This window comes from Melanotaenia boesemani, chromosome 12 (assembly GCF_017639745.1).
Source record: "Melanotaenia boesemani isolate fMelBoe1 chromosome 12, fMelBoe1.pri, whole genome shotgun sequence".
NCBI lineage: Eukaryota > Metazoa > Chordata > Actinopteri > Atheriniformes > Melanotaeniidae > Melanotaenia > Melanotaenia boesemani.
In genome coordinates, this window is record NC_055693.1 from 32,246,344 (window position 1) to 32,500,319 (window position 253,976).

At 40.7% G+C, this 253,976-nt stretch overlaps 8 protein-coding genes across 16 annotated transcripts; 2 read left to right on the forward strand and 6 right to left on the reverse strand.

The window, feature by feature from the left end:
- Positions 1–1,564: 1,564 nt before the first annotated feature.
- Positions 1,565–99,349, reverse strand: LOC121650088 (nck-associated protein 5-like). 3 transcript variants are annotated; one of them, XM_042001376.1, is made up of 14 exons: positions 98,764–99,349; positions 76,147–76,282; positions 65,955–66,045; positions 63,899–64,054; positions 58,213–58,281; positions 53,507–53,545; positions 52,627–52,746; positions 21,290–21,469; positions 18,288–21,175; positions 17,903–18,017; positions 17,086–17,161; positions 7,655–8,041; positions 4,878–4,967; positions 1,565–3,446 (listed from the first exon to the last, which is right to left on the reverse strand). In XM_042001376.1, coding segments are annotated over exons 2-14 (4,242 nt in total). In that variant the 5' UTR covers positions 76,176–76,282; positions 98,764–99,349; the 3' UTR covers positions 1,565–3,444. The 3 variants fall into 3 exon arrangements, with proteins under 3 accessions (XP_041857310.1, XP_041857311.1, XP_041857312.1); XM_042001378.1 differs by lacking the exons at positions 1,565–3,446; positions 4,878–4,967 and adding an exon at positions 16,867–16,905 and having other exon boundaries at positions 7,958–8,041; XM_042001377.1 differs by lacking the exons at positions 1,565–3,446; positions 4,878–4,967 and having other exon boundaries at positions 7,733–8,041; positions 17,090–17,161.
- A 2,760-nt stretch (positions 99,350–102,109) lies between these two features.
- ftcdnl1 (formiminotransferase cyclodeaminase N-terminal like 1) lies at positions 102,110–119,671 on the reverse strand. Of its 3 annotated transcripts, none has more exons than XM_042001433.1 (6): positions 119,374–119,671; positions 117,155–117,280; positions 116,870–116,968; positions 116,327–116,482; positions 114,215–114,403; positions 102,110–103,335 (listed from the first exon to the last, which is right to left on the reverse strand). In XM_042001433.1, the coding sequence occupies exons 2-6, from the start codon at positions 117,267–117,269 to the stop codon at positions 102,902–102,904; spliced, it is 993 nt and encodes a 330-aa protein (XP_041857367.1). In that variant the 5' UTR covers positions 117,270–117,280; positions 119,374–119,671; the 3' UTR covers positions 102,110–102,901. The 3 variants fall into 3 exon arrangements, with proteins under 3 accessions (XP_041857367.1, XP_041857366.1, XP_041857368.1); XM_042001432.1 differs by having other exon boundaries at positions 119,173–119,668; XM_042001434.1 differs by having other exon boundaries at positions 116,870–116,965; positions 119,173–119,665.
- A 275-nt stretch (positions 119,672–119,946) lies between these two features.
- c12h2orf69 (chromosome 12 C2orf69 homolog) lies at positions 119,947–127,739 on the forward strand. 2 transcript variants are annotated; one of them, XM_042001435.1, is made up of 3 exons: positions 119,947–120,576; positions 124,363–124,601; positions 126,088–127,739. In XM_042001435.1, the coding sequence occupies exons 1-3, from the start codon at positions 120,301–120,303 to the stop codon at positions 126,563–126,565; spliced, it is 993 nt and encodes a 330-aa protein (XP_041857369.1). In that variant the 5' UTR covers positions 119,947–120,300; the 3' UTR covers positions 126,566–127,739. The 2 variants fall into 2 exon arrangements, with proteins under 2 accessions (XP_041857369.1, XP_041857370.1); XM_042001436.1 differs by lacking the exon at positions 119,947–120,576 and adding an exon at positions 120,605–121,058.
- Positions 127,740–128,720: 981 nt separating this feature from the next.
- stk17b (serine/threonine kinase 17b (apoptosis-inducing)) lies at positions 128,721–141,033 on the reverse strand. The gene is made up of 7 exons (XM_042001427.1): positions 140,524–141,033; positions 134,906–135,118; positions 133,961–134,099; positions 133,002–133,128; positions 132,670–132,718; positions 132,125–132,304; positions 128,721–131,335 (listed from the first exon to the last, which is right to left on the reverse strand). Exons 1-7 carry the CDS (start codon positions 140,643–140,645, stop codon positions 131,098–131,100), a joined length of 1,068 nt encoding a protein of 355 aa, XP_041857361.1. The 5' UTR covers positions 140,646–141,033; the 3' UTR covers positions 128,721–131,097.
- A 10,042-nt stretch (positions 141,034–151,075) lies between these two features.
- Positions 151,076–210,921, reverse strand: hecw2a (HECT, C2 and WW domain containing E3 ubiquitin protein ligase 2a). Of its 2 annotated transcripts, none has more exons than XM_042001375.1 (30): positions 210,417–210,921; positions 197,967–198,633; positions 194,196–194,303; positions 191,767–191,861; positions 191,067–191,133; positions 190,018–190,187; positions 189,798–189,937; positions 189,570–189,670; positions 186,373–187,232; positions 184,899–185,199; positions 184,699–184,791; positions 182,231–182,381; positions 181,031–181,137; positions 180,816–180,940; positions 180,536–180,721; positions 180,223–180,357; positions 179,196–179,298; positions 179,013–179,109; positions 174,437–174,520; positions 174,028–174,110; positions 171,846–171,966; positions 170,506–170,619; positions 170,205–170,357; positions 168,099–168,197; positions 162,138–162,267; positions 161,907–162,053; positions 160,691–160,805; positions 158,970–159,055; positions 157,057–157,169; positions 151,076–153,796 (listed from the first exon to the last, which is right to left on the reverse strand). In XM_042001375.1, exons 2-30 carry the CDS (start codon positions 198,343–198,345, stop codon positions 153,685–153,687), a joined length of 4,575 nt encoding a protein of 1,524 aa, XP_041857309.1. In that variant the 5' UTR covers positions 198,346–198,633; positions 210,417–210,921; the 3' UTR covers positions 151,076–153,684. The 2 variants fall into 2 exon arrangements, with proteins under 2 accessions (XP_041857309.1, XP_041857308.1); XM_042001374.1 differs by having other exon boundaries at positions 179,196–179,316.
- A 6,069-nt stretch (positions 210,922–216,990) lies between these two features.
- On the reverse strand, positions 216,991–239,027 carry pgap1 (post-GPI attachment to proteins inositol deacylase 1). 2 transcript variants are annotated; one of them, XM_042001396.1, is made up of 26 exons: positions 238,753–239,027; positions 236,028–236,181; positions 230,907–231,082; positions 230,663–230,834; positions 230,394–230,554; positions 227,918–227,970; positions 227,752–227,818; positions 227,525–227,630; positions 227,227–227,285; positions 224,690–224,773; positions 224,493–224,542; positions 224,298–224,349; positions 224,145–224,222; positions 223,498–223,573; positions 223,344–223,417; positions 223,213–223,264; positions 223,075–223,141; positions 222,902–223,007; positions 222,426–222,464; positions 221,923–222,107; positions 221,590–221,814; positions 221,360–221,495; positions 221,176–221,226; positions 220,861–221,072; positions 220,243–220,347; positions 216,991–220,164 (listed from the first exon to the last, which is right to left on the reverse strand). In XM_042001396.1, exons 1-26 carry the CDS (start codon positions 238,882–238,884, stop codon positions 220,026–220,028), a joined length of 2,811 nt encoding a protein of 936 aa, XP_041857330.1. In that variant the 5' UTR covers positions 238,885–239,027; the 3' UTR covers positions 216,991–220,025. The 2 variants fall into 2 exon arrangements, with proteins under 2 accessions (XP_041857330.1, XP_041857329.1); XM_042001395.1 differs by having other exon boundaries at positions 221,590–221,820.
- A 5,241-nt stretch (positions 239,028–244,268) lies between these two features.
- maip1 (matrix AAA peptidase interacting protein 1) lies at positions 244,269–248,143 on the reverse strand. Its single transcript, XM_042001440.1, has 5 exons — positions 247,775–248,143; positions 247,587–247,658; positions 247,113–247,239; positions 246,798–246,951; positions 244,269–245,070 (listed from the first exon to the last, which is right to left on the reverse strand). Exons 1-5 carry the CDS (start codon positions 248,090–248,092, stop codon positions 244,992–244,994), a joined length of 750 nt encoding a protein of 249 aa, XP_041857374.1. The 5' UTR covers positions 248,093–248,143; the 3' UTR covers positions 244,269–244,991.
- On the forward strand, positions 248,137–252,494 carry tyw5 (tRNA-yW synthesizing protein 5). Of its 2 annotated transcripts, XM_042001430.1 has the most exons (9): positions 248,137–248,155; positions 248,362–248,493; positions 249,553–249,707; positions 249,843–249,912; positions 250,002–250,046; positions 250,968–251,105; positions 251,216–251,303; positions 251,399–251,515; positions 251,633–252,494. In XM_042001430.1, the coding sequence occupies exons 2-9, from the start codon at positions 248,413–248,415 to the stop codon at positions 251,944–251,946; spliced, it is 1,008 nt and encodes a 335-aa protein (XP_041857364.1). In that variant the 5' UTR covers positions 248,137–248,155; positions 248,362–248,412; the 3' UTR covers positions 251,947–252,494. The 2 variants fall into 2 exon arrangements, with proteins under 2 accessions (XP_041857364.1, XP_041857365.1); XM_042001431.1 differs by lacking the exon at positions 248,137–248,155 and having other exon boundaries at positions 248,359–248,493; positions 249,558–249,707; positions 250,002–250,058.
- Positions 252,495–253,976: the final 1,482 nt, after the last annotated feature.

Genomic DNA, 253,976 nt, shown 5'->3' on the forward strand with positions numbered 1-253,976 from the left:
GTCATGTTGAAGCTGTCAGCTCTTTCCAGTGTATTTTATATGGCTATGACAAGTCTGATATGTAGATTTAGTTGCATTCAAACTTTTTTTTAGTTTGTTTGTTTTCTTTTTTTTCTTAGTTTTTTTTGTTTGTTTTTTAGCTCAGAGGACATTCTGGCAATATGCATTTTGACAAATGTCTACACATGAAAAGCAGGGAGTGGACAGACGTAGGTGTAAAAGGGGAAGCATAGCAAAGCAGCTAAAACTATTCAATTTATTAGAGTGCATTCATTACACCAAAAAACAGTAATATAAAGAACACAGCATACATAATAAAGAGATCAAGTGACTGTGGTGAGATATCTTAGAACTAATGATCAACAAGAACTGACGATAGGAGTGAATCCAGGAAAGCTACTCTAAACTGAAACCAGTACGCTGACATCTGGCACATTCACTGTTTTAATGAAGTCCTTATACATATTTAAAGTGAGGTTTTCTCAGTAAATCCACAGCATCTATCAGAGACAATGAATAATATTTCCCTGAGCTAGTAAAATCATTTCCACTAGGTGCCTTTTTGAACTAAGGTTACATGCAAAAAGAAACAAATAATTATAAAAATCAGTGCTTTGTCTTGATGTCATCACTGTGAAAACATGTAGAAGTGAAAAAAAGCTTCATTTCAACGTGAGATATGTTTGAAAAATGCAACACACACAAAGCAGTGACAGATTATGTTCAACAGCTCCTAAATATCTAACAGAGATGTAAGATTTCTTCATTGTAATAAACTTCTTCATATGATGGATATCAGCTTCATACGTTTCTGTGGTTATAAGTCCAAGGGTGCTTGCATGCAAGTAGATATCAACACCGTGACAATAATAGTAAAGAGGAGTCTTAAATTAGTGAGTGCACACAATAAAGAGTCACATTACTCAGTCAGGTAGAGTTCATCAGCGGCATCCAGTAGTTAGTGCTGTACAGAAGATATTTTACGGATGAAATTATGATATGTACAGTTCAAATCATAAGTTTCTATCTGATGTTCTGCTCAAAAATATATTACTGACTTACTTAGCTTTTCATTAAATCTAGCTTAGAATTAGATCTTTAAATAAACATTTACAAACACGTTCAAACATAGTGGGAAAATGTAAGTAGTCCACTTCTACAACGTTGGCTCTTGAGGATTTCTGTAAAGTTCTTGCATTAGTGATGCTACACTCCATTAGTGACCTCCGCTGGTGCAGTTATGAAGGTCTGGTTAAGAGGTATTTGAAAATCTAAACCTGTATTAATAAATATTTATCTGTCATATATATTGCCAGGCCTAGACGTGGGTTACGGCAAGTGTCTCAAGGGCCACACATGGGGGGTTATGTGGCTGAGCTTTTCACCTGGAGTCAGTGCCGTAAGTCAAGGCCAAATATGGACCAAACAAAACTGCAGATGTGGGCCATAATTGGACCAAACACTTTTTACTGTCTGGGAAATATCTGTAAAACTTGTTGAGCCCACAGTGTGGGTGACGACATTTTGAAAAATCCCAAAAGTTTATAGAGGAAATGTCAACCATCCTCTTGGTGCAAGTATGTGTCATTCATTTGGTCATTAATCTACGGGCACATTCACGCTTGAAATGGAGAGATTTGAATCGGTGGTCTGAGACAGACGTTTGCGATGCGACTACACCGGTAGCTTCAGTGTGCATCAGGTACAGCTGAGCTCCAAAAAAGGAACTTTGTTATCTTTCTTAACATGTCTGCATCGGTAAAATCCATGATTACATTGATTATTACAGTTTATCTCCTCTGTGTCATATTTTTGAAGTGCCTTGAATGCATCGTCACTTTCTTTCAGCGTTTTGTTATTAAAATGGACGGGAGGTGGGTGGCGCAGCGGCAACTAGTCAACGGCAAACATGGAGGTAAGCAAAACAACAGGTGAAGAGGAGATATTCAGCATATTACAGACGGTGAACACTATTAGTAAAAAGGCCTGAAAAAAGGACTGTTTGTGAATGTTGCATTACCTCCACCATTTAACGGAAGCCATGTATTCAGTAGTGTTGGTTTGTTCGTCCATCAGCAAAATAACTTAAAAAGTAGAAGCAGCATTGGAGCAGCAACACCAACACACTGAACACACTTAGAAAGACGGCTGGAACTGTGGTGGAGAGAAGGTGGCTGAACAAACTGGTTTCCATCATGGATAACCCCAACCATCCCCTCCACCACGCACTGGTCAGACAGCGGAGCTCCTTCTCTACCAGACTGAGATGCTCCGCTCCGAAATCTTTCCTGCCTCATTCCACCACTGTTCAATAAGTCAGCTCTGGCAGGCGGGGAAGAGCTGCTTAGACACCAGGTTTAACCTGCTGCTTTTATCCTCTTTTAGCCATTTTATTCTACTTTTTAAATTATATTTTGGTTTGCACATCCTTATTTAAATGCATATACTTCTATAGCCTATTCTTACTTATTCCTTCTTGCTTATTCTCTCTTGCTCTGTCGAGTTGGATATGCTGTACATAGATTTGTATATTTTGCTTATTATCTGGCATAGAGATTTGGATGTTTGAATCTTTTGAATCGGGCAACAAAACAGTAATTGATGATGAACACCATCAAACTATAAATTATGCCTTACTTTTAACATTAGATGGCCACTTTAGTTGTAATAATCACTTTATTATTATCTAAAATCTAGATCTTGTTTTTTAAAAGGTTTGTCATTTACATGCGCCACCCTTTTCACAGTCTGTGCCCCGGTCTAGCCCCCTGATCAAAGATCTCTAGAGCCGCCCCTGTTTACTGGTGCATGAGCCAAAAAACTTGTGGTTTTGCTGTAATTGTTAGAAGAACTCTGTGTAGGAAGATCTGGTGGTTTGCATATGTATGTACAACAAATATTTTTTCCGGTGTATTGATGGTGACCAAATACACGTTACATTATCTGCACATACTGTACATGTATGTGTGCTGGACATTATGTGCAGCTATGATATATTTGGATTACAGGTAGCTCTCACATTGCTGCGTTATTTTGTTAAATAGGAAACTAATTACATGTGTGTTTTGCAAAACTGTTGCTTCACTAAGAGGAAAAACCAGCAGAGGACTTGACCATGTATGTGTGTGTGTGTGTGTGTAAGCGGTACACTTAGAGATTCAGTCTGCTGCTAACGGCTGATGCCAACATGTTGCAAACCTCCAGAATGGCTGCCAGAGGGTTGGCCACTACACCTGAAAGACTTCTCTGTATCTTCACACTACACTGTGCACAGGTGGAAGCCAACGATGCCAAGCTCAGCTGTTGTCAGAGGGTTTCATACTGATGTACAGATACAGTGTTCAAAGAGTTGGATTTTAGGGATCGTCCATATGTTGTAGAGGGATATTATCCCAACCAGTTGCTTCCCTCCTTGCCTCAGGTCAACTCATTCAGCTTCATGTTCTCTGAAATGGAAGATGCAGAGCAGAGTGAGTTCCTGCAGCAAACCAAGACCCCGTTTAAACTGAAAATGAGTGAATAGAAAATATGCAAGAAAAACTTTGAAATGCCTTCATAAAGTTGGAAAATTAAAACCTAAAATCACCTAAAGATGGTAAAAAAAGTCTGGCTGCTTAGATCCAAAATATAAAGAAATCAGAAGTGGATGAAGAGGCAGAAACTACGGAAGCATAGAGCTGTCACCCAAATAAAAAGATTTCATGGAATTATAACGTAAAGTTTGTTGTTGTGAAACGTGTCACATTATAATGTGAAAAGTTTATTTAAAAACGTGAACGTGATACGTTCTGTGGTGAAAACGTGGACTATAAGCCGTATTCATCTTTGTATGGAGAAACTGTGCATGCAGTGGTCAGAGAAATTTACCAAATGGGATAAAATTGTACTTCATCGGAGAGATTTGGTGAAGCTTGGAGGAGAGGGTGATATTGTTGATGATGCACCCTTATGGCAGACAGGACTACGTCTCTGTGTCGGCACCTTATTTCTCCCATTCCCAGCGGTGCATGTAGCCCTTATAACTTTCATTTTTATTTTCAGAAGACAGCCATAAGCGTAATCACTAGCACATGGCATACACATAGTACATTCCATGTAAGACGGATAATGTCTTATTGTACATTTTGTACATTTTGAGTGTGCAGAGAAGTCCTCGCATCCTGTGGCTGGTTCTTAAACCACCATCATCTTTTAAAACCTACTACACACACACACACACACACACATTCTTCCTCGTCACAAATTCCACAGTCAGTGTACTGTAATAAAATATAAACATCACTTGTATCTGGCTACAGATTTGTGTTAGTCACATATTTAGTTTCTACCCCTAAAATAGTTTTCTGCTGAGTGGCGATGGATGTTTAAAGGAGATGGATTTCAAAGCAAAATGTATGTTTCTTCTTTTTTAACAGTAAGAAAAACATATTGTTGCATGTTGATGCAGTTTGAATACATCTGACAGTCCCTACAAAGACTCTACAATAATTACGAGGACTAAACTGCTGAGAATATAACGTAGAGAAAAACATCTTACATTCATTCATGGATAAACATAGCCAAAAAAAAAAAAAAAAGATAAAATCTGTGTGGTGGATCATTTCTTTCCTGTAGCAATGCTTCTTAGTGATAACTCTTGTACTGTTGTAAATTCTGCTTATTTCCTTTTTAATGGAGCCACATTTACAAGGAAATGAGCTGAGTATGTGGGCTGCATCCATGAAAACTTCGCAAAATCTTCTGGCACCTGGGGTACTAGAAGCTCAAGACAAGAGTCAACAATAAAATAAGCTGTTTGGCTCTAGCAGAGAGGCTGGCTACGTTTAAATAAAGATATACATTAAAAGTGTGTGTTTCTGTATGTGTTGACATCTTACAGTTGGCGAGCTGAAGCCTTGTCTGATCTTTCTGTTGGCCTGCTCGTGTTTTCGATTTGATATGAGTCAACATCTTAGGTTCCACCCCACCTAAAAAACAAGATAAAAAGTAGAAAATTAATTTATTCCAGGGTTTTTCCCTCGCCTCTTGAGACTAAAATGTGTTCTGAAGTGGTAAACGACCTAGGTGTCGCTACAGGAGCTGGAGCTAACATGCCAAAGAGTTTGTAGTTTAACTGTTCAACTACTGAACCAGGGAAAACCACACAAATGAAAACAGCGTTTCATTTTTAGAGTTTAGACTGTTAGAATAAGCCAGAATATGAACAATCATGATTTTATTGGTCAGACTGCAGGAGAAATGTATACAGTTGAGCCATGTGAAGACAGACATCTTTGGGTTTAATTTATTTATGTATTTTTTATTTGCATGATCAAGTTAAAACTTGCTTACTTAGTTTTAAATAGACAGCTGCCTGGAAACCACAATATCTGAAACATTCAGTCTCTTTTTAGGGTTTTTGGTGCACAAATCAGTCTTCACATTTTCACACACCTGCACGCGTAGGTACATAGATTAAAAAAAAGTTAATGCATTTAATCAGTTTGCGTTCCAAACAACACGGAACGTTTGTCAGTGTACAGTTTCCGGTACGATTAAAGAGACGCACATGTCAGAGCTTGCTATATCTAGCCAGTTTTCAGACCCAATTAGCGATTCTTTTTTTTAAGCGACTAGCAACAAATCTAGGGACTTCTTCTGGAGATATTGGAGACTGACATGAAAGCACGCAACATGGACTCTTCTCAATGAGCCGCGGTGCTGACTCAGGCCCCTCCCCCGACCAAAAGCGCTCGACAGCCTCGGTCCTTCCCAGCATCAGATCCATCTCCAGACCAGATGTTCACCTCTGCTCCAGGACCAGAATCAAAGCTGCTGGCTGATCCCGCCCTGGCTTACAGTCAGATATTAATGTGTATTAATGAAGAGTCTGGACGAAAACATTTAAAAAGTTAAAAGTTCTGTAACATGTTGTAGACTTATAGTCAGAGAACAGAGCTGCTTGAGTTTACAATATTAATGAGTGTGTCTATTATTCAGTTGTCCACTAAAATACATTTAAATTAGAAAATGTTGCTTTATATATACTTTAATAAGTTTATATATATATATATTTTTATATATATATATTTATGTAAATATATGTGATATTCCCTTACACAGATGAGGTGTGTGGGGCTGAATTTTATTTCATAGTAAAACACAGCGACACGATTTTAAAAAATTGCATAATTTCTGCCACATTTTAAGCATCTTTTGTGCTGATACAAGGACACAAAAATGCTACATGTAAAAGAAAAAAAGCTGTCCGTCCTCCCTTCTCAGATGTGCACTAATAGAATGCATCGGGACTGGTTATGTTATTAGTGCACTATTTCAACAGTAATGGTATAAAAATAAACAAATAAATAAAGAAAAAGTCATTTTCAACCCGTGTTTAAATTTGTTTAAAAAATTATAATCAACTAACAAACATTTCCCTCTGTTAGATAATTATGTTGTGTTGGAAAAACAGCTATTTCTGCCCCTGAGTGTGTCTCTTATTATATATCTTATTATTATAATGAAACAAATGCTGTCCTTGTACATAATTATTTTTTTCGTACATGTGTCTGCATCCTGATTGGGCTTTTAGTGGACGAGGATTAAAAAGGATGTATGTTATGATGTATATGTGTAGCAGTAGAGAATTACATATTTAGTGTCTGATCTACTTTTCATTTGGAGATTGTGTCTTCACAAAGAGCTGAACTATTTAATCTCTGCTTCTATCTGACAGCTTCATGCATGTAGAAGATAAAAAAAATGTATAAATAGTTATATTTGATCATTAGGAAGCAGGTATCAGGTGTCTCTGGCCTAGCATGAATGTGTTGTTTTACTGTTATCTCACACTCTTACCCAGGCATGGGCAACTCTGCCGGGGAGGTTTCCTACACCTGGAGGTTGCCGCAGTCCTGCAGGTTTTAGACGTTTTCCTGCTCCAACACACCTGATTCAAATTCAGTGGCTCCGCTCAACAGCTAGCTTTCAACTTCTGCCCAAACATGTTGACCCATCAATCTAATTCAGATGTGTTGCAGCAGGAAACATCCAAAACCAGCAGGACTGTACTCCATGAGGACTGACTTTGCCCATCTCACACTTGAGTCTAGTTCTGCTGAACCAGAATCAGCCATTACCACCTGATGTGAGACACAAATGCCCTGGTAATGTACATCTGTAAACTTTATTTATATATCACCTTTCAAGCTATAGAATCACAAAGTGCTGCACACACATGTTAAAAACAACAATACAAGACAAATCAAGTAAAAGCTGTTGCAAATAAATGTGTTTTGAGGCAACTGCTAGAAACCTCTGCCACCCTTGGTTTTTAACCTTGTTCGAGGCACCACCAGCAAGCCCTGGTTGCAAGATCTAGGGGACCTGCTGGGAACATACCACCGTAAGAGTTCCCTGATATGAGCTGGTGCTTGACCATTCACGGCCCTATAAGAAAGTACTAGAATATCAAAATGAACTGAACTGTGGAAGAAAGAGGGAGTCACTTAAAAGTAACCTTTTAAAAGAAAGTTCATTATTTTTTATCACTAAATTTCACAAAGACTAAGAGGATTAAGTGAGAGAGCAGAAATGTGTGACTGGTGAAGAGTAGACACTGCTATCATCTTAACTGTAGCACCCTATGATCGTAACTGGAACTGTACCATACCTGGTGGTGGTCTGGGCAGCCTGCTCTGCGTGTCACCCCTACTGGCAGAGGTCATAATGGGTTCAGACGGGGGTTGGATGGGCTGGAGGAAGGCCACAGTGGGGAAAGGCACTGATGGGAGACGGGTCATGGAGGAGTCAGACAGGGAGTTCGGCACCCCTACGTGGCAGCTGTCCTTAAAGCCGGATGGTATTCTCCACCGGGGTAATGGGGAAGGAGACACGTCCTCACTGGAGGAACCAGGGACACTGGGAGGACTGAGGGACTGTTCTGGGGTTGATGAGGATTTGGGGAGGAAGTGCAGAATGGAGGAGAAGAAGGAACAGGATTCTGGGAGAGGAATGGTCCCGATTCCACTGTCCAATGTTCGCATCTTGCAGCCGGAGCCTACGGCACAAGGAGAACAGCTGAAGTGGTTCAGGGTAGCAGGAAGGAAAGGGAGCACAATAGGAATGAAACAACAGGACAACCATGGTTGAAGTGGTGCTACAATAGCTTTAAAACATTGATATTATAGTAGTTATACACTGATGCAAGCTAAGCTAACTTTGTGTCACTGGACAAAATCTGTGAAAATCACTTGCATACTAATGATAACTGCAAATGTGAAACGACAGGAATCATCATTGTTCAGTGATGGCAGCTTTATCAACAGATAATCCTGTTTATTTGGGATATAAGCAGCTGTTCCAGGTATTCTCCTCTTTCAAAGCTAACGTATAGTAGTTTCTTTCCCTGTCAAAAATCTGCAAAGGCCTTTTTTTTGTTATAGCCATATAAAAAAATGGATGTAACAAAAAAGTGCTGTTTCAGTACAATCCAGCTATTTACTGATCACACTAAAGGACCCAAATGATCCAAATTAAGCCCACTTGAACCACTGCCTAGTATAACATATCTTGCTTGATGACTGTATGACTGATTGCATGCACTGGGCACAAAGGGAAAATGAAATGCACATAATGGCTTTTTGTATGGCATGAAATCCAACTAAACTGCTGTGTGTGTTTTATTTGTAATATTACAAACATATCTGTTCAACACATGTTAATGCTGGAACATTTAATTATGCAAAACTTTCACAATCCCATAAAAACAGACCTACAAGTTCTAAAGTTCTGTGACTCCTATATTTATGTTTTGTTTCTTAAAGCATTACACTATGATGTTACACTCAGAGGGTATTTTATCAGCTCCACCTGTTCATCTGCTTTTTAACACAAATATCTAACCAGCCAATCACATGGCAGCAACTCAACACATCTAGTCATGTAGACATGGTAAAGATTACTCGATAACATTAAACTAAGCATTAGAATGAGGAAGAAAGGGGATTTAAGAGACTTTGAACGTGGCATGGTTGTTGGTCTGAGTCATTACTGGGATTTTCACACACAACCATCTCTAGGGTTTACAGAGAACGGTCTGAAGAAGAGAAAATATCCAGTGAGCAGCAGTTGTCTGGACCAGAATGTCGTGTTGATATCCGAAGTCAGGGAGAATGGACAGACTGGTTGGAGATGATAGAAAGACAACGGGAAGTCAAATAAGCACTGGTTCCTACCAACCAAAATGTGCAGAATAACCTCTCTGAACACAATGTGTCCAACCTTTTTTTTTTTCCCAGCCTTGAAGCAGATGGGCTACAGCAGCAGAAGACACAGTGGGTGCCTCCTGTCAGCTAAGAACAGGAAACTGAGGCTACAATTCACACACACTCACCAACACTGGACAATAGAAGATGGAAAAACGTTGCTGGTCTGATGAGTCTCCATTTCAGCTTCACATTCAGATGCTAGACTCAGAATTTGGTGGAAACATCATGAAAACATGGATCCATCCTGCCTTGCACCAACAGTTCAATAGCTGCTGGTGTAATGGTGTGGGGGTTATTTTCTTGACCCACTTTGGGCCCCTTAGTACCAACGTGGCCTGGTTTAACCAGCACAGCCTACCTGAGTATTGTTGCTGACCATGTCCATCCCTTTATGACCACAGTGGAGCATCTTCTGATGCTACTTCCAGCAGGATAATGCACCATGTCACAAAGCTCAGATCATCTCCAGCTGCTTTCTAGAACATGACGATGAGTTCACTGGACTCCAACGGCCTCCACAGCCACCAGATCTCAGTCCAGTAGAGCAGCTTTGGGATGTGGTGGAACGGGAGATTCTCATCATGGATGCAGCCGAGAAACCTGCAGCAGCTGTGTGATGCTGTCATGTCAACATGGAGAAAAACCTCTGAGGAAGGTTTCTACCACCTTGTTCAATCTATGACACCAAGAATTAAGACAGTTTCAAAGGTAAACAGAGGTCCAACCCAGTACTAGCAAGGTGGACCTGATAAAGTGGATGTTAAACGTAATTTCCCTGTCAAATAAATGTTTAAATATCCCCAACTGCCACCTCCATCACCAGCAAAACAAGCTGCATTACATCAGGTTGCCATTGACTATGGAAATAAGAAAACTCTTCCAGAGGCTGCTAAAAGGCAGGCTCGTGTTTTCCTCTGCAGCCTGCAGCAGTAACTTGTGGGCAGTCAGACACTGAAGCCGAGGAAACAGCTGCTCTTCTTTATTAATTACGACAAGCACACATGAGACCTTACAGTCTCCTTCTGGTTCGTACAACCTCATTATCCATACTTATTTTCCCCTATTCTGACAGAAAGCAAAAGCTCTCACATCACAACTTACAGATTTATTGAACTAAGTTTTACAAATGAACCCTTTAAAAGTTACATATGACTGACTTGGTCAACATGGCTTCCGATCTTGTTGAAAACAAGAGCAAATAACTGGCCTGAAGGGAAGCTGAACAGACATTTGTTTGGTTGGTGAGGTTTAAAGTTGGAAGCAAAGAGTTAATGATGTGACTTTGTTTTCCCTGGAAACTGATTGATCAGCTTCAATAAGCCTCTAACACAGATAACAGGGTTGTTTTCCTTAACAAAGAAGATCGATGACAAACCAAACTCAGTCAGCGGCATCTTGATGTCACAGCAGCAATGCTCATGATCCTTTACTTCGTACGTAACTGCAGACAGATCAGAATTATGTGTCGTACTTGTAGGATTTCATTCATTTCAAAGCTTTTCTGAATAAATATAAGAAAGTCAGCTTTATGTATATGGTGTCTTCAGTATAAATGTGAAGCTACGTCCAGACAAAATCAAAGCACAAACACCTGAAGCTCAGTGGAGGAGAGGTGATGATCTGGGCTTGTTTTGCAGCTATAGAACCTGAACTTTTCTTTATACCAAAGTATAGAGAATGCACTCTGATGTCATCAACGCACAGAGCTATAGGATAGATCCTCCATGTTTGGGGAATAATTTATTTTGAATTTCTGAGGAGTTTTTCATCTTTTCAGTTGTGCAGCCTAAAGGGAAAATATCCAGCAGATTTTTATCCTCTCTTTCTGTCTTTGAGGCAGTGCAGTGATAAACACATCCCAGAGAACAGTGGACTTCTGTAGAAACTCTCCAGGTGACAGTTTGAGCTTGACATTATTGTCAATGAAAAGGGGGCCCTGCAGAAAAAGTTTGGGAACCACTGAGCTAGTCAAACAGATGATGAGAGAACAGGGGAGGAGGGTTGGCTGCAGGATTTTAAATGAAACGATGGATGAAACTCCCATGTACAGAACATCATTTCCTCCAATCTCTCCTCTTATTGTTCTTGTAATAAATAAATAAATCTACTTCCTCATATTTTTGTTTGCTTTACTTCTTTATTTGCTTAACCAGAATATATTAAATGAATGATTTAATTCTGTGTATTAAGACACCTCTATTCCTTTCATAAATCCCAGAACATATTTATTATATTAAATTACTTAAATTAATTACAACAAAAAGACTCACATTTTCCCAGTATTAAGTGTAGACCAGGGATCCTCAAAGTCCGGTCCAGGTCGGGACCGCGAGGCACATTAGTCCAGACTCTGCCCAACTTGTGTTTTCAATTACAAAACACTATTACCCTAGGTCCTAAGTCTTGTTCTCGACCGTCTGACACCTAGGCTGTATGGTGACAGCCAACCTGCCTTCTGTCTGTGAAACAGGCAGGAGCATGATATCTATACAAAGGATAGATGCTTTATGGCGGAGCTTCGAACGGCCTCACACGGCAGCCATCTTATCACAGGGTTACTCTCTCGCGGGATCTATTGTTTCTAATGAAAAGTGAGTGAGCTGCACAAACATACATACTCTTATTTCGCTGAAATCTTGACGGATTTTCAAACGGATTGGTTTCTGACTAAACATATTAATGTGGCTGAAATTCTGGATACTTGATCATGTTGAAATTGCAGCTTTTGTCTGTGAAAAATGACTTAAACGTGCAGCATAGCTGTGTTCTACATCAGAAGGCACAGTAAGGGTCATCAGAGCAGCAGAGCGGCTCGTTCAACAGGCATCAGAGAGTTCCAGCCAATCACAGCCCATCCGACTGCTGGAGGTCCTGTACATTGTACGAAAGAGGACCGGGTTTGGAGGATGTCTTTTTGCTCGAGAAGCACTTCGGCTGCACATAGTATGGTGTAGAAAGTCCCCACCATGCTGCTGACATTAGTTGTGTTTTTTAAGCTGAGGCTGCACCACTTTGCCAAGATGACGCTACTTAGCTTCCAGAGAAAAAACACCAGAAGCTCAACAACACAGTCCCATTCACAGGGTTTTAGCCAAGCCATTTTTTAGATTGTTTGTGTGTATATCTCCATGTGAATATCTCCACAACCGTGTAGTTCTCTGTATATTCACTGCACCTATCAGTTTATTATCATATGAAAGTCCATGGTTAAAGCTCTGCTTGAGAACCTTTAGTTATAAGTATGCGTTGTCATAGCTACATCTCTGCCATTTATAACGAATCAAACCTTTTGGAAATCGCAAAAAAATGAGCAAGTTATGGTTTTTATAAAGTTCATGCACCATTAAAATAATGTTATGAGTGCGCCAGCTCCTTGTGGTAAGATGGCCGCCAGCTGCACCGTTCGGCTCCATTGGCCAACAGCAGGGATGAGACATCTAGCCTTTGTATAGATATCTATGGGCAGGAGGACATGAGCAGAGGCTGCTATAAATGACAGGAACCAGTAGCCTATCAGTACACAGGGGATTTGTGACATTAGAACCAATCAGAAGCAGAGTAGTTTGGGCATTTGTAACAATTCCGCTAGCAAAACTTTAAACAAAACCAGAGCTCCGAAAACTTCTGATATGCACGTTCAAGGGAAATGTGTGAAAACTGACTGTTGAATTATATTTAGCTCACAAGGTACACAAAGGAACACAGCTGTCGACTCTTCCAATCGCTGAAACTTTTAAGATGGCATCATCTCATACTACATTATACTATTACTACTATACTATACTAACTATACTATACTATACTATACTATACTATACTATACTATACTATACTATACTATACTACCTGTTGTCTCGATATAAGCAATATCTCATTCCTTTGTTTACCTCAGTGCTACAATCTACCGCCACAACACTACCTACCAGAACTGGAAATGCTCTTACTGGCTTACTGGAAACCCGAAGTTCTATATAACTCGTCCTGCAAAAGTTCAATCAATAAATGTGTTTTTGCAAATTTTTCCAGAACTCTGGCCTTCAAATAGATATGGACCTTTGAAAAATAAGTTTGTGAACCCCTGGTCTATAGCTATGATATGGCTATGAATGTAATGCCTTAGCTCAATATACTGTTTTATTTATTTTATATTTATAATAGGAGTGCCACAAACAAACAAACAAACAAAAAAAAAACAATAAATCTGGACAGAATAAAGAAATAAATGAGAAAATATTTGGACAAAAAATTATATTTTTACATTTTTTTCATTAATTTGTTACATAATTTAATTATTTTATTTTTATTCATTTATTTTTTGCAGTTATTTTCTCAGTTCTTTTCCCTATAAATCTCCTAATTTATTTAACTCTAATCATCCACTGTTACATGTTTCTGAAACTATTTTAGTCAAAATAAGCAAATAAATTGTTGTTCATTCACATTAGACCTTCATCCCCTTGTGATGATTGCATGCAGTCATTCTGATCTGATTATGCAGGGTGCAGTAAAATTAATACTCCCTGTCCAAAATCTAATTACCATTTTGTAGTTTATTATCTAATTACTGTTTTGTAGTAGATTACACAGTTAAAACTGTATTAATATTCTGATTGTTCAGAGACAGCTCACTTCCTCTTCCTCTGTGTCCTGCTTGTGATATTAAAGATGGCATAGCTACTGAAGATGACCATGAGAACCCGATGTTTCTATAAAGGACTCATAGTATGAAATCAAGATGGAACAACATATTTTTTTATTAGACAGAACAATAACATTGATAACTAAACTGATTGCATTTGACTGACAGATGTCCTTAACATTCTCCCACTTTTGACTTGTGAAGGTCGACTGCATCTGAACAGCCTAAGTATCATATTCATCAATCTCTTTATGATTTTTAATCAATAAGCAGTTAAAAAGATCTCTTACTCCTCACTGACTGGACCTCTCCACTGTTCACATGTGACACATGTTATATAATCAACAGATTTTTACTTTTATTTGTACTGTCAAAAGTAATTTTTTCAAACATTAAGTTATTTTTACACACTGAGTTTGATGTATGTGAGAGCCAATTGGTTTTATTTCAGCCTTGTAATACAATGTGAACAACAGATGTAGTTCACCAGCTTAGATCACAGGATTTAGACATTAACACAAATTTTAGCTTTAACATTATGAAATGTACACACATAGACTGTTTGTCATGAACTGCTACTAATTAAGATTTTATTTTTTTATATTTCTTATATATTTTTCCTCCTCTATTTCCCTTTTGTTTTCCAGATTTATTCTTTTTTGGCACTCTTATCATTCCATATAATTCAGCTCACAGCTCGAGCCAAAGTTAATTTTTGCTGTAGTGGCTTGGATGATTGTGCTTCGCTGGTGCAGAGCTGAAATTTTAATGAAGTGATTAACCCCTGAGGGCAGGTGTCCGTCTGTATTAAGCATGTTTGATATTTGCAGCACCTTGCCACCTGACCAATGACATTTCAGCACATCTGTCACCAGTCCTCTACCCGAGTGTGTGAAAATGTTTAATATACTTCTATTTATGATTTTGTAACAGACTGTTTTACACACCCAATTTGTCTGTCTGTTTTTCTCTGGATAAACTGTCCTAGTTCCATCATTTTTCTTATAGATACAGTGGGAAAGTGATCCCAAACTTTTAATGGCATAACAATATTCGCCTCAAAAATATGTTTTCAATTTAAATAGATTTTAGTGGATGACTGAATCAAATAATAGACATTGACATTAATATGGTAAATTCAAGCTCTAGGAATGTCTGAAGAAATGCATTTAATTGCATTTAAATTCAAAATAGTAGATAAAGAAATATACTGCTATACTGAAATATACCTAGCCCAAAAATTAAAAGACCTAAAGTTAAATTGTCATTTAAATTACATTAACTAGCAGCTCTGGCTGTTATATGGTAAGAGTCTAAAACATGTTACAGTACTTTTAACTTTTTAAATGTTTCGTCCACACTCTTCTTCAATAGATTGACGGTAAACCAGGGCGGGATCAGCCAGTGTCGGCTTTACAAGTTTCATTTTCCGTCTGGTCATGGAGCAGAGGTGCTGCTCATTGAGGAGAAGTGAACAGGCTTTCCTGTCAGTTTCCAAAAGTCTCCAGTAGCACCAGAAAAAGTCGCTTCTTTGAAATAGAGTCACTAGATGGATCTCAAAACTCGCTAAATATAGCACTATCAGACAGGTTCCTAAGGCACAGCTGTTATTCAACAACTCTTTCCTCCAGCAGTATGTCTACTACGTGGTATCTGGTCTAGTATATTTTGGGAATTTTGTCTTGTTTGTGTTGCCAGGCCTAATGTGTGTATTGTCCTTACAGAAAACCCTGCTGAAGCCCAGGAGTACATTGTGGATCCCAAACACTGTTGGACTTATTTCACCTCCCTGTCCTCAGCCACGCCGGCATCCATAGCACTCACTAGATCAACCTCAGGAGCTGAAAGATCATTTGTCTGCCCGCTTACCATTCCTACCAGTTTCACTGGACTGTTCCTTTTCTCTCACAGCTCTAGATCCCTGTCTGCTCTTTGGGTCTGCAATCTTGCCCATGTGACATTTAGAGCTTCTGATAATTTCACCACTTCAAGCAAACCACACAAACAAGGTGTCTTATGAAAGCAGAGACTGATGTTTACAAAAGTCTGTCTCATTACTGTGGGACAGAAACTCAGCGAGCTAGAAGCTAGAGTAGCAAAGAAAAAAATAATATTACAATATCAAACAGTATTTTGATTCTGACGCTTCTGTAGTAATCTCACAGAGCTCAGCTTTCTTTTGAGACCAAGATTATACATACATCTCTTGTAGTTGAGAAGATGTGCTCCACTTATTTTGTGTTTGTCATTTTAGACAAGAGGCGGAAAAAATAGACCTGATAATGTATCATAAAGAATGTTTAACTTTAACTTTACCCATGAGTTTATTTTTTAAATAATTCTGTTGAAGCATGGTTGAAAAGCAATGTCTGACTTTCACTGGTTAAATTCAATAGAATTTTTATTTATTATTACTTTTGTCAGATTCAAGTTATTTCTGTGACCACTGTGAGTTTTTCTTTCATTAACCGAAGGGTACCAACACTTTTGTCCACATCTGTATAAGACATTTCAGGCCCCAGCAGCCCCCATTTTATGCTTTCATTAAGTAGTCACAAACCTCTGCAGGAGGAAACTGTCAGGGGTTGCAGTATTTTAAAAACAATTAAAACAAATTCACTATGGATTCACAAAACATGGCAAGAGGGGAGCTTTGGTCTTCTAAAGAGTAAATCGGTTCAGTCTTACTGGATGAGCTTTACATGCAAATTTTCAGTGCAATGATTTGTGAAGATGAGGGACCAAGCCTACATACAATAGACCCCACTGGAGCAATATCTGCATGATATAGGCTTCTGGTAAAATGGTTCCTGTTTAGCCCAATGCAAACTGCCATGTAGCACAATAATTAGATGCAGAGGCAGAGCAAACAAAATAAACAGAAATATGATGAAGAAAAATGCACACACTGACGAAACTCAGCATTTTGCATGTTAGTTGACTGCATGTGGCGTATTTTTTACGTTCATGACTTACACATTTGTGTCATATTGGGTCTTCACTTCTTTCTGCAAACTGTAAAATGGTAAGCACAGATAAAACCTTAATGCTGCGATGCTTCAAAGAACACAGCCAAAATTGCTGCAGTGCCAACTAATTTATGTTCCTTTTTTTAATGTACCAGGATGTTCAAGAGTGATCAAGTCCTTTTATTTAGGTGGATGCAAGGCAGTAGAAAAAAGAAAGAAATCTGACCTACTACAGCATCCTGGGTGGGGCTCTTTACCGTGGATCCATTTTCATCGTCAGCTCTTCGGTTCAGCATCTGCATCTTTGCATTTTTATAAAAGGACATGGAAGTAAGTTACCATAATCTTCTTTCATATCTGCAGTTGTTTGGTTCTTTATTTTATCCATGGTGCTTTATGACTAGTTCTTGTATGACTTTACCTTACCAATGAACACCCAACCTTCTCAATAAAAATGACGAAATATAAATTTTAGCCTTTGTTCATTGACATCATACTGTCAGCACCTTATCTTGTAAATTAATTCTCTTCATGAATGTTCTTTAAGATTTGAGATACTAGGCTGATGGTCAGATCTGATGGGCTTTGTGGGAAGGTAGTCCCGAACAATAAACTCATAGGGTCTAAATAATCTATCAGCAATAGTATGGATCCTGCAAACTATGGAGTGTGTATGTAGGAGCAGAGAGTCTAGATTCAGTGGTCATCCCATATCTCCAGATTCTGGGATGATAACATTCTCCTCCACAGAACAAGGATCATCACAGAGAACTTCCATGATTGGCCGGGAACATAAATGCAGACACATATTTTTGGTAGAATACTTCCATAATTTGGATATAAGCCACAATGACTCCTGAAGCAACACATTCTTACCATCACTGCTTTTTTTTAATGGTTCATTATCTTTATTTCTGATTTTTCCAATTTAAAAGTACTTTTGTCTTGAAATTAATGTGATTTCATAATTCAGACTAAATTAGGTTAATAATTTATTTACTAACAACATGGAAAAACATCCAAATATCAATGAAATCCTTTACCTTTGGGTCTCCTATGACATTGCTGTGTCCTTGTATGTCACTAAGGGACATTCCTGGGCAGGGCATTGAGATGCATGCCCGCACTGCATCATGAGACTCTCTTCTCCCCACAGAGCTGAAAGAAAGCAGTTTGTCAACAAATGACACAGACATCCTGTGATAATGATTCAAGATGCTCAGAGTGACTCAGCCGATAAATTGTACTTCTATCTGTTGAAACATGGCTGTGATCCTTTGTATGAAATGTGACTCTGGGCTTAAGAGACTGATAAATCTGCCCAAGACAAGTTGATGAAATATAAACTACGTTACCTGAGAAAGGAAATCTATAAATAAATCCATTGCATCAAGCAGCAGTTATTGCTATAAGTGCTGTATTTCTTACCTGTCTTTTCCATCACTTTTTCTCCTGTCTCTCTTTTTGTCAGACTTTGTATTCTTTCCTCCCAGAAGTGATGTTATCTTTTGCTCCCGTTTGTCCTCCTTGACCTTCGGTGGATCTGTCTTTTTGCTGCTTGGAGCAGGAAGCTTACTCTTACGAAAACCAAACCAATTAGCTAGGCTTGAACCTGACTTTTGCTTCACTTCATTAGTTCTCTCCTGTTCCTGAGACTTGTGCAAGTTCTCCTCAATTCCAAGCATCACTTTCTCTTCAATTGTGGTAATAGTGCTTTGTCTCTCTGGTTCTTCAGAGACTGGCTCCCCAAAAGCACTGGAAAATTGTTGCTCAATCTGGAGTCGCCTGGCCTGCTCTCGTTGGAGTTTAAGACTTTGAAGTCTTTCACTGGAGGACCCCAAATGTGAGGGAACAGCCAGTCCCTCCTCAATCAAGAAGTTGTTTAAAAGGGATCGATTCATTGGACAATGGTAGCTACTAGAGCAACTCATACTACCAGGAAGAACATCACCAAGAGAATTCAAAGAGCTCCCTGAATGTGTTTTGATCTGGGTGCGGACCTTTCCAGATCTGTTGAAACTTGGTCTGTCCATATAGCGTGCGCCAAAGCTTTGACTACGCGCCTTGGCTCCATTCATGCCCAACACTGGTTTGAGAAGAGGTCTGGTTGACACAGACACAGATCGCTTAAATAGCCAGCCTTCCTCATCAAATCCCCAGTCCAACAACAAACCACTGTCTGATGCAACAGGCTGGACAGGCTCAGAATCCAGGGAGTTACAGCGGACCTCAATCTTTCTGCGGGCGTTGTCCTGCGCACCACATTCATGTGTCATCTGATGATCACATGTAAAAGTCTGAAAGGTCTGGACACTTTTTGCATCATCTTTGTCCTGTCTTCCAAAAATGAGGAAGGTGCTTGTGTCCTGTCCAGTAATTGTTTCATGAGATTTAGCACTTACAGGAAGTGTCCTTTTAATAGCTCTTGAGGTGGAAGTCTGGGGATTATTGGCAATGCCACGGTAGTAAACATTAGAATATACTGTTGGCAAAACTTCTGAAAGTTTTGGCTCACTGACACTCTGTTGGGATCTTTGCAGGATGTTCTGACCTGACAGCAAAGAAGGAGCTCCTGTTTCATCAAGGCATGTCACAGTTCTGTCTGTAGACAACTGGACTGACTTAGAGGCTTCGTGAATAGAATCAGGTGGTATCTTTGAGGAGTGGGCATGGTGGATTTTGGCAGGAATATCTTTATCTTCAGCACCTATTGGGGGGGCTATATGTTGATGCTCTTTTATGTTGGACTGATTAGTTTGTAAGACAGAAAACAATTCATTTGATTGGGTCTTGGCTGAAGCTGAAGTTGGTTTCCCCGAGATGGAGCTTTGAGCCTGATTAGCTGATTTTTGTTCTTTGTGTAAGCTGTCAGAGTGTGGTCTCAGTAAGAGAGAAGTAGTTCGACCTGGAGGTAGTGGTGGAGATGGGGACCTTTGTTCTGATTGGGCATTGTCACAGTGCTGATCTTGGCGTCGCTGTTTTCTGGGAGAGCAGGGTAAGTTATCATAGAGACTCTCCTCCAAAGAGTCACTGCTTGACAGTTGAGAGATTTGTAAGGAGGACTTTATTGGACTCTTTGAGGAATCATTGATGCCTGGAGACTTGAGAATCTTCGAATGTTTCACAGGGGATGCAAGAGGAGACTGCTGTTGAACATTTTCAAGAGACTTGGAACATGTTGAAACTGCAACATCCTCATCTTTCTCAGCTTTAGATGTTGTGCCCATGCTTGAGCCATATGTTTTATTGAGGTTTGTATTTGTCCTTTTGCTAGGAACACTGTTCCGTGAAGGGTTTGGGTTTGGCTGTCCTTTGGACCTTTGGCCATTAATGAGCTTTTGGTGTAGAGGAGAATGGGTTTGCTTCGGTTGTTCTTGTCCTCCGTCGGCACTCTTGCTGCGCAGGATAAAAGCTTTCCTTGCTGAGTCACACAGCTGAGGTTTTGGTTTCCTTTGTGGAGATTCTGACATGGCATGATCCTTACTATCACTGCCAGCTTGACTTGCATGGTGTCTACTGTGAGGAACCTCCATTGAGGAGCTGCGTTGTCTGGCTTCATTCATACAACTCAGCGCTCTTGTTGCAGTATGCTGCAGGGATGAGCTTGAGTTATTTGTACCTTGCTCAATTTGCCTGACGGCAATTCGGCCCAGTTGTCTTTTGTAATCAACTCTGGATTTACGGTCTGTAGATCGTTCCTGGTTATTGTTTCTGTCACTGAACTCTAAGCTTGAGACTTTGTGCTTTTCCTGCAAGTCTTTGTGTATTTCTTCTAGATGTGTAAGGCTATCGGTTGGGCTCACCCCAGGTTTAACAGTGGGGCCCTCCAAAAGTAAGAAGTTGTCTGAGTCAGGTGAAGGGAAAAGACCAGAATTTCCAGATAGGTTTGTAGAGTCCTTGTAAACATTTTTCTTATCATCCTCAATAACATCCAGTTTTTCCAAACAAAGACGCTCCTTTGTTGGTTGCTCACTGGATTCCCTGTTACTTATTTTAGATGATTCATCATCTGGGTCATCAGAGTCTAGGGTGGCAACCACATCTTCAGCCTTGAATGGTTTACTTGCAGAGGCTACCTGCTTGCCTGCAGTTTGTTTTACACCAAAAGAATATATGCCCTCATTTGAGGTCATACAGTCATTGCAGTGTGATACAGATGCAAGTGCAGATGCCTCCTTGGTGTTGTGCATTTGAAGACGCTTTAAGCCTTTTAAAATGTGACCTTCCTTCCATCCGAGATCTGTTTGCTCAATGGATGCAGAATGATTGCTGGAAACAGAGCCCGTGCTCATCCGTTTGTCCCGGCTTGTGGCAGACTGTGCATAATAACAGATATTTACAATTACTGAAATGGCATTTCTATAATGTGTCAATTTAAAAAAAAAAAAAAAAAACAAAATTAAGCTGAATAGGAAACATATGAAACCCACCTGCTTGGAGAAACCACGTCCTTCTGCCCAAGTGTGGGAGCCACTGGAAAATTCACTGCAAGCACTGGAAAGAGACAGCTCACTGCCACTGCCGCTTCCACTACTGCGTGGGCACGTTAGGCTCAGTAGGCTGGGCCACCTTCCTGCAGTAATACCTGCTTTTCCATTTCTTTGGACCTCCTGAAAAACATTTAATTGTGCAATTAATTTATGGGAATTAATGCAGCAGTACAAACAACAGTTAAAAAATCATCACTGTCTATAAGAAACATAATTAAAGGTCCTACAATTTATTAACCTACAATATAATTAATGGATTTCCTTTGAGGTCTGAAGCATATGCAAGCCTACGTAAATCCCTCATGGCTTTCCAGTTGTCACTGCCACAGCTCTCAAGGTATCAACACGGTAGGTACAAAGCCGTCTCTTTCCATTCAAAAGTTCAAGGAGAAAAGGAAGGTCATTTTCATCTCTGCTTGTTAGATGCTTCCTGTCTCTGGTGCATAGCGGTCACTGTAGTGGACAGCTACTAAAAAGTAATTTTCTTTTTAATGCATTGGTTATGGTGGAACTGTATATTACCCTCTAGAGTGTTAAATTTCCTTTGAATCCAAGATGGCTGACAAACAGCTACCCCTAACAACCACTGCTGGCATAACCTGCTAATCCTTCTGTGTTGGAAGAGCCCCACTGGTAATAAAAAGTTGATGATATACAGTAACATCTAAGAAAGGATATTTTCTGTTTGGAATGTGAAACTTTTATGTCCAATATGTAGAAAATGAAGTGGACATCTGGGCATCACCCAGAATATTTTTTAACATAAGTCCTATAATTACTTCACTGTTTCTTGTGATTGTTTTGGTGTAAGTCATTGTATAATTTGTATATGTATAGGCTATTAATTTAAAATATACATTTTTGTGCAGATTAGCTGTATTATGTGATATTTTGTAGACTTCAAACGCAGCAAAGAATAAGTCAGCCTACAGAAAAGTCCAGAATACAGAATGACAGGTTTGGCGCAGGATATCACTGGCCCCAACTCACTGAGGTAAAATATGCAAACAGATGCCACGAAGCTGCGTGCACACAGAAGACCAAATACACCTGCATGCAATGCTGTGTGCCACTGTGCCCTGGATGCTTTCCAAACTTTCATACAGCCTAGGTGCGACGTTATCTCCAATATAAGGGCTTGATAATACTGTCCCGCATCTTTATAGAGCTGTGGAGACTCACAATAATGTTCTCCTGTTGGAGATGGTTTGACACATGCAGGTGTAAGATTCACAGCTATGAGTGTCATTGGTTTTCTTATTCAGGCCCAAACATTGCGCCTATACAGTGTTGAAATTTCAAAAGAATTGTTAAAATGTTTTTCAAAGCATGAAAAGAAAACATGTTTGTATATTTACAATAGAACACAAGTTAATTCACTTTTACAGTAAGTTTACAGAGTTTTAATTTGAGTGCTCAGGCGCTTGTAGTCCACTGGAGTGGACATGTTTGTAACATTATGAAAAAATCATATTTTTGGAAAAAAAGAAAAAGTGTTGAGCTTTTTTTTCATGTCCTGAGAAGAAAAAGAAACCACTTCAGAAAAGTATCTTGAACAAGGATTTCATAATTCATGCATCAGAGGTTTATAATGAATATGGTAGAAGCTGGTGAGGAATAAGTTGTAAAACAATGCCTCCATTCTTGCCTAAAGGTATATTTCTAACTGCACATGAAGCCTCTATGGGCTCCCTGATAAAGAATACAAAATCTTGTGCAATAGATTGCACGTGTTGTTTGTTTATGATTTGCGGGTGATTGACTAAAAATGTTGGCACAATTGATAACAGGCGCAAACAGTAGTATTCAAATGAGGATTTAGGGTGCATTATGTTTTCGCCATGGACAGTTTAAAGGCAGAGGAGGAACGTTGCAAACACAAAATGAAATCTGACCCAGTGAATAAGCTGCAATAAAAGCAATATTTCTAAAAAGTCAACAAAGTACAATTGCAATTTGCAGGTGTTTCCATTAAATGGTGTTTAGTGAATACGCTGCAATTCTCATAAAATCTCTTTCCTGGAGGACTCCATTTTGAAGAATAAGAAGATTTCTAATTCATTTTAAAAACTCTGCGACGTGTAAATGTGAAAAAAATGTTTCCATTACACTTTTGCGATATACTTTTATATTGACATGACTGAAAAACCACCTCATGAGAACGAAAAAAACGTTTTAGCAATATTTGAGAGTTGTTTCGAAATGTAGATGTTTCTGTTTTTTTAATGTGATATTTAGGCTTTGCTCAATTCTAGAGGTTATGGAAACACAGCTGTAAATATTAGTGGATGAGTCAAATAAAAGAATTCTGAGCTCCAGCAAAGAAATCTAAACATCACCAGAATGACTTCAGTATGGAAAATATTTGTTAAATTGTAAATGCAGTTGGCAAAACCAAAACAACACCAGATGAGGTTTAGAGGAGAGGATATAAGATGCTATTCCAAAACAAGTTGCTTGTAATAAAATCTCAACAAATAGGACAGGTGGGGGGTGGAACAGGAGATGCCTTTAACCAATATTTAGCCACTGGTGCATCTCTTACTGGGAGGCGCAGATGAATGTTTGATGCACTAGAGCTGATTGCAGAGCAACGTATGTAACAAAACAATAGTTTTTGAAGATTTAAAACTTGCAGCCCAAGACATATTGATCAAATAAAGGTGCCTCCTGTGGCACCTTTTAATATACACAAGGTGCGCACTGTTCTGCCCTTTATTGTGCTGTAATGTAAATGCTTTATGTTCTTTTAGTCTCAGTTCAGTCAATGGAGTCTTTTATTTTGAAGGTCAGTTTGGGTCAGTGACAGGAAGTCAGCCATGTTGTTTTAGTTCTCAGTAAGCCACATGTGGGGAAGTTCATCCACTGGCATCTGCCTTCTGTTTATGCCATCGACACCACCGTCTGTAAGTTTTTATTAATATTTAGGAGCAGTATTTAGTTTAAGCCTTATTTGTGGAGAATGTTTACTCCAAACGTGAATTTTAATTACGATAACATGCCAATTGTTTAATGTTGGTTTACTGGGGTACAGACATATTCTGTGCTAATAGTTGCTATTTAATTTCTTTTCTGCAGTTTTACTCCGTGTTGCAATGTATACGTGATTCAACAGAATAAAGAGGAGCTAAGGAAGCTACATCCTGACTCGTGTTCATTCAGGTGGAGTTAGGCTTACTGCTAAATTGTGTTAGACACACACAAGGAGAGCAGGACACGCACTGTGTACACTAATGAAGGCCTATCCTCAGAGCATGCGATTATTAAATGAACTGCAGCTTGTTATTGTGTGTGCGATTAAGTGCACATGCTTTTAAACATGCAAACCTTTAGTAAATCTGGACCTATGTGTTTCAGCTCATAATTCAGACTTAAAATATAACTGAGAAAGGTGATGATGCTCACATTGATCAGAAATGTTCACCTGTCATGTGGTTCTCTGAACTCATTTATGATACCATCTTTCATGACTGGGGTCCATTTATTATAAGGTATATTTAGTAACCTCAGATTTGTTAAATCAGATGTGGTAAAAACCCGCATCACCCATGATCGGTATCAAATTAACTGAAATGCGACCAAATGGTCGAATTTTGCGACTAAAATGTGAGACAGTGTGAGTGAATTTTTGAAAACATTTGCCGATCTTTTTCTTGTAGCAGTTATAAATTAATTTATTTTGTCGCTAACAAACTTCTGCTCCCCTCTTCCGCCCAGTAGCTCACAGTAATGTATAAATTTGCTGCTGGTTTGCCGACTCAAACTAACTTCAGTATGAGAAAAGGAGACGACCACCAACAAAGAAGACGGCAGCCAATGTGCTTGTGAGCAGGGACAAACGACCACTGTGATTGGCTTATGTGTGAAAAGAGGCGGATCTTGGGGGAATTTATTATTCCTCAGGGTTGCCAACTTAGCGACTTTGTTGCTATATTTAGCGAGTTTTCAGACCCATCTAGCGACTTGAAAAAAAAAAGGACTAACGACAAATCTAGCGAGTTTTGGTTCTGGTATTATTGAAGACTTTTGGAGACTGACATTTACTCTTCCCAACGAGGAGCGGGTGCTGTGCAGGCCCCTCCCCCGTCCAAAAGCACTCATACCAGGCTTGGTCTTCTCAGAGCAGCAGCAGCTTCTTCTTCTCAGCTGCATTCAGAGCAGACAACGTTCACCTCTGTTTCATGACCATGGCCAGGCTTAAAATAATAAAAGTGTTAAGCTGCTGCTGGATGATCCTGTGCTGGCTCACCGTCAGGTAGTAATGTATATTAATGAAGAGTGTGGACAAAAATATTTAAAAAGTTAAAAGTGTTATTAAAGTGTTATTAAAAAACAAAAAAAACACTTAAAAACTGAACTAAAAATAAATAAATAGAAACAGAATTTTTATTTTATTTATTTATTGCTGTTCTAAACATTTTGCCTTTCCCTCTTTATGACAGCATCCATTACAACTATATGTACTAGGCTGATTATGCTAATTAGCAACTTCTAGTAACTTTTAGGACAGCCAATAGCTACGTTTCTTACTGAGGAGTTGGAGACACTGGCTGATGAGGCGTATCAGTCCCTGAAGCTGTTTATTGCTATGCAGGAACTACACGGACAAGTCATACCATGCCCTAAGGGGGATGATGGTGACAAAGTTGCCGTTCTGCTTCGACTACAAAGTGAAAATCAAATCAAATCATCAAATCTGATTTGATTTGAGAAGTTCTATGTCTACTTGTTTTGTATTAGTGCGGCCATTAAGATTTTTTTTTACTGCACAAAAAATGTGAATTGTAAGCGTAATTTCTGAATTTACTGTTCAAGTATTTATCACTAATACAGTGAAAATGAGAGGAAATGTGAATATTTGCTATGCAAGGCGATTTCAGTGTGTACCCCTAAATTTTCTGCTTGGGCTCCTAAAAATTTAAGGTAGGGGCCACCGTGCTCCTTGTAAAAAAAAAGTTAGTCTGGAGCCCTGAACCAGTGGGTGGGACATGACGTATATGTATTTTACTCTCCCTTACAAGTACCTACACATATTACCCATTGGAAAGCTAAGGTTGTTGAGATGTGAATGATGTTTATTATTCCAGGCTACAATCATAACTGTAGACTCAGTAAACACTTATTTCAGACCAGTTGCTAATGCAGTTTATCTTTGAAGCCATACTGTACTCCAGTAGAAGATGATACTGCAACAAAAACAGTCCTGTTTCATCAGCAAGGGTCCAGTAAAAGTAAACCAGTAAAATATTTGGTCCACAACAAGTCTTTTATCCACCAAAAAAAAAAAAAAAAAACTGTTTTAGGAAAAAAAAATTAAGGTGTTAAAGCTCACATAAAACATTTGCAACAAATACCTTTCAGAAAAAAAGTGTTTTTCTTTATGCATCGTTAATAACATTAATGATACCACGAAAAAAAGAAAAAAGTTCAGAGAATCTGTGCAGTTGGGGAAGGTTGGTGAATCATTTTGTGACACCAACAGGATTTTTTGTATGTTATTTTTCCTTGGGAGGTTTCTTTTGTTTGTTCTTCTGGTTTACCAGGTTAGCAGATGGAAAGATTTTGGTTCAACATTAGGAAGATGGATGGGCTACATGATGGTTAACACCAGTGACCCCACAGCAAGGTGACTGGTTTGAGCCTTGGCTAGGAAGGGGCTCTTCCTATGTGGAGTTTGCATGTTCTCTCTGTGCAGAGGTATCAAAAGGTTTCCCATTCATTACTCAGGCAGAAGTCTAGATACTAAGGTTAAAAAAGACTTCTGCAGAAGCTGAAGTATCAACTCAAGCATGGCGTGGCACAATGCAACACGATTGGTTACACTTTATTGTCCCAAATGGGAAATTTCATTTGGCCTTAAGTGCTGTTACATTAGCTGCCTTGACTTCGTCAGATGAGGCCTGAACAGGAAGATCTTCTTCCACCATCTTTATTTACTCATTCGCATATAACAGCTGCAGCAGTAGACAAAAGGTAAGAACCTCTATAATTGAGGTTGTTGGGCTCTGAATGATCCCTACTTTCCCTCGTCATTTCATCTCTTCCAGATGATTCCCCTCATCCATTAACTCTTACATCAGACATAAAGACACTGAGTTCAGTATCAGCCTTCAGTTAGTCTGGAAGGAATGTGAAGCTGTACAACAGTTACAGCAGAACAGATTTTAACCATTAGAGAAGTCTATTTTATATGAATGCAACAAATTTTCTGGTGAGATAAAATGCAGTCCTGCTGTAAAACATCTTTTCCCAATTTTAATACACTACCAACAAAAACTGTAGGCGTCTGGAGAAACTGGTAAAAAACAAACAAACAAAAAAGGCCAGTTCTGTATTGGGCATGGAGCTAGACCCCCCCTAGAACTATGAGGAGAGACCTCATACAGACTGTGTTAGACAATGATAAGCATCCCGCCTACAACATCCTGACTGGACAGAGGAGCAGCTACAGTAAGAGGCTCTTCTCTGCAGGCTGAGAGGTTCAGGAGACCCTTTATCCCCACAGCCATCATACTTTTAAAAAGTGACTACCCACACAGTGGGCATTGTTTAATACTTCTGTTTAAAAACCATTCAATAAATCTAAATGTGTTCATGAAGTGAAAAAATATCTTAGCAGGACTGTTGTTTGATTCAAAGATCCTATTATTTTTAAAGCTCTGCAAACAGGGGAAAGCTGAGTTTCTTACTTGCACCTTCTGGCATTATTCACAATTTGCATCAGTGTATTTTCTAATCAGAAAGACCCAAAGGTTTCAACTGTTGTGACCCCATTAAAAAAAAAAACATTGACCATTTGCAAAGCTGTCATAGCCAGCCCTCTCTCAAAGTCATTAGAGTCGTCTGTTGGCAATAATTAATGTGAATAGAAAATAATTGCATCGGGGAGTTGGGGACCACACCGATTTGGCTCTTTCATTGATATTCACCTATTATTTGATTATTCGTGCCAGCCTTTATTACATGAGCATGCTGCAGCAGACTAATCTGGGAACTAATTACAGTCAGCATTTTGAGGGCTATCTGAGATTTTTAAAAAAAAAGAGATGCAGTTTAACAAAACGCCCATTATAACTGGCACTTTGCTTAAAGTCAAGGACAGACTTTAAGAAAAAGAGATACTTTTTAATTTTCAATATATTTAAATGTTTTTAACCTTTCTGAAGCCTGGTCTGACTTTTTTTTAATGAATGATGATTTTGTCTTTTTGATTGTAACTAAAGTTTAGTTAAAGCATTTAAAAAGTTTGTCAGTCTGTGAAGAAATGGAGAAAAAAGATGCTGTCTGAAGCAGCTGGTATCTAAAAAGCAGCCCATACTTGAAACTCTGAAATTCTATGTGCAGAAGCCTCATTTCTACTCCCATGTATCCTCCCCCTAATCAGCAATTTGTAAAACATTGTTTTCACCATAACTAAATGGTATGACAATAAAAGCAAAACAAAGAAGAGGTGTATTTTTTTTAATTATAAATTATAATAAATTATAAAAAAAAACAAACAAAACTGAGATACAGTTCAATAAAGTGAAAGATTGTTTTATTTGGTGGTCTTTATCCAGACCCAGTTTCTCAGACGGCTCATAAAGTGTCAGAAAAATCTGTATTATCTTTCAATACTGAATCTCCTCTTTAAGTCGCTTTGGTAAAGTCTAATAATTCAAGGCATGCACATGACTGTTATGCATGGCTGCAATTATTTATGGCACCTACAATTAGATGAGACAATTAAATTTAAGAGGAAGAAACAAAAACCAAACCACGTGGGACCAAGATCAGTGAAACTTAAATTCTGTTAGTTTTACTTTATTATTTTATTTTATTGTTTTGCATAACTGTAATAAGCTTGAACTGCGGTGACAATGTGTGAATTAAATCCTGAATGATGTGTGAGACACACACATTTCCCCATCATGTACCAGTCTGTGCGTAGGAAAAGGTTCACACATTGTTCATTCATCTCCAGTTATGGATCTTTGAGGAGTTTTCATCATAGAGAATCTAAAAATCTTGTCCAGAGATAAAAAACTGAATTCTGCTTAATTTTTTATCTTATAAAGCACTTTGTATTGCCTTTGGTATGAAAAGAGCTTTATAAATAAAGTTAGATAGATAGATAGATAGATAGATAGATAGATAGATAGATAGATAGATAGATAGATAGATAGATAGACAGATAATCATGCAAACATTTTAGTTACAATGCATTGGTATTACTAAGTTTTTTTGTTTTGGAAACATTTCTGAAGCAGATGCTGCCAAACCCCCCTCCCCTCCCCACCTGAACACATCCAGGTGGCCCCTGAGCCGAGTGTTGGATTAACTGAATATTGTGGAGAAAAAACATGATATAATAAAAAAAATAATAATAATAATAAATAAATAATAGTTTGTGTTTATTTTAGAACTATTTGAATGGTTGAGAAAATCCTCAGCTATCACTGTAATGTAGGTCAGGTCAGTAGTTTAGGACTCATCCTCCTGCTTTAGGAACAGAGACATTTCTAGTCCATCAGACTGGGTGACTGCTTTCAATCCAATCTGAGAAATATTTAAATTTTCTAAATATCAGAAGATTAACTAGCAACAACCATATAGCATCATATATCTTTTTTCCCCACTAATCTAATGCTTCACCTGTGAGTCTACAGGAGATAAATCTGACTTCATGTGTTGCTACATGAGGGAGAGAATAATGTGGAGTATTGGTAGTCAAATCAGTTCCTCTTGACATTGTTGGTGAAATCACTGAAAGCACCTTTAAGAAAATCAAAATAGTGGGAGGCCACCAGAAATAATGATTTTGATGCTATTACACATGACATTACATGACTGGAGATACTATATAACAGAACAGCTGGATCGAATAGGAAGCTGGACTTCACGGACTTGATAAGTAATTTTCCAGGGAGAAAGCTCCACGTTGGGCTCTTGGTGAAAAAGCTGAGCAAGGACAGTGATGGTGAATGAGACTGCAAGAGCTTCAATAATGTACCTTTACCACTCCTTGATATCTTATTACACAAAGTTCTACCTTTTAAAATGTGATTATTTAATCTTAAAGACGCTCCCAGCTGTTGTTTGGCTGTAAATCTCTACAGTGGTTTGCTTGTGAGCGTATTACATTTAGTTCATATAATATAATAAACCATGTGAGGTCCTGGTATTTTTTGTTTCTGAACCTATCTAATTTATTTTACCATCTGTTTCTGATTTTATTTATTTGTTTTTATTTATTAATTATTTGTTGTCTCTTGTTCAGTGATAATGCTCAATGATAATGCTCACAATACAATAAATCATAAAAAATGAGCGGCCATTTTGTTTTTGATGTTTGAGCTAAGATTTTTCATTTCATTTTCGTGAAAGAGGTTATTTTGTATATAAGTTTTGTATTTTAAGTAATTGATCTTGAGATAATTAATTCTTTAAGTATTTAAAAAAAGAGAGATGTTTTTTTTTTAATATAAAGTATCCGGCTTACAGCAAATGATTGAATCTAAATAATCTTCATTGTATTTTTAGTGCTTCCTCTACCAAGTTGCCTCACTGTCATGTTTTTCTTTTTACAAATATAGGTATAATGGTCAAAATATCATTAAAATAGCTAATTTATGTATTACAGTATCAAAATTTTTAGAGGGGGGGCCCACTTCAGTTTCTTTTCATGGGGCCCAAAATCTCTGGCAGCACCCTTGCCCCCAGGGTTCTGAAAACCTTCTCAGAACAACTATGTCAGGTTCTTCAGTACCTTTTCAACACCAGCCTGAGTCAGAAACGAGTTGAAAACATCCTGCCTTGTTCCAGTACCTAAAAAATCCCAACTATCTGAACCAAATGACTATGGACCAGTTGTCCTGACATCTGGCATCATGAAAGCCCTTGAGAGACTGTTTTTGGTTCACCTCAATAAGCAAGTTAAAACCTTTTAGGACCCATTACAGTTGCTATATCATAATGGGCTTGTTTACCTGTTTCAGGCAGCACTTTGAGAATGATGTTCTTTGATTTCTCAACTGCTTTTCAGGGGTCAGACTTCCAATAAAACTCTGTCTGTTCTGTCAGATTTCTAGATTTCTGGATCTTTTTGGGTTCTGTCCTGTGTTAGTTGATGCAAGTGTTGTTGTGTTTTGTCTGTCTTATTTTTCTTTTCATGTATTTGTGTCTATGTTATGTTCTGATACTGTCTTACAAAAATTGGAGGTGAAGAGGTGGAGGTGGTGGAGGAATACAAGTACCTCAAAGTTCAGCTGGACAACAGACTAAACTGGAAATGCAGCACAGAAGCTACAAGAAATGACAGAGCAGACTCTACTTCTTGAGAAAGCTGATCTTCTTCAATGTCTGCACCAAGATGTTGCATATCTTCTATAGGTCTGTTGTGGAAAGTGTAATCAGCTTTGCAGCATCTGTTGGGGCAGCAGAACCAGAACCAGAGACTTAAAAAGCTGAACAAACTGATTAAGATTGTTTGTCTGATTATTGGAGTCAGACACAGAGACTTGTCTTCCCTCTGGGAGCTTCGTGTTAATTAGAAAGCAGAGAGCATCTTCAGTGACCCTCACCATATGTTGTCCAATGAGTTTGCTTTGATGCCGTCAGGCTGGCGCTACCTTGCTACTAAAAGGAGAACCAATGTATTCTACATCTTTCATTTCCTCAGCTGTCACATTTCTTAAATCTGACAGCAGTAATTTTTCATTGTTGTATGTTAGCTGAGCGAACAAGTGTCTATTGGTATTTATTCTTGATTATTTATTATTTGTCGTGTCTTCCAACAACCTCATGGGTACTGTGTACTGATTACCTCTGACACATTGCACTTTGAATGCTGACTGGTGTCTGTGGTAAGCTGCGAATGAATTGCCCGTATGGGCTAAATAAAGTTTTCTGAATCTTAATCTAAAGGCTGGTTCTGATCTGGAGACATTGAAGCTGATTGTCCAGAGATCTCTGCACAAGCTGCTGAACATGATGGAGAATTCTTCACATCCTCTACACCAATGGTTCCCAACCTGGGGTCTGGGACCCCCCAAGGGGGTCACTGAAAGAGCACAGGGGTCCCTGAGGCTTTTAAAATTAAGAACCATTGAGATTAATGTCCACACATTGTCCATATTTTTTTTTAAAAAAGTAAGACTTTCTGTTGTTAATTTAACTTTGGCTTCATAACCCGGTCTGCATATTTTCACTTGAGAAACATTTCTCTTCTCCGTCCCTCGCTCACCCCCACACCACTGCCATCCTCGTCCACATCTTGTTACCTCCCGCATTGACTATTGCAACTCTCTTCACTTTGGTCTCCCCAATAAATCCCTCCAGAAACTGCAGCTCCTCCAAAACTCTGCAGCACGCATCATTACATGGACCCCTACTACTCACCACATCATCCCCATCTTACAACAACTTCACTGGCTCCCCATAAAACAAAGAATTAACTTCATAATTCTCCTCATTACATTCAAAGCACTCCACAATCTGGCCCCACCATATATATCTGATCTCCTGCACATTGCCACTCCGGTCCGTTCACTTCACTCCTCCTCCTCTCTCCAGCTTCTTGTCCCCCCTGCCCGCCTCGTCACTATGGGGAGCCGAGCATTCAGCTGCTCTGCGCCCCATCTCTCGAACTCTGTTCCCCCTGATATCTGTACCATAGACTCTCTTCCTCTCTTCAAATCACAACTCAAAACACATTTGTTCAGACAGTCCTATGCCATCTAGTCCCACACCATCTTTATGTTGTCCTCCATCCTATTTTAATGTTCGTTTGTACATTGTCCATGGGTGTTTTGAAAGGCGCTTTGAAATTAAATGTATTATTATTATTATTATTATTATTATTATTATTATCATTATATGGACTCAACCAGAATAAATTATTCATGGTGAGAATCTCACTTTTAAAAGCATAAAATCCAGCATGATTTCAGTACGGGGTGGGGCAGGGGGTCTAGCTAAAAGAAAGAAAGGTACAGGATGTCATTCCTGCCAGCAGCCATCACCCTCTGGAACAAGACATGAACCACAAATTAATCATTAATTATTTAAAAACAAAAAACATTATTACAGTTTCCCTCAGCGGTCAAATAAACATTTATTCTTTAATTTTTATTTAAAATGAAGTGGATGAAGAGATTAAGCAGAAAGCATATATTTTGATGAGCCACAGCAACCATCATTCAAAGTTACTTAACTGAACCAAGGAAACAGAACGTGAGTTCTCAGTGGAGTCTCTGGCAGCTCGTCCAGCACTAAGAATGCTGCAGAAAGTTATTGATACTGTGGCCCTGAAGTGTCACAAAAGCCACAATGCAAATACAAAACTACAACACCACACAATTACCAACAACACAACACAAAAACTGTGTGTGACATTATGGGCTTTTTTCCAGAACTTACTACACGTAATGGATGAAAAGAAAGATATTTTTGGAATAAGCTTGAGAAGTGAGTAAAACGATAATGGTCAATAATGTTCATTAACTAAGGTATGCTCTATTATAAATATTGTTAAATCTTATGTGTAAATAAAGAGTCATTGCCTGTTATAGGTAGTGGGTCCACACCATTTATTGCCCGAGCGAGCCAGGGGGGCGGAATTTTTACTCCATTTAAACTAGGCGATGATTCGGGGCATCAGCCGGATGACTCGCTCAGATCCGACTGAAATTAATGGGTTATTGTGAAGAAGTTGACAAGAAGCTGTTGGATCCATTTGATTTTATTCAGGTGTGTTAAATGAGGGAAACAATGAAAACCTGCAGGATACCGGCCCTCGAGGACCGGAGTTTGACACCCCTGATCTAGATGTTCCAACCTGATAAATAATGTTGATGTGTGGCCTCAAACAACTTTTGCTGATTTTATGATTCTTTTCAGCTGCTTTTGACAGCAAGTTCTGTCTTTATATGTTAATATACCTCCAATGGAGACTGTTTCACTTTGCAGACTACAACCTGAAAGGAAAATTATGGCTTTATTGTTAACTTTTTATTATTTTTATGATCAATTTGCCCTGAAAGATCCATGCCTCTTCTGTTTTGATAAAGCTTCTTTCTGTCATGTGAATCCAGAGAGGAGCCGGACACAAGCGCAGGTAAGAACAAAGGAACTTTTAATAAAGCCTCTCAAATACAATAATAACTGTTCTGAGTTACGAGCATGAGTAAGAATACCACACAAGGTACAGTAGTAGCGGTTTAAAAGTTCCCCTGTTTCCATGATGGGTCCTTGACTGGTTCTTGAATGGTCCTTGACTGGTCCTTGACTGATCCTTGGCCGATCCTTCACAGGTCTGTGGGGGTAATGTAATCCCCCGCAATGACGTCGTCAGCGAGGCTCTGCCCCTAAGCAGTAAAAAAACAGCTGCAATCCCTCTTTTGTCCACGGGGAGGAGCAGTGATTTGATCTTGCTGCTCTCTAAACAGTTTATAATGAGCTGTGTCGCTCATTTGTTGCATTTTTGCCAACATTTAAAAAATGATTTGATTTGAAAATGGCGTCAAATAAATGTATCAAAAAAGCCGACATGTGTAGCTAATGGTGTTATGAGGCAAAGCACAACCTCCTCAAGTCGGCTAAGTGGTGAATGTCACTAGCAGCGAGCTTTCTAAACATCCCGAGGAGCGCTGCCAGCGGTCATTTGACTGCAACGTAAGTTATTCACAGTGGGGGTTGATACAGCTGCTGCATAACTGAATATTGACAAAATCATAACGTAATATCGGCAGGTAAAAATAACATAATACTGATAATGTGTAAAGCAGGGATCACAAAAGTCCGGACCCAGCCCAACCTATATTCTGAATTAGGCCTCAAAGTGCTATTATCCTAAGTAGATAAGTAAATAAATGGTTTATACTGTGAAATGAAGTGTCCCTGGATTTTATTCATAGCGATCTAGTGATAAAACGTGATAAAACGTCATACAACTGTGTCTCAGCGGTGGGACAGCTGCCTGCCCGCTGTCTGAAGCAGGCACATGCGCAAAGGCTGGTAGGAATGACAGGAACCAGCAGCCTATCATCACACAGGGTTTGTGATCTTACAGCCAATCAGAAGCAGAGTAGGGCGGCCATTTATTACAACTCCATAGCCGTGATATACGACAGTTTGGCTGAGAAAGAGTCTCCCTGAGCGGCTCTGTGGAAGTTTAGACGTGCTAAACTGCTCGTAAATATTGATGTGTTTACTTTTCCAAACAAGTAAGCAGGTAAAACTATAGACAACAACTATCTAATAAAAGTCCTAAAATACCAGGTTCAGCCGTTTAGTTTTTAATACACTATAAGCATGGTAGCGTGACTGGCGGTCATCAAAAGACCGCTGGCGACGCTTCCAGTGTTTAACACTGGAAAACCCAGAGATTTCTTATCCCTCTACCATGCCCAGAGTACAACCAAAAGGCTGCCCGGTTTGAAATTAACAATTCAATGGCCAACAATTAGCACCTTTACATTTGTAAACACAGCCATTACCTGCCGTTAGCTGTTCAAGCATACTCCTTGGGGGGAGGAGTGTGCTTGAAAAGAGCCTTGTGGACTGTGCTGTATAGTTTCACTCACCACAAACGGTATATGTGCTTTTGACCATTTCTCACATTTTCATGTACCCTTTATTGAGCATTGGTCATGTGAGTTTTCATCGTCATCACACTATTGTACGCCCAGCTTGCTTTCAAGTGAGAGATTATCACGTTTCTGTTTCCACAAAGGCAAGAAGGAAAGCATAATCAAGTATTTCAAATGAGAGATAATTACATTCCTTTTGACCTGGGAACAGAAAAGCAAAATCAATTTAATGTTCCTCACTTCCTAATATGGTGCAACAAGGTTCACAGTCCTCAATGTTTTTAGTAAAAAAAAAAAAAAATTAAAAAACACCTTACTAACAGGGTGGAATGGAACATAACAGAGTGGAACAGAATATAACAGGGTGGAAAATATTTGTTCCCAATTCCAAATAAAAACGCTTCAATGGCCAGATGATCAGCAATGAATAAAGATATTTCTACAGTGATTCAGATTTTTTGTTTGTTGTTTTTTTTGTTTTACATTTTAGATTTTGTAAGAGATGGGTGTGTTTTAACAACAGCAGTTTTATCCGTGACTTTAATCGATAATTATTATCATTATCCAGTGTATAAAAATGTTGGTGTAAAAACGCCAAAGATAGATAAGCATGATGCTGAACTTCGTGGTCTTAGCTCCTGGTTTGGTGTGTCTTGTTCTGTTTATTATCATTCTGAAAGGTATACCAAGTTGTGGGCTGCATATATGCAGCCCACAACTTGAACAAAGGCTAAATTCCTCAACATTCGCACTTGCTCCATAAAATTACCATCTCCAAGGCTCCTCCACCACCACTTTGACTATGGATTGATAAGTAAATGAGCCGCAGTTTTGTAATTGTTGCATTGTCAAAACAGTTCTGTTAGTGTTGTCACACAAAATTCAGTAGACTAGTTGGTTCCTATGCAGTGAATTTACATGTTATTACAAAAATACGCAATAATAAAATAGGCAAGTGGCAAGATTAGAATAATGTTATAAGTTCTGCGCAAAGACTCCTTTTTCATTTTCCAAAACAAAACTGACATAAACAATCTTGAAAAAAATGTGCACGTAGGCTATGAGGAAAGAATGAATGCAATGAAGTAGGGACTGGTTGAATAAACACGGTTTAACTGGACGCCTAAGCGAGCGCGTTGCAGGATGGCTCCAGATTTTATTGTCAAATGGTTCCAGGTCAACCAAGTCCGAACTGCTTAGAGCAGAGTCCTGCACGGTTCCGTTTTGCTACGCATACCTGCTCTAACCCGTTAGAATGACTCCCGAACCCGACTCGTCACCAATGTATTTATTCCATTTAAATCCGAACCAGACTGATGTTTAACCCGCGACCCGAGCCATTAACGCATCATTGCCATGCTGCACCGCTTCTTTTCCATTATTATAGCCTATTGTTGTTTTATCATTGTGTTAATCTAAAACACATAGATAGCCTATGAATGTTTATTTTAAGCTTGCTCAACATTTTTAAAACAGCTTTATATTCCTCTGACTGAACCATTTCAGAGTGAAGACTAAACCAGACCAGTGTGTTTTATTTTGCCACTGAGATTTATAATAGGCTACTCGGAGATTGCTGTGCTTTAACAAAATGTAATCCACCTTTCCTGGCAGCAGCTGTGTTCTCCGTTCCTGGACTACAAATCCGGCGGCAGAAAACTCTGCTGCGCAAATACCAGCGTAAAATAAACTTTCATATATTTTCTCTGTGTTGTTGTAGTATATTCAGATGATAAAACAACAATATAATAAAAAAGAAGACTTGGAAGGAGGAACAGCGGTGCAGTAGGCTATGGCACACGTTAACGTTAAAAAGCACACTGCTTGTTGTAAATACTTGGTTTATGCTTTAAGAGGTAAATATTTTGGTTAACATGTTGAAGAAATATCGTTGTTTCTTTTTTCATCTCTTGCTATGCTATTGAATTTGGCAACATTAACATGGAAATTCACTGCATTAGGACCGACTAGCCTACTGAATTTCTGGTAGCATGACAACACAAACTGGACTCGTTTGACCACTCTTACCCAATGTGCAACAATCACAAAACTGGGTCACTTGTTCAGCTGCCTCATTGCGGCTCATTTACGTATCAATCCACAGTCAAAGTGGTGGTGGAGGAGCCTAAGAGATGGTAATTTTCTGGAGCAAGTGCGAATGTTGAAGAAGGCGCATGTTCAAGTTGGGGGCTGCATACAGTACCTTTTGGAATGGTAATCAGAGCGTGTCGGGGAATAGCCCACCTGGAGGGGTGACGTAATCGGGATTCCCGGCGAGCAGGAAGTCGCAGCACAGCGAGTGTTGGATGTCCCCCCGCGATTAGACACATTGAAGTGGAAGAAATTATCTCCGATCCTGCGTGGGGCTTTTATCTGTCGCCCTGTCTTCTTATGGAGGTGAAATAAATAATATGAGAATAAAATAACCCTTCCTAGCTACCTCAAACAGATTCTGTGTTGCTTGATCCAAATCTGATTTGTCTATGTTAATAATGCTAATATTAAAAGATTAATCAGTATGATAAATACATCCTATTGAGAATAGAGCTAGGGGCTGTGATCCAGTATTTGAAAGGTTTTATTAACCTACTAGCATTCATTTCTGAATAAAACAATTGGCAGCGCACAAGCATGTTACAATTTCACATTCCACGTCAAACGATGATTATGTATTAAGTTTTATGCATTTTTATGAATTGTGACTGGCCATCAGAGGTGCTTTGAGTGGCGCCTCTGCCGGTCAGTGTAAATTCAGATAAAATCTGACAGACTACGGGCGATGAGAAGTCTGTGAGAGAAGCGCCATCTTCTGGGTCTACCCTATATTACAAGGAATGGGTGGAGTTTGATTAAAACATCGACACTCCCAGGAGAAGGAGGGGGCCTCTCTGGCGGCTGGAAGTTGGAAGGCAGCTGGCTGGAACTGGAATGGAACTGGGCTGGAAGCCGGCAGGTATTCGGCTGGCTTTCAGCTTGGATGGGAACTTTTAAACCGCTACTACTGTAGCAGTCTGTGCAGGGAGCTTATGAAGGCAGGCGACCAGGTGCAGGCTGATGATGATTGTAAATAGGAAGCAGGTGTGTCCAAGATGTCTGAAGCAGAGGGTTTCTGGGTATTGTAGTGTTGAGACCAGTGATCAGTACTCCGGAGATGCGGAGCGCACCCGAGAGGAGGGAGCAGGCATGACACTTTCCACAGGCAAACGCTTTCCATTTAAACAAGAAACTCCTCCTCCGGTCTGTGTCATCACTTCTCTCCAGGTTAATTAAAAAAGAGAACCAATAAGTTGGGAAATTTTTCCTTTGGCCTCTTTGTTTTGTCAGTAAGCCATTTCTCCATCTTGCTTTTACTCTTCTCTTGTGTTTAGGTCTTGACTATTAATTCGGCGAGGCACGGCCCCTGACGGCGGAAGGAGGAACTCTACACCCGGGAGACAAACTGCGGCCCCTGGTCCGACACGATGTCCTCCGGCAGACCAAAGTTCCGAAAGACCTGGCTAAACAAGGCTTCAGCGACCTGGAGAGCAGTGGGGAGTTTAGCGAAAGGGAGGAATTTACAAAACTTTGAGAATCGATCTTCTACTACCAGGATCACCGTGAATCCCTCAGAGACTGGCAGCCGCTCAAGTACCTGTCGAACATGACGGACATGCTGGGAGCTGGTCTGGGTGTAGACGAGAATGTTGTCAATGTACTCCATAACAAATTTACCCAGCATGTCCCGTAAGATGTCATTGATCATGCTCTGAAACACTGAGGGAGCATTAGCCAGCCCATATGGCATGACGCAGTACTCAAAGTGGCCTGCGTGGGTGCTGAAGGCGGTCTTCCATTCATCCCCCTCTCTGATGCGCACAAGGTTATAGGCGCTGCGCAGGTCCAACTTTGTGAAGACTGTAGCACCCCGGAGCTGATCCAAAGCACTAGGCACTGGAGGAAGGGGATAGCGGTATTTCACTGTGATGTCATTCAGTCCCTGGAGTCCACCATCTTTTTTATTGATGAAGAAGAATCCCGTGGCAGCAGGTGAGGAGGACGGGTGGATGAACTTCTGTTTAAGAGCCTCCTCTACATAAGTCTCCATGGCCCGCTGTTCAGTCTGGATGAGAGGGTAGATCTGACTCCGAGGGGGAGAGGTGCCGGGCAGGAGGTCGATGGCACAATCCCATGAGCGATGCGGTGGCAATTGCGTGGCTCTGGTCTTGCTGAACACAGCTGCCAGGTCCTGATAGGCCCTCAGAATAGAAGAATCTACTGCCGTGGAAGGGCTCTCAACTGATGCTGATGCAAACTGCAGCACTGGGACTGGACTGCCAGGTGATGCGGGCACTCTCACCTCTCTGTCCTTCCAATGGATGGCGGGCTCATTTGATACCAGCCATGGTAACCCCAGAACCAGGAGGTGGCGAGATTGTGGAAGAACAAAGAGGGTGAGCTGCTACCGATGAGCCCCCATTGTTGGCTCAATGAGGCCAATAAAGTGAGTAACCGAGCCCCCACTGATGGGTCTTCCGTCGATGGCACGGACAGCGATGGGAGTGGGAAGAGGGTGAAGAGAAAGAGTTGCAGAGCCAACTCAGGAGAGGCGAGGTTGCCGGCGGCCCCCGAGTCAACTAGGGCTGGGACAGAGAAGCTCAAATTACCAGCACGTACTCTTACTGGAACAACAAACTGATCTGAGCTGTAAGCGAGAGGTGGCACACTCACCCTGGGGTCCGCGGAACGCCGACCTCTTTTATCCCCTTTGTCCCTAGAAACATGGGGACAGCCAGGCAGGAGGTGACTTCCCTCCCCACAGTACATGTGTAGCAGGACACACGGGTGTATATGTGTTTCATTGATTGCCGTATGTGTTGGTCGGCCAATTACTGAGCAAGTCGATGATATAAAAGGCAAGCAGGGAGTGCAGGCTGCCTCTCGCTTCCTGGTGGCTGGGTTTACGTCAGTTCCTGGCATCTGTAATTTCCCCCTCTTGGATGGTACAGGTAGGCTAGCAGCCGCTGCTGCAAATTGGTTGTTTGTCCCTCCAGTGCTGCTCACTCTGGTTATTGTTGCAGAGACTCACCGGGTATTGCTGCAGGGTGCACTCTTCATCGAGCTCCCGGATCCGTTAGGCTGATGTTGCACGCTGCATAACTAGTCGGGGATTCCTTCGCCTCACGCGCAGCCCCGGAATTGTAGGTTATACACAGCGGCGTGATAACCCGCCGCCTGACGCCAAGCTGTGGAGGATAAAGTGGGTCGGTGAAAGCTCCATGATACGAGATCATCTGATTCGAGCTGTGGAGTGACCGTGCAGCGCTGGATCACGTCTGCTGGGACCGCTGCTGCTTTGCTTAGCTTTGCTTAGCTTTGCTTAGCTTTGTTCTGCTTTGTTTTGCTTTGTTTTGCTTTGCTGTGCTGGTGTGGCTGCTCTCTGCTCCGGCACGGTCACTGAAGAGGATCTTCATCAGGAGGACGTGTTGTCTAAGTTTTGCTTTTTTTTCAGGACTGACAGCTGCTCTGTGTGCGCTGACGCCGTCAGCTGTTTAGCAAGAAGGAGCCTTTCATATTGACTGCTATTAGCCGAGCTGGTGTGCACGCGTGCGCGTGCCCGTTTTAGAATAGACTTCATTGTCTTTATTTTCTTTTATCAAGTTGGTGTTTGTTTGTCTTATCTAGAGTGTTTATAATCCTGTTTTCTTTCCTTTATCAGGTGCTGAGCCCCTTGGTGGTGGATCGGTGTCCCTAGTGGTGGATTCCCCCTGCACAGAGTGTTACAAAACGTGTGTAAATAGTGAGATTGTCACCTCCTTGACTCCAGACTGCCGTAGCCCATTCACGTGCTCGTCCTCCCAGGAGAGATATAACGGTGGCGATCCTCTCGCCGTCCTGAACCTCCGGGTGGTAGGAGAAAAAGAGATCGCACTGGAGAAGAAACCCGGTACAACCCGATGAGTCCCCGTAATAAACCTCTGGGAGCCTTACCAGAGAGGAGACGGACCGACTGGCAGGTGCTGTAGCAACCCCCACGGAGGGCTGAGATGGAGTCACAGGTGTTTGTGGTGGAGGCGGCTGAGGATGTGGTTGTATCTGCAGGTGTCGCAGTAGATCAGCCATCATAGTCTCCTGTCTAGCCACCCGTTGTTCCAGGGCCGTGGCGACCGCAGTAAGTTGGGTGAGGATCGTGGAGGGATCTGGAGTTGTTGCCGTCGCAGAGAAGGGTCCCTCGTCAGGGGAAGAACCTGCTGTGTCCATGATGGGTGTGGTATTATGTCAGGCGAATCCAGAGAGGAGCCGGACACAAGTGCAGGTAAGAACAAAGGAACTTTTAATAAAGCCTCTCAAATACAATAATAACTGTTCTGAGTTACGAGCATGAGTACGAATACCACACAAGGTAGCAGTCTGTGCAGGGAGCTTATGAAGGCAGGCGACCAGGTGCAGGCTGATGATGATTGTAAATAGGAAGCAGGTGTGTCCAAGATGTCTGAAGCAGAGGGTTTCTGGGTATTGTAATGTTGAAACCAATGATCAGTACTCCGGAGATGCGGAGCGCACCCGAGAGGAGGGAGCAGGCATGACACTTTCCACAGGCAAACGCTTTCCATTTAAACAAGAAACTCCTCCTCCGGTCTGTGTCATCACTTCTTTCCAGGTTAATTAAAAAAGAGAACCAATAAGTTGGGAAATTTTTCCTTTGGCCTCTTTGTTTTGTCAGTAAGCCATTTCTCCATCTTGCTTTTACTCTTCTCTTGTGTTTGGGTCTTGACTATTAATTCTGCCCAGTTAACCTTGAAGAAAATAATCACACGTAGTTTTATTTGAAAGAGAAAACAAGAGGGTTGAGTGGTTTCTTAAGCAATCTAGATACTTTATTTCTGAGTAAATGTTACTCAAAGAGGATTAAATAGTGCAGAAAGTGGAGGCTGTGGTTCAGATGATTAAGACGCACCTGGTGCTGCAGCAGCTTTTCATTCTGCAGCAGAGCAGCGTACATGGGTCTGAGTTAAAATAAACTACAACACTGAAGTTCTTGATAATTAACTCCAGGTCATCCATTACAACACATGAATTTATTTAGACCTTTTAACAGCAGTGAAAATCTGGAGCATTTAAATGTCTCCCCGGTTTTGACAACACAGACTGTAAAATTAATGCAAACAATACCACCACCTGCATTCTTTCATCTTTGCTCTTGGGAACATAAGAATTCAGTGTAAACCACTGAATGTTTTACATGGTACCTTACGTGGTACCTTTCTCTTACAGACTTATTGCTGCTGCACCAGTGTTTGATCAACAGACTATTCATACACAAGGATAATGTATTTATGGACTTTAAAGTTCACTTTATATTTCACAATCTCATCAAAAAGTCATCCATGCATCCCCAACAGGGAAGTCCAGACTAAGGTTACGCTCAGTCAGCTGATCCTCACTTTCTTTTCACTATAGAGTTTAAAATACTTTACACCTTCACTAATCTCACCTCGTCTCATCAACACAGGCTCTTGTCAGCAATACTCCTAGCTTATCTTATGGTTTCCTGTCCTTTTGCTTTTATCATGTCACTTTTTATTCCGCTGTTGGCTGGGGCCTTGTTGTGCTGCTGGTCATGCTGGTGTCAGAAAGAGGCAAGCAAGAACATGCTAGGTGTAAGAGCTTGATTAACATTTTGGGATTGGGCTTTTGGGTGAGCCTTCACAAGTCACGTGCTTGTGCATATAGTAAAGTGTGGTGCGGTCAAAAATACACTTACTGCCAAAAACCTGCTGCTGTATGCATCTGATATAATCTGATGAAAAACAATACATAAACAACAAAGTTATTACTAATACCATGAAAAAAAAATCAGAATTTGGAATTATCTAGGCAAGAGATGCATATTTTGGGCTTGTAGGTGTTTTGTTACAGCAGTGAACTGAATCTACCAAAAACCACTTTATCCTGCTCAAGCTAGGTACACACATGAAAATTATTGGGCTGTTTTTGTCCCGATTTTGTCCTTTTCCAACCAAGGACAGGACCTTGACCTATAACAGTCAAGTGAGTATTAGTCTATATGATTGGCCCATATGTATCTTGGGTAGGTAATGACAATCCACCCTTTAGTAGGTCTACGTGCAATATGGCCAGAGCATGCTGAAGTGTAAAATGTTTGTCTTCCTCAGTCGGTTTGTTCTGAGTGAGTAAATGAACCGAAGTAAGTTCTCCAAACATTTATTGTAAGAAACGTGCCTATAGCTCAGTGAATTTATGTTATTTCATGTACTAAGCTATACTTTAAGCGAAATCCAAGAAGAAATATGTACAGAACGTTAAAGCAAGGCTAAGTGATGGTCACGTAGTGCCCTCTGCTGGACTACATGAATATAACGGTGACTATTTAGTACTTCTTATTTTGGACACGTTGATTGTATTCATTCTTTTCTTTGTTGTAGACCACACTCAGCTACAACTAGAGTTAAATAAAGAATATGGAAATGGCTCTGAACTCCTCTTGCACCCTTTACTAGATGCCCGTGGCGGTTGAATTCATAAACATCAGAACAAGTAATGGTCCTTTGAGCCGGATTTAGTCATTTGCCATGACAGGAAGATGTCTTTTTCTAGAAACATAATGGAGGGTGATGAACGAGTTACTAGACTCAGACGACAGGTACGTCGGCCATTTTACTTGGAGAAATACTTTATTAATCCCTTCTGAGAGCCCTCGGGGAAATTTGGGAAATGCAAGTCAGCACAGAGAACCAACTCACTGCGAATGCCAAGAAGCTGTCAGATATAGAGAACTTAGTATGGGACTTAGTATGATTGGCCCTGTTAACACAGATTACCCTTCTCTAAGCCAGCGTCCACAACATTAAGAGGGACCTGCCAGGATGAAAAAATTAAATGTAACCTGAAAGTGGACTATTTGAGGGCTCCCCCTTACAGTAACAGATGAATGTCTTTAGGGGAGCTTCTCTGCTATTAAGGGGCACCAAATAGCTCCCCCATAATTCGAACCATGTTGTGTGAGGTTTGCTATAAGTGCCAGTACAGGTAGATATTTGGTTAATTAATTGGTTCCCCAATTTCTCATACAACTTAATACTGGCAGAGATTTCAAGCAGAAAACCTTTTGTAAAGGAAAGTTTGAGTTGTACATTATACCTGTTTCATAAATCCCCTGGAAGACAAAAGTTAATGGGTCATTGAGTATTATTTTCTTAAATTGTCCCTTTTTTATAGAATAGAAATACTTTATTAATCCCTTTGGAGAGTCCTCAGGGAAGCTCTCATCGAATGCTTTTCTGCAGAATGACTTGCTTTACTGATTAAGCACCATCACAATGTCAGGTCTCCAAGTCTCATTTGGCTGCTGAACTGTAATGATATTCTGACAGATGATGACTTTTAACAGCCAGGGCCTTCAGAGACACAAAGGCAAAGGGAGACAATACTGCTCTGTGAAGTCTAACCAACTAATACCATCAACAAGTGTAATCCTGGAGGAAAAGATGAAAATGCATCATCAGAACCCTTTAATACATCATACTGATCCCTGTGGCCTGCATGTGTCATGATGGGGCATTTCACCATCTTATTAATGCTGCTTCATCTGTCAGTAAAGGAAGACAGATTAGTACCATCAAACCCTCAAAAGTCTTTAATGTTTGTGGACAATTTAATAAAATTTGTATTGCATGTTCTGTTTGCTTCCAGGAAAGTCATTTAAAAATGAGTTCTTGTGAAGGTCTGTTACAATCTTCAGTGACACAGCTTTAACCTAAACGAAAAGTCACCTCAAAATGCAGAGGACTTAAAAAATGCACAATAAACAAGGTCTGTGAGATGTCAGTTTCATCATCTGCACCAACATGGGAGGATCCATGTTGGTGCAGGGTCTTTCTGCGGCCAGCTGCGTCCAGCCCAGTTATTTATAAGCACACAAACTGAGAAAGAAGACAAAGCGGAAAAGGTTGGCATGAAACTTTTTCTGAGTAGAAACTGTAGGAAAATCTCTGGGACGCTAGTGTTTGCATCTGCAGCGTCCCAGCTGGTTGACTCATGCAGACGAGGGAACCATGTACTCAGCTTTATGCAGAAATGACTTGTTTAACATTTCTCTTGTATTGCTAAGCTTAACGATGCAAATACCTTTTAGGTATTTCAGGACTACAAACAATGCCAATTAAAAGAAATGAGTTGGGAAATTTCTCCTCAACTTTGTTCTGTTTTTTGTAATCAGATTACTGAATGTCAGCTCAGCTTAACTTCTGAGAGACTCTACCTCTCTAAGGTGACCTTTTTATACCCAAATCTGATCTGTTACCTAATAAGCTAATTAGCTTAACATGCTGTATTATTCCAGGTGTTCTTATTACTGCTGACTTTTCCAACTCCAGACATAAATGTTTTTCATGAAATTATAAACATTTTCAATTCTTCTTGTTTCCTTTATTCTGTTGAGAATAAATGCACGCACCCACACACACATACCTGCTGTTATATTCGTTCATGGTGGATGATATCTGATGGTTGTCTGCTGTGTTCTCTTACAAGCCCATAGGATGTTTACTGTTTCTTTACAGGTGAAGCAGCCGGTTGTTTAGTTTTTGTGTTTAGGTTTGATTGCAGTTGTTGTGGTTGTTTTCAACCTTTTGTTTCACGCTATCTTGTCCCTTCCCTTTTCTCCTCTACCCCACCTTTTGCTTCCGATGTTTCTCTGGTCCGGTCCAGTGGTTATAGGCAAATTTTGTGCTCACATGGCTCTAACTTTCTTCCACCCTGCCTCAGTAGAAGGCTTAGAGAGTAAGCACTTTTTAATAAAAGAGGAGCTGTTCTTTCTCTTTCTCTTGTTATCTCTTCTCTGTGTGGCAAACAACTCCACTGTAATTTCACTCAGAGCCAGTCAACCTTACCGGAAACAGGTGTGTTGTCATAGTGATTAAGAAACCTAACAAGCATATCTTGCGGTCAAAAACAAATGTTCCTTCTCAATAATTCATATATAATCCTCTCTGTGTTATCTGGCAAACACTAACTGTTAAGTCTCTCAGTATAACAACCATTACACTTCGCACACACTACTTTCTGATCACATTTCATTACTCCTGCCATTGAAGACAAGAGAATGTTGCACATGGAGACTTTTTTGGATTTTTCATATCTTTGCTTCAAAAACGCAGAAGCAGTGTTTGAATTGAAGTGCAACCCTCATGTCAAAAGCTTGTAGAAGCACCTTTAGCAGCAATTACTTCAAGTAATCATTTTCTATAAGATGTTATCAGCTCCTTGCATCATTGTGGAAGAATGCTGACCTACTTTTAGCCATGTTGCTGAAGTTGTGGCCATTTGGTTTTTTTTTTTTTTTTTTTTTTTTTTTTTTTTTTGGGGGGGGGGGGGGGGGGGGGGGGCGTGGCTCAGTGGGTAGAGTGGACATCTTGTAGCCTGAGGGTTGCCGGGTTCGATCCTTGGCCTATTGAGCTCATGTCAAGGTGTCCCAGAGCAAGAAACCCCAAATTGCTCCTGAAGGGTTGAGCGCCTTGCATGGCAGCTTCCGCCATCAGTGTGTGAATGTGTGTGTGAATGTGTGTGTGTGAATGTGTGTGTGAATGGTTGTGTGAATGGGTGAATGTGACGTATATTGTAAAGCTCTTTGGGTAAAAGTGCTATATAAATACAGGCCATTTACTGTTTTGTTTTTGCATAGTTCTCTTGAGGTCCCACAGCATTTCAGTCAAGTTAAGGTCTGTTTTTTGCAACACCTTGATTCTTTTCAGACATTCTGTTGTAGATAAGCCACTTTGTTTGGGGCTGTTGTCTCTTTGTATGAAACAGTTTTGATCAAGGTTTAGCTGTCAGAGAGATGTCCCCACATTTGATTCTATACTTTGGTATAGAGAAGAATTAGAGGTCCACTTATGGACTGCAGAACAAGCCCAGATCATCATTTCCCTGCGTTTCACAGTTGGTATCAGTGTTTGTGTCGATATGTTGTGTTTGGATTTTGCCATCATGGAACTCCCATGTTATGGACGAGTCTTGGTTTTGTGTTTCAAAAAGATTTGTGGTTTGTTAAAAATTAACTGTTTTTACAGAAAAGTGGCCAACAAACCATACTTATACAGCCCTAATTTTTTATTGTACTGTGATCAACTATGCCATTTTACATGTTAACTGAGGCCTAGAGAGTCTGATATTAGGCTGAACTCCTGGGAGATTGGCAAATATTTTGACGATGATGACGAACTAATCCAGTGCATTAGATCAACACCACCTGGCTGCTTCTTTGCTTCTTAATTCTTATAGAAACAGTAGGGTAGCACTTAGTTAACACAGTGTCTCCATTTCATCTTGCTTTTTGTTTTGTTTTTTGTTTTTTTTTGTTTGTTTGTTTGTTTGTTTTTTTAAGAAGATTGACCTGATTTTAAGACCCAACCAAGCAATTGATTTACTATGTTCTGATGTGTAAAACTGCATTTGTGGTGAAAGAGTCAGAGAAAATCATTTACTGAATATATTTGAATTTATCTGAAAGATATAAATGCATCAACACAATAGTAACATCTGATAATTTAGCCATCAGTATCCTCAGAGGTGTTTACCTGCATATAATACAGATAGAAATGTAAAAAACAAACAAACAAAAAAGAATAATAACGCTAACATCACATTGCAGATTTGTTTACATGATCGGTCATTTCCTTTTAAATTAAAGACTGATTTATACTTACAAAAGCCAACAAACTATATTCCTCTATTAATTTGAAAATTTTAAGCAGCAGATTTTCATTTTAATTTCCCTCCATTCACTTTATTCGTCATTATTCATGTCCATAAACTATTTTAGAAATGTAGTAATCCAACAGGTGAGCCACAGCAGGAAATCACACAGGATGCATTTTTCAGGATAACAACAACAATTCCCTAAACTTAGAAATAAATTATTTACACACAAAGCATCTTTTGTTAATGAGTTTCCGGGAGACAAATACAACAACAGTTAATATTCAGGGTTTAAAGTATTGTTGTATACTACTGAAGTAGCCTCCTGGCTCAAAGGATCAGCACATCAAATTTTCCCTCATTCTACCAGCAGTGTTGTGATATCAGTATCTAACCCTAACCCTAACCCTAGTCCTTTAAAACTTAAACTCTACAAATAACAATAATTCATACTTGTTTAAAAAAACTGTTTAAGTCTTCTCTCTGCAAAGGAAAATGCCTTAAGGTCTAAAACACAGGAAAATGTTCAAATTAACAGTGAATTGAACAATAAGGTTTTTTTTTAAATCAGATGTTGTCAGAGAACATCTGCAGGTACAAAGCTTTTTGAAAGCAGAATCAGCTTAGCATCTCTGCAGTAATTCAGTTGGTCTCAAAAGTTCTTCTCTCTTAGCCGGGAGTTCAGTCAGACCTTTACAGAAAAGGTTAAAGATAAGAGACAGCATGTCCGGCTCTGCTGAGCTCGCAGCATACTTAATGATCTCATCTGGGAATTGCTAGACCATCCAGTGCAGAAAAAAGGAGCACCACAGCACAGCGATCACACAGTTAATTCAATATCTATCGCAATTATCAACAGTTTTTGATGGCAAACTGCTCCCTTGATGGAGTGAGTTTATGTGAGGAGGCGTTCATGCTACCATCCCTGACAATCTAAAAAGACCATCGGAAGAAACCCAAAACTTGACATTTCTTTTAAATTCGAACTAAACTGGATGAGAGATAAAACCACAGAAGAAGTTACAGCAACATCCTGAGTTTCTTTCTGTTACATCATTTATGAGAAATCTATTACTTTACTGTTTCTATGGACTGAGAAAACTGTGTATCACAGTTCTGACAGTCAAATGACTTCTCAGTGCTTTCTGTACAGTTTGGGGCGGTAGGGGGGGGTTGCCCCGGGAAAGACCCAGGACATGCTGGAGAGACTATGTCATCTGGCCTGAAAACGCTTCGGGATTTCTCTGGATGAGCTGGAGGAAGTGGGAAATGGACATTTGGACTTTTCCGATTAAGCTGCTACCGATGTGACCTGATGATGGATGGATGGATGTGGATGGATGGATGGATGGATGGATGGATGTGGATGGATGGATGGATGGATGGATGGATGGATGCTTTCATATAGACGAGTTTCCCGGGATCAGTGAGAGTGCATTCACACCCAGATAGTCTGCTAGACCAGGTAAGATTGAGGACTAGGGTCAGTTGGGAGGTGCAACATTCTTATGGACCAAATTCGTGTTCACGCTGCACTACTCAAACAAATCAAATAACTTATTTCACTCCCTGTCAGAAGCAGCGGCATCAAGAATTACTGAAGGAGACAAGACGAGACACACAATGAAGAAGTAAACTGGCTCATCTATTGGTTAATTCAGGACAACTTCTGTTTTCTCCAGAATCAGAGCAAAACATTGAGCTGCATCAGATCCTATTTCTCCCGCACTTTCTCCCAGCCAGAGCTATCATCCCTCAGGCAGGTATGTTTGGATGTGTTTACCCACGATTACAAGCACCGAAACCACAATGCACTTTGCTTTGTAGTCTGCGTCCTGTATACAGCCCACTTGAAGTGGACCAAGATCAGCACTTGCAGGCGAACTGAGTCCGCTTCTTTGATCCAAATCAGAGTCTGTTTGAGCATTCATTATTCCCAAAATGAAGCGGACTTTCTCAGCAAACAGACTAGGATTTGAATCAGAAGTGCTGGTGTGGATGCATCCTGAGACACACAGCTGGGCTGCAGGAAAGATCAACCTTTATGTTTCTTTGCCGCTAAGCTCTGCATGCCATGAGAGACACAGCATCTGACTATTTGTATAACCACCTTTAATTTCCATCCACCTGGTCAGATCTGTGGCTATTATAAAGGCATTGCTGCCGTTTATCTAAGCTGCTCTGGTTTGACTCTTTTCAACGCATACGTGATTTTTCAGTACATAAGATGCTAACTCTATGTACAGCTTCTTTAAGCATTAACGCTGGAACTAGTTTCCTATTTGCCAGAATGTGCACCTTAGTGATAGTCAGAATTATCAGTGACATGACGTTGAAGACATTTACATTGTAAGTATGTGTTTTGCACACAAACTCCCCTCTGAAAAGTAATTTTACCAGTTCCCACTGAGCTGCTCTAGATATAAAAACTGTCCTTATTTAATCTAACATGACATGGCTGAAGCTCACATTCTATCTACTGCTCTCTGCCCTTGAAAGGTAAGAGATGAGCAGCTTTAAAAAAAAAAAAAAAAAAAAACATTTTGTAAGAGTATAAATGAATAAAGTTTTTCCCTCGTGACAAAAACAACCAAGAATATTAATTTATCTGATGTTTGATGTCCTGAAGAGGCTCCTTGCCTCAAATTGCATCAGTGTTAATTATTTACATATCAGGCATACAAAAATCCTTCCCATGGATTTTGCTGTCAAAGTGAATGACTGCCCCAAAACCTAAGTTCCAGTTTTAAGACACTATAAAAACAAAAACTGGCAGGTTAAAATGCTATGTCACAGCCATGGTCATGTGAGAGCGAGTGGCTGGAACGATCAACAGACAGAAATCAATGATCCAACAGATTGATCATAGAATGAAAGCTGTAGAATCTGTCCAGCAAAAAAAAAAAAAAAAAACATTAACAAATCTAAGACTAAACCAGGCAGCCTGTGTCAGAGTGTTTTTGTCCTGTAAAAACCAGAGAAACATGAACTCTTATGTGGAGCCATATCCCCTTTTTGAAGGATATTTTTATAGCTAGAAAACTACTCCAGACTGCACAGCAGCGACTCACACACATGCACAGCCAGACCTGCTGTAACAACACAGAACTAAGAAACTTGGATTACAACACATACACAGACGGTTATGGAAAGGAGGCCATAACTCCGTAATACAATCTTTAAAACAAATCAGTGTTCGCTTTAATCAAGTTTTTAAGTTTCTAACTAAAAAAATACAAACTGGTTTTATCTCCTTTTAAAATGTTGACAACATGCAACCTAATGGAATTTAACATTTTTCCACTGTAAAGAGATTATGTTGCAAAGTCATTCTCATTTTAGGCTTCTTTGGTCTCCTTCTTTCTTTAAAGAACTTAAAAATATTCATGTCTAGCTCTCTGTTCTCCCTTGCTAGTTTTGAGTTATTTGCCTGATGATTAATAGTTACGCTACAGTGAGAATTTTTCAGTGTAAAACAGTAATAAATGTAGTTTTTAAGCTCTACAATGCAGTTAGCCACGGAGTACACCACCTAAAGAATCAGTTGTCATGATGGTTAACAATACCACAAAAGGCTGAGGTTTTATCCAATTATCGCCCCATGGTTCAGAGCATTCCAATTAGTGAAGCATGTACAGCGCTGTCTAGCATTTCAAGCTACAGTCAGATGAGAGCTCTTTCTCTCCACGAGGTTAGATTCTGACATGATTACCATTAAAGAAGAAAGAGGGCAAGGGATAGTAATGTCTGTTTGATGAGATAAAGTGCAAGTGCATATGTAACAATAACTTCTGTAGTTAAGATAGGAAAGGGATTCTAATCCAGCCTTGAATCTGTACATCCCTAAAGTTTAAAGCAACACATTCTGGGAAAATTTCTTCATCTATGTCGTCCTTTTGAAGGTTACTAACCCTTAGAAGTGCAGCACTGCTCATGTAAAATTCAGACAGCCTTGAAGCAGACTTGGGCTGTCGGTGTGTGTTAGTATCTACGTCATCGAGAAACGCTCACCTGGGACACGGGAACCGTGGACGTTTTGACACGTTGTTGGAAAAGCACGTTCAGTATTCGGTTTTGTTGCTCCAAGTCAAACACACGTGTCCGCAGCTTCACACATTCCTCTTTTAAGTCCTATAAACAGATGAAAAACCGACTTAGAGCTGTGCATGATGGGATGTTTCACATGTAGCAGATATAAATTTAACACGGATGAGACATAGACATGATATAGTTAGCTTAGCTCTGGATTTGATGCCTGCAACACAGCCAAAAAAAAGTTGCTGTAGAGGTGTTTTTATCATTGTGCTACATCACTTCCTTTTAATAATACTTTTACCCATCTGGGAAGTGAGAACACAATTTATTGGGGAAGAATCTGTCACTCTGGAGGCTGGAAAAAAAAGTTCTTTAAAATAGATCTTTTTTTTTAACCAGTCGTGATTCTCTGACTGACTTTGGCACAAAGTTGTGAACCATTAATGATCCTTGCTTAAAGGAAAAACTATGATTTTAGTGTGAGACTTTTATACCCAATAATGACACCCTTACCTGTTACCAATTAATCTCCTGATTATAAACTCTTTTAGAATATTTTCCATTATTATTATTTATTTATTTATTTATCTATTTGCCTTTTTATGTTCGGCTGTCGCCATCAAATTTTTTCTTATTTTTGAAAGAGAAACTTATTTTTATAAGTTTATTGAAATCAGTCAATGCAGACAACAGTCTGAACAAAATACAGATTTAACTTACCAACTTTTGGGGGGTTTTGTTCAATGACCTCATGCAAAATATTTCCCATTAATGTTTTGTAATCTTGACTACAAGTCTTTATGACACTTTTCATATCTCTGATTTAGAACAACTGACTGCAGAGACAAAGACAAACCTTCTGTAAGAGGAGGGCCTGGACCACCTGGTTAGCCACCTAACAGAGAAGAGAACAGAGAAAAGTGTTTTCAGTGAGCTGAGTGAGTTTCAGATTGTTGTCTGGTGCATTGAATTGGAGCAGCATGATGGTAAATGAAAATAATGAAAATGGCCCAGAGCAAACAGCATCTATGAGAACTTAGAGGCATGTTAGATACTGAGAGAACAAATTGACACTTTATTGCATCACAGAGTTAACTTGGGAGAAGTCACAGAGTTGTTGCCTACAGTTACTGCAGTTCTTATTTTATTTCTAGTGTATATGTTAACAGATTTATATATATATATATATATATATATATATATATATATATATATATATATATATATATATATATATATATATTGTCAGTGGAATTTTTCATTTTGTCTCTGCATCATGATTTTTCATGATGTGATGTAATATTGATCATAATGACCTTGCTAATCTGCTTTGTATAAATTTTTACACAAAGGAGAAAATATTTATTTCTGTGGATGGACAGTTTGATAAGAGCACACACTCGATATGAAACACTTTCGTTCTAGTTTAGCTTAATTTCTGAAGAGGAAGCATACATTATATCTAGACACTGGAAAAATAAACATATTTTTGAATGATTTCTCTCCACCACTTTCATCTTTCTATCATAATGTCTCGCCTCAGCTCATTTAGACCATGATAGGGAGCCTCATGAATACTTCGCCAACCCCTCTAAAAATGTTCATGTGCATGATAAGACTGAAAAGCAGAAGGGAAATTAATCCTGATGCAGAAACTCTGAAAGTTGTCCTCTGTGAGAAATTTTTAAATCCTCATGAGCAGCTCTCTCCATGGTAACAAGTCTATTAGTTAAAGCTGCTAAAAGAAAGCAGTGCCAGAGTTTTGCCAGCTGGAGAGAGATGGAGAGATATTTAAAGTGTTGTGAGGGGGGGAAATGAGGAGGAAACAGAGGAATACTTCTCCTTTCTCTTGCTCATGTTCACATACCAGCAGCAATGCTGTCTGGTCTCCTATCTGTCTTGGTTTATGGTTCCGGTTCTGACTTTGTGTTTAGTTTTGGTCATCTTTCTAGTTTTTGTTCTCAGGGCTTAGTTTTGTATTTGACACTATCTGGGCCTCCATCAATACATTTAAATGCAAAATAGGCTATTTTCTCCACATCTCAAAAAGGTGCAAATGTCACAATCCACAGCTGGCATAGATCTTTTGTAGGGGAATATCCTTGTGATGGAAACATTACCCATTAACTTGTTGGAGATTTTAATTATGGCAGGGCCCTACGTTCTTCAGGTCAGCTTCTGCTAGAAATCCCAAGGTTAGTGGGGTGATTCTTTCACAGTTGCTGCTCCTGGTTCTCAAACTGAGGGGGGCGTTGCAACCTGACAGGGGGGTGCGTGGGATTGGGAAAATGTAGCAAACAAACTTATGTTTTGACAACTTGGGCTCTTGGAAACATTCTCTTTCCACATAGTGGCAGTAATGCACCAATTTGTTTTTGCCAAACACCAAAAAATATGAAGAACTGCACACCAGCATCACATTTACTGAAGGCACTGAAAGGAGAAAACAGAGATGTGGACAAACAGGTAACTGGGATGAAAGAGGGCAGATATCTTGCTTTTAGTTTAACAGTAAATGTGTTTCTTATTACATCTCCCTCATATATAAATAAAATGTAGGGCTGCACATTGGTGTGGTGGTTAGCACCACAGCCTCACAGCAAGGAGGTTGCTGGTTCGAGTCATGAACCTTGAGGGTGGTGGCCTTTCTGTGTGGAGTTCGCATGTTCTCCCCGTGTATGCGTGGGTTATCTCCGGGTTCTCCAGCTTCCTCCCACCGTCCAAAGACATGCATATTAGGTTGATTGGTGACTCTAAATTCTCCCTATGAGTGAGTGTGGGCGTGAATAGTTGTTTGTCTCAATCTGTGTCGGCCCTGCGATGGACTGGTGACCTGTCCAGGTGTTCCTGCTTCTCACCTGTTAAAATGCTGGGATAGGCTCCAGCTTACCCGCGACCCGTAATGGACTAAGCGGTACAGAGAATGAATGATATACAGTGTGTGCAGAATTATTAGGCAAATGAGTATTTTGACCACATCAGCCTCTTTATGCATGTTGTTCTACTCCAACTGGTACAGGCTTGAAAGCCTACTACCAATTAAGCATATCAGGTGACGTGCATCTCTGTAATGAGAAGGGGTGTGGTCTAATGACATCAACACCCTATATCAGGTGTGCATAATTATTAGGCAACTTCCATTCCTTTGGCAAAATGGGTCAGAAGAGAGATTTGACGGACTCTGAAAAGTCAAAAATAGTGAGATGTCTTGCAGAGGGATGCAGCACTCTTAAAATTGCCAAGCTTTTTAGGCGTGATCATCGAACAATCAAGCGTTTCATTCAAAATAGTCAGCAGGGTTGCAAGAAGCGTGCTGAAAAAACAAGGCACAAAATAACTGCCCATGAACTGAGGAAAATCAAGCTGCCAAGATGCCATTGGCCACCAGTTTTGCCATATTTCAGAGCTGCAACATCACTGGAGTGCCAAGAAGCACAAGGTGTGCAATATTCAGGGACATGGCCAAGGTAAGGACGGCTAAAAAACGACCACCACTGAACAAGACACACAAGATAAAAGGTCAAGACTGGGCCAAGAAATATCATAAGACTGATTTTTCTAAGGTTTTATGGACTTATGAAATGAGAGTGAGTCTTGATGGGCCAGATGGATGGGCCCGTGGCTGGATCAGTACAGGGCAGAGAGCTCCACTCCGACTCAGACGCCAGCAAGGTGGAGGTGGGATACTGGTATGGGCTGGTATCATCAAAGATGAGCTTGTGGGACCTTCTCGGGTTGAGGATGGAGTCAAGCTCAACTCCCAGTCCTACTGCCAGTTTCTGGAAGACACCTTCTTCAAGCGGTGGTACAGGAAGAAGTCAGCATCTTCAAGAAAAACATGATTTTCATGCAGGACAAAGCTCCATCACACGCATCCAAGTACTCCACTGCGTGGCTGGCCAGAAAAGGTCTAAAAGAAGAAAAAATAATGACATGGCCTCCTTGTTCACCTGATCTTAACCCCATAGAGAACCTGTGGTCCCTCATCAAATGTGAGATCTACAGGGAGGGAAAACAGTACACCTCTCTGAACAGTGTCTGGGAGGCTGTGGCTGCTGCTGCACGCAATGTTGATCGTGAACAGATCAAGACACTGACAGAATCTATGGATGGCAGGCTTTTCAGTGTCCTCGCAAAGAAAGGTGCTTATATTGGTCACTGATTTGTTTTTGTTTTGTTTTTGAATGCCAGAAATGTATATTTGTAAATTTTGAGTTGTTATATTGGTTTGCCTGGTGAAAATAAATAAGTGAAATGGGTATATATTTGGTTTTTGTTAAGTTGCCTAATAATTATGCACAGTAATAGTCACCTGCACACACAGATATCCTCCTAAGATACTAAAACTAAAAAAGCCCCACTCCAACTTCCAAAAATATTCAGCTTTAATATTTATGAGTCTTTTGTGTTCATTGCGAACATAGTTGTTGTTCTATAATAAAATTAATCCTCAAAAATACAACTTGCCTAATAATTCTGCACACACTGTATACTATACTGATCTCTAACTTTTAAAATCCAAGCTTAGATTGGCTTTTAATTCCGACTAGGACAGTCTTGTTTCTAGGTGTGTTTTGTTATTCTTATTTAGTCTGTTTTATGAACTTCTTTTTGGCTCTTAATACCCTGCAGAACTTTCCACTTGTGTTTCTATGTGTTGTTGAAATTATTTAGTTTTTTTTACACATGTTTTATAACTCAGTTGTAAAGCACTACGAGTACCTTTTGGATTTTGTAAAGGGCTTTACTAATAAAATTTGATTGATTTATTTCTAACTCCTCAGTTTGACCATTTGGATGTGAGGGAAAGTATAAAACTGACGAGCTCTGACATGCAGATTGCTGTAAATAAACTTGGGAGAGTAAAGCTGTTAACGTGCTGCACTGAGTTCCGTCTCACACTTAAAAGACTTAGTGGTGATGAAACGTTTGACTTGTTATTTTGTCCTTTACGCTCCAGATTGCTGGAACGATATCAGGTCCTGCAGAAAGAGAAATATGTAAATCCCTTCCAACCTTTCTTTTAGGAATATTGTTTTCAAACACTTCAGTAATTTTCTGATGTTTTTGTTGATAAAACCAAATATTCTCCTCCTGTCTTTGCTCCTTGCAGACAACACTTTTTATGGATGCTGCTTTTGTGATTACAGTCATCGGTTTAAAATAATGTCATGATTTTCTTTTTTTTTTAACCTCATTGCCTAAATTTCTCCCATCTAATCTATTCCATGTTCTGTTGTGAGATTAGTTTGTTTGTTATCAGATAAACATCTGGCAAAAACTAACACTCACCGTCAGGTCCACCTGTCCAACGCTTGTAAACACAACACATGATGAAGTGAGTTTTTATGAAAGATAAAATCCACACGCAGTCATTCATCTCCACCTGCCACTGACGATACATCGACAGCTCCTTCATCAAAGCCACAGCTGCCAGTATATGCTCACAACATTACAGTTACATGGTATAAATATCAGGCTTATTCTAGCCATAATATTCTGTGTGCACATAAAATGAAATATTAATTGCTTGTTAAAACAAAGTGCTGTGAAAACACTCACCTCATCCAAACAGCATTCATACTGTTTTCTCTGGTTGTCATTTTCTATCGACAGAGCAGAGTTCTCCGCCTGCAGAGACAAATCACGTACAAGTAAATTATTTAAATTACCACAGCTTTGTTCCTGTCATGTAACAAGTGAAACGTGTTCAGAGAAAAAGAAAGCACTGGGTTGATACAGCATTTTATAGTCCAGATTAAAGTAAAGTTTTCTAGATGGAGGGAAGTTTATGATCATGGAACAATGATTACTGAAAAGAGAAAGTTTTTTTCAGAGTTCACTCTGATAGATGGCTGTAAATGAATCATCTAAAGTCCAACCTGCAGAATTTCATTGTCTTTGAAGCTCAGTTGAATCACAGCAAGTACAATTTAATTACTGACCAAAGTTTTTCCCAGACAGGGGACACAAACTCTTTTCTAAACTCAGGGGGAGACTTTCCACTAAAATGAATTATCCAGTAAATCTTAAAGGCTGCTGTGGGGGAGAGAGCTGTTTCAAAGCTGAACTCACCCTCCACAGCTCTATGATCCACATCAAGGGAAGTATGCAGAGAAAATCACCAGTGTTCTAGCATACCTACAGAACTGCACCTGAAATGATCCGGAATAATAAGTCATACAGGGAGGGACTGCACTGATTTAATCCTTTCTTAAAGTAAACTGAAAAAAGTGAGAAATATATAAAAAGCAGACTGGCCTGGCGGGTTGCAAACTTTCTGTGTGTGAGGTCAGAGAGATTCGGGTTTTAAGACTGAACTTAAAGGGTTTCAACCTTATTCAGTGTACGTAAGGTGAGGGTGAGTTTTCCACAGTCATTTAAATTACATTATTATTACAAATGTTAATTAACATTTTTTTGTAAAATGTAAATTAAGAAAAGTTTAAGACATAAATTGGTTTTGTAATCCCAACTAATGAGTTTGTGAATAACAGAATACGTCTTGATAAATTAAACTAAATGCAGTCATATAGTCTCATCATTGTTTTTACAGTTAAAATGGGTTAACTGCAGAGAGCATCTCCTCTCATGAATCAGCATTTTAACATTTACCCTCAAATCACGCTGAAAGTCAAAGTTTGGAGGAATCAGGAAAACCTCTTCAGTCAAAAAGCACAGGACTTTTTTTCCTCTATAAATTATACAGAAAGTATCCATCTGTTGCCATAATAACTGGAAAATAGTTTGAAACTAAATGGAAAACTACTAAATGTTTCAGCAGTTTGCTATTAAAGTTTAATTTACAGTATGAATGAAGGCAGCCACCATGAAAACTATAAAATACACCCTGATTCAGTAATTAGGGTCATAAATGTGGGCAGGAAAATGGATGTCATTTAAAGCAGCACTTTATCCAAACGATCATCACTAATGACAGACTGGCTAAATACCAGACTGCAGAGCTACCACAGTAAATGAAACATCACTGAAATATGACCAGTCTGTTCCATAAATCTAACAAGCATCCATGCTGGTAATGACATGAACTAAAGAAAGTTGCAGATGCAACACTGGGCTTTAGATGTTGATGTACATCCAGTCTGTCACTGATTATCACTTTCTTAATATTAAAATCATGCTGTTTATTTACTGTTTGGTCACATTAATGAGAATCTTTGCTTAGTTTTTCTCTGTATTTATTTACACTCTTGCCTCTAAACGTTGTAGCATGCAGTCAACTAAATCTGATTGTCCACACTTTGATTTCTTTCTCTTTTTCATGCTAATGGAAACAAAAACACTCATGTAGTGGAGTGAAGTGTCAATACATTTAAGAAAACGGTCATTAAATTAATGTTGCAGCTCATTTTACAAGCAAGTCCAGTTTGACTTCCATTTCAATCTCTAATGTTTTTTTGTTTTTTTGCACTTTGGTCAAGGTTAGGGCATAAATAGCAAATCGCTAATAGTTTTCTTTTCTGTAACTAAAGTAAGCAGAAAAAGTCAAATTAATATTTAGTGGATCATTTCTTTGTTGTAACAATGCTTTTTGGTAATAAATCTTATTCTGCTGGAAAATGTGTTTCTTCCCTTTTAAATGGAACCACGTTTGTAAGGAAAATGCATTTGTGGGATGAACAGCAGAGTTGAGTGTGTGGAAAACTTTCCAAGTCTGACTCTTATTTGGTGTCATTTATTGGATTGGATGATTGAAGTCTGAAGAAACAAGACATATTGGTAGTTTAATATTTTGTTCATTTAACAAGCACAGACATCAGCATCATGTGGAAGAACCAGACACAGCCACAACAGCCTGGTACCTCCTTCTCATGCTGGTCACCAGCTGGGCACACACTGCATCCCATCCTTCAACCAGCATCTGTCACCAGGTAGCCAGTGTGGTTGTGTTGGCCACTCTGATACCAACAGCTGTCCAGGATTAACCCACAAGAGTTCAGTGGGGTTGAGGTCAGGACTGCAGGCAGGTCATCCGTCCACCGGAGGTGGTCTCTGATAAACCTGCTCTGTGGGGGCCAGCATTGTCATCTTGGAGTATAGAGTTCGGTCCCAGAGTTCGGAGATTTGGGCTCACCGCTGCAGAATCTCATCTCCACATCTCTCTTCACTGAGATTACCTACAAAAATGACAAGTCTTGTTTTTCCAGGAAGGGAGATGCTGCCCCATACCATCACCCTGTCCCCACCAGAGGTTTGGTAGACCCTTATGATACAACTGACATAGACAGAATACTGGACTCATCACTCATAATGACCTCCACATGTTCAGGTTTTAGTTCACATGTTGTCAACATCAGTGAAACAGACCTGATGGTGAAGGGGAGTCATGGTAGCCAACAGCAAAATTTGGGAGAGAAAATTTGGAAAATATTTCATGGGCACATCCCACACACTCAGCTCTGCTGCTCATCCCACAAATGCATCTTCCTTACAAACGTGGCTTGATTTAAAAGGGAATAAATGGGCTTTTCAACAGTATAAGATTTATTACCAAGAAGCATTGTTACTTAACTTTGTAAGAAACAACTTTATCTATTTTTGTCCACAAACAGTCAAAGTCTGGCAAAATGGATTCTCTCATGATTGTGATCTTATCAAGATCTTACAAGAATCCAGATGAATCCTGTTAACAGTGCTTTTAAAAACAGTCCAGATTTAGCTATTCCACTCCTGATGAGTAAGTAATGTTTCAAAATTATCTTTACTGATCATGATTAAAATTTTGATAATGAAAATATGTATGTAATATGTCAACATGAATAAATATAACCAGCAGGTAAAGCAGTGAATTTGTGTTTCAGTGTATTTTTCTTTGAAGCCATGCTTTACACTAGAGAGAGGTGCCATTACTGATGGCCACCTCTCACCAGATGGCACTGTGAGTCCTATTACATTGTCAGAAGGAGAAGTGTATCAGAGGGGCATACAGTACATTCACTGGAACGCCAGATCCAAATGTTAACCACCCCATCAGCCTTTAATTACCACCTCCTGGATGTGAATAACTCCTTTGTTCTCTATAGTTTTTATGCCTTTAGGGCTGCTCTTCAACATAATAAGATGCCATTTTCACTGATACTCAAAAATGGAGGCATGAGAAAACGTTTGTCTTTGTTTGTCATTTGTATTTTCAACTCCAAACCCAATACAGTGCAAAATCTAAGGTTTTAATAATATTAAAGAGCTTTTCCATCCGTCCGTCCGTCCGTCCATTTTCTTGCGCTTATCTGGGTTTGGATTGTAGGGGCAGCTGCCAAAGAAGGGAAGCCCAGACTTCGCTCTCCCTGGCGACATTTACCAGCTCATGAAGATGTCCTGGGTCTTACCTGAGGTCTCTTCCCGGTGGGATGTGCCCAGAACATCTCACCAGGGAGGCAGGTGACCAGGAGGCATCCTAACCAGATGCCCGAGCCACCTCATCTGGCTGCTCTCAATGTGGAGGAGTAGCGGCTCTACTCTGAGCCCCTCCTGGATGACCAAGCTTCTCACCCTATCCCTAAGGGAGAACTCGGCCACCCTGCGGAGAATTTCAGCCGCTTATATTCACAATCTTGTTCTTTAAGTCACTATCCACAGGTTGTGACCATAGGTGAGCTTTTACATTCAAATAAGTAAACACTTTCAATAATAATTTCAATATAATTGATGTCTTGTTTTTTTTGTTTGTTTGTTGTTTTGGTTTTTTTGCTTATAGATTTCTTTAAGAGTTAAAAGCAGCTTTATTCTCAGCTAACAGTTCATTATTTTGATCCCACAATATCTAGATTGACTTAAAAACATAGATGTCTGCTGTGTGCCTAGACATAGTTTACTTTTAAATGCATTGTCCTCAGTATAGTCATCCACCTGACATTTAGGCAGTGATGTGCAGTGAGGTTCATGGCTGGTGAGGCACTGATTTACAATTGTAAGAATTGAAAAGAGCATCTGGTAAGGCTTCATATCCCATCAGCATTCCTCTTTCAAGTACACTCAGACACCCACTGTTACCAACTCTTCAGTGAGAAAATTAGCTATTGGATGTCCTAAAAGTCATTAGAAGTCGCTAAATGACGTCATCATCTAATGTGCATAATAGCCTGGTACATATAGTTGTAATGGAGGCTGCCGTGGAGAGGGATGTCGTGGGAAAGGCAAAAATTGACAAAAAGACAGGCTAAAAATGTTTAAAAAGGCAAAAATAATAAAAAAATAAATAAATAAAACAAATTCTTTGGTTAATATTTTCTTTTTTGTAGTTTGGTGTTGTTTTCTAATTAGGAGGCCACAACATTTCACAACACTTTCAACTTTCTAAATATTTTCCTCCACATTCTTCATTAACAGACATTAATATCTGACGGTAAGCCAGCGCAGGATCATCCAGCAGCAGCTTTGTAGGTTTCATTATCAGCCTGGTCATGAAACAGAGGCGATCATCTCCTGCTACGAATGCAGCTGCTGCTGCGTGAGGACCAAGTTAAAGACACTACACAGACTGTAGAGAGTCATGATGGATAATAAATATATCTCTAAGTTCATCTTGGCAATATGCTGAGGAACAGAAACGGTGTCATGCAACCCAGTTTGTATTGGATCACGCAGTCAGAGGTGAGGTACAGCTCGCCATTGCCTCCACCGGGGTTTCTGCCCTGGATTTGATCAGGAAACACTCAAATTCGGCAATTTTTACTTAATAGACTGTCAAAAATGTGTTAAGTCATACGGAAAATGCATTGTTAACACAAATCAGGGGAAATGAGCTTAGCTATCCGTCGCTTGACGCAGCAGATGGAACAATACACCGGAAACCGCGGGGGCAGTGCTGAGCAGAATAGCTGACATGTGACCAGTGAAAGAAACAAACCAGAGAAGAAGAGGACAATCAGGAAGGGAAATAGAAAGCAGAAGAAGAATCAAGACAAGCACAATAACTGTAGAAATTGCACGAGCTTTTGAAGAATGATTATATATCAATGTTTAGGGCTTGTTGGGCGGTTGGAAACAACTTTATAGCGATGCATTACCGCTGCCAAACAGCATCTGAAACTGACATCAGCTTGCAGGAGTGAACTCTGAACTTAGCACTGCCCACAAATGGAGGAACTGACTTAACCATAGCAACACAACACACGCATGGAAGTATGAGGACAGCGATGCATGAGAAAGTTTGAAATGCATGTCGCTATTTATGCACGTAAGGGAGCATAAACGGGCCTTAAGAAGTGGATTGTGCAGTTCACCTTACCTCCAGGGCTCTGAGGCGCTCAAGCAGGGGAGTGCTGTCCTGTGAGTTTTCCCCTGTTCCACCATCAGCCTCGGGCGAAACAGGAGACTGGGCTGCTGGATCTGTGGGACCCTCCAGACTGTCTTGCTGCTTCCACATTTCTTCCAGGAGTTTATCCTGAAGTGCATAACAAAGATGCATGCCTTGAAGTCAGATGGAAACGAAAACTTAATTTACCATGTTCTGCTGGGCTCTGATTCTAACAATGAAAGCCAATAAACAAAATGCTACATGTCTCCATTAAAACAGTGTTTCTCAGTCGTGGTCCTCAGGACCCCCTGCCCTGCCCCCTGCATGTTTTAAGTGTTTCCAACTCCAGTACACCTGATTCAGGTTACTTGAACAGATCATCAAGTTCTTTCCAAGCCTGCTAATGGGCCATTTATTTCAGCCAGGAGTACAGAAACATCTAATCCTTCTCCTTGTGTTAGTTTTCTGTTACCATGTCTTATGTTAATGGGTTTTATTAACTATAGTAGCATCTATGGTGTTGGTGGACGTGGTTTTCTATGCCTGCAAGGCGAGGACCCATCTATCTGCATCTGGAGGGAGAGGCTGTGGGGTCTTTTAAATTTTCTCGTGAAGTAGATAACCTCTCTATGTCATGATAAACATAACCTGGTTTTACCCTGTAGAGGGCGTTATGAGCCTTTTTTTTTAACCTACAAAATCCAGTTTTTAAAATAAATTTAAAATTTACAAATTTTATCAACAGTATATGTAGTTTTCATCACAATTAGGTAATTCTGTGTTATTTAAAGCTCAAAAAACACATTTTTGGGTGCACAACCCCTTTAAATCTGCCCATCATGTAAATACAACTGATCGGATCTTTGTCCAGCGTCCATGTAAATATGTCGGCTGGAATCTCCGTTCAGGTTGATTTCAGTCAGGTAGATGAAATATTTTCAATGTAAGCGTAGCTAATGTGTTGGATCACCATCAGTCTTGGGTGTAATTATTGCTTTATTATCTTATTTTTAAAACTGGGTCAAAACTGACCCTAATGACACAAAGGTTATGATTTTGGGGGGGGGGTGTAGCTCAGGAGGAAGTACAGTCATCCACCAATCAGAAAGTCAGTGGATCAATTCCAGACTTCCCCCACAGAAAACCCCGAAGAAGATTGGTACTGACCTGCTTTAGTCACTAAACAAACTTCCACATCCCAGCCAAAGAGGAACGGTGGTGGAACACTAAGCTTCTAACCTGCACAAGTTTACACAACTTTGTCTTAAAGAAAGGAGCTCAACCAAACTAATCCTGGTTTATTTTGTGCAACTTCAACTCTGTAAAACATCAGGAAACATCTGCAGCAGACAGAAACCGGTGACTTACTACACTTCGTAGGACAAGTCGTACTGAGTTTAATCCAGCTGCAGACGATGCTCCAGAGGAAGAGGAGACGGGACACATGCACCTGTGGTTGCTATGGTTACTGTCTTGCTAGGTGTCATCTTATTGCTGGAATCATCCAAACTGCTGGAAGTGATTGATTCGTGCTGTGACACCTGACACATGTTCCTTTCTTCATGTTATCATTGAACTGCTTTCTCAGGTTAATTCTCCAACAGCATCAGTCTGCTGCTACTTCAATGAAGCTAGTTAATGACTTCACTCCAAATTTCATGATAACCTAAAGAAGGCATTATGTTCATTAAGGTATCACAGGATTTGGTGATTGCACGCACCCATAGATTAGGTATACAAACACACACACAACTAGCAAATATCTCTAGAGATAAGTTTTCTAAAAAATAAAAAAATTTGTGACACCGAGCATCTTCAGGTAAATACGAATATGAACATTTAAAATATACAAACAATATTTAAAAACCTTTTAAATTTTCTTTGTTTCAGTGTCCAGATTCTTATTGATAAAAAGTTATTAATTTCTTATGACAATTTATTTCCATTTTTTATATTATTTGATAACTCTCTTTGAAAAACCAGATTTCAGCTGATAAAAGCAAAAGAAATGATGATGATGATGATGAAACACAATGACTGGTGGTACCTTGTATGCTTTCATTAGGTCCAGTGGGTCCACTTTGGGCCCTTCCAGTGAGTCCTGGTTCTGTAGTAGCGTCCGCACCGTCTCCTCCATGCTGGGGTTGAGGACAAAGCAAACCGAGTAAGTGTGGAGATACTACATTGAGTAAATGTTTTATAAAGTATATGTGTACTACACAAACTATAATATGTGACAAAGTTTAAAAAGTAATAAACCGTTCCTCATTTACCTGACAAATATGCAGCAAAGACATCTCATTTATGTCTCAAGCCCTCTTACCCTTATTAAATTTGCACTGATGTCGTTCTGGTATATATATATATATATATATATATATATATATATATATATATACACTTTTTCAGTCTTGTACAGTAGGTACATATTTTAATAATTTGTTATTCTTATGTATTGTGAGTTTTTTTGCATTGCTAAAATGTCCATATGTGGAAAATTGAGGGGTAAAGTTGTGTTGTATAGACTATAGATAGTTATAGATGAGAAGAGGGGAAAGTCATGTTTGGTGAAAAGTTTGATAACATTCATGATTTGAGGGTCATTAAGTTAATCAATCTTGACCAAAGTGGACATTTAGTCAGTTTGGTAAGGCGGATAAGAATCTGTCATGTAGACGTGGTGAAGACGACTTGCTGAAGTTCAGACTGAGCAATAGAATGAGGAAAAAACGAGATTTACGTTACTTTGAATGGTGCATGGTTGTTGGTCTGAGTATTTACTGGGATTTTCGTTTACTGGAACCACCATCTCTAGGGTTTCTAGAGAATGGTCTGAAGAAGAGAAAATATCCAGTGTGCAGCAGTTGTCTGGACCAGAATGTCTGGTTGATGTCAGAGGTCAGAGGAGAATGGACAGACTGGTTGGAGATGATAGAAAGGCAGCATAAAGTCTAATAAGCACTGGTTCCAAACAAGATCTGCAGAACATCATCTCTGAACACACAACACGTCCAGCCTTGAAGCAGATGGGCTACAGCAGCAGAAGACACACCGGGTGCCTCCTGTCAGCTAAGAACAGGAAACTGAAGCTACAATTCACACACACTCACCAACACTGGACAATAGAAGATGGAGAAACGTTGCTGGTCTGATGAGTCTCTGTTTCAGCTCCACAATCAGATGCTAGGCTCAGAATCTGGCATATATGCTGCAAAATGCGTCTGCTTGCAAGTCCATGAAATCTTAAAACCACTCTTAGTTCTCTACACCAATCATCAAAGATCAGACTACATCCCAGAAACTTCACTTGATGTTACAAATGCATATTTAACTCTTGCAGCTGCTGTGAATCAAATTTAGGATTGGCCATTGATCCAATCCTGAATTTATGACCAATTCAGGATTATATTGGCCATAATCCATCTCAACAAGCACATTTTATGAAAGAAAGGTAAGCATGATATATATATTTGAAATGTTTTTTATTGCCTAATTTGAATAAATTTTCAAAATTGAACATCGTAACAGGTCATTTGAGGAAGTTTTCAGTACCAAAACTATTGAGTTTAATAGGAAAATGACTACTTTATCAGCGTATACTGTAGTATACACCAGGACTCTGTTCTTGTGTTTATTTCACTTTTTTTCTAGTGGACAGCTCTCTAACAGAGGCAGAAATAATTCTTAACAGAATCATAGAGGGATATTCAGACTTAAATCTTTCAGAAGATGAAAGTCCGGTAAGCGAGACAGGAGAGGGTGAGAACTCTGATGAGGAACTAGATGAGGAGGACCAAGATGCTGAGCCAGATGTCGTGGACAAAAACACGGGGCCAGCTGAAGTGTGCCGTCGTCCTACCTTGGCCAAACAGACATGTATGCATCTGGGATGTTTGATTAGAGCAAAAAAATGATAACACATAGAAATGTGCACCAAGTAATTGATTTAACTTATACTTGTAAATGTAAAGGTGCCAATTAACAATCCTGTATATCACAGAAAATATATATATATATATATATATATATATATATATATATATATATATATATATGGGCCCGACCCATGAAAAAATGGTAAGAAAAGTCAAATTTTTTTAATATGAGGTCTTTATTTGGCCCTGTAACAAAATGTATGTTTGGGGGGGGTATCTACCATTTATTACCATGAGATATTAAAAATACTATAATATGGTTTTCTGCTTCTGGGTATCTATTAGGTGACAGAAGACAAGTATCAGATTGTGTTCAACAGGATTTTGAGCAAAGTTTTTACCGTAAATTGAAGCAAAATGTCTCAGAAACTGTATGTAACATATATGTCACATCAGGCCCTTATGGGTTAAATACAACACCTTTTTAGGAATCTCCATGTATATGGCATGCCTTGGATATCCAAGAATCAGGATGTATTGGGCTGCCAAAACAAGAGTCCCAGTGATAGCTGATTCCATGACACATGATCGTTTCTACAAGATCAGGTCTGCGCTGAAAGTGGTCAATGATTTGGACGTGCCAGAAGATGAAAAGATAAAGGATCTCCTGTGGCAAGTCAGACCAGTTCTGAAGGGAGTCCTCCAAGGTTGCCTTGACCTACCTAGGTCTACAAAGGTCTGTATTGATGAGCAGATTGTTCCATTCACCGGCTGTTGTCCAGTTCATCAGTTTGTACCTGGGAAGCCAAATCCAACAGGATTAAAGGTGTTCGTTCTTGGAAGTCCAGGTGGTTTAGTACTGGATTTTGAGACCTACTTGGGAAATAACACTTTCACTGAAGTCCAATAGATGGGAACAGGTGAAAATGTGTCCTACGTTTGACAGAGACACTTCCCAGAGGATCACTGGTCGACTTTGACCGGTATTTTACTAGCATCAGTCTCCTTGATGCTCTTCAAGAAAGAAGCCTGCCTGCAACTGAAACAATAAAAAAAATCGAATTCCAAAAGAGTGACCACATTCTGAGCAGAAAACCAAGAGGGTCATCAGAAATTATTGTACGGAGATCTGATGAAATAGCAATCCCCATGTGGATGGACAACAAGCCTGTTGTCATGGCATCAACTGTCCATGAAACTGAGCCTCAAGATACCTGTACCAGGTGGTCAAAGAAAGAAAAGAGGCAAATCAAGTCCCGACGCCTACAGTGGTTGCATGCAATACATAGGAGGGGTTGATATGTGTGATAGACAAGACAGCCAGGCCTTGCAACGAGCTGCAAAAAGCACTTATCAGTACCTGGAGCTCAAACTCCTCTTAGCTGAGGAACTGATAACCCAGGGTCAAACATGTCAACAAGACCTAAATGATTCAAGCGATTGTAGAGGCAAAAAGTTACTCTGTCAAGGATGAGGAGTCTGGTTCTGAACTGAAGAATAATTACAAGTTTATTGAACACAGAATTAATATACAAAGAATAGAAAGAATAGAATTGCAATTCGAGAGACTGTTCAGAAGTCTGACAGCACAGAGATCTTAAGAGAATCTGATAAGAAACACACATGCAGCATCTTTTAAGCAGAATGATCACGTCACAGCACATCATATATCTTGTAAGATAAAAAAAAAGAGACTGTCTGTTCCTCACACAGGATTAGACACTTCAGCAAACCTAATGAGCTTTTGCATTTATTGAGCACATAAACAACCCCAGTGACATTAAGGCAGGATGCCCTGCTGGGTCATCCTGAAGGTATCTGGCTAGTATCAGATAAGTCACACAGGTCAGTGTGAACTGTTCTTAGGGATTGCATCCATTTTTACGATAGCAACAGGCTACTCAGTATTAAACTTAATTACCAAGAACTTAAACAATCTGTTTACCTTGAGAGTGATCAGTACAGCACAACATTAAAGGGAATATATGAAATTTCCACAACAATTCCCCTCTTTTGATCATAATGAAACCCATTTCATATTGATCACACCAGGAAAGAAAATTTCATAAGATTAAAGCATAAAAGAAAAAAAACAAAATGCATCAAACAAGGATAACCACTGAGGTAGAGTTGTACAGTGGATAAATGAGAACACCACAATCAACTAGTGAACCCAAAAGCTCTGATGGTGTCATCAAACTACTAATGACCTCATAAAAACAATGAAAAGACAAATTAACAAAAAAAAAAAACAAAAACAAAACACAGAAAACATAAAAGATAAATGTAATAAATGTAATGTAATTGTAGTAAGAAACCCTTAATGATTACATTCAACGATCAAATCAAATCCCCATTCCCAATATACATTCAAGAGTTCTCACTAGAAATCAAGAAAAGGAAGCCCCGCCCTGATAAGATGATCAGAAAACTCCACATGCCTGAAATGGTTACCAGTCCAAGACCTTTCAGGTGCTGAGTGTCTGGGTGCAACAGCAAAACGTATGTGAGATGTGTGAAGTGCCAAATGTTCCTCTGTGTCTCCAAAAAAATCCCAGTGCTTTCTCATCCATCATAGATAGATGTTCTTTTGTGAAATAGAAAAGCCAGGTTAAAATTAGTTGTTCCAAGACCAGTGGCCCATGACTATTGAAAAGTCATTCAGTTCTAAGTTGATGCATCACCCACTTTTCTATGAAGCTTTTGTGTAAATATGTTAAGTATGAATTGATATCCTCTTTACAAACATTTTAGTGGACATTTTAAATATTGATCTTTTTTAATGTTTCTCGCTCACAATCAATGAAGTCCTGTTGTGCACTACAGTGCACGTGTTGTAAAATTTAAATAAAACAAAATAGTCTTTGGAATGTGTTTTTTAGCACCCCAAAACTTGATTTATATTAAATAATCCAAATCATAATACCTTTTTTCTCCTGGGTCTCAGGAGGACAAGGAAACAAATCTGTATGACATTAATACACGGGGGGCGACCAACGACAGCGACAGGCAAAAATCATCGCCACCGAAACACAAGGGACGCAAACAAACAGCAGCAACAGCGGCAGCATCGCACATCACGCTCTCAGATCGCTTGTGCCCAAAAAAGTTAATTGGTTATAATATTGGAGGGAATTTTGATCATTTCAAAGCAGTCTGCAACAGTCGAGGCATCAAGGATGAAGAATCAGAAGATTTTGCTCGAATTGACAGAAATCTTGCTGTTGTGTCTACTCTGGCCTATCGAACAGAAAGACAACCCTGAGTTCATCCTGGATTTATCTGGATCACCTCAAAGGAAGTCATATTTTTACAAATGCATTGTGTAGTGCATACACATCTTACATATCATACTGTAGAAAAACATGTGCACCATAGCATGCATTGGCGTGTACATCTGCCCTCCTTACTGTAGGCATCTCTGCTGTTCTGTGACATTTCGCCATCAGCTACACTTTCTGCTGCATGAGCCTCACTTATCATTTATAACAATGAATGAATGAATGGCCTAGTTTCCCCTTTAGGTAATAATGTGACCCCTTTCACGCTTTAGCTCTTTATTTGGAGCACACTGAGGTCTTTTGGTGCTTCTAAGTACCCCATACTCAGTGATCACCATTTTTCAGTCAAAAGTTGGATAATTTATGTAAAACATCAACCTAAATGTTTGTCTAAAGCTAAAATTTGTTCTTAGCTTTGATGTCTTCAGGATAAAAATAATATTTCATAACGAAGAAGTATGCTGCATTGGTTTAAATTCCCGAAGGAAACAACGGTTAGACAGCAGTGGATGGAGTTTGTTACAGGTTGCAGGACCTCTCCCTGGACGTGGGAGGCTTCTTTCTGGAAACTGTGTTATAAAAACTGTTTTGAACGTTTCTTTTAAACGTAAGTAGAGAATATAGAAAACCAGGAAAAACATCTAGCCAGCACTAACTGCTGTCCTAACTGTCCTTAAGTAGAAAAACTGCTGTTTGACACATAAATAACACTTGAACAGAGGAAATAAAGAAACAAGACCACATATCTGGAATTAGATGCGGTTTCTTCTAATAAACTTTTCAACACTGAAGACTAAGGCTAGGTTCACACTGCAGGGCTTAATGCTCAATTCAGATTTTTTTGTGAAATCCAATTTTTTTGAGAGTCCGTTCACATTTCCAGTTAAATGTGACTTGTATGTGATCTCCTGTATGAACCTTTTGTGCACCGAAAGTGTTCTGCATGCGTGGAAGACATGACGACGAGACAGTGAGCGTGCTGTGACGTCTTCGTGTTTGCTAGAGTAAACATGGACGGTAACAGCGGAGCTTATGTTGCTATTTTAAAGTTATTATCCAACCATAGCCAGCACATTTTCAATGGCATCATCTTAAGGAGGAGATTACAAAAGAGGAGATACAGATTTTTGGTCATGACATTTTGTGGAGCAGTGGCAGCAACGTCTGCACAGAGAAATGTGGGTAAGGAGTCGCAGTCAGGAGTGATGGGAGAGTGATGTGAGCACCTTTACAGATAAGAGTTTATAAACAATGTCGTGCATGACGGGTAAGTTGGATTAATGCGGCCTGGCCGTTCAGACTGAACTCGCATGGCAAAAGATCCGATACGTATCGGATTTAGGACCACATATCTAAGTGGCCTGGATCGCATTAGAAAAAATCGGATCTGTGTCGTTCAAAATGTCATGAAAAGATCAGATACAGGTCGCATAGGGGCCAAAAAATTGGATTTGGGTCACTTCAGCCTGCAGAGTGAACCTAGCCTAAAAGGCAACGTTCTCATACTAAGTTAGTTTTGTCTGAAGAGCAAAATTTCCATGTTTTTCTCTGAATAATGTAAGGTTCGGTGTTGCTGCTAAACACGCTATGTTGCTGTAAACCCAGTCAGAGTCGTACGTAATTAGAAAATAGCAAATGATATGATAACATTTCAGTGTTATTTTACATAAACATTAATGTTATTTAACCAAACTAAACATTTACTTATATTTCATTGTAAAAAGCTGGTGTTCATCCTGAAGGAGGTAAAATATATTAGATGTATTTCCTTCTTTCTACAGGCTGGTGAGCTGTCCTCCACAGTGACAACATGTTTGTTTGTTTGTTTTTTACCAAATAAAACTAACAAGGACGTCTTAATTAGTTTGTTTGGAAGAAATAACTCTTCATCTGCTTTATTTTCCCACTTTTGTCAGTCTTCTGCTACTTGCAGGGAAAGAAAGAAATTCAACACAAGCAGCGATACTCAGATGTTTAAACGTGTTCTTGTTCTGAGTGGAAGCTGCTCTGATCTGCCAATACAGCTCAGACTTGAATACTACAGGAGCATTACGATTAAATAATTGTGGTGTTTAATACTGCAGTTAATTGTGCAGTTAAGTAATCATGACATCCAGCATGAAAATGTGGAGAAATATAGTCTGTAATCAGTCTGATTTTGAATAGGAAGACATAAGAATGGAAAAGGTAGATATTTTTTACTTTTTTGTATAGAGGAAAGACACATTTTAGGCAGACAGAGCCCACTCTCAGTATCAGCAGCACCGACAGCTCCCAACATGGAGCTAGCTACACAAGGATCCAGTCCTCCACCAGCAGGACTGAGCTCCCCACTATCACATCATGCTCCACATACTGCACCCCAAAACAACCAACTTACTGTACCTTTCTACGGAACTTTTTGAACTAGTTGCAAATATTTCCTCTTGCTGACCCAGATTATTAATGTATGTACATGTATAAAAGTCTAGCTCTGTCATGGGTAAGGATGGTGCTTCTGTGGAATGAACAACACGGCTAAATGTGTGGGTAGTGACCATAGACTGTATATAAAAGATGAACCCCAGGCAAATAAGACTAAAGACATGCCACTGCCTTGTCGAGTTGAAAAAATAGTACTGGTGTACCTGATAACAGAAGTTGTGAACAATTCTATCTGCTGTGCGTCCAGGTAGTGACCAGTGTTGGGTAGTAATGCATTACTGTAACATTGTTTTTGTCAGTAAATACTCTAACACATTACTCTTTAAATAAAGTAAATGAGTTACCGTCACCCTGCGGTGCATTACTCTGTTACTAGCTAAAGTAATACAACAGCAGCTGTGAGCTTCTTCCTGTTCATGCAGCACGACATGGGCAGTGTTGGAAAGTCTGCTGGTTGCGCTTGTTATTCTGTGCAGTTGCTTGTAAATATGGTCAGTTTGTGGGCTTTTGTGCTTCCTCTGCTCGCTTTGTGAAACCCTCTTTTTCTCTCACAGATCCTGGATACGGAACGGGAAACATGAACATGAACAGTCCTTTCTTTCAGGAACGTCTAGTGTCCACAGCCCCGTTTCCTTGGTTACTGCGGGAACCAGTGTTACACCAAAATTTGTTGTATGTTTGGGAATCGTTAGTTTTCTGTGTATTGGTTGATTCAGATAAAGAGACTACAGCTTATTAAGAAGTAGTTGCGAGTTAACTCTGACAGCAGAAAGAAAAGAGAAGGAGACGGCTGAGCAACTCAAAGCTGTAATAATGTTCAAACGCCTATTAAACAATTAAAAGAAGACAAGAGTGTCCCATTATCTATCCGCTAGTTACCTCAGCTGATCTGTTACCCATCAGAATCTGTGACTACAAGGGTGGGGGGCTGGGGCGATAGTGGACATTTCTCTGTACATCTGATAGCGATCAGAAATGGTGACCTCTGTGTTCTTGGCTATGTGACAAACGTCTAACATATTATCCATCCATATAATAGGGGTGACCTAGGTCATCATTTCTGATAGCTATTATAATGTGTGGCTTTACTGTAAATGCGTTATTATGAACTCAATTAAATACAAGTTTTTTTCCAGACTTCCTTCGTCTTCTAAGGGGCAAATGCAAAGAAATGTACATTGTCTGTGGTCCCAGATTTTGGTGTAACACGGGCACGCCCCTTCCCACACACACGGGCACAACTTCACTTGACAGAGAAACAGTGGCAATGCCCACAAATAACTAAGGAAATATGTAAATAAGAATAGAAGACTAGGAGTGCATTGGAGGGCTCAACATGCAGCAAAGTTTTAGGTTTTAAGCAGCTATTCTAGTTAAGCCTACATTTTATTTCTGTTTTATTTCAAATAATCTGCTGTCCTGACTTAAATAAATAATGATGAGAAATTACTTTGTGCTTGAGTTTGTTTTATATTTCGTTCAAAACTGTAATTAAGTTATATGGACGTTAATGGGTGAATTTTTAAGAATGTTCTTTTACTAAATTAACTAAAAAGTTACTTTTAACAGTATTTTATTCCTTTTTGGCTTAAGTAATCAGCAAAGTAACTAAGTTACTTTTTAAAATTGAAGTAACTGGTAATTGTAACTAGTTACCTTTTTCAGTAACTAGCACAACACTGGTGGTGACCTCCAAAAAATGCATCTTTGTATTTGTTTTTCTTTTGAGTTTCTTGGTTGGTTCCAACAATGTACAATACAATCCTATTTGGTATTATTAAAGTAAATAACCAACCAAACACAAATTCTCTTACTTTTTGTGCAAAGTTAAGCTGACACGAAATAGATGATTAAAGGCCATATAGGTTATTCATCATTAGGAAAGGCTAACATATGTTAGCTTTTAGCATTGGTCAGTATTAGGTCTTCACAGATGGTGTAAGCATGAGTAGCAAAAACTACCAAGAAGCTGAAGAAGCACGTAAATCCCTGTAACAAAGTAGTGACAAACGTATTGGACTAGCATTATAGACATTTTCATTGTTCTTTGTTGCTCAGCTCAACTGTTATATAAGAGAAAGTATGCTGCCACATCTGTTTTACTGGCAGAGGAAGGCATTTGTCCAGTTCAGGCTCCTGTAACATTTTTGGATGAAAGATCAAGAAAGATTAAAGTATCTCTACAAATAAAATTTGTTTCCATCTTAATTAAATTGACCAATGTGGAGCAGATTGTTGGATACACTAATTATGTTTTTGTCCCACAAATGGGAGGCCATCTTATGTGGATAAAGTGTGTTTTGTGTTGGCTGTTATCTGACATGAGACACACTTGCCTACTTCATGTAAGCTTATTAAAGCACACTTAAGCCCACCTTTGTGTCCAAAGGGGCAAATCCATCATCTTTCATTCCATGGTCTTTTCTTCTTTGTCAAAACCCAGTTTTAAACAATCCAACTCAGCCGAGAACAGCTTGATCCGTTTCTTTAAAAAATAAAAATAAAAAAACCTTTTTTGATGCAAGAAAACAGGAGTTTCCTATTAAATTTTGAAATATTCTTATTAGTATATGTCCCTTAGAACAGGTTTTGAGCCCTGAACGTACTGTATGATGTGCTTCAGTTTGCGGTGGGGTTGTAGGTGTGGTGAAGACGCTACCTGGAGAAGTGCTGCTGCAGTGTCACCATCTGCCGCCCACCCTGCTGAGACGTCAGCCTCTCCCTTCGCTCCACACTCAGATGTTGTTTGTTCTTCAGCTGGGGATTATAACTATGGATCAGACTTGGCGGCGTAGCTGTAGGGCAGAGAAGTAAACACATTTAAGTTTGCTACTAATCTTGCAAAACATAATCCCAATTAAGATTTCAGGGATATGGTGCATCTGTTCACCAGCCCCCCTTTTCTCCTTTTAAAGGCCTAGTCTGACAGCTAGTGAATTGTTTGGGAAAGATCAGGACCAGTACACTGCCTCCTCACCTCACAAACTGTAGTTTTGAATTAGTATCCACATCCTTGTTTGTGAGCTGGATAAGCTTCCTCACCATGGGGTAAAGTGTCATTTTAAAACTTGAGTCTGAAAGAAGAGCCATGTTCTGAGGAATTTAGCTACTGCAACCTTTTTATGCTCCTACACTAAATGGGTAAATACCAACTATATGACCAATGAGCCTGATACACTGGTTATCAACATGTTAACTAACTTCCAGCTTATTAAATTTGCTCTATTTGAATCTGGACGAGTGTTTTTACCCTTTGTGCTTGGATAGCAGCTCCTAGCTGCGGCTTTATCTCAGTCTGACTCACTTTTCCCATCACACTGCATCAATGCACATGCAGAGCTGCAGCACAGGGAAGATATGGACACATGTAGCTTTGCTATAAGAGTCATGTTTTCTTAAAACTACACTAAGATACATTTATTTTACACGATGATTTATTTAGATTCACTGAGTGTGTCTGTCTTCTAATGCTCTTATAATATCATCTTACATCTTTCACATAGCTTATAATAAAGTTTCCAAAAACAATGTTGGTCAGGGAAATGTGAATTTGAAGGGACTTAAGGAGAAGGTGTACAGTATGTCAACGCTGCCCTCTTCTGGTTTTTGCTGATCATTGCTCCACCTTTTTAAAGCTGCATATTGATTACAGATAGCAAGAGTGCAACACCTGCGTGCTAATGTGATGGAGGCTCCAGACCAAGAGCTGAACAGGAGGACAAACAACAAAACTGCCATCATAGGTTGGAATATATATATTATATACATCAAATGTATATAATATGAACCAAAAGATAGAAAAGAATCTGAATGTCAACAGGCAATAAAAATACTCAGGAAATACAGAAATCAGTGGCAGGGATGTTTTGTTTTGTTTAGTTTTTTACTTGGATCCCTATTAGCAGCAGCCAACAACTGCTGCTCTTCTTCCTGGGGTCCATTTGTTGAGTACAATTAAATGTCTATGTACTTGTACACATACATGCAGACAAATACCTTTACATGTACACTTGAATACATCACATTATTGCATGCAAAAGCCATAAACTGTGCATTGAAATATATATTAATATGTGTACACATATACATACACATACATTACTACATACACATGCACATACACAACACACAATTATTCATACATATAACACAAGAAAGTCCATGTCTAAAAACTCAAATAGACAGATATATGGACATACATATAGTGTATACACACACACACACACACACACACACACACAAACATATATACATACAGACAGACACATAAAAAGTCTCCAAAAAAATAGTTTCTATAAGCTTCTGCAATGTCACAAGATTTATTTACATCCAGAGTTGCAATAATTATTCACCAAGTTCTTGTATTGATGATGGAGAGTTCGACCACTGCTCAAAGCCTTCTCCAGAACATCCCAAAGACTCTCAACGAGTTCAGGTCTGGACTCTGTGGAGGCCAATCCATGTGTGATCCTGTTCCCTGAACCACTCTTTCACAATCTGAGTCCTGTGAATCCTGCATTGTCATCTTGGAATTATGGCTGTGCCATCAGGGAAGATGGAATAACCTGCTCATTCAGTATATTCAGGTAGTCAGCTGATCTAATTCTTTGGACACATAATGTTGCTGAACCTAGACCTGAACCTAGACCTGACCAACTGCAGCAACCCCAGATCATAGACTGACCCCACAGGTTTGTACAATAGGCACTAGGAATGATGGCTGCATCCCTTCATCAGCCTCTCTTCTTACCCTGATGCTCCATCACTCTGGAACAGGATAAATCTGGACTCATCAGACCACAAGACCTTCTTCCATTGCTCCAGAGTCCAGTATTTATGTCACCTAGCAAATTGAAGCCTGGTTAGCCTCTCTGATTAGCGGGTTTTCTTTTTTTTTGGCTACACTGATCAGTCGCAGTCCCTTCTCTCTTCAGTTTGATTTCACCAAATGTCTATAAGTGATTGCCAATCACCATCATTCCAGATTTTTTGATGACCACATGACTAACACCTTTTCCACAACCACGGGATGCGGCTTTCAATGTGGTTATTTAAGAAAAGAGAAGGTGATTGCATCAGTTGTTGCAGCTGAAAGAAACTCATCCATGCAGTAATTATCCAATAGGAGGTTTGTACCTATTGATGTCTTTTTTTTTTCTTTTTTTTTTTTTTGGCCAGGCAGTGAAAATACATGTGTATACACACCTATCCATTCATACACACACACACATATATGCATGGATATGCATATCCATATACATATTCTCATACCCATATCCACACATATAATTTGTAACTAGATTTTCTGCTTTAAAAAATGCTGCCGTATGTAAATGATTCCTCTATAAAAACTCTTTGATTGCTCTTGTTTTGGCATGGTAACGTAAAATTATTCTCAGCTGCGTGCCCGGTGGTGAAACCATGTTTATTTAAACTGTAATTGAGGTTTTTGTAGAATATTATAGGTGTTTTTGTTACTGAGATATTCTTGCTAAAGATAGGTAGTTAGAACAAAAATCTGTCTTTAACTAATAACCAATTTAAATTATTGTGTATTGTAATAAATATTAAATGTGTGTACATGTGTTTTGTAGTATTTGAAGTTTCTTATGTGCTTTGTTTGATCCACTTGAACAGATTACTGCAATTAAATCATGTTAGAAAAGATTAGAAGTTGGATTATTTCCTACATTGCATTTTTTGGTAGAAAAGTTGCTTTTCTTCCAAGTGCTGTGATCCCTCCTCCCATTGTTGCTGTAATTTTATCAAAATGTTTGTTCCACAATCATTTTTTACCAATAATAACACCAAGGAGTTTGCTTTCACATACTCGTGGGATGGCCATGTCCTTTGTTTTCAGGTTTAATTTTAGATTGAGAATGACCAAATTATTTGAGCCAATTTATCATAGAGCTGGTTTTTGTTAAGAACAAGTCTAATACCCTCCATCCAGAGTAATAACTGTCAACTCGTCAGTACTTTATAATACTTTGCTTGGTTCCGTAGTTGTGGGTGCAGAGAAATATATGGTGGTATCATCAGCGTTTATCATTTTTTGGCCTTTTCTTAAGTTAAAAACAATGAACAATAATGGAACCAAGCAGCTCCCCTGAAGCACTGTGACACTATCATCCACTGAAGAACACTGCTTGTGATCTTTTGGTCAAATAGCTTATAAACTAAATTAATGCTGATTGTTCTACTCCATGCCATTTAAATTTTCTCAACAATAATACATTTTTAATTATATCAAATGCGGCTGAGAACTCAAGCATTAATGCTCCAATTATCTTTTTGTCATCAATATCTGCTAACCAATTATCCACAATGCACGTCAGAGCTGTGGACCCTTACCCTACAGCTAAGAGGGAAAAGCAGAGAAACAAAAGTTTCTAAATCACCTGCACAGACAAACCCACATAATGTATATGTGCTTCTGTATCTAAGACGGAACAAAGGCTACAGCCATATGATCAACTTCTAAATGTACATTTCATCTTTTTTCTTCCAGAACAGATATATTTACAGCCATTTTTTACCCATCTCAGCAGTAAAAGGTGGAATTTATATAAGCGAATGTTGACAAATATGATTTAATAATACGATGTTGGAAACGTGGGTTCTCACTGCAGCAGGCTTTTTATTTTTACAACAGCTCTCTGCTGGGTTCCTACTAATCTTTTTTTCTCTTTTCTTTCTACATTAAGAAAAACATGAACGTGTTTCTCAACAGATCGCCAGTAGATGGAGTTCTTCATTCATTTTCTTTAAGTGTCATAATTAATCACCTTCACACCTCAGCTCCATGTGTTAAATAAATAAATATACAGATAAATAAATCAAGATTTTTCATCCAACACAAATAATAAAACACACTGTAAAGTTTTCTTTCTTTCTTTTTTTTTAATAATTCATTAATTCATTTTTGTGCAAAATCCTTGGTGACAGATTATACAGGTTTGTAAAACCATTTCATAAATTCATGTCATTTCTCACTTTTATTTAAGAGCTGCAGCTTGGAAACCCTTCAAATGCTCCTCTGCTGTTGTGATATTTATGGATCAGCTCGTTTCTATGCAAGCCCTGCAGATGTCTTAAAACAGCAAGTAATTTCTCGTCACATTAAACAGAAACGACACAAACGCTAAGATGAGCCGCTGTAAATGTGCGTCATTATGGGCTCATTACACTGCAGGGCCTCTATTCTTAGACTTAATACACTCGGTGACACACAGTTCTTTGGACAAGATCTCACCAAAGTACAAAAGTAACCATTGGCAGCAAAGGCCTGTTGTGTTTTTTTGTTTGTTTGTTTGTTTTACAGTGATGAGTTTCATCTATTCTTGCAGCTCAGTGGGAGTTAAATACTTGCTCTCACAGTAAGACATAAAGGGTTTAGGCAGAGACACGCAGAGCAATCACTAACTGAACCATAGTCTTAACCCTCATGCATCACTTGGACATTTGGGCAAATTTCTTCATCTGGACATCATTTTGGGTTTGTTTTTTTTTTTTTTTTTATAACAAAATCTCTGCCTTGACAAATTTTGAAATTCAACTTTAAATTTTTCTAAAAGGTAAAACGAATGTGGAAAAATAACTACCCTCTGGAGTCATCACGGACGAAAAAAACGTCCAAAAATCCGCTTTGTATTTTTTTATGAATTTAAGTTTTTGGAATTTAATCTTTTAATTCAAATGTTTAATAACTAACCCTTTAAGTGTCAGTTTGATTATATTACTATTTAAAGTTGACATTTTTGTCTGAAAGGGTACTAAATTTCAAATTTACCACACAAAATCTAAAAATGCATCAAATGTTGTTCTCTGTTGTTGATCTCTAATAGGAAAATTATTTTTATTATTTTCTTTTTCTGAAAAACAAGTATTGAAGCTCGCATTTTAAGATGCATTATGTAACTTTCCGACTTTAAAACCTGTGTTCTGGACTTCTTTGATGGCACAGTGACATCTTTCATGTGTATTTTCGGGGATGTCGCTGCCCAGCAGCATCCTGAGACTGACAAAGCACACTATACAACTACACAACTTTTTAGCAAAGAAAAGAAAAAAAGAAGACATTGTCTCGAAAAGAAAGAGAGAAAGAGAAAGAGAAATAAATAAGACAAGAGTCAAACATCAGACTAGCTGGAAGGAGCTTACAGTGCAGGTAGGATGCAAGATGGATGCTGGTCTAGCCGTCGGTAGGGGGCGCATCATCACTGAGAAAATCTGCAAAAATTTCGTAGTGCGTCTTTAGGAGAGTAGTACATTTCAAATCTGCTTCATAAAAACTAATAATGCATCAAAGTCAATATTTTGGCTGATTCGACTGGGATTTATTCGATGGAAAATAATCATTTTTTGTGTTTTCTTGTTTTCGTAATATAAAGCAACAAGTGATCAAGCTAGCATTTGAAGGGGTGAAATCCTCAAAGATTTCCCGTGTTTAGTAGATTTTTAGAAGGTTTTTTAAAGAGATTTATATAGAAAAAAAGCAGAAAAATATTAATTTATAAAGTTTTTACAGCAGTTTATTGGAAGTAGACATTAAGAGTAAAAAATGTTAAAATGTAATTTGCTTAGCTATTTTAGTTCTTTTCATGACTCACAACAATCTATCATGTCAGTAATTTAAAAGCATAAGCAGCATTATGAAATGCACTGCAAACCAAATACTGTAACTGGAGAATCCTCTGGGCAGGAGTCTATAGCTCATAGTTTGATGGGAAATTAAGTGGATCCACATAAAAATGAAATCCAACAGATAACATGCAAACAGGACTGAAGACATACCACTGCCTTGTTGAGTTGAAAAATTTTTCTATCTGCTGTGTGTCCAAACACAGTTCTGTAAAATGTAGGAACAAAGTTCATGTAGAACCACCACTAATCTTTCAACTCTGAACAGGTGATGGATGCTGCTGTGTTTAATATGATTATACACAAATCAATTTAAACTGATGTTTTTTAGCTTGGGCACACGTACCAACCAATAAATATTTTCCCTCTGCTAGCTTTAGCATGTCTACTCAGTGTTCTCCCAGGACCGATGTTATATCCAGTAACTACCTCTTAGTCCCAGGGGATGAACATGTAAGCTGAAGCAGCATTAAGGAGCAGCATTGCACTGTAATCTATGAGCTTTTCTGATATAATTGGGCTACTTTGGACTTGCTAACTCATACCAGTGGACCTAGGAGCTAGCTGCAGTTGTCTTTTTGTTCTTGAGGCGTCGCTGTCATTACAAAGCCTCCATCTGAGCTATTATGGTTGGTAATATTATGTGTCCTTCAGGGCCATTTCACAGTAAAAGGTGGAAGTGTCATTAAAAAGACAACCTTTTGGAGCTGACAAAGTATTTCTTAATGCAAATCAATGCTACTTTCAAGTATTGTATTTAAGTGGGATGAGCAGTTGATGTGTTCCAGCATCTTTTGTGTGTTCAGCACAGGATTCTCCAGCATAAGCTGCACAACCCACAACATTAGAGTGATTTTGGAATCTCTAAAGCAAACAAGCTCTAAAAACATCGTCTCTGGGTATCCAGATCTACTGGGCATTGTCTAATTACAGCACTAATATTTGACAGCCAAAACTATCTTAAAACTCTGTCTTGTCCTCACTCAAAATCTGAATGTTAGCAGGTGTTTCTTTCACCAATGTGTATATCAGGGCTTTAAAATATACAGTATAGAACTCTTCCTACGTTATGGTCTTAAGTTCCTGAGCTATGATGTGGAAGTCTAGAGGTAACACTTATAAAAGCAATGTGAAACCATTATATATTCTAAAACAGAGAGCAATCAGAACTGTACGCAATGTAGGTCCTAGCGAGCACACAAACATTATTTTCCAAAAAAGAAATACGCTAAAATCAGGGGACCTGGTCAAACTGGAACCAGGTCTTCTCATGTGCAAAGCAAGAAACAATTTCTTCAAGGAAACATTAAAAAAAAATTTAGGACAGAGAAGGAGGTTATAATTTAAAATACGTATGTCAAACTCATGGCCCGCGGGCCACATCCAGGTCTTGAATGAATTATCTTCGGCCCACATGATTATATATCTAATCACTAATAGAGCTGGCATGCTAATAAGAGTGCACTCACCTCCATATACTGCACGTCTCACAATGCACTGCCATTAGCACGTCAATCACAGGCCTGCGATCATGTACCTTACTCGTTCTCTAGCAGCCTGATGCAGCCTGACAACCTGTGTCAAATTTCAACAGAGATGGGGACTCGAGTCCCCATCTCTGTTGACTTAAGTCGTATTTCCAGTGACTTGAGACTCAACTCGGACTCGCATTCAAAAGACTTGAAACTCACGATTTGAAACTCTTTTTTTCATGGTCTTCTCTCTGTCTGATCCCCTGTCTGCTGCCATTTTCCCAGACGTAACACTGAGGTAACGTCACGTTTGCAGCGCCAGTGAACACAGTCGTTGCTACAGCGTCTATAACTTTAGGGTATTAAAACTTAATAAAGAGCAGCGAACCGGAACATCTGTGGTATAAAAATCCAGGAGTATGGATACACCACACCCACCTTTTTTTTTTTCTGTTTTTTTAAATGGCGCTGCAGGAAACGGCTGCCTTACCAATGTCTCTTACGCACCCGAGTGCTTCTTTCTTTCTTTCTTTCTTATTGTTTTATTCCTTATTTTATATATATATATATCCTATTTTTTGATTCTATTGAATATTTTTTTTAACTCTAGCATGGCACTTGCACGTCACCTTGTTTATTCAAGAGAGGAACTTTTTTCATGGAAGACTAACGTCGGAATGCAGCACAACGTACCAACAGAGCTGAGGAGGAGGTACAGAGGCTGCAAGTCAGGATCTAAGCTAAAGGCTGCTCAACGACGTTTTAAGCCAGTGATCCCCTCTGTACTAATGGGGAACGTCAACTCACTACCTAACAAGATGGACGAGCTGTTGACACTGAACAATCAACGGAATTATCGCGCATGCAGCTTATACATCTTCACAGAGACATGGCTCACTGATGCGATACCGGATAGTAACGTGGATCTACCGGGTTTCACTGCTGTGAGAGCTGACAGAGACATGAACGCCTGCGGTAAGAGCAGAGGTGGGGGGCTCATCATATATGTGAACAAACGTTGGTGTTGCCCAGGACATGTCTCAGTGAAAAAGGAACTGTGTTGCCAGGACTTGGAACTGTTAGCCGTTAGTCTGCGGCCATATTACTTGCAGAGGGAGCTTAGTCACGTGATCGTGTTCTGTGTTTACATCCCGCCCAGCGCGGATGCATCAGCTGCCTGTGAGAAGATACACACAGTAACAGCAAGGCTGCAGACAAAGCACCCCGAGGCGTTTATGGTCATATCTGGGGATTTTAATCATGCTTCCCTGGACTCTACCTTGGCCTCCTTCTACCAGGCTGTAGATTGTCCCACAAGGAACAACAGAACAATAGACCTGCTGTACTCCAATGTGAAGGATGCCTACAGAGCCACCCCCCTCCCCCCACTTGGAAAGTCTGACCACAACCTGGTTCACCTACAGCCACAGTACACCCCTCTGGTCAAAAGGATGTCTAAAACCACACGTTCAATCAGGAAGTGGTCACCTGAGGCAGAGGATGCTCTGAGAGACTGCTTTGACATCACTGACTGGGATGTACTGCTGAGACAACATAGTGAGGACATAGAGGAGCAGACTCACTGTCTGACGGACTACATCAACTTTTCGCTGAACGTAGTCTCCCCCAATAAGACTGTCCGTTGTTATCCAAATAACAAACCTTGGATAACACAAGATGTCAAAGCTGCCCTCAACAGGAAGAAGGTGGCTTTCATGAACCATGACAGGGATGCAATGCAATTAGCACAGCGGGAGGTGAACCAATGCCTGAAGGTGGCGAGGGACACCTACAGAAGGAAGATGGAGGATAAACTGAGTGAGAGCTGTATGAAGGAGGTCTGGGATGGTGTCAACACCATCACAGGCTTCAGATCAAAGGCCATAACAGCGGGGGGGACAGTGGAAGAAGCAAACAGGCTGAACATCTTCTTTAACCGCTTTGACCAGCCCACTGTCCCCCCTGCCCCACTGCAGTACACAACCTCCCTGACTTCATCCCCTGTGCAGCCCCCCTGTCAACCTTTACCCCTCCCCCCATCTCAACAGCCTCCACACATAACAGCAGAACAGGTAAGGGGAGAACTGAGGAAGCTCCACCCATGGAAAGCAGCAGACCCTGACGGAGTGCCTCCTCGTCTGCTTAGGACCTGCGCTGCTGAACTGGGGGAACCACTCCAGCATGTCTTCAACCACAGTCTACAGCTGGGGAAAGTGCCTACCCTGTGGAAAACATCTTGTATTGTTCCAGTTCCAAAGAAAAACCGTCTTGGTGAGCTGAACGATTACAGACCGGTGGCACTTACATCCCAGCTGATGAAGACGATGGAGCTGCTCATCCTCAATCTCCTCAAGCCCCAAGTGCAACAGGCCCAGGACCCCCTAGAGCACATATGTCAAACTGGTCCAGCAAAGGGCCGTGTGGCTGCAGGTTTTTGTTCCAACCAAGCAGCAGCACACCAGATTTGACTGATTCAATCAACTGATCTCAGTCTTCAGACAGCTGATTGGTCAAACTGTGTGCTCTTGGCTGGCTGGAACAAAAACCTGCAGCCACACGGCCCTTTGCTGGACCAGTTTGACATGCCTGCCCTAGAGTTTGCCTATCGCACAGGTGTGGGTGTGGAGGATGCTATTCTCTACCTTCTACACCGTGTCCTAGTACATCTGGATAAGGGGAGGGGCACAGTGAGGATCCTCTTCTTCGATTTTTCAAGTGCCTTCAACACAATCCAGCCCCTGATGCTTCTGGACAAACTGAGGGAGATGCAGGTGGACCCCTGCTTGGTGTCCTGGATTGGTAACTACCTCACAGAGAGACCGCAGTACGTCAGGCTACAGGACATCACATCTGACACTGTTATTAGCAGCACAGGAGCACCCCAGGGGACGGTGCTGGCCCCCCTCCTCTTCACACTCTACACCTCAGACTTCTGTTACAACTCAGAGCTGTGCCACATCCAGAAGTTTGCAGATGACACAGCCATCGTGGGGTGTATCAGGGATAATGGAGAGGACGAGTACAGGAATCTGGTCAGTGACTTTGTCACCTGGAGTCAGATAAACCATCTCCAGCTTAACACCTCAAAGACTAAGGAGCTGGTTATTGACTTCAGGAAGTCCAGCCCACAACCACGTCCAGTGACCATCAGGGACGACAAGGTGGAGATTGTAGACAACTTCAGGTACCTCGGGTTGTGGCTGGATAACAAGCTGGACTGGACATGCTGTACAGATCACCTGTACAAGAAGGGCCAAAGCTGTCTGTAATTCCTGCGAAAACTGGGATCTTTTAACATCTGCAGGAAACTCCTGTGGATGTTCTATCAGTCTGTGGTGGCTAGTACGCTTTTTTATGCTGTTGTCTGCTGGGGGGGTAACATGACAAAAAGGTGTGCTAACAGGCTGGAAAAACTCATCAGGCGGGCGGGCTCTGTGGTTGGCATGAAGCTGGACTCCCTGGTGACAGTGGCAGAGAGGAGAACACTAAAAAAACTACTGGCTATTGTGAATGATGCCAGTCACCCTCTGCACACTGTCATCAGTGCACAGAGAAGCCTGACCAGTAACAGGCTGCTCCTCCCCAAGAGTAGGACCAACCGGCTCAGAGACTCCTTTGTCCCCCGAGCCATCAAACTGTACAACTCTGCATTAGGCAGGAGGGGGAGAAGGAGGGGGGAGAGGGAGGTGTGCAGTCCGCCTGATACAACACATGCACAATAACCCATACAAACAGTTGCAATAACTTATACGTGCAATAGTGAACTGGGAATCTGTACCACCTCTACTGTGTGCAATGCTTGTTTATATTGTTTTATTTAACTTATCTTATTGTTATTATTGTTATATTTATTGCATTCTATTTGCCTCTATTTTGCTTTGTACCTGTATGTATTGTGTCTTGTGCTTGTCCTGCTTTACTGTTGGTGTTGTATTGCTGCTGGTACCCAAATTTCCCTGAGGCTCTCCGAAGGGATTAATAAAGTATTTCTATTCTATTCTATTCTATTCTATTCTATTCTATTCATCCACCTTAAAAATACGCTTGGAGAGGTTAGTCAATGTATTATGAAAAATTTATGTTAGCAACTATGTTAGCAACGAGCTTACACAGCATTTGTACAAAAATAATGTTCACTCCATCAGATTGGGTCCCCTGGATTTACTGAATTTACTGAACACAGTTTTCCATACACTGTGACTTTGTCATGACGTTATACCGGGATCAGACCCACTGTAAACAACATGATTTTACTGGGTCTGTTTATTAGAAAAGTACAGCTGGTGCTGATTTAGGAATGTAAGAAAAAATTATTGGGCCTACAAGTATTGGATCTAAGTTAATTAAAATATTGTTCTGTTTTCTTTTTGTTTGTTTGTTTGTTTTTAATTAATATTTTCTGTACTCCTCTCAAACATCAAGTTATTTAAAGAACAAGTGCATCAGACTTTTCTGGGGAACTAGTGCAGGATCACTCATCCTGTTGAGCCACTGTCCTGCATATTTTACATTTTTACCTGCTGCAATAAACCTGATTAAATTATTAATGGGTCATTAAGAAGCTTGTGCAGAACTTGACAACAAGCTGCCATGTGGATGAGGTGTGCTGCCGCAGGGAAACGTCTAAAACCTGTAGGACAGGTGGTGATCCAGCTCTAAAGTACAGCATACTGCAGTATATCTGCAGTATTAGTATTTTGATTTTCTCTGCGGGTTCAGATGGATTTTGGTTCAAATTAAAAACTCTTGGATAAGCTGTGTTAAGAACATGTTTACTAATCTAAATAAATGTCAATGTTTACCTACCGGTTTCAGTAAAACACAGAAATCATCCAGAGGAGAGGGACAGTTGTCAGTTTAAACTAAAGATCAGTACTGTTACATAATGGTGGTACAGGGTGAGTATGGATTTTAAATTCCCTGGATATTATAATGAGGTCTTCTAAGCATACCAGACGTCAGGCATCAAATGTAAAATTACTCATTACAACTAAAAGTGATTTTTAAATTGGATTTGCAAAAAAAGTATTTGTGAACATGTCTGACTTTCAACAACCCCTCTCCTTAAAAGAAAAAAATATCTAAATAAAAAGTGGACTTTGAAAACTAAGTATATGTTTGATATGTTTGTAGATGTAACGGTTGGGCCTGTGTGCCTTCTGTGTGGAGACTGTGAAGGCTGTAATGAAGTAATACAAAGTACGAAGAAACTTTGAAACGAAGCATCACAACAGAGACAGACTTTTGGACAGGTAAGAAAGGCTCCAAAAGGTAGTAGAGTTATTAACCCTTTAGGCGCCAGAGTTTTTAAAGTTTTATTTATATATATATATATATATATATATGTATATATATATATATATATATATATATATATATATATATTTATAAATATATACGTAAATATCACAGCGCTGAGCTAATGACTAATCAATGCGAGAGGACACACCTGAAGAAGAAATGGCAGCTTTGGAGAAAATGAAAGAAAATTCAGTAATTTCTTTAAAAGAAAACCCTTTCACGCGGCATTCTCGTGAACAAAAAAAGAGGTTAAAGGAGCTTGGTCCCGACCAACCAGATTAAAAAATACAACAACAGGCAAGTGACCGGGGAGTTTTTCCCATGGCCTCTCCTGCTCAAAGTTGTCAGCTGTGATGTTAGCAATGCCTTTTATTGTTTTCCCTGCTTGCGGTTCCAAAGTGTCGGCACTGAAGTGTTGTGGACAACAACAGAAGTAAAAGATCTAAAACATCTTTCTAAAAAATGCCAACAGCACCAAAGTAGCTGCAGCCATCCTGAACATAGCATGAAGCTAAAATTCTTTGGCAGAGTTAGCACTTCTGAAGAGCTAGATGAAGGCTACAGTGTTGGTTTTAGAAGGCACAACAAAGAGGTGACAAAAGAAGTCATATATTGTCCAGAATAATAGACTGTGAAGTTTTGTGGAGCCTTTGAGCTGGCTTTACATGACCATGATGAAAGTGAGAGCTCTGAAAACCCTGGAATAATTCGCGGGTTGGTGGATTTTGTAGCTTCTCTTGATAAGAGCGTTCAAAGAGCACCCTGACAATGCCAATGTTTTTAAGGGAACTTCAAAAACTGCACAGAATGAGCTACTGGACTGTATGTCATCCGTTGCAAGGGAAAAAATAATTACTGAAGCCCAGGGCTGTGATTTTTTTTCATCCATCCAGGCAGACGAGACAGTGGATATGTCCACACAGTCTCAACTCGTGCTTGTGCTGCTTTATATTGATGACAAAAACAATGTACAAGGAAGATTTTTTGAGTTCATCCTTCTGCAGCCAGCTACAGCTGAATCTCTTTCTTCTGTACTAAAAAAGTGTCTTGCTGCCATCCTTCCTGAGAATCAGTGAAGTAAACTCACCTGTGGTGAGAGCTGCCACTGCAGGTGTTCAGAGGAAGATACCAGATGTACCGACATGCTCACCACATCCAGTGCTATGCACATCAGCTCAACCTGATCATATAGCAGGCCATCTCTCACATTTCCAACGTGAAAATATTTTTTCTGACCTCAGTGGATTTGCCAGCTTTTTTTCTAGATCACCTAAACGAATTGGTGTTCTTGACAAAGTGGTGGCCTATCGATTGCCAACATTCAGCAACATCAGATAGAACATTCACAGCTGTGCCATCAATACTGTGTTTGAGCACAGAGAAGATCTCTGCTCTGTTTTCAGAGCAGAAGAGACTTAGGTGACTTTGATCCCAATACCATCAGAGAAGCAGAAGCCTTCGCTATGCTACTCTAAAATCAGAATTTTAAGTTCTTTCTGGAACTTTTCACCACATCATGCTACATGTGGACCTTTTCTATCCCAAACTCCAGAAGAACATAGATACGGTCCATATAAAAATGAGCCTTGAGCAGTTCCAGCATGACATACAAAAGATCAGGTTGTAATTGTATTTCTATTTGTACTGATTATTGTTTGCATACTCTTTCAGTATCATCTCTTTGCTTAATAAATTCTCTTTGCTCTTCACAGAAACTCCGTCCATACCTACGGTGAAAAAAGCAGTCGTCCTCATCCTGCAAAAAGGTGCAAGACACTCAGTCCAGAAGACTGTGAAAAGAGTGCAGAAGAGGTATGTTATCCCACAAAAATAACTCTATAATCAGTTTTTATATGTTTTTAAATAAAATGAGACTCATTATCTATATGGCTTCATCCATTAAGGCTCGTGGGGAAGCTGGAGCCTAACCCAGCAAGTAGCAGGTGAGAGGCAGGGAACACCCTGGACAGGTTACTAATCCACCAGAGGGCCAACACACAGAGACAAACAACCACTCACACTCATTCCTAGAGTGACCAATTTACCTAACTTGCATGTCTTTGGACAGTGGGAGGAAGCTGGAGTACTTGGAGAGAACCCACGGATGCACGGGGAGAACATGCAAACTCCACACAGAAAGGCCATTCATGACTCTAGAAATCATAATTGTCTACCATAGCAAATCATATATACAGGTGCTCGTCATAAAATTAGAATATCATGAAAAAGTTGATTTATTTCAGTAATTCTATTCAAAAAGTGAAACTTGTATAATGTAGACATTCATCCTCACAGATGGACATATTTCAAATGTTTTTTTCTTTTCATTTGATGATTATAACTGACAACTAATGAAAACTCCAATAGAGCATTCCAGAAAATTAGAATATTACTTAAGACCGATACAACAAAAGGATTTCTAGAAATGTTAGCCAACTGAAAAGTATGAACATGAAAAGTATGAGCATGTACAGCACTTAGTTGGGGCTCCTTTTACTTGAATTACTGCAGCAATGCGGCATGGCATGGAGTCCATCAGTCTGTGGCACTGCTCAGGTGTTATGAGAGCCCAGGTTGCTTTGATGGTGGCCTTCAGCTCTTCTGCATTGTTGGATCTGGCATATCACATCTTCCTCTTCACAATACTCTATAGATTTTCTACGGGGTTTAGGTCAGGCCAGTTTGCTGGCCATTTAAGAACAGGGATACCATGGTCCTTAAACCAGGTACTGGTAGCTTTGGGACTGTGTGCATGTGCCAAGTCCTGTTGGAAAATTAAATCTGGATCTCCATAAAGTTGGTCAGCGGCAGGAAGCATGAAATGCTCTAAAACTGGTAGACAGCTGTGTTGACCGTGGACCTAAGAAAACACAGTGGACCAACACCAGCAGATGAAATGGCACCCCATACCATCACTGACTGTGGAAACTTTACACTCCACCTCAGGCAACGTGGATTCTGTGCCTCTCCTCTCTTCCTCCAGACTCTGGGACCTTGATTTCTAAAGGACATGCAACATATACCTTCATCAGAGAACATAATTTTGGACCACTCAGCAGCAGTCCAGTCCTTTTTGTCTTTAGCCCAGACGAGACGCTTCTGACGCTGTCTCTTGTTCCAGCATGGCTTGACACAAAGAATGCGACAGCTGAAACACATGTCTTGCATACGTCTGTGCGTGGTGGTTCCTGAAGCACCGACTCCAGCTGCAGTCCAGTCTTTGTGAATCTCCCCCACATTTTTGAATGGGTTTCGTTTCGCAATCCTCTCCAGGGTGCAGTATTAATGTGCTTGGACACACAGCTCTGTGAACAGCCAGCCTCTTTAGCAACGACCTTTTTTTGTCTTCCCTCCTCATGCAAGGTGTCAATGGTCGTCTTTTGGACAACCGTCAGGTCAGCAGTCTTCCCCATTGTGTCGCCAACAGAACTAGACTGAGAGACCATTTAAAGGCCTTTGCAGGTGTTTTGAGTTAATTATCTGATTATAGTGTGGCACCAGGTGTCTTCAATACGGAACCTTTCCACAATATTCTAATTTTCTGAGATACTCAATTTGGGGTTTTTATGTTAGTTATAATTATTAAAATTAAAAGAAATAAACATTTGAAATATGTCAGTCTGTGAGGAATGAATGTCAAAATTATAATAATAATAAATAAATAAACTTTTTCATTATAATCTAATTTTATGATGAGCACCTGTGTGTATATATATTTATTATTTATTTATTATATTTATTTTTTAAACTTGCCACCCTATTAAGTGACACTGGCAGTGGTCTGAAAAGCTGTGTACATTCTCACCAGATGCTATGTTTGTGAGGAGGAAGAGATGTTCAGATGCCTTTGCATATAAACATTTTATTTAGATTATTTATCAAGAACACCCCCCCACACACACACACACACACACACAGAGAACCTATTATTTCACCCTTTTTTTTTCTCTGCTTCAGTGTCACCAAGACAAACATTTAATTAATTTTTTGTGAACATGACTAATGGAAGTAAAAATAAAACATAAAAAAAGAGGCCAGTATTTATTTACTTGGGGACCTCTCAGAGAGGAAAGCTCTCCAGTGTAAATAATGTAATTACATGTCTCCCTTTGGGTGTGTGGGTGGGTAATTTGGTATAATCAAGGCAGTTGTTCAGCCTGTGGCATTGATGTTGGGTGGAATTAGGACATAACCTCATCCAGACTTTGCCCCCTGGGTAATACACAAATACATACTTCTCCCTCAAATTACATCCTGCTGATATGGTGGCCTTCCAGGCTTATGACTGTACCACCTCATTGAATAAAGGACTTTTAGGCTCAAACATTTGACTTAGTACACATTAAGAAAGATAATAAAATACTCATGTCATTAAAAATTTGAATCTGGCATTATCTCGGTGAGACAAGCGTATGTTGTGATGTAGGTAAAATAGTATATTATTAATACGGTTACTATGTTGATACAGTGATGTGTGAAATTTATTAATTTTAGGTTTTCATCAAATCAAATCAATCTTTAATTATATAACGATTTCACATACCAGGAGGTACCCAGAGTGCTGCACAGGTTAAATAACAATACAAAGTAAAACATCAAAACAACAATAAAATAAACAATAAAAGAGAAAAGATGGTACAAAGCCTGGCCTAATGACCGAGCCAGTGTAAAACGATAAGAGTATTATTGTTGCTTTTAGAGGACTAACGAAGACTAAAGTTAATTACTGAAGTAAAATGTCTGTGTGTGTGTGTGTGTGTGTGTGTGTGTGTGTGTGTGTGTGTGTGTGTGTGTGTTTGCATTCATGGATTTCGGGTGTATTTCATATTATTGGTGTAATTTTTGTGAAAGGACATTGGGTTGGATCGTGGGGAAAACAGCAGCAGCGATGAGTGTAGCTAATGGGGATCCACGATAAACAATCTCTTATATTATGAGCAGCCAGCAAAGTTCCCAGGTAGCTTTTAACAAGTGTCGCACTCAATGATTTGTTCAGAAAATAGAAAATATTTAAGTATTAAAACAAATAACTTTGTCTCATGAACTCATCTAATTCAGGACAGTGTTTGAGAGGATTTTATTTCATCTGCTAAACATGGAAATTTTATGCATCCCTTTATCCTTTCATCCCATAAATAGCTTGTAGCTGGGATATTTTTGGCACAAAGCTATTTTTTATGCATCCTTGATGCGGCAAATGTTCTAACTGGCTGTAATGTTGATACCAATCCGTCAGTCTCAGCCTCTAATCTAATGCTGCAGCAACTTCACTCTTTAAAGAAGAGCTATTTATTACCCACTATTTTTTATTTAACTGTTTTTTATTCAGGGGATGATTCAGCTAGAAATATGCTCTTAGTAAGCTAAACTTTGCTGAGTAAACACATCAGGCTTAAAAACATCCTGTATACCAGCAATGCAGCAATCAGTAAATTTAATTTTAAAGTAATCAGTGGTTAATCTCTTGTGCAGTCTGTTTCTATGAGAAAAATCCCTTTAAAGTGCATTTAGACTGTTTTACGGACCCATAGCAACGCTGAACAAGGATTTTTAAACTGAATACTGTATCTTGGATACAAGAGGTAATTCAAAGCCTTACCAATGTTTGTTGGAGTAGTTGTTTATATTTACTTGGAGCAGTAAGACTAAAACTGAAGCAGCTATAGATTTAAGTAATCATAAATTAAATTGTTTAAACTGTACCTGTGTTTTTCAAATCGTCACATGGTAAAAAACCTTTCTGAGAGAAGCATAATGACTGACACTGAAGCTGTGTAAAAATGTTCGTACAATAACGCAGCCATGAAGTTGGTTTAACCTCGTCAGTATTAGCAGTGGGGCTCTGACAGCTGTAATCTGACAGCATCACAACTTTAGACGAAAGGCTGTTTTAGTGTGTTGTCACATGCAACCATGTAAATGACAGTAGCAAAGGATCCAAGCACGATGACAGACATCCGCCTCAGAGTGCTAATGACCTTGTGAAAGCTAAGATGCTAGCAGAAACTACACATCAGGCAAACATGAAAAAAAATTAATTTGGTGTGATGTTTTTGGCTAGCTGAAAAACAACTCTCTTTTATACCGTATTCATTCTCAACCAACATTACGACTGTCAGCTTGGTTTTTATCTGTTGTTTGCTTTGATGACAAGCTTGTTGCTAACATCGTCCTCCACTTTTACGGAGGCAGTGGCTACGCTTTTATTACAAATCTTATTCCACAAGCAATGAACAGATCATCTTCAAATTATCCTTGATAATTCTTAAAAAACTGAGGTGACTTCTGGGATAATATGTAATATTTTTGTATGATGAAAATGTAAGAAACAATGGTGTTATCATACAAGATAGAGTCTCTGAATAAAAACTACATTTTGTGGGTGGATTGTAAACCTCCTGGACGGGATATAAATTCCTGGAAATATCACAAAAAGGGTAAACTATCTATTACAATTTACCCCACATAGTTACACGCTACCATTCCTAAAAACAGCTGACATTTAGTGGAGTTTTAAGGGTTAATATTGGAATACTTAAGATTATGTACCCCATGGCTTTAAATATGGATTAGATGTGGACAATGGTTACCCCTTCGGCTCTAAACTACTGAATCTGCTTGTGTTGAAAGGCTTATACATCCTGCCAGGTCAACCATGTTGCAATAATAAGACACTCAGACATACTTTCTTATTGAATGAGGGAAATAAACTGAACATTATAAGTAGGTGCACATGGTGAATGATTCTCAGTATAACCTTAATCTTTTTTTTCTTTTCTTTTTTCACTCCAAACTGTCATGTCAGAGGAGTAATCACATCAGTGTGACAGTTCAGTGTGTGTGGTAATCTACGCCATGAGGGACAGGGCATAATTGTTCACTTTTCTTTAGTCACAGTAATTCACAGCTGTCACTTTTGTCTCACCCCTACTTTAAATCACTGGTTCACTCTTTGAGCTAGAGTTTTGCGATCGAGTTAAGCGGCTACAAAGCCACAAATATAACCAGCTTATTACAGTTCTGACTACTGTCACTTTTCTACAACTGTCACCATCCTTTTACCAAACAAAGTAGACTCTACTTCTTAAGAAAACTCTACTTCTTAAGTAGACTCTACTTCTTAAGAAAACTCTACTTCTTAAGTAGACTCTACTTCTTAAGGAAGCTAAGATCATTCAGTGTTTGCACCAAGACGTTGCATATCTTCTACAAGTCTGTTGTGGAAAGTGCAGCTTTTCAGCCATCTGCTGGGATGGCAGCATCAGAACCAGAGACTTGAAGACACTGAACAAAGCTGCTGAACATCATGGACCACTCGTGACATCCTCTACACAACACAGTGAAGAAATAACAAAGCATGTTCAGCGTGAGGCTTCAGCAAGCAAGATGGAAAGATACCAGAGATCGCTCCTGCCGGCAGCCATCATCCTCTGGAACAAAGCACCGAGTTCTTCTTATTAAAAATTAGCTAGAGAGTTAAAGACGAGATTAATTTAGCACACAAAGTAAGGAATATTGTGTTTGGCTGATTGTTTCTCCCCTAATAATAGCAGTTGGTGTTATAATTACATATGGTTGTAGAGTCGGATCAGTCACCTTTACGAGGTCTAACTTGTGAGGAAGGTGCATTGCTGGGAAAAGCAACAAAGCTAAACATGTGAGAATTCAGCAAAAATGTCAAATATCACCACTGCTACAAAATGAAATGCTGCTTTAATGTGAGGTTAAAATGTGTAGTTTTAATGGAAGTCAGTGGGAGCAGTTTTGGCCACAAGGCTCACCAGAGGAAGTAGCTGTACTACAAAAAATACTAATGACATCAAATCAGTTTAGTTGCTGATCTTTGACATATCCAAGACTCTTATCACCACCAAAACCCTATCCCTATTTTTTATTTTATAATAAATGTTTAATGTTTTGTATGTATGATTTTTAATAAATATAAATAATTAATATAAATAATTAAGCTGGCTTTTAAATGGTTAAGTCTTAATGGTGGAAATTAACTTTGCTATGATCCTGCATATTTACATTGTATATGTTTATTGATATGCATTGTCCCTTTACTCAAATAAATTCAAATGTACATCTTTGACATGTAAGTTCCCAGAGGTTTCTGACACCACAAAAAATACAAATGGAATTAAATGAAGGTTTTGTAATCTTTGACATATGGAAGTGTCAATATTTTTTATATGAAGGGTTAAAATACTAAAAATTATTGAATGTTTGGTTTTTTGAGCAGGGTGGAAGTTGTTTAAATGATTTATGAAAAGCAGGAAAATATTGATATGATGATTTTATAGAAGTTTTTGTGCGTGCGCACTTTTGGCCACGAAGGTCACCAGAGGGTACAAAATGTGAGGAGGTTAATTACAGAGAAAATACTGCAGAAGCAGGAACACTGGGAACAGAACTAACCAAAGACCAAACTAAGACCCAACACAGATACATGCGGGCAATGAACTGGCACAGGACCACGGAAAACCTGGAGCACGTGTGACAAGCGAAGACCAGAAGCGGTGAACAGGAAGTGACGCAAACAGAATACACAGGGGAAATAAACTTTACAAAATAAAACAGGAACAGAACAAGAACAAAAACCTGCAGATCACAGCAGGAGGACACTGGCTTCCTGCTGCTGGATGCCATCGTGTTTTTCAATTGTTCTGTTTATGCTGTGACCGCATCGCTTTCACCTTTTTAATGGATGATGTCAAAAAGACAGAAGCAACACCATTTTTTGCAGATATAAAAGACAAAATTAATCAGATAAGCGCATCTACATGCGCAAAGACATCGATGTAATGAGGAAAAATCCAGGGATGTTAATACAATTTCTCATATCAGATAACTGCCAGTATCTGATAAAAGCATACCAGGCATATCAGATTATGCTGCCTGTATCATCATTTGAATCTTCTGATTACGCCAGAAATCAGGCAACGATATTTGGTGTGCATGTAAACGGGCTCAGTGAGTTAAAAGCTGGTTTCCCAGTTCAAGGTCTTTTAAGTAATTCCACCACCACCCCTCCAACCTCCTGATTAATAACATGTGCTTCTGTAATTTTCTGAAGCATGTTGGTTAAACAAAAAAGAAGTAAAATTGCAAGAATCAGTTGTTTATGAAACTAAACATAAAAACATATAACAGGACAAACTTACTGATAAAGTCACTATTGGAGTAAGTAAACTGAAGAGCTCAGTTTCAGTAGCTTTACAATCAACTGTTTTAAATAAACCCACTGGAATAAGAAATGTCTTTCTCGGGCGTTTAGCCTACTGTTTCTGATGGAGGAAAAAACCCTCCCTCACTCACCAGCATGTGACATGATGTTGTTGAACAGTACCTTTGTAACAAGCCGACCTCTGATCTCTGACTACACCCACTCCTGATCTGAACCACACTGACCAGACAAAGGAAAGGTGGCAGGAATTTAGAGAGGCTCATTTTATCTTTCCTAGTGAGAAGAACAGTTTACCACCCAGACACCAATTTCTTCCAAAGAGAATGAAGCTGAGTGCTTTCAGAAACCAAAAAGGAATTAAATTATTTAGTTAGGTCTTCTTTATCTGTGCCATCCTGGCCTAAATCCCCAATACTTGGGGAAAGCATGCTTACTTGTTGCTTACCATGTTATCTCCCAGTTCATACATTATACATGTATCCTGCATGGTGCTTGCATACAATATGGCACCCAGTTATCATTATAGTCTATGCTGTGGGCCTGTTTAAAACCTCTGTGAAGAAAATCCTAATTATTTGTTAGACTAGCAAAACAAAATGGATAAACAAATTCACACAAAGCCCATTTAGGATGATATGAGTGCATGCAGGTCATAGCATTGTCTCCTTACCCTGCAGGTTGCTGTTTGTATCCACGTAGACTGATGTCAGCGGAGTCAACGGGCTGAGAGGTCTCTGCAGAGATGTATGGCATGCCTAGTCCACATCACACTGGCAGACCACCCGAGGAGCGGCGCACAGCGAAGAGCCACGACTCCACAATCTGGGTCAGAGCTGCCGGAGTCATCCTTACGTGGTAAAAGGTTGCTGAGAGGAGTGCAGACATCACAGGCCCACATGGATCCTAGCATCCAGCTGCAGTCGCATCCTCTGTCTGGTCCAGTTTGGCATCCAGATACAAAGAATTCCACCGAGACGCAGGCTGGAGAAAATCCACAAGCTTCTCACATCCAAACACAAGAGCTTTCTCTTTCAGTGAAATGCAACGTTTCCTGCACGAAGCATCACCGCCTCAGTGGAAGACCGTCTCCATTTCTCCTCCCCCCTCTCCCTGCCTCTGCCCAATTCACTGCTTTATTGCTCTATTTCTGTCTTTTTCTGATGCTCACCCATATTTCCACATCACTGCTCGCTCTCACTCTCTCTCTAATTCTCAGCTGTGTCTCAGTGCTCAGCTCAGCCTGTGCCCAGAGGATGTTAAACATGTGTTCAGGGTGGGGGTTGGGCACTGCTGACTTCATAGGTGGCACGCTTACTTCTCACACTGATAGGTTAGGGAGGACAGCACTGGCTGCAGCTAACTGGCAGCAGATAAAAGATAAAATTAGTTTGACCTCTCATCTTTATGAGGGAGCAACCTGAGCTGTAAGAGGAAAAATGTGGAAAAGGAAAGGGAATTTCTGCATGTAATATGATAAAAAAAATTCCTGTCATATTACAGAGTGACCCTGCAGGAATGATGGAAAGGGGAAAACAAACCCTGTAGGCTCCAAAATAATAAGCAGCACAAGAGAGATTTTGTCCTTGCTTCACTGCAAACAGACAAGACACACATTTCTTGGAGATTGGACAAAAGGGGTTGGGGAGATGTGGGAGGCGGAAAGATTGAGGGAAAAAATGGACAAACAGTGAAAGGAGGGGAGGAGAACAGATAAAGGCAGTGAGAGAGGAAGAGAGTGTGATAGAGAACAGACAGCTTTGGAATATTTATAGAAGGCTAGAGGAGAGAAATAAGCTCTGTGTCTCTGCTCTGACACACAGTTGCATCTTGGATGATGTGCTGTCAGGCTAATTCATATTAAAGGTGTGTTATGGTGCATCTGCAGCAAAGATGCAGCTGAACTGCTGCAGAGGCATGCTGAAAGATGGGTCTCCAGTCCCGCAAATCTGGCAGATTATACACACACACACCAAAACAAGGAAACAAGAGAAGATTTAGTTTAGGCTTGAGTGGCAAAGGGTCTCATAAATGGATGCTGATTCAGTGTGTGCAGTGGGAGGTGCACTTATTCAAGGAAATGATGGGCTTGTGACAATTATAAGTCACATAACCAGTGAAGCTTGTGTGAGATGGGAGGGGGGAGGGTGTTTTATTTATTTTGTTATTATTATTATTTAAACATGAAATTTGCTCATTTTAAGTCTTTGATTTGCTGGGAAGTAAAGTGTTTGCTAAGCTGAGGAACTATTAGATGAGTCAAATTGGATTTTATATGGCAGAAATGTGACTTTGCTTGAGAATCTAAAAACGTGCATGACTATACGTGTGTGTGGAGAGCAGTATACCTCTGGGCTAATGCTGTGACCTAGATTAGGCCTTGATGCAGCCAAGCCTGGCAGGCTGAGTGTATGGGAGTGTATGTGTGCCAGCTATTGAGTAAAATGCGTAAGTATGTACATCAGGATGCAGAGGCTAGAAGAAGAGCGAATTGTGTACAGTGTGCCCATGAAATGAAGCTAAATGGGTGCATTGCTTGTGTCTCTAAGAGCCTCAGCTGGATGGCATACAAAGAAGCGAATGTTTACACAGAAAGGGGGCTTATCCAAAGAGGTGCACACACACAAACACACCAATAAATTTTGCCCAGTTTCTACCTCAAAAGGCCACCTATCGTAACGTCAGATGCCCAACAAAATGAGAGAAGATCGAGCTCGGCCACTGATGTCAAAGCACCAATCACAGGAACAGTTCAGATACTACATGAGTGTGTGCGTGAAGCTTAAAAGATTAGCGCCCATGTAGATAGATTAGAATTTCTCTTCCATATGGTGTAAAATTAGCATCATTTTATAATACTGCATCTGCTGTTAATCCAGTACTTATTTAAGCTTATATATATATATATATATATATACATACCTCAGACTCTTTAAATGTGCCATACTTAATGCATTACACTGCCCTTTATGTAAGAAATGAGTGGAATTTTCTCGCCCCTGTTCATTCTTGACCTGGACTCTGGCCAGATACAGCGTTATTAAAGGGTTAATCTTGTGCATCATAAGCTTGCAGCACCCTGTGAAGAAGTTAAAGTCTGACTGGAGCATGTTCAAGGAAATGCTCCCATAGTGCTGAGTCGCTCTGTGAGGTTCAGCATGTGAAGCTGGGATAAAAATAGCTACTCCTCACACACATGGTGACTCTCCCACAGAGTCATGCCAGCTAAGGCTGATAGTGGAAAAGGATGGGAAAAATCTCATCAGCAGAGGCTCATCAGTAAACATTAGTAAAATGTTCCATTTGCTCCAAAACAGGAAAAGACACATTCTGTCCATATGAGAAGGCGCCATAGCTGCTTCAGCTTTTTAGGATGATTAATTGGAAATGTTGCATCTGAGCAGAAACGTGTTGAACAACAGATGTGGAAATGAAGATTTACCCTCAAGTTTCCAAGCAAAGAAAGAGAATATTTTAATGTTATATCATTTATTTAACATATATGTTTAGTACAAATACAAAATCACATAAAATCACATTGCATTAAATCATTTACATGAATGTTGTAACAATGACGTTAAAGGAGCAATAAGTGGAAATTTCCAGATTGAAAGAAGTAATGTGTGTGTGAGGTGTAACTTCATCTATAGCATGATGTCACACATCCTCTCTGTGTTGACGTCCATCTCCGTGTTTATCAGCCGGTCTGGATCTGCGTTCATATACGCTCATGTGAATCGCCATCTCCTCCCACCTCCCTCCTAAAGAGGCTAGAGTTTGACTCAGCTAGCGCTTCTCCTGGACAGTAAATAACAACATAAACATTATAAGTTACTTCCACGTTCCACAAAATGGTGATGTTGGTTTCCTGTGTTTTCACTTTTCACATTCGTTCACAGACAAGGTGAGCTGGGTGTGAGGAGGAGAGGTAGAGGCAGGTGTGGCTCATGACACACTTTGCTTTGGTCTACAGGTAGTGTACAACAGCAAACTTGCAGTGAAATGATTTAGCTTTTTGACCCTCTAAGGAGATATTAATCTGAGAAGAAGTTGATCATTTAACGTAAATGTTTGAATTACAAAGCAATTACAAGTTTAAAGATTAACATTTTATTTACCTGTAAACAACTAAATACTCAAAGAGCCTCATTCACCAACTGTTCTTACCAACAAATTCGTTCTGAAGTCATACTTTTACAAAGTTCTGAGCAGTTATTATCACACTGGTGTGGTCCTTAGCAATGCAGCCTATTAATAAGGTTACTGATTCAGTTCCCCACTCTGGAAGTTTTGATCTGTTTACAGTTGCTGCAGTTTAGAGTTGCCATTTTTCCTCATTTGCTGTCACACTTTGTGTTTCTCCATCTGTTTTTATTTTTATTTTTTCCTTTTGGAGCATATCATGAATAGCCAGGCAAGAATTAGATGCTGCAAAACTACAGCTAGACAACAAAGCAGCATCACTACGTTAGTGACAGTTTTCATCCTTTAGCTAAAGAAAAGCTTCATGTAAAAAAACAAATATTGTGGGAAAATGTTAGTTATGGCACACTTAGTGAGTTACTACTGCAGTCTGGCACCGCTGAGTGGGCTGTAACAGCTCTGTGTTCATAACCTATCCTTGTCTTATGTTTGGAAAGCAAGGAAAATATCAGTTTTTTAAGAGACTTGTCACCCATGCTGCAGTATGAATCCTCCGTCATTGCCCTTTTTTTGTGACAGAGCATAAAAAAAATATTCATTTTATAAGATCATTAAAGTGGCGTCAATCTAAGATTTTCACTTCTATTTGTTTTGGTGAGGATTCATGCTCACATACGGATTCTATGTTGCTCTTTCCAGAACTCACCAATCCCTTGAGACAGTGCAAACTCTGCTAAGCCCCTGCACTCATGGGGGGCAAACCCCACGAGAGCTGTGCCCTTCATGCCCACCCCCTGCGCCTCTGCCAGCTCTGCAACCCTGGCTGTGATGAGGGAAGCTGGAGCATGACAGTAGGACTGACTGTCAATGCTGAAAGATGGCCAAGGTTCACCTGCCAGGTAACCGGGTGGGTCCCCTTTCAAGCTCTCCACATTGCATGCAATTTCAACAGCCCCCTCATGTGGCAACGCCAACACCTGAACTCCAGGAAGGCCCCCGGGAGTGGACTCTCTGATTGCTGTGGCAATGCTGCGTCCTAAGGTGATGTCCTGGGTGTCAATAGTGACGTTGCAGTTCATGACGTATGGACTGGCCCCAACACCTGTAAATGGACGCATTAGTTTATGGAAAGCAACGGGCATTTAGTCACAGAGAACAACCAGAAACAAGTCCAGATTTCAGGTTCAAACATGTGATTGGTTTACATTAAAGTAAATCTACTGAGACTTATATAATGCTGACACAAACTTCTTAAATATTGGGTAAAAGTTGACTTCTGCTGTGAGATTACCAGCAAATTTATCCTCCTACAAAGTGACTAATTAGCTTCAGCTTACAAGACTATTAGTTAAATGGATGTTTCGAGTTTTGAGCCACATAGCCTGCAACAGGAAACCAATAACAGATTAGATTAGGTAACAAAATACCATCAAATGAAACAATTGGCTTTTAGTTTTTCTGTGTTGAATTTATCTTGTGTCTCCATCTGTTTCGATCACTGATAACAATCTCAGAAAGTTTTGATCATGAGTTTCTAAGTAAGCTTTATTAAAGGGAAACTACTGAAGGAGGTTGTTCCACATTATTAAGACAGTCCCGGTTCCCATGCATTCTGGGGAAAAGGAAGGATTTTTCTGCAGATGTGTGAAAAAGTGCAATGACTTGAAAAAGGAATGAAAACACTGGACATTTCAGGAAAATCCAAGAGAGAGCCTCTTACTAGAAAAAATATGAGTGTGTAATTCAGAACTTAAAAGGGTTGGCTCAGATAACGTCTCCACCAGAAATATGCATCATATTCAGAGATCAGCTGTTGAAAAGCCACTGATGAGCTGCAGCAGGTCTCTAAAGTTGCTGGGGAACCTCTCCATCAGATTCCTCCACAGACTGCAGCTGTCCATAAAGCTGTTTCTGGGCCTCCCTTAAACAATGTTCACTCAGAGAAACGTTTGAAGTGGGTTCAGAAATAAGTGATGACTCATTTTCTAACTGTTTCTTCACTGATAAACATCATGTTACACTGGATGGTCCAGATGGATGGAGGTCTGGATGGTTGATGGATGGCCATAATGATGGTTATCATATTCTAGTTCTTTTACTTCATTAACAAACACGTTTTACATCACACCTTCAAAGTATGGCAACTTTTTGGTTGCTTTAAGATTATCTCTTCAAGCGTATTTTATGTTGCACTTCAGTATGAAATGTTAGAAACTCCCAGTCTCCAGAACTGGTGCAGTTTCAGTGCTGTAAACATGTGTGGTTGGTTTAATCCTCGCATGCAGGGTTATTTGACAACTGTTTTCTACTATATTCATGGGTGGGGATGGTATATTTGTACATTCACCACTCAGTGCACATCAGTGAGTCATCTAATACACTGCCACTTGCTGCAGAATATATGCATACATACACACACACACCCACACACACACATATATATATACACATTTATATATACATACATACATTTACACATATATATATATATATATATATTATATATATATCCCAGCCGTGGCAATTACCAACACCTAGTGTGGGTTCTTAGGCAAGACCCTCTGCGCTACTGCCTACCTCACATGAGAGACAAGGGAACACGAGACTCAGACATCACCCGGTCGAACAAGGTCTGCGTCAGGTGCTGGGGAGCCAGAGCACCCTAGCGAGAAGTGGGCTACTGGAACAAGACAGAAATGGACGAGAGGCGAGAACAAGGCTCTGTTGGAATGCTACTACTCCAGTAACCCTAGTCAGAGGGGTCACATGCAGAGAATGTGGGAAATATGGAATCTTCAAAACCCACAATCAACACTCACTGCTAAACAACCAGTAGCTCAACGTTCCAACATCCACAGACGGCAACTGCTATCACAGCTTGAGATTGACGAGGTACAACGCAAATGCTACAGCAAGGGGGAGCCAGGACGTCAGGTCAGGGGGGAGTTAACAACAACTCCCTATCCAGAGATTGGGTACGAAGCCCCAATAAGCACAATCACGCTGCGCAAGGCAGCGACTGACCTAAGAGATAAGATCATGGCAAAAATGAGCAACCATATAGATACATATCCACCATGTGTCAGGGACCAAGCAGTAAAGCAGTGAGGACACAGAAGGTAATTTCAGAAACCTGGGTTTTTATTGACCCAAAGATACAAAAAGAATGAATAAACTAGCCAGCCATTAAAAGAGGTCAACTAAATTTAACAATACTCAAAAGTGTAACTTAAACAAAATCATACTTAACTGAGGGAAAAACTTACCTAACACAATGACACAATGAGGGTAACTTATAGTGGTTTGGCCAAACCAAATAACACACACAGGGGAAAACAAAATGGAAGACAATAACTAGACAAAGACTCAAAACTAACTAAACTTGAAACCCCCCCATGATCCAGCAGCACATGGTAGAGCCTGACGAGCCGGCGCCCAGATTTAAAGCTCCTCAGCCCTTTGCCACGCCTTTCATGAATCAGGAAATGAAGCTTGCGCCACCACGGTAACTCAAAACAAGAAGACACATGTTAAGCACATAACCTTCCATTGTTGATATGTGTGCACTCCAAATCATCGATGCAAGGTAAAACAAATACAAATACTGTCTAATATTTATCTGCAATTGAATGTATACTGAAAATATGTGAACATTACCATTGTGGGGCTTAAGCCATCACACCATGGAAGAGGAGGTTGGAGGCTAAAATCAAGGCAGCTCGGAGAGAAGTGAGCCAACTATCAGAGCTCCAGAAAGGTGCAATGAAAAAACAGGTACCCAGGAGGTACAGCCAGATGCCCATACCTCAAGCACTAGACTTTTTTTTTTTTTTTTTTTTACGGTGCTGTAGGAGACGGCTGCCTTACCAGTGTCTCTTACGCACCAGAGTGTTTCTTTCTTTCTTTCTTATCGTTTTATTCCTTATTTTATATATATATATATATCCTATTGAATATTTTTTTAACTCTAGCATGGCACTTGCACGTCGTCTTGTTTATTCAAGAGAGGAACTTTTTGCATGGAAGACTAATGTCGGAATGCAGCACAACGTACCGACAGAGCTGAGGAGGAGGTACAGAGGCTGCAAGTCAGGATCTAAGCTAAAGGCTGCTCGACGACGTTTCAAGCCAGTGATCCCCTCTGTGCTAATGGGGAACGTCAACTCACTACCTAACAAGATGGACGAGCTGTTGGCACTGAAAAATCAACGGAGTTATCGCGAGTGCAGCTTATACATCTTCACAGAGACATGGCTCACTGATGCAATACCGGATGCTAACGTGGATCTACCGGGTTTCACTGCTGTGAGAGCTGACAGAGACATGAACGCCTGCGGCAAGAGCAGAGGTGGGGGGCTCATCATATATGTGAACAAACGTTGGTGTTGCCCAGGACATGTCTCAGTGAAAAAGGAACTGTGTTGCCAGGACTTGGAACTGTTAGCCGTTAGTCTGCGGCCATATTACTTGCCGAGGGAGCTTAGTCACGTGATCGTGCTCTGTGTTTATATCCCGCCCAGCGCGGAAGCATCAGCTGCCTGTGAGAAGATACACACAGTAACAGCAAGGCTGCAGACAAAGCACCCCGAGGCGTTTATGGTCATATCTGGGGATTTTAATCATGCTTCCCTGGACTCTACCTTGGCCTCCTTCTACCAGGCTGTAGACTGTCCCACAAGGAACAACAGAACAATAGACCTGCTGTACTCCAATGTGAAGGATGCCTACAGAGCCACCCCCCTCCCCCCACTTGGAAAGTCTGACCACAACCTGGTTCACCTACAGCCACAGTACACCCCCTGGTCAAAAGGATGTCTAAAACCACACGCTCAATCGGGAAGTGGTCACCTGAGGCAGAGGATGCTCTGAGAGACTGCTTTGACATCACTGACTGGGATGTACTGCTGAGACAACATAGTGAGGACATAGAGGAGCAGACTCACTCTCTGACAGACTACATCAACTTGTCGCTGGACGTAGTCTCCCCCAATAAGACTGTCCGTTGTTATCCAAATAACAAACCTTGGATAACACAAGATGTCAAAGCTGCCCTCAACAGGAAGAAGGTGGCTTTCATGAACCATGACAGGGAGGCAATGCAATCAGCACAGCGGGAGGTGAAACAATGCCTGAAGGTGGCGAGGGACACCTACAGAAGGAAGGTGGAGGATAAACTGAGTGAGAGCCGTATGAAGGAGGTCTGGGATGGTGTCAACACCATCACAGGCTTCAGATCAAAGGCCATAACAGCGGGGGGGACAGTGGAAGAAGCAAACAGGCTGAACATCTTCTTTAACCGCTTTGACCAGCCCACGGTCCCCCCTCCCCCACTGCAGTACACAACCTCCCTGACTTCATCCCCTGTGCAGCCCCCCTGTCAACCTTTACCCTTCCCTCCATCTCAACACCCTCCACACATAACAGCAGAACAGGTGAGGGGAGGATTGAGGAAGCTCCACCCATGGAAAGCAGCAGGCCCTGACAGAGTGCCTCCTCGTCTGCTTAGGACCTGTGCTGCTGAACTGGGGGAACCACTCCAGCATGTCTTCAACCACAGTCTACAGCTGGTGAGCTGAACGATTACAGACCGGTGGCACTTACATCCCAGCTGATGAAGACGATGGAGCGGCTCATCCTCAATCTCCTCAAGCCCCAAGTGCAACAGGCCCAGGACCCCCTACAGTTTGCCTATCGCGCAGGTGTGGGTGTGGAAGATGCTATTCTCTACCTCCTACACCGTGTCCAAGTACATCTGGATAAGGGGAGGGGCACAGTGAGGATCCTCTTCTTGGATTTTTCAAGTGCCTTCAACACAATCCAGCCCCTGATGCTTCTGGACAAACTGAGGGAGATGCAGGTGGACCCCTGCTTGGTGTCCTGGATTGGTAACTACCTCACAGAGAGACCGCAGTACGTCAGGCTAAAGGACATCACATCTGACACTGTTATTAGCAGCACAGGAGCACCCCAGGGGACGGTGCTGGCCCCCCTCCTCTTCACACTCTACACCTCAGACTTCTGTTACAACTCAGAGCTGTGTCACATCCAGAAGTTTGCAGATGACACAGCCATCGTGGGGTGTATCAGGGATGATGGAGAGGACGAGTACAGGACTCTGGTCAGTGACTTTGTCTCCTGGAGTCAGATGAACCATCTCCAGCTTAACACCTCAAAGACTAAGGAGCTGGTTATTGACTTCAGGAAGTCCAGCCCACAACCACGTCCAGTGACCATCAAGGACGACAAGGTGGAGATTGTAGACAACTACAGGTACCTCGGGTTGTGGCTGGATAACAAGCTGGACTGGACATGCTGTACAAATCACCTGTACAAGAAGGGCCAAAGCCGTCTGTACTTCCTGCATAGACTGGGATCTTTTAACATCTGCAGGAAACTCCTGTGGATGTTCTATCAGTCTGTGGTGGCTAGTACGCTTTTTTATGCTGTTGTCTGCTGGGGGGGGGTAACATGACAAAAAGGTGTGCTAACAGGCTGGAAAAACTCATCAGGCGGCGGGCTCTGTGGTTGGCATGAAGCTGGACTCCCTGGTGACAGGGGCAGAGAGGAGAACACTAAAAAAACTACTGGCTATTGTGAATGATGCCAGTCACCCTCTGCACACTGTCATCAGTGCACAGAGAAGCCTGACCAGTAACAGGCTGCTCCTCCGCAAGAGTAGGATCAACCGGCTCAGAGACTCCTTTGTCCCCCGAGCCATCAAACTGTACAACTCTGCATTAGGCAGGAGGGGGAGAAGGAGGGGGGAGAGGGAGGTGTGCAGTCCGCCTGATACAACACATGCACAATAACCCATACAAACAGTTGGAATAACTTATATGTGCAATAGTGACCTGGGAATCTGTACCACCTCTACTGTGTGCAATGCTTGTTTATATTGTTTTATTTAACTTATCTTATTGTTATTTATTGCATTCTATTTGTGCTTTTCTTGCACCTTGTTGCCTCTATTTTGCTTTGTACCTGTATATATTGTGTCTTGTGCTTGTCCTGCTTTACTGTTGGTGTTGTATTGCTGCTGGTACCCAAATTTCCCTGAGGACTCTCCAAAGGGATTAATAAAGTATTTCTATTCTATTCTATTCTATTCTAAACTGCCAAACAATGACTCCAAGCCTTGGCCACCCGCCCAAAGATGTACACGAGAGAAACTGAAGCAAGGCGAATAAACCGGCTGTTCTCAGCTCAACCAGCTAGAGTGTACTCTCAGTGGCAGGGTAATAACAACAGGCAGACCCGCCAAGGCTGGAGACTGAACAATACTGGAAAAGCATATGGGAAAAGGAGCCATCACACAACAGCGGTGCACAGTGGCTGATGGATCTAAGAGCAGACCACAGCACCCTCCCTGAACAAGAACCAGTAACCACCACAGTGGCAGACATTCAACAAAGAGTCTCAGGTATAAAAAACTGGACAGCACCAGGGCCTGAAATGGTTCACACCTACTGGCTGAAGAAGCTAACTGCACTCCATGAGCGCCTGGCAGCACAAATGACCCAGCTGCTAAAGGATGGGACCCACCCTGAATGAATAACTGAAGGCCGGACAATCCTGATCCAGAAGGATCCCCTGAAGGGAACAGTTCCATCCAACTATCAGCCAATAACCTGTCTCCCCACCACATGGAAGTTCATGTCAGGCATCATAGCGGCTAAGATAAGTGGGCACATGGATCAATACATAAGCACAGCACAGAAGGGCATTGGTGAAAATACCAGAGGAGCAAAAACACCAGCTGCTGGTAGATAGAACAGTCGCTCGTGACTGCAGAACCTGGAATACCATGTGCACTGCCTGGATTGATTACCAGAAAGCCTATGACTCAGTGCCACACACATGGCTCATGGAATGCTTGGAGATGTATGTAGGACTCTAAGAGCCTTCATTGCAAACTTAATGTGGCAGTGGAAGACCACCCTTGAGGCCAACTGCAAGCCAATTGCACAAGTGTCCATCAAATGTGGCATATACCAAGGAGATGCCCTATCCCCTGTGCTGTTCTGCAAAGGTCTGAACCCCCTCAGCCAAATAATCACCAAGACTGGCTATGGATACCGATTCAGGAATGGCTCCACCATCAGTCACCTCCTCTACATGGATGGTATCAAGCTGTACGCCAAGAGAGAGCGAGACATTGACTCACTGATCCACACAACAAGGATCTACAGCAATGACATCAGAATGTCATTCAGACTTGAGAAGTGTGGGCGGATGGTGACAAAGAGTGGGAAGGTAGTCCATACAGAAGGGGTCTCACTCCCAGACAGCAGAATAGCAGACATTGAGGACAGCTACAAGTACCTTGGAATCCCACAAGCAAATGACAACCTTGAACAGGCCACAAGAAAAGCAGCCACAGCCAAATACCTCCAACGAGTAAGGCAAGTCCTAAGGAGTCAGCTCAATGGCAAGAACAAGGTCCGGGCAATTAACAGCTTTGCCCTGCCGGTCATCGGATACCCTGCGGGAAAAATAAGCTGGCCAAAGGAAGAGATTCACACCACAGACCACAGATGTGAAAACACGAAAGCTCCTGACCATGCATGGAGGGTTCCACCCCAAATCCAGCACCCTGAGACTGTACACTAAGAGCAAGGAAGGAGGCAGAGGACTAGTGAGTGTCACAACCACAATCCAGGATGAAACATCCAACATCCTTGAATACATCAGGAAATGGCCTCAACGGACAAAGTGCTTGGTGAATGTCTCAGGCAGTGGAAAACAGATCATGTGGTAATGGAGGAACCATCATGGGAGGAAAAGCCCCTCCATGGGATGTACCACTGACAGATAACTGAAGTGGCTGATATCGAGAAATCCTACCAATAGCTAGAAAGGGCTAGACTGAAAGCAGGGGCGTCGCCTGGCCTGAGCATTCCGGGCTTTAGCCCCGAACATTTCACATCAAGCCCCGAATGTTTTTTCATCCGAGAAGGAATAAGTTTACATTCTCTCAGCCGCCTTATGACATTAAAGAAAATGGTAGTTTTGTAATTTCTTGGCTTACGTGAATGCAACACAGGTACAACATGACCAATCACAGAGGAATTTTATGGAAGCGGGGAATCCTCCGTGTTGGCTAACAGCCCGGTGTTTTATCCCTAATCTGAACTTCGGTGTTATTTCGAGCGGTCATCATTAGCGGTCAAAAATGGACATCAGACGGTTTATTATTTAGAGAAGAGAGACAACTCATCAGTTGTGGTCGCTGCCAATGGACAGCAAGACTCTGGCCAACACACGAAACAGGTAAACCACAAATAATTTATACCCTGTGTGTCTTAAAAATGAAATGAACATTAGGCAGATCATTCGTGACAGTACTTGATACTTCGAAGGTTAAGCTAGCTGTACTAAACCGTTAGCCCTGCCCTTTCCTGTTATACACATTTGCATTAAATTCAGTGGTGAAGTCTACGTATTTTGCTGGTTTACCCGCTGCTGTGAGTGTGTGTGTGTGTGTGTGTGTGCATGCGTGCATGCATTTGTGTTGTAGATAGAAACGGCTTTCCCATTAGTGTTGGATGTTTGGTTTCTAGATGCTGCTTTAGTTTAAATATAGATATATAAAGAACAGCTTTATTATAAATTTATTTACTGATGTTTTTGTTCACCTACAGGTCACTGGCAGGTCAGTAGTTAAAGAGTTTTAAAGAGTGTTTTACATTTTATGTTGCTCACATTATGTTTATATTTGGAACACAAAACCAGTCTTTCATGGTCTCACCTTTGTGTGGGTGTTTACTTTATGTATTAATGAGGTTGGTGGTTCTTGTATGTGTGTGTTGCTCCAGGACAGGCGTGTTTGAGACTGGGAAGGAAAAATCAGAGTATACCACTAGTTTAAACTCGGCTATACTACTGAAAAAGTAGTAAACAGCAAGTGAAAGAAGGAAAGAAGGAATATGATGGAAGGAAAACAAGTGATGAAGCCTGTAGGGAAAGAAGGAAGAGACAGATGAGATGATAGAGAGGTACAGTAAATACTACAGCATGATCTTTATTTTGAAAACTGCAAGTGACTGAAAACAGTTCACGTTCATCCTTTTGTTGCAGAAGATGTGCACTTAAGAGCAGGTTGTGGAGACAAACAGCAGATGTCTGGAAAAGTAAAAGTTTAATACTGATGTTAGAGATCTTGTTTACATTGTCACGTTTAAGATTGAAAATAAATACATATCGAAGCACATATTGCAGTATTTGGCTTTAAACAAGGTGACACAGTGCTCAAGAAAGCTTAAATAAAAAGTGTTTTTTACAGTGTTGGTTCACTGAGATTTCTGTACGATGGTGTGGGCTCAGTCCCCAATGTTCCCAGGTCCTGGAAACGCCCCTGACTGAAAGACAGCACAGAGGCACTGATCATAGGTGCACAGGAGCAGGCCTTGAGCACCAGAGCAATAGAGGCCCAGATCTACCATACAAGATAAGACCCCAGGTGTAGAATCACCTGCACTGTATCATCAGGCCAAAGACACGTTTAAATTTCCTTTCACAGTCAAAGGTTTAGCATCTGATAATGATTTTCTAATAGTAATTTACTTGTAATAAATCTAATATGTGACTATAGAATCAGCACCTGCTAGTACTACCTGCTACCATGTTACTACCATGTCTGTTCACTACTACCACAGTTTACCAAGTTCTTCAACCGTCAAGAAAAAACAACAGAAACATGCATCACTGTTCCAACAGTCTGATTAGTGATGCTCAGATGAAGCTTCATGAAGCATTGAAGCTTTCCAGCTCATTGGTTGATGTACTGAAGTGTCATGTGGACACGAAGCCACCTACTGGTCAAGGTTTATAAAACACTGTTACTCTGTTGTGTTAGAAACAGCTGTCTGACAGGACAGGAAATAAATAAATAAAAAGGTTCCTCATGATTTACTGCTATCAATACAGTGTTTTCCCTAGTGACAATATCAATGTATAAATAAATAGAATAGATAATCTAAATAACTAGTGGTCCTCATCTTAAAGATGATGTGTTTGATACCTAAAATATGACATGATAGGAAGACATGCTTCCCACTGGTTTGTTGAAGCTTTTTGAAGTTTGATGGTATTTATTGAGCCTAAGGCCTGGTACACACATAGGGATTTTTTTTCTGGTCAAGACCTCATACGTGAAGATAAAAAATCAGTTTTGATCATACTGTGTGTGGTGTGCTCCGATAATGTAATCACAGAACAACACACACATAACGATGCTGCCCAACCGTCATCTAACAAAAACGCAGAAGAAGAACCATAGCAACAACTGGCAAAAAACAAAGAAGAAGAAACATAGTAACAACCGAAAAACACAACACCCAGCATGGAAGAGGATATATTGGACGAGGGAATGGTGGTGGTCTTGGGACTATTGTTAAAAGAAAAATACAGAAATGAAAAAAAAGACAGACTGGAGACGGCGTGAACACGGACTTTATTTACTTCTTTGTTCCCCAGCCAGCTCGCTCTCATACATTCCAGCTCACATCACCGTCCACGCAGTCAGTTCAGGAGTCATTGGCGTTCCTCAGAAATCGGCTCTGAAATATTGAACATGTTCAATATTTACGATTGTCGGCTACGACCCTTTTCAGAGCGGATTATCAGGACAAAGCGGCTCGCAACACACCACAGACCAAATGATCATTGTACAGAGAAATCTTAAGAGTCAGAGTAATTGGGCGTTTGCCATCCGTAGTTGGGAAGAGGCAAAATCGTGACAAAAACAGCCAAAAAATGGTTATGTGTGTCCCAGGCCTAAGTTTTCAGTCCCATCAAGAAAAACCTTCAGTACAAGAGTGAAATAACTGTCTGATGATACTGTAGGTAACACTTAGTAAGTCTTGAAGAATGGTCGAATAATTTTTAGTGATGTTGAAAGATATTTTTTGCTTGAAATGTGTACCCTATCAGATGTGCCAGCATATGAATCTAGCTGTCTCTACATGTCCTTGCGAGCTCACCTGTAAGGCCATATCGTCTCTGTGGTTGTGGCCCCACGTCGGGTCTGATAGCCTGCAGGTCTGGTGTCTTCTTGAACCAACCCATCTCCTTCCTCCTGTGCGCCAGTCCACGCTGCAGAGGGGAGTCTGCCCAGCCAAAGAGGAAAGCACTGGTGCCCTGGACCCTCTCTGTAAGTCCCTGAGCCACAGCTGAGCCAGAAAAAGATCAGACATGTCAGAGCTAACCAGCAAATGGAGCGCATATTATCACATGCACACACTTTCAGAAACACAGAAGCAAGAGGAGTATGAGAGACCCAACACACCTGGGGATGTCAGTCAAATGGGTGGATGAATAAGGACACATGGACAACATATCACATGCATGTGTGCACAGTTTTTTTTAACCATGCTTGCCAATTACCACTCTCACCAAGCTGATGAACTCACAGAGTGCACACTTGAGGCAGAGTTACTGCTTATTATCAGCAAGGCATGTGTCTGCTAAGTCAACTGGTAACATGTGAGACTAATCAACACACAGCAAAAGAGGATGTCACATTATCTGCCACCAGACATATTCTCAACAACCCCATAGATGAGCTCACAACTCCAACTTCAACACAGAGTCATGCGAAAAACAGCATACTCCAACATTCTCACTTCGGTCGGGTGTGTCTAAAGAACATTGTTCCTGAAGTCTTATGATGCATTCAGGGGTGGCTTTGTAAACCTAAGCTGTAATGTTCTGTTTGGAAACGAGTTTTTCTATTGACAACTCTTCCAAAAAAGCCTGAGATGTAGCTCCAGGGTTTTTGCAGTTTTTCTGAGCTTAGCATGATTTGTCTAGTCCTGGGAAGATTTCCAGAATGTTATCCACTTGTTAATAATCTTTATCACCAGATAGTTTGGAAATTACCTTATAATCCTTCCAAGATTAATGGGTAGTAACAGTTGCTTTTCTAAGATCAGTGCTGATGTCTTTCCATCTTGGCATCATGTTAACAAAAGCAAACTAGGAAAACCTCTGCTTGTATAGAGGGAAGAGCAGAAGACAGCAACCTCATATTTAGGGCCTGAACAGTGTCTAAACAAACAAACTAGCACATGAACACACTGCAAAGAGGATTTCCAGTTGTCAGCCAGGCTGTAAAATCTGCACCTGTGCAAAAAGACAAATCTCACCAGTGCAGACAAACAGGAAGATGGTGAAAATTGGCTGAAATAATTTTATAGATCCTTAGTCAGCGACAGGGTGCACAGCTACTTGCCTTCTTAATTCCTTTAGAAGCAGTCGTGTTACTTTTCAAAACTTTCAAAAGTTAATCTCCCCCAAAGCAAACTAAAGGCGGCATACGTAGGGAAAAAGGGTCCCCCACACCATTACACCACCAGCAGCCTGAAGCGTTGATCCAAGGCAGGATGGATCCATATTTTTATGATGTTTTCACCAAATTCTGAGCCTAGCATCTGAATGTGGAGCTGAAATGGAGACTCATCAGACCAGCAACGTTTCTCCATCTTCTATTGTCCAGTGTTGGTAAGAGTGTGTGAATTGTAGCCTCAGTTTCCTGTTCTTAGCTGACAGGAGGCACCCAGTGTGGTCTTCTGCTGCTGTGGCTTCAAGGCTGGACGTGTTGTGTGTTCAGAGATGCTGTTCCCAGATGATCAGCATTTTCTGAAACACTCAGACCAACAACCATGCCACGTTCAAAGCCACTTAAATCCCCTTTCTACCTCATTCTGATGCTCAGTTTAAACTTGATCAAGTCATCTTCATCATGTCTACATGACTAGATGTGCTGCGTTGCTGCCATGTGACTGGCTGGTTAGATCTTTAGGCAGTTGATCAGGTGGACATGATGAAGTGGACAGTGAGTGTGTATGTATCAGGAAATTACAATTAGCCAAGTTTTATACTGAACAGGAAGAAGAAAATGAAAATTATTATTTTAAAAAAACTGTTCTGAGGTACAAAAAACCTCTGGTATTTCTACGTGACTAAACTGGATTTTTCCACTTGTCTCTGTTAAAAATCATGTTTTGTTCAAAGAACAAACAACAGACACAATTTAATGAAAAGATTCATTCATTAGGAATTATTTCTGAGTGCACTTATACAAAACATCTCACCTCGAGCCTCTTCAGCACAGTCCTGGACTCCCACCTCTTCCCCCAGGGGGTAGATGGGTATGAGATCAACAGCACCCATGCATGGGTGGACCCCTGCGTGGGCTCGCATGTCGATCAGCTCACACGCCTTGTCACATGCAGACAGAACAGCCTCCCCTGGAGTTCATCAGAAACGACACGAAGCGGACGGTAACAGCAGAACTCTGACGTGCTCAGTGGGGGGGGGGGACGCAGATAAATGATAGAAAGCATGCTGGGACGACCACAGCTTTGTTTTTATTATGTCACAGACAAGTCTTCCATAAGATAAGCATTTCACTGCCATTTTCACTCGAAAAATGTTCCCTTTCAGTTTTTCGTGTTTAAATCCGTAACAAAGCTTATTAAAGGATTGTTTTCCTCTCAGAGGATTGGAGAGCAGGGACTGCATCCCAGCTGTAGCAGCAGCATGAGAGCAAGCTGAATTTATCTGCCTTCTAAGAGCAGAAAGACTCCAAAAATATCACATCCTCCTTGACGTTTGAGGACAAAACGCATACTTACTGATGAAGTGGATACTGGACACGATAGTGATGACAGAGCGGTTGTAGCCGTGATCATTGAAGATGTTCAGCACTGTGGTCCCCTCCTGTTTAACACCTGCTGAATCATTTCACATCTTTAAACTGATTAGAAATATTTCACAGTGTAGCTGAAGTGTTTACATCTGATGCCTTTACAGAGGACAGAAGTACGACAACATCCGAAGTTATTCTCCAGACTGCATGATAGAGCTCTTTTATTGAATGCTGTGTTGTAAGTGAAGTTATCCCTGTCTGTCCAGCTTACCTTCTGTGTTGTACAAAGCTGCCTTGGCCACAGTCTCCACCAGGTCTTTCCTGCGAGCTTCGGAAACGTTGAGGAGACATGCCACCAGGTGTCTGCCCAAGGTACCTGAAGCCATCTTTCTACAGACTTAATATGAAAGAAATGAGAAATTTTGTTGCAGTAAAACAAACTAAATTAGATTTTTGAGATGTAAAGTTTCATTTTTAAACAATAAGATTTAATTAAGTGTTGTGCCAAAATCCTGAGCCTTTTTGTTTTCAAGTAATCTTTTAAACGGTAACAGTCTCAGTCTTTAAAGTATTTTTAAGATTTCCAAGCTGCCTCTGAAGGCATCGTCCTTACTGCTACATAAGTACGGTGACCGGGCAGGGCAAAACAATGCTAGATAGAGTGAAACACTTTTACATTTTCGTGATACACATTTACATAATAGAAACCATATTTACATTTACAAAACAAAAGTACAATGCCGAAACACTTTGACCAAGGACTAAACAACTTTACACTGATGTTAAACACTTTCACAAGTTCAGGAAACACAATAACAAGGATATGACTTACCTCGCCACATACACAAAAGAATACAAACCTACTTCTAAACCACCTGAACTTCAACATAAACAGGAGAAAATGAACCACAAGGAAAACAAAATGGCAGCTTTCACGTATAAAACCAATCTGGAAATCTAAAGATAATCAATAATAATCCTAAAACTAGACATAACCAAAAAAAACAAAAAAGAGAGTCAGCACAAAATTAATCACAGGAATCAACCACATTCCTGTAACAATGGCCGTGCCATCAGGGAAGATGACTTAACCCTGCTCATCCAGTATATTCAGGTCAGCTGACCTCATTCTTTGGACACATAATGTTGCTGAGCCTGGACCTGAACCTGGACCAGAACCTGGACCTGAACAACTGCAGCAAACCCAGATCATAGACTTCCCCCACAGGCTTGTACAGCAGGCACTAGGAAAGATGGCTGAATCACTTCATCTGCCTCTCTTCTTACCCTGATGGTAATTGGACTGTACTTATATAGCACTTTTCCAGTCATGGTGACTACTCAAAGCACTTTACACTACATGTCACATTCACGTATTCACACACACATTCACACCCCAACAGGCACATCGGGAATGTGGGGTTCAGTGTCTTACTCAAGGACACTTCGTCATGGAGTCAGGGGAAGCCTGGAAATGATCCACCGACTTTCTGACGACTGATTTCCTCCTGAGCTACATCCGCCCCCTTCACTCCCATCACCCTGAAAATCTGGACTCATCAGATCCAGGTGACCTGACCACATGACCTTCTTCCATCACTCCAGAGTCCAGTCTTTATGCTCCCTAAGCTGAAGCCTTTTTCTCCGGTCAGCCTCTCTGGGTAGTGGTTTTCTTATGACTACACAGCTGCTCAGTCCCAATCCCCTGAGTTCCCTTCATACTGTTCATGTGGAAATGGTTTTACTTTCAGTATTAATCGTAGCCCTGAGTTCTACTGGTGTTTTTTTTTTTTTTTTACCAAACGTTTAACTGATCACCAATCACCATCATTCAGGATTTTTTTTCTGACCCTGGAAGATGATGGTTCCCCACTATCCTTCCAGTATTTAATAATGTGTTGAACAGTTCTGAACCCAGTTTTAGTAGTTTCTGCATGTCCTTAGATCTCTGCTTGATGAAAATAATTTGACCCTTCTTAAACAGACTAACATCTTTTCCATGACCATAGGATGTGTCTTTCCACATGGCTGTTAAGAAATGAGAAGCTGCTCCTGATGGCAACTTGTTTATTTTTTTTATTTTTTATTTTTGGCCAGGCAGTGTACAGGTATTGTCTCTAACAAAAACTTGATTAAATCAGGAAGATGAAAGACTTTATCTTGGCATCAGAGAAGGAATTACTACCTTTACATATCTTGCCATCTGCATTTTGTGCACAACGTTTTACCTCTTAACCAGAACTATGGTGATAATAAAAGTTGAAAAAAGCTTGGTGTAGACTAGATTACCTCTTTGCGGATAAAGGTATTGTCCTTATGTCGTGACTGAATCCAACAAACCAATCATTCAGGTCAAAGAGCCTAAATAAAACTTCCACTTCCACTTCCTACTGGAATAAATTCTCTGGGTAGAGGTGCGCCATATCTCTCTTTAATAACTAACTATACAGAACTCGTTCAAAGTCCAACCTGGAGTAAACTAACAACTACCTTTATCAGTTGCATGCAGGTCAACAACGTGGCAGAAGTTATTAGATCAGTAACAGGCATGTCTTTAAAGACAGCGCTTCTCCAGCAGCATTAGTATATGTTGTCGCTGAATGAATCTAAAATGCTGGAGTACAAGTTGTTTATTCTTAATTCCAACGACACACTAAATATGGCACAGCTGCTAATTCTGACATGTCCCAAGGATAAAATCTGTGGCTCCGAAGCGCGCAGATCTACATGTGAACCTTATGTAGCTAAAGTTTAGCGTTATCAGACTATCCAAGATAGTTCCCTCCTATTATTTAGTTATAATGGTAATTTGACAAATGTATTTAAATTTAAGCTTGAATAGTAATCAAACAAATGTTTGTGGTAATGGTAATTAATACTTTTTTATAATAAATATAAGCATGCAGCATTTTTCGTTTCTATCTACATTCTTTGTCATTGACTCAACGGTGTACGAACCGACTAAACAAAACAGGAAGTACTTGGGATATCATTATCTTGTCAACATTGACGTAGGCTCACGTGATCGTACGTTTATCTTTGGTTAGTGAAGCGGACATGCGCACAAGGTGCTGTGGCGTTTCTCTGACAGAACGAAATCAGCCTAGATGTCTTTGGTTGGTAGGTGCTGATGTATTTTTGACAAACGGCGCCTCTTCGTGGCCATAAACGGCCACGATTAAATAAATATCTATATTATTTGTATTAATTAAGTCACAATTTGAGACGGATAAGGGCAAAGACTTGCGTTCATCTCTATTTTTTATTTGAACATATTAGCTCTTGTCATATTTTAGCCATCGCTTACTTAAGGCTACCAAACAGCTTTGATAGTTGCGCTAGCTAGATGACAGCAGCAGCATGGACTGACTGCGTAGAGGAGGAAAAACGCCTAATCATTTTCTTAATTTAGAGTCCATGCTACTCGGCCGAACAGTTGCTTCGGGTTTCGCTTTTATATCTATGGCTAAAACGATGACCTCGGTGGCAGTAACCACATCCCGTGAGCTCCAGGGTCTGCACGGCTCCGGGAGCCCGCGGAAGAAGCTGCAGAAGCTGCTCGGGGTTCCAGGCTATGGTCCCAACCGTGTTAACGACCTGCTGCTCGTGCGGCCCGTTTCAGACGGTGAGAGCAACTCTGATCTGATGGAGAACAGTAACAAACATGTCGTGTTCTTCCACGGAGACATTCAGGTGCGTATGGTTTATATTTAATCCAGTGAGGTTATAAGCATACTACGTGGATGCTTTGCCCTCAAGTCTCGGGCTTATTCTGTATTTGCGTTATTGTGCTTATGTTTTTTGTGCCAAATAATGCAACGTCTTTAAAAAACTTTTTAAAATGTTCTGTTTATCCAAAGCAGGTTTTAGACGAGCCAGTTTAATTCATACGTGGTACTGTCAAGTACTGCAGTTTTAACACTGCAAACCAACAAGTTCACTGTTCCACATGTTCTGTTGTTTTACTCAGTTTTAACGTCTGCAAATGGCAAAGTCAGTAGGCCATACTGCTGTAATGTTCTGCAATTCTGCAGAAATGTCAAGCTTGCATAAAAGATGTTGAACTATTCCTCAAGTTAATGAAACCATCTGCAGTGTCTCCATCAGCTGTGTGGACATGGCTCTGGGTGGCAGGCTTACATGACAGAGCTCCAAAACATGAAGAAGGCACTGAGGTGGGCTTGCATTGGGATAAACATGATAGGAACAGAGTGTTATGGATGTATAAGACCGAGTTGAAGAAATTTGGTTCAAACCAGTGTTTATCTTCCCTGTCAGATTGATGGAAGCATGATTCCTCGCTGCAGTGATGGTTTAGGTTTGTTGTGATGCAGGTGAAAGTCTGCCATCTTGAACTAATATGGATATAACTTCATCATGCACGTCTCTAGGATGTGCAAAAACTACATGGAAACCAGATTGTAAGCTCTCAGCACCTGTCAATAACCAGTCAGTCCCCTGACATTTTCCTCTTAAGGGAACGTGCTTCACTGAAGGCACTTGTTGACCCGGCTGTCCACGGTTGCGTTATAGTTCTCAGATTGGTTTTACGCTGCACCAGGAGGTTCCAGGAAGTTATAAAAACTCATTGTGTGATGGTCAAACTTTACAGATCCATAATCAAAACCAAGTCTGTTTTTAAAGAATCAAATATAATTATTTTAACCCTCATTAAACTTTATGTTCACTTGTATTGTTTTATTTAAAAAGTTTGTTTTTGCATTTCCTAACAGTGTTGTATCTCAATGAAAAATTACTTAAATCAAAGCTATGCTGTAAACTTCAAACCTTTGGTAATATTAGCACTTTTTGAGGGACATTTTTCAAATATAATAATAATAATAATAATAATAATAATAAGAAGAAGAAAAACTCAAGTCAGTTTGGGGAAAGATATCATCTTAAACATTTGATCACATGATTGGATCGGAGCATCCCTATTATAAACTGTTAGTTTGAAGAAATCGTCTTAATGATTTTTAGTGACACATTGATGCTTTAAAGAGGCGCTATAGAACTTTTCCCAGCAACGCAGCCCTGATCGTCGGCTAGTTGGGTTTCCCTCCTGCATCCTGCCTGTACTGAGAGCGCTCTCCAGCAGCAAAGAACATTTCGTCTTATCTTGACTCTTGTTCTGTCCCTTTCTCTCTTTCTTCTTCTTTCTTCCTCCGATAATGTCTTCTTGTGTTCCTTTGCTGAATCAGCCATGGTGTGTGTTCAAAACGGCCGGTGTGTTTATTACCATTTGCTCTTGTGTGAAGCAAAACTGGGTTGCAGCATCACACGGCATTCTGGATGAAAAAGCTGTATAGTGCGGTTTCTCAGCCTCAGGACGCTCAAACATAAACAACATACACCATATTGCCAAAAGTATTCACTCACCCATCCAAATAACTGAAATCAAGTGTTCCAGTCACTTCCATGGCATGCAGACTGTTTCTACAAACATTTGTGAGGGAAGGGGTCGCTCTCAGGAGCTCAGTGAATTCCAGCGTGGTTCTGTGATAGGATGCCACCTGTGCAACAAAGCCTGCCATGAAATGTCCTCACTCCTAAATATTCCTCAGTCAACTGTCAGTGGGATCATACCAATGTGGAAGCGATTGGGAACAGCAGCAGCTGAGCCACGAAGTAAAAATGACTGAGCAGGGTCGGCGGATGATGAGGTGCATAGTGTGCAAAGCTCGACAACTTTCTGCAGAGTGGATTGCTACAGACCTCCAAACTTCATGCAGCCTTCAGATCAGCTTAAGAACAGTGTGAAGATCGCTTCATGGGTTGGATTTCCACAGCCAAGCAGCTGCGCCTAAGCCATACACCTCCAGAAGCACTGCAAAGCGCTGGATGCAGCAAGGAGTCTGGGTATGGCGGTTGCCAGGACAACAGTACTGGTCTGACTGCATTGTGCCAAGTGTAAAGTTTGCTGGAGGGGGATTAGTTTGGGGTTTTTCAGGAGCTGGGCTTGGTCCCTTTGTTCCAGTAAAAGGAACTCTGACTGTATCAGAACACCAAGAGATTTTAGACAATTCCATGCTCCCAACTTTGTGAGAACAGTTTGGGAATGACCTTTTCCTGTTACAACATGACTGTGCACAAAGCAAGGTCTATAAACACATGGATGAGGAGTTTGGTGTGGATGAATTTGATTGGCCTGCACAGAGTCCTGACCTCCACTTGACAGAACACCTTTGGGATGAATTAGAGTGAAGGCTGAGAGCCAGGCCTTCTCCTCCAGCATCAGTGTCTGATCTCACAAATGCGCTTCTGGAGGAATGGTCAAAAATTCCTGTAACCACACTCCTAAACCTGTGGAAAGCCTTCCCAGAAGAGTTGAAGCTGTTTTAGCTGAAAATGGTGGGCCAACGTCATATTGAACTCATTTGATTAAGAATATAATGTCCAGTACGTTTATACGAGAGTCAAGACATCTCGTCCCTGCGCACAGAGATTCTTCCTGATTCTCTGACTTCACGTTGAGGAACAATTTTCAGACGGTTTGTGGCAGATTAGTGAACCTCTGTTTATCTTTAAATCTGATGTTTTCTGATACCATTTCCCCGCTGCTTCTTTAACCTACATGCATAAGTCTTGCCAACAGCTACAACAGTGGAGGACTACAGTGTTGAAGCTACTGAACATGAAGCAGAACTTTAACTTTGTCGTCATTTCACACACACGCTCCTTTTTAGCTCATGTTTTCCATGAAATGGTAAAATGTCAGTTTCAACATCTGCTATGTTGTTTATGTTCTACTGGGATAAATAAAGGGGCTGATGAGACTTTTCAAGCATTTTGTCCCAACCTTTTGGAAGTTTGCCTGGTGCCTGGATCAGCAGGCATCTTTATTCTTCTTCATTTCTTTTGACTCATAATGAACTTTCTGGGTTAATGTGGCTCTCAGATGAGCTTCGGGAAGCTGAAAATGTTTTCAAGCTGTAGCTCATCTGTCATGTGGAAGCATCACTTACACTAACGGATGCATTGTTTTCATTGCCCTCATTTCTTGCAGCTTTTTCTGGTGCCCAGTCGATTTAATCATTGTCCTCATCTGCAGTTCATTAGGCAGCTTCGAAGGCTAGCGTTAACATTCCCACAGCGTTCCGGTATTTCCCAGGAGACCCTTGTCTGCTCAGGGTGCTCTGACAGTGACGTCTGCATGTAAATAAAATGAATAAGGTCATTGTGTTCAGGCTGACAGTGCTCTGAGGAGATGCTGTGGATGAAACTAATTAAGTGGGTCAAAGATCCAGAATTCTGTTTACAGACTTCAGACGTTCTCACTGTGGTTGGGATAAAGGAAACATGTTTTGTTTGGCTCAAAGACAGATGAAAATACACAAATTCCTAATAAACAACAAACAACCACAGTGTTGTGACTCGTATTTAGTTTGAGTAAACTGTTTTTCTTCAATCCTAGTGTGTAAAAAGTCTTAAGCTGCAGCTTTAAACTGTGTCTTCCTGTGTGTGCTGTACGTGCAGAACTTCCAGGAGGAGATGGCTCTGCAGCCAGAGGGAACCCAGTGGTTGTCCTGGAGTCTGGAGCAGGTGGCGCTCATCCTCGCCCAGCGTTTCCCCGACAGTCACGTCTGGGTGGTGAGAGCCTCTCGCATGTATCTGCACAAGTTCAGCTGCTACCACAATTTTGTGGAGAGCAACATGTTCGGGGCCCCAGAGCACCGTCCCTACTCAGCCAGCTCCGGAGCTTTTCACCACCTCAGGTTTGTTTCTTTTTTTTCTGGTTTTTGTCTTTGAGATATGAGAGATTGGAGCAGTGGTTCAGAAACTTTTTTCCATCTCATACCACCTTAAAACACACTAGGCTCTCCGTTTTAATGTCCGTTATTAAGGTGGTACTTCTAATAATAGAGATGTACCCTTTTCCATCAGGCACAGTTCAGACAGAGGCATGTTAGTTGAGTGGTGGCAGCTATCCTTATAAACCCCCAGAACCCACGTTTAAACTTTCTCACAGCTCAACAAAGTCCTGAAAACCCTGAGGGGTCTGAGACTATTTTGGTTGAATAATTTTAATTTGGTCTCTATATGCCACATTAAAATGTGGCGTACCACATCCATGTTTGGTGTTCCATCTTTTCACCACAACCTCACCTTCACTTTCACCTGCTTTATGAACATATTAGACTCCAAAATACACAAAAAATCTAATATAAAGTACTATTTATTACAATAACCCAATTGATGGTAATGTCCAATCAGGAGCAGCCAAAGATCAACATGTGAGCAGAAAGTTGTGTGTGTGTGTGTGTGTGTGTCTGTAAAAAAAAACTAAATAATGCTCCTGTATGGCTGGAATAAAGCCAATATGTTTTTGATGCACGGTGATGTCAAAAAGCAGCTGAGCTGGAGTTGGTTTAGTGAGGATAGCAGGTAAATAGTAGCAGGAATAACTGGAAATGAGGAAAAAGTGCTAAAAAGTAAATATGTAAACAGATTCTGTTGTGTGTTTGTTTTAGTGGCAATATTTTCTGTATTGATTTCGTGTGTTATTTCTACAAGGTGCTGTTAGTAATAACTTCTATTTTCTTGTTCTGATTGGCTTTTAAGCTGCTATATCTATTGATACATTCATTTTACTTCATTTTTAGTCTCATAATCTGACAACTGAGGCTGGAAACATGTCTGATGCAGACTGGGATTAAAAGGGTTTAGCTTTTATATGCAGTTTTATATTTAAAAAAAAAAAACGATGGACCAAACTAATAAAAAAAATGAATGCTTGAGGGTTTTAAGGGTTAAGGCCAGAGACATTACCCTTGAATCTGTGAACACACAGACGTGCTCAGATCACGTGATATTTTCACAGTTCTGTAAAAAATAACTAGGTCACCTGCAGCCGTGCTGTCAGCTTCGCTCCAAAGTTCAGATTTGAAACTTTCCCACATTTTGGCTGACGTTGATGGACCATGAATGACCAGAGATATAGAGATCAAATCTGATAATACAAAAATATTTATCCGTATTTTACTCGGAGTAATTTATGAACTGGATGGTTTGGGAAAATTCTTCAGTGTACCACTAGAGGGAGCTCAGGGACCACCAGCAGTGTCGTTCCGTTTGGGAGCTGTGGGCATGGGGAATGTCAGCAGGTGCACATGAGTAACTTAAACTGAAGCATTTACTTAATAATTCATGATTAATGAAGTGGTGTCCACATTTAAGTCTGACAAGTGTCTCTGATTGCAGGGCGCTGTTGAGCAACGGCATGGAGCGAGCCAAGCTACCCGCCCCCCTCCAGCCTCTGGGGGGCGCTGACAGCATCCCCTCAGAGTTCTCCTTGACTCTGGTGGGCTTCAGCAAAGGCTGTGTGGTCCTGAACCAGATGGTGTACGAGCTGCCCGGGGCCAGCGCAGACCCTCAGATGTCTTCCTTCGTTAAACGCATCTCGGACATATTCTGGCTGGACGGGGGTCATCCGGGGGGCAGCGAGACCTGGGTGACCGACAAGCAGGTGCTGAAGGAGCTTGCTGCAAGCGGAGTCTCGATCCACGCCCACGTGACTCCGTACGAGGTGTGCGACCCCATGCGGGCCTGGGTGGGCCGCGAGCATGGACACTTCATAAAGACCCTGGAGGAGTTCGGGGCCTGTCCCAGTAAGAAGCTGCACTTTGAGGAAGAGCCCCCCTCCATTGAGAACCACTTTAGGGTCATCCAGGCGTTTTAGCATCATTTATCATGTTATTAAACGTCAGATCGGCTGGTGTTCAGCCAGTTTTTCATTATTAAAGGACTCAGAAAGGAGAACACCAGTAAGATAACGGCGTACCCTAAAACACAATATGCACGCATTAAAGACAGCTGCCATCCAGTCTTCCCTTTAGATGAAACATAACCTTCATTTGACTCTGAAACAAATTAATTCATGTTAATTCTTTATGAGGGAGTTTCTTTCAGATTTTGTTGTGAACCTGACGTTTGGCTCAAGTAGAGTTTAATAAGTTCTTCAGGTACCTGCACTTGTGTTGAGCTACTTTTAGACGTGTGAATGTTCGAGTTAGACCTGGATTCAGTTCAGACTTCATCAGCCGAGCTGTAAGCTGACTGGTGATTTAATGGAGCTCAGACCCCGATGGAAGAGTTGGTTTCCCTTCATTCCTTCAGTCCTGTGTTAGTGCATCACCGTGTAGACCAGGAGACTAAAGACGAACCAAAATGTAGAAGTTTTATGTTGCTGCCGCCATGACAAACCATGAATCCACTCATTTTATTTAACAATCTCACCTCCTGGTTCATTTTAATAGATGTTATTCAATCTAAGAAAAAAAATTATGGTAAACTTATTTCTTGAAACAGCAGCAGACTGATATTGATTTCCTCACCCAAGTCTGGGTTTAACAAAGGAATTCTTGCTCTGGATCCACAGCAGTCACATTTAAAGCTGCAGGTCACAGCTTATTTCAGATTTTTGAGTTAGTCAGACCATCCGACTCTACGTGTGAACAGTCTACAGCATAGAGGATGACTCTGAGATTGGCGTCGTCCTCGAGCAGAATTATGATGTGTAGCTCACTTCAAGAGTCGGATGAAATGCGACATGACCGTTCAGACTGAAGCTGGTTTGAACATCAGATTTAGGACCATATGAAGGGGGTTTTGTGTTGTCTGGATCTAGGATAGGGACAGACGTTTTGTAACCTGTATCTACATATTTGTAAGTGTAACAAATATAAATCTAAGTACAGATTAATTCTGCAAGTCTGAAAAGTCATTTGTCCCAAGTTTTACTCGCCTACTCAAGAACCAATCAGATTTCTCTAATCTCAAACGATCAGAGGGCCAAGATTCAGTCCACGACCAAACTTTCCATCACATAGAAAGATGCGGCTTCGATCGACTGGCCAACCAGACGTGACTGTCATAGCTTCTTGAAGGCGAGTCAGTTTATAGATATTCAAAGGTTTAATTGTGGATGAAGGGGTCTCTACTATTAGCTAATTCTAAGTGTTCTTAAATGTTTTGTCCATAAACCAACTTACCTTCAGGACTGTTGCATTGCCTTTGGGCAGACAGCAGCAGTACTTTTCCACACAATGTAAACTTTGGTTGTGGACACAGAGGAGCTCCACCCTCTTCTCTCCGTGATTGTTTAGGGATTAAAGAAATCTGATGTGGGACAAATGTTTTAAACTTGAAAACCGACATATTTGTACTTGTCACGGTATCAAATATGGAGATGGAAGTTATAAAACGTGTTCAAGTTACAAAACTCGTGTCCCTATCCAGTCTCCGGTTTAAAAAAATAATTTATTCTATTCAGACTGTCATAAAAACAGTCAGATCTGGGTCACATATGGACAAAAATAGTCTGATTTGGGTCATTTACATGCAGTCTGAACGTAGCTGTAGTTGACTGAGAAGTCAGTCTTACTCGGTCCTCATGGTGGAGGTAGAACTCTGATGTTTCTCTTATTGAACCTTCTCACATTCATGTTGATGAAAATGCCAAATAACATTACACACATTTGTGTCATGGTTGCCGTGTTATGACTGCTCAGCATGCATTGCTGCAGGAAAAATAACCTTTTCCAGTTTGATCCCAGTAAATCCAGTGGCTTGTTGGTAGTGTGTGTTAATCTGTGTGATCTTTGTTTAAGCTTAAACGGCATCTTTGCACTATGCTGATGGCTGCTTATCATTGACCTGAATGTAACTTGAAAAGCATTCCTCTGTGTTTACTTCTACGCCCATGTGTACGATTTTAAACAAATTTGCTTTCGAGCTGGTGCATACCAACACCATGCCTTCGTCCTGTTACGTGATGTTAGCTGTGCTGCATCAGCTGTGGCAGCAGTGTGGAAAAATAAAAATACTCCAGCACGTATTTTCTACTATCTTTAATGAGCTTTTCCAGTTTCTTTGTGGTGTCTACTTATTAGCTTGCAGTTGATCAGTATACAGATTATGTCTTTTTTGTTTTTAAGTCAGATGCAATCAGAACGCTCATACATTAAAAAATATATATAAAATGCAAAATAAAGACACATCTCAGACATTTCTTTGCTTGTGCTTGGGGCTGGTTTGACATACAACACATACAGTATCCTTCATGCTCAAACGGAGCAAATGGGAATGTCAGCGGCTGAGCCCCCCCCCCCCCCCCCCCCCTCAGACAATGGGTGTTCACACCGAAAATAACAGTACAAAAGCTCTACGACAACCTCAGCTCTACAGCACAAGTCGTGTTCTAACATAAACGATGGCAGCGAGCCGGAGCTGCTGCTTCTGTCTGAGCGTTTCATCACACAGCGAAGCAGCAGAAACCAGCCCACCTACTCCAGATTCAGCTACCTTCATCTTCCAGTCTGTTTACTGCTTCCAGAGCTTCAGTCTGGATGAAGGACACTTTCTATAGAGGTATCACAGAGTCAAGATTTAGTCAGATTCAAGCTTCTTTGCTCATACAGCAGCTAAAAGCACCGCAGCCTTTGTGACTGCATCAAACAGACTGACTGAACTCTGCTGGTTTAAATCCTTGAGATGAAAATCTTTTACAGTGTGCTGTTCCAGTTTTCAAGGATGACAGCATAGGGATGAGAGCATGGCCGTGGCTGGAGACGCCCTTCTACCGCACAAAGCCCATTGTGCCCTGCTGGTGACTACAACGACAAACAAACACAATGTGGTCCTATTTGGCTTGGCACCTCGACACGAGAGGAGGAATGTTGCTGGGGGTTAGGAGCCATCCGAGTTGCCGGAGCCACGCCTTCAGGGAGGCGAGGTTTTGTTTCAGTTCAGTCTTGAACAAAAGATGGCAAATCCTGTGTGTATGTAGCACCTTACAACAGCGGTTCTGTCACGATTCTCAGGACTAACAACTTGTTTTTTCTTTCTACTATAAATTCCTTCCCTACTTTCTTATTGCCCACATAGCTAAAAGAAATAGTTGGGACACACTTAACACCTAAAGTGTCAAGCTATTCTTTTAAATCAGACATTTCAGTCTCCTTCATGTCAAACCTTTTACCTAAATCCACCTGACTCGTCTCAGTTTTCACATCTGCATTACTTTCAAGTTCTCATCTAGAAAACAAACCATTCCTTCCATCTTCCAACTTTCCATTTATCCCACTTCACATCCACAATCCATAATCGTGACACTTCTTAAGATGCATGAGCTTATTTACATAAAAACAAAGTATAAGTCCAGCACATAAATAATTATAAGGCTATAAGAATAACATTAAGAATACAAAACAAAGAGGATAGAGTGAGCTGCACACCCTGAGAAGAAAACAGGAAGAGGCGACTTCAGGCACCCTGACCCAGGAGGACTGCAGTAGCTTCAGCTGAATGGCTTTAGTGAGAGAATGAATCACACTTTCACAAATAGCTCCCCTCTTGTTTATCACTTCAACATGCACGCTGATGAAGTAAGTGCTAAAGTCGTGTTTCTCCTGAGGAACTTGGGTCGGCTGAGGAAATCATTTGAGTAAATGTGGGCGTGGCACGAGAAGCAACAGTTTGAGTCACAACAGGCCAGAAATGTCACCATTAGCTGCTCACGCTAAAGACGAGCTAAACTAAACACTCTGATTAAGACGGAGATTAAAAGGCTTTGCGTTCATTTCATGGCTGCTAAACAAAGGTTAGGTCATTAAATCCAATCTGAACTAAAGTTCTGAGCTACATTTAAACTCCGTGCATAAGGAAATGGAAGGTTGACATCAAGGGAAAAGGAATGTGGAATTCTGCTGGTGAAACGACATGGACAGCAGCACGTTTGACACCAGCTTCTACTGGCCTGCGTCCTTCACTCTCTTCTACATACAAATAAGGACATGTTGACACTTCCTCATAGCAGAAGTGCTTATCTTGATATCACTTATCTGCTGAGGAACCTGTGCAACGACACAGGGACTAGGGGGCGACTTCAAACACTTCCTACCTTAAAGCAAAGATTTAAAGAGTATTGCACAGATTTGCCTACAAACACTACACACTAGCCTTCATAATCAGTACGGGAGCAACTTAATTTCTTGTGAAGAAGTTAAATACCTCAGGTTAAACTTACTGCATCAACAGATCATAAAACGTCTTTGGCTTGAGTGGTCCACATTGAACTGGATCAGTTACCATATTAAAATCACAGCTTAAGTACTCAAGTGGTGGTTGGCAGACAAAAGGCTTTCTGGAAGCTTAAAATAATTTAAAAGCTCAGAGAAAGAGGCGGCTATCTCTGCCTCCGCTCTGTTTTGCTCAAAGGTCACCGTCTCCAGCGGCAGGCGTCTCTTCGTCCAAGCGAAACCTTTTTGCATGAGAGTGGCTCGACTCCAGGAAGTTCTCTTTGTCTTCGGGGTCTTCAAGCGGGGCCGCCCACTTGGTGCCGCAGCTTCTTTCACGGACGGTGCGAATGGCGACGGGCTCTGGGCTCAGGCAAAACTGCTGCTGCCACAGCCAGGGGTGGCTCATGCACTCTGCAGCGCTGGGCCGGTCCCTGCGGTCAAAGCACAACATGGCTGCAGGTTAAACACTGCCAAGGCTAGGACTCGGTATACGTCAGAATACCTTTACACAACAGTATCGCTAATGGATACAACAACAAGGGGTGAAGGGTGGCTGTCTTAACCCTTTACCTGCTTGCTCTTTCTGTTTGGTACAGCAAATGGTTCAGTGACTGCAGTGGACATTATTGAAGATTTTTGAAAATAAATCTGCCTGATCCATCTCCACCACTTGGTTTGGGTGTATTATACCTAAACTAAGTGTTTGCTGTCTCATTACTGTTGAAAGCTTTCACCATTTCACTATTGTTACTATATTATTAACTATCATCTCAACCATTTTTTATAAAACGTTGATTCTTATTGTCACAAAGAAGAAGAAAGAAGATATATATGTATATATATATATATATATATATATATACATATATATATATATATAATGAAAAAAATAAATCATTTCTACTTGAAAAAGTGTATTATATAAAACTTGTCTAAGAGGGTTCAGAATGTGATGAAGAATAAAAGGCGGTCAAACCAAATTTAGATTTTCAAACTGTTGTGATTCAACTGTTTCAAAACAGAAAAATACTGTGAAAGAGAAAAATGAGAGATTACTCATTTTCTAAATATTCCTTTTAATTATCGTGTGATGAACTCTTCTCAGGCTTAAAGGATGATCTGTGTCAATCTCTCACTCAACAGTGGAGTTTCTTTTCAATGCATGACGTGTCTGTTTGCAAACCAGCTGCTTTTCAGCCACATCCCATGTTTTTACTCACTCGGGAGCTTTGGCCAGCAGCTTGCGAATGAAGTCCACAGCCAGCTCGGACACCCTGGAGAAGGTCTCTCTGCTGTAGTCCACGTTAACCTGGGACACGTTCAGATATGTCTCCTGCTTGTCGTCCCCAGCGAACGGAGACTCACCCGTCACCAGCATGTAGGCTATGACCCCCACGCTCCTGGAGGACACAGTCAAAAAGTTTTTTAGAATGATTATTAGTTCAATTTAGTTTGAGACTGACAATTATCTCAAATTTTTCCTTCCATAAAACATTTACAAATTCAGTCGGAAGCAAAAGGCTGCAGACATGATCAAGTCCAGCAAGAACTGGTGCTTCGGATTAGTGTTATTGACTCTTGAAATTAGAATCAATAATGGCTTTGAAAGGTTCTCATCCACAGCTCAGTTTGGTGGAACAGAAGTAAAGGAAATCTATTCTAGTTGAGCTGTTTAGTAAATGATCCATGGATGGATTTTAATGAGAGTTTCAGGCTGTGAGGGGGAGCAGGTTGAGTCCCTCACAGATCTGAAGGATGGACTCACCACAAGTCAGTCGCTGTTGTGATTGGCTCATAATTAAGGACCTCTGGAGCTGAAAGTGAAAAAATAAGAGATAAAAGTCAGCAGTAATTCAGTATTTCAAGAACACCTTTCCTTTAGGTTTTTATTGCATTAACTGATTCATTACAGACATCCAGATTAAACACAGGAAGGAGCTGGTGCAGCAGACTGGACACGGAAACATTTCAGGATTTATTTCAATCCAAAGCCACGTCCTCGGCTCAGATGTGTGAAACGTTTGGTAACGACAGCAGTGCAATGCTTCCAGCACATTTTCTGACTGAGACGCCAAAAGAAATAAAAAGAGACCTTACCCACATACTCAGGTGTGCCAAGAATCTCTCGGAGCTCTCCGGTCGCGCCCAGTCGGCGTGCCAGGCCAAAGTCTACAATCTTTATGTCTCCTGGAGGAGACAGGCTGGTCAGGAGGATATTCTGGGGCTGAGAGAAGAGTGGAGAGGGAGCACAGCGTCAGCACGCCCAGAAAGCAAAAGACACGACTTTTATCTGTCTTCTGTAGAAAAAAACATTTTTAATTTCATATATATGGTCTTTTAATAATAAAGTTTCCAGAAAGAATTCTCCTGAGTCCAGGTAGAGGTGCTGTAGAGAAATCCAGAGTTAATATGTAGGATTTGTTTATTGTTTACAGAGCAGAAGGGATTTAGTTGGAATGAGACTTCGTGGTTACTTTGTGTATTTTTTTGTTATATTGGCATCAAAAGATAAAAATAAATCAAACTTGAGGACCTATAGGTAGCGTTATACACATAATGTGTTGGGAAAAGAATGAACTTATAATAATTCTGATAATGGTAAAATTGTGACTGTTTCTTTGACAACAATCGTACTAAGAAAATCTTTAATCAGGACATTGCGAATGCTGGATGCTGTGACGTTGCATCATCTAGAACACACTGTTGGTTTAGTTTGTGTCATATGTAGGAAGTATTTATGCTGAAATAAGACTTCATGTAGTTCCTCGTGAAGTTTGCATCATTATATTATAAAGTTCTGCTGCAGCTGTAACCAGTAACGGAAAAAACACCATCTGTGTTGCTAAAAATCTGTTGGTTTTTTCCTTCTTTTAGCCCAGGGCCAGAGGTTGTGTTACTTCCTGTAAACCCACTTCTCAGATTAACTGTGTCATGGGAGGAAAGTGAGGTTCTAAGTTTACGACTGCTCTTTGAAAAAGGAAAAAAAAATCAAGACCTGGATGCTAAAATGAGCAAACTCCCACGGCTCCGGCTATATTCATGCATGTGATTCAAACCTTCAAGTCCAAGTGAACCAGGCTGCTTTGGTGGAGGTGGTGGACTCCCTCCAGGGTCTGTCTGATCAGGCGGGTGATCTGAGCCTCTGGCAGCAGCTCCTCGGGCACACAGTGGTCAAATATCTCTCCGCCCGCCGCGCTGCAGAAAGAGGAAATGAATACACACACAGGCACTTCATGATCTACTAAAAATGTCCTCTGTCCTGTGAGATTCCGGACAGATTCAGGACAACTGAGGCAGTTTGGATGCAGCAGACTTCCATAAAGACACACAACCGTATTTATGGACTGCAGGGCGGTCTGGTGGTTTCAGAGGCCGTCTCAAAGCCAGAGGGGCCATAGCCTGATCCTGGCACAGCATTACTGAGCAAGAGAAAGACCTGTTCCTGTGCACTCACTGTAAGACGAGCCTAAAAAGTCCTTAAAGTACTAGATACATCCAAATCTCAGTTTAATCTGGTCTGCAATAGAATATTGTCCAGTTTTAATTTAGATCAAAGTGTTTTACTCTCAGGAGAGAAAAAAGTGTTTCCTACAGATATTAAAGGTGTGGTTAGAAAATCAGAGTAGTTCCCTTTAAGAAAGCACAAGCTCCTCTGATCTAATCTAATGCAGTTTTTGTTTTGATGCACAGATTAGACAAATATGAAGGTGATTTTAAAAGAGCATTTAGCCTGTAAAGTTGAGCATAAGAGATGTAGAGTTCAGCGTTTCGGCTGTGGAGTTACTGTGCACATGTGGGCTCAGACGAATCCTGATAAACCTGTTATGATGAATGCTTGTTTGGCTTTACATTAAAACAGTAAATATGGCGGCTCCGTAAAACTGGACAAACAGGACTTTGCCCCCATATGAGCATTTCCAGAATGCCCCTGCAGGATGTTTTTGTTAAAGTTGATGGGATTAGACAGAATAAGAGATCAAAGAAACGTGAGAAATGCGTACTATTCCAGTATTAAGATGACGTCATGATCCGTCTCATGGGCAGCATGCAGGTTGACCACTCGAACGTTGTTACGGGCCACCTCCAGGACGGCCATCTCGTGAACCACCTCTGCACGGCAGTCGCGACCTCTCCTCCTCTTTCGTAGGAACTTGGCAGCGAAAACTTTCCCCGTGATTTTCTCCACGCAGCGCTTGACCACAGCAAACTTCCCCCTGGGAACAGACACGGAAAGTTTGAGCTAAACTATATCCATCCATCACGTCAATTGAGACTAAATGTTTGCAAATAATCCAACAAAACCTTCATAATGAATCAGATTATATAAGACCAGCTGGAGCATTGCCCAGACTTAATGACGTGGCAGATTATAGCGTCTGCAGCCTTGGATAAAGGTGCTAGCTCTGCATGTTATCTAATGCCAGCATGTTTCTGATAGACCGGTGTCATGGTGACTGTATTGCTTAAGTCATAAATGTCACAACAGATATTAGTCTCGGTTTTTGCTCGTTGTACAGCTAATGAACCTGAAAAGCAACAAGCAAACATCATATGAACAGTGTATGATGCCAGTCTGTGTTTGAAGCTCATTTCCTTCACTGCAGCCAAACAAGCAGGAAAACCCAGCAGACGGACATTCCCCTCACTGGGGGAACTTTCTGACATCTGGCTGGTATTCTATGATGGTATTAAAGCAAACTAAAAATCCACCTTTATAACCTGGCTTTTATTTGAACTAATAATTATTATTTCTTGGCTTTTTGAACTATTTTAAGTAGTATTTTATTCTAGTTTTTTATTTTACTTTTATGACCTCGATAGTTTTTCCTCAATGTGTTTCCTCAGTTTAGTTTTATACAGTGGGCCTAACTAGATTATCCGAGTGTGTGTGTGTGTGTGTGTGTGTGTGTGTGTGTGTGTGTGTGTGAGAGAGAGAGAGAGAGAGAGAGAGAGAGAGAGAGAGAGAGAGAGAGAGAGAGAGAGAGACAGAGAGAGAGAGAAAACAAGACTGACACAAACTTTTTTTTCTGTTATTCTGGAAAGTTTTGTGAAACAGTTCTATATAAATAAAAGTCTGGTGGATTGATTTTTACATGAAACAGGAGCTTAAGAATCGAATAGCATCAACTACGAAGGACTTATCGTGAAAACTACAACAGTTTGTGGCACCAACCATCACATCATGTTATCGCTCACATTTTCACACAGTCTTTGTTTCTGATGAACAAAATAAAATAATGGAAAATGAATATTCTTGTATGTTCTGTGCTACCGGAAATGAGGTTCTGCCCCAAGTGGAGGAGTTCATGTATTTCGGGGTCTTGTTCACGAGTGAGGGAAGGATGGAGCGGGAGATTGACAGGCGGATCGGTGCGGTGTCTGCAGTGATGCGGACTCTGCATCGGTCTGTCGTGGTGAAGAAGGAGCTGAGCCAAAAGGCAAAGCTCTCGATTTACCGGTCGATCTACGTTCCTACCCTCACCTATGGTCATGAGCTGTGGGTAGTGACCGAAAGAATAAGACCGCGAATACAAGACAGATAGATAGGTAGATACTTTATTGATCCCGAGGGAAATTTATGTGTATATATACACACATATATATATATATATATATATATATATATATATATATATATATATATATATATATTTACACACATATACATATATATATATATATACATATATATACATATAAACATATATATATATATATATATATATACACACATATATATATATATATATATATATATATATATATATATATATATATATATATTTACACACATATACATATATATATATATATATATATATACATATATACATATAAACATATATATATATATAAACATATATATATATATATATATATATATATATATATATATATATATATATATATATATATATATGTGTGTGTGTGTATATATATACACACACATATATATATATATATATATATATATATGTGTGTGTGTGTGTATATTACAGATTATTCTGTGCAGGAAGAGACGAAACAGGCTTCTGCCTCCACCTATAACAAGACAACTATGAGGAAAAAAAGATCAGTTAGGTCTTCAAGAAAAAGTACGAGGCAACATAGAGCTAAACATCCAAACTGTAAAAACGAAGCAATTTTTAAATTACTGCATGTAAATATAAAAGATTATATATCAGCATATAAATCTGTTGTTTGCTAGATAAAAAATATTTTTCTATAATCTGTTCCCTCTGAATCTCATTGACAAGTGACACCAAACTCACTCATGGAAAACTCACCTGAATTCAAGGATTTGGAGCGTCCCAATACTTTTGTAAATGTGGTGAACACTTTGACTCCTTTCACACACAGACCGCTCTCCATTAATCAGGTGGCAACTGAATGTGCCAGTGTTGTGTTTTTATTAGTCCGATGGTGTTTTTCAGAAACATTTGTGAGATGACAGCCTGATTAGATCAGACCTGGTAACTCGTACGTACGGTACAAGCCTGAACTGAAACTAAGATAAGCTGTTCAGAGGAATCCAGCAGGTTGTTTAAGTAAATAAGCCAAATAAACAAGAGAAAACTGACACAGTGTTTGCACTGCACTTATGGAAAATAAATCAATATTCCCAACCACTGTCATCTACCGCTGCTTGGATTTTTTTGGTAAAAGAGAAATCTGTAACTCTTTCAGGATGTAAGCGTTTTCCCTGGTGCTGCAGGTTCTTAGATTTAGAAGTGATATTTTCTCTAGATAATAAATGTAGTGGAATTAAACCCTCGACAGTAAGAAAACTGTTTAAGAAGACAAATACTTTCAGCGGCTTCCATTAAATATTACAGTGATATGAAGTGTTTGCTGTGAGTATTCACTGAGTATAACTTGGTGCCAGTGTGATGAAGCCATTAAGTTAATATTTTTACTGTCTGAAAAGTGCTTAAGACATACCTTAAGGCCACAGGAACACATGATGGACATGAAAATGTTGTTCTAACCCTCAAGGTGAACTACAGAAGTTTATATGTCGTCCAGAAGGTTTACAATCCAGCCACAAAATGTAGTGTTAATCCAGAGAGGACATGGTAAATCCACAATGAGTAATAAATAACACCAGTACTTATCACTTTGTCATCGTAAAAAAAGGTTGCTATCATTACCATGTTGCTAAGAGACCTGTATTTTAACCCAGAAACTAAGATAATGTATTTTCCTGTAAGACTTTCCACCAATCAGAGAGCTTAATTTGATGGTTTGGTCACTGTTGATCTGTGTGTTATTTCTACAAAGTTCTGTTAGTAAAAACCTGTTTTCTGCTTCTGGTCGGTCTTTATGTTGCTTTATCTATTGATAAACTGTCCTGGAAAATATTATCTGGATTTTGACTTATTGTATTTTATCTTTTTACTTGTCCTTGCTGTTATATTGATTGATAGTAGAACACTAAGCACGTTTTGTGTACCTGTCTGTCAGGTTCAATGCACGTTTTTGTTTTGTTAGGAAATGCTAAATGCTACCATTGTTTCTGCTAAATAAATCTACGCACAGGAATAAGAAGGCACCTTGAATGAATGCACTTTATAAACAAAACAAACAAAAAAAAAAAACAGGTAGACCAAAAATGGACAAAAAAAATGGCCTGGAGTTTTAAGGGTTAATAGTAGAGGTGCCTCACAACACAGGGGCAACAATATAATATATTGCAAAACTATAAGCAAGACAAATATATTGCTTTTTAACCAGAATTTAATGGTAGCAGCATAGTAAACACTCCAAGCTGTTACATGCTTGAAATCAGCTTACTGGATAAGAAAAGAGGGAACTTCAGTTCACTACAGAACAAATAAAAACACTTGCTCTTTATGGATGAGAAAAATAAAGAAATTTTAAATCTGCCAGTAAAGATCTCAATCAGATATCCCTGTAGCCTCAGACATCCGACCACTTACGTCCAATATAAACAGTCTGTAGCTTAATATATAACAAATAGTCATACAAATAGGAAATATATCAGTTTTTGATTTCAAAGTATTGATCAAAAGAAAGTATGCTTGGTGCAAAATCAAAACACAACATTTTTACTGTAATCCTGCTAACATATATTTCTATTTAAATCAAATTAAAGTGTTCAGGATTCTTCAAGTAAACAAAAAAGTAAAGTTTAAATGCAACACAAAAGAACCACCACTGTCAATGTTTGCGTATGCAGGAAACTGCTGATAAAAAAAATTATAAAGCTCTTTTTAATATCAATACAATATTGTCGCAATATTTCAGTATATCAATATTTTCTCACACCCCTAACAGACTGATGTAAAATATCTAATGTCTGGAAAGCGTGTTAGACATCTCTTAAATCCACAGGAACACATAATGGGCATGATCACATTGTTTCAAAGCAGTTTAGTATCACTTCTCAGTTAAGTTGGGAGACTTTGACAGACAAATTAAATGGATGAAACATAATTAGAGACATTAGTCATTAATAAAATTTTAAATAACACTCCTTTTGTCTTCTATACCTACAGTCTGGTTCATCAGCCTTCCACATGCTGCGTTACCAGCAAGTAACTAATGTTTTGTGCTGTAAAAAGTTGCCTTGCATACTGAAAATCAGCTGTTAAACAAAACAAGCTGCACATAGGCAGCATTTCTATATAAAATGGTTGCTATCCAGTTACATTATGGTCAATGCAATAAATGTTTATGTGGAAAATAATGATTAATGAATCCTTAACAATTTCCACAAACTACCCAGGATCTGTAATCAAAATGAACACACATTATGGTGTCATGATCACAGCGAAAAAGACCTTTTTCTCCCACCATCAAGGTCTCTGCTTCATAGTTTAGATTTGCTGCACCATCACATAAAATTGCTTTAAACTCTCGATCAAATAAAGATTAGACAGGTTAAGCCAAACACTACTGCCCTGATCATGTGTGGAAATGTTTCACCTCGCAGCTTCCTGATTTAACAACGTGAAACAAATGAGCGAGAAGAAGTTCTTCTTTTAACACTGTTTCCTTCCTCCTGCAGTTACTCAACGCTAATGATACATGACTTTAAACACACCTTAGTTTTCTCGGCATATGATCGTCAGCCGTCTGGTTGCCATGGCTCTCTCTCTCTCTCTCTCTCTCTCACACACACACACACACACACACACACACACACACACACACACACACACACAAACACACTGCCAAACACAAGACAAAAGTCTTGTGGCACAAACAGGTCCCGGCACAGCAAAGCGCGTGTTTTTTTACAGCGGTTACAAAGTTCAATCAGTCATTACAGCATATTGAATTAATACACTAAAATAGCTTAAATAAACACATATAAGATAATCAAAAGGCAAATTAGTCTCCCCCAGGAAGAAAGCATAAATATTATAACAAAAATATGAATATCCATATGGTATCTTACATGGGGCTAGTTGTCAAAAGTTGTCCACACATTCGTAAAATAAGTTCACCGAGCCAGTTTGGTTTCACATTAAATTATACACTCATCTGTAAATATGTATTCTGATGTAGAGCAGAAGTGAGTCACTATTAAACTCCCAGCGTATAAACTGGTCTCTCCGCAGAAATAAACAACGGTTGAACCAGTGTTACTCACCGTCCAAGCTCTCCGGTGACTTCATACACACTCTCCACTGGCTCCGTGCTGATCGGGGTCTGAATTTCTCCGAGAAGTCCAGCGGGGAGTCCGCTGCGACTGTCCAGCCGCCTCCGAGACATCTTCCTCTCCCGTCGTTACTGGTTCTTCTGCCAGCTGGCCGGCTGTAAGCGAAACGCTAAATAGGAGAACTACCCTGAGCGGCTAGATAACGTTAGCAGTGCCTGTTTTTCATCCGTTAATATTACCATACTAATGCTTAGTCAAGCGACTCCAGTTAGCTCAACTATTGCTAAGTTAGCTCGACAATGTCGCAGACTTAAAGTAAGTTGAACCAGTTTATCTCACATAAAGACGATCGAAGAAACGAAGCTCTACGCCACCTATTTGACTCCAATGACCATATCAGCCAAGAAATCGCTGCAAGCTACTATAAGCTATTAGTTAGCTTTGAAAGTGAAGCCTTTCTGATCATTTCTACATCCCTCTGTTTGACACTACAGACACGTCACTCTCTGGCGCATGCGCACTGTTGACTTTGGAATAACGCTTTTCCAAGTTGACCAGAGGGGCTCAGTTTTCAGTAGGACTGAGTTTAAAAAAATAAAAAGAGAGCTTATTTTTTTAAGCTTCAGTATGATCCACCGCTTTTATAAAATAAAATAAATTAATAATAAATAAAATAATAAATTAATCAAAGAAGATAATCAGAAAACCAAAACCTCAATCCAAATCCAAACTAATAATCAAATGGCTAAGCAGACTAAGGAAATAGCTAATATATGTAATGATTATTTTACTAATATAGGACCCAATTTGGCAAAAAACATAGTAGATCCTTCCCAAGCTGACGACTTTTTAAGGAAAATACCTCAATCTGACAAGACCATATTCCTCCAAGCTACTGATGAAAATGAAGTACTTGAAATTGTAAAAAAATGTAAGTCAAAAAAGTCTGCTGACTGGAATGGAATGGATATGTCGGTGTTAAAAGAAATAATTGAATGTATTCTTAAACCAATCACTTATATTTTTAACCTGTCCTAAAGGTCAGGAATATTTCCAGAAGGAATGAAGGTCGCAAAAGTGATCCCTGTCTATAAGGCTGGAGATAAGCAGGAATTTTCGAATTATAGACCTATCTCTATATTATCACAGTTCTCTAAGATACTGGAGAAGTTATTTCATAAAAGGCTATATGATTTTGTAGAAAGGTACAACATACTAAGTGATCAACAATATGGATTCAGGCCCAAAAGGACGACAACATTAGCACTAGTGGATCTCATAGAAAAAATTTCAAAATCAATAGAAGATAAACAATATGCACTTGGGGTATACCTGGATCTAACTAAAGCTTTTGATACTGTCAACCATAAATTATTGTTAAAAAAATTGTTCAAATATGGAATTAGAGGTATTGCACTCTCTTGGATAGGTAGATTTTTGGACAATAGATCCCAATATGTCCATCTTAATGGCTCTGACTCCCAATTGCAGCCAGTGACTTGCGGGGTCCCGCAGGGGTCAGTGCTGAGTCCTCTGTTGTTTATCCTGTATGTTAATGACATCTGTTTAGTCTCAAAAAAACTTCATTTAATTCTATTTGCCGATGACACTAGTATATTTTGTTGCGGTCAGAATTTAGAAACATTGTTAGATACTGTTGAAAAAGAACTAATAGTATTAAAGAAATGGCTTGATTTCAATAAATTAACTTTAAACCTTCATAAAACCAAATTTCAAATTTTTGGAAATCGTGCCATTAACGACGATAGAAACTTAAAAATTGATGATAATGACATAGAACAAGTGAATGAAGTGAAATTTCTTGGAATAATTATACAAAATAAACTCAGTTGGAAACCTCATATAAACCATATCAAAGCTAAAATATGTAAATCTCTAGCAATAATTTCCAAAGTTAAATTGTTCTTGAACGAGAAAAATCTATATCTTCTGTACTGCGCTCTGGTTCTTCCTTATATGACCTATGGTTTAGAGGTATGGGGAAATACGTACCAGACAAACCTAAATCCTATTTGCATAATTCAAAAAAGAGCTATTAGAATTATTAACAAAGTAACATATAGAGAACATACAAATCGGCTTTTTATTCATCTAAAAGCTCTCAAATTTAAGGACCTGATTGACTTCAAAATTGCACAATTTATGTACCATATAAAGACTAATAAGATGCCTATTCACATCCAGGAACTGTTTAAAAAAAGAGAGTACGTTTACAATCTTCGAGGGAGTGAAGTGTTTAATAAACCTTATATAAGAACTAATGTAAAGAAACACTGTATTTCTGCGGCGGGGGTTAATTTATGGAATAAGTTAGAACAAGAATTAAAAGATTGTACAACAATTATCCAGTTTAAAAAAATGTTTAAAGAAAATGTTATAAAATCTTATATCGAGACAGAAGGCTGTATGTAAGCATAAAAAGACGGATGAATATTTTGAGTCAACCCTGTGGAGTGGGATAGGGGTGCTGTCTGAAATGCTATGATGTATATATTATATAAACTTGTTAGTAAGCTGAAAGCGAGACTTCGGTGATGGTAGTTGTTTATATTGTTTAAGTTAAAAATGTACTAAAGGGAGGGCATAATAAGCTGAGGCTTCAGCCTATTCCTTTTGGACTAATTAGACATTCAAATGGTAATTTGTTTCTGCTTTTCGTTAAATTCTCCGGTGGAGTTTTATTATGATTTATATTGATTGTGAAAGTGTAAACAAAATGTCTAACCATGTTCAATAAACTGAAACTGAAACTGAAAAAAAAACTCTGGTTTTGCTGCTCCCTATTTCAGCTTCAGGAAAAATACATCTATCATCTCCCTCATAACAAAAAAGTCACTAAATCTTTGTACTGTGCTCGTCTATTTATTTATTTATTTACTAACTTACTTACTTACTTACTTACTATAGTATTCCAGATGTGAACTTTGGCATTTTGTCCTACCTTGTTTGGTCATTATGTGTTATTCTGCTGTTAATAAACATCTTACGTTCTCTGAAATTAAAATTTGTTTAAATAGGGGGTTCCAAATTGAAGCAGCAACAGTTAAGATTGTTGATGAGCAGCAGCTTCTTTCTGCAATGAAGACTGAGTAAAACTAAGCCAAGATTTCTACCCTTATTACATATATATGTATATATATATATATAGTTTGCTAGTCTGAACTTATTGATCTTGACAATTGTTGTTTCCCATCAATAGTCATCCTACAGTGAGAAAGATTATAAAAACATGGAGAGTCTAAAAAATATATATTTACAAGAAGTGACGAACCCAGAAAGTTCAGAGAAACCAAAGAAAACCTAAGAGCTACGTCCCAAACTAGTTAGCGTGTTAAATGTTGATATCCATAACAGAATAAATAAACAAAAACTGAACCAGTGTGGCTTGTTGGAAGGTTGCCAGGAGAAAGGCTTTTCTCTGACAAAGAACTAGGCAGCAGGGCTTAGGACAGCAAACTTGCATCTGAAAAACATAAAACCAAACACACACACAACTTCTGGAAGGTATTTCCTTAGAAAAAGCATCATGCACAACACAACAGCCTTATCTGAAAACCAGAGGACCTGACACCCTGCAGCAGTGGCGCGCGGTCAGGGGAGGCAGAAAGATTTATGATACACCATGACCATGTCTGTGTAATGTATTTAATGTAAGTGTTTGACATAATTATTCTCACTCATCGGACAATAAACTGAACTGAAAAGTCATAAAGTGAGGTAGACAGAACTTTGAGGGGCGCACGTGAATTAGTTAAAGTCAGCAGGTCACGTGGTGCAGAGGTTTGTTTATTTTAAGCTCTGCTTCCTCTGACTCCACAGATGGAGGAATTTATATTTAAATTCAAACGAAAATTTTAAAATAAACATAGGTGGAATAAGACAGATCAATAAAGACTTTCTTCTTTAGCCATCACCTCTTTAGCAAGATCTTTTTGTGGAGCAGAATAGAGGCATGGACTTAATTTGCAAATAAAGGTAAGACCACAAATAGTTGTTTTCTTAAAAATAGCTGAGATAATTAAATAAATAAATATTTGAAAGAAAAATTGACCTTAAGTGAATTATTCTACTTTTTCTTGTTACTCTCTTGATGAGCAACCTGTATTAAATGAATGAAATCACCAGAATTTCAAGTTTTAAAAAACAAGAATGAAAAAAAAAAATTAAATTTGTGTTCATGTCTTTATACTTTAATTTGTTTAGAATGAACATGAAATATTTAGAACACATAAAGGGAGCAAATCTCCTGCAGCTCCCGCTGTGGGGATCTCCTCCTCGCCTTCGGGCGCTGCGCGGGGTCTGTGCACCAGCGGTCGGGGCTGGATTTCGTGGCCATCCCTGGTCCCGTGGTTGGGCGTGTTTCTTTTCGGCGGGTGCCGCACGCTCTGTCACCCAGGCAACGAAGCAGCGTCCTCCGAGATCCTTACATCTTGGCAGACGTCCCTACTCTCCCTACCACCTCCTCTCCTCCCTCCAACCACCCACCAACAGTATGAACTGACCAAATGGGATTTAAGGGCCATTTTAACCTTTTAATAAACAGGGGCAAGTCTGTTTTTATCCGCCAACCACACTAAACCATAGAGCAGGGTGTTTTAGCAGACTGCTTGGACTTAATACTTGGCTTCAAGATGCCTGCACAACTTTAAACAATAATTTTATTGGCAATTTCAACCTGTTCTGGAATTGCCCCTTATTTTCTAGATTCAGTGGTTTGCACCGAAATCAGTTAGGTTCACTTGTACTGGCATCCAACTTACAATATGCAATACAGTCAGCTCCACAGGACTGACGGTTTACATTACACACTCTCACACCCCGTTCCTCCTCTACACAGCCACAGCCAGTACACAGCCCCCCACTACTCACCAGCCCCCCATCCGGCCCTTTCTGTCTAGTTCACTACCTCATCAACAGTCATCATCCACAGGACAAAGGCAACCCCTGCCCTGTAGCCTTGATTCCTGTCATAACCACATTCAGGAAGACAAACTGGACTCTAAAATCTGTGCATACACTGGAAAAACAGGCTAAAGACAAAACCTCCCTCAAACCTTTGAATATGGCACTCTTGAATATTAGATCTCTTTAAAATAAAACTTTTTCTGAATGATCTGATATTAGATACTAAGACTGTGTAACGGTTCAGCAAGCTGGACCACAAAAAGATCAGGACAGAGGGTTGGGTAAGAAAACAGGTTTATTATAAGGGACTGAATACTGCTCAGGAAATCCGGGTCTGGAGACGTCACCCACTGGCCTGTGAGAATAGGAGATCCAGGTGAGCAAAAGCGTGGCAAAAATGGGGATGTAAGAATAATGAAGTCTTACGTACCGGCCAAGGAGAGGAAGGACGCAGGGGGACTCGCTGTACTGGGAGGGCGGTGAGAGATCCACTGGGGCTGTGGTGATGTGAAGAGTGAGACAAGGCTGGTGGCAAAACTGAAGGGGAAAAAACAGTTAGTTTGGCCTAAGAGCCCTGAGGTCCACTGAATCCTCTGGGGAGGAGATAGAGGACAGGTAATGTTAGGGGGGAATCTCCAAGATCACATCCACATCCAGATCCAAGTCCAAAGTCCTGTATCCAATATCCAAACAAGTAATCCGGTTATCCAAATCCAATAATCAAATCCAAAGACAGTCCAAGGGTCAATGCACAGACAGGTTCCAAACAATAGACAGCAAAGTTACCAGACAGGGGGCAGGCAGGATCAGGTATTCCAGGTCAGAAAACGGGTCGGAGATCAGAACACAGGCAGACAGGCAGGCAATAATGGCTGGAAACGTGCAGGGTAAACCGAGACGATCTGGCAAAGGAGTGGTGCTGTGCACTGGTAAATAAAGCAAGCAGCGCAGGTGGAGCGCATCAACAATCAGGAGCGCACCGGAGGAAAGATGCCTTCAGGGATAGCTGGGAGAATCTAACCACAGGCAACCTCCGTGACAGACTGACTGTCTCTTTTTAACTGAAACTTGGCTTGACACCTAGGCTTCCTCCTCAAATTTGAACTTTTTATTCTCTACCAGGGAAGGAAGGAAAGATGGTGGAATGGCTTTATTAGCGTAGTGTCAATACAAACAGCCTCATTAGAACTATTATTCATTTGAACATCACAAATTACTTTTTAAGCCATCCACCAGTTTTATGTATTTCAGTCTAAAGACCACCAAAACCTCCCTCTTGCATATCCAGGAGTTTTTACCAACCATACTTATTAAATACAAGATTTTAATAACATAGCATAGCATGTGACACAGCCTACTCACAACAGAGGACACGTCCTGGACCTGGTCATAACCTATGGTCTGTCCACTCGTGTGTCCTCTGTTGTTGGCCTGGCTGTGTTTTTTAACATCGCCAGTTTTATCCCACAGGAGGCCCTGGTGAGAACTGTGAGGAAAAATATATATTAATTCTGAAGTGGCTCTAACTTTTATTGACATTTTAACCAAACCCCTGCACAGAATTTACCTGCATCATGTGATTTTATTGTAGATCATTTTTTCAACAGATAAAAATCAGCAATAGACTCAGCAGCTCCACTTAAAATAAAAACTGTAAAAAGCAAACTGAACCCACCGTGGAGAAATGAGGAAATTAAAGATCTGAAATGCAATTGCAGGAGAGCAGAGAGGAAATGGAGAAAAATTAAACTAACAATTCATTATGAAATTTCACATAACTCAAAATCTACAATAACACAGTTAAACAGGCAAGAACACTTAATTTCTCAAAGTCATTACTAAAAATAAGAACAATCCCAAATGAGTTCTTAAATAGAAACAATATCTTGGAAGAATTTCTGTCTGGTTTTAGAACAAACCACAGTACAGACGGCCCTTTTAAACATTGTTAATGACCTCAAATGTAATTTGGACGCACAAAAACTGTCAGTCCTGGTTCTACTGGATCTGAGCGCTGCCTTTGATACAGTAGGTCACCAGATTTTATTAGACAGACTTAGAAGTCTGGTGGGCCTCTCAGGTACTGTTCTTAACTGGTTATACTTTGATCTCACAGATCGATGGTTTTATGTAAGTATGGAAACCTGTTCCTCAAGAATCCATGAAATAAAATGTGGGATTCCCCAAGAATCAATTTTAGGCCCAATACTTTTTAATCTGTGCATGTTGCCTTTTGGGGTGTCATCAGGGACCCCGCATTTATTTTCATAGCTATGCTGATGATACACAGCTTTACATCACCCTGTCTCCTGATGACATAGAGTCAGTTAATGTCCTCTTAAACTGTATTTTAGATATAAAGTCATGGATAGCAACAAATTCCTTACAGCTCAGTTAGGACAAAACTGAAGTTCTAATTATTGTTCCTGAAGACAGGACAGAGATCATTTTATCCAAACTGCAGATTTTAAAACCCTCTCAGTGTGTGAGAAATCTGGATATACTTTTTGACTCTAAGATGGATTTAATTCAATTAAAAATATAACAAAAGCATCGTCAGAGTCTGCTTAACTCTCTCTGTCAGCACCGAGTTGCTGATGCATGCTTTTATTTCTAGTACAATAGTTTATTGCAATGCCCTGCTCTTTGGTCTTCCTAAAAACAATGTTTCTAGTTTAGTTACTCAGAACCATAAACTGTATATAAAAGATGGACGGAGCCAATGTGACATCACCCGTAGGTTTCTGATAAGCAAAAGAGAAGCTCGTTGGGTGGTTCCTACCATCGTCATCTTGGCAGCGTCAAACTACGAGCTCTCTGTAGCTAAGAGCTGACTGAGCCAACTCAGATCTAACGTGAGCTAACTGGCTAATGAAGGTAGGTGGGTTAGAGCTAAGGTGCACTGATAGCTGGCTAAAAACCGTGGTTGTGCTAAACTCTCCCTTCTTGCCGGGGATATTGGATACCTGTCAGTTAAAAGGACACGCCCCTAATTATGCAGAATTCCAAGCTTAATAACATCCAAACGGATGAGTTAAAAAAAAATTCACCCCCTTTGTCATGAAACTAAACTTGACCTATTAATCTTAAAATGGATTTTTGTACCAGGCTTTAAACATGTTTATTTCTGCTGTGAAGTTGGTCTTTTATACATGGGAGTCTATGGGGATTTGCTCTGTTTTGGAGCCAGCCCCTAGTGGATGAGGGGTGAACTGCTTTTTTTTGCACTTCCGCATAGGCTTCACATTTTACTGCCGTAGGTTAGCTCTTGCTCAGAACTCTGCTCCACGCATTCTGACAAGAACCAGAGGGCGGGAACACATTACGCCAGTTTTAAAATCACTGCATTGGTTCCCTGTGCATTTCAGGATTGATTTTAAGCTTCTTTTAGTTGTTTATAAATGTCTTAGTGGTCTTGGCCCCTCTTATTGACCTGTTTTTAAATTATGAACCCTTACGAACCCTGAAGTCCTCTGGCCTGTTAGTTGTTCCTAAAGTAAAAACTAAAACTTACAGCAAGGCCTTGTTCTATTACTCTGGTCCTCGTCTATGGGACAGCCTGCCTAAGGGCCTCAGGGCTGCAGAGACTATTGATGTTTTTAAAAAGAGGCTTAAGACCTACCTTTTTAGCTTAGCTTATAACATTTTTTTTATTATTTATTCTCTTTGAAATTAATCTATCTTTACCTTTTACTTAGTTATTAAACTTTGTATTTTATTTATTTATTTTATTTCTGCTTTTGTTGATCTCATTTGTTGTTACAGTTTGAGACTGTAGCAACCCCAGTGTTTTCCTCATAGGGGTTCTCTGCATTGGGATCAATGCCTGCTCTGGTCGCATGGTCGTTGCTGCTATAAAAGTTCTTTGTAGGCCAGTTCTTTCGGTTCCTGTGTGTGTGTGTGTGTGTGTGTGTGTGTGTGTGTGTGTGTGTGTGTGTGTGTGTGTGTGTGTGTGTGTGTGTGTGTGTGTGTGTGTGTGTGTGTGTGTGTTCATGTGTGAGCGAGGAATGCTGATGAGATATGGAACATTTCCAGTGGTCAAAATGCTGCCAGTTGAATAAATATTAAGTTCTTACAACTATAAATCGGACTCTAAAGGAGTCAGTGCCTCACCAGCCAGTCATTGAGTCAATTCAGAAATCCTCTGTATGCCAAAGCATTCTAGAGTAAAATGCAAAGACATCTATCTGACAGTCAAAGATTGGTCAAAACTGGGTCAAGCAACTGGACAATTACCTCAAGACCAAGGACAGACCAAAAAGAATGAAAGCATTATGGACAAAAGTCCAGACTTCTTCATGAAAGCTTAATTATCCTTTATTTAGCCAGAAAAGTCCCACTGAAATGCAAAATCTATTTTTTTCATGGAATCCTGGTCAAGAAGAGATTTACAAAACATTTATGCCAAATGGACAGAAGAGAAATTTAAGTGGCTGTACATCAGTTTTGACATTACTATAGACATTGACAACCCACTTCTTCAGGTCCACCTTCTAGTACCTAGTTGGACCTCCTTTTTCCTTCAGAACTGCCTTTATTCTTGGTGTCATAGATTCAACAAGGTGTTGGAAACCTTCCTCAGAGGTTTTGCTCTATATTGACATAACAGCATCACACAGTTGCTGCAGGTTTGTCGGCTGCATCCATGATAAGAATCTCCCGTTCCACCACATCCCAAAGCTGCTCTACTGGACTGAGATCTGGTGGCTGTGGAGGCCGTTGGAGTCCAGTGAACTCATCGTCATGTTTTAGAAAGCAGCTGGAGATGATCTGAGCTTTGTGACATGGTGCATTGGGGCCCAAAGTGGGCCAAGAAAATATCTATACCATTACACCACCAGTAGCCTGAACTGCTGGTCCAAGGCAGGATGGATCCATATTCTCATGATATTTCCACCAAATTCTGAGCCTACCACCTGAATGTGGAGCTGAAATGGAGACTCATCAGACCAGCAACGTTTCTCCATCTTCTATTGTCCAGTGTTGGTGTGTGTGTGTGAATTGTAGCCTCAGTTTCCTGTTCTTAGCTGACAGGAGGCACCCGGTGTAGTTTTCTGCTGCTGTAGCCCATCTGCTTCAAGGCTGGACGTGTTGTGTGTTCAGAGATGCTGTTCTGCAGACCTTGGTGGAACCAGTGCTGATTGGACTTCCTATTGCTTTTTTATCATCTCAAACCAGTCTACCCATTCTCCTCTGATCTCTGACATCAACAAGACATCCTGGTCCAGACAACTGCTGCTCGCTGGATATTTTCTCTTCTTCAGACCGTTCTCTGTAAACCCTGGAGAAGGTTGTCCCAGTAAATGAAAATCCCAGTAGATACTACTCAGACCAACAACCATGCCACCCACGTTCGAAATCTTCTTTTCTTCAAGATATTTGTGTTAACAAGCAATTAAACAGGTGGGACCTGTTTAAGTGGATGGTGAGCGTATATTTCTAATTTTATCTCTTCTCACACTAAAAATTATATTAATGTAATTTGTGGCTTGACTTTAGAACTATTTTGTTTATAATATTATATAAGTGTAATGCAATTTGTTGTTTACTTGTTCAAACAGTTTTTTTAAGAACTGTTAGTCGATTAACAAAAAAGGTCATGTTATTAATCAAAATGTTCTATTTGTTCTCTTTTATTACAATCATTGGAGTGAACTGGAGACATACATACAGGAGCTTTGCATAGAGTGAAATTCTGAAAAGTGGAACTGGATTCTATCAGAAATGTTTTAGAAGAAATGAGAGGTGTGTCTGGCTTTATCTGGATGTGAAGCAAAGTTTTACCATTCCTCTGCACCAGGGTAGCTTCATTTTGGTGTTCAGCTAACTGGCCAAAGAGGCGCATTGCACATCCTAACGTGAAGTGTTGCTGCTCATGCCACTAACCTGCCTGTCAAGCAAGCATGACGTGACCTTTTGCAAGAATTTGGCAGAAGCCAGAAGTGGGATATGTTTGTTTGACTGATGTAGAGAGCACGCCTAATGGTTGACTTTGCAAGCCCCAAACTTTGGTACATTCAGTGCAAAATATATATTTATACACACAACAGGACAGACATACACATACATTTATATACAAAGAGACAATCAGGACTGCACGTATGGTACACATACATGTGCTCTCACATTTCTCTAAAATCGAAACAGCCCTGTTGATTCATTACTTGATTGTGAGCAATGAAACCATAACCATCAACCTATTACTAAGATAGGCAGACACATACATGTGAAAGTGACAACATTTCAGAAACATGCTGCCGAGATACTCACCGTTACACTGTCGAAGAAAAAACTGTATTTACTCACTGTCCGTTCTTAAAGCACCTATTCCCTTTAAGTTCTTCCTGTGATCATAACACTTAAGGTGTGACAGTGCCAGGTAAGCATAAGGCTGCATGCTTTAAGTGAGCGCCACAACCTAAGTGGCACAACTTAACCAGCTCCGTTTGTTTGAATGGATGGCGATATCCTCATGCAAAAAAGCTAGTAAGGACTGTGTGTTGCACTATTTCAGCATGCAATATCGAGCTATAACACAATGCCACCTAGGAGTTTCTGCCAGGCACAGCTCACAGAGCCGAGCAGGCACATCCTGCATGCATTATTTGGGTTGGGGGTGGGGGGCTGGGATAACAACATCCACCCTCAGACCTCAGTTCAACCATTACTCCAGCCCCGGTGGTCTAACTCCAACAGGTGTCTGTACAGTAGGTGTAATCTCGCATGCACCTGCATAAAAATGAGCAAGTGTGTGTTTTTTTTCTCACATGTATGAAAGACGTGTGTGAGAGGGAAAGGGGTTGTCGGGGTTTGGGCTGTGCACTTAGGTAAAGAAATGCTCACAGAACTGGGATTGATGTCACAAGTTCTACAAGTCGATATGTAACAACATCAGCATCACGTCTGGTCAGGTCCTTCAGTAACAGCATAATCACTGGGTATCTGATGTGGCTCCCAGCAGTGGTGGAGCACATCATTGCTCTCGTGTTGAAATCTGACTTTTTAAACTGAAGCTCCACCTGTCACTTTTTTTTCCTAACAGCTAACAGGCACTAAAAATAAATCCAACCACTAACCAGGAACATGCCAAACCCTCTGTCTTCCAGCTAACCAGGCTCTTCTCATCATCACAGTCGTGTCACATTTTGTATATTTCCAGCATGTGTTTCCTCTCAGGCTTCTGTTGCTGGAGACTCATACATTCACTCAGTGATTTGGTACATTCATCACCCCGACGGAAAGTGATTACATCAGTGAGAAAGAGCTTCTTTTTCAAACTTTTTGTGTGTAACTCGTCAAAAATATGTGAAGCCCTGCATTTCTATCAGACAGTTGCGTGAATGGAGCGAGTCTGTTGGGAAGCACACCCAAAGGTACCTGGCTAATGCTGTGATGTTTTCCCAGTGTGTTTTTTCTGTGATACTGGGTGTTGGTTTTACGAAGTAGCAACTTTTCTCAGATGTGTCTTTAACTTTGAAGAGTTAACAAACCTGAACAGAACCTGCCATCATTATGACCATGTGTCTGAAATGCTCTAAGATTTTGTGACTCTTATCCATCTTATTCAGGAATGAAGGTGTGAAAACAACTAAATGTTCACTCTTTGAACAAGTGATTTGTGCCCACCGGTGTATCCCCTTCCTTTCAACAAGCAGTTACGTAAATGTCTAGAATGTCCCTTGTTTCATCGCTGATAGAAAATCTCTAGGAGAAACACCGGTCTGCACCATAAAGGAATATAAAGAAAATGTCACATTTGTGCAAAAGGTGATTGGTGTGTGAGGGTACATTATATTTTCTAACACCGTAGGCCCTGTGTGAGACAGACACAGTTTCAAGGTCCAACTGTCTTTGAGGTGCAGGTCAGGGGGAGGAGAGTCCAGTAACAAGTCCAGTAACCAAGGCCATCAACCAAAGAGATAAAGCACACGTGGCTCAGTGAACACTGGTTACCATGGGAATAAGAAATTGTACTGTACAGCTTTCCAAACACGCTTCGGATTCTCAGTCTCTTCCTGAAGATGTTAACTCAATCAACGTCAACATGATAGAGCAAAGCAGAGAATCAGAGTGAGGCCTGCATGCTGACGGATGTAAAGCCGGTGAGAAAAAAAACGGAGGGCGGGGGGTTAAGTTTTATCTTCCATGTTCCTCCTTAGTGAGACACAGATTTCCAGATGGTTTTCTCTCTCCCGAGGTAAGCCTGATTGCCCGCTGATGTTGAAGTTACTCCAAGCCGAACGTGCTTGTTTCCTCCACAGCGGTTACCAGCTTCTCGTAGAGCATGGAGAAGGAGGGGTAGGGTGGGAGGTCCAGACGATTAAAGCAAGTGTGAGCCCTGCAGGGACACACAGCGAAACATTAGCAGACGGTTAGGAGATGAAAAGGAAAAATGGCTCCATTAACATGGTATTCAATTAAAAAAACTTTATTGTTCCCAAGGGGGGGTTAAAGGGATCCCAAGGGATGAAGTTAAAGGTGACATGTTCCCATTATATTTTAAGCAATGTCAATGTTTTATTTTCATCCTTTACATTTTTGATATGACCAAAATAAAGAAGTCGCCAAAGGCAAATGTTTGGGAGCCACTGTATGGCTAGCACCAAGTACCGCAGCTTGTAGGCTTTTGTAGCCAAGAGTCTTATTCTGGTTTAAGAGATTCTTCCAGTTCTTCTTAACAAAGGTCTTCCTGTTCAGGGAGATTTCTAGGGGCTGTCCTGTGTGCATTGCTTTTTTAAAGTCTAGCTACATTTTTTTCAGAAAACTGTGAGAGCCATGGTAAAACCTTCTACTTGGGCCCCTTGAGGTAGTCCACTGTGGACTTTTAAATGTGTGTTTAGGATCATTATCTTCTTTTCATCATCAGCTTCTTTACAGATGATTTTATGTTTGTTTCCAGAATTTGCTGGAATATTATTTTATTTCAGTCACTGTTATCTTGGCTGCAACACAACCCCAAAGCATGACTGATCCACCCTCATGGTGAACGGTTGGACTAGTGTCCTTTTAATGAAATTCCAGGCCTTGGTGGTTGCTGATTGTTGGGACAAGGTTTGAGGAGTCTGACTATCTTTAAAGCTTTGCTATTTGTGCCACCTGGCCTTCCTAATAATGACTGTGTACAAGCCATAACCTTATCTGAGCTAATTAAGGACTTAGACCTCAGTCGAAGTTATCTGTGAGATCAAATATCCTGTCGTTCCCACACTTTTGCAGGGTGCTGCGATCTTTTATTTCACTCTGAAAGTGTACAAAAGACAGATAATAACTGATATTGCTTAAAATGTTTAAAGGAGTTTGTCGTCTTTAACTTTTCAAGGTCATTTAATCTTCTTCTTGCTTAAATGTCAACAGTAACGGAAATTTTGACCAGGGGTGCCCAAACCTTTGCAAGCTAATGTAAGTGAGTTTTTGGAGTCTTTTACATTTTAACTAGATAGTAACATCCACAAAATGTCTCAGACTCTTCATATGACAGCTGTTTGAAGCACCTCTGGCAGCTGACTCTACAAATGACTCTACAAGTGCCGCAGAAGTTTCTTCTGGAAGTTTCTCACATTTGTCTTGGATGAACTGGTCAAAGCTCAGAGGTTGAAAGCAAAGCATCAGTGTTTAGCCAGTTTCAGGTCTTTCAGTGACATTCCCAAAGCTACTATTGTGCTTTCTTGGTGGTATGCTGCAGGCATTGTCTGCTTTAGTAGAAACTTCTGCCCCTGCCTGACCCTTTAACCTTTATTTGTTTATTTGGGCAGCCAGATTCTGGAAGTCTGGAGCTGATTCCACACACCTCCCGCTGATGAATGACGATAACTAGCGTGATTTTGAGCTATAGCTATTCTACCTCTTGCTTTAATCTGAGCTGATACGGACAAGTGTGTGCCTTCTTATATCCAGTGAATGTTAGAGATGGGGTGGATCTGAGTTCAGATCTTCTCATCATAACAAACAGGTTGAAAACTTTTATCTTTAATGAACATAGACTGTAAAACCGCCTTTTGTTTGTGGAAACTAGACCGAACCTATGACTGTACACTGTGTGTACAGGCAAGTTGCATTTTTTAACAACTGCAGCTGCTCTGGGTCAGTCTAACAGGTTAATAAACCTAAAATCTGAATATATAAAAAAAAGGAAATGTGAGATTTTGGCTGTCTGACAATTAATTTTCCATCTAAATTATTTATTTCATAACAAGAAGACAGTCGGGAAAGAAGTAGGAATTTGTCCGTCTGTCCGTCCGTCCATCCTGGGTGTTCCAGCTAATCTGGGGGATCCTGAGGTGTTCCTAGGCCATCTTAAAGATATAGTGCTTGGTCTTCCCCAGGCTCTCATCCCAGAGGGATCTGCCTGTAAAACCTCACAATTCCAGGAAGCATCCTAACCAGATGACTGAGCCACCTCCGGCGGTGTGGTGCTGTTTGTACTGAACCATTTTTTTTTTCGGCCCCCTTCAGTTGTAGATTCATACAAGAATGGCATAGTACAGTTAGGGTGGAGCTATTGGTGTCATAAAATATATTTTATAGATTGGGAGACAGAAAAATGTAATTTCTTGCAACAAAGCAAGCATGAACAATAAGCACCCTGCAGCAGTTCACTAGATGGTGACAACTATATGGTCTGATCGGCTCTGGAACTACAACATTCCTCCCTATCGTGTCATTGTTAGTTGTGTCATGTTCATTGTCAATGCACTAGTATGATGCCAAGCTAGGCTCTGGGCTAAACGCTGCCTACCTAAGGGTCCGACTTGCCATGGAAACACTTGTCTAACCATACCCAAGCTGCACCACTCTGTAGAAACCAGGCTTATCGGAGAGCCCAGACACCCTGCAGAGTAAACTCATGTCAGCTGCTTAATCCCAGTCTTGTTCTTGGTTCTTACCTATAGGTCATGACCATAGGTGAGGGTAGGAACATAGATTTACTAATAAAGTGAGAGCTTAGTCTTTTAGTTCATCTTTAATAAAACCAGTCCATCCAGTACCCCCTCTACCTTGCTGCCATTGATTCAAAGTGGAGCTTTGAACCCGTTCCTGATCCAGCCACAGGTCACTCATCTCAGTCCATAAAACCTTAGAAAAATCTGTTTTCAGATGTTTCTTGGCTCAGTCGTGACATTTCAACTCATCTGTCTTGTTCAGCGTTGGGTCTCAGTCTTCCTAACGTTGTCCATGTCTCTGAGCATTGAATCCTCAGTTCTGGAATATGACAGCACTGGAGGGAAGCAGCTTCCTGGTAGCTTGAGGTTCCATTCTTCGGAAATATTTTGCACTTAATTTGCATATTTTGTTCTCAACCTGTTTCTTGTGACGGTGTTGATTGTTTGCTACAAAATGTTTGATGATTTTGCAATTATGCCCAATATCTTAGCATTATCAAGAATGCTGCATCAATCTGAAAGACATATTCCAAGTTAAATCTCTATTTTGGGCCCCTTTCGCCTGAGGGTGAAAAAGCTGCCTAATAATTTTGCACACCTTGAAGTAGAGTGTTGATCCTTAGGCCACATGTGACCTCATTACACAAATACACATCACCTGACATGCTTAACTTCAATAAGTTTTCAGGTTTTTACAGCCTGGAGACAGTGATCTCACCTGGGTAACGAGGTGATTTTTCCCCACTTCTCCACACAGAACCTGCGGGGTCCATTACTACCTCTTAGAGACGCAAAACCTTCGTAGGGAATACTGGAGGTGCCTGTTACAAACTGCAGAGAGGAAGATCAAACTGTCACAAAAACGATAAAAGAATAATAAAAACTTCTGAAACACTGCATTGATTTAGAAAAGTTGAGAATGCCTGAAAATGCAAAGAAGACATACAAGACATTTTATCTTATTTACTAATTTACATCCACTTTACATTCTGCATAGAGGCCCAGCTGAGGAAGAGGAGGGTACAGCTGCTGAACTGGCCTGGACATCCATTTTATTTATTAATTGATTGATTGATTGCAGTGTGTTGCAGGAGTGACATGTAGAAAAGTATCTATACTGACAATTAAAATGTAGCTGACAAGACCAAACACTGAATATCTTGAAAACTGTCTGCAATGACATATGAGGACTTATGCATTTATTTAAAAAGAAGGAAAAAAAAGCTCTATTTTCCTGAAATGATTAGATAATTTCAAATAAAAAAAAATAAGAAATAAAAAAGCTGACATGTTTTTACAGGAAAAGGTTTTGTTTGTCTGCATCATTAAAGCAATACTACTGAAGTGTGGTAGATTTTCTCTCTTTGGCGCCCCCTAATGACGAGTAATCCAGCATCCATCTTCATCCTGTCTCTTCTCTGAGATTTCTACAGCCAGTAAAAGTCTCCCTGATGTTGACTCTTGTCTTATTTCTTATCTCTTGCTCCAACCCTATGGCTCAATTCTTTTCTCTCATCCTCTGTGTCCTCCTGGGTTTCTTTGCTGAATCTGTCCCAGTGTGTGCGGCCAATGTGTTTACATTCCGTTAGTGGTGTGTGATGGTGCCGTAAAGCAAAACTCAGCTGTCATTTGTTGCTACGGGCTGGCAAAGAAAAGTTGTGAAATGTGTTTTCTCAACCTCATAGAGGCTCCAGGAATGTGCATAATGAATGACAGTAACATCAAAGTGAATCAGAATTACAGAGTTTTAAGGTCGGAAAGTTATGTAATGTTGCTGTAACAACACTGACACTTAACAGGAAACACTTCCAGAGAAGCTCCTACATGTTCCACATGTTGAGTTTCACTCAGTTTGCACTGTTTGGATTTGACACAATGGGAGATCCTCTAGTCTCTAAGTTACGTAGATGGTGTTTTTATTAATTTGGCAACTTGGTGCAGACACCTGAGGACTTTCTGGCTGTTCAAACCTGTCCTGGAACTTCAGCTGTCATTAAAACACCCCATAGAAACCCCAATGTTTGTTTGGAAAACAAAATTAGCCTAGCAACAAAACCAGCCGCATGCTAATGAACTCATCAAGCGTTCATTTCTGACCTCACTGCTGAGTTTGAGCTTGAGGATCAAAGTCACAGAATCATTCTGCAGATTAGACTAAATGACAGACCTTTGGATTATTATTTGATTTGTTTTTTACCTCTTGCATGTGAAATGAAGCCTTGTTTTATGTAAAATTATCTGGTTAATTCAGAAAAATCTAACAGATTTTTTATTATATTATTAAATCAGAAATACTGAACAAAAACCTCTATATTTGTATTTGATTTGTAATCTATAAAATAAAAATAATTCAGAAAAACAGACAAAACATTTTATTTTCACTGCTTTTTTTTCTTTTTTTTAAAAAAAACATATTTTTCTTAGTAATCCACATTTGTCTGATTTTAAGTTGCTTTTCCACTAAATTGAAAAAAAAAAAAACATTCCATAAAACTGCATGCAAACTGTATATTGTATTTAAATAAAGGAAAGTTAGGATACGCTCCCAGCTGCACTGCTCTCACATAAGTGAAGCGAACTTGGCCGCCTGCCTCCACACGGGGGCAGCGTGCGCTCACCCACATGGCCTACCTGCAGCAGCCGCAGCCTCTGCTCATTGTTGAATCTCTCCACTGCTGCCCAGAACCAGCGAATCACAATGTGGTTGTCATGGTAACCTGAGGGGAGAGAGATGATGATGGTGCATGAGTCAGATGAATAACAAATAAGGCCTCCATCGTGCTCCCTCTCTCTCCCTCTCACTCTCTCCGTGCTGTAATTTTTAAATGGGCTCTGCTGGTTAATGTTTAATGGACGGAGCAGTTTTGACCGTCCCAGTCGATTCCTCTATTAAAAGAACCTGACACGGAGTCATGACTGTCAGCTTGAGTTCCTCTCTCTCTCAGATGCTTGAAGCTTTTCAGCTATAATGGGCAGACCCTTAAAAAGCCTTTTAATGTGATCTACAAATGCTGTACAGTCTGTATGAATAAGCACGCAAAATGTTCTCAGCTCATTAAACGGAATTTATTTAATAAGAAAATTAAAATATTTAGGGGTCCTTATTTATTATATATCACATAATATAAACATTAATAGTTATTAATTTCATATAAGATGTATGTTGGACCTTTTTTAATTAAATAACAAAATGAAAAAAGAGTTAAAGTTTTCAAACTTAAAGAAAACTAATTTGAGACCTTTGCCAGTGATTTTCCCTCATCAGAAACCTACAGCAAAGTCCAGCCGGCAGAAAGTTTAAACAAATCCAGGACTCAGATGCTTATGGCATTTTTACACACTTAGCATGCAAGCTAACCGCTCTGCCATCGGTTCACTCCATCAATCATTGTTTCGTATAAATTCCTGAAGTAGGAAAACCTGGTGGTTGTTGTAGCAAGACGAGGTGAAAAGCGAGTTCTCATTTTGAAAGTTTAGGTTTTTTTAAGTGTAAATGTTGGTGCATGGCCAGTAAGAAAATTCACACTGCTTTTAATACTTGGACAAGTTGAGAGAAGCTGCATAACTAATGCTTTTCACACACTTGTCACATTGCTTCAGGCAGGGTGTTAAACATATGGCACGGGGCCTTACTGGCCTGCCAGAGGGTGCAGACTGGCTGAATTTGGTCAATTTAAAATGGCATTGAAAATATTAACAGCATTTTTTTAATAAAAGTACTTGAAATTACTGTAATTTCTAATTTGTCCACACAAGGTTGCATTTTTAAATGTTTAAATATAAAGCATTTACATGTCAGTGGGATAATTTCATATAAGTTTTCTATATTTCTTCTTTAATAGATCTGACTATTTTGAATTATGAGGTGAGTCAGTTCAGGTGGTAAGGATTACAACACAATGGTGGAAATGTACACATATGTACATTTAAAATAACATCTGGAAGTTACTTGAACCATAATGTGAAATACTGTATTTTTCAGTTCCAGATACCTGCGATTAAATTTAGTCATGTTGTATGTTTGTGATCTGTAGGTTGTAATGAACATGTAAAAGAAATTAAATATAAAAAATGCCAAATAAAAATATAATGTATACAATAAATATAAAAACATTTTCTAAATTAAGTTAAAACTTCAGAAAAATTGAGAGATTTTTTTATTTATAGGTTATTATGCTGTTATTTTACTGTTCAGCCCACTGGAGCTCAAATTGGGCTGAATGTGGCCCCTGAACTAAAATGAATTTGACATCCCTGGTTTAGAGCAAAAACTGTAGCGTGTTCAAGTGAAAAAGACCCTGCATGTCCATCCTCCTCCTCTTGTGTCCCTCTGGCCCTCCAGCTTTATGTACCTCCTCTGTACTCTGTATTGTTCCTCCAGTCTGCCAGGTCAATCTCTGCCGTTCCGGCAATGACCAGCTCCAGCTCCCTGGCATCAAAGACAGACACCAGCCGCACATCCACCACCTAACAAACACACATGTACATCAGAGGGTGAAACAGATGGAACATACGGTGTGGCCCGGTCATTCATCCATTGCAAGCCTCCCACATCATGTACAACAGACTATGTGAGGGATTTCTAAGTTTTGAGGTGAGTATCTACTACTATCTCAGTCTATGTCATTTATTTAAACGATTCATTTCAACCTCCAGGATGCTCTCTAATGGTCCTTTCCCACTTTCAAATGTTCCCATTACAATAGAGGGCAACTGAGGCCTAATTCGGTGTGGGTGGGGTCGTCTTAGCAAGGAGGCTAGCAAGTAACGTTAACTCATTTGTTAGCAACACACATGGAACAACAATGGAGGACTTTGAGCTCCTGATTTTTTCACTGGCCAACAAACACAAAAAGGTCTTCGCCTCTGTGTTGGAGCATGGCGACTGTTTTTTCTAAAACGCCATCTCTGCTGCTGCCATTGTTGTTTTCCACAGTCGCGACTTCAGAGTTTTAAAGATGGCGGGGTCGGGAGTTGCTCTAATGACCATGATGTCAAGTTCTGGTAATTCTGGAGTAGGTGCTAAAAATGGATCTACCCGGGAACACCTACAAATCGGGAGGCGTGGTGTCGTGCTTGGCTGAGTGGGAATTAGTGGGAAAGGGCCATGAGTTGGTTTAAGAGAGAAAATATCGCAGATATCATGTGAAAGTTCAGTGACGTGATGTTAGCAACGTAGGGCATCCCTAGCTGCTGAAACTAAGACCCGACAGCTGTAGCTACCGTCAAAAATACCTCACGTAGTCTGTTCAGCTTCAATACGGACAAATTATATCACTTGAATCTTCTGAACCATTCCCTTTGTATTTTATTTAAATAACAGTCCAACCAGATGGGGTATACTTAGGACAATATTTACACATATTTACCTGTAAACATGATTTATTTGACAGTTACCTTACTCCATACATGGCCATTGTTTTCATCCTGTTACTTATACAGGGAGCAGATATAGATGGGATCTCTAAAGATGAATACCTAATGTATGTCATGAGGAATGTTTAGACTGAGTAAAAGCTCTTTCTGTTGGCACCTGAACTGTTTTACCTGAATATTAGAGTTTCATACCTCATAGAAACCTCGAACCAGGCTCTCCGTCTGCTGTGCGACTCCTCTCTCTATGCGCCACTTGACCATTCGCTCAATATACTCCTTCTTGTTTTTCTCTGAGACAGGGATACCAGCCCCGCCTGGCTTCAGCTCTCTCTCTGTGATCTGCAGAATCCCAGGCAGACTTGGGACATGAGTTTTACCTTCACATTTAGGACTTTGTCACAAACAGAACACATACAAACCCACCTGTCCAAAGACCTCCTCGTTGACAGTGAAGGTAAGGTCCAGCATGTCTTCGATGTCATTGTCCTTCATCCACTGCAGGCTCTGGTGGAACTCCTCATCGAGGAACTCCAGGTCGCTCAGGTCACATGGGCTGCACATCAGTCAGATAGAAGTCATCAAGGTGTTTATGAACTGAACCGTGAGAGACTGTAAGCTGTGAGCTGGGAGTTTTTCATCAGATGTATAAACACAAAAGACATCGATCAAGAAAAGATGTTTAAATAATCACAAATCAACTTTAAATTAGTAAAGATTGATGTAATTTCCTTGATAGTTGGACAATATAAAAAAACCCATTTACAAATAACTTGGGGAATTCTTGTAAAATTTCAATAAAAACAGAATTTGCAAATCTCATCAACCCATATTTCATTCCCAGTAGAACATGAACAACATTTCACATTTTATCATTTTATGGAAAGCTAACTTTTAAGTTAAAGGCAGCAATGAATCTCCAAGAAGCTGGAACAGGCTGGAAAACAACTGAAGGAACATTTAACAAGAGATGCAGAGTCTCTTGTTAAAACAAGAGGTTCACCAATCTCACAAAAACTCACTAAAAACTGTAGAACAGCTAAGAAAATGTTTCTCAATGTAAAATAATGAAGACTTTGAAGATCCCACCAGTGCATAATATTATCTTTTTTTTTTTTTTTTTTAACTTGTCCTGTCCAGCATCATAGCAAGCAAAATGATAATCTGGTTGCTGTATCGTGCTGAACAAATTTGCTCTGCCAAGGGGAGGCCTATGGGTAAGGCTCCTCTTGATAATGTGATTAATTTATTTATTTATTTACTTTGAATCACGGAATCTATGTAATCTTGCTGGACCTGACCGGAGGGGACAGAAAAAGATGGAAAATAGCAAAAAGAGCAAAAGGGAAAGAAGAAAGGAGACAAAAAGATCACAGACAGAAGGAAAACGACCCTTCAGTCCACACCATCACCAGACAACAAACTGTTACACCTGTACATGAACACACCAGAAAATTTCCTACAATTTTCACAAAAGCAGAAACAAAAAAAACAGGGCTGCCAGTCATTAAGAGTTTTTAAATAATAACCAAATCAAAAAGACATAACAGTGACCAGATACTAACTCACAGGAAAAATACAAAAAAAAAAAAAAAAAAAAAATTAAATAATTATCGCTTAGTATTAAAAACCCACTAGACAACTCGGTGACTGTGTCAACATGCAGAGGATGAGAAACAAGGAGTGATCAGTGATGAAAAGTGGTGAGTGAGATCATGCAAATGCGACCTCGCCTCCACTGAGGCCAGAGGCAGACCAGGGCCTGGGCAGGGCCCTCAGCAGCAGACCCGGAGCACCAACCCATGCCACCCCACCACAAAGACAACTCCAGCCCCACCCGAAGGGCGGCAGAGGAGAGCCCCAGCAAGAGCCCCCCAAGGTCCCGGGGCACAGGCCCCAGTGGGCCAAGATCAGCAGCCGCCGGCCCCGCCAGGGACCGGCCACCCAGGGCAGCCCAAGCGAAGGGCCCAGGGCCCCAGGAACCCAGAGGCGGCCGCCCCACCCCCCAAAGGCAGAGGGCCCGCAACATGCCTAGGAGGACCAGGCCCCCCCAGACAGCCACCCGGCGTAGGCCAGCACACACCCCGATGTTCCAGCCGCACACCCCGGGAACCAGGGTGCTATCGGCCCCCTCCCCCCACTCCCCATCTACTTCAACCTGCACCCCATATAACCCCACACTCACACCCTCCCCCGTGCCGCACCCACAATTACTCACCACCACACAGTCACGCCACACACAACCCACCCACCATGCCCCATGGGGGACACCCCAGGCGGACCAGCAGACAGCGAGCCCCAAGCACCCCCCCTTGACCCAACCCCCACAGAGCCAGCAGCCCACCAGCGCAGCCACCCCAGGACCTGGCCTCGGGGCAACCCCCCCCCCCCCCCCCCCCCCCCCCCAGCCACACACAGGAGGAGCAGGGGTGTAAGAGGTCCCCAATACCCTCTCCCTGCCCGCTCCTGACTGTTTATGTAGTGTGTGTTGTGTGCAATTAAAATTGAGGGGCAGTGACTGCAATGAGCCGGGAGCCGCCATGCACCGCATGCCATGCCCCCCAGGTGTTGTTTGTGTGTTGTGTTTCTTGTGTTTTGGTGTCTCGGTGCAATTAAAACTGAGAGGCGAGTAGCCACGGGGTGCATCCAAGGAGACCACTGAATGGTCTCCTCCGTTCCACCCCGCATGGCTCCACGCCTCCCAACTCCCTACGTGTGTGTGTGTGTGTGAGACAGAGAGAGCGGGAAGTAAGAGGGGTCCGGGGATGTACGTCCAGAGGGAAGCAAACATCCCTCTGGATGATGAGCCTTTAGTGGCATTAGGCACCCCTGCTCCCCAGGAGGCCCCCCAGGGCAAGACAGGCCAGGAGAGGCCGCCCCCCACGACCGGGCCATTCAGGGACCGCAGCCAGTGAGCCGCCACCCACCCCAGAAAATACCCACCCTCCCACACCCCTAACGGGGAATGAGAGGATGGGGACAGCGGCATGGTTTTAATGTTGTGCTACTTCAGGGAATCAGGAGGAATCTCTGTGCGCATGGGATAAGGCTGAAGGTGTAAATTGATTGCTGGTGACCTAGGGGTCCTCAAGTAGCACAACATTAAAACCAGACATGATTCTCTACTGGAAACCACTGCATGGACTCAGGAAGACTTCCAAAAATCACTTTCTGTAACACAGTTCACCCTGAAACCCACAAATGCAGGTTAAAGCTCCATCATGCAGAGAAAAAGCCAGATGTGAACAGGATCCAGAAACAGCGCCGTCTTCTCTGGACCAAAGCTCATTTAAATGGTCTGAATCAAACATATTTACCTCAGAGTATTGTTATTGGCAGGACCTTATCTAATACACAGTATCTGATGAAAGCATGTAGCTAACGACAACGTAGGTGTGGAAAGGATTTTAGCTATGCAGGGGCAGGTCTAGAAAAGTTCTGATGGGGGCCCAGGCAGGAGCACTGACCAGGGGGGGCTCCAATTAGACCTTTTTTAGGTCTAGATTTTATGAAATATTGAACTGATTATTACAACTAAAGTGATCATCTAATATAAAAAAAGTGAAGAAAAACTTGCCAATGACATAATTTATCAACAGTTGTTTACTTTGGGTGATGCTGGGGTAGGACTTTTATCACACTTACACTTCAATGATAAAAGGAAAAACGTGTTTTTATCCAGATCATCAGTTTTATCAGAGTTTCTTTATCAATGTTGCCTGTTTGACTTCAGTCGTCACATCTGGTGATTTTTTATTTTTATAATTAATTAAAAAAGTTTTAATTCTTGATTTTGATCTGGAACATGGTAGAGATGATTTAGAACAGCATACAGAAGTACATTACATGCTGCATTTACTGTCCATTGGACATCCTTTACCCAAGGAAAGGTCAGTTAACACTAAATATTTGTAAGCATTGGTTCTTTCTGTTGATCCAGTACAGTAAAAATGGGAAAATTTCAGACATATTAAAACTCATGAACGGTGATTAATTTCAATTAATTATTGAAATTAATTTCAAAGGTGTGATTAATCATGATTAATTAATTTGAAAGCTGTGATTAATCTGATTAAGAATTTTAATCATTTGACAGCTCTATAAATAAATAAATCTGTCTGAAAAATTTCAAGTTAATGTGCAGAAAAGGATTTGCATGGTTGTTAAAAAAAGAGTTGTATTTCTGGAAATTAATAGATGTTATTTTGCAAATATCCTGTCCACAGATGTGAAGCATAAAACTAAGTGCAAGACTCTGAAGTTGCGGTTGCAAATTTTGTCCCTGTGTTTTTACTTCTATCTGATTGGATGGTGACTAATCAAACTGTCCAATCAGACAGCAGACAGCTTCCTGTCTTCCACACCGCTGCCAGTTCTTAAAGAGGAGTTTTAGAGCAACATCTGCTCCCATCCAGACAACATCTCTTTCAGGGAAGGCCTTGCAGCAAGACGATGCTGAACCACATCCTGCATCCATCACAGCAGCATGGCTTCACAGGAGAAGAGTCCGGCTGCTGAACTGGTCTGCCTGCAGTCCAGACCTTTCACCAGTACACAACATCTGGAGCATCATGGAAGCAGAAATCCAGCAACCAAGGTCCAGGACTATAAAGCAGCTAGAATCCTGCATCAGACCAGAATGGGACAACATTCCTCTCCTAAAACTCCAGCAACTGGTCTCCTCACTTCCCAGATGTTTACAGACAGATGTTAAAAGAAGAGGGGATGCTACATGATGCTGAACATCACCCTGGAACTACTTTTTACAGACGTGTTGATGCCATCAGATTCAACTTCAGCTCATATTTTCCATGAAATGATAAAATGTCTCAGTTTCATCATCTGATATGTTCTTTATGTTCAGTTGGAAATAAAATTAGGAAATTATTAGGAGATTAGGAAATTATTCAGTTCTTTTTAATTTATATTTTACACAGCATATCTTTTATAGAAAAAAGTAAAAACATTGGTCAAAGAATAGTTACAGTTAAAATCTTATACTATAGTCTGGTTATTCCTTTGTCAGGTATGTTGTTCAGTAAATAAACTGTTTTTTAAAAATAATGATAAGAATAAACTTTTAAAGAAATACATTCAAGCTGAGGAAATCTGAGTAAAAGAAGTAACGTTTGCTCATGCAACAAGTGCTTACCATCCTTCCATAAATTTATCCATCCATCTATCCATCCATCCATCCATCCATCCATCCATCCATCCATCCATCTATTCATCCATCTATTCATCCATCCATCCATCCATCCATCCATCCATCCATCCATCCATCCATCCATCCATCTATCCATCCATCCATCCATCCATCCATCCATCCATCCATCCATCCATCCTATAAAACCTAGCAGAGCTCTTAGATCCAAAGGCTCTGGTCAACTAGTCCAGATCAGAGTCCAGACTAAACATGGAGAAGCAGCATTTAGCTGTTATGCTGCAAACAAGTGGAACAAACTGCCAGTGGAGATTAAACTTTCACCAAATGTAGACATTTTTAAATCCAGGTTAAAAATATTTCTTTTCTCATGCACATATGCATGAAAACTGCACGGTAACTTTTTAATTGATCTTGCTTTTAATGATTTTAATGTAATTTATTATTCTATTGTGATTATGTGTTGATGCCTTTTACTATTTCTAAATATCTGTAATGTCTTTGTTTTATATGAAGCACTTTGAATTGTCCTGTACATGAAATGTGCTGTACAAATAAACTGCCCTGCCTTGCCTACTTATATGTTTACAGAAGTTTCTTCTTCTTTCCTTTGTTCTTACATAATTTTTCTATAACAATTTGTAAAAACTAAAAAAGAAAATAGTTTTTCATGTCAGACAGTGAACACAGACCTGCAGCCCACTTGCTTTAGACCTTTTTTCGGATATATATCCCCTCTTATTAAATATTTAACTGGTCTATTTTAAGCTTTGATCTCACCATTTTTGATCAGATTTCATTTCACTGGATGAGGAGATTTACAGCAGTCATGCCAAATTCTAAGCCCAGACTGCTCAGAAGAAAACACACCTACATTATTTTTATAGTACTTCTGAAGGAGGCATTCAAGTTTAGGTTTATTTGTATTTAACAGATACAATAAAAGATGAAAGACTTAGAAAATAAATAACTAAATGACTAAAAAGGCTTCAAATCAATCAATAAATTGCATATTTCTTTTCTTGATTTGCTATCTGGGCTTCTACAATGAAACCCATAAAGGATCACTCTTGCTAAACAGGTTGAATCCCCCTCCTCTCAACAAGACCACATCTGTCCTCAGTGCAGACATTTGGCTTCAGGTTTTTTGGCTGAGAAGATCTGACTGAAACAATCACTAAAAAAACATCTTGTTTTGTTATTGACGGTATAGAGATACTTACATGCGAAGAAGCCCCTTGTAAAACGGACGGGTAAAGAATGCATCCAGCAGGTACTGGTGAACGAGGGCCAGCCCCAGGATGCGCCCACTGAAGCGAAACCTGGACAAAAATATAAAAGTACGAGAGAATGAAAAGTTTTAGCATTACAGCTGGACAGAACTGTGACGTAAAATTGTTTCTTAGAATTAATTTTTTCAAATACCAGAAGATGTGGGTTTACTCAGTGCAAACGATGTACCATTTACACTCACTGTCTATTTTATCAGGTCCACCTGTTTAACAGCTAGTTAACACAAATATCTAACCAGCCAATCACGTGGCAGCAACTCAACACATGTAGTCATGTAGACATGGTGAAGACGACTTGCTGAAGTTCAAACTGAGCATCAGAATGAGGAAGAAAGGAGATTTAAGTGACTTTGAACGTGGCATGGTTGTTAATCTGGATGTTTACTGGGATTTTTACAACCAACCATCTCTAGGGTTTACAGAGAATGGTCTGAAGAAGAGAAAATATCCAGTGAGCAGCAGTTGTCTGGACCAGAATGTCTTGTTGATGTCAGAGGTCAGAGGAGAATGGACAGACTGGTTGGAGATGATAGAAAGACAACAGGAAGTCCAATCAGCACTGGTTCCTACCAAGATTTGCAGAACAGCATCTCTGAACACACAACACGTCCAGCCTTGAAACAGATGGACTACAGCAGCAGAAGACACACCAGGTGCCTCCTGTCAGCTAAGAACAGGAAACTGAGGCTACAATTCACACACACTCACCAACACTGGACAATAGAAGATGGAGAAACGTTGCTGGTCTGATGAGTCTCCATTTCAGCTCCACATTCAGATGCTCGGCTCAGAATTTGGTGGAAATATGAAAACATGGATCCATCCTGCCTTGGATCAACGCTTCAGGCTGCTGCTGGTGTAATGGTGGGGGGAGATTTTCTTGGCCCACTTTGGGCCCCTTAATACCAACGTGGCCTGGTTTAACCCCCACAGCCTACCTGAGTATTGTTGCTGACCATGTCCATCCCTTTATGACCACAGTGGAGCATCTTCTGATGCTACTTCCAGCAGGATAAAGCACCATGTCACAAAGCTCAGATCATCTCCACCTGCTTTCTAGAACATGACAATGAGTTCACTGGACTCCAACGGCCTCCACAGCCACCAGATCTCAGTCCAGTAGAGCAGCTTTGGGATGTGGTGGAACGGGAGATTCTCATCATGGATGCAGCCGACAAACCTGCAGCAGCTGTGTGATGCTGTCGTGTCAACATGGAGAAAACCTCTGAGGAAGGTTTCTACCGTCTTGTTAGATCTATGACACCAAGATTTAAGGCAGTTCTGGAGGAAAAAGGGATTCAATGTGGTACTAGAAGGTGGACCTGATGAAGTGGTCGGTAAGCGTATATTCGAAATGTCTTCCTAATGCCAAAGATTGTGCCACTCATGAGGATGGTGCACTCCTACTGTATCTGATAGGCGTATGTTCAAAAACAGTTTGAAGTTTACTTCTCTACCTGAGAACTCATCCAGTGGGAAATAAGAAATGAGAATCACCAAGATTTACAGGATTTACAGGGAGAACGGAGCAGCGTGTCAGAACAGAGCTGAAGAGTGTAACAACAAGCCAGACAAGCAGCAAATATGAGGCACTGGAACAGCTCTATACTGATCTAACATCCACCTCCCACTTCCACAATGCATGAACATCAAATCAGCCTAATAATCGCCTGCGTTATCCAACATGTTCAACAAAACCCTGAAAATACTGATGATAAATCTGCTTTCCTCTCCAATCAGCTCATCCATCCATCGATCCATCCATTCATCCATCCATCCATCCACCCACCCACCCACCCATCCATCCATCCACCCACCCACCCATCCATCCATCCATCCATCCATCCATCCATCCAATTACAGTCACTGAGCTAAAATTGTCTGGTGAACTGAAGATGGATGATCTAAATTTCTACACAGCACACAGTAAATTGAATCCATTTTGGGATCAGCACACAGCAGTCGGGGCAGGAGAAAAAACATCAGCACAAGAGGAGACATGACATGTACAGACAGAAGCAGAGACAGAAAGCTCACCATTCATGATGGTTGTCTACAAATGCAGACATGGGGCTGATCTGAACAGTGTACGTGTCGTTGGCCGAGTACTCAAACAGTCCGTAGTATGGGTTGAACAGTTCTCTTGACACCAGAAAGAAAAATTCCCTGGAGGGTCCACTGTAGTCCAGCCTGTAACACACATCCACAGTCTGTACAGCAGCTTCTTCTAGTTGGGATCTTTCACACAAATGTAAATCTACACAAATAATTATGTGCACAGGATGGTTTGGCAATTCTTCCCTAAATCCTCCCTAAAACTGGGAGATGAACTTCTCACCCGTCCTCGCCTACAAAGCTCACATAGAGCTTACTCCTCTGTAGATCTTTACGGGAGTAGCACATGATCTGGTTGAAGGCGTCCTCCAGCAGGTGGTCTCTGCGTATGATGAGCCTGGAGGCATGCACAGACAAAAACATGCACACTGAACCAAGATATATTTCTACATGAAGAATCAGTAACTCCCAGGAGATTGTCTCAGAGTTCAGCTTGTTTGGTAGAGAGACTCGTCACCGGGAAGCACGTATCATCAGTCCTCTACACTGCCTGTCTGGTAAAAATTAAAAGATGCAAATCTTTAAAAAGTTGCACAAACATCTTTTTAAATGATGAAGATATTTATTTCGCTAGCTACGGAGCTATTCATACTCCAATAAATCATTTCTAGTTCTTTGTTGCAAAACACAGGAAATCGCCCGATGTAAAAAAATAATATACACCCTCTATAAGTTGAAAGTCCTGGACAGGTCTTCAAATTAAGTCACTTAAACCTCAAATAAACAACACGTGACATAAATAAACAACACGTGACATATTACACTGAGTTTATTTGACAAAAACTAAGACAAAAAGTAGCAGCAGTGCGTGAAAACTAATAAAAACTCCTAATTCATCATCTTGCTGAGCCACATTTAGCAGTTGACTCGCGCAGCATTGCTTCAGTTCTTTGAGATTTACAGGTATACATTCTTGCACAGCTCTCTGAAGGTTCCCAGCATAATATTTGGATCAGGTTGAGGTCCAGACTGGATCATTGCACTGATTCTTTTCTTTTTGTGGACAATCTTGACTGGTGTGTTTAGGATCACTGTCCCTGCTGTCATCTGTCAGACAGATGGCTTCGAGTTCGACATTAAAGCTGGTATGAGGTGTTTGTGCTTGTATTGTTTGGTTATGACCAAACCTGCTGCTGCACATTCTGACCAAACATCTCCACTTTGGTCCAGTCTGTCCAAAGGACATTGCTCCAGAAGTCTTATGGTCTGTTCAGGTGCAGCTGTGCAAACCTAAGTTGTGTCATGTTTGTTTCTAAAAAGAAGAGGTTTTATTCTGATAATCCTTCCAAACAAGCCATCCTTGTTCAGTCTTTTTTAATTGTACTGTCAGGAACCGTAACATTTAAGATGCTACACGAGGCTTAGAGAGCCTGAGATGTAGCTCTCAGGTTGTAGTTTCTCATTGGGGAGAATTTTCTATGAAATGCATCTTAATTCCTTTGAAAACAGTGAGGGTAGACTTCGTTTTTCACACACTGTTTTTGGCTTATTTTTTCTAAAATAAATAATGAAACATGTTGTTTTTAACACGACTGCTAAGATGTACGTAGTATTAAAACCTACTTGACTTTCCCCGGTCCCTGCCCATAACCTTTTGTCTCCAGCTTTCGATAGAAGTTCCTCAGTTTAGCCTCAAAATCTCGTTTATAGGGAGCAGGAGCTCGGGCGTTTGCTCGCTGGGTGCCTGAGACATAAATAAGACAGAATCAGACAGACAAACAAAAACAAACCAAAAAAAAAGAGAAAGAGAGAAGAAAAGTGGATAATCAGTGTCCAGACAGAACAAAGACAGACGAGCAAATATCAGGAGACAGAAACTAAATGAAATGTTGATGTCTGGGTGAAGCTTGAACGGGTGTGTGATCAGAGAACCGGTCAGAGAAGATCAGAGAAAGCAGGTTAATCCTGGATTGTTTTTTATTCATCAGATCAGTTTTTATCAGAATGAGAGGAAGGTCTCATGAAGGGTCGCACTTATAAAAATCATTAAAAAAAGAAGCTGTTTAGATCCAAAGCTGTCGTTCCTCATTAACTTACTGCATTTAATATGAACTCCAGCAACTAATTCAGCCGACAGAAACTCTGCAGGACTTCCTCAGGTTTGTCTGAGCAAAACCTGCCCGTACCATCACTTAAAACTGTTCTCCTTAAACAACACTTGAAACAGAAGATCGCCACATTAATTCAATTAGAAGCTTTGTGTTTTTGCATTTATGTTTAACTCCAATTCCAAAAAAGTTGGAACACTTTGAAAAATATAAAAAAAAACAAGAATAATCTGCAATTTTTCATAATCATTTTGAATTTGATGGCAGCAACACATCTGTAAAAAGTTGGAACGGAGGCAACAAATAGCTGGAAAAGTATTTGACATGCATTTGACAGCTAATTAGGTTAATTAACAACAGGTCAATAACATGACTGGATATAAAAGGAGCATTTCAGAGATTCAGTCTCTCAGATGAAAAAATGGACGGAGGTTAAAAAATCTGAGACAAACTGGGTCTAAAAATTGTGGAACAAATTTAGAAAAATGTTCCTCAATGTAAAATTGTGAAGATCCCATCATATGCAGTGTGTAATATCATGAAAAGATTCAGAGGACTTGGGGCAAGGCTAAAGGTATCAGGCAGCATGGCATTAAAACCAGACTTGATTTTCTTCTAGAAATTTCTGCATGGGCTCAGAAAGACTTCCAGAAACCACTGTCTGTGAACACAGTTCACCCTGAAATCCACAAATGCAGGTTACAGCTGCATCATGCAAAGAAGAAGCCAGATGTGAACAGGATCCAGGATTCTTGTTAAAAGAAGAGGGGATGCTACATACTGCTAAACATCACCCTGGAACTACTTTTTCCAGATTCAAAATGAGCTCATATTTTCCATGAAATGGTAAAATGTCTCAGTTTCAGAGTTTGATATGTTGTTTATGTTCTACTGGGAATAAAATATGGGTTAATGAGATTTGCTAAAAATTGTATTCTGCTGTTATTTCCATTTTACACAGCGTGTCATGGTCTATGGGGTTTTGGTTAAGTAGTTTTTTGTTTCACTGTTCTGTAGTTTACAGTTCAGTCTGGTTTCCTGTTTTATTTTAGTAGTTCTTACCCTTGTGTATTCAGTATTCTGTTTCCTGTTCATTAGTGCACCTGGTTTGATTTGCTCATATACTTCACCTGTTCCCTGTTAGTTCCTCAGTGTAGTTGGTTTCAGTTTTCCTTTGACAGATCATCTGTCATTTTCCTGTTTTGTGTGTGTAGGTGTTTATCATTCAACCTTGATCCTGCACCTGTCTGCCTCCTGCTTCATCGTTCTGCAACTGGATCCCCAAATCCCACAAATCATGACACAGCGTCCCAACTTTTTTGGAATTGGGTTGTATTCTTTTATTTATAATGATGTCATTCATTTTATAAAGTACTGAAAATGTAATTATTGCACTGATCTAATTAATTATTGACTTTCTTTCAATGCATGTGTTAAATAATACCACATTTATAAAGTGTAAAAAGTCTTAAATTGTAAAAAAATTGCTCTTGCATCATGTAAAATTGACAAAAAGTAAAACTACAGATTTTCTTCTGTTGGGACTCACTATATAAGGAACATGACAAACAAGAAAGACTCTGTTTTAATAAAATGTTGTAATAAAAAGGTGTGAATTTAATAAGATAGTGTTTGTAAGTGTTAATAAAGCTGTTCCATGTGGGATGATGCAGACAGAGAACGAGACATAGATTTACCAGGGGAGCTCTGAGGAGAAGAGAGGGAGTAACCTGGGTGGAGTAACGGTGGTACATACGACATCACTTCCTCCTCAAATAAGCTGCAGAAAAGAGGGAGAAACAGGCTGATGTGAAACAAACCTCACAGCGGTTTGGCATCAGTATGGCTAATAAAACCGGAGCAGGATGAACACGTGGGTGAGTATGGAGAGCAACACTGCTGAACGTGGATGTTAAACATAAAGCAGTAAATGACTCAGCAGTTAAATGTCCTTATAGCTTAAATGACTGTGTGAGTGTGGCGTAAACACACTGAAATGAGGGGCAGTAATTCAAAAGGTGACATAAAGTACCAAACTGACAGGACTGTTCTACATAATGACTTATGATGTGAAGCTACACGCAGCTACACATCTGCAGGACTCACCTCAGCAGCATGACGAGGTCAGCGTCACTCGAGAGACGAGCCAGCCCATTGACCCCCTCACTACGAATGAACTGCACCTTATCTCTGCAAACACACACATGTCAGGGGCTAACAGACGCAATCCATTAGGATTAAAGGCTAAGCGTGTGTTCAGGGTGACTGATGATGATAAGTTATGTTTCTGCCATAGGGCATGCGCACGGTTTTGAGGAAGTTCCGTGTTACTACGCCTGTGAGCAACGGCAATGGTAGTAAAGGTTTTTCTCTAAACCCCGTCTGGTTACTGTATTTAACACTGGTAGCAGAGGATGGCTGCTGCTGGCAACTACAAGATTCCACCGCCATTTGATTAAAGACGTCTTACGAAACTAGACAAAATGACGTTGAAATATGGAGACGAGTCATATTCCTCGAAAAAAAGAAACGGGCGCTAGCAGTTAGCTAGCTAGCTTGAATTCTGTCACTGGTATGGCTACACTCTTGACAAAATTGGACTCTTTGTTTTTAAAAGAAGAGAAGGATCGGCAGTACGAAGCATACACAGAGTTTGATAGTATCACTGGAGAGATCGGTGTGTCTATGGTGGATTACATTGTCAAGTTTGAGCGACAGTACGAGATACGATTGTTTAAAATGGAGCTCCCAGATGCTGTGCTAGCCTTTAAAGTTCTGGATACGGCTGGTCTCAACGTAAAAAGACAAACAGCTAGCGCTAACAGCTTGCCCAACCATTTCCTTCGCTGATATGAAATCAGCTTTGAAAATAATTTTTGGAGACGTCACTTTGACACGAGGGGGTAGCAGATGAGTGCAGACAGTGGGTGTGTCCATTACACGAGATACACTTTTAAAAATGAAAGCAAATCCAGCGGCCTGCAGCCCGAAACAGCGACGCAAGGTACAAATACCACTGATAAACATGCGGGAGAACGAGATGTGCAGTTTGTCAGAGCACATTTCACTGGGCAAAGGACTGTCTGCACAAAAGAGAAAGTGTCAAACTGACAGATGAGGGACAAAAAGGTGAATACGAAGAATGCAATATCACACTGTTTTCCCAATGAAACTTTGTCTCATGCAGAAATCTTTATGATGGAAGCTCTAGGGTCAGCGGTGATTGACACAGCCTGCACAAGAACAGTGTGTGGGGAAAAATGGCTTGAGGATTACACAATGGACTGCCACAAACTGAGTTACACAAAGTAGTGGATGAAATAAGTGCAAGGCCATTTAAATTTGGTGATGGCAAAGTTATTCAATCCATGAGAAAAGTGACTCTGCCAGTAAAGATAGGGCAGACCAGGTGCAAAATAGAAACAGAGGTTGTCCCAGCAAAAATACACTTTTAAGCAAAGCCTCACTGAAGAGAGCAAATGCTGTGTTGGACATTGCACATGATAAGGCAACAGTGTTTAAACAACCAGTTAAACTTAAGCTAACATCCTCTGGGCACCATTGTGTGAACTTAAGAGACAATAGTCAGGACAAAAAGGAAGCAAGTGAGACTCAGACAAAAGGTGAAGATGAGATTCTCATTGTTAAAGATAACATGAGTGCCAAAGAAAAAGAGAAGATACTTCTGAAACTACACAGACAGTTTGGCCATGCATCAGAAGAAAGGCTGCAGAAGCTACTGGCCTGCTCAGGCACTCAAGATAAAGAAAGCAATGCAATTCTCAAGACCATTGTTATCACTGTGAAACGTGCAGAAGGTAGAGTAAACCAAAGAACAAACCAACTGTAGGTCTTCCTATAGCTTCGACTTACAATGAAACTGTGGCTGTCGACCTGCATGAACTTGAACCAAATGTGTGGTATCTACATGGTATTGACCACATTACTGCTTCAGTGCAGGGAGCATAGTCACCACAAAGACACCAAAAAAGATAGTGAGGCAGCTTATCCACTGTTAAATCAGGGTCCATGGCCCTCCACGCAGGCTTTTTAGTGACAATGGAGGTGAATTCATTAACGAAGAAATAAAAGACATGGCTAAAAAGTTTAATATTGAGGATAAAACTACTGTAGCCTACAGCCCATGGAGTAATGACCTTTTGGAAAGGCACAATCAAACTTTCACTGGAATGTTGCTGAAAAGAACTCCATGCACAACATACGCGACTATAGCCCTTACCAGCTAGTGTTCGCCCAGAATCCAAACCTGCCCTCAGTGCTCACTGATAAACCCGTCAGCTCCTGGTAGCTCAGCACATCACAACTCTACATGCAACGAGAAAAGCATTTACAGAGGCTGAATGCTCTGAGAGACTCAAAAGAGCCTTCGCAAACAACCGCAGCCAGTTGACGACAGGTACGACACAGGGGAGGAAGTCTACTATAAGAGGGTGGACTGTAATGAGTGGCTTTTATTATTGTTTTTGGCTTTTATTATTGTTTTATGCATCCTTTAATTTATGAGTGTATTTATTGATTTTTTTTTTCTTGCGTTTTATCCTTTAAGGTGACCTTGAGTGTCAAGAAAGGCGCCCACAAATAAAATGTATTATTATTATTATTATTATTATTATTATTATTATTATTATTATTAAAGGACCAGGGATCGTAATAGGCCAAGGTGGGGCTGTTGTATTCGTGAGGCACGTGGGAGCATGTGTGGATACATCAGACCAGACTGAGAAAAGTGGATGATCCACCAACCAAAGAGGTGAATATAGAAACAGAACAAGAGATGGACACTGTTGAAAATCCTGCAGCTACGCCAGTACCAGATCTCAGTGAATCCAAAAGTGATGACGATGATGAGACAGAGATGAACAATGGATCTCAAAATACTAATAATAATACTGAACCACCACAGACATCAGAGCCAACTGCAGGAGGCAGTTCTGATCAGTCTAAGACAGCACAAGCTCAGGCAAGATATAAAGAAATGCATGTCAACAAGGTGGGTGTGCACTCTAACAGAAACAGCTGCTGGTGTTGTGCTAAAGGCCTGACTAGTAGCAAGAGGTTTTGAGGAGGTGAATACCAAAGACCTTCCCAAAGACTCACCTACATGTGCTACAGAATCTCTGAAGGTGATTATGGCTGTCATATGTCAAAGCAAGTGGCAGCTGAACTCCATTGACATTAAAGCAGCCTTTTTACAAGGCAAAACACTAACAAGGGATATTTACATCTGTCCTCCCCAGGAGAGAGTCAGAGATGCCATGCAACAGTTAGGAGCAACAGTTCGGAGCCACGGTGTCATAAGTAGATCCCGCTGTGTTTTACTGGTTAGATCAGTGTGGCCAGGTGACAGGAATCCTTGCATCTCATGTAGATGACTTTATTTGGGGGGGGGGCACAGATGCATTTTCCACAGCAGTTATTCCTCAGTTAAAAGCTGCTTTCCACGTTGGTAGGGAAGAGAACAGCAACTTTAGTTACACAGGAATGGAAGTGCATTCTGTGCAGGATGAGATACATGTACAACAAAGTACATACATTAAAAATCTGCAGAGTATCACCACCATAGATCCCACACAACAACACAACGTGAAGCACCACTGACTGACAACAAAGTAGACATGCTAAAATAAAAAACAGGACAGATATTGTGGGTTGCAAGGCAGAGTAGACCAGACATGATGTGTGACATTTCTATCTTAGCATGTAGCACTAAACATGCTACTGTTCAAACTCTACATTGTGTAAACAAGCTCATTAGAAAACTTAAATCAGAGAGTGTCAGGCTGAAGTTTCAGTACCTAGGAAAGAAAAGCTCCCTCAAACTTGTAGTGTTCAGTGATTTCTCCATGGGAAACCTCTCTGATGGTGGTACATAGGGTGGACATGTCATCATGCTCATGGGTGAAAACAGAAAATTCTCACCCATATCCTGGCAGTCAAAATGTATTAGGAGAGTCGTGCGCTGTACATTAGCAGGAGAGTCTTTAGCACTTGCAGATGGGATTGACAGTGCAGTTTTTCTTGCAACACTCTATTCAGAAATCAAAACTGGTAACTGCTCAAGCAAAAGTGTACCCATTGTGTGTGTAACAGACAATCATTCCCTTCTGGATGCAGTAAAATCCACAAAGTCTGTCACAGAGAAAAGACTGTGTCTTTAGATCAGCAACATGAAGGAGCTGATTCTGGGACACTTCAGATTGTCTGGTCAGTCACCAAAGAGCAACTCGCCAACTGCTTAACCAAAAAGGGGGTATCCGCACTTGGCCTCCTGACAGCCCTTAGCGAAGGTGTATGCATACTTATACTTTAAATGTTCCTCTAATGCCTCTTTCAGTCTGTACTGTATTTTTATTTTGCTGTATGTTCTATAAGACACAATGCAATATTTCACATAAATGCAGCACTTTACTAAAAAAAAAAAAAGATAAAAGGGGAGACTGTTAAGTTATGTTTCTGCCATAACGCGTGCACACGGTTCTGAGGAAGTTCCGTGTTACTACGCCTGTAAGCAACGGCAATGATAGTAAAGGTTTTCCTCTAAACTCCGCCCGGTTATTGTATTTAACAGATGAGAGCGGATGATCTGGAGGTGAACAAAGCTTTAAAGGAAGAGAGAGGAAAAAAAGAAAGGAAACAGTAAAAAAGAGGAAGACAGACATACTTGAGCGAGTTGTTCCTGGCAAGCTCAGGCTGCCTTTCCTGCAGGATCTCGAAGATGTTGGGTTGCCGTAGAAACGCAACTATCTTGTCATTGTAAGCTAGAAGGAAAGAGAAGGTGAAATCGGAATTGTGTGTTCTGTGTCCTGTGTGTGTTACTAACAGCATGGCATCATGAGTGACTTACCCACAGGTACCACGTCATAGTACTGACTTCGACTGGAGCCGCTGAACGTACTGGAGGGGCGGGGCATGACAGGTGGGTTGCTTTGGCGAGAGTCGTCCACCACCTGGGACAAAAGTAAGCACTACGGTTCAGGTCGCATCCTAGTTCTGAGACTGATCCACCAGCCAGCAGTCACCAGAATGACCTCAGCTCCCACTCTGGACTCTGCATGGGTTCTTGCTCTTAGATTTACACCTTCTCACCCTTTCATTACAGTCAGTTCAAAAAAAAAAAAATTGTGATAGATTTATTAAAAAATAAATAAATAAATAAATACACCCTCATTCAGTTCATCTGCTCCGTATGGAACCAGCTCCCAGTTTGGCTTGAGGAAGCTGACATCTTCTCTACCTTTAAAATCAGACATTAAATTGAATTTTGAATAAATCTTGTAGCAGGTCTGACTTGGTGACTGTTATCCAGCCCTTCAGTTCTGCTGCTATTGGCCGAGGCTGCTGGGGGACATCCCATGATGCACTGGGCTTCTCTCTGCTCTCTTTACTCTCCACGTAGAAACATCTGAGATTGTTGTCATTCATTTGCATTTCTCTCTGTTGTTCTTTCTCAGCAGATATCCCTGGCTTAGAGTTATGGTGCTTGTTGACCCCTCTTTCCTGCTCTCTCTAGGTAGCTCTCAGACATATTAAAGATGTGAACATGTATGACGCTATCTTTTAACTCTTTTTTTTATTTTCAAATCTGAAGTCATCTATGACAGCTACAGGGCCGTTAGTTTGCCCCATATTTTTTTCAAGTTTTTTCTTGTGGTCTTTTGTCTTTTCTTCAGTAGTGATGGTTGAGGTGGGGGACATAAAGCAGACAGTCTGGGGTCAAAATCAATCTCCGACTTTGTACATTTAAGGTGTGCATCCTGGCTGGAAACTTTAGAAACTTTCTAAGCATTTTCTTCTGCACAATGACATCTAAAACTGCTGTGTGAGCCTTGAAGTCGACCCCAAGTGTAAAGTGTAAAGGTGGCTTGTCTCACCTCCCCAGCACTGTGGCTGCGCTGGCGGCTCAGATGCTGGCGATGGGCCAGCAGTCCGGTGGAGCGAGAACTCTGGAGGGGCAGCCGTGGGTCAATGAAGGTTGTTGAGCGACAGTTGTGATCCACGAAAAATGGCTGAGGATTGAGATGCACAAACCCACAGTCTACTCAGAAACCTTCACATCCACCACAATGAAAATACAGATTAGATTTAATAAAAAAAACTACCAGAGATTATAATTACTGGATACACATGAATATCAGGATTAGAGTTATCCCTGGAGGCAGAAGCTCCAATTGTGTACAGACCTACCTTCCCGGTATGGTCGTGCTTCATCTCCCAGCCCCGAGGAAGCTCCAGCTGCTTATTGGAGAACATGTTGAGGAAGGTGACGAGGTCACGGTTGTGCTGGTAGCGCTCAAAGTAATGAGCATCTCGGCGCACCTTACTGATCATGTGCTTCAGGCAGGTGTTGCTCGTAAACATGCGGTAGGCACTCTGGGTAGAGAGGACAGAGACAGGACACAGATGAGAGGCCTGGGAGCTCTAAGCAACAGTGTTTTTAACAGAGCTATAAACTGATGAGACCGACGGGGTTTGAATGCAGCACTGTGAAGAAGTCGGGGCTGCACAAGAACTTGGCGCTGGGTGACTGCAGCAGCAGGGAGAGGCGCGAGCGGCCGCTGGAGTGAGCAACAGCGCTCTCTCGGCGGTACTCTGTAACAGCAACATAGACAGAGGCAAGAGACCATCATCGAAGCAGTTTTTCTTAATCTCTTGTTTATGCATCTATCTACTGAAACCCACCAGGAATAGAGTGGGGCATCAGTTCATTCTCTGGTTCCGGAAGCAGGTTGGTTGAGCTTTCCTCTGATCGATCACTGTTGGTTATCGTCCTCCTGATGCTCTGATATCTGTCATCAACATGAGGGAAAGAGTAATCGCTTAGTTTAGTTGGGCAATTTATTGGAATACAACTTAATTAAAAAAAAAACCTCACTAATCTTTACATCTAAAAGGCCCTGCCTCGCTGAAATGGTAATTTTATATTCAGTCCCAATTAACACAAGTGTTAAACTGGCTTCTTCTTTGCATGATGGAGCTTTAACCTGCATTTGTGGATTTTTAGGGTGAAATGTGTTCACAGACAGTGATTTCAGTCCATGCAGTGATTTCCAGTCAAGAATCATGCCTGGTTTTAATACAGTGCTGCCTGATGACCCCAAGATCACCAACATCCAGTTTTGAATATTACACTTGTCCCATGCGTACAGAGATTCCTCCTGATTCTCTAAATCTTTTGATGATATTATACAGTTTAGATGGTGGGATCTTCAGTCTTCATACTTTTATTTTGAGGAACATTTTTCTGAAATTGTTGCATAATTTTTAGACTCAAGTTTGTCTCAGATTGGTGAACCTCTGCCCATCTTTCCATCTGAGAGACTCTGCTTCTCTGAAATGCGCCTTTTATACCCAGTCACATTAATGACATGTCGCCAATTGACCTAATTAGTTGTTAAATGCTCCTCCAGTTGGTTTTGATTTGCGCCGGTTACTTTTCCAACCTTGTGTTGCTCCTGTTCCAACTTTTTACAGACATGTTGCTGCCATCAGATTTAAAATGAGCTCATATTTTCCATGAAATGATAAAATCTTTCACTGCATTCTGTTTTTACAGCATCCCAACAAATTCAGAGTTAGGATTGTACTAAAAGATTAAAATGGGGTCATTTTAACTGAAGAGAATTAAACATGTTCAGTTCTCTGAGAGTCTGAACCTTTATTCAAATACCAAAAGAAAAAAAACACAAAGAGACAACCTCTGGCAATTTCCATTAAAAAAAAGAACACAAAATGTCTCTGAGAGCAGCTTTCCTTGAGTACCATGCTTTGTTTTGTCTCTTTGTCTATAAAAGTGACCCAGAGTTCAGTGAACATCTACATAGATTCATCCAAAGTTCAGAAATACTGATCATCATGATGGTTTCTCTTCTCAAAGTCTACCTGCGGTTGAGCTGCTCCATCTGCTGAATGGAGTTGGAGCGGGTCAGGCCCTGTGGGGCGGGAGGTCCCGTGGGACGCTGCCACGTGGTGGTCCTGTTCACGTGGTCCACAAAGAAGATCCTCCCATGACTGTCGATCCTGGCCTCCCAGTCTGAGAGGCAATTAATTATAACAGATACAAAGTAGGTGTTTAATGCCTCAAGGACTCAGAGCTGTAGAAATGAATGTTGAAGCTAAGCCAAGAATGAACAAACACAATGTTAGAGATCAATTCCTGCTCTTAAACAAGACATTTCAAACCAGATTTTTATTTAACTGTCTTCATTAAGTTTGTTTGTTCCCTGTTTTGTTGCAGTCTGCAGTTGATTCCTGCAGATTCACATCAAGAAGTAGGAAGGTAACAAAAGTAAAATGGTCATAAAAATGGAGGTGACTAAAATGCATGCAAGGTCAATAAAATCAAAACAATGAAAAGTGATCAAGTAGATTTGATTAGTTAAATGTTTATCAGATGCAGCACAAAACCTGCCATCAACATGTGGATGGACAGAATAAACAGCTGAAAAAAGATCTATTATGAAATGCTCGTAATGGCATGTAAGAAATGTGTTAATAGAAAAAGCAGAGTGAATATTTTCTCATTGGGGTGGAATGATGCTGCTCGAGGCTCTGCAGCTGGAACAAGCTGAAAGTTGAGCTCCTTCCTGGACTCAGGACAAGACGTCAGCTCTGTGTGTGACTGAGATAGAAGAAAATTAACTATATCTATGAGCAGAAAAACATCTTATCCAAGTATCGGAATTAATAAATGCCATGAAGTGGGTTCAAAACGTTGCTCATTTCACTTCTTTCAGTTATGGTTTTGGGGTCATTTACATTGTAGATTTTGTGATGTGAATAATAAATAAAACAGAAAATAATGAAACAGGTTGTGTTTTTATTTATCAGGACTGCTTTAATTAAGCCAATAACTTGATCTTTTATCACTTTGGGTTTTTTATGTGCATCAGTTTTCACAGCTTCATTTTTACTGGTCGCTCTTATAAAATATAATTAAAACAACATCAGGCATCACGTCACGTTTTCATTCTGGTTTGTGTGAGCTGAACTTCGCATCTAATAATAGACACTCATCAGCCATTTCATCAGGCCCTTTTTACTTTTTTTTTTTTGTTGTCTTTGATAGTTGATGTCTGTTTGTTTTGTGGTATGTTGTGGTTGTGCTACCTTCTTGGTCAGGGCACTCTTGGAAAAGAGATTTCTAATCTCAGTGAACTTTTATCTGGTTAAATAAGAGAAATAGCTTCTTTTTTTTTTTTTTTTTTTTTAAATAGCTTTAAAATGATCTCGCTAGTATTGAGTTGGACCTGTTTATTATTATTAAACCAGGCCATGTTGGTACTAAGAGGACCAAAGTGGGCCAAGAAAATATCCCCCACACCATTACACCACCAGTAGCCTAAACTGTTGATCCAAGGCAGGATGGATCCATGTTTCCATGATGTTTCCACCAAATTCTGAGCCTAGCATCTGAATGTGGAGCTGAAACAGAGACTCATCAGACCAGCAACAATTCTCCATCTTCTATTGTCCAGTGTTGGTGAGTGTGTGTGAACTGTAGCCTCAGTTTCCTGTTCTTAGCTGACAGGAGGCACCCGGTGTGTCCTCTGCTGCTGTAGTCCATCTGCTTTAAGGCTGGACGTGTTGTGTGTTCAGAGATGCTGTTCTGCAGACCTTGGTTGGAACCAGTGCTGATTGGACTTCCTGTTGCCTTACTATCATCTCAACCAGTCTGTCCATTCTCCTCTGACCTCTGACATCAACAAAACATTCTGGTCCAGACAACTGCTGCTCGCTGGATATTTTCTCTACTTCAGACCGTTCTCTGTAAACCCTGGAGATGGTTGTGTGTGAAAATCCCAATAAATACTCAGACCAACAACCATGCCACGTTCAAGGTCACTTAATTTCCCTTTCTTCCTCATTCTGATGCTCAGTTTGGCTTTACTGAGTCATCTTTACCATGTCTACATGACTAGATGTGATGAGTTGCTGCCATGTGACTGGCTAGTTAGATATTTGTGTTCACTAGCTGTTAAACAGGTGGACCGGATGACCCTGAGTGTATGCTCCAAACAATTAAAACTGCTGTCATTTACAACATTTTTGGGAAATTTAATCAGACAAGCCTGAAACTTGGACTGGAAAGCAGCCCATTCAAACCACAGTTACCATTAACATATTTCAAGACTGTTCCTTTGCTCTAATAAAACCCTGATTTAATAAACACAGCATCATCATTCAAATGACACAATGTCTGAGCAGTGATTGTGGCTACACTCACAGGTGTGATGTTCTCTCAGCATGATACATTAACAATACAAATGAAAACAAAGGCATGCAGGAACACACACATCCACACCGCACAATAGACCAGCAAAAAGGTGCATGCAGACACACACACTCACTGGGAGGCAGAGGCTCGTCCACTCGCTGGTATCGATGAATGTCATGACGCACTGAGGGGAGTGAGCGTACAGGATGGCCGTTGACGTCGGCTCCTGAGCAAACAGGAAAAGTCAAGACTAAGAAAAATTTTAAATTATGTGGGAAAAAAGTTGTGAAAAGTTCAGTTTTTCCTCCTCCTTCACAAGGAGGAAAAACTTACCTTTCTCTCTGTCTGTTTCCGTGGCAACTTGCTCTGAATCCACAGAAGCAACCTCCTCACATGCCTTCGTTTCCTCGCCTTCCTGGTCTTCATCCACTCCTCCTGCAGCCTGCAGACTGAGTCTCCTTGTGTTGATCTCCTCCACCTCTTCTTGTTGGCTAGCAGGTGCTGCCTCTCCTTCAGCCTGAGTGACTGCAGCTTGCCCACCACCCTCATCATCTACAGTCTGGCCAGTTGGTGGGGTACCGGACTCTACATCTCCCCCTGGATCTATCGCTGTCTCTGCCCCATCCTCTGCTTCCTGAACCACATAACAAACAAAGAGAACCACGAATTATGTATGCATGTCCATGTCATCCAGTTCTATGGCCGCAAATCATCTGTGAGTTAGCTGAATAATAGCTGACAGCATTACTTAGATTTTGCTCCATCCCCAAGGCAACATAAGAGTTTGATTCAATGTGAATATTTATTGGAGTGTGTGGGTGTGACAGCTTCAAAGGAAACAATTGCAGAAGATTTCTAAAGGAAAAAAAACAAATCAGTGTTAGAAACAAAAGGACCCACTGCTGCTGGAACAGAATGATGTCCAACAATCTGCCTGCAAGCAATCAGTCATTTATCACCTTACAGGAAATCAGAATATGATTCAAAAGAAAAAACTCAAGTCAGGCCCTGCTGTTAACTTTTTGGTCCACATCTGGCCCACATTACACTTGCTGGTGCTATAAATGAGCTGAAGTACAGATAGCCCAAATTAAGTCCAAATCAGTCTGCTATTTGGGTCTTTGAATTATTTACAACAATGCAATGAAACACAATCCAGATAGCTGAGCCTCTCGATGACCAAGCGTCTCACGCTCTCTCTAAGGGAGCGCCCAGCCACCCCGAGGACGCATGAATCTATAATCCTGTTCTTTTGGTCACTACTCACAGCTGGTGACCATATGAAAGAGCAGGAATGTAAATCTACATTCATACAAACAAAATACAATCTAAATCTACATATACATTTAAATCTTTGCCTTCTGGGACAGACTGATATCGTGCCCACATCGCTGCTGACTGATCCGCCCGCTCCAATCTTCCTTAACTCCTGAACAAACCTCAAGATACTTGAACTCCTCGACTTGGGACAGGATGTCGTTTCCAACCCAGAGAGGACATTCCACTCATGGTCTTGAATATGGAGGTGCTAAATGTCATCCCAGTCACTACACACTCGTCACATTACATTATTTACATTTAACTAGATAATAGATAAATAACAGGTTTATTTTCTTCATCTTTTTGCATCAGTCAAATGCTTTTTTGCTTGGAGCTTTGACAGCTCAGATCCACCCAACGTGCAAATATAATTTTTCCAAAAGAATAGAGGGTTATTTCCAGTTTCACCAGCAGATGCTTTTCCATTCATTTCTGATATTTAAAGCACAAGGTCAGATTCTGGATAAATCTGGGGGTAGGGACTTACCACAGCAGTGGTCAGCGTGACTGGACAGCTCTCTGATGATGAGAAGATGGTTTGTGGTGCTGTCGCCATCGAGCAGGTGTCAATCTCTGAAGAAGGGTCCTCGCCAGCCCCGCTTCCTTGCCCAGCCACCTCTCCAACCTCTGGCAAAGTATTATGGGATATGGCCTGTGTGAAAGTAGTCTCCTCCACCTCAAGGAAAACATCTGGCTCTAAAACATCTTCTAAGTCCAGATTTGCCTCTACATCTGGGGCCACCTCTGCCTCAGGAGGCGCATCTTCTGTCCCGGGGCCTGCACCCGGGGGCTCCTCCTCCCGCACCGACTGCTCCGGTTGCTCAGGCTCATTCTGAAGCTCAGGAAATGGGTCGTCTTCATCTGGACCAACGACATCTGGAGGTTCTCCGTTCATCAGCAGCGGTGACAACGGCACCGGGGGAATGTCATTGATCCCAGATCTCTCCTCATCCTCATCCGAATCTATGTGCAACATGGCACTAAGCCTCGTGTGTGTGGGGAAACTAGAGCACAGTTTAGGCGAAGCAGCACACAGAGGTCTCTCACCGGGGCCTTTAGGAGCCTCGATAGCATCCAGACCCTCACTAAGTGACCTCTGGAGCATTTCGTGGCTTGAAAGAATCTCAGGTTCTACAAATCTGCCCTCTGCTCCGACAAGAGACAGGTCTTTTTCCGGACAGGCCGTAGCTCCACCTTCCCACATGCCTTGAGAGCCCTGGGAGCCAGTTGGTGAGGGGCCCGCTGAGACCATTCCTGGAAGATGATGAGGCAGGTCCTCGTCATCAGATGGAGTTCCTGGAGCTCCGTTCAAATTTGAAATGCCAATGATAGAGTCAGGAGAGGCACCTAAAGGTAGAGAACGTTAGAAACCACTGAATCCAAAATTTAAGAACATGAAAGGTTTAGTACAATAAGAGAAACAAGTATTTGAATTAGCTTAAAAAATTCATGGAAAGGTTTAAGTTTTACATTGTGCAATTGTTTTTTGTCAAGCTTGATGTGCTCGAGTCAAACTTTTCTACTGCCATTTGATCCAATTTATTTATTTCAGTTGGTCCAATTTAAAACCTCAATTCAGTCAATTTTTACCAACTAATGTACAATTTATCAACTTAATTTGATGGTGTTGATTAAAGAAATTTACAATAATACAATTACATTTTCAAAAAATGTAATCCATCCACTCTTGTCAATTAAATTAGTCCAACAAAACTGATTAAATCTAAAAGAAAGTCGTTTAATGACGTGAAAATCCTTTCCATGATTCCTTTAATGCGTCAGCCAGCTAACATTGTGTCAACAGTCTGCTGTGACTTTGTGCTCATTCCTAGATGTTTGAGATCTCGCGATTACTTGTGTGTAGCTTGATACTGTAACATTGAAACCTCAGATTCCAGAAATTTGTGTTCTAGAGTCAATTCTAATAAAAAAAGGATATCTTAGTAATTTGGGATAGTTAAGTAGTTTATCATTAATAAGAACATACTGGAAAGTATCTGTACTGCCAGGACCTCATCTAAATGACACCCAGTTGGCAGGAACACTTCCGCCTGCCACAGTTGTGTGAAATACGGCGCAGTGAAGCGTTGCAGCGGCGTCCCGCTCACTCAGTCTAGTTGAGCCCTTTGATACTGATGGCTGAACGCGATTTCAACGCCGCAAATAGCAGTGATGCTGTATGTGATATGTTTGGGAAGACAGTTCACACCACAAACCTCATTAAACATCTGAGAATCAATCATAACACAGAATGTGATGAGGTTATGCTAAGGGGAAGGAGAGAGGAGGGGAGGGACCATGGACTGTATATAAAGATGGACGGAGCCTGCGTGACGTCACCCGTAGGTTTCTGAAGAGCTGAACTGAAGCTCATTAAGCGGTTCCCATCGTCGCCATCTTGGCAGCATGTCGTCATTCCCGAAAAAATCCAAAAACTGGCAAAGAGGTGGAGCTGAGAGGGGCTCTGTGAAGGTGGGGGTGGATGATTGACACCCATCAAACTATGAGCTGCCTGTAGCTAGGAGCTAACCGAGCTAACCCAGAGCTAACGGTAGCTAACCAGCTAACGGAAGTAGGTTGGCTAAAGCTAAAGTGCGCTGTTAGCCGGCTAAAAACCGTGGTTATGCTGCACGCTCCCTCATTGCAGCGGATATTGGATACCTGTCAATCAAAAGGACACGCCCCTAATTATGCCTAAATTTCAAGATTAAAAACATCCAAATGGATGAGTTAGAAAAAAATTCACCCCCCTCACAGTTGTCATGAAGATAAACTTGACCTATTAATCTTAAAATGAATTTTTGTTCCAGGCTTTAAACGTGTTTATTTCTGCTGTGAAGTTGGTCTTTTTAACATGGGAGTCTATGGGGATTTGCTCTGTTTTGGAGCCAGCCCCTAGTGGATAAGGGGTAAACTTCAATTTTAGCACTTTCACATAGGCTTTACATTTTACCGCCAGACGTTGCCACTTGGGAGGGACCCCTGGTGCTGCAGGCAGGTACTATCCAGGTACAGATGGAGAAAATATAAAACTATTGCACCGGTACAAAGTTATAATTTGAAAACAAAAACTTTTTAATGAGATTTCCCAAACGCATTAAGTTTTTATACGAAGTATCTGTATCAGATCAGTATCGTCTATAGCAACCTAAATTTTACTTGGTTTCGGATGAAAAAGTAAATCAGTGGTATGACACACTGAACCTAACAAGTGTTTAGTTCATAAATGATTTAATTGCTTTCACCTTGAGAAAAATAAATTATTTTGTTGAAGTGACATCTTAGACTTAGACTCTTAGATGTTCCTTAGATGTCTTAGTGTTCCTCTGTGTTTTATGAAGCGTTGCAACCATTATTAAGGTGCATCATAGGCATTATTGTCTCCTATTGTCGGCCAAGTCTTTGCTTTTTCTGGCACCTTCTGAGCAGATTAAATTTCTGCTGCTGAACAACCTCAATTAGATCACATTTAGTTTTCCAGCTCATATATTTTCAGGCATCACAATTAAAACTAGCACTTTCAGTTTTCCCTCTAAAAAAGTGAAATCAGCTTGTATTATTTATAGTCACAGAAGAATTGTAAGTCAGTTGTGTAGCAACTAAATTCATTAGAATAAATTCAAAGGACTATTATTTCCCCCTTTTCTGTGTAATGGTAGTTAAAATACTGAGAGATCAACATACCGTCTGGCCCGGTGGAGGTTAGCTCGACTTTGAACTGCAGCTGCCCACTGACATGTTCGGTGGGCAAACGTCTACACAGGGAGAAACTCACAGGCTGGACACTGCAGGAACAAACAGAAAAACGGGGGTCATCACTGAGAGATCTGTGGCCTCTAAATGAAAACATCTCAACAAGATATCCATCCAGCTGAGCCCATGTCTGCATGTCTCTGTGTATTCACCACCCACCCAGGTATTTTTTCAATGAGACGCTGCACTGGGATAGTCAGCTGACCAAGGAAGCGTTTGATGATGGGTCTGCTTTTTGCAAACTTGTCCTTCACTTCGATGTAGAGGATGTCAGTCATCAGGGCCACAAATGTGTATTTCTGTAGAAAGAGGAACATTAACACACTTAGCTGTGAATCTGTGTGACTGAGTGGCTTTGTTTGACCACTAAGGATATCACCTCTCCGTGCCAGACGGGGTTGGTTGTGTTAGCGATGATGGCTGATCTGCGCTCCTGTCCATGATGGCTGAAGACGGGGAAGACGCTCCTCTTTCCAGGGTGGATGGACATCTTCAGATATGGGTCAGGATTAAAAAACATGCCCTTCTTCAAACCAGTGGCACGCAAATCTGCAACAAAGCAATTCAGGCAAACATCTAAAGCAAAGGAAGTGAAGGGGCGGCATGGCTCAGTGGGTAGAGTGGTCATCCTGTAGCCCAAGGGTTGCCGGTTCGATCCCGGCCCGGTCAAGCTGTCCCTGAGCAAGACACCGAACCCCAAATTGCTCCTGGTGGGTCGTGGTTAATGCCTTGCATGGCAGCTTCCGCCATCAGTGTGTGAATGTGTGAATGGGTACATGTAAAGCGCTTTGGATAAAAGTGCTATATAAGTACAGACAATTTTAGTGAAGGGTCTCCTGGCCGTGCAGAAACACAGTGGCTGACAGAGCACAGTTACTGGGTGAACAAACTGGATATTCTTTTCCTGTAAAGTCATTAAAATAATCCTGACATCGGCTGACTTCAGTAGAAAACCGATAACATTCTTCGTCTCTCTCTCTCTGTGGCAGGAAAACATCTCGTTCAATTCTACAGCAACTGTGTTTGATGAAAAAACAACCTTTCAAGTTTCCTGCAGGGTTTCCTGAAGGGGCTGAAAGACAAAGATGAGGATAACTAGGCTAAAATCTAAACTTTGGTCCGTGTGTTTGCAGACTCTCCATCCTCTCTACTGCCCTGGCTTTAAACATAGTGTAGTGTCTAATTATTAGCATTATGTAGATAGTATAATTAGATTTAGATATAAGAGCAAATTTAGGCATAACAGTACGTTTCTGTGAGTATCACATGGATCTAGCAAACAAAATGAGCTTCAGAGTAGAAAGTATCCCTTGAACGCAAAGACAGTTATCGATAAGTTTAGGTTAAACTTATGGAGCATTTTCCATAAAATGGCATCACGGTCCAGAGATGAAGGTCACAACAATAGCAACAAACATCTCAGCTCACCTGTTAAAGTAAAGCTGATCAGTTTCCGAGGATGCTCAACACCGATCTGCTCTGCCAGCCCCTCCACCTACCAAAAAAAAAAGCATTATTTACACTCCCCATACTAGCTAAACACAAAACCATCAGACTTATTATCATTCAAAGGTTGATACAAATGTATATAAATCTAAACAGTAATGGATGAAAGTGTTTAGGAGACTTGATGATTAAAAGACGGCAGGCAGCGGCGCTGCATGGAGCATTCATTGCTCAGTGTTTAAAGGTTCGATTGTGGTTGTATATAATTTAATGGGTCATCAATCAATTTGACGGTATGAAACACAAAAGACAATCAATTATATGTCTGGCCGAGCAACCACGTGGCTCCACTGTGGACATTTTTTACATGATTCCTGACAATCTTCAACAATATCATGGACATACAGACAGATTTAAACCATCCAGGCAGCTTTTATCTTTACAACTCAACTTACAGAGACAAAAATCTTTTTAAAAGGACAAACAAGCCTTGCTTGTTGGTGTTTTAACACAATGACTTGGTGAGCGTCATATTTTGGACATGAATAAGTACAACAATCGCAACGGATTATTGAGTGCCTCATTTGAACCACCTTGCTGCAGCCTGGGAGCGCAGGTATTTAAATCTTGGAGTGATTCAGCACTACCTCTCTCTCAGTCTCACACACATAATCAAACCCACCAGGACTGCTGGATTCTTCACAGTGATGCAGGGGGTTGTTGCCCTCAGTGCTCCACTCACGCCATGATAGTATTTGAAACAGACCTTAGTTTCAGCTGCAAAAGAAGAAGAAATAAGTTACTTTGAATATTTTATATGCAATAGAATTTGATTCTATCATTTGTTAAGCCCTTTTCACATGGTGGTGGCACCTCCTCGTCTCTCACACCAAAGAGAGGCGAATTAGCGCTACGTCAGTGTGTTCTTACACACAGCAAGGCATTGAGCAACCAGATGTGTGAGCGTGCCACATTGAGTCATGCCAGCTTGGTTTGGTTCTGTGGTAGCTTAGTTTTGAGCTTCTGCTGCAGGTTTAAAGGTTATACGTAGAGATGTCACAGTTATTTTCATAATTAATGGCAGTAACAAATAATTGATTAAATAATCATAAAGATTCCTCAATATTGTCAATTTCCATAAAAGACTGAATTGTTTAAGCAGATCAGCACAACTCATGCATGGAACAAAAACAAAGTTACATCCTCGTGTTGCCGCTTGTGTTGCTTTGTTTTCCGTCTGTGCAAGTTGCAGTCGAGGCGTGTTAGAGTGAGAAAGGCAGAGGAAGAGTTATTCCCTCCAAACAAACACATTTTGGGATTTCTTTAGTTATAGAAAATAATGACCATAGTGTCATTGTGGAGGACGGCTCACCAGCCTGTAAAGCATGACGAAAAGTTGCAGAGAAAGAAGGAAATACATCCAATATGTTTCACCACCTGCAGGATACTTAAGCAAAGGTAAATGTTCACTTACTGTGTTAAACCGCGTTAACCTAATGCAACTCAGTAATGAAATGTAATCGTGTCATTTGCAATTTTTTCATTGTGTACGGCTGGTTGTCATCAGCTCAACATCAACTCAAACTTTTGTTGACAGATAGTTTCACTGTTCAAACACAATCAACTCGCCGTGGCATCAATGCCTTTTGTAGTTGTCAGTGATTAATGGTTTGTAGTAGAAATCATATTTAACTTCAGATATTGTTTCTTTATTTCCACTCCAGTATTATTTATGTGTCAAACAGCAGCTATTCTGCTAAAAGACAGCTTTATCCTGTGTTTCTAAATTACCCACTCAAGTTTAAAATAAAGGTTGGAAACCATTTTTAAAATGTAGATTCTAGAAATAATCCTCCCAGATCCAGATAGAGGTCCTGTAGCCCTTCCATCTGTTTTCTCTGAGAGAAATCCAAGGTTAATGTGCAGGATTGATTTATTGTGAACAGAGCAGAGTGGGTTTAGTGTGAATGAGACTTATTGGTACCTTCAATCAAAAGAAAAAGAAAAAAACCTATAAAGAGTGTTTATGTGATTATATGCATTTATAGTGTTGTGAAATTAATGTTAAATTAATTGTGATAATTGTGGTTATTTCTCTGAAGATAATCACGTGAAGAAAATCTATAATCATGACATCCCTAGTTGTAACAGCAGGGCAATAAATTTATTCCCCCATACGCCATCTAACCGCAGGCCAGTGATGCACAGCAAAAGTTAAAACGTTCTGTTTTCAAACATGCGGCACAAAAAAGAGACACCGAATAAGTCAATCATTTGCTCCCCAAACAGCCTGCCATGGGCAGGACTGCACTGTGTGTGAAGATATCCAGCACCAGTTAGAGACCTTTAAGTTCTGGATGTTGCTAGGAAGGGCCTCTACTAAAAAGTCAAATGTACACTTTCAACTTACAGTGGAGTTCCTTAAACCAATTTTGGAATTTCTTTTAAGTCCTATCAACACATAGATCTGGTCATCAACATGATGAAAATAAAAGTGTCATTCATCAGACCAGACCACGTTCTTCCATTGTTCCACGGTCCAACAACACTGCCTATTCACAGTACGGTAAGCAAGAAACTGTAAAGCACTGTGTGTTCTAACATCTTCCTATGAGAACCAGCATGAACTGTTTTTTATTGACTTGATTTACAGCAGTGATTTCCAACCCGGGGTCCCTGACCCCAAACGGAGTCCCCCAAAGAACACACATGGTCCCCAAGGGTTTGACTGTTCCGAGCCGGTGTGATTAAAATTAAGGCCATGTCCACACAGAGATGAGTTGAGGTGTATCCACCTCAGTTTCTTATCATTTCAACATTTTGTTCACATGGAACTGGTGTGTTTAGAGCCTGGAAACACAAACTTTTGAAACCAGGTCCCATATGGGGTCCACAGCTTTTTGGTAGTTGCATGAAGGATGGGAACCACTGATCTACAGCAACTCTAGGACTTGATTCATTGTCTGATATTAATCTATTACCAAGTGTTATAAGTGTTTTTGACTGTGTCTAACTTTTATAACCCAAAATATTCACATTTTAGTTTGGTAAATATTTTACAATGTTTTTAGGAAACTAAGTGATGGTGTGCAAAGAAATTTGGAAACTTACGCTCCATAAAGTAGGGCCCAGGCTCCAATCTCCAAACAATCTGGCCTTTCTGGGTGCCATTCACTCCTCTGTTTTTACAGTCCCACACATTGGATGGACTGGTTTCATCTGAAAAAGGGGAAAACTGTTAGTTACAGAAGATGCTATTTGCTTAATGTCAGGATTAGGCCATATTACATCTTTACTGTGTTGATTTCATACCAAGGGATGTTGATCCCTTTACAGACGCCAGTTTTCATGCTCCTGTTTGTGCTTTGGAGAGCAAAACTGCAACCAAGCTGCATCCGATCTGACTTTCAGTGTGTTTAGTCTGCAGATCTTGTACTCCAAAACACAAATTTGCCTTTAATCAGTGAAATCCATTCCAAAAATAACCCCCTATAACCTCGAACCAGAAGGGCAAACTCTAAACTTCCTTTGAGTTAAAAACATGGAAGGGGAATTCCGCTGTTCGTAGCACTTTTGCACACAGATTAATGAATGCCCAAACTCAGGAAGGAGTGTGTACTGCATATGCGTGTGGGTTTGAAGGGGAGCTAAGGGCAGGGTATGCAGGCTGCATGTCATTGAATGTCTGCTTAGTCAAGGAAAGTGGTGGCTCCTCTGGGGTGCAAGACACTGAAGCAGATAATGAAGTCCTAGCAGCCTTATGATCAATACGAAGTGACCTGACGCCCCAACCGGCACCGACAGTTTAAACTGACTCCCTTTTCTCTTTTATGGTTCAGTTTCTGCTCCATAAACAATGGCCAAATAAAGTTATGATTATTGCAGTAGCATCCATCTTCATTTTAGTCAGACATAATCAAAATAGTGGGTTTTTTTCATGAGAACAGCGGTTTATATTACCTTATAAGTTCTTTCAATTTGTAGTTGAAATGGGACCTTATACAGTCGATTGATGGATGGAAGGCAAGTGCCTTAACTCTTAAATCGCAGTCGGCTCTTAAAAGGGCTAAAAAATGATACAATCAGCAACTAAAGAAAAGAAAATAAAACAGGACAATTGTGTTTATTTTCAACTGTTGCTCAGAGTTTAGACCTTAACATAACAAAACCAAATGTTTATTTTAATGTTTTATTAATGTTTAAAAATGATTTTGTTGCTGAAGATAATCAGTGACATCTGTGTTCGATAGCAGGAAAAAAACATGTCAGGAAATTTGACATTTCTCCTGTTTGGTTGCAACTCATTCAAGAATAGTAACAGACACAAACGTTTTGACTCAGGTAATACACTTTCCAGGGTCTTTACATGTGCCTAGACACAAGAACATGAATATAAACCTTAGAATTGTGGAACAATTCTTCATTTACTTTGGGTCTTTTGAGAAGTTTTTTTATCTGAAACTATGGCCAGGGATTATAGGATGAAAATTATGGGCAGGGCATGGGCAACCCATATAAACCTGACTGACCCTCCAGGTTCCAGTCTAAGAATAAAGTATCAGAATTCAAACAAATTTTCAGTGTAAACTGACCCTTACCTGGGTGACTCTCAAATGCCCAAATGCAAGTGAATGCAGCATATGTGTGGTGTTTTACAACACGTTCTTGATCATAGTGCAGCATTCATATGGCATCATCTCATCAACTGCATACATGCCTGATAACATTTATCTGTCCAGATTGTTTACATTTTATGAAGAGGAAGTTCAAGTTTATTATTTTGTAGTATAAGTGCTTGTGCAGCAGCAATTAAAGCCTTTATATGCAGGATCATCCTCAGTAAATAAATGTTGATGGAAAAATATATCTTGACTATTTGCATTTACAAATGTTGATTAACTTTTTACATTGGACTAGCTAGTTGTAATAATCAGTTAATTATTACCAAAAGTCTACACCCATTATATTTTTAATGGTCTCACATGTCCCTGGTCTGTGTCCCTCCTGTTTTCCCTGGTCTGCCCCTCCTTCCAAAAATGCCACCTCAAGCTGCAAAAAAGAAAAAGGGATGGTGAAATGACACTGACGGGTCAAAACTAATTGGCAGCATCCATCTTTATATATAAATTTAAGTGTTCCCACAACATTTTTCATGATTAAATTTGCCTTTACATGTCAAATTAGTGGGCATGGTCAGTATATTTTCTTTTAGCTGCTTTAAATGAACACTGTCTCTCCATAAAACCCAGAAGAAAGTATTAAAAACATTTTTCTGTTCAGACAGTAAAATGGATGGGTCTGTTCAAGAGATACAGGAGTTTATTTTGGAAGCACAGATTTGAGATTTGAGTTATAGAGTTTGCTAAATTCACCAGCTGGATTGTGCTGGATGTATCCGATTCCTCTGTATTACCTTTCACCACCATGGACATATCTGCCTGTTACTTTAAGCCCGATAGCTTTCTTCAGCACTCAGGTCAATGTATTTCCTCCCTGTGTCCTGTTTCGAAGCAGGATTAGCATTATAGTAGACCACCCCCACTCGCTCCTGAGAGGAGTGCGGGTTGTGATGGTGTGTATGTCATTGTTTACTGAGGCATAGTCATTACATGTTGACTCAGCCTCCCGTCCTGTGTAAAGGCTCAACAGCTTGTGTTTCAGTATTGACTTGGAGTTGGAAGCTCCAGCTCAACTCTACCTGGCTATTCTCATGGTTCCAATAATAACCCCGGGGTCAGCTGAAAAGCTCTGAGGACAGGATGGGTTGTCAAATCAGCTCAGTGACTGAATGCCTGTGTTGAGGTTGTAATCCTGTACTCTAACCAAGAGCGGTTCAGTACTTTCAAAATCAGTACTTCTGAAAATATACTTACTTTGCTGTATAGTTTTATAGAAGACAAATTGTTTGAATTGATCCTGCCAATAAAGAGACTGAAAATGGACTTAAGCACTTTTACCATGCAGGCCAAACTCAGTCCAAGCAGGATCTGGGCCAGATTTGGCCCAAATGACCATTTAAGAATCCACATCTGGTCCAGTTCTGGGCCGGATTTGGAAAACTGATTTGTACCAGTATTGGTTCATTGTGTCAAAAGACACCAAATGGGTACTCGTATGCGGATCTGGGCCAAATGATTTTTGCTTTCATAAATCCAGACAATAAATCACATAATGTGTTGAAAGGAGAGTGTAGGTTTGGTTTTGACATTGGTAGGGGTATAAACGTGTCACACAGAGATCCCTGGAAGACAATGTTGGTTTGAACTTATGGTAGACGTTTATTTGCAAAACATTTTAATTTAGAGCTGAAATAAAATTTAAACAAGCAAACATTTATAATTCCAAATATCATATTCAGGGATCAACATCAAGGTATTTTGTCTATACTGAATACAGGATTATTTTAGTGAAGGATTTCTCTAATGTTATGAGTTGAAAACAACTGATGTTTCACATCAGTACCGTCCAGACATGAAGGCAGCTAATTTAGCCATATATTAGCTTAGAGTAACCTCACTGTAATATAGTAGAAATAGACATATTTACACTCTCTTTTATCACGACAAACATATTGATGCCACAGGATTAAACCAGTAAACCCACATTGTTGAGGGGTGCTCCTTGCTGGTGAAACAGTAGGCGTGTCACTCACACTGGTAAAGATATAGTTTTTATAAAAAGACAATTGCCTTTTTTTTTTTAGCACAAATTCAAAAAGAAATTGAAACAGATCCGACTGCTTGTACTGATGAAAATTTGCATGTGGTTAAATTGTTGTTTAAGAATGGAGGCCATTAAGGTACCTTTCCATGTACTGAATCAATTACAGGTAAAGCATAACCTACTACAGTTGCAGTTTCTGAGTAAAAATAATAATCTCACCGATATGGTACAACCCAATCCAGTCTGTGGCATCCACTTCCTCCTTTATGTCCCAGGATATGACAAGATTCTGGCCTTGGTTCAACGTGTGCTCCAGAGTGGATGCCGTTAGTGAGGACCGGCTCTGGGAGGTCACCAGGTCTGTGTCGCTGTTGGCTCGTGTGAGCCCAATAGGGACACTAACGACAGAGGTGGCATCGACGGCTGCCCCTCCCCTCTCTGCCAGCGTCCGAAGGTTTTCTGGACTGAGGGTGTGCCGCAGATGAGGGCTACGCCTGCGTGGGGCCGACAAGTGTTCACGGCCTCCAACGGCCAGGTTGGGTGGGTTGTGGGAGCGGGTCCTAGCTGGAAGGACTGCTGTGGCGAGGGAAGGACGCATGTTGTGCAACTAGTGAAGAGGCAACTATGAGAAGCAAAAACAACAGGAAATGGCAAAACTAAAGACGGAGAAATGAGGAGGATGTTCTTATCGAAAGGACTGGTTGTCAAAACAATGCATTCTGTCGATTTGGTTGGGAGTCGGTGTAGAGAACATGTTGGAACTTTGGAAATGATCCGTTGACTCCCTCTCTTTTGAAGCTCCCATAGTGGCCCTTTGATGTTCTGTACAAGTCGAAGGTGTTTAACAGTCACAGCCTTTGTTGTTTTATCCGATGGCAAAGACAACCTGAAAATGGGAAGAGAGACAAAAAAGAAATCAGCTATTACACACTCCTATAGACATTTCTCCATCTCTATGGTTTCTGCCAGTGTATGGGCTGCCTCAGTAAACACACACAGAGGATAAGGGTGGATGTTTCTGCCTCCCAGGATGCTTTTCAATCAGATGATGTCAGTTTGGGAACTGTCTGGGGAGTGCTGCCAGTCTCAACCTAAGCCATTTTGTTTTTAAAGGAAGCATGGCATATACTTTCAGTATCTGGCACATTGAAAAAGCAGAATGATGATTTCTCTGTTTATAAGGTAGGAAATGTTTAGTAATATTTGGCTAATATGTGCTGATGTGGGCTCTAGACTCAAGTAAAACCTGATATCTTTGGTGTTTAGAATGTCTGAAAAGCTGTTCAGCAGTGCATAAAATATGGTATACATTGTATTTGAACAAATCGGAATCTGAGTCAATGACAGTTCATTAGCTACATTATATTTTGCTTTTAAAATAATATTTACCATGTCTGAAACAAGACTAACAGAATGCTGAATGTGATTACTTTAAGAGACAGATGAAGTCATTACTGTAATGTTACACATCTCATGGCTGAAAAGGGAGGAGTTGGCTAATATTTTTGCAGACTTAGACTAGTGATGTTATGCTATGCTCTGTATCAACCTTGTGAAGTGAAAGTGAAAGCACTGTTTCAATACGTTGCTTCAGCATGCCAAAAGTCATGTGACGACACCAACCGAGGCCTCGTTACATTAGACATGTACCAGGCAGGTGTTGAGCTGCTTCACGAGGATATTGAAGGGACTGGGTTTGTCAATTTCTGAAATCTTTAAAGTGGCAATGAAATTTAGAAGATTTTCTCTCATGTGCTCCCTAACGACGGCTAATTCAGCATCCGTCCTTGCATCTGTCTCTTCTCTGTGCTGTATCAAATGCTTCAAAGCAATAATAAGCAGCAGTTGTGTCAAAGTGATTCAGTGCTTCACAAAACCTGAGCTCCACCATCCCGAATGAGATCATCAGACTTGTGAGATCCCTCCAGGATGTTTCGATCGCAACTTTGACTGCAACTTCAGTGCTGACCATGAAAAGGATGGTATGCTGTACCGCATGCCACATTGTGGTGGGAGACAAACAAAAGTCATCAAGTCAAAAGCATTTTTTCTACTGCAAAACACCTCCAGGGAAGGTCTGAAATGAGCCCATATCATCCAGACCTGCTGTACATGCTGAACGAATTACAAGATTACAGCCAGAGATGGGGACTCAAGTCTGTGACTCGGACTTGAGTCACACTTAAGCTGCCTTTGCAGTAACTTAAGACTCAACTCATACTCACGTTCTGAGAGTCTTGAACAATCTTTTTTTTTTTTTTTCACAAATTTCTAACTGTCCGATCTCCTGTCTGCTCTCTGTGTTGCGTCCTGTCGTTTCCCCAGACGTAATACTGATGTAACGTCACACAAACACAGCAACAGCACATCTGTTGCTACAGAGCTGCTGTAACATTTGGGTATTAAAAACTCAATAAAAAGAGACCAAAATAAGAGCAGAACACTGCGTCTGTGGTATACAAGTCCAGAACACCGGATCCACCACATCCACGTTCATCCATATTTACTAATCTGAATAAATGTCCATGTTTCACCCTCAGTAAAGCAAAGAAATTATCCAGAGGATAGGGGCATGGCTTTGTCAGTTTAAGCTAAAGATCAGTGCTGTTACTAAATGCTGGTAGGCAAAGGGTGAGTACAGATTTTAAATTCCTTGGATATTATAATGTAGTCTTCTAAGGAGACCTGACAGCAGGCGTCACATTGCAGATTACTCATTACAAAGTGACTCATGGCTCAAGTTCAATACAAGTCACAAGACTTGACTAGGAAATTACTTTACATTCCATGTTGCAACAATCACCAAACAGAAAAAAAAGAAAGAAATGCACAGAAATCCCGGAGGGATTGTCTGGTGCTCCAACTGCAAAATCTGGCAGCTGTCAAACTCACTAGTTCCTGTTTGTTAATTTGGACAAGAACATCTTTGCGCTTTTTACCATGAAATGATTTCCACAGAGACCTAACAGACAGAATAAATAAAAATTCTCTTTAGGTGTATGTTTTCAAAGGAATCAAGGTATAATGATGTATATGCATATATAGACTGTGGCTCAGAATCACTTCACCGTCTGAACACAAATGATGAAATGACCTCTGTGCTGCAGTATGTGAACTGGTTGTATTTCCCAAGCCTGATATTGAAACAAGATCTGTTGCATTTGATGCAAGGAAAGCCTGCACGTCCCTGACTCAACAAGATTACCAGAGCGTGGCCCCATCTCGCACACACATACACACACACACACACACACAACCTCATACAGGGATTTATGAGCAAATAAAACCTTCATCACAGATGCAGGAATACGTAAATCCAGCTCACGTGTGCACATGGCCTCATACGCAGTCATATAGCACCCACAGGGAGGGGCCACATCCATCAACAGGCAGAAGCTTACTCAGTTGAAGTGAAAAAGAAAGAACTATATAAGTGTATCTGTAACTGCTGAGTGGTTATGTAAGCGCTCCTGTGGCCCAACACTTGCCCTCCTCCCATGTTTTTTTAGGCTTTGTCTTAACACTCATGTGGAGCAGGAAATGCAGCAACTCCACTCAAAATAGAAAGGATGAGGAGTCTGTGTACCAGTTATAACCAGCAAAGAGAAACATATGATCTCATGGGAAGGCAGGCTGGATGTGATCCAGTGCCTTTTCTCTTCTTCCTTGTCACGTTATAATCCCCGCTCCTCTGTTCTGCACTTTGACCTTGATTAGTGAAAATATCAAGCGTGAGGGTCACATGAAAACCACAAAATGAATATGCTTTTCTTTCATTCTAACCATTCTCTGAAGAGGTGTTTGCTATGTTGACACGAGACAGGAACTACTGAGAGAAAGCAGAGTTGTAGGAGAAGATCAAACCATAAGGATTTAACATTCTGTCAAGGACACAATCTCCAGAGAACAGTACTGAAGATTTCTCTGTTTTTCTTTACGATAGGCTATTTATTTTTTTATAAAAAACAGAAGTTGTGCAAATCTGTCCTGCCAGCGTCCCCTGTGGCAGGCATGACTGACAGGTACAATGGCAGCATTATGGATGCATCTATATCTCCTTACACGCCTCATGCCAAAAAGATGACAACATGCTGAGTCCTCACAATCTTAGGTGCCTACACCGCTCTACTGCACACGCAGACACATGCAATATGTGTGCTGAAATGTTTTGTCAGGGCCTTATGCTCTCACACACATCTCCAGAATAAGCTGTAGAGGCAAATTATGTTTAGAAAAATTGTGCATGTGTATGTGTGTGTGTTTGAAACAATGTGAAACAACTAAGCTGGTGGCTTAGTCACCAGCAACAAACCCACTACATTTTAAGTAGATTGGATCGTACGATTGAGTAGTATTTGATTTTATAGTCATATCAAAGTCTAAATATCTCATTTTCAGGTAAGCTTCTATTTATTTATTTTTTTCTTCCTTCTTTTTTCATCTCTTTCCACTAACAAATAAGAACCAAGTCATTGGAAGGCATAGTTTTTCTACCGGGTTGGAACCCCTTTTCCCTTCAGTGCTGCCTTGATACTTGAGGTCATAGATTCAACAAGGTGCTGGAAACATTCCTCAAAGGTTTTGTTCCATATTGACATGATAGCATCACACAGTTGCTGCAGATTTGTCGGCTGCCCATCCATGATGAGAATGATTGAAGTACAGTTGCATCCCTACACCTTACTTCAAAAAGTAATATAAATACCTAGGTTAAGATTTGATAATATATACATAAAATGAGAACTGAACTGAGTTAAATTAACAGCTTTAAAAATGTACTTAGTTAATATCTAATGAGGAGGGAGGCCATGTTGCTGGCCCAGTCTCCTGGATCAATGTTTGTTTATAACTTTAGATAATTCCTTCAGGCTGATATTTTTTCATCTCATAGCAAGGAGTTGAGGAAGACAGCCACCGTCCCTGAGTCTGTTTCTGCCTCATGATGAGTTTTTCTTTCTTCCCTCATCCCATGTGTTTGCTCAAGCATAGTTGTTGGATTTTTCTGTAGGCCTACTATAATGTATTTTTTTACACTAAATGCATAGAATTTTATTTAATTGGACTGTATATGAAGCCCTAAAGACTTCTTTTGATTAATCCTTCAAGTTTGTCACCCTTTTCCTTTTGGAAGATTCTTTCATTCATCATTCACAAAACCATTCATGCTCTGCAGCGCTCAGCTATTTTCAGGTCTCTGGTTTCAGGTCCAAAGTCACCCAGGGCCACTCTCCTAAGGTCATGCTGAAACGTAAACAATGAGATTCTAAACTCTCTGCATCCATCTTTCTGTGTATCCTGAGAGTAACTATCACAGAGAAACATCCTCTCAGCATGACACTGCCAACACCATGTTTCACTGAAGCAACATGGAGAGAAGACGCTCTGTTCCTGCTTTCGCCCAAACATACTGTTGGAGCTGTGTTAAAAGAGTTCAAACTTTGCTAATCACATCAGAGGATTTTTACCTTTTGACAGTCATCTAAGTACCTTTTGGTAAATTCTCTGCAGGTTCGCATGTGCCTTTTAGTCAGGAATGTCTTCTTAACATTGGATGGCACAGTTCAAAGAATTAATGGCAGAGCAGCATATGGTTATTTCCTACTGAGATTAAATAGCAATGGAAAATATTCACTTATTCCAACCCCTTGTGTCTCAGCCATGAGGATTTGTGTTGTGAGCTGCAGGTGCTTTGATGTCAGCTCCGGGATTCCAGCTCCTCTCAACCTCCCTCTGTGCTTCACTGTGTCTGTTGGTGTCAGCAGAGGGACCCCTTTGTGCCCCCGTGGAGGTGACTGCAGTACTTTATTGCCTAACAGAACGGGCACCTTGAGAGCTGGCACACACACATACACACACACCAAAGCACTCAGGTCTTATTGTGCCTCAACAATAAGAAACCGTACAGTTACTTGCATGTCTGGCTGAGAACGTGAATATACACCTAAAGGTGGAAGACTACCGCGGGGTCCAACAGACAATTCCATGCCGTGAGGCTGCACTGGAGGTAATAACTTTGTGATTCTGTGACACAACACAGGTTCGGGAATTAGTGCCAGAATTTTCTAACTTCACAGGAAATCTGCAGCTCTGTCACACTTGTTGCTGCTGTGGAAGTGCATGTCTGGAGTGAGTTACACATAGAAACGTATGCCTCTAAGTTGGACCTTAAGTACCTAGCTACAAACTGGTACACTGCAGGAATCTATTTCTGTTCTTTGTAGTGGTAGGCCAGACCATAATTACTAAGGTTATATATACAAATTCCAAAGTTCAAACAATTATGAGGAGCATCAGTGGTAACATATCTGAAAATGTTGCATTGTAATGCCAAAATGCTGTGGGTGTCATATTTGGTTCATGCAGTTTCTGAGAACTGTTGCATCACCATTTGGTAAAACTTAGCTAAAACACTGTGTATAATGTCTGGTACATGTCTTTTGCCCCCAGGGCCATTGGTACTACAATAGGAAATTTGTATCATGAGGATATCATGCAAGGGTTAAAGTCTTCCTCCTGCTCTCTCGACATATTCTCAACAGTCGTCTTTAAAAGTGTGACACTGCAATAATGAAAAACCACAGGTCCACATCAAACCTTGTAAAGTAAGTAAAATAATGCTGTTCATCACCACTTTTACAAATTCTTGGCACTTAATTGTTTTTATGCTGCTCAGTCAGAATTTAGGCCATGCTACGGCATTAAAACTGCCGCTGTCAAAGTCCTGAATGACATCCATCTAAACACAGACAGCAGCAGAAGTTCTGTTTTGGTCCTGTTAGATCTTGGTGCTGCTTTTGACATCATCAACCAGAACATCTTGTTAGCCCGACAAGAAAGTTGTTAATCTCTCTTCCAGTTCTGAACTGGTTTAAATCCTACTTGAAAGACAGAGACTACTTTGCATCACTATAACTATAAATCTACTCAAACAAAGATGACATGCGGAGTTCCCCAAGGCTCCATGTTGGGCCTCGTATTGTTCAAAATATCTGATCATAATAATGCTGATGACACTTAGCTCTATATACCTGCGTCACCAGGGAACTCGTGGAAAAACAGTGACAGACATTTGGGTCATCATCATCATGCATCATTACAGTATGATTTGCCATGAACAAAAAAAAACCAAGGGGTAAATATACACGGAGGACAAGAACCTGAACAAGGAGCAGGTTTTAGCAAACTGAACTAGCACAATTAGCAAATAAAACCAGATGTGAAGAGAGCAGGAAGTAAAAGAGAATGTACTACAAAAGAGGGTGAACTACAAAATAAAACAGGAAACCAGGTCAGTAACTTAGGCAACAATAATTCAACAAAAACCCAAATCAAAACCCACAGATCTGACAATTTGAGCCAATGAGACTTCTAAGATCACCCAGGTCAAGTTTGCTTTTCATCCTGAGAGTTAAAACTATACATTTAGTTTTTCTGCTCCTGACTTTAGGTTTTCTGGAATACGCAACCAGAAAACCTGATGTCTGACCAAACCTCAATTATGGAAAATTTGGTCCTATGATAATGGTGGTGATGATGTACTTCCTGTTTGTACCATTTGTAACACACTGCATGTATTCCAGGGATGGGCATTTTAGGTGATTTTTGAAGTCGATGACTAGTCAGGCCTTTGAAAAACAATCAATTAGTCATGACATCATCATGGCTTCATCAATAATGGAATAAAAAAAATACTTTATATTCAAAGGGAAATCTTAAAATGTGTATGAGATGTTATTTGCATATTGTGTGTCTTCCATAAACAAGTGTTTTTACATTGTTATATTTTTAACATTCTGTGGGCTCTACTGCTTTAAGAGCCTGCATTGCTACGTGATCTAAACAGCGCTCCCACAGCAGACAGGCTTAGCTCCCTTCGCTGTACCCAGCAGCAGCTAGCAGCAGCTAGCGTCAGGCTTAGCTCCCTTCATTTTACCCTGCAGTGGTGAAGCAGACACGGGACTCTGCTGGAACTATAAGAGCTGGGTGGTGTATATTGCTAAAGCTGGTAGCAAAGCATTCACCCCTAAACAGAAAGTTTCTCACAATGACTTTCTAGCACTGTGCACCTCTCATATCCAGCTTAACCATTCTTAAAGGGGCCACACTTTTCTTTTAGCACAGCACTGTAAACAACGCCATGTCTCTGCACAACTAAGACAACTCTTCCATAAAAAATGTCAACTTTTAAAAAACGCCATTGACTTTGTGGGGCGTTTCGACTAATCGATCAGTCGACTAGTCGTGCACATCCCTATTCTCATGTTTGTTTCCTCTGATCATGTACAGCACATCGGGTTACCTTATGGATGAAATGTTCACAATAAATAAATTTGCCTTGCCCTCCAAAAATTCACAGGTATCACAGGGTATATATACAGTATATGTATTAATATGCAAATTATTATCATTGTAATTCTATTTATTTATTATTTCATTTCATTGGTCAGCTGCTGAAAGTAAAGAATCATATACAGTAGATGCAAAAAGAAGTGAAGTGGTGCATGATATTCCAGCAGAGAGCATTTCCCATTTTAAAAACCTGACTGAGCAGCTAATTCCAATTACCCAACACTGTACAGTTAAAGCCAGTAAAGTCCATCAGTATCACCTGACTCAGTAAGGACTCTGGATAAATGCACCTTATACACCTGGGTACAATCAACCAATTAGATATTGTTCCATTTGACAGACTGCAAAAAAAAGGCAGTAATGATACAGTAGATGTAGCAACGCAAGCAACGGTAAGACTGAGAAGGAAGGAGAAGCTAAAAGAAAATACGAAATGTAAAGAAGAAAGACAAGGAGGTGTAGGAATTGGCTAATGAAATATAAAGTCTCTCTTGTGACCTCTCTTGCACATTTTTATAGGATTGAGATTTTGAGAAGGTCATTCCTGCAGGTTAACTTTATGCTGCTTTCTCCATTTTACACCAGCTTACATGTGTTCGGGTTGATTGTTTGGTTGGAATAGTCCCAGATTCAGCTGTCTCACTGATGATTTGACATTATGCTCCAGAATCCTGAAGAAGTCTTTTTTTTCATACGTCTGAGCTTGATGACCAAACACATAACAGCTGGGACAGTGTTCCTGTGGTTGAATGCTTCACATTTCCTGCAAAATAAACACCTTTTTCCCCTTTCTGTTTGCTCATACGGTCACCTGCTAACTTTGTTTATTAAAGTCCCAGCGTTCCAGCTGCTTTCAGTGAAATAGAACAGTCTCTTGGTTCCTGGATTGCTCCAAACCAGGGGTCAGAAACTTTTGTGACATGGATTACCAGTTTGAAATTTTCTTCTCAACGAGTGTGCCATTGTCAACTGTAACGCAAAGTTAAATTATGACACAAAATACAAAAATATTTCCAGCATACCTGGAATTTTATTCAGTCCATTTAGAGCACATCCAATCAAACTTTTAAAGATACTTTTTTATTATTCATTTAAAAACTGTTTTTATAAACATATTGCACTGAGAAGAGAGGCCAAAACTAAGACCACATTGTAAATGTACCATATCTGTATATCATAACAAAGCAGCCGTAACAAATTAACATCAAATTAACAGGTGTCTACCAGATAGTCAGTATGATCCCTGGTCCTGCTGTGTTTGGCTGAGCTCTGTGACCTGGGGCTAGTAGTTATTTACTTTGAGTTGTCAACATGCCTCAGAGTGCTCTGTTGTGAAGCGCTAGTGTAATGTCCAATGAGACAGCTGAATATCTCAGGTGCAGATGACCAGCAGGTGAGGATGCAGGCTCCATGATCTTGCACTGGTGTGGCTTCTGTTTTCTGAGCTCTGCAAACTGTGTCACCCACAGTGTTGAGTCCTTCAGCTCAATCAGCTGCGTTTCCATGTCCTCTGTATCCATCCAGTCAATTAGAATAGCATCCAAATCACGTCCATCAAAGCCGTCAGGCTTCATCAGGAAAGACAACACTGGTCCGTACCTTTGAAAATCCACAAATTGCGTTGTAAACTCTGCCTCCAGCTCACGTATGTACATGGTTATTTCAGTGTTGTTGATGTTGCAGTGGCAGGACAACTTTCTCAGGTGTCGGAAGCAGCGGAAAGTGGAGGTGGAGGTGTCAGCTGAGAATACTACCAACTTACCTACAAAAGCCATCCATGTCTCAGTAATGTCAAAATCAGTTTGTCCTGCTCCTTGCTGTCTGATATCAAGCTCATTCAGGTGTCCTGTAATGTCTGCAAGAAACATAAGCTTCACGATCCACTTCTCGTCCTCCAGTTCTGAATACTTTTGGCTCTTTTCAACCAGAAAAACCTTGATAGCATCAAAGCAGCTGACAAATCGCTCCAGAACTTTTCCGCAGGCCAACCATGTCACTGCTGAATGGAGAGGGAGATCTGTGTATGCCAGTCCAGATCCTCCAGCAGGGCCTGAAACTGATCGCTTCACTATGAAGTTAATATCTTTACCACCGTGGCCACAACTTCATTGAGATCCAAATTTGATATTTTTGCACAAAGATTTTCTTGGTGTTTTACGTAGCGAAGTTTCATGATGGGATGACCGACTATTTCTTCAATCAGTTTAACAGCTCCCTTTTGTCTCCCAACCATGGAGCGCCACACTGTAAACATTTCCCCCGATGTTAATCCCTTGTTCTTCAAAATGTTAATTAATGACTTGGCTATATCTTCACCTTTTATTGTGTCAGGCATTGGCATCAAGCAGCAAAGTTCCTGTCTGACAACATAATCACATTACCTTGCCATGACTGCCAAATGTGGGATGTGGTTCACGTCCACGCTTTCATCATATGCAATGCTAAATACCATAGCATCTTTTAATCCAGCTGTTAGCTAAACTCTGACATTTTCAGCCTTTTCATCAAAACGCAGCTGAACGCTTCTAGCTGACGTGGGATTGTCGTTTATTCCTGACTTTATCATTTTTTTATTAGGAAAGTTCTTAAAATGAGAATCTGAGCAACTGAGAAAAGCCTCCTTAACAATTTCGCCATTCGTACAGCTTTCCATGCAATGCAATGCAAAAGTCTTCTTTGTTTCAAAATGCTGCTTAACACTTAATGTTCAGCACACAACATTTTCACTGCATAAGTGCACTTCCAAAAATACAAAACTCTTGTGTCCATGGAGACAGGAATGCCCTAGTTTTGGCCTTTTTAGCAGCTGGCGTTGCTATTGTTGATGACATCTCTGGGAATGTAGGCAGGACCACGATTACAGAGCTGTGAAGACTGTCGGGAGTAGCTGTCATTCAAACCCAAGAAATCAGGCTACACATAAAGCGACAGCCATCATAACACTGAGAGGTGCCAGCGTGCCAGTGTTTGTGCCCTGGGGTGTCACCTGTGAGTGACAAAGGTTGCTGACCCCTGCTCCAAACCATCAAAGCCAACTTCCAACTATTCTTAAATTGTCTCCAAGAGATTTGGTTGTTTGATTTCAGACTACTCAAAACAAAGAGTTGTGCAAAGAAATGACTAAAAGCACAATATGTAAGAATAACTTAAATCATTCTGCCCTAAAGGATTTAACATGAAAAGAAACAGTGTAATGGAGATGGTAACAATAGTTAAATGATCAGAACTTGAAACAGTAATGACATTACAAACATTTACTTTTGGTATTACATACACAAACCAAGGTGTGGAGATGTTCAGGCAGGTTAGTCTCCACAAATGTTTAAAAGGATTCAGTATTGTCTCTTGAAACTTTGCTCTACCAAATTAGCCAGTTAAATGGGTAAATTTCTCATTTATAAGTGCCACCTTTGTTCAGTCTGTGGCTCTGGATGGTTTATTTAATCTCACATCTAAAGCAGCAAGTGCAGATTTTCTGTTCTGTTGTCAGAGTATAAAATACAGCAGTTAGGAACAAATGTTCACCCACGGAGAATATATAAAGGGAAAAGCTGTTTCAGAAGAGCTAAGCTTTTTTTTTTTTTTTTTTTTTTCGTCTCAGATGTCAGATTTGTTTTGTGTATCATTTAAAATAAATAAAAAAGATTAGCACGTTAGTAGATTTGCAGTATCTGCTTTAAGATAGACCACAATTAAAAAAGAAAAAAGAACGATGTAGGGAAAGCAAATTAAACAAATAAAGTGCGACCTAATCTTGATTTTAATCGCTAACTGATTTGACTGAACATAAACGGCGCGGAGCTGCTGAAGCGTCTGTAAACACTTCCAGCATCTCCGAGCCATAGAAATGTGAAGGTAACCCCCACTTCTGGCAAAATCGCGTCAGCAAAAATCACGTTACATAACAGTTTGTCTTCAAGTTGAATGTTTTCTGGTCAATCTGTGCGCCGCCGAGGCCGCGCACGGTCGCCGTTGCGCACATGACTGAGCAGGCCATCATGGACCGCACTGGCGGAATGTTTGCAGGTGTCATCGCGTGCGCTATTGGATTACTGTGGGAATTCCCTACGTCATTTTTCAGTTAAAGCATCTCTGTCACACGAACACTTACATGAAACCAAAACAAAAAAATCAATTATTATTCCCTCGAGTACAAAACCCTCCACACAAAAAGAGCAGGACCTACAGAGGACAGCTCTGCTGCGACTATTTAATGACAGATCCAACTGCTTCAGCATCATCATCATCACAGCCACCACTATCACTGCTGGGAGCATGAACACCTACAGTGACTCCATTCCCGACTGTAGCAGATCCTACCTTTGACGCAGCGGTGCGGGATGGAGGAAAACGGTGCTGCTGGCGAGACCCCGTCGCTGCTTTGTGCGCGGGGATTTCACGGTTTAGGTCGTTAGCCCTGCAGTCCAAATGAAGCGAGACGGGCGGGGTGCCGCGGTAGGGGCCCCCTCCCACCTCACACCGACTGAGGGGCAGCTTTGGGCGCGTGGTCACGTAACGGGACGGTATCACTGTGAAAAGCTGCGGTGCTGCAGAGGCACTTCGGTTCTCTTCGTCCAGAGGTTTGCACATAAACTCCGCGACCGCCTCCCCACACTCTTTCCGCACCGGTGGTTGCTGCTGCTGTGTGCCTCCAAAAGAGCAGCTCATACAGGCATCATACCCGAATTCTTCCCTTCTGCATTGCAATGCGCTGCAGTCCCGGCAGATGCACAAAATGTGGCTGAGCACACAACTGCTGTCAGTCCTCAAAGAAGGGAAAAACGGAGCCTAGCGGAGGATGGCGTAATGTTTTACTGCTTGCAGAGGTGTGTCTCCCTGCTGGAGACGCGGAGGGATTTATTTAAATAACTGTGGAGTCTGGGATGTAACACAACATACAGTTGTTTATACACTGCATATTAATATGGGAAAAACCAGAGGCGGCGACTCAACGCACGAAAAGAATGAAGGACTGAATGTCAACCTGTAGAACATAAACATCATCACACACATCCGTCCAATGAACGCCTTCACCCACTGACTGTGTTTATATCTGGATTATAAAATACTATAAGGCGGCCAGATTAATCTGACAAAGTATCTGAGTCCACTGCTTTGATGATAAGCAGATAACACTATATATATATAAAACAAAGATAGGGAAGGTAGTCCATACAGATGGGACTGCACTTCCAGATGGCAGAATAACAGATGTTGAGGAGAGCTACAAGTACCTCGGCATACCACAAGCAATTGGCAACTACGAAGAAGCCACAAAGAAAAGCTGCCACAGCCAAATATCTGCAACGAGTAAGGCAAGTCCTGAGAAGTCAGTTCAATGGCAAGAACAAGATCCAGCAATTAACAGCTATGTCCTGCCAGTGATCAGATACCCTGCTGGGATAATAAGCTGACGTATATATATATATATATATATATATATATATATATATATATATAAGGTTGCAATAGGAAACACCTCCCAAGGTGGTGGAGAATGAGAGGGCTAAGATCCTGTGGGACTTCCAGATACAGACCAACAAAATTATCTTGGCCAACCAACCGGACATTGTGATCATGGATAAGCAGCAAAGGAAAGCTGTAGTGATGGATGTAGCCATCCCCAACGATGGAAATATCAGGACAAAGGAACACGAGAAACTGGAGAAATATCAAGGACTCAAGGAAAAACTGGAGAAAGCCTGGAAGATAGTACCAGTGGTCATCGTGCCCCCCACACTGGAGAAGTGGCTCCAACTGATACCTTGGGAAACATCAGACATCTCTATTCAGACAAGTGCAGTCCTAGGAACAGCTAAGATACTGCGTAGGACCCTCAAGCTCTCAGGACTCTAATAGAGGACCTGAGCTTGAGATGAACATCCACCCAGCCTACCCAGGGGAGATGGGAGGGTGGGTGAGGGAAGAGTTTATTTATATAATGAAACTCAAAACAAAAAAGAAAACTGCTTGCAGTAAATTCTCCAATAAATGATTGGAGAATTATATATATATATATATATATATATATATATTTTTTTTTTTTTTTTTTTTTTTTCATTCATTCTCTGTACCGCTTAGTCCATTACAGGTCGCAGGGCGGCTGGAGCCTATCCTAGCATTTTATCAGGTGAGAGGCAGGTACACCCTGAACAGGTCACCAGTCCATCGCAGGGCCAACAAGAGACAAACAACCATTCACACACCACACACACACTCAAGCTCTTTTAACCCAGAGTGTTCAAACAGCTATGCAAACTAGCTTCAAGTGTCTGCTGATAAATGGCATGGCGACACAAACAGAAAATGCATGGCTTGATCTCAAACACAGAGTGAAACTATTGACTCCATAGTCAGGGTCAGTTGACACATTATGAAATATGGACCTAGAAAATAACTTAAGATACTAAAAGCTCTTTGTTCAAAACCTTTAAACAAAAATGATCTGGTTCCACAGAACATAGGAATTAAAGACACACTACATAACTTTATGGAGCTTTTTTCTGCTGGGTCTCCCTTTTCATCGACAACAACCATATCAAGGCCCCCCACTGATCCCACTACCACATGGACCTCGATACAGAAGAAATTTATGAAGAAATGTGCCACAAAATAGTATTTTGTTTTCTGATTGCTACTTCGTTAACTATAGTTAAAACCAGGTCATGGCAGAATGATCAGTTCCTCTACTTTAGTGTGAGGCGTTTTAATCCAGGAAACCCAGCAAACTACTTCAGGTGAGTTGAGCCTTCGATGAGATGGATGCTGCTTTATACGACAGGTGAGCAGTTTATTTCTAAAGCAATCAGCAGGCTTTTCTTTGGGTTCAAGATTCAAGATCTTTATTGTCATTATGCAAGCATAGTGACATTTTGTGGAGTCATTCTGCTGAAGCATGCATAAATAAGAAGATAGAAATGTAAGAGGCATGTATAAATAAGTAAAAATGAAGATATAAAATACAGAAATGATATAAGAACATCTCTATGTTTACAGAAAATGAGAAAGAATTCACAGCAGACAGTAATATTTACAGGGTGGATAAAGTGCATCCTAGTGCAAGGATGGAGGTGTGTGTGTGTGTGTGTGTGTGTGTCTGAGAAGCTGTGAATCTTCAATGTCTGTGGAGGTTTGGGGGCGTGTGTCTGAGTATTGTTGGGGGGGGGTGGGGATGTAAGTGTTGAACTACAGGGGGGGTATCGCTTTCACAGCTCTGGGGAAGAAGCTGCCTGAGTCTTTTTGTGGTGGTTTTAAGGTTCCTGTACTGCTTTCCTGATGGAAGTAAAACAAACAGTGCATTGTCTGGAAGGGTGGGGTCGGCTGCAGGATGAGTAGTAGACGCCCAAGTGGTGTCTGACTTCAAACTTTCGGATGATAATATTTAGGACATACAACACACTGTTGTCTGTCTTCATATAGACCATTACCATTACCTGGTCAAGCACAGGGGGAGATATGCTTCATCATATTTTCTTGTCTCTTTTTTTGGGGTAACTGAAATCTCTGTTATCATTGTTTGCCCACTGGTACTTTTACAGATTTGTCAAACTGGTTTTTATTTAGCCTTGCTGTGCCCCCGTCATGTCGTCACCCCGTCATGCCCTCCAGCTTGGGAACGACCTATATAACCATATGTTGTAGATGGTTCTCAGTCTTCATCTGAGCCCAAGAGATTCACTGATGATGGTTGTTTTCACACAGCAGGAAAATATCACCCACCACTGATTAAAATGAAGAATTGCTGACTATTTTGTACAGCCTTATCAGAAGTCTTGCAGGTAAACTTTACTAGCATGACTTTAAGCATGGGTAGCCAGTGGAGCTTGGTGAGTAGAGAGATATGGCCTTTTTGGTTGACTGGACACCTCATGCTGTGGCTCAGGATGAAGAGCAGTCTGCCAACCTGAAAGTTGGTGGATTGATTGCTGTGTCCTTGGGCAAGAAACTGAACCCCATGTTGCCTCTATCAGAGTATGAATGTGTGTGATGGAGCAAAGCAATTAGTATGCAACAGTAGAAGTGCTGTATGAGTGTGCGTGATTGGGTGAATGTGACATGTAGTGTAAAAGCACTTTGAGTGGTCAACATGACAAGAAAAGTGCTATATAAGTACAGTCCTTTACTCATGCGAACCGAGGTCCAGCTGAGTCAAACATTTTAAACATTAGACAATTTCATAATTAACTGTACAGCCAAAGTCTTGTTACAGAGGCTGAAAGCTTTTGGTATGAATGAGGTCCTGCACCTTTCAGGCTTGCAGCGTAGCTACTTGAAGAAGCCTCTGACTGAACACCATTGTTTCCTTGCTGTGTTTTGTAGGTGTGAAGAATTGTTCATTATGTTCAGTAGCTTGTGCAGCATTCTTCTTTTCATTTCAATCCACAATTCTTTGTACAATACCAATTCACAAAAAGTACTTTTACCAACAAAGTCCAATTCAGTCTAATTATGATCCATTTATACCAATTCATTATTTCATTTTTATTTATACTATTTTTATCCAGATAAGTTGGTTGAGAACCAATTCTCATTTGCAACCACAATGACCAGTAAAGTCTGATCTGAAAGGTAGAGAGGGTGTCTGCTTCCTGAAGCCAAACTGGGAGCTGGTTCCACAGAAAGAGGTCTGATAACTGAATGTTCTGCTTCCTCTTTTACGTTTAAGACCTCTAGGAATCACCAGTAAACCTGCAGTGGAGTGCTCTGTTGGGAATATGGGAACTAGTAGAGCTTTAAGGGGATGAGGAAATTGTTCATACGCTTGCTTGTTTGTTCAATAATTCGGTAAAAGCAAAAATAGCCCAAACTATTGCAGAATAAAGATATATGAAATCTGAAATCTCTATACATGCTGTACTGCTCCATTCCTTACCTACTGTGTGGAGGTTTGGAGAGGCACATATAAAACTTTTACTAATCCAGTTTACAGGCTGTAGAAGAAAACTAGAAGAATTGTTAATGGATCAGATTATTATGAACCAACAGAATATTTGTTAAACTTGATGCTTTGAAAAGTTATGATCTAGCTGAGCTCAGGACAGCACTGAAAGCACAAAACCTCCTTCCAAGTTGTATGCAGATGTTTAAAATCAGAGAATGAATCTAAACACTTGCGGTAACGGCATGTTTGCGAAGGCAAAGGCCGGGATGGACATAAGAAAGATGAAGATCTGTTACGGGGTAAACCTGTGAAATGAACAATTTGAGATTGTGTTCATTATTCAAACTGAAACAAATGTTCAAAAAGCTGGAGGTAAACAAACAGTGTGGTATGATTACTGTTGTTTTGTCTCAGTAAACATTTATTTCTTCTTTGTTTTTGCTGAAAATTGATCAGAGAATTTTTGCCATTGGAATATTTGTATGTAAAGATGTGTGTGTGTGTGATAAACTATGGCTTCACCAAACACTTTTTGGTCAATAATTTGTCTCTTCAAATCTAAATGATTTTTTTTACCTGGCTTTCATTGTTGTTGTTTTGGATGAAATTTGAAATGACCAAAATAAAGTAAAATAAAGACATGAAAATAATAAAACCCATTCAAATTTTTAGAATTTTATTATAAACATTAAGGCAAAAAATAAAAACAGTGCAGCGACAATTATAATCTTCACTTTATTGCAATAACAATGGTGCCAAAAAGTCTCATTTACAGTGACATTGGATTAAAATGTCAGAAATTTAACAAAGCATAAACCTGAGTGTGAAACACTTTTCCACATCACAACGTTGCTTAAAGCACACACACACAAAACACCCCAGATGTAGAAAAAGACTGAACCTGGAAATGCTTCAGACCAAAGCAGACAACGATGCAGCAGTGCACCCTGTGGTGTAGCGCTCAATGCCTGATAGGAACCTCCCCACAAATATAAAAATATATTAAAGACAAAGCAAAATCCACTTGGTACTTGTCTACTCTGAGAAGTGCTTTGCTCAAACACAACGTCCCAGTGGAGCGGCCGTTATAAAATATGACGGGCGGCTGCATCATGTTAGCTCATGCTGGAGTCAGTGTTCAAACCCAGATACATCACATAACTTTTCTTTACAATCACCATTAATTCAAACTGCACCAGATAGTCAAACATCATCTCGGGCTTTGAAGGTTTCAGCCACACACAAGCAATAATTACTCAGATGGGCATTTTGGACACTTAGCGTAGCATCTGTGCTGATCTGATGCTGAAGCATGAAGTTCACTAGTTTTGCACAACAAAGACCAGCTGACAGAAAGTAGCAGGTTTTAAAGCAGCTCAAGGCGGAAGTAAGCAAGCTACCAGACTTTAAAGCACTTATAGAAATGTGACAGCAAATTATTTTTACACATTACCAGACAAAGGCTTTTAAATGGGACATTTTCTCACTTAGTAAATACAAAAACAAAGAAACTAAACTTTAGCAAGAACCAACTTTGCCAATTTCAGTTCTATTTTATTTAACAGCGTTTTATATGCAAACAACATAAAGGCAAACAGAACATGTTGTAGTTTTAACAAAGAAAAAAGGTTGAGACGTCTGTTTTGTTCTGTTGAATAAAATGACAACAATTACCAAATGAGAGAGCAGATGATGCATTAATTAAACACTTCCCACACTTTCATTAAAATCACATAAATAGCTTTTTAAGTTAATAACTTGTATACAGCTTAAAAGAGATGAGTTTAGACAGGAAATGTGTTAATGTGCTTCCTCCATGTAAACATCTGCTCCACAACAAGGCAACAGAACCAGTTGCACCATTTTCAAAAAGGCAGGTTAAAAAAACAGTGACTCTGACTCCCTGCTGACCCACAGGAAGCAGGGACACAATTAAAATGTTAAAGGCAAAATATTTCCAAACAGAAAACTTTTCTTTTTTTTCTTTAAGAAGTGGATTTTTCTACATTTTTCTCCCTGAAGTGAATCTGGGGGACATGATCACAGTGAACACCGACACAAATCACAAGCATATTTATATAAAACAAACAAACAATCTCTACTCATTTCTTCTACAAAGCAGTGTTTCACCCGTTTACCAGGCAGACCATGTGCATCTGAAAAAGCACAAAAAACTGCCCCAAACAGACGAGTGCACAGAAAAGCTGATCACTGACGGCACGAGTCAACACATCGATTCACACACGATTCAGTGCAAATACATTCAGGTTGGGAACGGCAGCAGAGTCTCTGCAGGGCAGAATGGTCCTTCATGAACTTATCTTTGATTTCCAGTTATTATAGTCACATAATTTAAATCAAAGAGGCTGTGTGAGCGAAACCAGTCCCATGGACCCAGCGGCTGCCAGCCTCCAGCTAGCATAGCACTGCTGCTGAGCAGACAGGCAGGTGTGATACAGATAAAACTGCTGCATACATGAGAAAGCAGAAAGGCACAGCAGCTGCTTCGCTGACTGGAGAAAGGGGATGCGAGACCAAAGCAGTATTAGTGAAAGACAGAGTGCTGCATTTGTGTCTCAACCCCAAAAAGATGGAAAAAAAACACCTTTAAATGTCAAAACCACATCATTCATCTGAAAACTTTAAACATAAGTGAGAGAAGAGCAAAATTCAGGTGTACGCAGTTTAAAGAAAACCGCAATAATAATGCAATTCCATAACACATGGTACTCTAATTCACTAAACAGTCTCCACCACAACAACCATCGTGACCAGGGAAGGAGATGAGGCAAAGTCCAGAAAGTTCCTGATAATCAAACAGTACGTCCTCTTTTCAGGTTAAGTCTCACACACACTGTCAACGAGCCCGGCTAATTCTTCACATCCACGGTAATATTAGCATCGGGACGGGCAGATCGACACTCTGGAGTAAAATTACATGTGTTACATGACTGATGTTTGCAATGTTGTCTTCTAATATTTTTCTGATTTAATGCGGGTTCTTCAACATTGTTCTTTCATTTTAAGAAGCGTTTTTCCTTTAAGGGACCAAAGTATCAGTATCGATAAGAGTACCTTAAACAAATGGTGACGTATCCAAAGGAAAAGTATTTGTATCCCTAGTAATTGCTGCCATGTAAACAGCTTTTTCGACTATGTTAACTCAAATCAGGTCAGTAGGTAAGAATCAAATGAAGGTCTGAGTAGGACTTCGACTGTCAACATGCTCAGAGTGCCAGGTCGGTTTTATGATTGCTTCTTTTAGACAAGATCTAGCAACGCAGGCTCTGAAGCACAGAACAGCACAACACTCCTTTAATCTTTTAAAGGAACGTGGAGGTAATTAAGGACACTCATGCAGGGAGTGAGTCATTAATCAGACTATGCGCTGTAACTCATGGACAAAATAATCCGATTATTGTTGTATTTAGATTAAAATAAGAGGAACGTTTTTGTCTATTATAAACTTCAGTTTCACACTCAGTTACTGGAGAGAGACACCAGATTTCTTTTTTGACTTACTGACCATGTGCTTCATTTTAAAGTATTTACATCCACAGTAGAAAGATGAATAACATGATGCTGCTGTTGTTAAAGGAAACATCACATCCAGCAGTCGCGACATCTTCTGCTGTAACTTCAACACTTTCTGCGCTGCATACACCCGTTTTAGATTAGAAGATATTTCAAATACAGCAGATATCCAGACCTCAAAAAACACAATAAAAAACAACAATCTCAAAACTAAAAGTAAGTTCCACCACTTTTCCTCCTCCTTCATGATTGAAAACTCCGGTTTGTAGCTCAGAAGTGGTTGATGAGTAACTGTGCAGCCTGGATTACTTATGCTGCAATCATCTCTTCCACTTTCAGTGTAACTGATTTCACTTTTCCATTATTCTGCATTTCAGCCAACACTCATGCAGTTAATCTGAACACCGGACACGTTAAGCCTTCCGTTTCAGACACTGATGAAACTCCAATCCTGGAAAATAAAAATCATTTGCAGTATGTAAACATACAGAAGCAGATCCATAACATCTGTTTATCTGTTGTGCTTGCAGGGATGCAGCATGACTGGGATGAAGGATTCCAGATTCAGGGTTTATTTCATCAACACTGCTCCTACCAGTACTTTTTTTCTCACTTCTTTATGTATAAAATCACTATTTTGTACTTTATTTAATCAAACTTATGTTAGAGTTTTATGTTTTTATGTTTTTAGAGCCAACTTTGAATAAGGCACAGTTATACCAAACGGCACACTGGGAAGAAAAAACAAAGGAAACAAAGGAAAAAATATAATCTTTGAGGGAGAAAAGTTAAATCTGTTCAAATATTTTCCATCAGACTGGAAAGTAGTGTTGGAGAACAGGTGAACTGCATGCTGGGATCAGCTGACTTCTGGAGACTATTCCTCTAGTTTTGGTACATTTCTTTAAAATTATGGGGGATTTTGTCACAATTATTTGAGCTCACACGACTATAAGGTGATCATTTCATATGGGCTTTAAAGGATTTAACAGTCACTGCTGCCTGTGGTTAAAGATGACATGGCATCTTTCTCCTCCGTGATGGATAAAATGAAGACAGGAGAATGTAAACATGGTTGCTTTGGATCTTTCTTACAGTTTTGTGGCAGAGCACAGACAGAGTCGTAGCTTGGCAGTAGAGTTTGGAGTTTACAACATAGTGACATGAAAAAATAACAGTATCACCCTGTGGAGAATCTCTAATATCAGCAGTTCTTGCTCCCTGAAGGCAGAGCGATAGATATACAGAGTAAGGCAAACATGGTTTCAGGACATCCGACATATTTGCACCAAATGTTCCAAGGCCATTACATCCTCGCATTTTTGAACGGCAGAGTAATTGCCGTGGAGCTCTGAGTGCCAACACTGAGTGAGCAGTTCCCCAGGCTACGTATGTCTATGGCTCTGCTCCATGGCAGCTTGATGCACGTCCTCTAGGGACTAATCGGTCTCTGCTGGCTTCTCTGAGCCAGGTCGGAGCTTACTGAGGTGGAGGATGGACACACCCAAATACCATCAGATGAGACTGCACAAGGCCAGAGGGACGAGTGCTGCCGACAGGAAGTAGGTGACTCTGTACAGGTGAAGTGAGGAGAAGGTAACCATAGTGATGGCCAGTGGGAGAGGGAGGCGGGAGGTCAGGGACAGGAGTTTACTGCAAAAGATGAAGAACAAGAAGTTGGAGAATTAATTTTCCAGAAAGCTCTATGAATTTGCGGTGGAATCTTTCTACCTGTTGCTGAGTTTTAAAGTGTTGCAGTTAATAAGCAGCGTGTAGACAGCAGCTAGAGGCACCGTGTGTGGCCAACAGTGGTCAGGATCCAGCTGGGTGGAATACCTGAAGAGGATACAACACCGTTTAATTCACTTCAGTTCAATTCAGCTTTATCTGTTTGATTCAATCCTCCATCCCAAGCTGCACGAGGAGACGGTGGGGAGGAAAAATTCCCTTCTAAAGCAACATTTAATTATTTGACCTTAAAACTCTGTTTCTGACTTGTTTAAAGTAACGCTAACACTTGGCATGAACATTCCTGGAGCTGTTGCTGCCCTGCAGCGTCCTGAGGACGCATCACGCACCGGTCACTTCCCACACGTTTACAGACAGTTGTTCAAAGAAGGAGGATGCTGCAGCTCCAGATCAAATCAAATCAAACCCTACTTGACTTATTTCAGTGGTCTTTACAAAATCAGATACTTAGTTAGAGATTGCTGTGTTTGTCCAGTTTTCACACATGTAGTAATTAACATTGAAATTTTACAAAAAGACACCTTTATTGCTTTGTTCTCCCCCTGAGATGGTGCAGGTATTTCTCTGCCTCTCAGATACTCCTTTATTTAATTTCTGTACCTCAGGTTACGGATCCAGTGGATGAGCGAGGGTGCACTGAGCATGACAGGTAGCATGAACAGTGCTGATAGGCTGAGGTGCAGCTGCAGGTCATCTCTCACTTCCTGCAGAGCGCACTCAGACAACAGGGGGGTGCTGCCACATTCCTTAGACTTGCTCGAGGACTCTGGGGTGATTGCGCCATTTTCAGCTTGTTTGTGCTTCTGTGGAGCCTGGAAAGATTAATAAGTAGGTTCATTATGTCCTAGTGTTTTTAACAACATTCAAATTGTAAGATTGTGCAGAAACACAGAGATCTAGAGCTGAGAAACCTACCAGATTCAGCATGTGACTCAAATACCTTTCTGTCATCTGCAGCCTGAGCACCTGAGAGTGATAAACACACAGACTCCATGGTCAGAGTTACTGCTTGCAGATAAACAGTGTCGATATTAAACTATCAGCTTGTGTTCATTTTCTGTGCTAGTTTGCAAAAATATGACATTTAAAAAAGATTCACCCTATAAAGGTGTAACAGAGAGGAGATGAAGACTGACAATGCCCCACAGAAAGTCCCCCCCACAACAGTCAAAGCGAGAATGACGAGGAGCTGAGTCCGAGGTTTCAGGGCGCCACAGTCTCGAGACACAGATGGTCTGCAGGTATAAGACACAAAAACCAAATGAGAGTTGTCTGGAAGACTACAGGAGCTTCTGATACTCACTTCAATACCAGAATATGCAGCCTCACCTGTGCAGTGGAGCCAATACCAACGAGATGAATTGGATGAGGAGACGGAGCAGCGTGCTGCCCCAGTATGCCACAGCTGCTCCCAGGATGTACAGCAGAGGGGACAGGAGGTGCGGCCACTCCTCAGGTGCTGCCAGAGTTTCATGGAAAGCCCCATCAGGGAAGGTTGGGGGGAGTGTATCCATAGGTGGGAGGTGAAGAATGGACCAGACTTCTTGAAACCAGCTGCAGCTGAGGGAAGACAGATGTTTTAAAGACACAAGGCTGTTGGATGTAACACTCAGTAACTATGGTCAGGCCAACATTAGACTTACACTCAGGTATAAAACTCACCCGAGTAAGATGTGAACAACATAAACAGGCAGGCTGATTTTATGAGGCTGCAGGCCTGATCCCACCGCCTGGCTCATGTCTTCAGCTCTGCTTAACTTCAGGATGGAGGATAGTTGCCCCCTGCAGGCCAGCAGGAGGGTTACAGCTGTGTACACCGGCACCATGGGACCACAGAACCTCAAGACCTGCCATGAAAAACTATGTTCAGTTTTCATGTTCTATAATAAATAATTAAACACTGAACAGTTGTACATGTGCATTCAAAACTTAGAGAAAGTCAAATTAAGTTCAGCTGTAAATGTTATGTTGCAATTTATCTTCATTCTGACAAACAAATAGCCAAATATATTCTATGAGTGGTGTATGTACGGATATTATTTGTTTGGTGTCAGAGAAGCATCACAAGCTGCCGTGCTTTGAAATTTCTTAAATTCATGTGTTACCCAAACAAACAAACAAACAAACAAACAAACAAACAAACAAACACAACGAAGTTGTCCTACCTGTCCCATCACCTTGGACAATGAGGCTCTTACTGATACCTGAACCGGAGGAAAAACAATCAGCTTTACATGCCTTCACAGAACCAACCGCATTCACTTGCAAAACAAACAAACAAACAAACAAACAAACATACAAGAATGTTCTTCCTGAAATAACATTTTTCTTCCCAATTCCTCTCCTTCAGTTTTCATTAATTAATAATTTAACTTTACACACAAGACAAGCAACAACAAAAAACTTTTTTTAAAATTATTTAAGTTTTTCATCCACATTTTTAATTTCTAAATAAAATAGATCATTTTACAAAAAAAAAATACAAACAAAAACACCTAAATAAAAACAAGGAAGAGAATGTGGAAAATTATCTTGTTTATTCACAAACAATTTCCAACTGAATGCAACAGGCTCCTGTACTGAACTGAAAACAACAACAAAAAATCGTTCTAAGAAGTAAAAGGTTGCAGGGAAGCTGTACCTTATACTGGCAGTTGGGGGCAGTGTGGAGCTGTAAGAGGACCCCTGAGGCGTTGTCTGGACGACTCATGTGGAGCATCCCTGAGATCTCTGACACTGACGGCACACTGACACAGACAGGAAGTCATGACAGAGACGTTGCTGTGGCAGGTGCCTTAGAAAAAGGTAACTCACCTGACTGTGGTTAAAGAGTCCTCTCTGAACCAGACGACTTTCATCCTGTACACACTGGGAAGTCTATCTGCATACACACACATCATGATTACATCTCAGCATGTGCACGTGTGTCTGCATTTAAACACGCCAACTTACCTTTATGTACTTTACACTGGCTAGAAACAGTGATTCTGAAGGCTTGATAGACCTGAAAACACGTGTATGAAGTTTAGGGTCACAGTGCGATCACAGATGCTGACGACTGAATGTCAGAAACAACAACTTACCTGGTGGAAGTGCTGCAGCTGGACAGTGTGAAGAAGCCCAGAAGAGTTCACTGTAACATCACTGGCCGTGAACCCTGCAGAACCAACAGTTAGTGAGGACGACGAGACGGATCTACCTGAAGCTTTGAGGTGTAGAGCTAGAAAACAAACTCACCAAAGGACAGGACATGTGGGACTGAGATGGACAGAGTCTGAGATTCCTGTCTCTGCCACTCACACTCCACAGTGAACTGTAGACAAAGGCATCAACCACAACATGATTCATCTATTTAAATAAATCATTATCAAATTTCTTCCATCAATATGTGGTCCACTTTCCCCACACAGAATGCAAACACGGCAACTCTGAAACGGTTTCTTCAGACAAAAAAGGAAGCAAGTTATATGTAAACTAATGTAATGAGGACGTGGAGAAGGGACTCCAGTTTCAAGTTCCTGAATATGCAAATCGGGGAGGGCGCTGAGCAGCGCTGACTCCGCCCACAACTCCGAGGCAAATTGCTAATGAGTTACTGGTCCTCTGCAGAAGCCTGGAAAAGGGCACAGGTTTTGTGACTTTTGCCCCAAAAATTCATAATCACAATTTAAAGACCAATGAGAACATTTTAAATAGTTTCAAATAAGCATTGGAGTGGTCTTTAAAAGCATATGACATTATTTATGTCATATGCTGTCTTATCTCACAAGAATTGCAGATTTCAAGAGCACATGGTGGCTTGTTCCGTCACTTTTACAGATGTTTCTGGGTGAAGGATGAGAAACAGCAGAAAAGTGGAACATGTATTTTATGTGAGAAAATACCTGTTTGCCGTTGAGGTTGGAGGCTGAAACGACCAGATGAGTGAAAGCTGACAAGTCATTCAGACTCAGAACAAGGACCTGAGGAGGAAGAAAGACCGTTCTGGAAAACTGACAAGCAGAAAATCGAACTGGAGCCTTTTCTGAGGATATTACCTTGTATGGAGGCAGAAGCTCAGTTCCCGTGGACAGATCCACTGCATGCACACTGAACAGAGACACATGGTGCTGTCATATAACACACACACACCTCAATCTACAATCTACACACTGTAGAAAAATAAGAACTCATCATTTAACTAACGGAGGATGAAGGTGGCGTGGGAAGAGTTAGTTTAATCATTCAGTTACCATGAAGAACTGTTCTTGTGTATGCAGCCGTGCACCCAGCTACTCATCTCCTGTTGGACAACAGCAACAAATCCACTCATTTTACTTTAAACATTTTCCTTCTGTTTACATCGAGTCACATTTTATTTGACTAAATTCAATTAACTCAAAGTAATGAGAAAAAAAACAAAACAAAGAACAGCAGGCTGAGAACTTACAAGATTGTTGCTCCGGCAGTAGAAATGACTGTAGGCTTTTCGGCGACTTGACAGGGCGAACAGGAAGTATCTGACCTGACCTTCCTGTCAGAAAGGAGCAGAGCACCACTGTAGGTAATTATACTTTGGTTATTAGTCAAATAACTGGGCAAACAGACCATTCTGCACTAAAGTATTAACAACTCTAAATCCAGAAAATGCTGTAAATGTAAATAAAAACAGAAAGCACTGATTTCCAAATCTCATCAAACCCATATTTTATTCCCAGTAGAACATTAACATCACATCAGATGCTGAAACTAAGACAATTGATCATTTCATGGAAAATATGAGCTCATTTTGAATCTGATGGTAGCAACATGTCTGTAAAAAGTTGGAACAGGAGCAACAAAATGCTGGAAAACATCTGGAGCAACAGGTCAATAAGATGATGGATATAAAAGGAACATTTCAGAAAGATGGAAAGAGCTTCACCAATCTGAGACAAACTGGATCTACAAATTGTGGAACAATTTCAGAAAACGTTCCTCAACATAAAATTATCAAGACTTAAAAAGATCCCGCCATCTAGGATATAATATCAGCGAATCAAGAGGAATCTCTGTGCGCATGGGGCAAGACTGAAGGTCAAACTGGATGCTCGTGATCTTGGGGTCCTCAGGCAACGCCGCATTAAAACCCACGAACGCAGGTTAAAGCTCCATCATGCAAAGAAGAAGCCAGATGTGAACAGGATCCAGAAACACCACCGTGTTCTCTGAACCAAAGCTTTTTTAAATGGTCTGAGGCAAAGTAGAAAACTGCTCTGTGGTCAGATGGATGAAACTGTGAAACTGTTGTCCTACAGACTAAAGAGGAGAGGGAGCATCCAGCTTGTTATCAGTGGACAGGTGAAAAGCTGTCTCTGATGGGATGGGGCTGCATTAGTGCCTATGGCACATCTGGGAAGCTCCATCAATGCTGAAAAGCACATGGAGGTTTTAGAGCAACATCTGCTGACAACGTCTCTTTTAGGGAAGGCCTTGCAGGTTTCAGCAAGACAATGCTGAACCACATCCTGCATCCATCACAGCAGCATGGCTTCACAGGAGAAGAGTCCAGCTGCTGAACTGGCCTGCCTGAGGTCCAGACCTTTCATCAACACAAAACATCTGGAGCATCATGGAAGCAGAAATCCAGCAACCAAGGTCCAGGACTGTAGAGCAGCTAGAATCCTGCATCAGACCAGAATGGGACAACATTCCTCTCCTAAAACTCCAGCAACTGGTCTCCTCACTTCCCAGATGTTTACAGACAGATGTTAAAAGAAGAGGAGATGCTACAACATGCTAACAACACCCTGGAACTACTTTTTACACCATGCTAAACATCACCTTGGAACTACTTTTTACACCATGCTGAACATCATCCTGGAACTACTTTTTACACCATGCTAAACATCACCTTGGAACTACTTTTTACACCATGCTGAACATCATCCTGGAACTACTTTTTACACCATACTAAACATCGCCCTGGAACTACTTTTTACACCATGCTAAACATCGCCCTGGAACTACTTTTTACACCGTGCTGAACATCGCCCTGGAACTACTTTTTAAACCATACTAAACATCGCCCTGGAACTACTTTTTACACCGTGCTGAACATCGCCCTGGAACTACTTTTTACACCGTGCTGAACATCGCCCTGGAACTACTTTTTACACCATACTAAACATCGCCCTGGAACTACTTTTTCCACCATGCTAAACATCATCCTGGAACTACTTTTTCCACCATGCTAAACATCACCCTGGAACTACTTTTTACACCATGCTGAACATCACCCTGGAACTACTTTTTACACCATGCTGAACATCACCCTGGAACTACTTTTTACACCATACTGAACATCACCCTGGAACTACTTTTTACACCGTGCTCAACATCACCCTAGAACTACTTTTTACACCATGCCGAACATCACCCTGGAACTACTTTTTACACCATGCTAAACATCACCCTGGAACTACTTTTTACACCATGCTGAACATCACCCTGGAACTACTTTTTACACCATGCTAAACATCACCCTGGAACTACTTTTTACACCATGCTGAACATCACCCTGGAACTACTTTTTACACCATGCTGAACATCACCCTGGAACTACTTTTTACACCATGCTAAACATCACTCTGGAACTACTTTTTACACCATGCTGAACATCACCCTGGAACTACTTTTTACACCATGCTGAACATCACCCTGGAACTACTTTTTACACCATGCTGAACATCACCCTGGAACTACTTTTTACACCGTGCTGAACATCACCCTGGAACTACTTTTTACACCATGCTGAACATCACCCTGGAACTACTTTTTACACCATGCTGAACATCACCCTGGAACTACTTTTTACACCATGCTGAACATCACCCTGGAACTACTTTTTACAGACGTGTTGCTGCCATAAGATTCACTATCAGCTCATATTTTCCAAGTTACAACTTTTTTGGAATTAGGGTTTCATCAGAGGAAAAGAATTTTAACCTTTGGTGTGCTATAAGCCAGACGTAATGTGTTCACTTCACTCCAGGCTTCAGGAAAATCTGGAAAAATGGAAATTAAAAGTGGAAGAAAACAGGACATGAGTGATTCTTTAACAAAGTCACTCAGTCAAAACTTGTTTTTTAAAATGATGATTTAATGATTTTAAAAGTACTAAACAGGAGACATGGCTCGGTGAAGAACATGGACATGATAGAGCTTTAAACAGGAAACTAATGAAATCTACTTGCAGGAATTTTCTGTTTATTCCAGCCTCTTCACGTTTGTGTTTCTCTCTAACCTAAGATGGAGATGGACGTGTCTGGACTTTCTCCCAGCATCCTGACAGGGTGTCTGATGAAATGATGGTTTATGACAGCCAGTTTCCTCTCTGGATCCTCTGTGAACTACAAAGAAAACCCTCGTTAGCTGAAAATAGCTTCAGGGGAAAAGATTTCTCTTTTATGACTAAATATTTTCAAATTTTTTATAGAGTAAAAAAATATATATTATATTTGCTTTTCAAACCTGGCGGGTTTCAGGATCAATGAGGTTGAAGAACGCCCTGACAGTAGCAAGAACGAGCTCTTTACACCTGAAACACAATAACATCATGGATGTCAGTTATTTCAATAGACGAACGCGGTCTGAGATGCAGGAATTACTGGAGCCAATTCTAAAAACAGCCTTTTACCAAACAATAGAGAGATGATCAGTGGACACCCATGTCCTGGGAACTGCTGTTACCTGGGATGAAAAACAAGACTATCAAAAGTGAAGTAATGCTAAGAAAAGTAAAATGTAATAAAAAGTAATTAAGATCAAACATGAGAATGAGTTCGTGGTCTGTAATTACAGAGAAAGCATGCACAGAACACTGTTCGTGGCTTATAAAGTACTTTCACAGATATTTGCCAATATTTGTTCAATATGCAAGAGAGATGAGCAAATGTACTCCTATTATAAACTCAGGCTCATATTCAACATTTTCACATTTACTGCATCCTCCTATTTTTGACCACATCCAAGCTACAGCCTAAAGGGTTAACATATTTATTTGTAATTATTTTACATTTTAATCATCATATATATATATATATATATATATATATATATATAAATTATAATTTTACAATTTTAGAAATTGAATATCCTATTCATATCTATTTATCAAATTTATTATTTATTTTACATATCTACTCATTTACATGAGCATTACTACAGATCACAATGGATTTAATAATAATTATCTGGGACTGAAAAAAACAATATTATATATTATGGTTAGAGTAACTCGTCATGAGCTAGAAGTTAATTAAAAGTACATACATGTACAGTGCCTTGCGAAAGTATTCGGCCCCCTTGAACCTTGCAACCTTTCGCCACATTTCAGGCTTCAAACATAAAGACATAAACTTTAAATTTTTAGTCAAGAATCAACAACAAGTGGGACACAATCGTGAAGTGGAACGAAATTTATTAGATAATTTAAACCTTTTCAACAAATAAAAAACTGAAAAGTGGGGCGTGCAGTATTATTCGGCCCCTTTACTTTCAGTGCAGCAAACTCACTCCAGAAGTTCAGTGAGGATCTCTGAATGATCCAATGTTGTCCTAAATGACTGATGATGATAAATAGAATCCACCTGTGTGTAATCAAGTCTCCGTATAAATGCACCTGCTCTGTGATAGTCTCAGGGTTCTGTTTAAATCGCAGAGAGCATCATGAAGACCAAGGAACACACCAGGCAGGTCCGAGATACTGTTGTGGGGAAGTTTAAAGCCGGATTTGGATACAAAAAGATTTCCCAAGCTTTAAACATCTCAAGGAGCACTGTGCAAGCAATCATATTGAAATGGAAGGAGTATCAGACCACTGCAAATCTACCAAGACCCGGCCGTCCCTCCAAACTTTCGTCTCAAACAAGGAGAAAACTGATCAGAGATGCAGCCAAGAGGCCCATGATCACTCTGGAGGAACTGCAGAGATCTACAGCTGAGGTGGGAGAGTCTGTCCATAGGACAACAATCAGTCGTACACTGCACAAATCTGGCCTTTATGGAAGAGTGGCAAGAAGAAAGCCATTTCTCAAAGATATCCATAAAAAGTCTCGTTTAAAGTTTGCCACAAGCCACCTGGGAGACGCACCAAACATGTGGAAGAAGGTGCTCTGGTCAGATGAAACCAAAATCGAACTTTTTGGCCACAATGCAAAACGATATGTTTGGCGTAAAAGCAACACAGCTCATCACCCTGAACATACCATCCCCACTGTCAAACATGGTGGTGGCAGCATCATGGTTTGGGCCTGCTTTTCTTCAGCAGGGACAGGGAGGTTGGTTAAAATTGACGGGAAGATGGATGGAGCCAAATACAGGACCATTCTGGAAGAAAACCTGTTGGAGTCTGCACAAGACCTGAGACTGGGACGAAGATTTATCTTCCAACAGGACAATGATCCAAAACATAAAGCCAAATCTACAATGGAATGGTTCACAAAGAAACGTATCCAGGTGTTAGAATGGCCAAGTCAAAGTCCAGACCTGAATCCAATCGAGAATCTGTGGATAGAGCTGAAGACTGCTGTTCACAAACGCTCTCCATCCAACCTCACTGACCTCGAGCTGTTTTGCAAGGAAGAATGGGCAAGAATTTCAGTCTCTCGATGTGCAAAACTGATAGAAACATACCCCAAGCGACTTGAAGCTGTAATTGGAGCAAAAGGTGGCGCTACAAAGTATTAATGCAAGGGGGCCGAATAATATTGCACGCCCCACTTTTCAGTTTTTTATTTGTTATAAAAGTTTAAATTATCAATAAATTTCGTTCCACTTCACGATTGTGTCCCACTTGTTGTTGATTCTTGACTAAAAATTTAAAGTTTATATCTTTATGTTTGACACCTGAAATGTGGCGAAAGGTTGCAAGGTTCAAGGGGGCCGAATACTTTCGCAAGGCACTGTACATCCCCACATCTGTGTAGTAATCCTGACCACCCATGTTCACATGTCTCAAATTCAGGATATCAGGCTCCCGGACCGTACGTTTGACACCCTGATCTAAAGATTCTTTTTCCTTCAAATAGTCCCTGAGAGGAGGAACTTTTATAGGACATAAATAAACAAAACAAACAAAAAAACAGTATCATCATTCTCCAAAGAAAACATACCACCAGTGACAGTTTATTAGGATCTCCTAGGGGACAAGTAAGGTATGTCAGGCCAGAGCGGACCTGGTAGTCACGGTAACCACCCCCAACAGATAGAACAGTGACGTTCCTGAGCTTGTTCGCCTGGTTCAACCACTTCTGTTTCACTGCAGAGTAGAAATCTGCATCCAACAAGAGCAGAGAGGGGGAAAAAAACCAACAAAACTTTATTTACACTGCAGCCACCATCAACAGAACTTCCCTTATTTCCACAGGACACCTCTGCTTACCCAGCAGGTACGGGTCCAGTGCCAGAACTGGAGCTAGATGAGGAGACGCCTGGGTGATGATGAGGCTCACCACATGAGGGTTGAAGCGGGGCAACGTAAACAGCGCTCGGGCCACCACTCCTCCCATGGAGTGACCGACCAGTGCAACACTCTGAGGCGGGATCTTAAGGTGCTGAAAGAAAACACACTGGTTCGGTATGTGTGTGTCTGCTGGTTTGGTCCTTTAAAGTAAAGGAGGTCTGACCTTATAGAGCCGCAGGATTGCCTTGATGCTCTCGTGCAGGAAAAGCGTTTGTCGCTGCAAACTGCCGCCGTACAGGGCCACCAGCTCCTCATTGAAGTCCACAGTGAAGACGTTGAGGTGGACACCTCCCTCCATGTTTTCAGCTTTCCTCAGAGCCACCGAGCCCAGCGAGCGAGCTTCATGAAGAGAAGAAACATTTTACGGTTTAGTTACTGGTGTAAAGGTAGTGTTAGCAGTAACAACCAAGGGGAATAAAGATATGAAGTTAACATTAACATGTCTCACGTTTTAATGTTTCTTTTTACTTTATAAATGACTGAAGCTTGTTTTGTATCTTGGGAGGCAACCAGTGACCCAGGGAAGGCCTTCACTACCCTTAATGGCATTCAGATCTGGGCTAAAACTATCCCACCTGTCTCAGTGCAAGGTTTCATGTGTCAGGATATAATAAGAAAACCAGCTAGTCCTCACTAGATCTTAAAATGAGTCAATACAACTTCAAATAAACTACACACAACACAGTTTAACTATTTATTCAACAACAACAAAGAAAGTATCAAAATGGAGAAGCAGCATGGAAAAGGTCGGGTCTACTCCATTATTCAGCAGCAGTGAGTCTAAACTCCACTTTGGTCAGAAGTTTGTCCAGATGCAGATTTACAAACCTAATCTGTGCTGTCATGTTCTTTTTAGAGAAGAGTTGTTCTCCTGCAGCCCTTTCCAAGCCATACTTGCTTAGTCTTGTTTACTGATAATGATCAGTGCATCTGATCTTTATCATCTTAATTCCTATGGAAGCAGTAAGGGTGGACATACTGCTTCTGCATTTGGCTCAAGTTTGTTTAACAAACATTGTCTAGACGTAATAAACAGTTAAAACCAGAAGTTTACACAAAATTGTATAAACCCCCCCCCCCCCTTACTATGTTAAATCAGACTAAACTTTTTCTTTTTAGGTCACTTAGGATTACCTAAATGATTTCTATTTACTAAATGCCACAACTAGGATGCACAGAATTTCTTATCACTTTCTTAAAAGTCTGAAGTTTCCATACATAAGGACTATTATGTCTTCAAATATTGTGGTAAAGCCCAGATGATAATGTCATAGTTTTGGGGGTTTCTGATATGAATTATGAGTTAATTGGAGGCATCCCTGTGGATGTATTTTAAGGCCACATTTCAAACATACTGCATTTTTCTTTGAAAATCAGAAGAAATCAGCCAAGATGTTGGGAGATCTGTATCGCTCCACAAGTCTGGTTCATCCTGGGTGAAATATCCAGATGCTTGAAGGTGTCATGTAAAACTGTTCTAACAATAATATACAAATATGCTGTAAACACGAAGGGAATATCCAGCCATCATACCACTCAGGAAGAAGACGGGTTCCGTGTCCCAGAGATGAACGTATTCTGGTCTGACACGTACAAATCAACCCCAGAATAAAACGCTAAAGGCCTTGAGAAGATGCTGCTGGAGCTAGTAAGAGAGCATCGTTATCCTTGGTCCTTTTAACTTGCTTTTACCCTCTGTGATGTGTGTGTGTGTTTGATGGGAAGGGGGGGGGCTTGCTGCTATTGGGTTGGGGTTCTGGGGGATTTTACTATCTGTAAAGCACCTTGAGTTGCTATTTTTATGTATGAAAGGTGCTATATAAATAAAGTTTGATTTGACTTGATTTACAGTGAAAGAAGTTCTGAACCAACATGGGCTGAAAAACCACTTAGCGAGGAAGAAGCCATTACTCCAAAAGCAACTGAAAAAATAAATTAGATAACCTTATAACCGCTTATGAAAGTAAAGTGGAACTGCTTGTACATAATGACCAACATCAGAGGAAAAAACTTGAGAAAATCATTCTAGCTGTGAAGCATGGGAGTGGCAGCATCATGCTGTGGTGCTGTTTTGGTGCAGGAGGAGCTAGTGTACTTCATAAAATAGGCACCGTCATGAAGAAAGAAAATTGTGTGGAAGTACTGAAGCAATATGTCAAGACATCAGCCAGGAAGTTAAAGCTTAGGTGCAAATATGTCTTCCAGACGGACAAACGGCCAAAATGGCTTCAATAAAGTACTGTATTGGAGATGTATTGAAGAGGCCAGTACAGAGTACGATCTTGTTCTTTAGGTCACAGCTATTGACCATAGGTGAGGTTAGGACCGTAGATCTACCGATAAATCAAGAGCTTTGCCTTTTGGCTCAGCTCCTTCTTCACCACAATAGACCGATGCAGAGTCCACATAACTGCAGACACCGCACCGATCCACCTGTCGATCTCCCGCTCCATCCTCACCTATCATCAACCCTCAGACGCATGTCTTGGACACTCGGGTGAAGAGAGGGGCGGAGCTGTCAACTGATCACCACCTGGTGGTGAGTTGGCTCAGATGGTGGGGGGGGATGCTGGTCAGGCCTGGCAGACCCCAGCATGCTGTGAGGTAACGTCTGGCAGTCTCCTGTCAGAAAGAGTTTCAACTCCCATCTCCAGCAGAGCTTCAACCATGTCCCGGGTGAGGTGGGGGACATTGAGTCTGAGTGGGCTGTGTTCCGTGCCTCTATTGTTGAGGCAGTCAACTACAGCTGTGGCCGTAAGGTCATTGGTGCCTGTCATGGCAGAAATGCCCAAACTTGTTGGTGGACACCAGCAGTGGAAGATGCCGCCAAGCTGAAGAAGGAGTCCTATCGGGCCTTTTTAGCCTGTGGGACTCCGGAGGCAGCTGATGGGTATCGGCAGGCTAAGCAGAACGCTCCTGGTACACCATCTGGTGGCTCAGGAGGAGGAAGCAGTGTTCGCCCTAGCGTGGGGTCTTCCATCTCTGGGGCTGAGGTCGTTAAGTTGTTCAAAAAGCTTCTCAGTGACAAGGCCCCAGGGTTGGGTAAGATCCACCCGGAGTTTCTAAAGGCTCTGCTGTAATGCGATCTTGGCTAACACGCCTCTGCAGGATCACACGGACATTGGGGACAGTTCGCCTGGACTGGCAGACTGGGGTGGTGGTCCCCCTCTTCAAAAATCGGGGACCGGAGGGTGTGCTCCAACTACACTCCCCAGCCTCTTTGGTAAGGTCTATTCAGGGGTGCTGGAGAGGAGGGTCCGTCGGGTAGTCAAACCTCGGATTGAAGAGGAGCAGTGTGGTTTTCTTCCCGGTCATGGAATAGTGGACCCGCTCTAAAATCTCTTCAGGGTCTTGGAGGGGGCATGGGAGCTTGCTCAGCCAGTCTACATGTGCTTTGTTGACTCAGGGAAGGAGTTCGACCGTGTCTCCCGGGGACACCTGTGGGGGGTGATACGGGAGTATGGAGTGCTGGACCCCCTTGTACAAGCTGTCTGGTCCCTGTGCTAGAGCTTTGTCCACATTGCCAGCAGTAAATCAGATTAATTTCCAGTGTGGGTTGGACTCCGCCAAGGTTGCCCTTTGTCACCAATTCTGTTCATAACTTTTATGAACAGAATTTCTAGGTGCAGCCGAGGTGTCAATCAGTGAGGATCCTGTTTGGTGGACTGAGGATTGGGTCTCTGCTCTTTGCGGATGATGTGGTTCTGTTGGCTTCATCGGGCCGTGATCTTCAGCTCTCGCTGTAGCGATTTGCAGCTGAGTGTGAAGCGGTTGGGATGAGAATCAGCACCTCCAAATCCGAGACCATGGTCCTCAGCCGGAAAAGGGTGGAGTGCTTTCTCCAGGTTGGGAATGAGGTCCTGCCTCGAGTGGAGGAGTTCACATATCTCGGGGTCTTGTTCACGAGTGAGGCAAGGATGGAGCGGGAGATGGACAGGGGGATCGGTGCCACGTCTGCAGTGATGTGGACTCTGCATCGGTCTGTCATGGTAAAGAAGGAGCTGAGCCAAAAGGCAAAGTTTTTATTTACTGGTCAATCTACGGTCCTACCCTCACCTATGGTCATGTGCTGACCGAAAGATTGAGATCGCGAATACAAGCAGCCAAAATGAGTTTTCTCCACAGGGTGGCCAGGAACTGCTGTAGAGATAGGGTGATCTGGTGGTCTGGGAGGGGCTCAGAGTAGAGCTGTTGCTCCTCCACATCGAGAGGAGCCAGATGAGGTGGCTCGGGTATCTGTCAGGATGCCTACTGGACGCCTTCCTGGGCAGGTGTTTCGGGCACGTCCCACCAGGAGGAAGCCAAAGGTAAGACCCAGGACACGCTGGATGGACTACATCTCTCGGCTGGCCTGGGAATGCCTCGGGATCCCTCCGGATGAGCTGGTGAATGTAGCCGGGGAGAGGGAAGTCTGAGCTTCCCTCCTTAGGCAGCTGCCCCGGCAACCCAACCCCACCCGACCCCGGGTAAGGGGGAGAAAATGGTTATTTGGATGGAGGGATGGATGGAGGGAGGGAGATATGGCTGGATGGAATATGTTTTTGTATTTACTGCTGCCTATCTTGGAACAAGACTCCCTTGTAAAAGAGGTTTGTAATTTATATCTATCTATCTCTATATATATATCTATATATATATATCTCTCTATATATATATATCGATATATATATATATATATATATATATATATATATATATATATATATATATATATATATGATTTGTCTCATTATGTCTAATATATTTATATACATACCTTATTTTTATATGAACAACTTAGTAAACATGACTAGTTAGCATATTTATTGGTGCATTCTATTTACATTAATAGTTTATATGTTTTATTTGATCTATATTAAATATTATATATACTATACACCAGTGAACCTTAGAAAAGGGATATCTGATTCACTGTTCTAACTACTTGTTGAAAATAAATATATTTTAATTCATTCGCCTTTACAGAACCTGTGAAAAGATAAAAATACCGGGTGAATTTCTTCTCGTTCTGAGGTAACCTCTCACTAAGAATCAACCCTAAAGACCTTAGATATTCAGTTTAAGTGTTTAAAAATAACTTTGTTGTTATTTAACAGGTTTAAGTAATACAGGTGTTAGAAACTATTTTAGCCACAGATTATTCTCTTAACTAGTGCTTCTGGTGTGCAAGTATTTCTGGCATCAAGAAAGTGCACGAGTCTAAAGCAGATAAAAAGTGGATAAGTGTATGTTCACGGTAATGAGCATATGTGTCAGTTAAATCTTGTTTTCTGGACCCAGTTACCTTGTTTGTAGCTTCCAGCATTTCCAGGCAGGAAAAGCACAGGTGCACCAGTGAGTTTGAGTGAGCGGGTCTCCTGGGCGTACAGACCCTCTCCGTACAGGTAGAGCCCGTATGCTGGGTACAATCTGGCCACGCGACGAGGCAGAGCAACACGCTGTGAAAGCACACAAACACGTTTCACAAAATGCACCTGAACGTTAGGTTCAGTTATTCAGCGCTTTTCACAGAGAGCCAGTCACAAGACACTGTGCACAAAAAGAGTCAAAGAAATGAGAAAATTAAGAGCCAAAAGTTAATAATTACTGTTACCGAGTAAAGGTTTGAGGTGTGTAATTTTCTTCTACTTGGCTCCGTCAGGTTTAGGGTTTTTTTTTTTTCTTTTTTTTTTCATATTGAGCTATTTTTGATGTTGCAGGGTCAGACAAGGACACCCTTATTTACTGACCGGCAGCTAATCCCTTATTTTTTTACTGAGAAGAGCTATAGGCTGAACACAATCAAAAAATAGCGTAATATACTCTAAACTGCATTTTTTCTGTTCATGGCAAATATAATTAATGTTGTATTTATATTGCACATCACTTTAGATAACCATATGCAAAGTATCAGTATACAAAGTACATATAAACATAAATAATGTTTGCTTTCATATGAACTGCCAATTTGTGTTCACTGTAGGTCACTGTGGCATCAAACTACCGAGCCAGCAGCGGACCTGAGGCATTTATTTGGCAGTACTGCTGGAGTTAGGACGCTGCTGTGGAGTAGAGGGGGAAGCAAGAGAGAAATATTTCAATAAAAAGTTTCATTAACAGGTCTGGAGATCATATTTTAAACTATGATTTCTAAGTATAACTGGTTTCCTGTTGCCAATGTGTACTGTATCAGTGTAAACAACAAAACAGATGTATATAATGTAAAGTACTTTAATTCAGTGAAGATATTTTTGCATATTTAAAAACTGTTTTACTAGTGTTTTGAATTGCACTTTATACTAATCGGTATGGGGAAGACACGGAAAGACGCATGAATGCTTGTGTTAATGGTGCTTTTTGTTATTAACTGAGGTAGACTAATACAGTGTAGGTACTTTGTTACACAAATGAGGGCTTAGATCGGATTTACCAGCATAAATACGATGACATGCATAAACGTATGTGAACTTTATTTTGGATTTGGATTTTGGAAGAACTTTGTCAGACGAACTGTCCCAGAAAAGGTATTAACAGTGCACTCACGTAATGAGACACACTCATACACCTCTGAGTAACAGCATGGTTGGGAACAGACTACAAGCTAGCACTGTGGGCGATGGGTGGCTTGTTGGTGAGTAATTATATTCATGCAATTGTCCCAAAATTAAATCCCTGTGATGTGCATTGAGCATGTTAACAAATCGTATCCTGTCTTCACAGCATCATTGTTCATTTTTCTAGTTAAACTACAGATTCAGATCTTTTTAACAAGCCCCTGATTGTCTCTGTGTGCAAAGTACTCTTGTACTCTTAAAGTTCAGATTGGCTATTTAGATTAAGTTTAACGAATAAAATCAAAATTACCAAGCTGTTTGTTTACTTTCATGTAGTAAAGTCGTCCCACTTGGACTCTGGTTAGACTAGTGTGAACGGGACTGGTTCGCAGGAAAGCATCGAGGCTCTCAAACTCGAGAACGGAGCCGGAACCAGAACCAAGTGAAAGCACTAGCAGAGATTTGGGAGCTTGATTTAAATTAAAATGTAAAAAGTGAAGAAATCAGAGAATCTAAAGTGACATAATGTTCAGACTTTGGCATTTATTTCATGTTTTTTTTTTTTTTTTCCTTCTTCCGTGTTCACTAGTTCATTTAAAGGTTTGATTTAAATATTAAATAGCAACTGTATTTTTCAACAAAAAATGAACACAAACCTTTTATGTACAAAAAATAAAACAAATAAAAATTATTATTAACACATTTCTTTTATAATGTCTAACTTAGGCTGAAATGGAAGCCGAGCTAGAAGAGTCAAATGCTTAAAAAGAAACAGACTTCTCATCAGTAATGTGAGAGAATGCAGTTTTGTATTGTACAATCTGATATACCTGAGCTTTAACCTGTATAAATGCCCAGTAATCACCCCTATAAATACTATACATAAGCTGTGGCACTAAGAAGCCCGGATTCACACGAATTAAGAAGAAAAACAAAGATAGTCCAGAGCTGTCTGAATTAAGGCTAATGCCCACACACCTCACTGCCTCCAGATGAGCCCCACTTCTGCTCAGATGAACACATCATTTTAAACCTACAGCGCAAGAGATGCTGACAGCAGTTTATGTTCACCTGGTGTGATTATTTAACACTGCTTCAAATCTTTTAAAGCTGATCTAAGGGTTAAGTGAGGTCAAGGATCAACTGTTAATTTATGGTGTCATAATCTGGCTAATTTTGGCTAATCTGCTAAAAAAAAATAATTTATTAATAATAATAATAATAATAATAATAATAATAATAATAATGCAGGGCAGGCGCACAGCAGGTCAGCCGTTGGTAACACAGTCATTCCGTTTTCAGGAAATGGTTTAAAACACACCTGGACGTCTTATTTTAGCTTCTACATTCAGGCAGAGATGTGTTTGTTTGCGGTGCATGAATAAGCAAAACTAGCAAGACAAGTCGCGACAAGTACAGTGAGCTAAATTAGGAATATTTCATGTTTTTGTGTGCAGTGTTAGCAGTAGTACTCACCCGGTACTCGGGGTATTCAAACATGTAGGTCATGCTGCATCTGTTCTCCTCGAAGCCAGTCAGCAACTCTCGCAGGCCGACCACCAGAAGCCCCAGAGCGAACACGTAAAAGGCCACCGTGGCGAGTTTCATGGTTTAATTCCCGGTCTGCCTTTTTATTTCTATTTGTGCCCTATCGCCATGTTTCCTTTGTCATCTTGGTGGCTCTCTGTTAAGCGAAACAGCACGCGCAAGCTGTCAAGACACACCAGCTGTACCACCTCACAACAGGAACCACACGCTGTACTACCGGAGTGACGAACAGCTCTGCCGTCCAATGGAAGGGAAGCACTGAAAAGGAATGACCAATGGGAGCGCAGCAAACCGATGACACAGCCTGGTTACGTTTAGCAGCTTTTGCTAACTTTGATTTTATTTTTATATTTTTTTAATTACTTTTGCCGTTTATTATATTTCTGAGTGCCTTTGCTTTGCTTTAGAAATACTAAATACATACGAAATGTTTAAAAGACTGAGTAATTCAAACTAAAAAGCAGTCATTTAAGATTGCAAAACTATTTAAAAAATGACATGTATTGAGCAGCTCGCATGAAAAACATGTGCAGGGTCAGAAAACCAACAGAAAATGAAGAAATACCGCCATAAAGAAGTTTATGTTTTTTGTTTTTTTGTTTTTTTTTACTGATAAATGTTTAATGCAGTTTACTTCTTTTTCAGGTGAAAGGTTGAAAACACACCGTACACACCCATATTGAAACTGGATAAACTGGCTCCAGGTGGAGCTCCAGATAGTTTAAAATTCACATAGCAAAATCTAAATAATAGAAAAATTCATGTGTAATGTGTACAGGTGTTCATCATAAAATTAGAGTATCATGAAAAAGTTGATTTATTTAAGTAATTCCATTCAAAAGTGAACCTTGTATAATGTAGACATTCATTCCTCACAGACTGACATATTTCAAATGTTTATTTCTTTTATTTTTGATGATTATAACTGACAACTAATGAAACCCCAAATTGAGTATCTCAGAAAATTAGAATATTGTGGAAAGGTTCAGTATTGAAAACACCTGGTGTCACACTCTAATCAGCTAATTAGCTCAAAACACCTGCAAAGGCCTTTAAATGGTCTCTCAGTCTAGTTCTGTTGACTACACAATCATGGGGAAGACTGCTGACCTGACAGTTGTCCAAAAGACAACTTTGGAAATCAAGGTCCCAGAGTCTGGAGAAAGAGAGGAGAGGCTCAGAATCCACGTTGCTTGAGGTGGAGTGTAAAGTTTGTAAGGTTTGGGATGCCATGTCATCTGCTGGTGTTGGTCCACTGTGTTTTCTTAGGTCCACGATCAGCTCACCGTCTACCAGGAAGTTTTAGAGCATTTCATGCTTCCTGCCGCTGACCAACTTTATGGAGATGCAGATTTAATTTTCCAACAGGACTTGGCACCTGCACACAGTCCCAAAGCTACCAGTACCTGGTTTAAGGACCATGGTATCCCTGTTCTTAAATGGCCAGCAAACTGGCCTGACCTAAACCCCGTAGAAAATCTATGGGGTATTGTGAAGAGGAAGATGTGATACGCCAGATCCAACAATGCAGAAGAGCTGAAGGCCACCATCAAAGCAACCTGGGCTCTCATAACACCTGAGCAGTGCCACAGACTGATGGACTCCATGCCATGCCGCATTGCTGCAGTAATTCAAGTAAAAGGAGCCCCAACTAAGTGCTGTACATGCTCATACTTTTCATGTTCATACTTTTCAGTTGGCCAACATTTCTAGAAATCCTTTTGTTGTATCGGTCTTAAGTAATATTCTAATTTTCTGGAATGCTCTATTGGAATTTTCATTAGTTGTCAGTTATAATCAAAATTAAAAGAAATAAACATAATCTGTGAGGAGTAAATGTCTACATTATACAAGTTTCACTTTTTGAATGGAATTACTGAAATAAATCAACTTTTTCATGATATTCTAATTTTATGGCGAGTACCTGTAAGTGCTTCAAAATATACTACAAAATCCATTTAACACAATCAACAATAGCTTACATGGATCTTAACATATACAGCATAGAATACAGGATAATTAGTTCACTATTAATAAAGCAAATCAAATATAAAGTCACGATAAATTCATACATACGGGAAACTATGACTACACTTATTACAATCTTCATCCAAAGTTTGGTTTTCCAAATGATGCCTTCTCCATCTTTCACCATCACACCACTTTTCATCCCCCGGGGGGATGTGCTTCCTCATCAGTGGCCGAGACATGATGTGTAAAATACACATAATGACCATTTGCAATAATTGGAACATTTAACACAAAGTGCTGCACATCAACAATAATCAACTATATTGATTTAAAATAATTGAAAAATAAATAGATTAAAAATTAAAAACATTTAAAAACCAGTAAAAAGTTAAATTAAGAGAAAAAATAAAAATAAAAAGACAAAGAGGACCACACAACTCACGCCATGTTAAAAGCCACAGAATGAAAGTGGGTCTTTAGACGAGACTTAAATCCTCTACTGTAGAGGCAGATTGGACCACAGAGGGGAGAGCGTTCCAGAGTCTGAGGCCGACTACAGAGAAGACCTGTCCCCTCTAGTTTTAAGTCTCGTCTTAGGCACCACGAGCTGGGACTGGCCCGCGGGCTTCAGAGCGCGCGCTGGAGTGTAAATTTGGAGGCAGTTGGTAATGTATTTGAGGGCCAGTCCATTTAAAGCTTTAAACACAAACAATAAAATCTTAAAATAAATTCTAAAACATACAGGCAGTCAGTGCAAAGAAGTTAAAATAGGGGTGATGTGTTCACATTTCCTGGCACGGGTTAAAAGTCGTCATGCGGAGTTCTGGATTAACTGCAAACAGGAAAGTGTGTTATTGCAGATGCCTGAGTAAAGAGCGATGCAGCAGTCCAGACGAGAAGATATAAAATCGTACACAACCTGTTCAAAAGATTAAAAGATTAAAAAAAGATTTCACTTTCGATAAAAGACGAAGGTCATCAAAACTCGATTTTAAAACGGTATTTACCTGTTTGACCAGTTTAAAATCACTGTCCAAGACTGGTGACTTTGGGACAGACATAGTTTTGGAGGGGTACAAAGTCAATGAGGACATTTCCGAACATTATCGCAGTCTTTCCTGCGTTCAGTTTTTAAAAAGTTTGGGCTAACCAAGCCTTGACTCATCTCAACAGACGAGTAGGGGTGTCAGGGGGCGGTGGCTGTTTTTGGTGATTGGCATGTAAATTTGACAGTCGTCAGCATAGAAATGATAAGACATTTCTAAAAATTTCCCTGAGTGGGAGGAGGTACAGGGCAAAAAGAATTGGGCCAAGGGTAGACCCCTGGGGGACACCACAGATCAGAGGAGCAGAAGATGGGGTGGAGTCCCTGAGCCAAACTGAAAAGGATCTCCCGCTCAGGTAAGACTTAAACCACTTTGAGCAGTCCCCCTGACACCCACACTGTTTTTCAAACAAGATAAGACTTGCATGGTCTACTGTGTCAAAAGCAGCTGTCAGAGCTACCAGAATCTGTCTTTAAAAGCATTATAAACCATAAACAAGTCATTATAAACCAAGAAAAGTGCAGACTCAGTGTTGTGAAATCCTTTGTAGCCCAACTGGAACGGGTCTAATGTGCCATTTGAGTCTAAAAACGGTTGCAGCTGAGCAGGCACACAATTCTCCAGGATCTTGGACACCAGTGGTAATTTAGGAATGGGCCGATAATTTAGGGTCAAGACCAGGTTTTTTCATCAGAGGTTCAACAACAGCCTTTTTACAAAAAGTGGGAACAGTGCCAGAGATCAAGTGCTTGTTAATTATCTCCCGGACAAAGGAGCCAATGGTGTCCCAGACCTCTTTAAAAAATTGAGGAGGGACAGGGTCTGTGGAACAGGATGAGGGTCTAGGTTTGTTTACCTTTCCTGTCAGGTCAGACAGTGGCAAAGGCTAAAAACTGACATAGAGAAGCAGAACCCTCAAGGACCTTTGAACCACACAATAAAGCATTTACAGTTCAGTTATTTTTTATACACAAACTAAGCTTACCTGAACAGTCTTGCATGGGCTTGAAGGGAACTTTTTTTTTTTTAAATGACAAATCTTGATATTCATATCTTTTCATGCTGTTTTCCACAGACAATGGATTTGTTGGACATCTTTACTTGAACTGTACAGACCCATTTTCTGTGATAGTCTTCTCTCAGGAAGCTAATGAATGTCCAAATGAAATCTTGATCATTGGAATAAATGTACCTGAATGAACATTTTATTACTTACGTCATAATCAAGACCTTTCATCAGCCTGCTTAGTCCAGCATTCTTCCTGCTCATGGCCTTCTACAGCTCTAGGAACCTTGGAAGTATTTTGTTTTTCTTGTGGGGAGTGGTGAGGTGGCGCCATAGCGCCCTCTATTGGCCAACTGCCACTGTAGACGTTCCAGATAGATCCAGCTGGAAGTTAGATCTGCAGGGGGATGCTAAGCACTAATTTACATGAGAACACGTTGATGAGATGTTGAGCACCTCATCAAGGGACTTCAGCCTTATGCAAGTTTTCATAGCTCTGGGAGTTCTCATGTTTACCAACATTTAATGAGTGTTAGTAAATGTTTGGCAAGACATATCCTTGCAGCCCATTCCTCAAAACCTTCCCCTCCCTGCAGTGAAGGTGAGCGACATATTGTGTTCAGGGACATGCATCATTACAGATTCTGTGTGTCTAGTAAATAACTGTCTTTAATGTTAGGAGAATTTTACAATGTTGGAATTTTACAAGGAAACTTTACATTGAAACTGTAAATAATGGTCTTCAGCAGGGATCCCCAACTCCGGTCCTCTAGACCCACTGTCCTGCAGACATTTGATGTTTCCCTGCTTCAACACACCTGTCTCAAATTAATGGCTAATTAGCAGACTTGTACAGAGCTTGTTCGAGTCTTTTAATTTGAATCAGGTGTGTTGCAGCAGGGAGACATCCAAGAGCTGCAGGACAGTGGGCCTTGAGGACCAGGGTTGGGGACCACTGGTCTTCAGTACATCTTTATGGCGGCTTCTAATCTTACATCAAATATTTATGGGGTAAGGGGACAATGTCATTGTCTTTCATAGAGTCCCAAATTCCTGGTGGCACCCCTGATGCCACCACAGTAACACAGGTTGAGAACATGTCTTTTTATTAAACACTGAATCAAAGATGAGACAAACATTAGGAAAAGAAGCCCTGTTGACTGGATCAAATGCTTCAAAACAGGGCAATGTTCTGGCTTAATACTGTAGCACAAAACTATGCTGATAAATAATCTTCACAATCTTTATTTCTCAAATACTTAATGAAGCACTCAAAGGTCTGCTGCAGCATTACAAAGCTGCCCTGACCTTAACAAGAAGCATGACGCTGCAGTTCCTCCAAACCAGCAACAGGTAAAACAAAAAGTAAGCACAAGCTGAGGAGTACAGCCTCAAACATGAAAAGTGCCAGTTACAGTTAAACGAGATCTGGACTAAGTATGAAAGCGTGTGCCGCAGATCTGAGACCGATTTAAAAGAAAAAAAAATAATCTCTTTACAGGTTTTAAAAGTGTCAGTCAAATCTTAAAACTTAAGTCAGATCGTGTCAGAAGATATTCAGTGTTTATTTGGAAAGACTGTTTTACTTCCTGATAATCCCACTGTTAACTCCCACCCATCAGATAACATAATGTAGGCCAGGGGTGTCCAGCTCGGGTCCTCAAGGGCCACAATCCTGCAGGTTTTCGATGTGTCCCTGCTCCAAAACCACCTGACTCAAAATTGATGAGTCATTGTGCAAAACTAAATAGGCGGTTGGATCGATTTCATTTGAGTCAGGTGTGTTGAAGCAGGAAACACTGAAAATCTGCCCTCGAGGACCGACTTTGGGCACCCCCGATGTAGAGAAACTACAGAAGTTGGACAAGTGAATAACGTGATTTCTCTGGCCTTATTCCAGAGGAACAGCTTACAGCTCCGTTACAGGTCTACTCGTTACTTTCAATGTCATTAGAGAGAATGAGGAAAACAATCAGCAGCACTTCTGGTTACTGGTGGAGAAATCCAACTTTGTCCTGGCGCTGTCCTCTGGCCACCCACTGAAAAGCAGCGCCCATCTCCCCTCTGGAAATAAACTGAAGCTGTGTTTGCTCATACGGGGAAGGTCGGTCATCCTGACACGTCTGCTCCAAATGCAAAGCACCTCAATCCAAAAGCTTGGAATGCTCTATCCTTGTAATGGTCCAATCCGGAGGCACTCCTTTGGTAAACTCTCTCTGGAATCTGTTAGAAAACAAAAAAAGGTAAAAATTATTCATTTATGTCTCACAAAGATGTTAAATGTGTCACATCATGGCAATCCAGATGACAAAATACTCAATTCACTCATTTTCTGCTAATGCTATCAGTACGAATCTGAGCAGAGATCCTCAGACCTTGAAGCGACTTTGAACGTGGCATGGTTGTTGGTCTAAGTATTTCAGAAACTGCTCATCTACTGGGATTTTCATTTACTGGAACCACCATCTCTAGGGTTTACAGAGAATGGTCTGAAGAGAAAATATCCAGTGAGCAGCAGTTGTCTGGACCAGAATATCTTGTTGATGTCAGAGGTCAGAGGAGAATGGGCAGACTGGTTGGAGATGATGGAAAGACAACAGGAAGTCCAAGAAGCACTGGTTCCTACCAAGGTCTGCAGAAAAGCATCTCTGAACACACAACACGTCCAGTCTTGAAGCAGATGGGCTACAGCAACAGAAGACACACCGGGTGTCTCCTGTCAGCTAAGAACAGGAAACTGAAGCTACAATTCACACACACTCACCAACACTGGACAATAGAAGATGGAGAAACGTTGCTGGTCTGATGAGTCTCCATTTCAGCTCCACATTCAGATGCTCGGCTCAGAATTTGGTGGAAACATTGTGAAAACATGGATCCATCCTGCCTTGGATCAACGCTTCAGGCTGCTGCTGGTGTAATGGTGGGGGGAATATTTTCTTGGCCCACTTTGGGCCCCTTAGTACCAACATGGTCTGGTTTAACCACCACAGCCTACCTGAGTATTGTTGCTGACCATGTCCATCCCTTTATGACCACAGTGGAGCATCTTCTGATGCTACTTCCAGCAGGATAATGCACCATGTCACAAAGCTCTGATCATCTCCACCTGCTTTCTAGAACATGACGATGAGTTCACTGGACTCCAACGGCATCCACAGCCACCAGATCTCAGTCCAGTAGAGCAGCTTTGGGATGCTTGATGCTGTCATGTCAATATGGTGTAAAACCTCTGAGGAAGGTTTCCAACACCTTGTTGAATCTTTGACACCAAGAATTAAGGCAGTTCTGGAGGTAAAGCAGGTTCAATCTAGTACTAGAATGTGAACCTGATGAACCGGGTGGTGTTTACTGACACATTCACATACTCTCTTTATGGTCTTACAGGCTACATAGTGTTTCTTCTTCTGTTATTAAAAACCCACTTTCTTACTGCTGAATGCATTCTACTCGGGTGAGGTTCAGCTTCTTGCCCAAAGACACTTGGACATGGACTGTGCAGGGAGAGAATCGATCCATCTGGCTGAAGACTCCAGCAAGTTGTGGGTCTTTGAGGCCTCGTCCTCCTGATGGTATATGTGTCTTGATGGAGTGATGTGGAGGGGGGGCATCAAAGGTCTGAGAATCTGAGTCTGTCTCTGATGACTGAGATTCTCATTCAAGCACTAAGAGGTGCACTAGGCCAACCCTCGTATGGATCTTCACCTCTCTGTCATGACCACAGATGAAGGACGGAATGTCAACTGACCGGAAAATCAAGGACGTGGATTGTTGCCGAAAAGCAAAGCTGTGGTCCAAAGCCATACGTTCTACACCCACCAGAACAAGTCTTACTGACAGCAGTGCAGACCAAGCTCTCCCTCTGGTTACACATAAATGACTCAATAGCCCCCAGTATCTGTAGCTGGAACACACCTTCTGGTCCAGCTTTCTACAAAGCAAATACTCACTCATATATAGCAGTTAGCAGTCTTTTGGTTTCTGGTTCTTCCTCTCCTTCTCCAATAGCCACCTTGAAGACACGAGCTCCATCCACGCCTTCTTTGGGAAGCTGTGCACTCGTCAGATACCAGAACCGCATCAGAATACTGACAAACTTTCTCCCTGAAAATAAGACGACACTGGTGAAAACACCTGGAGGCAGGAATCACCCGACGTCAATCTGATCTGATGTTCAGAATCTGTCCACTTTCCAAATCTCTGTGGCATTTAGCCAAAACATGCACAGAACAGAAGCATCCCCATCCTAAACTCTTGAAGGCTACCGTTATCGTCGTAGAAGATTCCCACATCTCCAGGAGTCGCATACATGATCTCATCAGGATCTGCAGAGAGAGCTTTCTTGTAGTTGGGTGGCAACAAGCTGAACTTTTCCTCCAGCTTTCCAATCAGCTGCAAGGAGCAAACAAACTGGTGAATGTTTATCCTTTAATATGGCACCAGGTAGCTTTGCTGATCCACATTAGATTTCTACGTGATCTGCTTTCTTAACTGTGATAGTTAAGATAGAGAGTAAGATTAATGTTATGGACATTTAATGTATATGGCACACAGAAACAAGCTACATCAAGCTTTGGACACATAATATTTGAACATATATATTTTATTTACTAAATAAAGCACTTTGTGTGTGTGTGTATATATATATATATATATATATATCTAGCAATGTGCTATATCTTTTATTATTGAAAATATATTATTACTGAAAATTTTACATCAGCTACAATCATACTCACATCTTTAGCCACGAGGCCCTCCAGGGCCTCAAACTGACACTCTGACAGCAGTCTGGAGACATGAGAGAATGCCTGAGAGAATTAACACAAAGCTTAGTTTTAGTTGTGTTTGCAGCATAAAATGCTGCCATTCACTAGCTGCTGAGAGTCGTAGCTTTACCGTCATTTCTGTCCATATTTCAACAAACCTGCTTCGCTCCCTCCGTGAACTCCTCAATACTGAATTCTTTGTCAAAGTAAGTTCTGATCAGAAAGTAGTAGATCCGGGTTCGGAACCAAATGAAAGGGTTCGGGATACCAACCACCACCACTTTCTGTTTGTGTGTTTGGTCCCCCCGCTCTGAGCTGAAGGGGCGCGACGCAGTCACTACCGCAGCAACAGCCGAGGAGCGACGTAGCCGCGTTTTACCGGAACGGTTCGGTACGATATTCCCACTTAAAAACAAACGAGTGGAGCTAAATGGTGACGGTAGCTTGTAACAACCTCTGAACATGGGCAGCGCCATGTTTTGTTCTTCTTATTCCACCCCCTTCATAAAGCTTCTTTGTCCGTCTTCTTGTAACTTCCGGTTAGAAACAACCACTATAATACAAATGTACCTACTAAAAACATAGAACTTGTGACGCAGTTTTAAATTTTATACTTTAATTCAGTTTAACTTGTAATAAATCAAAATGAAACAGTTTGTTTTCGTTGACTGTCAAACTTTCTTTTGTTGTTGTTGATGACATGTTGTTTGTTTCTTTGGGGAACACTAATAATGTAACACATCAGAGACCAGTGTCACTAGTAACTGACACGACCACGCGTGTTAAATGATGTTTAATGGAGCTCCAGGATAAAATACCCGTGCCGATATTTAATGAAGTGGACAGATGTGTGTTTCTAAAAGAGATTTATCCAGAGGTAAGATAAATCCGGCTCATTTACAGCAAATATTCTTGTTCATCGTGACACTGACCTGCTGCTATTCTTTTTGTTGTTGTTGTTGTTATTATTATTATTTAGTTTATTAGTTGTCTAGCTTGCATTCTCAGTGCTGCACAACAAACCAGATTAAAATTTGTTGGTTATATTTCTTATTTTTATTGTGAAAACAGGTCAATACTTCTGCATCTAAAACTATTACTCTTTATTTTACAGATTTCTTACGTTATTTTCATACAATTTTATCTAACAATGAAGACTCAGTTATTGACAGTTAGTAAAAACATTCAATTGAAAAAACATAAATAATAGTCGTAGTTCTACTGTAAACTATAGCTGTTTTATGTCTCCGACGTGACTGCCGCTGAACATGAAAATGCCCCTTTTCATTTGATTAATTTAAAAATGATGGTGGATCATTAGTCAGAGTGACAGTTTTGTGAGTCTGGTGTATTCAGTTTTTCAGACAAGGTGATGACAGTGGCGTCTTCACAATATTGAAATTACAAGGAATCCAATGATACCAAATATGCCCCAACTGATTACTGGGAACGGACAACAATATCGATACAAAGTTTAAATGTTTTTTATCAGGAGGCCCAGAAAAGTCAAATAATTTGTGGTAATAACTGATGAGTCTGATAGTAATTAATCTGTGTTGTTGCTAAATGAATCCTAACATGCTGCCTTCACTTGCAGACAGCTGCTGCCTCTTCTCAAAGAAGAAGCTGCTTTCCAGCACTTCATTTTCTCTTCCTCTGCCTTTTCTCTTTACTGGTTTCCAGACTTTACTTTCATGAGGAAATACATGACTTCCTCTTCCTCTCCTGGGTTTCTGTGTAACTGGGTTGAACTGACTGGTGCAGGTGTGGACTAAACCATTTTGCACTATTGAAGAGGGGTGATAGGGCCCTTAAAGAACATACATTATTATTGTTAATGCAAAATTCAGTATCTCACTCTCTTCATTAACCCAGATTGCCTTTCATATACTTTGGACCAGTGTCTGAATCTTATGGAAGACGGTTGTTTTTCCAGCGCAGACCAGCCGTGCTGAGAGGAGTCGGTCTGGGACCGTGTCTGGAGAAGTGGACGGTTGAATATCTGGGAGAAAAAGGAGGAGACAGGGAGGTGAAGGTCCATGTATCCACAGTGACACAGATGGATTTCCTTCACAAAAACTTTGTCTACAAGTGAGCTTACACTCGAACACTCACACATATTTTTCTCCTTATAAGGACATTGATTGATAGAAAGCATGACACAGCACATTAGCTCTAATCTGATCTTCAAACTGCAGATTTCTCATCTTTGTTTCATGTTCACAGGACTCTGCCATTTAATGAATTTGTTAGAAGAGCATCTGAAACAAAACACTCTGACTACTTCTTGTCTGAGGTAAGGAGCAAGAAAAAGGAAAACCGTGGAGATTAAGTATGATATATGTTCTGTTCTTTTACTGACACAAGCTCTGGGTGTGATTTTAGGATGAGAGCTACTATCTTCGATCCCTGGGAGAGGACATCCGCAAGGTACAAGAAGAAGTAAACTATCAAAAATGAAGTTTATTTATCTTTTATATGAGAATGTCTGGAATGTTTTTTTTTCTGCCTTTAAGCTTTGATTTGACCTGAGCTGTGATCCTATTACAGACTTTAATATTTCTTTCTCCTGGAGATGGTTCTTCATTTAGTAGAATAAGGTGAAGGACTCTTTCTTTCCCAGGTTGGGATTATGGAACACATGTGAGTCTTGGTCCTGCTGGGATTAATGATCTGAAATCGTGGTTGAATTAACCCACAAGAGCCCGACATTACATATTGGTCACATACAGTTTCTGAGACATTTTGCTTCAATTTATGGTAAAAACTTTGCTCAAAATCCTGTTGAACACAATCTGATACTTGTCTTCTGTCCCCTAAAAGATATCCAGAAGCAGAAAACCACATTATAATATTTGTAAACTATCACATGGTAATAAATGGTAGATAAAGACCTCATATTAAAAAAACTGGACTTTTCTTTATGGGTTAAAGTAAAAACGTTTTTGGGGCTCTCATGTGCAACTCTTTCTCCTTATTCCTTCATCTAGTTCCAGTGATGAGCACCAAACTACAGCCGTTGTTGCACACTATTTACTACTCATAAAGGCGTCTTTGATCCTGTTATCAGGCTTCTTATTTAGCTGGTCTGGTCTTGATTAGTCTGCTGTCAGTTTCTGTTTTATTTAAATTTGGAGCCGTTGTGAACATATGATGCCAGAAATAACAGGAACTTCCCAAAAAATGCTTTTTGTGGATAGAATTTGCACTTTAACCTCATATTCATGATGTAACTAAACTGATCATTTATTGATAAACAGCTTAAACTAGCTGAAGTTGTGTCTGTAATTACCTGGATGTCCTTGGTCCAGCTACAGAGATTCTTGGTTGATCATTTATTCTCCTCCACAGGAACCTGCTGATCTGAGCAAACAGTTCCCAGACCTGGCGGAGGAGTTTCACATCCCCCAGTTCTTTGAACCGGATCAGTTCTTCTCCAGTGTCTTTCGTATCAGCTCATGTGGTCTGCAGCTGTGGACACACTATGATGTGAGTGCTAGAATTAGTGGTCTAACCTCCAGGGATGGAAGAACACAGTATATGTTTATATTTTATAAGAATATGCTCCTCTCTTGTGGATTTTGTGTTATTTTCTGCAGGTAATGGATAACCTGTTGGCTCAAGTAACAGGGAGAAAGAGAGTGGTTCTCTACAGCCCCCAAGATGCCTTACACCTCTACCTATCGGGTGAGTTGCTATGGAAACATGCCATGTGTTGGACATGTGAAATGTAGCTTTGTGTTGATGCATCTGGATTTGAAGTTTAACTGTGAACCCATCAGGTGATAAGTCTGAGGTCCTGGATATCGACGCCCCTGATCTGAAACACTTTCCTGAGTTTGTGAAGGCAAAGAGATACGAGTGTGTGCTGGAGCCTGGAGACCTGCTTTTCATCCCGGGTAAGGAGATCTTCGTCAAGATGTTTTGATTCCTCTTTGGAAATACAGTTAAAAAAACAGGATGTGATGGATGTGAGTTTAATACTTCCATGATCCGGTTCTCCCATTTCCCCCCAGCTTTGTGGTTCCACAACACTCTCGCCCTGCAGTTTGGAGTGGGCGTTAATGTCTTCTGGCGCCATCTTCCTGCACACAGCTATGACAAAAAGGACCCGTATGGTAACAAAGACCCACTGGCTGCTTCTCGGGCTTTGCAGGCTCTGGAGAGGGCTCTGAACATGCTGAATGAACTTCCAGCAGAGTACAAAGACTTCTACGGCCGGCGGATGATTCAGCGCATCCAGAAGCGGACATGCTGTGATGATCCATCAGGAGGAAATAAAGACTCTAAGACTACATTACTTAACAGTCCATTCACCAAGCCTGCATGAGGGTGCGGACGAAGCATAATAACCAATAAATAAAATACCATCTGTCCCATGTGTTGCAGAGAAATTACATAATGCTGTTCTGTTCTGCAAAAGTTATTTTGACCCATTTTTTACCTCAGGTTGTAACCATGGCAACTTTTATCTTCCAGGTACCTTTGATTTTCACTGTGTTTAAAGATTAAAACACGACCTTAAATCAGTCAGCCCCCTAACATTATGCGTAGGTCTTCATCATGACCACTAAAGAGACCAGGAGTCTTAATGGATAAAACTGGTTTCCCACAGATGATATCAGACCCTGTCCAGCGAGTTTGGAGGATGGTGAGCACCTCAGACTCTTTGTTGAACTCATCAAGCCTGTTCTGAGCAGTTTTTGTGGGGACTCAGTAATGCTACTGTGGAGAAGTGTTGTCTATTGGGATTGGAAGGTTTTGGCATTATCAACATGTCCAACTCTCCCACAAGCTTCAATAAATGGTTCGACTGCTTCAGATTAAAAACGCTGGGATGCTGTATAAAATGGAAGCAAATAAAAACCGAGCAATGATTTTCAAATCTCTTCAACCAATATTTTATTCCCAGTAGAACATAAACAACATGATGAAACAAACATTTTATCATTTCATAGAAACATGAGCTGACTGAATCTGATGCAGCAACACGTCTGTAAAAAGTTGGAACAGGAGCAACTAAAGGCTGGAAAACAACTGAGGAGCATTTCACAATTATTTAGGCTACTTAGCAACATGACTGGGTATGAAAGGAGCATTCAGAGAGGCAGAGTCTCTCAGATGTTAAGATGGACAGAGGTTTACCAATCTGAGACAAACTGACAAAAAATGTGCTTCAGTGTGGAACTGTGAAGACTTTGAAGATCCCACCACCTACAGCAGGGGTGCCCAAGTCTGGTCCTCAAGATCTACTACCCTGCAACTTTTAGATGCAACCCTTCTCCAACACACCTGAATCAAATGACTGGCTCGTTACCAGACCTCTGCAGAGCTGAATGACATGCAGATGACATCTGATGTAAGCGTGTTGGAGAAGGGTTGCATCTAAAAGTTGTAGGATGGTAGAACTCAAGGACCGAACTTGGGCACCCCTGGTCTACAGTGTGTAATATCGGGAAATCAGGAGGAATCTGTGTACATGGGACAAGCTGAATGTCTAAACTGGGTGCTGGTGATCTTGGGGTCTTTAGGCAGCACTGCATTCAAAGCATGATTCTCTACTAGAAACCACTGCATGGACTCAGGAAACTTCCAGAAATCACTGTCTGTGAACAGTTCACCCTGAAATCCACAAATGCAGGTTAAAGCTCCATCAGCAACATCTGCTCCATCCAGACAACGTCTCTTTCAGGGAAGGCCTTGCAGATTTCAGCAAGACGATGCTGAACCACATCCTGCATCCATCACAGCAGCATGGCTTCACAGGAGAAGAGTCCAGCTGCTGAACTGGCCTGCCTGCAGTCCAGACCTTTCATCAACACAAAACATCTGGAGCATCATGGAAGCAGAAATCCAGCAGCCAAGGTCCAGGACTGTAGAGCAGCTAGAATCCTGCATCAGACCAGAATGGGACAACATTCCTCTTCTAAAACTCCAGCAACTGGTCTCCTCACTTCCCAGATGTTTACAGACATGTTAGAAGAAGAAGAGATGCTACACCATGCTGAACACCACCCTGGAACTACTTTTTACACCGTGCTAAACATAGATAGATAGATAGAAGTACTTTATTCATCCCAAGCTGGGAAATTTAACATCATCCTGGAACTACTTTTAGCAGACGTGCTGCTGTCATCAGCTTCACTATCGGCTCCATGAAATGATAAAATGTCTCAGTTTAATCATCTGATATGTTGTTTATGTTCTAGAGGGAATAAAATATGAGTTGAAGAGATTTGTAAATAACTGCGTTCTGGTTTTACTTACATCTCACTCTGCATCCCACCATTTTTGGAATTTTGATTGTAGAAGACCTTCAACATCCCAACAAAGACCCAGTTAATTTTATTTTCTGCATTA

What these genes read in the sequence shown, in the direction of transcription:
- c12h2orf69 (XM_042001435.1), top strand. Translation starts at nt 120,301, where the DNA reads ATGCTACTCGGCCGAACAGTTGCTTCGGGTTTCGCTTTTATATCTATG. An exon ending in TCTTCCACGGAGACATTCAG is followed by an intron (nt 120,577 to 124,362) that starts GTGCGTATGGTT and finishes CTGTACGTGCAG; the next exon opens with AACTTCCAGGAGGAGATGGC. An exon ending in GGAGCTTTTCACCACCTCAG is followed by an intron (nt 124,602 to 126,087) that starts GTTTGTTTCTTT and finishes CTCTGATTGCAG; the next exon opens with GGCGCTGTTGAGCAACGGCA.
- maip1 (XM_042001440.1), bottom strand. Translation starts at nt 248,092, where the DNA reads ATGGCGCTGCCCATGTTCAGAGGTTGTTACAAGCTACCGTCACCATTT. An exon ending in TCACGGAGGGAGCGAAGCAG is followed by an intron (nt 247,659 to 247,774) that starts GTTTGTTGAAAT and finishes TAATTCTCTCAG; the next exon opens with GCATTCTCTCATGTCTCCAG. An exon ending in AATCTTCTACGACGATAACG is followed by an intron (nt 246,952 to 247,112) that starts GTAGCCTTCAAG and finishes TCTTATTTTCAG; the next exon opens with GGAGAAAGTTTGTCAGTATT.
- ftcdnl1 (XM_042001433.1), bottom strand. Translation starts at nt 117,269, where the DNA reads ATGGCTTCAGGTACCTTGGGCAGACACCTGGTGGCATGTCTCCTCAAC. An exon ending in AGCTTTGTACAACACAGAAG is followed by an intron (nt 116,969 to 117,154) that starts GTAAGCTGGACA and finishes GAAATGATTCAG; the next exon opens with CAGGTGTTAAACAGGAGGGG. An exon ending in GAGACGATATGGCCTTACAG is followed by an intron (nt 103,336 to 114,214) that starts GTGAGCTCGCAA and finishes GTCCATTTACAG; the next exon opens with GTGTTGGGGCCAGTCCATAC.
- tyw5 (XM_042001430.1), top strand. Translation starts at nt 248,413, where the DNA reads ATGGAGCTCCAGGATAAAATACCCGTGCCGATATTTAATGAAGTGGAC. An exon ending in TAAAAGAGATTTATCCAGAG is followed by an intron (nt 248,494 to 249,552) that starts GTAAGATAAATC and finishes TTGTTTTTCCAG; the next exon opens with CGCAGACCAGCCGTGCTGAG. An exon ending in CACAAAAACTTTGTCTACAA is followed by an intron (nt 249,708 to 249,842) that starts GTGAGCTTACAC and finishes TCATGTTCACAG; the next exon opens with GACTCTGCCATTTAATGAAT.
- LOC121650088 (XM_042001376.1), bottom strand. Translation starts at nt 76,175, where the DNA reads ATGGTGACACTGCAGCAGCACTTCTCCAG. An exon ending in AGGCCCTCCTCTTACAGAAG is followed by an intron (nt 52,747 to 53,506) that starts GTTTGTCTTTGT and finishes ATCTGTTTATAG; the next exon opens with GACTTAAAAGAGGAATGTGT. An exon ending in CACCCAGGATGCTGTAGTAG is followed by an intron (nt 8,042 to 17,085) that starts GTCAGATTTCTT and finishes CTTGTGCCGTAG; the next exon opens with GCTCCGGCTGCAAGATGCGA.
- pgap1 (XM_042001395.1), bottom strand. Translation starts at nt 238,884, where the DNA reads ATGAAACTCGCCACGGTGGCCTTTTACGTGTTCGCTCTGGGGCTTCTG. An exon ending in ACTGGACCCGTACCTGCTGG is followed by an intron (nt 230,555 to 230,662) that starts GTAAGCAGAGGT and finishes TGTTGGATGCAG; the next exon opens with ATTTCTACTCTGCAGTGAAA. An exon ending in CTCTGTTACACCTTTATAGG is followed by an intron (nt 221,227 to 221,359) that starts GTGAATCTTTTT and finishes TATCACTCTCAG; the next exon opens with GTGCTCAGGCTGCAGATGAC.
- stk17b (XM_042001427.1), bottom strand. Translation starts at nt 140,645, where the DNA reads ATGTCTCGGAGGCGGCTGGACAGTCGCAGCGGACTCCCCGCTGGACTT. An exon ending in TGGTTCACTTGGACTTGAAG is followed by an intron (nt 133,129 to 133,960) that starts GTTTGAATCACA and finishes CTCTTCTCTCAG; the next exon opens with CCCCAGAATATCCTCCTGAC. An exon ending in CTGCTGGCCAAAGCTCCCGA is followed by an intron (nt 131,336 to 132,124) that starts GTGAGTAAAAAC and finishes CTTTGACCGCAG; the next exon opens with GGACCGGCCCAGCGCTGCAG.
- hecw2a (XM_042001374.1), bottom strand. Translation starts at nt 198,345, where the DNA reads ATGCGTCCTTCCCTCGCCACAGCAGTCCTTCCAGCTAGGACCCGCTCC. An exon ending in ACGAGGAGGTCTTTGGACAG is followed by an intron (nt 162,054 to 162,137) that starts GTGGGTTTGTAT and finishes GGGATTCTGCAG; the next exon opens with ATCACAGAGAGAGAGCTGAA. An exon ending in AAAATCACCTCGTTACCCAG is followed by an intron (nt 153,797 to 157,056) that starts GTGAGATCACTG and finishes GTGTCCCTGCAG; the next exon opens with GGCTCACACTTGCTTTAATC.